Source organism: Rhea pennata, chromosome 7 (assembly GCF_028389875.1).
Source record: "Rhea pennata isolate bPtePen1 chromosome 7, bPtePen1.pri, whole genome shotgun sequence".
NCBI lineage: Eukaryota > Metazoa > Chordata > Aves > Rheiformes > Rheidae > Rhea > Rhea pennata.
This window is the reverse complement of record NC_084669.1, coordinates 22,236,783-22,496,100: the sequence shown is the minus strand read 5'-3', so window position 1 is coordinate 22,496,100 and position 259,318 is coordinate 22,236,783. Positions and strand designations below refer to the sequence as shown.

The following is a 259,318-nucleotide window of genomic DNA, read 5'->3' as shown; positions in this document are numbered from 1 at the left end:
TTCTTGGGCTGAGGCTCTAATCTTGGATGGAAACATCTCATCTCCTCCTCTCCCCCTACATTACTGAGTACCCAACAATTTGGTTGCATGTAGTTTTCTTCTCCAGTCTCTTCTGAGCTTTAATTTCAGTGCATTGCTCATCTTAGGCAGAGGCAATACACACCGTATGCTCATCCAGCACAGTTGGTGTCTATAGATACAAGGACTCTATCCACTGAGCCATAAGAGGCTTACAGCAACTAGATAAAATCAAACAAATTTGGAACGTGTTTTGGCAGCTAAGAAGATGCAGACAAGCAAAGATGTAAGCAGCTCGTGAGCCATGCCTGCACCTCAGTTATTTACCTGCATTTAATAGAGAAACCATTTTAGTGCTTTTCCTTCCCCCCCCCCCCGATAGAGTGATAGTTTTGTTGTGACTGCTGCTCAGTGAGATCCCTAACTAATCCAGGGGAAGCTACAAACAGAAAATGAGTAGAGAATGGCCTGAGGCTCCAGCCACATCTTGTGTAGATGTGGAAGCAGATAAACTCTTCTTACCACATCACAGCTCCAAGCTCTGGAGCAGAACTGCAGCCAGGACTAAAGAAATTGGTAATCTTTGAGCAAACCAGGGAGCTGTGTACAAAGCAAAGGGCGTGTAAGAGCTAAAGACAATCAAACCCTTGAGTTACAGTTTTTAGTTTATTTTTTAACTTCATTTCCTTTGCTTACCCATGGTACCATTTTCCTCCTCCTTTCAGCACTAAGACCTCTTTCCTGATTTCCCATTGACCAAGCAATGCTGGGATCTTTGTTCTGATCCAAGAAGGGCACACGAAGACAATTCCCACCTCACTTCCTTCACCACCCCAACTGGCTACAGTGACCGAAGAGCGAACTGTCAGTGGGAGCTGTAGCGTCAGAGTCAGTGGAGGAGGTACTGAGGTTCTTTCTTAAAAAAGGCAACAACCTCTTTATCAAAAGGCCTGCAATACGCAGCCTGCATCCCTGAGGACAAAATCACTGCATCTATAAGGGCAGGCTATATGAACTTCAAGTCACACCCTACAAGTTTAATGTGTACGTGTCATTTAGCTTACTCCTATCCCCATGAGAGCAGCAGGGGCTCCTCCATCTTCATTCAGTGCTGGCTGAGTCATAGTTTCCCTCTGTCACTCCTTCAACTCCCTGCGTTAGCTTTGCTGCACTGCAAGAGAGGGGATACAGCTTTATCTCTCGCTCAGGTACAGAGCAGGGGGAGCTTACATATTGGGAGAGAACCTTCATATTTTCTCTCCGAATCTGAGAGATCATGCAACAGAGATGTCTCTCTCTGGGCAGGAAGAGGGAGAATGGCTTGGAAACCAAGCAGGTAATGCTGCTTAATTCTCTGTCCTGAATGTTATCTTATAAAACTTTCAGCTGTGTCACTGCTGGACAGTCAGGGCCTCATGTTTGTCCCTCGTGGGCTAGTGTACACATGGAAGATTGCAAGGCCTTAAAAAAAAAAAAAGTAAAAAGACAACAGCCTTCAACCATCTCAGCCTCTTGAAATGAAGATTCAGAATTCATTTCTACTTTATGTGCTCTCTCTATATCTGGCACAAAGACAGCCCAACTGGGAGGCTCTTCTTCAGCTTGTAAGCCCTCAGGCAGAATAAAGGCTGGCCACAGCTGTTGCAGATTCACATTGTTAGAAAACAACGCAAAAACCTAGGCTCCAGGCAGGATGCTTATCTCCAATGCAGCAGGCTAACAATGCAGCAGGTATCTGTGAGATGTGTACATGTATAATTGGAGAGTGGCTATGCTATCCCAAAGCATGAAGTGAAAAATCTTTATATCACTGCTACAATGAACACACACAAGTAAGGCAGAAGGTCAAAGCATTGCTGCTCATTCCTTCCCCTAATTCAAGAAGTCAGTCATGTGATTTCAAGTTACAACCCCCCTAAAAGGTTTCAATACAGCTGTTTTGTGACATAGCAAGTCTCTTACCAGCTGTTATGAGAATTTTCATGGCAAATGCAGCACCAACAGCACCTTGCTAATGTCTGTCCTCTTCAGAGAGGGAAGAGGAAGGGGAAAGAAGCTTTTAAAGTTGCATTCAAAACATTCTTGAATAAAGACTACCTCTCATCCAATGGTTTGATGATTGCAGGAGGGAGATTCTACACCCTCTGAAAGTTCAACATGTCCATACCCAGAATGTTACATCGAACAGCACCTAATCCTGCTGTAAAGAGTGTTCCTCAAACAAAGTCTTTAAAAGGATTTTCCTTTCTTTTTAAAGCGTGTTTTCCTTCAAAGCCCTTGTAAGTTGTACTGAGGTTTTTGGTGACAATGCGTATCAAGATTTAGTTGCTAAAAAGACATATGTTCTTGGTCAAAGGGAAACTCCATGTTGGTACAGGGCTGCCAGAAGACACATCAGTGTTCTCCTTCCCAACCTCAATACTTTTCCTTAAAATCCCAAAGCACCAAAATTCTTTCAAACAAAAAATTTATAGAAGGCAGAGAAGTTTACACAAAATATCATGGGAAAGGTCACCAGAGCTTTATGGTGGAGGAAGGGGAAGAAAACATTTGGCTCCCACTTATAAATAATTTAAAAGAACACAAAAATATCTGTACAAACATATCCAAATAGAAAAATTTCATTTTCCTCAGATGTTGAGAGATTCAGCGACCTCTTGGGGGCACAGGTGGAGGATAAAAGCCTTCACCGCTTACAGGCCTATAAAAAGACACAGAATAAGAATGCATTAAAAAAAAAAAAACAACAAAATAAAAACAGGATAGGATTCTGAAACAACACATAGCACACAATAACATCTCATCCAAGAATGCTGTACACACAATAGTTATTCAAGAACAGCAGCACATATTGATGGTTACCAAAAATAGGTTATCAATGATTCAGCCACAAGCACAGATACCGAAGTCCTGTTTGTGGCCAAATTTTTAATTCAGCTTCTCCAGTTACAGTACTATTATTGTTCCTGGGAGGAGATGCTATAATACTTGGATTAAAATTGTGATAGTATAGTAGCTCTTACTGAATATTAGATGAGGAGCAATGAAAACACATCAAATGCTTAAATTTTTTTTTTCCACTAACTACATATAATTTCAGCTATACTCTTGTCAGAGCCAAACCCACATACAGCACTCACTGCCTCAATGCATCAGTAACTGCTATTTTAGCAGTTGGAGAATTTTATTAACATCTATACTTATATGAGTCTTCAGTGCCTGGACTTCATACATTTGCACTGGTCAGAATAAAGGATGTTTGTATGTTACTCAAGTTTACAGTGCTCTGATCGAATCAATGCACAAAATCCCAGACCTTTCATCAAAACTGGTGTAGCTTTTACTTTGAGGCAAATTGCATACATCAACAAATCTACTTTGATTTGAAATTTGCTAAAGTAAAAAAAGAAAAAAAAAAGAAAAAAAGAAAAAAAAAATCCAAAGTTAACACCTAAAGGGAATTCCCTCTGCATTGCATTTAGCATCTTGTAAGAGAATCTTTTCAGGTGAATCAAATACTAAATCTCTGCCACAGGCAGGATGCTATTTTAGCTGAGTCAGTCTGATTTATTATAGCAAGTGTTGTGTTTCAATAGTGCTGCCTCTTGCAGTGTGCAAAACACAGTAGCAGTATTGCAATAGGCAGGTTACCAACTAGGAAACCAACTCCAGTAAGTTAGATAGATGAGTAGGAAGGATCCTACAATTACTAGCGGTGTTTGTATATAGATAATAGTCTGGCAATAGCCTTATTGAAGGGACACATTCATTTCCCGCCTTGCTGTCTGCCCAGTGCAACCATGTTAATCCAATGAAAGCTTATGGGTGAGCTCCGTTATAACTTTACCTGCTTGCGCCTCGGGGAGGCACTCTGGGAGGCCTTTCAGGCAGTGGGAGAGGCAGCCTCTCCGCTTGGTGGGCAACAGGGCTTTGGCTTCTAGCTGCTTCTGGGACTTCGTTGTCCTAAAAAATAAAAAAGGGGTACTTCAGGATCCAAGTGCTTCTGAAATACTTCTTCACCCCTTATACACACCTCTCCCTTACTGTTGATCCTGGTACATAGTTTCTGAACTGAACTCATTGGCACCTGTAGGCATGTGTACAATGCAACGGAGAAAGCAGACAGATGTACAGTTAGCGATGTGGTATCTGTGTGCCAGATGTTTTGTGAAATGAGATTACAAACTAAGTTTGTCTACCCAGCTAAAGTTTGTGAGCCACCTAGGCATTTAAATTTGAAGTGTTTTGCACTAGTGGCACAGACTGCAGTTCAGAAGCATCTGAACGGCACTAGCAAGGACAGAGGAAGCAGAAGAGGAGATGCAGAAGGGGCTACATACAGCTGAATTTGGTTCTTGCTGGCTTCATGACATAAATGGCTATGTTTTGCCATTTCTGCAAATGCAATGCCAGCCCTGAGCTCTTTTTCTTTTGCCTGATAACAAAGCCATGTACTAAAGCGGACATATATAACAAAGATGATGGCTTACCTCGCTGTCTCCTTCCATCCCACTGCTGACACTCAATATGCTCCGAGTGCTGGAGCGGTTACTTGCGCTACCTGAGGTTAGTAAGAAAGAAAAACAAACTGGTTATTAAATCCTGGTGATGTAACTGCAAATCATTAACTCCGGACTCCTCCTAATCTCATGCTTATGCCTTTCATACACCATTTAATGCTTGTTTAGATGGATTTATTTCCATTGTTACTTTTTACATGTTCGTGATCCAAACAACTACATTTCACACAACACATACCACAAGGCTAAACCATTCAGTTTTCCTTCCTTTCAACAGATCTCTGCTCTATCTAGGCCTGGAGTTACGTTTGAATATCCACAATGATAATCTAAGTGAAAGAGTCCAGTGCCAATACCAGCTTGCAGTGAGATAAATATTTTCACAACTGTTACACACCCAAGTTTTATGTATATTCAAACTGTCGATCCCCAAGCTGTTAACAGCTATGTGAAGGTAGGTGGCTCAGAACATTGTCACACATTCATTACTGGAATAGCTGTGACTGTATGAGAGGTTATCATTCCCACTGGACGTTCACTACTTCCTCCCACAAAGATCCCTAGGAGAGATGGGATTCACCTCACCAAGCGGGGCACATTTGCCTTTGCAAACAGGTTGGCCAGCCTAGTAAAGAGGGCTTTAAACTAGATATGAGGGGAAGGGGGGGTTGTCATAGAGACAGGGTAGACAACAAAACACAAGTTGGGTTGGGGGACCTCCATCAGGTGCATGCAGCTGGGGATATGCATTTGGGACATGGCTATGGGGGACCCCCGTACACCCTTCCTGGGAAACCTGCAGGCATGACCACCTCTTTGAAATGCCTGTACACCAATGCATGCAGCATGGGGAACAAACAGGAGGAGCTGGGGATCTGTGTGCGATCGCAGGGCCATGATCTCATTGCAATCACAGAGACATGGTGGGATAGCTCACATGACTGGAATGCCATCATGGATGGCTACGTGCTTTTTTGGAAAGACAGGCTGAGAAGGCGAGGTGGTGGAGTTGCTCTTTATGTGAGAGAGCAACTGGAATGCATCGAGCTCTGCCTAGGCGGGAAGGAGGAGGAGGCGGTTGAGAGCTTATGGGTAAAGATCAAAGGGCAGGCTAGCATAGAATCATAGAATCAGTAAGGTTGGAAAGGACCTCTGGAGATAATCTAGTCCAACCTCCCCGCTCAGCAGGGTCACCTAGAGCATGGGGGACACTGTTGTGGGTGCCTACTACAGGCTACCTGACCAGGAAGAGAAGGTTAATGAGGCCTTCTATACACAGCTGGAAGTAGCCTCAAGATCACAGGCCCTGGTCCTCATGGGGGACTTCAACCACCCTGATATCTGCTGGAAGGACTACACAGCAAGGCACAAGCAGTCCAGGAGGCTCCTGCAATGCATTGATGATAACTTTTTGTCACAAATGGTGGAGCAGCCTACAGGGAAGGGTGTCCTGCTGGATCTTGTCCTTACCAACAGAGATGGACTGGTTAGAGATGTGAAGGTGGGGGGCAGCCTTGGCTGCAGTGACCATGAGATGGTGGAGCTCAGGATCCTGCAGGAAAGAAGTAAGGCAACAAGCAGGATTGCAACCCTGGACTTCAGGAGAGTGGACTTTGGGCTCTTCAGAGACCTAATTGGTGGAACCTCATGGGTTAAGGCCCTAGAAGGAAGGCAGGGTCCAGGAGAGCTGGCTAATATTCAAACATCACTTCCTCCAAGCTCAAGAGCAGTGCATCCCTATGAGTAAGAAGTGCAGGATAAAGGGCAGAAGACCTGCATGGGTGAGCAAGGAGCTCTTGGCCAAATTCAGACAGAAGAAAGTACACAGAATGTGGAAGAGGGGACAGACTGCTTGGGAGAATTATAGGAATGCAGTCAGAGTATGTAGAGATGTGGCGAGGAAGGCTAAGGCCCAGTTGAAATTGAGGCTGGCAAGGGATGTTAAGGACACCCAGAAGGGCTTCTTCAGATACATCAGCAGCAAGAGGAGGACTAGGAAAAATGTGGGCCTGCTGCTGAATGGGGCGGGGGCTCTGGTGACAAGGGATACAGAGAAGGCAGAATTACTGAATGCCTTATTTGCTTCAGTCTTCACTGCTAAGGGCAGTCCTCATGAATCCTGCAGCCTGGACATGAGGGAGAAAGTCTGGAGAAGAGAAGACTTTCCTTTGGTTGAGGAGGATAGGATTAGAGACCTTCTGGGCAGGCTAGACACCCACAAATCCATGGGCCCGGATGGGATGCACCCACGGGTACTGAGGGAGCTGGTGGGTGTTGTTGCCAGGCCACTCTCCATCATCTTTGAAAAGTCATGGAGAACTGGAGAGGTGCCTGAGGACTGGAAGAAAGCCAACGTCACTCCAGTCTTCAAAGAGGGCAAGAAGGAGGACCCAGGCAACTATAGAGCAGTCAGCTTCACCTCCATCCCTGGAAAGGTGATGGAACAGCTCATTCTGGATGTCATCTCCAGGCATATGGAGGAAAAGAAGGTGATCAGGAGTAGCCAGCATAGATTCACCAAGGGGAAATGCTGCTTAACCAATCTGAGTGCCTTCCAGGATGGAATGACTGGCTGGGTGTAGATGAGGGGAGAGCAGTGGACGTTGTGTACCTTGACTTCAGCAAGGCTTTTAACACTGTCTCCCGTAACATCCTCCTAGAGAAGCTCTGGAAGTGTGGGATAGACAAGTGGACAGTGAGGTGGATTGAGAACTGGCTGAAAGGCAGAGCTCAGAGGGTCGTCATCAGTGGCATGGAGTCTAGCTGGAGGCCTGTGGCTAGTGGTGTCCCCCCAAGGCTCAGTACTGGGTCCCATCCTGTTCAACTTTTTCATCAACGACCTGGATGAGGGGACAGGGTGCCTCCTCAGCAAGTTTGCTGATGATACCAAGCTGGGAGGAGTGGCTGATATACCAGAGGGCTGTGCTGCCATTCAGAGAGACCTGGACAGGCTGGAGGGTTCAGCGGAGAGGAACCTCATGAGGTTCAACACGGGCAAGTGCAGAGTCCTGCACCTAGGGAAAAATAACCCTAGACCAGTACAAGCTGGGGGTTGACCTTTCTGGAAAGCAGCTCTGCAGAGAAGGATCTGGGAGTGCTGGTGGATGACAAGTTGACCATGAGTCAGCAATGTGCCCTTGTGGCCAGGAAGGCCAATGGTCTCCTGGGGTGCTCTGGGAAGACTGTTGCCAGCAGGGCGAGGGAGGTGATCCTGCCCCTCTACTCAGCCCTGAGGGGGTCTCATCTCGAGTACTGTGTCCAGTTCTGGGCTCCCCAGGACAAGAGAGACATGGAGCTACTGGAGAGAGTGCAGCGTAGGGCTACAAGGATGATCAGAGGGCTGGAGTATCTGCCCTATGAGGAACGGCTGCGAGAGCTGGGGCTCTTCAGCCTCGGGAAGAGAAGACTGAGGGGGGATCTTATCAATGCATACAAGTACCTGAAGGGAGGGTGTCAAGGGGACGGGGACAAACTCTTTTCAGTTGTCCCATGTGACAGGACAGGAGGCAATGGGCAGAAATTGAAGCACAGGCAGTTCCGCCTGAAGGTGAGGGGGAATTTCTTCCCTGTGAGAGTGACAGAGCACTGGGACAGGTTGCCCAGAGAGGTTGTGGAGTCTCCTTCTCTGGAGATATTCAAGGCCCACCTGGATGCAAACCTGTCTAACATGCTGTAGGTGACCCTGCTGAGCAGGTAGGTTGGACTAGATGGTCTCCTGAGGTCCCTTCCAACCTTACTATGACTCTATGATCATAGGAATGTTTCCTAGGCCATTTCAGGGCTAAAAATGATAGATGTCTTCAAAAAATCTTCAGCAGTCATTTAAGCAAAGCCATTTCGCCTGTATAGACTCAGAATAGAGAATATTTTTGTGATCAGTTGTGTCAGCTGTGAAGGGGACAGCAACTCACAAACATCTTCAACAGCTATTACATCTAGTTTCAGTCATAAATATACTATGTTCAACATGGCTGTGCAATACTGGGGCATCATTCTAATATTTAGGAACCTATACATGAAGTGGAGGCTAGAGGGTTTCTCAGAAGGTGCAGTACCTCCCCAGCCTGGCTGTGGTAGCTTTCATTGTTAATTTGTACAAGCAGCTGTTCTAGAGTGCTAAATACTGTGTTAGTCTGTTGCCACAATTATGCCAAGGGCATGGGAGCCAAGATGCACACAGCAAACTCTGCAGACAGCTTAACATCTCCCTCATAACCACTTTTAAGTAAATTACCAGCTCAGTCAGCTGTCTCTGACTCCTACCTCAGACATGTGCCAGCTATATCCTGCCAAGAGCTACAAAGGTACTAACCTCACTGGGACTCAATTTTCTCTTCAGAGGACCAAAACAATCTTAATTTCTATGAGAGTTGCTCAGTCTGCAGTAACCATGAGAATTCAGGGACTAATTTGCACAAATTGAACTTAATAAAAGGCAAAGATAATAAAAATGGCTACAGCGTTCAAGTCACTCAGGAGTTCAGGTCCCACAGGCAGTCACTGAAGAAAACACTGTCCTTTATCTGAAAAGTTGAAGTGGTATGTAGAGACCTGTTCTCAGTCTGCAATACAGCTCGGCCCTTCAGATCAGAACAGCACACTGCCTCCTGGGAATCACAGTAAGGCATCATCCTCTTTTCTATGACAGTAGCTGCCATCTACTTTTAAGAACTGATGAGTAGGGATACGCTCTCCCTGGGAAGGTTCAAGGAAGTCTTTCACTTCACTTTCAGGTTTTCCTCCTGAAGAGATGGAGACCAGCACAAGATGCATGCCAAAACCTCTTGATGTACCTGAAGTTGCTTTTAAAGTTTTAAGATCAGCCAACCTGAGGCATGCAGGATTCAGGGTGGCAGTATCAGCACTGGAGATTCAGGAATGAAAGTCTTGTTCCCTGAGCTGACTCCAGAGTCAGGCTGAGAAAATCTTTTCCATTCATCTTTCCCACAGAGAGGGGTAACACTTAGGATTTGCTTACTTGTTGTGCTTGATGTGCTTTCTGTTTTCCAGTCTCCTCGCTTTATCTCCTTTTTTGGTGGAAAAACGTTCTTCCTCGGGGCATATTCATATATGCCACATTCTGGTTTCCCCAGAGTGTTATGAGAATGCCGAATGGGCACAGTTATTTCCAAATCTGCAGGGGAAAATCAAAATGAACACCTCAGAAGGGCTCATGCAAGTCTAGCCCCTGTGAGATAGCTTTGCATCCCAGCACAAAGCTAAACACAATCATGTAAAGGAGATCATAACTGTACATGTGTGAATCATGATTCATACATGTGAATCATGTGTGACATGGGCATCCTTTCCTCAGTCTGGGAAACTGAGGAGTAAATCGGTTTCCCCACAGTTTAGCCAACAGACATATTCTAGGAGCTTTTGAACATGGATGTGAATACTAACATATCATGTTGTAAGTACACTACACAGACATTTCTGCTTGAAGAATCTATTAGTTGTCAGCTGCTTCATTACTACAGAATGTCAGTCAGAGACTGTTACCTGCATTTTTGCCCATCTTTTGCTTCTCCATTTGCCTCCGTGTTATGCTGTCTCGTAGCCGTTTCAGATTTTCCTAAAAACATCAAAAGATGTTCTTTTCAGAGCTTCAGATAAATGAGGCTGCGCAGCTCTCTAACAAGGCCAACAACGTATTTCCACTAACTTTGCAACAAAGCTGCAATAAAGTCTGCTAGACCTGGCCGAAGTCCAAACCATGTCAACAGGTTTTAATCTATCTCCTTCAGAAATCCATGTGTGCCTTCAGAAGCCAGATTTTTTCAGGTGTTCATTGTTTATATTCAGGTCAAGTTCACAGACTCACCAGTATTTGCAGATAAGCAGAACATTTGGTTTAGAACTCCCTCTATTTTCTGTCTCCACTGTCAGTGACACTGGCAGAGAAACAGGACTCATGTTCAAGTCACTGCACAGTCCTTTCGTACTTGCAAATACATAAATCTGAGTTCAGGGGCAGAGAAAGCTGCTACACAACCCAGTGTGAAGGACAGTTCAGAAAGAATTTAGGATGTTCCCATTGAAGCAAAAGGGGAAACCTGGAAATGTAACTGGTAACAGTCTTGTCACCATTGTGCAGCATCACACTGCATCTTGCAGTAAGGAAGGGGAAAGGAAGAATTTCTCAGCAAAGAAATATGTACCTCTGTTGAAGGGGGAACCCCTGGATAGGTGGGGAAGTAGAAGAAGCAATTCTAATGTAAGGCAACATTTTGAACAGAGGTTTTGAATAGCCTCACAGGCTATGAATGGTGATGCTCACAGGAGAGAGGTTCAAGTGCAGGAGGAGGTGACATAAACCTTATGAGCTTTTAGAGAGCCTTTGAGCTATTAGAGAGCAGGAATCCACAGAGTATAGGAGTTTCTCTCTGCCACAGACACCTGCTAGAACAGTGTTGCCTTCTTTATTTATATAAGAAGGGACTCTCATGAGTACCTTCTGCAGAGAGAGAACCCTTCGAGGGGAAGATCAGGAGAAGAAAAATCTTGTTTTTGTCCTGACAGCTCCCAAAGCAGAGTCTGAAAAACCTCAGAGGTCAGGGCAGACTTTTAAACAAGAGCTCCAGGAGAAGCCATGTAAAGTGGGAACCTCACTCTAACTTGAGAATGGGGACTTTAAACTATGACTACTGATTCTGCTGATGAGTGCACTGCTGCTGCCAACTTTGTAATTCCCTCTCTTAGCTCAGCCACCCAAACCCTGCTTCAACAGTGAAAAAGAATGTACCCACACTGAACTGCTTATGATATATATTTTAAAAAGGCAGCTATATTTCTTAAACAGTAGAAGTAGCCTATACCTGTTGGAACCGGAATGATTCCGATCGCTTTTTCTGGTTCAGTTGCCACTCCTTAAAATGAAGTACAGCTTCATCAACATTGAGTATTCCCATCTTCACTTGTTCTTGTAATGTAATTAGCTGTCGTTGACCTGGCGTTTTCATTCCAGCAAATGGATCATATATGCTTGATTGAGACAGGTCCCTTACGGGCCTGACTGCTGGCTCTGAGGAGAGAAGAACACCAAAAATATTACCGAACTAGCAGCACCTGTCCTTCTCTCTGAATACAAACAAATTCAACCAATTTCAGTGTAGCAGAGATGCCAAAAAATTAATATTACGGATTGAATGTTTCCCTAAGTAGCAGTCCTCTGTATTTGTGACATCCAACTCTTTGTCAGGACTAAAAGTCCCAGCTGAGAGGTAGCATTATGTGCAAATGTGTCCTAGAGACAATCTCTTCTTAAAAGTGTATTTTAAGTGACCAGCACAAAATACACTCCTTAAAGTGCTCTGTTTCATCACTGAAAGTCTCTCCTCAGCAAGCCATTAAACAGCTCCACTTCAGCAATCACAAAACTAGGCTCTTCCTAGATAATCTATGCACTGTAACTTCAGAAATTGAACGGTGAAAACTCATCCTATTGATGCTGGGTCTTTATAACTCATTTGCAATGTAGTGAGGAGTTCCCAACACATGATATCAAAGCTAGGATGTGGATCCTGGCACCTGATAGTGCACAAGACAAGAGGTTAAAGAAATAAGGACACAGTCAATGGGAAGCAGTTCACTAACAGTTATATTCCAGAAAATAGCGATTGATGGGCAGTGACTATATCCAGAAAATCAAAAGTGGAACACTCCTCCATGAAGTAATATGGGTCATGACATAAAAAGGGACTTCACAGATGGTTACAGTCCTGTCTTAGGATAAACTCCAAGACAGGAGACGTATGTACAGGATGTGATAAAGGAGTATCACAATCTGTAGACATAAAAAGGCTCCAATGTCACACAAGGTCATAAAGGTTTAATAGGGCCATTCATATAAGACTATTATTCCCAGTCTTGCAAAAATATCCCATACCATATGCTTTTCACATAAATGAAAACACTTCAGCAGATTTGGTCTTGGATTACTGGTAACATTTTGGGGGCAAACTTCTGACTTACCTTTCTTAATCCTTCCTCTAGAGACATAGAGGTTCTCAGGTCTTTGAGCTTTCTGTGCAAAAACTGTAAAACAAACATTCTTTAGGCACTGAAACACATCTCAGGAAGATAGAAATGGCAAGGCTGAACATGTGAAATTCTGCACCTCACTACAACTTATGCTGCCTCTTGGAAGTCTATAGGAGAAAATAGGATAAGGAGTTGTATGGTAGAACTCCCTTTCCATTGATCTCAAAGAACACAGCCATCTGTAAGAGATCTGGCTGTGCTTTTTCAGAGTCCTGTCATGTTTCTCCATGAGTGTGGGAGGAGGGCCACTGAAATGATATTCCCACACTGGACTGGAATTCCTCTTAGCATGTTTGTGAAATATTATGACCAAGTTTTCCAAAACTGCCTAGGAACCAAGAGGTATAGTTTTCTTTGATTTCAATTAAACTCCACCTCAGAGGGAGGGATTGAGGTAGAGAACTATGTCCTATACAAGTGCTATTGAATCAATGACACCATTATATAGCAGCAATGTTTTAGTTTGCTAGATGGTTATGACCTTACAATATCAGGATCTTTCCTATTTAGTTAGATTTGTTCATACTGGCTACAGAAAATCTATCATCCTACTGCTTTCATTAAGAGGAAGCTCAGGTCAAGACCTCAGAATACAACATCCCCACACTTTCAGAGTAGGTAGAAGAGAAATAGATCTGAAAGTGCATCCCAAAGGTAATCCAGCTCTTACAGGCTGAGAAAGATTCCAGAGCCAAATAATCCATAGGTCTCAGAAACCTCATGTTGATTTTCTTGATTGTCATTTGACACCTGGAGCTAAAGTTAGGTCTGTTCTACAATTGACTCCAGTCTGCACTTTATGTCCTAGTATCCAACTCACTTTTGGAGATGTACAGCTCATTGTCTGGCTGTGGAGAGCTGGATTCAGGTCTCGGAACAGGAACTGGAGGTCTGCTAGCCATTTCCTGTGAAATGGTATTTTTTTCCACTGTATAGTAGAGATCTCCCTCAGCACACTGCTGGTACGCTCCTTCCTCTGAATCTGGCACATCAGCGTTACTGCCTACAAACAAGTAAAGTTTGTAAGAAACACAAACCAACTACATTCCTCCACTCTGCACCCAGATGCACTGTGTACCACATTGTTACCAAGCTGGCCATTTCACAGGCAAAAGCTTCCATTTTTGCAGTGAGTTAAAGTACCAGTGCCCTTGAAGATAGGACTTTAAAAAGTCATTAACATCTAGTAGCACATAAATGTTTGCTGCTAAGTCTGTACCATCTGTTTTGGTGAAGAAGCTATATTGGAAAAAGAAATCTCTTAATGTTTTTTTAAGAACACCAGGAATATCCTAAATTCAAGTTAATTAGCGTAACACAGCAGCTAACAAACCAAACAGAGCACTAGTTTCCAAAAACTACTTGAAGCAAGTAAGGAACTCTACAAGGAATTACTCCTTTGTCTGAAAAAAGCAACGGCCACCAGCTGACAGTGTATTTAATCTCAGACCAGCATGTCTCGGGGAGAGCCAGATGTGTGCCTTTGCACTTACAAGGCCCGGCTATGCTTATACCACCTTATCATCTCTGTTCTTCTGTCTTCTCCTAACATGCCTGCAAAATCACAAAGACTAGTTTTCTTCTGCCTGCATGCTGGCAAATGACTGACTCAAGATCACAGAAAGAAGTTAGAGCCCCTGAACTAACTGCTAACTAACTCATTACTAGTTTGTGCTGCTCCACTTTCCCCTCAGGCCCTGCCCATAAGGAGGGCCTGCCTCAGAATCAAGACACCAGAATTACATCCCACTGCAAAGATAGTGACAAAGACAGCCAGCCATTCCTGAGTAGGTATCAGTTGTGCACTTTCACTTGCTAGTTAGCAGGGACTGGAATGAAAATTCACTCTTCATCCTTGGTTAGAAAGTAACTGCATTTGTGAGATCACCTCACAAGCTTCACAGGCTACTTCTGTTGTGCCAGGTCCGAATTCCCAAATGGAAGGCTGTTCATATCAAACAATGTGGGCTGGCTCCTATCCTTACAGATCAAGGAGAAATCTCAAGTTGTATTTAACTGTGCTGTTCCCCTCATGTTTCCAAGTAGGTCTCACCTTCTAAAAATTTCCGGAGCATGGAGTCTTTCGCAGTTAGAGAAACTTCATCTCCGTCAATTGGAGTATCCGGTTTGGACTGAAGCATCTCTACATCTAGGGAAAAAAGAAATCAGGAAGATGAACCTCTTGATTATGCTCTTATACATGTGGAAGCCTAATAAAACCAGATGGTGTGATATTTCTGACTGGACTTTTGGTTTACAGTGAGAATCAAAACAGAAGCCATGCAACTGACTGCACGTATGCCTCAGAAAAGACTCATGAGTTGCTAAATTCAGTCTACCCCACACAAATCTTTGCCAGCTGTCTGATGATCACACTTGAGGGAGACAGACATGATTAGCATCGCTTAGTGAGAAGCTCAGACACGGCTCCAAGCAGACACTGAGTATCAGTTATTGCTTTGAGAGTGCTGGCCAAGTGAGTCTTTTGGCCTCTGCACAGGTTTCCTGAGAGGCCAAACTGGGTGGAAATTTTGTGGATTGTCATAACAAGACATCAAGAGCAATTTGCCCGTGATGCAGAAGTTGTCATTTTTTTTCTTTATAGGATAAAATTCAAAACAGTTGGATGTGTTAATTAGACTAGAAGGTGTTTAGAGTGATGAAGGATAATTTAGTATTGATTAAGGAACAACAATAAGCAATAAGGTACTTCATGAAATCACTGCTTGACCCAAAGGATTCTTATTAAAAATATAAAGCATTATAAAGCAATTGTTGAGGCATACTATAAGAGATCTGCTAATATGTAAATTGGATGGTTTGGGATACTTCAGAGAATATTTAATAAATAGCTCTCTATAAATTTCTGAGACTTATTTTTTTTTAATATCTGCTTATCTGCTGCCCTTTTCTTTCTCTCCCTGCAAAGCTGAAGAGCATGGAAGTAAAAAAAGGGATAGCAATATGTTAGCAAGATTTTGACTTATTAGAATGGGGTATTTTAAAGAGTAATTGTCAAAGAACCCACTGAAGGTCATGTGAATGCACCCAAGCTAGCTCTCAGACGTACACCTCCAACAGAGCCACAGCAATACTGCATACTGCATGGCTTAACCACTCCAGCAGCTTCATCACATTACAGCCCACGGCAAGTTACCTGCTCTTGCAGCCAATTTGCTCACCACCAACCTAATTGGAAGTTCACTTGGGTATCACAGCACTACAGGGAAGCAGAGATTTGCTTCGGGACTATCTTTCTGCAGAGTGATTTTTCCACTTTATGGCAAATAGTATTATTATTTTTAACATAGCTTTTAGAAATGAGCCCTGAGCAATTACAGGCCCTCCACAAAAACACTACTTTAGGGATTTGGGGGCAGAACAGAATGTGAAAGTTCCTTTCATTCCCATTTTTTGATGTGCTCCACAAGATTACTAAACCAGCAGAGCAACAGGATGCTAAAGGGTTTGTTATCTGTCACACAGTCAGTGTAGTTAAATTTTTCATTCAATTAATTTTCCTTAGTAGACATGATTGCCACCTTACTGCCCTCTGAGACATGGGTCTGTTCTGCATACAGATTAGACCTAATATCTCATCCATATACCAAATTTGAAGAAACAATCTGGATTTCTTCAGTGACACCTTCCGTTCAACTAGCTGCAAAAACAGGATATTGAGACAGAATTGACAAGGGGAAGGCACGCAAAGTCTGGATATCACAACCAGGTTCCCAGATTTTCTTGAAACTACTGGGGAAAACTGTTCCAAAGGGCTAGCAGGGAGAAGGGTAAGTACAGAGTTTCTAGGTGTCAATCTGCACAGGATTTAGTAACTTTGAAGAAATGTCTTAAGAGACTTGTAGTTTCCCTTTGCAAGGTTTAAGGTTTCAGAAAGGACCAGCTTGCAAAGAGATCTACAGAAGTTATGACCTACTGACCGTTCACTAGAGTTAAAATACGTATGTTTGGGGAGCTTTTAGAAAGTAACAACACTCTTCTTTAAACACTCATAAACACTGACCGCCAGGTATTCCTGCACATGATGAAAGCTACCTCTTTAGAGATCAGTTCTTCGTTATGTAAGACAAAGGCCTCAATGTATTGCTGTAAATCACATCCCAGAACTTTAAAAGAAGTTACATTTTTTGTGCACAATTCCTTCATTTTGCTCAAAGAAAACAAGGAGGCTGCTGTTTCTTCCATTAACTATGTTAAAAAGAAAAAAAAGCACAATGTTGAAAGATTTGTTGCTACAGAACAAATGTGGTAGGAAAGGGAAAGGGTATGCCAGGGAGTAGATTAAGGGCACCACAACTTGCTTATATGTGAACTACCATCTACTCTTTAGGTGTTAGAAGTTCTCTAACAGATTTAAGATTTTGTGATCTGCAAACCACCGGACAGCAGACTTGACTCAGCTGAAACTCTCTAGAATAAGGATATCTGCATGGAACTTGCACTCTCTAGGTCCGAGTGTCCACACAGTTGGTATATCAGAAACAGTGCTAAAAGTCAGGCTTTCTTCCACCCATCCTTTGCTATTGCCCATGTCTGATCTCGGATAGAGGAAACACAACTTGTCTGTTTCCAAAGTAAAATCGCATAATACCTCCCAAGATGACTTTAAGGCTGAAGTCTCATAAATGTATTGAAGTCAAGAAAGAACATTCTTTTTTCTCCAACTGAAGAGGAGAAAGAGAATTCAAAAGGGGCTTTATAATTTCAGTCAGAAGAACTGTGATTAGAAAATGATAGTGTAAACCTGAGAAATACTGACGAGGAAAGAAACGCATTTTTCTTCTCTGAAAGAGGAGAAAATGCTGAGATTGAAACATGACCTGTATCCAAAAACACAGGATTCTTATCAGTGCCTTCTACTACACTTTTGCTTTGGTGACAACAAAAAGTAGGAAAAGGACTGGATGAAAAAGTAAATCTGGGATTAGGAATTAGGATTAAGGAAAAGATCACAACAGCAACAGTGATGCTGTTTGCAGAATTTGGGCAGGTCTGAAGTGTAAGAGGTGATGCCATTCCCTGCTGTCTACAGGGCTCCTTTCTCTGTTGCTGCTCAGGTACTTCAGACTCTTCTCTGCATACATGTATGTACATACACATATGCACACACACCATGCTTCGTTCCTTGACCACCAGCTCAGCAGTTTAACCTTCACAGATCAAAAAGGTTTCTAGCACTTTTCAGGAGTCCTTGCCATCTAAGCCTCTCCTGCATGCAGCTCTAGCCCACCCATAATGCTCTGTTTTGCAAAAATCACTAGGAGGTGCTGGTTAGAGAAGAGCAAAAAAAGCAAAGCACTTCATCTGATGCTATAGTTCATACTACCAGACTGGTATGACAGAAATAACTCTCCCATCACGGTATTCAGCTGCTGTTTGTTACAGTGTGCGAGTGACTCAGTTAAATGAAATTTACCTTCAGCCTGCACCAACCTGGAGCAAATTCCATAAGTTCTTTGGAAAATTGTGTTTGACTTTAAAGATACTTGAAAAGTGTAATAAAAGGGAAGTGCTCTTCTGGAGTGGGGAACAATTACAGTTAATGATAAGAAATTAAATAAATAATTCAACTTCATCATTAGAAACAGCAAACACACTAACAGCAGGTGGTAGTAAATTTGCTCTGATTTGCCTAGAGGAAGTGCTTTATGACCTGTACTGCTGAGGGCATTAAGACCTGCCTGGGAAAGAGCTCTCCCTTCCAGTTGAGGGAGAGGCAGCATTTCTAGATTAACAAAATCTTCTCTTACACGGACAATTAGCAACTTACTACAGCTGTGTGCAACTGTCATACTGCATCAGTTTATATAATACTGGCCCTTGTACAGCTTCTCCACTTTCCCTATAAAAGTTTCCCCAAGACCAAATGTAGACAAAAAACATGCATAAAAGTGCATCAGAAAACAGACGAAGAATGAGGAATGCAAAAACAAGCATAGCGCTCATGTAACTAAACATTTGATACTTCTTTTAATTGATTGCAATGGTTCCAATCTCGCGTTACCTTGTTCCCAGACCAATTGCTGCCAGACAAACTGACTCTTTGGTGCCCAACCTTCCTTTGATCAGATCTCTGAAAACCTGTGGTGGAAGCACATTCTGACTGCAAAAAATGGGCACCCTGCCAGTATGGCTACACTTAAAATAACCAGGTGTTACCCTTAACACCACAGCCGTAACCACTCACATAAGGACTACTCTGACTTGGAAAGTACCTCAGCAGGAGTTGTTGATGATTTCCTAGGGAGTTTTTCATCCCCCAAGAGCTTTAAAAGTTGGTACAAAAGCTTGAACTCTTTATTTGTGCAGTCCTAACACAGCCAGCACTCCCATGAACCTAAATGAGGGCTTGTCCTTACACTGCTATCTTCAGTATTAAAAAAGTACCTTCACTTTGAGAGAACCAATTTTTGTGAAGCTTTGTGCCAATTTAACTTTACCTGTTACAATATAGATAGATTTTAAGCACTGTCCAGACAAGTCACGTGTGTTCTTCAGACAAACAGTAACAGATTAGGTAAGAAATAGAGATTTTCAGTAAAAGACTCTTGGATGGAAGGTGATAGATGTGTGTGCACAGGAGCAAGAGACAAAGGGAACTCTAGAATAAGGAGAGAACATACTCACATTCCTTGCTTTACAGATAAGCCATATAAAATGTCTATCTAATAAGGAAAACACACATTTTAAAACAGACTCATTCAGCTCTGCTTTTGAATAAAGGAATCAAAAATATCTCCATTAGGGTCAGTTTGGGTTTTTACCTTTCCAGTCTTACTAGGCCTGAAGAACCTGCAGTGCCTTTGCACAACGCAAGAACTGTCTGATGCTGATCCCAGAGACCTCTGCCACCCCGCTGAAGTGGCTGCACTTGCAGAAGGCATCCCTAAAGAGCAGAGGCCTACAGGACCTTCAGTACTGGGGAGGCTGGAGGACAGCAGGCTGACTCAGGCTGCAGATGCACAACCTTTCCCATCACCAGGCAACCATTCCCAGCCACTCATCTCCACACCCCATCAGCCAAGCAGCCTGTTTCACTTGCTCCATTCAAAATGCAGGCTGAACTTCTTCCTGAGTTCTCTCAGTCAGAATAAGTCAGAGTAGGAAAACATGTCTACTTAAACGCTTAACACAGTGTGTTTGACTGAAACGGGCAAAGGGACATGCACACAAGCATCTAAGGCAGTAGACTGAGGGAGGTGGTGATCTTCAACAGGGAAGAAAAAACAAGCATCTCAGAGCAATTAGCTCTTCCACTAACAGTTTGCAGGAGTGCTTTTTGTCTTTTTTTCTTTTTTTTTCTTTCTTTTTTGTTTCTTTTTTCTTTTTTTTTCTTTTTGGACAGTGAGCAATCCTGACCTAAATTTGAACCAATATGATGCTTTGATAATATTTTCAGAGCAGCTTTCCGGAGTTCAGTTCAGAAGTAGTAAGTTATGGGGAGCTTGATTTGCATCCATGAAAGAAAGGAATATGCCCAGCATGATTTCTGGGATATCCAGACATTTCAGGAGTGGAAAAAAACAAGTTGAGATTAGTGATTTTAAGCATGATTTTCCCTTTCCCCAGTCTTAGTCAACCAATCTCATTCAGAGGTTCACTCACTGACCCAAGGCAGAGCTTCCAAACATCTAGAAACCCCTACCCCCATTATAGGGGACAACAGTAGCTTTGTTCCTTAGAAGTCCAACTGGCCTTAATGCTTATTCTACCTTCAAATGAAGAATAATCCTGGTTTAGATAGCAACAAAAACTTCACAGAAAAGGGCTTATGATTTCAGGCACAGAACTGACAACAAAGGCTCCTGGACTTCACAAGCAGAAGTGTGTTTTATAGTGGTATTTAATCAAAATTGGGGAAAAAACAGCCCAGGACAGACATAGTCTATAAGTAAAAGCTTTTCAGTATGAAAACTTTTCTCCTGAGGCAGCATACTTAAAACTGCAGACACACTAGAAACCCTATGCAGGTATTAAATTATAATAAAGCTAGGTTCTGCGCTCATCCAGGAAACCATAAAATACACCTGTGGGATGAAGCCAGACCAAGTAGGCAGATAAATAAGAACAGCAAATTTGCAATTGCTTAACATAGGTACTTAACTTTACAGTCAGCCTCCCAGAATATTAATGTGATAGACAAAGAAGTTAAACACCTGCATGTTTACCAGAACTAGCTCTACATTATTAGCAATAAGCAAGGAGAATTAGAATAACGATTTTTCAGTTTTAATCTGTTTGGTACACACACTTCCAGATCTCTCTTTTTTTCTTAAGCTACTGAGGTAAAAGTTCAGCTCTTGTTTCTGTTTGAATTTCCATGCTGTTAGTAAAATCATGTCTTGCATAGAGTTCTTTTCCACTAATTTCTATTATTCAATGTTCATCCTCATATTTTAGACCAGTGTCAATTATGAATTAGCATTAATGCACTGGAAAATATTATTTTAAATGTACAACTGCTTTTGCATTTAAAAACAACAGAAATGCTGACCTCCCTGCTATTCAACTGAGACAGTATAACACATACAGGAGCTTTCACTCTATTGTAGCAGATGTAAAACACAACTGAGGCACTCTAGCCCCACTGATTGTAATCAGCCATGTTTCTGGAAGAAGGGCATTCATAAATTAGTACCTACAAATTTTAAAGTAAAATTACAATTGCACAGAAAGCACAGAAATCTAGATTGAGGCTTTCACTGAACTGTGTTTACAGACTTCCTTTTTAAATACATACAGTGTTCCAACAAAAGCAGTAGCTTGGAAGAAGGCAGCTAAACAGATTTGTGGAATTATGACAGAACATTCTGCATCACTAGTGTGATTACAGCATTACAGCTTCCAAATCTAACCCTATCCCAAACCTCAGTTGCCTTCATCCTCTGTCAGACTTTTTCACTTCTGCTCAGAATCTGGAAATAACAAATGCTCATCTGGTCACCATACGAAGTGCCCGAACTCCCTGGATCTCAGAAATGAGAGATAGGGCACATTCTAGAAGATTCAGTCTCTTCCAAATGCTACCTCACTTGCTCAGAGTTGAGAGAGTCCTCAAAATAATGAGAAAACAGCTCTTGACCTTGAACCCTGACAATTATAAAAAGCCTTAGAGCACTTCCAGGTATCTCTTGGGAACAGACTTCTGGTCCTCCTCCTTCATATCGTAGTGTACAGCCTATATCTGCAACAAGCAGCCACCCTCTTTTCAAAGTCTCAACCTAGGAACAAGTTTAATAATCCACTTGCATCCCCCTATCCTTCCCACACACCAAATACATCGTTATATCTTCTGGCATTCACAGTACTCCAAAAAACATCAGTTTCTATTCCTGTCTTCACAGGATGTAGCTTCACCTTTCATTAGGCAGACAAGCCTCTTCCCTCTATTAATAAATTCTTAAGGACATCTGAGTACCACAGAAGCACTTCAGTGAATACAGGTAATTAGTCTGGGCATATCAACCATCCAGCCAGTGGTATTTGGTCACTTTTCAGGGGAGTACCCATGAGGAACTTTGTTTGCCTTTGATTGCCAAGCTGCATGCCACCATCTTGCTTCACAGCTTTTCTTACCATGGCCAGTGGTATAGCTCTGCCAGCAGCTGCACCATCACAGGCAGGGTCCCTGTCACATAGCAGTGTTGTGGTTCAGGCCATCTCTGAGCAAAGCCAAACTGTACAGTAGTTTCTTCTAATCCTTCTAAACTCAATCAATAGCACCACTATTAGTAAAGGCATTAAGTTTCACAAAAGCTGGGGGATGCTTCCATGGCTTCTCCTCCACCTGCACATCAGTTTGGAGTGCACTGGTTTTGCTTAGGATGACCATGTCTGACAGCATAAGGTGTGTCCGTTTCACACCGGACATGGTCTGTTACTAGGAATGTGGGTTACTAAGCTTTGGCACAAGTTATGGTAAAGCTAAGGTAACTCAGTCTTCTATTAGAAAACATGAGAACTGAACCATAGCTTCATTGGAGCAAGAGCAGAAATGCTATAACTAGCCCTTACTCTAAAACTCAACAAAGGCTCTGCTATGTGCATGAGACAGTGCAGCTAAGGCCTCTAAGTCTAGCATATCACAAAGATTATACGTACAAAGGTCTTCTGAGGCACCAGGGACAAAGCCAGCCATGGATTCATAGAGCTCTTCATCAGAACCAGGATTCAGGGAACATTTCATCAACAAGTCAGTGGACAGATGAGCCATGGACTCATAAACAGACTCATCCTCCTCCCCTTGCATCAGCTCTTCCTTAATGTGACTCTTCAGCATATCTGCAGTTTCCTGGAGAGAAAAGAGTGCAAGAAAAAATGTTCAAGTTTGTATGTTCAAGTATGTCTCCAATAGGCATGGACACATGGAAAAGCCTAAATACTAATGCAATAGGGTGCCAGCCACACTAAAGCTGGCAGATCTATCACCCATCATTCAGACAATGTTAGAATGTCTGTTAGAAACAGTTATACAAAATTTTCCACTAAAAATAAAGGCAAATAAAATCTGCTCAAGAATCATGTGATCTGAGCAGAGAAACTGCTCATTACTGTGAAGTGTGTAGGCTGAAAACAAGTCAAGTGAAAAAGGAAGGTTAGACCCCCCCCAACACACCTAACAACCAAATACAGACAACTGCCTGATGCAGCTGGTCCACTTTGTAATCTGGAAGAAGCCAAAGGGCTGATTTCTAAGCTGGCTCAAAGATAACAGAATTGTGAATTGAGCCTCACACAGAGAAAGCAAGTAAGGATGGACCGTCACACGAACACAAGAAGAACTGCACTTCAAGTGGAACAGGCAGACTTCATAGATAGATTGTAAAAGAGCTAATAATCAATCTATACTGTACTATCACTAATCAAAGAGCATCTGGGGCTGCACCTACCCAACCACACCCCATTTTGCTGTACTACTCCCTAAAGCAAGTGGGACGAATGCACTGTATTTTTGCCTAGATCGGGGGTTAGAAAAGCCTCACACCAGGTACCACATACCTGCAGAAACATCATTAGATGGGTGGGTCATAAGCAAATCAAGCACGGCAGGCTTCCTTTTTTTTTGCTCTCTCCAGATACCCTAAGAACTTCCCTGGCTTCAGAGATGAATCCAACTCTCCAGCGTGGAAGCTTTCATAGTGGCTGGACATTGCTTTCTACACCTTTCTATACCTTACCACACCACACTGTGCCCTTTGCTACCCCAGTATTCCTGCTCCCACAGCACTTTAAATGCCAAGCTTGATGCCACTACCCACACCTGCTACCCACAGGGCAGCATGGAAGGACCACTGCTCCCTCTTACCACATATTCATCAATGAACTGGCGGAGGTCTTTAAAGCCATGCTTTTCTGCTATGGTGTTCGGATAGTGGCCGTATTTGTTGGCTACACTGTAGGCCTGCAGTGCTCCGGGGCATGTAAGCAGCAGGGCGGTGAGGTTCTTCAGCCCGTATCTTGCAGAAAAGTGAAGCAGTGTCGGCAACTCTTCATCCCTCTGATCTGTGAGAACAAAGGTCCTTTAAAAAGCTAAGCTTCTCTCTAGCAGGAACAGAGCCAGTAGGCGAGAAATAGACTTCCTAGCAAAGACACAGACCAAAGCAGGTACGAAAGCCCTGAAAAGTATATATATCATTTCAAAATGGACCTAGCTCTGCATGAATAAACTATCAGAGTTAACTAGTGCATCTCCAAGTTTGAGTCCTATGATCTTTAGTGGGAATTTTGCACTGTAATAGCTGAAGATACGTAGAATCACATGATTGGAAGGACCTCCCCTAAATCATCATTCCAGCAGGAACCAGCTCATGTAAGACAGGCATGTCATAGTGCCACACTCATCTAGCTAGTAAGTGCCCATTCTGCACATTAGTGCAGAGTCATAAAGTTGGGGAGAAATGCCACATATGACTGGGAGGAGGGCAAGGGAGAAGATACTGGATACATTTGGGGGCATCTTCTTTTCATTTTGGTTGTTTGAAGCTGTCCATGTGGCTCTATCTGTCACAATGCAAAACATGAAACTGAAGCATGTACTAAAAAGAGTTACCCAAAACCAAAGAGCAGTCCCTTTTCTGTAGGCATCATCAGAATTTTAGCTTCCTGGCTAAGACCCAACATTTCAAGATAGCTTGTGTATGTACTATGTACTGCAGTGTTAAGGAGCTCCAAGACATCTTCAAGGAACACAACTGTTGCAGATGATGTTTATAAAAAAAAAAAAAAAAACGCCAGCACCACCACCAACAAAAAACCTTTCAACTTACTTGTTGTCATATCTTCTTCTTCCAGCTGGTTGATTCCAAACAGGTGTAAGCCACTGGCAGGAATGTTCTTCTTCAGTGACTCAGTCAGCAGTTTGTCCAGTGCTTCTATGCTGTATGGCACGATTTTAAAGGCCTAGAGGTAAATAGAAAGTGATTTTATTTGGGGAAATTTGAAAATTCAGTTAAGTAGAGATCTATAAGGTGATTTGGAAAGGTTTATTTAACATGCATCAGAAAACACCAGACGTAAATTACAGATGGTGCCAATGTTCAGATCAAAAAAAGAACATGAACAGCTTCTTGGTCCAGAAAGAGTATCATAGATCTGAACAGATGAGATTTTATTCTCTAAAGCACAGTAAGCAAGACAGAATGCAAGGAGAAAGGTAGTCATGTAACTGGAAGGAGGGAGGACGATTACTTCCTACTTCCTCCATTAGTATCATCTCACTTCTGAAACGGTGCCAATGAAGGGTAATTCCTGCTTTAAGCAGGAACTAGTTCGTTGTGAATTACTCTTGTGTACACTTTGGGTTTGGCTTTTGGAACCAGTTCTTAATCAAAGACTGTGAAGCATGCCGATTTCCCAAGTAGAGGCACAGTCCAGTGCCTATACATGCTCTATAACTTGAACTAAAAAGGAAAGGGAGAAGAGACTCATCAGCCATGACTATGCTGGTGACTATCAATACTCTGTAGACTTCTGTTTTGTAGCTGATCAGGGACATGCAAACAGGCAGCAAAGGCAACAGAGCTAGAGAACTTGCTCATGAAATCTTTACCCCTCCAATAGTGTTCAGGTACCCTAAGTGTTCAAAATATGTCATGACTGTCAGGACTGTCTTTAAAAAATAGGTATTAGGAATAATTTCAGTTACTTTTATTTTACTCTATTTCATTCACATAGCGAGAATCTTTGCTACCTTTTCACATCTTTTCCAAAAACCCTTAGGTAGAGATTTCCAAATAACCTATTTCTTCATGTACTTCTGTTGATATCAAGTTCTGTCATTCTAATTTTTCAAGTTACACTTTTGCTAAAAGAGGATGTTGTTAGGCTACCCCCAAAATAACCTCGCATTTCTTATTTTCAGAAGAGCTATCTCATAGCCGGCATTTTTGTTTATGTCCACTTGTCTGCCATCTGAAACAACTGGTTTCCAAAGCAGCTGAATGCTAGAATCATTACCTGGCACATGAACTGCACTGGGTTAGCTGCATTAGCCAACAGACTGCTGATTTCCTCCATATCAGTATGATAGACGATGCTTGTTTCTCCCACCATCAGGTCCCCTGAATATATCTGCATAGGCACCGTCCCAGAGGTTAAATCTTCAAAAAGAAAGAGAAGAAATCACCATTAAGAATAAACAATGGCAATGAGTCTGCATCAAGTGACCTGAGGATAGGAGAGGTGTGGAGATGCCAGCTGTATACCAGAAGAGTTTATGTTGTAAATTCACAAAAAGATATGAAAAAGAGGAGGTTGGTCAGAACACCAGGTAGGAAAGTACTTTGGAAGCACAAGAGCGATGTTAATGCACATTACCGCTGACCTGCTGGGTCCTCTGTTAACCCTAGTCTGGCCCTCTAATGTTAACAGCACATCACCCCAAATTACAGAACCTTACAGCCTCCCTAGTTCTGGAGTTTCACTGGAGCAGTCTCCAAATCATGCCATAGAATATGAGAGCTGAGGAAGAAGGGGCAGGAACTGGAAAAGTCACTAGAAATTTTGCATCCCTCTCAGCCTTACTAGCTTCTGTGAATGAAATCAACTTAAAAGAACTCTAGTTCTGCAACTTTACCCAGGCACAGAAATTATCTCCTACATGAGCCTTGGGAGCTTCTTGATTGTATTCCCAGAGTGCACTTATGCATCTATTCTTCCTCTCTGAAACACAAGTATTTTGAATCCAACTGAAATTAATCTTTCTCTGTATATATGCCTGATTGTGACAAGTCGGGAAACCACTGAAGGAGTAACTCTGTCACGTATGTAAGGAATTACAAGTTTATTTCTCTTACTGTTAGAAACCACAGGATTAACATACTTAGCGACTTCATCAGTACAAAATTCCTAATAATAATACAAAGTGCAAGTTAGTTTCCAGGTCCATGTTTAAATTAGAGGCTTTAATTTAGAACAGATTAAGTTGAACTTTTTAATAAGGCTGAGATTACCATCCTTAAATCCTTTAATCCATTAATTGACCAAAGTCAATTAAATAAAACCATCCTGGGAATCTGCTATAAATCTGTAAGACTCTTCTGAACTCTTGCCCCTAGACAAGTGAACCTAAAGCTCAGACAACCTGAACTTCTGTAAATGTAAGTATCTAGAATAACTGAACAACTCTGATTTCAAAGGCAAGCTAGGATAACCAGTTTCAGCTCTGATCTCACACAGTTCCTAAAACATTAAATATGTGCTGTCATAATCAAGAAATTATTTATGGCACTTAACCTTCTCCTGACACTCTGCCAATACTAACATGGTGGTGGTAAAAACACACAGTGCTTTACAAGCTGTAATCTGCTCTCTGAACTCCCAGTAAGACGCCTTCACATTGCCACCCTACTACTACTGAGTAATAGTAAACTAGAGACTCCAAGCAGCAATTTCTCTCAGGTTCACACCACAGAAGCATCACAGATGGGAGTATATATTCAATATTTCCTGGCCTATGATTTTCCTGTGTTACAATCCCTACATTGTACCTCTCTGTCACTTTACATGATAGGTATGTTAGGAGAGAAAGGAAGGAAAGGAAGTTAAAAAAAAAAAAAAAAATTCTCAACCCAGCTTACTTGGAGCCTCCACAGAGATTGTGTACTCATTCTCCATCTTGGCCAGTACTCGCACAGATGATGCATTCTCTGGAGAGAATTCGACTTCAGTTTTCACTTTGCCATCTAGTTTACATCTCATGATAATATAAACTGTTGTCTGCACCTAAAAGCAAAGGCATTAGTTCACAATGTAAGAGCATTTACTTTGTTGAAGTCCTTTTTCTAAGGATTTTGTTGTCATTGCAACTACCACATAAATTATCATCAATTATTTCTGTGGTCCTGAACAGTTTTCAGAAGCTTTTTCCAGTGATGGAGTAACCAGGCAGCTGGTTTCTTGTTATAGACTTGCACTAGCATAAATGCAGACCTTAAGCTAATAAATTCTGTGACATCAGAAACTCTTTCTTGCCATTTAGTCTGAATTATATCAGCCTCTTTCCTCAAACAGCACAGCCCCATTCCAACCAGAAAAAAAGGAATGAACTTTGAATTTAAATGAACATCTTTCAGAGATGAAAGGGTTTGCAGCCGCTTCCTCAGATTATCCTTATTTTCTCTATTTGTCTTTAGCCAGGGCTTTGTTTAAAAGGCAAAATTTTCAGGCTTTAAGTAAAAGCAGAGGCTCCCAGAATCATATGATTCCTTCAGTTGATGCTTAAAGAAAAAACACCAAGAGAATTTTTAAATCCCATGAACTAGCAAAACTGATACAAATAAGGGAAAAATATCTAACATTGCCTCAGTGCACTGGAGCTTGAATCTGCCCCTACCACAATCATATGAGGAGGAAATAATGTAAAATAGCAGTCACACTTCAGTGAACCTTTGCTGAATTGCTAGCTTTGATGTTTCCTCTGACAAACAGTCCCTCCCACACTGGTGCTTTACACCTCAAAACTATACAATGAAAGTCCAAGCTACACAGATTTGAAAGTACACCACAGAGGAGGTGAAGCTAGTCATGCCATATGCTTTTCTCCTGGCATGTGGTATTACAGGTTTTCTGTCTGAGGAAATGTTACACTAAGAAATGGTGTTTTTCAGACAGGAAGCCACGATCCAAGCTCTTTGCAGGCACCTGCAGAACATGCAACAGAACTTGCTGGATTAGACTGCATCTGGTTTCTGGAGTTTATTGGTTCATTACATCACCTTGCTCCACTTTCTGCCCCCAAAGCTTACCAGATGGGGATTCAAGAGTGTGAATCTGCCTCACAATACACAATACAAGCAATGAGGTTAATGAGACTGTCAAGAAATAACACTGCAGCCTAGAAAACACTAGATATTGCATGTCACCTAGCTATTTTCTCACCCTAAGGAAGTGAGCTCATGAATCACACACTGAAGGCAGGGGACTGTGGGTGAAGGCAGCAGAAAAGGAATTAGGGACTACTCCCCAGGCCAGTATGCTGTGCGTAACGCTGTGCATTAAAGATGTCCATAAAGTGTTGCATCAGCCCACAACAAGAATGCTGTCAAGGAGTAGAGATACAGTACCCCACAACGTATGTGGTCAGGCTGCACGACTGGACAGTCCCCCACACTCTTGGATGACCCATGCTCTTCATTCATGGCAAGTCTGGAGGAGTAAACTGGGTTCTTCTCGTCTTCTGCCTCTGTATCAGTCACAGAGTCACAGCCCGAGTCTAAAATAAAGCATACAGAATCCTGTTACATCATTCTCATTTGCTGAAAATGCATGGACACATCATGCATGTCCTGAGAAACAGCCTAGAAGAGAATGGGGTAAGAGGTGGAGGGAGGGGAACTTGCAGCACTTCTCAAACTAATGCTCAGAAAAGGGGATCTAGGTGAAAAGGGGAAACTACAGAGTTTCCTTATTCATTCCCTATGGGGACTGCTGGGGGACGTTTGCAAAGACACAGAAGTGGTGGAGCAGCACCGAACGTGCTTAGGCAGCACAAAGCAAGTCTTTGTTGAGATGGGCAGTCCCTTCCTCACAGTAGACGGGAAAATTAGTACGTCAACATCTAATATAAGAATGATTGTTCAGCAACTGGAGTCATCTGGCTCCAGCTGTGCTTGGAGTGCATGGCAAGAGGATAAGCAGCAGCCTTCAGAGTCCTCCTCTCCTAAAGAAAATGAAGGAAAACTATTCTTCTTTAATTTCAGTGTTGTCCTTAGATTTCTGGGTCCTGCTTGAATTGCTTATTGTATCTCCTGAGTTCACAGTTGTGCCAGAAAGTACAACATTAAGCAGTACCCTGAAGGAAACCTGCTCCTAAAGCAAGAACTGTAAACACATATATCTATGTGAGAGTGAACTCATAACATACCAAAGCCTTTGGGTGGAAGAATCACAGTACTCTACTCAAACAGGCCCAAGAGGAAAGAAAAATACATGTAACCCTACATTCTGCGCACAGAACAATGGTATCACTCCTGTTTCCCAAGAACCTTTTTTTTTTTTTTTTTTTTTTTTGATAAAAGAGCAAATTGAATTGGTATCACAAAAAAAAGTAGCAAGAACTAAGATAGCTACATAGATTAAGTTCTCCTATCACAGCTAGAAATTACTTTTCTAGGGAAAATAAAGGACAGCCAATTTTGTATCCATTTAGCAGATAGAATATTAATCTAATTTCTACCTCTTCATACCATTTTTCCCATCTACTAAAAAATGAGGTGAAAGTCACTGACTTCCCTTGCTAGAAGACTGGCATGAATGCTTAAAATTGTATCTCCCACAGCCAAAATTTCTAAGTTCCCTGAAACTAACAGTGTTGTTCCAGTGTTTCAGGGAACTCAGAAATCAGTTAGGAATTTAAATCTAAATGAGTTCATTATTATTACTCATAAAGATTTAAGCTTAGGATATTCAAAATCCTCTTTCTTGTCACATGCACTTTTAAAAAATATTTTCTATACATTTAAATAGAATTTTATGGATTATATAATGGATTTTTTTTTCAGGAGACAGGTTTTATGCCTCAAAAGTTTAGCAAACTGTTCATCTAAAAACTTTGTTAAATAGTGGTACACACATTTAGCATGTGAATCACTCTACATAGCAAGTAATCTTACTTGCATGAATACAACTAAATTGTTGCCTAAATGTTTACTGTAGGAAGAGAGCAGAGACAAAAATTTGCTGCTCTGCAAAGTTCCAGCACGGCATCACCGCCAGCATCAACGTTTCTTAAATCTACAAAAGCACTTGTAATTTAGCAACCAGATTTCAAAGCTGCACCAATGCTAATATACAGATTTGACTAAGAAAAAAAAAATACTTTGACATGGGGTTACATGCTGAAGGTAGCGTTTTAACTTTCAGGCAGCAGTACTAAGTATTACTGAAAATGGACTGAAGTTTTAAAATTCCTTAGCTCAGTATTTTAATTGATACTGTCCACAGTCATCGGCTGCAAGAGCCAGATCCGAGTTTTGGGAATCTTCTCTTGGGGAAAGGTGCACTGCTCCCATCTCAGAGTGCCAGGTTGTCCAGCTGCACAGGAGGAAATAAAGTGCTGGTCCCACATCCTCCACAGTACCTGCCACTTCAAGCATTTGGTATAGTTATTGGAATAGACTCTCTTTAGTCTCTTTTAGTCATTTCCATTATGACTAAATTAGAAAGAATAAGTCCACTGCAGGTAAGAGAGCTAGCACTGACCAAATCACAGCAAACTATTAAAATCCTGAAACTTATGCATGAGCTCACACTTGCATATATCTTGATACTAAATGCATCATCCCCCACTTCATAACATGGAATTGTCAGTGTGGTAATTTGTACTTAACTTGCCTAATGTATGTTCCATTTCAGAGGAGAGTAAAACCTAAAGCTGTGGACCTCAGGTAAATCATCCTCAGTAACCAAGGATAAGAGGGGAGCAAGTAGTTACAAATTAGCAAATGAAGGAGATTTACAGGAATCTGTACTTGAGCTTTTGAGAAATTCTAGCATTGCTTGACCCTGTGCTGCACTTCTGCATTATTCTAACAAAGCTGATTGCCTGGAGGTCACGTAAGAACAGAACTGTTAGGTAATATGGGAAGAAACAAGCAATGTTATTCAGTTGTTGGATTAACAGCTGATGGAACAGGCACTCGGATTTTCACACATGAATCATTCATTTGTTTTTTCTCTCAGAAAATTCTGAAATTGCATATTACCAACTTCCCCTATAAGCAGCCAAGTGATGCTACAGAAGACATCTTGCAAGTTCCATTCACATTAGCAATTTGTGAACATGCAAGCATCAGATGAGGAAACCCCCTTATTACTTTTGATAACAGTTGCAACACTGAAGTGGCACGTGTTATTAGATCAGGACTCCCGCTCACAAAGACACTTGAGAAATGAAGCACATTTGCATATATACATCCAGCAATTATATTGCCGGACTGTCAGAATGACACCCAGGTTAGAGAGGTCATCACTGAGGAAATCAGACTCATCAGAAAGTTAAGAGAATACCTGAACTGAGCTTCTTCATCAGCAGCTGCTGTAGGTCAACAACTCTTGGTTATAAATGGCTCTGCACAGAAAGGCCTTTCTGTTCCCCTTTAAATGAAGGCTACCTCGGGCCACGCCTGACACTGAAACATTCGTGAGAACAGCAACTACGCGAGGAGATGCGGTCCAAGAAACCCAACCACATTTCAGTTTGAAGAACGCACTCGCCTCCAGGAAGTATTAGTAGTTGAGTTACAGAGAGCAACTCTACACAGGCCTCTTCTAGTCTCTCCTGCCTGGCTCCCCAGAGAGCTGCCCTGCCGACTGCAGAAACTCACCCTAGGGAAAATGCCAGGGAAAGCATAGGACTGGCTACAGGCTTCTGGAGACATTTAGTAGCCTTAGAAAATAATACGAAGCAGGCAGTTATTTTAATCTGCTGTTCTACAGAGCATACAGCTTGCTGTCATCCATTTCCTCCTGGCTAAGCTGGCTGACTATCTGCCTGGAGCTGGCAGCTGTGGTTTCTCAGTACTCACAGCTCAGCTCTTACACCACAGGACACGTGAGCTCTCGGAAGGAGTCAGCAGCTTGTCCAGAGCACTTCAGCTAGTTATTAATGCAAATGGCATGACTGAGCAATGACCTGTTCTCCATATGTAGGCTACCACCTTGGCATCTTTGAACGCTTCCATTTTTCCCATTGACCGACTCTCTAGCAGAAACAAGTAGCTTTCACAAAACCTCAGACTCTCACCTCAGTGCACCCAGAGCAAGAGAGAAGGCCCTCAAAGAGAGCTCCTGTTATTGCCTGAGGCTCACAGCTGGCCAGCCTCCTTTTCCAAGCATGAACAAGGACATCAAGGCTCCCTGAGTAACTCCAGCTGCATTTACTGGAAGTAGGCAAAGTACTGCTAAAGAACTCTGAGGAGATGGGAAAGTTACCTTTCATCATGCTAACCTCAACACCCCTGCTTTGCCAAAGAGATACACATTCAGCAATGAAACAGCTCGTAATAATCCCTCTGTCTAACAGGTACTATAGCAACACTGTTATTTCCCTTTTCAACAGAAAGGGGAGAAAAACATGTAGGAAAGCAGCAGATAAGAAGAAAAAAACAAAACGTAAAATCTTTTAAAACTGTCTTTAAAGAACAAATAAGGTATAGAACATCTCACTTTCCTTTCCAACACCCCTTCCCCTCCAATCCCGCATCCTAAGCAGGTTGGTTTTGGCACTACGCTTATAGATTTAAGTGACAGATAGTCAGTTCTACAAAGCAATGGCCACATTTCATTAGTCCTGTAAAAGTGATTTTGGAAGTTAAAATAAACTAGTTTTCATCTTTCATGAAAAAGCAACCTATAGGACCAATCCATAAATCTAGGCTAAGTTTTGCTTGAGTGTGTTTGTTCACACGTGTGTGTCTCTTAGGGAAGTTGTAGCCTCACGAAGAGCACAACTGGATTACTAAGAGATCTGCTGACAGAACTAGAGTTTCAACAAGTTGTGAGAAGCTGGAAGATACAGCTGTGTTTACCTTTCTAACTTACTACAACAATAAATATCCTTAAAACTCAAAAACCTACTTTACTCCACAGTTCCTCTATAAAGTACATCCCATCCTATCTTAAGGAGATTATTTTCCTTTATTATATTTTAGATCAACAAACATATAACTGAAAAAAGAAAAAAAGTCTATGCAGTAGAGTGCAAAAGGCTTTCATGACCATCATTAAAATTTAACCCACGTGAATGAATCTGTTCACTTTTCCTAGCTCAGCATTCTGAGACTCTACTTCCAAGTTATATTTTAGTTTCATCTTCAAAATGAACAAGTATTTGAAGTTGAGTCACCAAAAGTTGTTTACCCTATGCCAAGGGCAACTCCAAGTCACTCCTGTAAATATTAGCATTACAGATAAGAAAATGGTCAAAAAATGCCATGCTTGTGCAGGAGGAACAGGAAACCTAGCACGTAGTTCTGAGAACAGTGAGGTTAAGAAAAGAAAACCAGAAAAGCCACAATGATGGAGAGGACAAAGAAGGGAAAGCACGGACAAAAATTTGAAACGATACTAGATGCTAGAAGAGAGAGTGATAAAATAAAAACCTAAAGTAGCTGGGAAAGCAGCAGAGAATGGTAACTATGGGATCAAAGGCACTTTCTATGGTGGTATTCCAGTTTAGAAACAAATGTCACCAGAAGTTTCAGCTGCTTGGGCTGGGCTCAGGTTTTAATTATTTACAAAAATTCAGCACTAACTAGTAAATTGTGGGTTTATGTTATGGTTCTGACCTTGATCCTATTGTACTAGGTGCAACAAACACAAATTCCATTGCTTCTCCCTTCCAAACATTACAGTCAAACCTCAAGCCCAGATAGACAAAAGCATGAGGCTGCATGGCCCTTATTAATATATCAGATAAGTAGGACTAGAGGAGGCAAAGTCAGCAGTGAAACAACCATGATCAGACTGATTGTACCTTGCATGACACCTCCTATGCAGAAGCACAAGGCGGAGTCCCAAATGGGAAGTCCTTCTCACATTAGCAATGGATGGAAACACAAACTAGATTAACACACCACTAGAATTCTTTACATGGATCCAACACCACACAGGTAACAGCTGGAAAACTGCCTACCACACATTATCTGCCCCAGCAACGCTCCTCAGCCTGCTCTGCCCTGATTGCACATGACTGCAGGAAACAGCTCTTCTAGCTCAGTTCAGGTTTGTTGGCTTGTAGCCCCCCTCTCTCAGCAGCTCAGGAAGGAACACTCTTGGTCCGTAATGTTGCACACTGTCTGAGGAAACCATCCACAAAGATCCAAGTGCAAGTAAGTCTCATAGCTCAACAATTTCCCCAGGACGATAAGTGAACATAAGTGATCCTATTACAGAATAAAGAGGAAATTGCAATTCATGACCTTCTGCAAAACTCTTTCAAACACACAGCTCTTGCTCATTCACTAGCAGCACTGAGCTAAGAGCAGGACCTTTAATGGAAAGGACTGGATGCACCTGAGATGACAGTGATTCTTCCAATTGCAACATGCAAGATCTCAGGGAACAGATGTAGTCTGAATCCAGCATGGGTTTCCCTCCAATCCCAGCAAAAGGCAGATATTCCACAAAGTACAGGTTTCTCAAAATACTGTTCTGAGATCCATTGACAAGTTCTGCTGTTAGAAATCTCATCAGACAGCCTTGCGTAGTCCTAGAGAATATCTTCTTCCATTACCTAATAAAGCACATGAGTAGCAACACTCCCCCTACAGAGCTGCTTTTTGTCCAAATAAATAAATAAATAAGTAAAGATTCTGCTTCAGCTCAAACATACAGCTCACTCCAAAGACTTACAGTGGTTTAACAAAACAGCTGAGCTGCAAAAATGATCTGTGCACTTGATTGGGAGCAGATGTTCACAATATAAAGAGCTGTAGCAGTTTAAAACGCTACTGTCCCTATCACTGCCCTCCTCTCTCATCCTGCTTCCCCTTCTGTCTTTACTTGCACCAGAAGCTACAACCCACGCAGCAGAACCAGTGGAGAAGAATGTGTGTTTGGCTGCAGTGAGATGACCAATAACTTTGCTTGAGCTGCTGACAACAGAGAGGTTAAGCTAAGCTGATAGCCTTGAACTTCAAGATGAGGAGGAACATTTATACATTTCACTCATGACTACTGCAAAGTCAGTAACTGCCAGCTCTGGGGTAAAATGCACAGTCCTTATAACACAGAGAAGATATGTCCATCATAGCTTTCATAACCATGTCTACAGCCTCCTACAAGAATATTTAGCTTACAGTTCTTTCATAAAGGTACAAGCATATTTTTCACATCGTATCTGCTCAAGCTAAAAGCATGTTCAGCTATGATGGTTCAGCACTTGCAAGCTGACTCACTAAATTTTATGAGCTCTGTTAGCCTTAGCATCTTAGAGAGCTTCTGAAGAAGGTGCAGGTTCTGGTCACCCCCTGTAGTTGCCAGACACTGTGTGCCTTATCAAAATCTCAAAAAAGAGGAGCTAGAATGGTTCACTTCAACCGTTTATGCCAGGAGGAGACAATACTGAAAAAATGCAGGCCTGCTTGAGGATTTCTTAGGGTGCCGAAAATCAAATTACATCAGTCACTGATTGAAGTCTTCCTGAGCAACTACATGAGAGAAATAGGAAAGTTCAACCTGCTGATTAATTGCCTCCCATTTATGCAAGATGACCTTGCTTCAGTTTGTCAGCGCAATGCATATCCCTCGCATGACAGAAAAGACTGTCCACATAAAAGCCTACAAAGCTGAAATTCCACCTAGGACAGCCGGGCATGTGTTTTAGAAATGTCCTACTAGGAGGTCACTGTTTGATTGAGGGTACAGTTCTACAAGCAGCCTCAGTAGATATAAACTCACTTTACTACTGAAGGGGGTAGTCCTGCCCTCCCTCTCCTTCACAGTCTTCCTTGGAGTACCACTCCTGCAGTCCTGGGCCCAGTCGTCAGACCATGAGGTTGTTTAACCAGATCAAAGCCAGAGAATGAGGTCTCAGACTACTCTTTTTTTTGCAGCAGTCCAGGCTAAGATCAGCCTATGCCACTGATGAAACCTCTCCCTGAGAAACTCAAGGTACACTGATATCCTCAGGTCACTTTTGAAAAAAAAAGTGTCCAAAGTTTTTTGTAGTAATGATGAACAGCCATGTTCATCTAGGAAGTGCAGCCCTAGAAATAAAAAAGCTTTACAAGTGCACAACAATCTTTGTCTTTCAAACAACCTATCAGCCTCACACTTGTCTTTAGACCTGCTCTGTAAAGCATATATTATTTGACCAAGAACTTCTGAAACAATCGTGCAGAAATTACTTCAGCTCTTCCAAACTTGGAAGAAGCCATCAGTGATGGCCACCAGCCTCTTTGCTTAGCCTTTTAAACAAGTGTTTTAAAGTCTTTCAGTTTACTTTGGCGGATGTTTAAAAATAGGCCTAGTCATTACCCGTACACAGCTTGTGGGGAACTTATCAAAAATGTAAACTACAGGTAAATATTTTTAGTATTTGTGATGTGCATGAAGTCTTTTATAACCTGATACTTTCTAACCACAACATCTTCTGTACTTTCCAAGTTCTGAGCTATCATTTCATTACGTTAGTCTAAAAAGGTAGAACACAGCTATTCTAACTTTACTTGATTCTTATACAGTCATGCAAGACAAACAGTGAGCTATCACTTTTAATTAGCATAAACTGGAAGTTTATGAAGGACCCTGATGGCAAACAATGCATCCATTCTGCAGCTGGGAAGACTATTTCAACTGCTGGATCCTGCTTGCTACAGGTGGATAAGGATGTCTGTGCCTTTCTCTCAACACCTCTTGGGGGACTTAGTTAAATTTCTCTAATTGCTTTGACCAGCTCTCCGAAGTCTCCAGCATCAGTCATTTATAGCCACACTAGTGTTTATAAGGAAGGGCATGCTATCAGTGTGTTCTCTCAACCGTAACTCCTGTGTAAGAACGTCAAAGTTTCCTCTCCTTGAGGGGCACTGAGAACCAGCCAGGCCACAGAGCTCCCATACAGTGAAACAGGCTCATTGCACCCAGAAGCCTGACTAACACATCATCTGTTCCTGTTCAAAGAGCAAGGTCAATGAAGCGTAGTGTTGAAACAGAAGATACAACAGAGAAAAATAAGTTTTTGAGAATTCACTTAAATTTAGCCCTTTAGAAAAGAAAAAGGAGAGAGATAGGGAGGGAGGACTGCAATGCGACACACACAGAGACGGAAGTAGACAAAAATGGTCCCCAGCCAGTTTCACATCTCCCTGTCCTTTCAAGTTCGTACATCAATTCCGGTCCTTTCCTATCTCCACCTTGCTTCCTTCTGTGCATTTCCAATATCCAAACAGCCTTTGGAGATGCAAGCAGAGATCACAAACTAGCACAGACATCTATGTCTGATCTACGGTTCCTAGAACTTCCTCAGGGCCAAAATGGTTCCTGCAGAGAATGGCAACTGCATGCTGGAGACTGGCATCTCTGCAGGGACCTTGTGAGGATGGGGGAGCACAGTGTTGTGGCTTGATGAGATCTGCTGGTGAAGTAAATTCAACGCAAAGATCTAGCACAGACAAGTGAAGACTCCTGCAAGGCAACAGGACCAGTTTAGAGCCCCATGAGCTGAAATCTGCTGACAAAATGGAGCCTCAGAGGTATAGTGTTAGCTCTTTAGCAATATAATAGCTCCCAAAGCATCATTCTCTTTAGGACCAAAGACTAAGGAGTTTTTTTTCAGAGAGGTACTGATCTGACAGATGGCTTTGCATTCTCCCTCTCCGAGTGGAATACTAGGCATGCCAAATCAACTCATAGATGTCTTCTTGACTGCTTTGTTTCCAGGTTTCATCATTTCAAAGGGTGGCACAATCTCCTACAAAGTACTCAGCCTTGTCATGCCTCTTCCTAGTGAGATTCCTTTGTGCATCCAGTGTCACTGAATGTGAGGCTTGATGGCTGTGTCTTACACAGCATAAAAACCAGCACAGGGAAGAGCTGCTAACACAACTCAGGTCTTGTACTGCCTCCACACGCAACAGCAAGCTCCACAGGCGCTTAAAATTACAGTACAGCACTTCTTGTAGGATGTTCCCATAAAGGACAGAGCGGATCTGCGAGGAGAGAGGCTACAATTCCCATTTTATAGCACACGTACTGTCCTGTAAGCTCAACACCCTTCATACAGCCCTACTAGTAAACCTGAATGTGGTCCTGAGTAAAGTGCCACACAAATACATGCCAGACACAAGACACAATGCAACAGATACACATCAGCTGTTGTGAGAGAAATTGTTACCAACTCCACTTGTAGCAGAGAGCCCCAACACCTGGTAAATGGTTGTAATAGGCACCTGAGATAAGATCACCACTGTCCTATGCTGAACTATGCAGCTTTGTTACTAGTTAGTGGCTTTTGGTGAAAAGTTGCGCTTAAAAAGTATTCAATTTGAATTAACATATTTCTAAGAGAGGAAGAAGAGAAAGGGTGTTGAAAATCATCCACAAAAGCCACAGACTAGTCTTCTAGGTTATTATGGTATTTTCTTTGCTGTTCCACAGGACATCTTAAGTACAGGAGTGTCACATCAGATAACCCTGGAGTTTACTGCATTTGTTATGAGTTATGAGGCAGAAGATCATAAGTGTATCAAGGCATAACACAGAGAGCAAGCTTGTCAGAGCAATCAAAGGGACAAATGCGTACACTGCTCCACAGAGAGACTATTGGCGAACGAGCTGTTCCAGGGGTGGGGGAGGCAGGAGACCACTCTGCCTTCAGGCAGAAATCTCAAGGTACAAAACAAGTATGAATCTATGAATCCTCACTAGACAAGCCATTTTTTACTAACTACAAAAGTAACGGGAGGGCAGAGCACTTCCTGCCACACTTAAAATTTCAATGGGAATTTAGGGCTCTAGCAACAGGCACCTATATTTAAATCAAGAGGTTTCCAGAAGACCAATGGCAAAAATGCAAATAAAAAGTAAAATCTTGTCCAATCATTTGACGAGCCATGTTATATCACCACCAAGAATTCATAGCACATCTTGCAGATGTACAGGGAACAAAAAATACACTCCTGACCTTCCTGCTGACAGTGAGGTCATGTTTGAGGCACAAGAATATTCACGGGATCATTGGATAATTCAGGCTGGAAAGGGACCTCAGGAGCTTTCCAATCTCCTGCCCAGAGCAGCCTCAGCTCTGAGATCAGACCAAATTACTCAGGCTTTATTCAGTTTGGCTATTATTATTATAGTTATCACTATTATTATTTCATGCTCTGCAATTTACCGAAGACACACATTAGTTGCCCTGATGCAATTATATCTGCAGTTAGTTTCTTTGCAACAATAAGATTCACAAATCAAGGGCAGCTTGTGCTTTTTACTGGTTTCTTAAATCATTTGCAACCATAAGTAGCTTGCTCCGTGTATTTTAAGTAGCCTTCAGTGTAAGTCAGACCAACCCTTCTTCAAAGGTTACCATAAATCAGAATTGGAATTTTTTTGTAGTAGTGATGTCCAGAACTTAGCAATTAAAGAATGACAGAACTGTTGTGCTGAAATGAATTTCATGAGTTGAACTAGTTCATCCCCTGGATTGAAACACACATAAGAATATCCTATGCATCTGTCCAGCTTGATGTCAAACCCTGAGCAGCTTAGCCCAAGGTTTCTTTATCCTGACAGGTTGAAAAATGCTCTTAATTTCAATGCGAGTTTCTCTTGCTGCAAATTAAGCAGCTGCATGAGAACAGGAAGAACAACTAATGGCCATTTCTTTCAGAAAAACTCTTAATATAACTGTCCCCATTTAACCATCTCTTTTTTTGTATCCCAAATAAACCAAATTCTTCAAACAGTTCATTAAATTCCTTAAAGCTATACTTACTTTTTGATGAGTCATTAAGCTTATTGCCCAATCCTGGATTCAAGACTCCAGCTTGAATGCACAAAACTGAATATTTACCTCCTGTATCTTAAATGTGAGCCTCCTGTTAGCATATTCCAAAGTGACTCTTGCCTTTTTTCCAGTATTTGTGATCCATTATAACCCTCCAGCTCTTTCCTACAATCCTCCAATCTACTTACTTGTTCTACTCAATACTTTCTGCAGTTTAGCCAGACAGTGGCTTATTAAACCTTGCTCTACTGGGAACACCTTGTTTCTGGCACAAGACAGGAATATGAAGTATAAAACATTCCTGTGCGGGAGGCAGAGGCATTTCAGTGTGGAGCCAGGATGTTACTAACAGTGGAAGGAATGGAGAGAAAACCAAGGAAAAACTTGGTGCTGTTTTCTTCTGCCTGGCTAAGAGTTCCAGAGATGGAGAAATTTGTACGACCAGAGCAAGGCATTGCCATTTCCTGCTCAAAAAATACTTTTGTGTTTGCAAGGTGAACCCAACACTCCAAAATTAAGAGTGCAAAGGGCTGACAACTCTGGCAATGAGCTTGGGCTGGTGTTCTTAGAAAAATGGGCTCTGGGGACATGATTTTCCCTTCCCTTACAGTTCTTTCTCCCCACTCTATGAAGGCAATACCTTGCATTGCCTTCTAGTGACCTCCAGCTGTGCCTAAAAACAGTCGCAGTGATTACCAGAGAGCTCAAATGAGCAGCTTCCCTGGTAAGACAGCACATACAGATTGAGGCACTCCTTTTTTTCACACCTGGTACCTTATGTCACCTCATCAAGAATATCTATTGACCTAGAAAAAGGAGCCACCACTCTGTCATTTATTATTTTCTTAACTAACAGCCCACAAAAGACCAGCAGTAAATTGGGTGGAAGCAGACAGAAGATAAATCCTGAAGTTCAAATCTATTTATTTGATTGCAACTAGATAAGGACTCTTCAGCTAACCACCTGCTGATGTGAATGAGATGGATGTGTAAGAGTGAGTAAGTAAGTAGTGCTGAATATTCATGGATAAAGGCTATTCCACATGCACCAAAAAGATAAAAACCATTTGCTTCAATGAAAGTCCACAAAAGCAATATCCTTAGATAAACCACATACTCTAACATTTTCTTACCATTAATTTTAACAAGGTTGCTCTCAAAGGCAAGTCCCTTTCCTTGTATTCAAGAAAGCTGAAGAACAGAATCATCCTTTATGCACATAAAGCCAAGCAATGGGGGGAAAAAATCACTAATCAGATGGAACCTAGCAACATCCTAAGAGTTAGACCCCACACACTTTGGATTTGCAGTATCATATGTCTTCAAATTTCATTCAAAGCTTCACCAGTACAGCAGAATAAATCCAGGAAGTTAATTCAATATCTTGTCATGTGCAAGGAGGAGAATGACAACAGCTTATATTGTTTCTCTTATGTCATTTCCCCCAACAGATAAATCAGCCCATTTACAGCATCTTTCTTTCCTGTAATGTCAGACCAGAAGTATTCTGGCAGGCAAAAAGCCTCTGTGTTAGACTCTTCATACACTTAACAAAGGAGCCACAAGCCCAGGAGTGAAAAAGCTGCTGTTACATGACCACATTAAGAATGTCACAAGCCTTGTCCTTCGCAGCTTTCAGACTGGCACAGATGGGGTTCTACCCTGAGAGTCCATATTCTGCTCCTCCTTTTAGGTATATCATACATTCCTTGTGGTGATATCAAAGCTCACTGCCTTGGCCTGTGGGTGCACCGATCAGCCCCTCACTAAGTGGAATAAGAGGCTTCAGGAAAATTCTCAGCTTCCTGCATATCCTCTAGCTTACCAGTTCCTTCTAGCTGCCCACTGTCCTTCTATCCACTACACCCTTCCTTACAAGCACTTTCAATACTCCTTTTTTGCAAAAAGTCTGTTGGCACTGATCTTCCTCTCCTGTCCATCTCATTGCATCAGAAGTCTGCTCTCCAAGGCTGAAGTTGTCCTTCACTAGCATGGCTGCAGCTGCTGTTCCATGCAGGAATCAACTTAGCAGTCTCCAGCAGATGTTGGCTTCCCTAGGTTTATCCTTGCAAGAATTTGCTCAAGTACAGAAAGTTCAAAGCCACTGACTAATTAGTAAACCCTTTTGGAAATGTGGACTTTGAAAGCAGGAAAACTGAAACTACTCAAGATAACAAAAGCAGGCAGTGAAATAAACTGGATAAACCTAAACATAGGTAAAGCAAAACAGATGCCAACTGAGTTATGGGAAAACAGGAGCAAGAGAAAGGTCACTTGTTCCAACTGTGAGGAACAAATTCCCAGCTAGCACTGGCCCAAGCTGCCCAATGCACACAGCACCATGCAGTATGGTAACACAAGGCTAGACAAGGTGGCTCAGGAGATAGGCTTCCCCTGCACCCTAGAGACTACCCCTTCTAGACCTTAGCTGGCTTGTATAGAGCCATCCTAAGCATTTCCATGGTCTTAGCACAGTTAATCCAGAACCTGGATAATTTCCCCATGTAACAAGAACTGCCTGCAAATAAAAACCTTCATGACTTCTGTAGTTTGCCATGATTGAGAATCTGTAGAGTTTAAAACTGCCTCAATTATAAGAGAACGAGGGTCAGAGGCAGCACAACTTGCTGTCAGCAAGGCTACATGAGAGCTTCCTCATTTCTGACTTTGTGCTAAACTAATAGTAGTTAAAATAGCTTTCTATGTGTGATGTCTGGGGGTGGCATGTTCCCATGATGCACTAAACAAACCACAGCCTAACAGCTGCGCTAGAAGCAGTAGCATAGCCTGAACAAGGACAGTATGCAGGCTCTTGAGGGGTATTTGCCCCTGCTGTACCATGTCCTATGCTCCACTCATTCAGGATTCTGCTATTGGGAAGCTGAAGCTCTCATTTTTGCATTGGTTTTTATATTTTTTTTTCCACTGTGTGCTCATACTGCTGTTAGGAGTGCTGGCAAATGCATGTACATAGAAATACTTCCCCAAAAAGACCTAGATGCATTATTTCCAACATGGTCATACTGTGTAAGCACTGTACAAATTGAGGAGTGCCTTCCTTGGGAAGGTTCAGTCTGCTGTAGAGAGTGGACTTAGCTCAGAGCTCTTAAGAGCTCCAAACTTCAAAGCCTTCATCTCAAAACATAACAACAAAGTACTGAGAGCACATCGGTTGTTTTTCTCTGTGGGAGAGGTAAGCTGTCACAAATACTCTTACTTCAAGTCACTCATCACAGAGTTGGCTGCAATGAAACTACAAGGCAGATGATGATCTTTTTGTACCAGCCAAGAGGAAAGTTTTCACAGTTTCACCCCCAGAAAGGGAACTATGTACACCTGGGGTTGTCTTCCCTTCAGAGGAAGCAGCAGAGCATTTGCATTTGAGGTCATTCACAAAACTTGGTCTGCAGATCCCAGGATGGAATAGGTGACCGAGCCTCTTTCCCTGTGCTGAGGCACAATCAGCTACATTCATCCAAATACTTCTGCCTTGAAATAAGCCTATCTTGAGTAGATTCTTCCTTCACAAGAGTCAGAGTGACAGGGAACTGCTTGCCTAGAGAACTGCTCTGACGTGCATGATGAAACAGCCCGACATTGCCCAATTCTTGTGTGTGGCTTAGAGCCCATAACAGGTAGGGCTTCCGTAACTGTAAGAAGTCCATCAATAATAAATCTATGTGTAACAAACTGGAAAATGCTAAAGACAACTCCATGGCAAATGGGAGTTTTTATTTTTTTCATTTTTTCTTCTGTCAAATATTGCCTAGATCTCATAAAGCCAATTTGAGATTCGTGTATTCTTGTTCAAGTGAGAAAACAGAAATAAACTGAATTATTTTTTATTACATAAAAACAATACAACAAAAATACAAAGCACAAGCCTCTTAAAAAACGGGAATTATGTGTAGCTAAAGCACAAATACCTTTTTTTTCAGTGCATGTTAACTTTCAACAGATAGGACATCTCTGGTGAAGGACTCTAAGACTGACTGCAAGAAAGTCAGGCTCCTACTGCCTTACTCCAAAAAAGTTTTGCCATACATGCATGGCAGCCAGGCAACCACGCAGCCACGTGCACAGCACAACAGTTTGTTGGCTGCTCAGATATATAGCATAGAGCTGCTGGCAAGATTCATTTCTGCCTCTCACTGGGGCAAGCTCTGAGAGGAACTGGAAGTGTCCACCACCATGTTCCCCTGGATGCAGCCCGCACTGTGCCACAGGGCAGCCAGCTGTACACACAGAGAGCCAGCTCACTTGTGAGGAGCCCCATGTTAAAGCATTACTGCAGAGGATGAGAGCCAGGTCAGCTTAACACAATTCACTGACTGTGTAAGACACCAAAAAAATTGGAGGCTGCTTTTTGGTTCACAAAGCCCTGCACCCAGTGCACTGATAGATGTGCTCTCGGACACAGATCAGATGTCGAGTTCTTCCCTTTGACAGAAATTGCTTCTCTGTAGAGAGAGAGAAGTAGTTGACCCAGAATAGTTTGTAGTTGATTCGTGCCCATGTCCATTCCCTTCCCTTCACCTCAAATTCTTTTTGATTTTTCACATGTTCAAAACAAACAAGAGAGGTGAGTTTCTCACTAGTAGAGATCCATTTAGCTAACATCCTTCTCCAGCCACAGTCTATCTTCTACCTCCCAAGTCATTACTTGTATTCCTTGCACCTCCTAATCCCAACCACCAGCTTAAAGCTCTTCAGGCCAAACAGCAGTCCCACAACTGTTCTCCACTCATCATGTTTTAATGAAACAAACTCCACTGAACAGGAGGAGGACAGAGTTACTTGTGCTTCCCACTCCACCTGCAGCCCGAGACACGCTAGTCTTTTTTCTGACCCTACGCTGTACTTCATACACTTAGAATACACTAAATCAGAATGGAAAAGACTGGCATGAACTTGCTCTGGGAGGAAGAGATTTCAGAATCAATATGGCTTTGTGCTCCCAAACACCTTTCACTTACCAGAGCTTATTCCTGCTACAATTTAAAACAACTCTGGCAGTCCTTGGACATATTCAAGTAAAATTATTAACATTAGCAATCCAGAAACATGTTGCTTAAACCTCTCTAATTTTGAAAAGCATCCTTAAATCAATTAGATGTTCATGCTGTGATCTACGGCCAATTTGGAGGAAAATAGGAACTTAACTTTGACTTTTGCTAGCAAATGGCAGAAAAGCAAATTTAATTTCTGGTCTTTTTTTTTTTTTTTTTTTAAGATTTTTTTATTTTTAGAGTTCAGTCATCATTTGCTGTCTTCATGACAGGCCCAAAGAGAGGGAACCAACCTACTCTATGTCTAGCTTATCGATTGGGAAGCCAGGATGGTTTAAGGGAGTTTGAAAGGGGGATCCAAACTGTAGCATATGCAGGACCCTAAAAGGTACTGTAATCATCTCTTGTGATCTGATTACCTGAGAACATCATCTCTAGCACAAACCCCAAGTCATATTTTTCCAGGGGGACTGTCCTGCCAAGATCATAAATTTTAAAATTTACTTTTACTGTAATAAATTTGTCATTATAGTTATTCCCCTTCTTATCCTAGCAAAAAGTCCCCTTATACAGACATCAACAGACACACTAGAAGCCTGCACTGCTTCATTTATGCTTCATAAGAGTAAAACTTAATACGGATCAGCCCTAACCCAAGGGACACCTGCAACACTCCTATCCCACCAAGGTTGACAAGGAACACTCTAACCCAGACTGCGGACAGGCAGTTTTGTCATAAATAGGAGCTCTCCACATTTCTCTTGGGAACTCTCAGAAAGGAGTACCACAGATGCCTCTGGAGTGTAGGAAAGTTCAGACACAATGAAAAGTATGTAGACTGGGTTCCTCTAATCTCCATCCCTTAACCTCCTCTGCACTAAAAATTCCTCTGGGCTTCTTATGAGATGATAGAAGAATCTGATCACTTTTGGACTGGCTAGATCACTTTTAAGTCCATTAATGCAATTCTACAATTAAGCTCTGCCATTCCTTCATAGGTAACAAACTGATCTGTTTCCAGTATGGCTCTGACTTCAGGCTGAACCCTAGACAACATACATTAAAGGATGACTGTATCTTGGGTTCCAGTATGATGGAAAGATAACTCTTAAGGAAAAAAATAATTTTCACTTGACTGGGGTCAAAATGCTGCGGGGCACTACATCTACAGGCAGAACTTTAGAGTTATTTAGTTTTACTTTCCATTTGCATCCAAAACCAAGCACCTAAGATGTCACCCAAATTCAGAAGTTCTCTGTGAGTCACTGGTAATCTCTCCTCAATTAGTGACCAACTCACAAGGCTCAGGAAAACCGGCTTGCAAAACTTTCTAGTTTACAGAGATTTGTGGATTTTACTTTAGTTTTCTATTTCATTATTAAAACAAGGATGAACAAGACCACACATCTCTGTCCTCCAACCCCTGACTAGGAGAAGCAACCTTACCTTCTGTAATAGCCTTCTTGACAGCTGCAAGGTAAGCATCAGGCTCATCATCATATGTGACTTCTTGCCATTGAGACCAGTCCTTGAAAAAGGTCAAATAGTCATCACAGTCCGTAACGCCGCAGAACAGCTTGACTATTTTATGTGGGGGCCACAAAACTTCTTGAAGGCTCTGCAGGACAGGAGGAAGATAAAAATTCTGCACCAGTTCAGCTGAGAGCAAAATGATGATGCTTCGACTTCTGCCAAAGAGATCCAAATCCTGGTGGGAAATCACAGATTCGCTTTCCACCTGGAAGCTCCGAATACGATGTTTTCGAATGTACTGAGTAGAGAGGAAGAGATTCTGGAGGTATTCACACCATTCAGTGGCGTCACTTGCATACACAATCAGCACATCATATCCTCCAGGGGTTCCTGTGCAAGTGCGAGATGACCACAGGGAAGAGTATTAAACCAGAGTAAGAACTGATCCTTAGTTCTACAGCAAAAAAAGCCAGAGGGCTATCCTTCATGTAAGAAACTCCAAAGCACTTTAAGAGAACAGCAGATATGGACAAGCAGGTGTTTACAGTGACTGAGCAATTCTAAGGGTGGCTGAACTCCTACTTGCATTTCCTCTACTAGAATTTAAGTAGTTTTTTCATTCTCAAAATTCTTCATTGAAAAGGGGGATTTCCTATGCAGTTTTAAGTGAAACAAACCATATGTGGCAATTTTCAGATTTAAGGCATGTCAAAGAGAGAAAGGCATATCAAATGAAAAGAAAACAAAAAAAGAACCTCAATCCCCTATTTAAAATGTAGCTTGAAAAGGCCAATTCACCTTCAGATGAGAGAGAGATTCATTTTAGGCAACCTTAGGGGTTCTGCAATACAAGTTTAGACCATTTCATGCTTAAGTACAGTACACACTAAATATAGCACACCTAAAAGAAGAAAGGCCTTTATTTAAATAGGGTCTCACAATTCTTACAGAAAGTCACTACGACCTCCATGGGGCTAGACATTTGCTGCCATTGCAGCAGAAAGCAAACTGCCCAGAAGGTACGTGTGCAACAGCCCCAGTGTTTGCAGCACAGCAATCCTATCATTCAGGCTTTAGACATTTTCCTTTGTGAGTCTCTGTTGGATCCATCTCCCAGAACTTACATATAAAGGTTTCCTCAGTACAATTAGGCATAATAAAACCTCTATTTACAGAGAAGGAACTAACACAATAGTGATAGCCATAACAAAGCCTGAAGTGCGCTGGCCAGAGTCAACTTATTTCAGAACTCTGTAGAGACAGCTCCCAATTACTCCTTCCTACACATTGGCTCTCTGGAATGAAAGCTTTTTTAAAATTGTTTCCAGCTTGCTAAAAAAAGAAAAAAAAAAGATTAAAATTATTTATAATTATTAAAATTATTAAAATTATTAAAATTAAATCAAAATTGAACAAACTCCAAAGACTCAATTCTGACACCTGACCCACAATCTTTATTATAGTTGTAAAGACTGAAATGTGGTCTTTGCAAGTGCTACTGATCCCAGTTCCTAACCATGCAATTACAAACTTTTCTTGAAATTGCAGTTGGTACTTCTACCTGAAAAACAAAGTTTAGAGATATGATCTATGCCCACCCAACAGCACTACCGTTACCTACATAAATGGAAAGGCTCTAGCAGGGAAAGAACGATGTCCTAGATGCACAGGATACACAGGCTGCAATTCAGGATGTCCCATAATAGTTGTGTTTCTGTGTGAATATAGTTCACAAACCCTAGGCTGAAGCTTGTAGGGGAAAACATTCTCAGTGGAGGGGATCCAGAAACAGACAGGCAGACCCAAAGCATGGGAGCCTTTAGGGAAGCGAGCAGAACTGCTCTGAAGAACGATGGTTTTCACCCTAGTGAGAACACCACTATTACCAAAATATTACCTTTTGAGTTAAAACCACCTCACAAAGAAGACATAACTGCATAACCAGAAACAGGAAATCCAGGCAGATTTTAGCAGGACAGTTGTTTTATTCTAAAAAGTGAGAAAAGAGAACCAGGGACTTCAGAAAGCCCATTAGCAACTTCTGCCTCCAGTGCTAGATGGTGACCTTCATGCAGCGCAGTTGGAAGGGGCAGCACAAACAGGCGCAGACGATGGAACAAACCAGCTGGGCTCACCCTGGTCAGATGGGGAGACCCGCAGCTGTCCTGGAGGCAATGAAGGGAGGAATCCAAGGCACAGAGCCAGCGGCTGTGGTGCAGGAAGAAATTTTCAGCTCCCCCAATATAAGCATCAGGCAGAGGGGAGATGGTGCAGCTACTTTTTAGCCCTGCTCTCTCTCTCTGAGAGGTCCTGCATCCAGATTCTGGAGAAAGCTGTAGCAGCCTCCAGGTTATTGTAATGTTCTGTAAAATGGAATACTTGATCCTAACTTGCAGGTATAAGAGCAGCGCAGCTTTGGCAACTAAGCTGTTAGCAAACAGGCCCATTCACCAGTCTTTCAATGAAAGAAGCAGCTATGCTTGGGGTAGAGGAGGAGAGCAGCATGGGGGAGCCACAGATTTTAAACAGGCATCGTGCTATGGGGGCACTAAGAAGCCGGAAGCCTCTCTCTTCTGTAAGGGGGGCAAAAGATGCAAAACTGTCAGACCACGCTCCCTGTCAGCATTTATATCGCCCAAAACAACACAACCAAGAGCAGCATAACATCTGTACACAGCAGGAACAAACTTTAGGAAAGGTATCAATCTCCCTACATACTGCTGCTCTACCAGCACCACCAGTTCCCCTTAACAGAGCTCCCCATAGGCTCCCCTACCTGCAGATTCATAGTCTTTTACACCACCAGGGTAAGCTGAGGAACAACTTCTTTAAAAGGAGAACCAAATAACAAAATTACTGACTCCACTTTTAGAGCCATGGAAATTCTCTAGGGTCATATGCAAACACACTGGAAATGCATCTTGAAAAGTTAAGTAAGCTTAAGTTACCAGATGAGATTGTTTTGAAGAAAACAAAAATCCAAAAATATTTTCAACTGCAACACTGCTTTCTAAAAGAAAGATGGCGCAAGATACGCTTTCCTGAATCAAGCCATTATTTGCCTGGTCAGATACTTCACTTTGCAGCACCAGCTACACTCTAGTCCTCAGGCAAACAAATAGAGAATACACAATGTTTGGGGGAAGAGAGTTGCACTCAACTCTTCACATATCAGTTACAGTAAAAGCTTACAGAGCTACACTTCAAAGGGCAATGTAAACTCTGCCTGTTGCACACACATAAGAAAATCCCTAGGCAAACATCTAGCACGTTATTCCTACTAAGCTCTGACATCAGTAATATGCTTTGGCAATGCATTCCACAGGCTGATTTTGGAAAAAGAAAAACAAATAAAGGAAGCATTCACTTTGCAGCAAGAAAAACTTTTAACAGTATACATGACAGTAAGATGAGGAAAGAAGATGTGGGTAGCTAACCTTTTCAAAAATTACACTACTAACTGAAAACTAGTTTACCAATATTTTGTTCCTGCATTCCTAAACTCAGGAACTAAAAGCGATTGCTTCAGTTTACAAAATGTCAGCAATATTAAAAATCTTGCAGGTAATGTTTAATTGCTTATTTCATAGAAAAACATCTAGATGTGGATCTGTAAATGTTTGTAATTATGAAACATAACCTTTGGACTCCTTTGAAGGTGCAACAGTCCTTTTCAATGCTTAGCTGTAAACTCTATTATATGACAATAATATAAAATTGATGAGATTACAAACTAATGCTGTAGAAATGCTAAGACCTTTAACTGAGACTGGAATCCCACAGAGTAAGTAGCATGGAGACAGAGCAAAAGATAAAGCTTTCCAAAGTTTATAAATTGTAAAAGAAATAGGAGGAAGAAAAAAAAAAAAAAAGTGGCCCAACGCAATATCAAGAGGAGAATAAAAATGTCCTAAAGTGATAAACTATATCATGCATTTATAGTCCCTCTCTGAGAAAAAACAAAACAGGCCCATCTTCAGAGAGTGTTTGGGATTAGCAAAATGACTATCTTTGAGTTCAGAGTAAACACAGAATAGTAGTTTATGACCATATTGTGCAATTCCAACTACCTAGAGCCACTAAAATAGCTAAAAATACTGGAGGAAGTTAGTATAACAACTCTGTGTAAGATTACATCTTAACCACTTAACACTTCCGAAATTTGCATCAGATATCATCTGCTGTTATTACTTACTATACCATTTTCCTGGCCAAAAGGCTTGATCTTTTTCAATTTATAAATCATTAATAGCTTTGCACTGTACCTGTGGGTCCCATAAAACATTCAAGCCCTCTAACAATCAATTTGCTTTTCTGTGTCACCTTTTGTATCTCCTTCCTCAGTAGACTGTGATTTCTCAAGGTCCACAGACCAACTAGAGGTTAAAAAAAAAAGACATAAATTCTTTACTCCAACTTAGATGATAGCATTCACTGACAAGCAAAACAATTTTTATGTGCTAGATCAAATCCACTGCAAATTCTCACTAAACAACAAAATGTTGTGTAGCTGTTATGTGCATTATCATCAATTTGCTTTGGATTTATGCATACAAAAGACACAAGAACATGTTAATTTCCAAAATACCAACCCTTTATAGAGGGGTATCTAATTTCTAATCAAAGACAACTCATTATGAAACTCAGCCCACTGTATCTTAATCAAACTCTTAAATGAGTGAGAGCTTCCAAGAGATGTTAAAAGCTGCTAGTGAGCCATTAACAGAAGTCCTCAGCACCTTTCAAATATTTTAGTGTCTAAAGTTGGTGTATTTAAGTGATGTATGATGAAATGAATGCATACTTTGCCTACCTAGAATGCATAACAACGTAATAGAGATCACATGCAGTAATTATTAACAGGCCAGCAAGAGCTCTCAAACTGAGAGGAATACATAGCCCTCACTTTAAATAGTGCTACAAACAAGCAAGAGGAAATAACAGAATCAAATTAGACGAAAATTTGTGAACAAAACTTCTGTGATAGGAATGTGAGATGTGCATTAACAATATGTTTCTAAATATGTCTCTAAATATGAATCTAAAGTTTTTCTATTTATAAGAGGCTCATTGAAACTAATTTCTGTTTATAAGGAGAAAAGTAGTTTTGGTATCTGTCCACAAGTCTCCTGAGGGGCTCATTTAGATTATTTTTACATCACAAGGAGACATGCGTCAGTGAAACACTAACGTTACTTCACACCCTGAGGTGGCACGTTTTTCCTTTTTTAGATAAAACAAACACATATACTTCCCTGCAGAGAGGGGAACTTGCAAATTGGGCAGACTTACACAATATAGGTTAAACTTCATTCCCTCTGGCGTCTGCAGCTGTACTCTAACCGGTTTTACCTGCATATCCATTAGCTAAAACATTGTCACTGATGGCAACTTAGGATAGTTTGTTTGTGATCCTGTGCCACTGTGCCAGGGGCAGTAGGCCATATCCCAAAAAGGCAGCAAGCAAACCTTGAGGAATAGAGTAGTACTCAGGGAGAACTCAGTTTTCCTCAAAGCATCCCAGAAGAGCACTTAGGCGGTAAGGGCTCAGCAGGGACAGGTTACTCTGCAGAACATCCTCAGGGCTAGCTGATCTGCCAAGCTGAAGCGTGCCCAGGAAACTGGAGAACTCCTCTAGGACAACACCTGAGCACAAGCCAAGTGGCGCAAGAAGAGGTGGATACTGCAGGTACCAGCCAAAGCTGTAGCCAGGCTACAGACAAACACTGCTGCTCCGCAGAGCTTTGCTAGCCTCAGTGCTCCCCTAAACACGGACAGGATCCTCCTTCCTCTTTCACAGATCTCTTCTGCATGCTGCAACGTGGGGCAAACTCTCCCCGCAGAGAGCGGGCCGCGAGCACGCTTTGCCTCCCGGCTCATTAGCCGCAATATCAACTAAATCGCTGCCGCGCCAAGTGACGACCCGGAGACACAGCTGATGGGAAGATCCGTGGTGCCGGGGAGCGGGACGAGGGCAGAGCTGCGAGCTCCCCGGGCGAGCCGCCGGGGCCGAGCCCTGCGCGCCCGCGGCGAGGCGGCGCCGGGGCCCGCGGGGGCAGCGCCCCGGCCCGCAGCCCCGCGCAGCACGGCCAGGCGGAGCCGGAGGCGCCGCCGCCGCTTCCCCCGGTGCTCGGGCGGGAGCGCGCTACCCCGCCGGGCACCGACCCGCCCCCGCGCGGCCGCGGCACCTACCGGGGGCCGTCATGGTCCGGGGCGGCGGGAGCGGGCGGCAGCCCCGCGCCTCACATCGCCGGCGCGGGCAGCGGAGCGGGCTTGCGCGGCCACTTCCTCGGCCCGGCCGGGGACTCTGTCCCTCGGCCCGCCCGCCCGCGGCCCCGCCTCCCGGCCCGGGCCGCCCCCGCGCCCCGGCGGCCGCCCGCCGCCCGGCACCCGCCGCGGCCACCTGCGGAGCGGCGCCGGCCCCTCGCTTCGCCGTACGGGCGCCCGGGTTCCGCGCCCTCGAACTAGGGGCGAACTGCCTGCACGCTGCCTGGGCGAGTTTCCTGCTCGAATTAACGGGCTCAGACTCTCACTTTTACAGAGTAAAGCCCAAACAGCCGAGCCGCAACCCTCCCCCATCCTTTCCCGCTCTGCCTAACACTGTCCAGCGACCCGAAACGTTCACACTTGCCCATTTCGCTTTCCGGCACTTTTAAAACCGAAGCGCTGACGTGCTGTAGGGCTCAGCTTTCAAAGCAAGCAGTCAGAAGGATTCCCCGTATCTTTCTGGGAGGTCATCTTGAACTGCTACAGCTCATGTGGCTTCGGCTTAAAGCGAACTTCCAGCTCTGCAGGGCAGATCCCTGCTTGGAGGGGTGGGAAGGTAGGGAGATAGGAGATTGCTACAGAGGAGAAAGAACAAGTGAAAAAGAAGTGATGAGGGCGAGAAGAGTATGCAGGTCAAATCATAAAACTGAGCCAGGAAAGGGAGAAAAAGACAAAAACAGACCACTGAGAGGAGAACAAGCAAGGAGCACAACGTGGTACCCTATAGCTACTTGGTAACAGATATCTTGATATCAAGTATGCTGCATGGTGTCCAAGCTGTCAGGAGACAAGACCCTCTTATTTTGTATAGTTTCATATTGTGAGCATGAAACGAATATGGATTGGAAAAACGGGAACAGGAATATTTTGGCAGCCAAAGGGAAAGCACACTTTTCAGGGAGGATTCTCCCTTCCCCAACAGCCTCTTGAAAGGATGTGAAAAAAAATGAGATGGAAATTCAGGCAGAGGTGAGATTACCAGAGTTTATGGGCAGAATTAAGGCAAGAAGTCAGCATGCTGGATGACCAGCCAAGTCTCCTGGTCAGTATAAATAGGAAAGCGTCCTTCAGGCATGCAAACACACACAGCCAGTCTGCCACTTTCATTGCTGCTGTCGTCAGACACCTCTGCTACCAGTGAACGTGGCCATCAAGACAAGACATGGAAGACAAGGACGTTTCTGGGCTATTAAGGAATCCATGGCCATTCAAGATGCTGTTAGTGGTGTCCTGACCAAGTTTAACCCGGTACCTGTATTTAGCCAGATTCAGATGTGCAGTTGAAGTGTAAGCAGCTCCACACCAGTAGTGTTCCCTGCTTACACTATGTCTAAATTTCATTTAATATTCCTCTCAGAGGTCCTTGATTTTCTGAACACAGGATTTCCCCCCTTCCTTTCCCAGACTTCTGCGCCCCATTGCTGCAACTGCTGTATTTCACTATGGTAATAATTTCATTCTGAAAGTGCTTGCACTGATCTATTGGTACAAAGAAGTTGGATCATATTGGGATAAGGTACAGAAGAAGGATGCTAACACTGTCTTAGTGGATAAACGGGGCAAGCGGACCCTATGCTCTACATAAATAATCTTAGACAGACTGCTTGCTGATTCATATTGTTTGCATCTGGAAGACTAAACTAGCACCACACCTTTGTGTTAAGTGTCCTCCTAATTCACGCATTTGCTCCCATTCACTTCTCTCCTTATCACATTCCTTTTGGGACTAGTAGTAGTTCCCTCAGAACTGGCTACTCATCTGAGCTGGCAAACTTCACTTTTTGACTGACTACTTGGCTGTACTAAAAGATGCAGAGCAGGCAAGAAAAAGGGTGCATGACAGGTTAAGTAAAGCGTACCCAACCTTAGATTTGAGGTACTAGAAAGCTCTTCGATTCCTGTTTCCCACCAAATTTAATTTGCCCTTTCAATTCCTTCATTTCCTCTTTTGACATAGCTTGACTGAAATGACTGAAGCAGCCTTGCTCATTTTTTCCTTTCAATCAGTCCTTCACAAAAAGAAACTGGCTGGAAGCATGACTGTTCAGTGTTTGTCAGCCTTGACTAAGTATTACCAGTCCTGATCTCCTTTAGAGAAGGAAAGGCCTTACTTCGCTTTTTGACTCGCATATACAGAAACAAAAATGAATCCACAAGTGATGTGAACAAGAGACTGATTTTTAAAAAGCTAGTTAATAGCCACAAGAGGATTTAAAAAACTTATATCTTGAAGGTAAAACTAATGATTAACTGAACCCCACTCATGATCTGACACATTCCCCTCTTCACTTTAGGGGCAGCATATCCCAGCTACTGAACCTGCTGCTGGTCTCTCCTTAATTCTACCTGCCCATTTCCTGCCTACTGGAACTGCTCTCTGAAACTGCCGCTGACGCATCACGCAAGTGCAGTTTCTTCAAGTTCTTCTCCAGTGAAGTGTTTGCCTGAGTCTGTTTGCCCCCTTGCCTTTTCCCACCTCTCACTGTACAAGTCCCAGCTCCCCAGAGCTTTGCCAACCACTGCACTGCACATAAGGCACACCAGCCCTGCAACACTAGTCCAAGTGTTATCTTTAACTTATTCTGTCTATGCAGAAAAATCTCGAGCCCAGAGTTCAGACTGAGTAAAGCATGTTACTTCCTTCATTCAATGGCTCTTTCAAGTCTCAGATGAAAGCACCATTATGCTATGTTCTCCCCTGTTTGGGGATGTTGGTCTCCAGCAAGCATATCAAGCAATGCTTTGGCAAGTCATTTTGAGAGATGTGCACCAAAAGCCAACCTAGCACTTCATCTCAAAGGAATATTGGAATTTAGATTAATCAGCCTGTACATATACTGAATCTCACGGTTGTTCTCAGCCTCATGGTAAGGGTTTTCAAGCAATGTTAGGAAAAAAAAATCTAACAAAATAGCACTGTCAAAAAAGCCAATCATGTCAAAATCTACCCATTTTGTGAGGAACACATCAACTAATTACCTTTGCCCATGGAAAATATTCATATAATATAAAATGCTTAGACTTAGTGCTTCATTGTTTTTTTTTTGTTTGTTTTGTTTTTTTAAGAATTTCCTCCATTGAAATAATCCAATTCACAAGGGCCAAGATGATTATTTCTCTGGATTATTTTTCTCTCCATGTAGTTTAGTTTTTTCCAATTTGGAGTTAAAAAAAGAAAACAAAAATAGAAGCCACTGAAAGGAAATTCCATTTTCCAATTGGCTCCAATCACACATTCTATAACTGGCCAAGCAAAGGGTGCTAGAATGAGGAAATGTCACATGTTACGGTAAAATGGAAACACTGTGACACAGGGAAGATACAGCAAAAGTTGTAGAATAAAACAAAGGAAATTCACTTCAGGTACATTCTTAAATTTTCATTTGTCTCCTACTATCAAGGAGGGTTTTTTCCCCTTGTGAAAAAAATAATTGTTTCATATACAGAATGAAGCAATGACCCTGTTATCTCCAAATCTTAATTTACCCAAAGCTTACTACAAACTTACAAACTATGTGCCACTGCTTGTCTTTCAAAAATCATTTGTTCCCTTATGAGAAACTTTAGATAAGAGAAAGAAACCAGAACATTCTCAGAATAAATCCTCCTGAAGCTTTATGGTAGAATAAAGAACATCTGGCTGCTGGAGAGATGTGCAAATACAGAATCTTATTTGGATGTGAGACAACAGTTCAGTCAGGCAAAGTCTCTAGGTAAATTGAGTATTATGGAATAATACTTGTATGTAAAGAAACAAAAGTGAATTGGATGGATAGCCACATTTATGTTTTTATGATTGTTCCACATTATTTCCCTTATAAAGCTGTTTATTTTTTTCTAACTTTTTTTCTGGAAATTGAAAGATAAAAATTCAATCTCTCTGATATTTGTTGAGGACCTCAACCTGCTGAAAGTAGGTTCCACTCCTGGGAAGGAGTTTTAAAAATTACCTCTTTAAAGCCTTGCAGTATAATGCAGAAGGCTAGCAGGAGTCAGTTTCTTGCTCAGTGAGAACCTATGTGACTTCTCCACATGCACAGTTGTCACTCAGGATGCTATGTATTTAATCAGTACAAAGCCCATAGGAAATATCTTTAGTTTAAACTTGCTAAGCCACTAAAGAGAAATTAAAGTGCCCCTCCCAAGGAGCTTAAGTAAAATAACTGTCAATGCATGATTTCAACAATCTTCACAGCAATCTGAAAACCAGACAACAAATTGGATGCTCTGTACATTAGGTGTCAAGAAATGCAGGATTCATTTCAAGGCATGAAAGAGGAATTTGAATTTCTTGTGGGTTAGGAAAAAGCAACAGAAATGCCTTATTGCCCTACTATTGAAGAACTTAGTCATCTCTCTCCCTGCAACTGGGTCTAAGTCTGCCCAAGAGAACTGAAACTGCATACACAGCATGCATACTACTGCATGAAATTTCTTCTTCCTTACAAAAGGAAAACAGTCTAACAACATACAGAGAACTGAGCCTTGCTGAGCTACTTGATTATTAGAAAACTATGATCTGCATCATCCATCCTTCCTTCTGGGGAAAAAGGCCCGTTCCAGTCCTTCGGCACAGTGCAAGGACAAAACTCACAGGCAGTACAAATGGTTGAGAGCTGGTATCCATGGTGGGCAGCAAGGGACAGAGTATGAGCTTCAAGCCGGCAGTTCTTGTCCTTCCTTTATGGAATTATCACTGGAAGAGTGCTACCCCTCTACCTTCCTTACAGGGCGAGAGTTGAGATACTGCCCTGGACTTAAAGGACAAGTCTGACAATCCACCATAGAACGTGTTATCACCTGTAGCTCCTCCATGGGTGACAAATCTTTGTGCTTTCAAGGGATTTCTGTGATTTGTCTTGCCTACTCCCGTATTTCCATTGCTGCAGTGACTCAAGCTACATTTGACAGGAAGATACATGTCAAAGCTCTGCCTTGTTCCTGCTTCCACTAGACAGTCAAGCACCATGTGCTGTACAGGACTTGGTGAGTCCCACTGGTTTCAAGTGGAAAGGGGGAGCTGGGGTCAGACTCCCAGGTCAGGTGCCACGATTTAGGGGCAGAGTGGGGAGAGAAAGGGCTGGGGCACTGTTCAAGATTCCAGCCAAGCATAGCCCCTTCCTTTCACCTGCCCCCCCCCTCCAGTCAAGCAGTTCTCTGCCTGACACCTCCCCGAGTCAGCAACACTGGCTAGCTATGCTTTCAGAGCCAGAGTCCAGGGTCTCCTTTCAGCTATGAACCAAACCACCCTCCCTTCCTAACAGGAAGGCACCAAAGTTATGCAGTCACTGCTATTGACTCATCAGAAAAACAGTCATACAGCAAGGTTTGCTCGTACCCTTCCTCCTGGCCACACTCCCCAACCTGCCTGAAGTTTTTACTGCAAGAACGTGCTAACACAGAGCTTTGACCCTCATACACAATTATAGAACAGACATCACTTCTCTGCTCAGACTTAACCAGCTGGATCTAAACAGCAAGAAAGCAAAGCACAAGTTCTCACTGTTATTCAGCTTCCATCCTCAAGGACTTTGGGTTGGTCCCAAGCAGAGATAAGTTGAAGTTTAAAGCAGCCTGACAAGTCCTCCTCCTCTTACATCAAGAAAAACTTAACATAAATTTGTCTTATAAAGAGAGCCTCTCTCACCAAACCACATGTAGTCCTCAGTCACTGCAGCACAGTCACCTGACAACCTGCCCCATAAAAAGTCAGTATGCAGAGATCAGATCTGACATCTGTTTTAATTGCTGGAGCTATCACTCAAAACTGCAATGCACTGATGTGAAGAGCAATTTCACTTGTTTGCTGGAGATGGAGATAGGACCTGGTTCCACTCTGCTGATGACTCTCAGGGCACAGACACCTACCTGTCACTGCCCTATGCCTGTAAAATGGGAAAGCTCTTTTTCCTCCCTTGAGTACTGTGAGATTTGATCTACCTTTTCTAAATGCACTGAGATCCTATAAAAGCAAGAAAAAGAAATATGATCTATAAAAGTCATACCCCATCTTTCAGCACTGACCAAGTCCTTAACTTTTCAGCCTCACTTCCTATACTAATGGCTTCTTGCGAAACCGAATTCAAATCAGTAGACATTCCAGAGACTTTAGCAAATAGGAGGCCAATGCCCCTTCACACCCTACTACACTAAGCTGGCCTAAGTGAAAGATTTACATAGCTTATAATGAATTAAGAACAAACTGAAGAAAGACAGGTAGCCTTTCATGTTCCATTGTCCATAATTGACTGTATAAATCTTAATTCTTCCTTCCTTTGGTTGGCAGCAGCATTTGAATATAGTTATATTCAATGCATTATTCTCAAGGGTCTGTCCAAAGAAAGGAATCAGCTTGTTCTTTCCAGAGCTTCTGCAAGCCTAGGCAAACAGTGCAGCAACATTGCCAGGTACTTTTGAGATGAATTAAAGAAAGGATCTAGCAAGTGTTTCAATACCCATACCATCTCTTCACTTTTTCTTGGTCATGAGAAAGTATAAAGAGCAAAGATCTCTAATTTGAGTGTTCACTCATTAGATGAAAGAATGTTCTTCCTGCAATCTTAACAAGAGAGATATGCCAGCCAAGAGGAAAAAAGGCAAAGGAATAGAAATAGAGAAACAGATAGAAGGAATGAGAAATAGATGAGTGTAGTAAATGAATTTGCAATCAGAGGCATAAATCAGTCAAATTTGCTTTGATGTAGTAGATCCCAGGCTCTCCCACTACTGCCTTGGAAAATCTTGAGCAAAATAGGAGCCTTCTTTCCATGGTACTGCTCTGCCAGGTCATCTAGAGATTTGCAGGCACAACACAGGGGAACACACCTGGATAGTTACACCTCTAAACAGAAGCACTCATCTAGCATCTGTGAACAGACTATGAAAGACCTGCAACAAGAGGGAGATGCTTACTCATCAGGATGAGAAGCAAAGTGAGCTTGTGAAGCAAGGCACAGCCAGTAATGCATTTGCCCAACTCCTCACAGCAGCAAAGGCTGCATCTCTTCTCTTCTGCCTGAGACAACAAGGCACAGAACTTGTGCTGCGCTTTGCAGATGAAGCTTGTGGCTACCTCCTACTGTTCAAAATAAACAAAAGCTACAAAACTCAGAAATATTGGCTCCTGGCAGCAGTTCCCCTTCTGCAACATAAACCTGAGTTATTCTGGACATGATAGCTACAGACCAGACATGGGTGTCTGAGAACAGTGCTCTCCCTAACAAACAAACAAACAATAAATCAAAGATTGTACATGAGCTGCAGGGTCTGAGAGTGCGTATATTCAACAAGCTCTCAGTTGAGCATCCTTTCTCTACACTATAGGTAACAGCATTTTTACAGGATGACAGAAGCTCATGAAAAAGTCTTCTCCTGCATAAACTGCTTTTTTTCACCAGCACTGCAAAAGTGGTATTTTCCCCAGACATCACCAACAGATGTATTTTGCTGGGCACAGTACCTGCCCAAGCGTATGTTCAGCAAACAATACCTACTTGCACACAAGAAACACAAGACTGCATGTAACTCTAGCCTTTGAAGACAGCTAAGAGCAAAGGAATAGACAAACACGAAGAGCACAATAGCATCCACCTACTACTGCTTCTTTGACTCTGGCAGCTGTAACTTAGGACTTTCAGAGCAGGGCTCTCTTTCCCGCTCTCCTTTGTCATTAGGAGGTTTTGCAGTATGCTCTATTGAAAAGAGATAGCTTTCCTTCCAGAAGTCTCATTAAAAAGGTAAGGAGAATAGAGCACTACAGTTACTAACACATATCGTAAGAGAAAAAACTTCAGTGAAGAAGAGAGGACTAATTTAAAGCCATGCTTATATAGCAGTTGAATGAAATCTCTCCTTTTCAGGGCTCTGAGTGCACTAATTGGCCTTAATTGCACTGACAAGCCTCACTTGGGACTTCCACCCCCACTCTGCTCATAGGCCAAGCAGCTCCATTTAAGCCCAAGTCTGAGCTTTCTGTGCTTGCCTGACCTATTTTGTAGCTGTACCTGTTTCAAGTCCTGCCTCCAGCCATACTTCCTGGACTTCCCCTGAGCCTATATTATAGGTAGCCTTATCGCTAGCCGTTTCTTTAGCCTGATCTCATAGATGGTGCCTTTGAGCACATGTTGTAGCTTTTGCTCCAGATCTGCCTCTGGCTCCATTTCCTTTTGCTCCTGACGGGATTCCTTGGTTAAGTCTTGGACCTGGTTCATAGCTCACCTTGCTTGAGACTGATGGCAGATCCTGTTGCCAGCACCCTGCTTTGCCTGCTGCGTTTGGATTCTGTGGAACGCTGCCCTGCCTGTGTGGGCTCTTGCCTGTGCTGGGGTTCCCACAGTTCCTGGCTTATCCTAATTTGTGGAGTGATTCTGCTCTTTCTCTGTGATATTCCCCTTGATGTGGTCATATTTAAACTGGGTTAAGACTAGGAGCAGACTGGCATGTGGGAGAAGGGGAAGGAAGGGAATGGGTTTAAGTTGATTGAGATATTCCCTCTTCTAGTGTCATATGCGCACTCCCAAGTTTTTCTGTCAGGCCCATCCTGGGCTCCCGTGTTTTCTTCCTCCTGTTGCGGACCACAGATGGGATCTGGCTTTCAGAATGCTTCAGCCAGCACATAGCCCATTCCCTGCTAGCCTTCTCCTTAGGATATCATCTGGCAGGTTTCCCTGACCTTTTCTTTCCCCAGGGACTCACAGCTGGGCAGACAGTACAAGAGAAAAGGGGCACTGTTCTGGTTGAAGGTAAGCCCTTAGCTGTGAGTGCTCTGAGTCACTGATCCAAGTTAACTGTCATCTCTAAAGTCCTCCTTGTCTCGCTCCTCCTATCCAGCCCAAAATTACTGCCTGACTTGCTGCCTTTACTTACAGGCATCACCCCGAGCGGCCGGCAGCAGAAAGCCGGTGCCTCCTGCCTTCCCAGCCCCTCAGCCCAAGCCTGGCTTTGTGCCACAAACGCCACCCACAGCCGGCCGTGAGCGCGGTCCCTGCCCCCAGACCGAGCCCGCCCCACAGCTCCTCACGCCCAGCGGACCGACGCGGCCTGCCGCAGCCTGCGGGCCGGGCGGCCTCCGCCGGGGGGCGCCCGCGCCTTCCGCCACGCGCCAAGATGGCGCCGGCGCTTCACCGCGCTTCCGGGGGGGAGGGGGCGGGCGCGCGTGCGCGCTGGCGGCACGTGGCGGCGGCGGCGCAGCATGGCGGCGTGGCGCGCGGTGCCCAGCGACCTGTTCCCCTTCGTGCTCGCCTTCCTGCGCGAGAACCGCTTCGAGGGGGCGGCGCGCGCCTTCGCCAAGGAGGCGGGAGTGGTGAGGCGCGCGCGCCGCGGCCGCCGCGGCCGCCGGGCCCCGGGCGGGCGGCGCGGCCTGGCCTGGCCTGGGCTGGGCTGGGCTGGCGGCGGCGGCGCGGGGGATCCCGCGGCGGGGGGACCGCGCGGCGCGGCGCGGCGCGGCGCCCCGGGTGGCTGCTTGGCTCTTGCCGTTAGGGGGTTCGTTCTGCAAGCGGTGCTCTCTCCTGGGTGAGTTTGCTGCAGGAGGCAGCTGCTCATTCCCAGCCGGTCGCAGGCAGTGTAGGAGTTACTGCGGGCTGTCGTCCTGAAGCGTGGTAGCGGCTGACGAGGTCTCCGTTTGTGTTCTTGCAGAAAGACCAGGATCCCAATGCTGCCTCTCTCCTGGACATCTTCAGTTACTGGCTGAAGTAAGTGTGCTGCCCCCTGAAAGACTTGCGGGAGGCTGCTTTGCTCAGCTGTCCAAGGGGCACATCGCTCCCGAAGCTGAGCTTTCGTCAGCGCTGATCTGCAGTCCTGCTGCTGGCTTGTTTGGGGAAAAAGCTTTCAAGCCTGTGGGTTAAGTGCTGCTGTGAAAGGTCACGCAGTGATGCTGTTGTGGGGCAGAAGGGCTTGGATGCTGGTGATGGTGTAGGGGAGTCAAAATGTCAAAGAATACTGGCCAAGATTAGCGTATGGGGTTTAATATTTTAACGGTAACTTTGATAGCGTGATTTTTTCTTTTAAACCTGTCCATAGCCTTAGATTTGGTGCTGTCACACAAAGGATAAAACAGAATCCTGGGGAAGTGATTGTTCCCAAGGATAACATTTTACTTTCTCAAGGCTGGGAGCACATAGCTGGGTTAACAGAAACTTTGTTTGACACTTCTTCTTTCTCTTTGTAGGTCTCCTGCTGCCAAAAAAAGAAAGGTTGTTCCTAATGGACCTCGTGCAAAGAGGAAATCTTCCTCAAGCAGTGATGACAGCTCAAGTGAGGAGGATGAGAAACCCCCAGCCAAGAAACCAGGTAAAGGTTGTAAAAGTTCTTAGGGTAGACATACGTTGTATTTGAAAATTTGTTCATGACCTGGGTATAGAGCTCAGTTTCTGAGGCTCATCTGAAGTATTTAAGTTGCTCTCAAGGATTGAGTTTGTATTAAGTGATCTTGGTTCTGGTAGGTTTTCTGCCCATGATTCCCATCTATGTCTGTAGCATGTGTTCATCCTATTTGTAGGTGATTTCTTGATCCAGTTATAATGGAAGTAGATCAGGTTTTCAGAAGCCTTTAGTGATTTGATATAGCTCTGTTGGCTGAGACTGGTGGAGGCCTTAGGCTGTAATGACTTCTGAAGGTGCTGCTGAAGTAGCAAATTCATTACATTTTCTACATCAAGATTCTGCTGTCCAAGCGCTCATTGCTGTGGTTTCTAGGCAGAGCTACTTTTACCTGCTTTGGTATTTTCAAAGCCTGTGTTGATTTAAATATTGAGTGAAATTGTTTGAATGCCTATAAATTGGGCTGATACTTGGAGAAGGAGGTACTCTGGTTTTTCCTTCATGCTGTTTTCCTGGGACTCACAGTTCCTCTGGAATCCTTAAAGAAAGGTTTCTTGTCCTGCTGTTGTAGGAAAATTGATTCAGAATATATTCAAGGTTTATGTGCTTGCACATTTATTAAAATATACATAATTTGACAAAACTCATACTTGACTTGGCTTTGTTAGGCTTGTTTGTGTATTGATGGGCATTGTGACCTGTCTGAGGCAGGGCGGTTGTGGAAGAGATCCTCAGGCTGCAGAGAAATGCCGAGCGTTGTTGTTCACCAACAGGCTTGTGTGAGGTTCCTGCCTTTTCTCTCAAGCCTTTGTCCTAGTGCTGTCTAGAGATGAGTCCCTCTACTGCATGTAGGCAGGTGCTGAGCTATGTTTCACCTTTTAATCTGGAACTGCTCTTATGCCCTGCCTGAACCACTGCATATTCAACTTCGTGTGCATCTAACAGCAGATTTATGGGAAAGGAGTAATAGGCAGGAAGACGGAGACGCCCAGAAATAAAACTAGTCTTTACTTCAACCTAACCTAAGGCTGAATTTGAACTTGGACCTGATTTTGCTTTGATAAGGGAGGTCAGAGATATACATTGAAATGAAATGATTTATTAATAATGTGGAGCAAAAGAAGTAATCAGTAACCAGAAAGGAGTAGATTTGGCTAAAACAAGTTAAGCAATGAGTGCGGAAGCTCAAAACAGCACTGCACTGGTTCTCTTTGGAAGTCTACATTTGTTAGGCAGTATTTTTAAGCTGAAAACTGTGTAGATCTGGTTATTACTCTCTTAATTTGTGGGGACACTTTCTACTTGGGGTGGAAGTTTTGCTCATAAAGTCTGCTCTTAAATGTGTGTAACCAAGACTGAATGATGCTGGAATTCTTATTTTTAATCATTTTAGAGTCTTCTACTATGCTCTGCTTGAGAAAATAAGTCCTGAAGGCCAGTGTCTTGAACTTTAGCTGTGGTTTAATAAGCCTTATTTAACTTTTTCCCTGACACATAGGAGTCTGGGATATATGTACATGAAAGCTGTGAATTCACTTTTCATCAGTGTGTGCTGTCCCTTATTTGCAGCTAAAATAACAGCTGTGCCCAAGGCAAAAGCAGCTCCTCCTGCCAAGAAGGCAGAAAGCAGCAGTGAGGATTCCAGTGATGATTCAGACTCAGAGGAGGAGAAGCAGCCAGCAAAGGTCAGCTTTTCTTTCCAGCCTCTTTAATACCTATTTGACAGTGATGGATAAAAGTAAATTTGACCAGCAGAATTCTCTCTGATATCGGACTCACTTTTCCTGAATCATGAAATTCCTAGACTGGTGCAGGTATGAACTAATAAGACAGTTCTGTAATGCATGGTCTGCCATTTGCAGTGGTCCCAGTGAAAGGTTCATGTCATGTCCCACACCCACTTTCTATTGCACATCCGAAAGCTCCTTGCTTTTGTCCTAAGACTGCCATTACTTGCTTTTATTGGAGAGAAGGAGATTGATTTAAAATTGCTAAAATAAATTTGAGAAGTCTTGAGAAATGGCAGAGTATACTTGAGGAGATGAACCAGTTGTTCAATCAGTGTTTTGAGCCTTTAAACTAATTTTGTCCCCAGAGAACTCGGTACCAGCTCAGAGCTACCGCATTTTAAGGAGTAGAACTAGGGACTGAAGTACGAGGGAAGTCCCCCATCCTCCTACCTTCTGGGAGGTTTCTGGGTTCCCTTTTCAGAGCAAAATCATTGTCCTGGGATTTTCAGGCCTTAGCCTTTTGGCAGAGTGAACTTTCCAAGTAAAAATAGCAACATCTGTGAAAGATAGCTGTTCATACTCCCTGTATGTGTGTCATGCTAATTAGCCTCTTTTCTGTTCTTGGCTCCAAGGGCTGATCGATTTTTCCCTCTTTTTGTTTAGAAAGGAACAAAACCAGCAGTGAAGCCAACTGGAACCAGAATCCAGCCTCAGAAGAAAGGAGAGAGCTCCAGCTCTGACTCAAGCAGCTCAGATGAGGAATCACCAAAGAAACAACCACCAAAACTGGTGACACCTAAATCAGGTACTACTTTATTGTATATCATGAGTCAGAGTGCATAAATTAAAAAGCCAAGGAAAGAGTGATGGGGGCTGAACCTCTGGGTAAAAGCAAGTTTGAAAACTTCTGTCAGTCATTTATACTCCAGTCCTGCCTGCTCCTGACATGGATTATGTCAGGGGCATGGATTATGTGTAGAACTGATGGCAGGTGGAACATCTGGTCCCAAGAGCTGAATTTCTTGCAGGAATAGCTGCATTCAGCAACCCTAACTGCAGAAGCAGTTCTTTTGCCAGTGTCTCCTGCTCAACGAGCAGGACTGGGCTGCAGCAAGTTAAAAACAATAAAAACAGCCTTTGGTCCTGGAGCTTCTGATTGGCTGGAATAGAGAGTTTTCTGAAAACTTCCTCTAAACTTGTATTTGGGTAAAACAGCAGCTTCACAGTACTGCTTTTATCTCCCCTGTTAGCTTGCCATAGTTCTTTCCTCTCTCATACTTTATGCTGAGTGGAATTAACGATTACTTCCCATAGCATATTTTATGATCTCTCTCTTGTCTTGTCTTAAAAGGAAATAAATCTGCCCAGGTAGCTACCAAGCTGGTTAATGGAAAAGCAGAAAGCAGTAGCAGCAGTAGTGAAGATTCTGATGAGGAAAAGGCTGCCCCGAAGAAGGTACATAAGACAAAGAAGGACTTCATGAAGACTGTAGAAATTAGTCAGAATGGGTGTATCTCTGCTCTTCAGGGACTATGAAATGTATAGACCAGTGTATAGACTGTCCAGTAGCTGAGTACAGCCATTATGCCTCTCCTACTGACTTTTTGCTTTGTATGGTAGGATTGTGTCTTCTCTCCATCCACTGGCTTTCTTTCCCGATGCCTATATACCGCTTCCTCTGCTCCTTCTAACTGAAAAATCTTCTTTATCTTAACCATGTTATAGTCTCCCTTATGGCTTCACTTTTGTGCAACTGGTCTTAGCTATCTGTAACTTTGGATTTTCCACTATAGAATGTTAAAAATGTTTTCTGCAACACAGAATGTTCACAGATATGTTTAATCAAGTGACAATTGCAGCCATTTCACAGTCGCTTCAGTCAGTGTTTTGTGCAATTTTTTGGTAGTCAGAGGGACTCCCAAGAAGGGATTCATGAAGCCGAAGATAATAGAAGGACCATAAAAATCATGATGATTGTATGTTTCCTAAGATATGATAATTTTCAGTAATCTTTATTCTTTTGTTTCCAAAATCTGCTCTCTGACAAGTAGTCATAGAGTTAAAAAGGGATGCACAAATCTTGGGCAGACGGTTGGATATGGATTTTTTTTTTAAAGTGTACTTCCTTCCTTCTTGCAATAAGGTTGTTCCCAAGAAATCACCTGTACCCAAACCTGCAACTACTCAATCGTGTCCAGGCAAAACCAAACCTGCCAAGGAAAGTTCCAGTAGTGAGGACTCTTCTGACAGCTCAGAAGATGAAAAGCCAGCTGCAAAACAAAAGCCAAAGTCTGGCAAGTACTAAATACTATTGTTGCTGTGTGGGAAGATACTTCTGCTAACTCTATCCTGGGAGGTGTGTGTGCAGGCTACAGACAAGTCTTGCTCCACACAAGGCTCCACATTACTTTATGCCAAATGTAGTAGAAACACAGCAGCTTGATTCCATGCACACTGATGGGACTAAATTAGAAATTCAGCCTCTCTTGGCAAAGGATGAGGAGAGGGAGATTCTGACTTACCCTGCTTGCTTTGCTGCCAGGGTTTTCAATTCAGGTAGCTTTTAAGGACGTTCCTCTTGCAAGTTTCCTATTTGTGAGGATTTGGAAAGTAATTTATCTCTGGTTTGATTGTTCTGTAGTTACAGGACTTTAGGTGTCTATCTTTTTCTCTGAAGTATCCAGAGATGCTCAATTTCAGTTCAGCTGATGGGCTAGGTGGACCTGTGTTCAATATGGAACAGTACTCCTAGGATTCCAGTAGGGAGCTGATCTGAGTGAGGAATCAGGCACTTAAACTAGTCTGGAATTCTGGAACAGAGGATTCAAGAAGAAAATGAAAAGGAGCAACAATAGAAATACCTATTTCTTCTGAAACAGTTTGGCAACGTGAACACCCATTTTGGTTGAGTCAGCTGAGCCTGGAAGAGGGGAGTTAAATTCATGGTAGAGACAGGAGATAGCAGTGGAATGGGCTGAAGTAATCTTTCAAATTATAACTAACGTCTTTATAGTTACAGAAAGGGAACAAATTGAACCAAATAGCAGAAGTGCTTTATTCTAGTTGGAACAAAGATCTCAAATGTGCTAGTTCTACCATGCTGTCATCTGAATGCTGTATTACGACTGAACCTCTCTCTCTGTCTGTACAGGTCCATACAGTGCTGTACCACCTCCTCAAGCTGCACAGCCAAAGAAAGGCCTTGCCAAGGCTCCTGCAAAAAAGACTGAGAGCAGTGACTCCTCAGACAGCAGCGATGAGACAGAGGAGGTGCCCGCAAAGGGAGGAGCAGGTGTGTTGTGAGGAGGCCACAAAGGAAGCACTACATGATGCAGTCAGTACTTGGCTGTCTTATGGTTTCCTTTAAAAGAAGTATTATGTTGGCCTATGTTCATACTTGCTTCTCTGGAAGTTTCTGAGAAATATGAAATTGTCCCAGACAGAACACTGTTCTGGATCCAAATTGTGTGCAGTGCAGAATGGATAACTTTACGCACCTTGATTTGAGAAGTCTTTGGGATTTACTTTAGCAGGGATGAAATAGGCCCGTTACTGCAGTTGGCAAGGTCCTTGCTTGGCTTTTGATGGGTTGGCTGAATGACTGGTGCACTGAATAGGGAGCTTTTTTATGTCTGGAAGAATTTGGATCTTGGGACAAAGGGTTGGTGTGAATGTGGTCTGTTAATTTTAGCCTTGTTTTTGTAGGCAAAGCAGTGGTGGCTAAAACTGTTCCTGGTGCCAAAAACAAAGCTGTGACTGCCAAGAAGGCAGAATCCAGTTCGGACAGTGACTCAGGTACTTCAAGAAAAAAAGGACTTGATTTCTGTTAATGTTCTTGTTGAGAAAGTCACTCTATAGTGGCGTATTTGCTGAGATACTTAGAGTATGGGATTGAAAGCTTCAGTCTCCATAGCAAACAAATTGTGAGTGAGGAGAATAGCGGCTTGCTGTGCAGAATGGAGCCTGGCCACAGGATACAGATGAGACCATTGGCAAGCACAGAAAGGTCTGCATGCACAAGTGGTCTACCCTTGCTGGAAAGGGTATGGCATCATGCCTAAAAAGTTTCTCCAGAAAGGTTAGCGGTTATACTTTTTGAGGATCTGTGTCTAAACTTTTCAGTTTCTTCTGTTATGTGCTTTGGTTAAAGTTTCCAAAAGGAAAAATACTATCACCATACTAAGGTCAAAACAGACTCAGAGGATGTTTCCTTCCAATGCGTCCCTAGAAGTAGGGGGCAGTCTACCTTGTATCTTCTATTGATCAGGTTTATGGCATCTTGCAGCCCTGAATTTTCTGCACAAACTACTTATGTGATACATTTTTGTCCCCACATGTTTGAAGGGCTCATGATTTATACATCTCAGTATCTCTGATGCCACAGTAGGAGCTGTGGGTGACAGCAGCCTGTCTGTCTGCAAACAGCTAGCACTAGAAGGTAGGACCCTTCAACAAGTGTGTTCTCTGGTCTTCAGAAGCATACAAAGTTTTGATTACACTTCTTAAGAAGATGTTGAGAAATGTTGGAGTAAATCAGCATTCCAGATTATTGTGACGTGCAATACAAAGGGCATATTTGTACGTAGAAATCTCCAGTCTCATCCTCAGATTGCTGCTAAATGTATTTGACATAAGAAAGCAAGCTAAACTGAGATTCTCTTCTGTTGTCTCCTCATTTCCCCCCCTTCATCAGTTTTGTTTCCTAGTTTCTTGTCTTTTGTTTATCTTGATCTTTATCACATTTTTTTCTCTTGAATTTATTATTGGTGACACCTGTACTCTTTTTTTTCCTCAAATCTCTTATATCCTGCCTCTTCTATTATTCTCCAAATACTTGCCTGCTTTTTCGTGCATGCGGTAATGAAGAACTTATCGCTGCTTATTTCTTCTTCTTCCATCAAGGATGAAATATGGAAAGATGAATACTGTCCCCTGACCATACAGAGAGGTTCATCAAACTTTATTTGTTGCCAGTTCTCTAGTGATTCAGTCTTTGATGAAAAAACACTTTGATTTTCTTTTCCTATGTGTTTTGTACATGTTATGTTATCTCCCTTGACTGTATTGCATTAAGTAAAAGTTATTGGATAGCTTTGATAATTTGCACCAGAAGCTTATTAACTTAAGAAGCATCCTTTTCCTTAGATTCTAGCTCTGAGGAAGACAAGAAGGTAGGGAGTAAGCCCCCTGCTAAACAACCTGTGATAAAGAATCCTTCTAAGCCAGCAAAGGTAGCTGCCAAGCCTGCGCAAGCAAAGAAAGACTCCAGCACCTCCTCGGACAGCTCAGGTATTGGAATAGGAGAAAATGAGAATCACTGTGCTTTTCTAGCCAGGGTGTTGAGGGTGCAGTTGAACAGAGTATAATCATTACAGTGCTGTTCCAAGCAGCTAGTGGTGCATCAACGCTGATCTGAATGTTAGCTTCCCGTTGAAGGAATTGGGCTTAGCCTTGATGCTGTTTTGCTATTTCCTTCTAGATTCTGACAGCTCTGAAAATAAGGCCCCCGTGAAGCCTGCAACTAAAGCAGCACCCCCTGCAACCAAGAAGTCACAAGCTACCACAAAGAAAGCACAAAGTAGTTCTGATTCAGATAGTAGCTCCAGCAGCTCTGAGGATGAGAAGAAGAAAGCCCCTCCAACTAAATTAACTGGCAAAGTGGGTAAGCCAGTTTCCAAACCTTGCACCCAAGCTCCCAAAGCAAGCTCATCAGACTCTGATAGCTCAAGCAGTGAGGAAGAAAAGAAGCCAGCAGTGAAACCTGTCAGCAAACCTACAGGGACCACAAAAGCAGCTGTGGGGAAGAAGGTGGCTGCTGCTAACAGCAGTAGCAGCTCATCTGATAGCTCCAGTGAAGATGAGAAGCCCAAAAAGGCAGGGAAAGGGACACAGAACAGTTCTCAGACCACTGCTTCCATAGAGAAAGCAAAAGCTTCATCCGCATCAGCAGCAAATAATCTGAAGTCCAAACCAGCTGGTGGCAGCAGTAGCAGCAGTGAAAGCAGCTCTGAAGAAGAGATGGGGAAAGCAAATGGAGGTACTACCTATTGGTTGGGAAGTGGGTCTGTCAGGCAGCATGTAGCTGAGCTAAAACGCGGACAGGAGACTTGAACGTTACTCGGTGGAATCTATATATGCTGCTAGATTATACTCTCTGGTGTAGTACAGCTCCAAGATAGCTGTAAGTAGAATAAGTCTGCCTGTTTTCTTTGTAAGGTAATGCAGGAACTGGTTGTTGCTTCTGTATTTCAGCACTGGGTTTGCATTAATGGAACAGTAATGCCATTACCTTTCCTGACATGGCAGTTACTCTCACTGAAATTTTACTGCTGTATATCTAACAGGTATGATCCAGAAGAAACGGAAGAGGGAAGAAGTCCAGGAGCTAGAGACACCAGACAGTAAAAAGGCAAAGATCAAAGCCAAAACACCACACACATTTCCCAAGGTGAAACAGGTGAGTGAGGATAGACCATACTGACAGGTAGGAGGAATATCTTTGCCTCCTGAACTAGTACTTCGTGTTGTTTTTCATTGGGGTTGAGCCCACAGGAATTGTTTGTATTTTTGCCCACTCCTCAGCCAGTTGGAGAACTCTGTCCATAGAACCCTAGAAAATGCACCTATGTGCATAATGTTTTCTGAAAAAGATTGATTGGATAGACTTGCACAGGAGCATCCCTGTGCTGCCAGATGTGCAGAAGGGAAAGGGTTACAAATCTGGGAAATTATCAAGGATTGAGGTTTCTTGTACAGGGATCCATATTTGCAGGGCTGAGAGAGAACGTGGTTGTCACTAAAAGACCATGTGTGTATATTCACTTACTGTATCAAGTTTTCTTTCTCTTAATAGCCAGCCTCTCCATTCCGACGAGTAAGAGAAGAAGAGATTGAGGTCGATGCCCGTGTTGCTGATAACTCATTTGATGCAAAGGTAGGGCTAGGTAGCGCCAGAGTAATAACACATGCTTGGCCCCTGCAAATACAGGCCATCAGAGTGGCCTTGATGTGCTGGTGGGTGGTCCACTGGTGGGAACTTCTTCCACCAGGAGGTGCTGTTAGGAAATGCATGAGCACTGGTAGGAGATGCATGAACATGGAGTGCCATAAGCTCCAGCTTCTTGTGGGATTTGCAGTGCAAGGTCAAGTGCAAAGCATTGTATTTACTCTCCTTGATGCTGGCCTGAACCTCTTCTCTCCCCTTTTGTCCTTCACAGAAAGGAGCTGCTGGTGACTGGGGTGAGAAGGCTAACAATATCCTGAAATTCACCAAAGGCAAATCTTTTCGCCATGAGAAGACAAAGAAAAAACGGGGCAGCTACCGTGGGGGCACTATATCAACCCAAGTCAATTCCATCAAATTTGAAAGTGACTGAGAATGTCTCCTTGGGAATTCATAAACCGTCCACTCACCCGAGTCGTTTGGATGGGCATGTGAACGTTATGGACATCAATCCTGTCTGGAATATTATCTCCCTCAGCCCCATATGGGCAGGCAGCTCCAACATGGGGATGTGGGAGAATGGTTGGATATTTCTCCCATTTATTTCTGGCAAATTTTGGTATAGACCCCTGATAGGGAACCATTGTAGAGCTGATGTTACTGGACTGTACTATGGTGATCTCCAAGACTTAAATTATGTACAGCCTTATTTTAAAAGGCTGGAAGTGATTTTTCATTTCAGGTCCCTGCCTATCTAGTAAAAGAAAGAGAACTTATTTTCTGTAGCATAATCTCAAATTTCTTTTTCCACTAGTTTAACTATAGGTATCTGTGAAACTGCAAGTGCAGTAACTTGCTTATGACTGGTTACTGTAAGGGCAGCAACCCCCTTGAACACTTTGGCCGGAATCCCCTCACCTATTTCACATTTGTAGTTCACAATTAGAGTATGACAAGGTTCCTCTTTTCTGTTTCTTCTTTTTATGGTTTTGTCTGGCAGTAAATTCACATCCTGCTCCTCCTTCTGTTCCTGTTGAGGCTACCAAGTAGAGTAGTTAGAGAAACTAATTGTTTTCACATACCAGGGTAGTTAAGGAATCGATTGCTTGGGGTTGCAAGTTTGTGGCTATTGTCAGAAAGGCCAAGTTCTGTAGTGCTGTGGCACTTGTGATATGGTTTTTATAATGAATGTAGCCAGAGCAGGGAGCTGTACAGGAACTCGTGACTGTATGGAGGTTCTAACATTCAAAGAAGGGTTTTGGCCCAGTGGAGATGCTTAAAGAGGCAGAGGAAACTGTCTTTTTTCTACTCAGCTCTGCTTTTTGTTGTATCTTTGTTTCAGAGGTTTTGACTGCAGGGTTGTGCTGCTCTTTGTTCTCTCTGAGCGTTTAACATGCCAGCATACGCTTTTCTCTGGTAATGTGCAGTGCAGCTTAAGAAGTACTGAGATGAATGTAACACTGACGCCTTAAATTTCTTCCCTTGGCTGGATCACTTGCTCTCTTTGAGCTGTTTTCCACCTATAAAGTCCTTGGGAAGAAGTAAAATACAGCCTGGTGCTGTAAGGTTTGAAGCATTAGCTTCAAGCAGAAGTTCTCTATGAGGAGTGGGATCTCAAACAAATTCAGCAACCTGTGGCCTAAACTGAGCTTTCATAGGCAACGGAGATAATCTAATGACTTGCTGCTGTTGAAGGGAAGTCTTGCTCTCCCTCTAGTCACTTGACTTTGCCTCCTTGCCGTTTCTGCTGCAGCTCGCAAATCTGGGAGAAAATGGTTCTCCCACTACTTATTTTTCCTGTTAGACAAGTTATTAACTTAAAATAATTTTATGGAGCAGTCTGTTGAGCCCACAGACAATATGAGTTCAACAATGGTAGAGCACATTAAGGAAAAGAAGCAGCAGTGGGCTATTAGCTCTGCTCACCTCATCTCGTGAAACTGCCAGCCACAGAGAGAGGTCATGCCGAGTCTGATTTCCATGTTTGCATTCACTCCGAGCAGGGTGACACAAAAAAGAGCCCTGTTGCTACAGGAAGCCACATACGTGTGCAATGTCAGATAATGGAGGGTTGGATGAGACTGAGGAGCCGCCCCCATGCACATCGGCTGCAACTTGTTTCGATGAGCATTTTTCAGCACTTCCCCTCAGGCTTGCACAATCAGTCCGAGCGTTGGATTCTGTGCAGCAACGCACAGGGGCCCAGGAGACCGGGGTTATTACGAAGAGCTTAAGGTTAGAGGCCAAAGCAGGGTGGGAAGAAAGTATTTTCGGCCTCTAGTGGGGATTTGAACAATCATTGTGATTTGGTATTTGCCCTCTTTTGTCTCCCTTATTGGGAACTTTAATTTTGGAACTGTCAAGGTTAAACTTTTTTAAAACTTACATGTTTTAGGGGTATTTTATGTGTGAGCACACAAGTGTCTCAGAAAATAAAGATAGCTGCCTTTGTAATCTGTGTGAATTTGATGTGAATTTGACAGTTACAAGGTGTGAAATAAAAGGATGGGAGAAGGGAGGGTGTCAGTGTTGAGCAATGTGTTGCTCTATCTCAAGGTGAATCGGTATGACTGTGTTTGCCTACAGCTGATACATGCTTAGCTGCTCATACAGCTGAGTAGCATGCGTATGTGGATATAATGGGCCATCAAAAGCGAAAGGTGCCTGTGCAGCCTGAAGCCAAGTGACCTTCTGCAAAAGATTTTGAAAATAGGGATGTAGAAGAATGTTTACTTTTACTAAGACAAACTGAATTTTATTGAGTCTCTTCATGCCAGAATAAGTAGTTCTTCAATATTACTGCTAAGTTATCTTTATGGTATCTGGCAAGATAACTTACGTAGCACCAACCTCTGCAGTAAGAAACAATAGACATAACTAAAAATTCTGTATGTGCCTGGTTAAGAAGTGTCCTTTGATTCTTGCTCTGGGACCATATTTGCAGGATAAAGAAACCTGCTAATACTTCGGGCCTGACGGAGGTTTTGCATACCTTGGTGCTCATTTTTCCGGTGTTACTATGCCTCTAGGGAGAGGTTTGGGGGAACAGAACTGTCAGGGTAGTTGGGACATCACTCACTCCGTAGCTAAGGCTGTCTGCATCTGGAGCCGCAGTCCTCTGACACTGAAGTCTCAGCAGCACACGCAAAGAAGAGTGGCATTAGTCTCGGTGGAGCAAGTGCGATGAGGCGAGGGGAGAAGAGGGGGAGGAAATGCTTTATGAGACTGTTGTCACAGCTACATACTCCACGGTGCTTTCTGTGCCTAGAGAAAGCCAGCTCCCTTCACACGCATTTTGCAGCTGCTGGGCAGGCTTACCTATAGCTCGGCGCTCTGCTGCTACCTTGCTGAAAAGGAGACATCTCTTAGAGCATTTAGACCTAGTTTCCCTGTGCATCATTAGTGTAATTTCAACTTCAGCGGAGCCGTGATTAATTCTGGAACTGGACTAACAGGATGCCCCTCTCTGGGGAGTGCACCTGTGTGGGTGCCCTGGTACGACATCCTACCGCCCTCCTTCCCCTGTGCCCTTGTTTCCATTTTGCTGTCCTGAGAAATGCGCACGCAGCCTGAGAGCGGGACAGTCCCCTGTCTCCCCCTTGTCTTGGGCTCTGAGGTAACTCGAGAGCAGAAGCTCCCAGACACTTGAAAGGAACCAGAAGCGGGAGCCAGGCGCGGCTCCGGCTCGGCCTCCGCCCGGCCAGGCGCCGTCCCGCCCCGCGGGGCCGGGCGAGCAGCCGGGCGCGCGGCTCTCACCGCGGCGCCGCCGCCGGCAGCCCGGACGCGACGGTGAGAGGCGCGGCGTGGCGGGCGCGCCCTGGGGGCGGGGGTCGCGCCCCGCGTCGGCGCGGCCGCCCGTGGGAGCGGCCTGTGGGCCGGGGCTGCGCCGCCCGGCCCCGCCCGCGCCCGCTGCCGCCCGCCGTGAAAGGGGCGGCGGCGGCGGGCGCGGAGCCGCGGACGGGCGCTGCCGGCGGGAGCGGCTGCAGGTGGGTGCCGGGCCGGGCGGCGGGGGCCGGCAGCGCCCCGCACGGCTCCTTGCCGCCGGGGCCGCGGGATGCGCGCCGGGGCCGGCCAGCGCCGCGCGAGGTGGCGGCGAGCGGGGCTGGGGCTGGGGCCGGGGCCGGTTCGGGGCCCGCCCCGCTGCCGGGTCGGGGGAAAGGCGCTCTCGGCGGCCGGGGGCCGCGGCGGGTCTGTCTGTGCCGGGTGCAAGCGGTGGGCGCCGTCGGCGGTCGCACCCCGGGGTGCGGCGGGCGCCGCCAGCCGCGCTCCCGCCGGCCCGAGCTCCCCGAGCGCGCCGGCACCGCGGCACCGGGAGGGCTGGGAGCGCGCGGCCGGCAGCGCGGCCCCGCTCCGCCCGCAGGCCTGCGCCGGTGCCTGCGGGAGCGCTGGCGGGGCTACCCGAGGGCACACGCTAAGCCTCTGCTTAACTCCGCCGGAGCAGAGCCTTGGAAACAAGCGTTCAAAGCGCTTTTGGGTAACTTGCTTCATCTTTGTCTAAAGATTAGATCTGGGGAGTGTCCTTCCCTCTCCTTCTGCCCCTTCTTCCTGTGCATCCCTCCCCAAGCTTGTCCGTGGCAGCTCAGCAGCTTGCATTCCTGCTGCATGCCCTGATCCAAGGAGGCTTTTTTTTTCTTTTTCATTTGAGGGTGTCAAGCATTTTATTGAAGGTGAGTCTTATCTCCAGCTTCTCTACTTTTGTAATTCTGTTAAATGCGATCAGACTCGTCTGGCAGGACTTTATCAATCCCTAGTGCTTCCTACACAAGGTTTCACAATCTCCTTGAATGTTTAATAACTTATTTCTTTTAATGTGATGCTTTTCTGCTGAAATAACATGGCAATAAGTGAAAGAAACCTTTCTCTCCACCCCTCTTGACCACTTCTCTAAGGTTTGGTACCTTTTCATCTCTTCAGTTTTCCCTGCAGTCTCAGGAACCTGTTCAACTTGACTATCATATGGAATAACTCATCCGTAAATGCCAAAATGTGCACTGAACTGCCGTGTTTTCACACTTCAGTGTGGAAGTTTGCAAACAGCCGTGAGCCTTCCTGTCTCTAACAGACAGGCATTACAAATAGTGCTCTTAAATGTTCCCATGCTGCAGACTTGAAATAGGTGCAAGCGATGAGGAACAGCTTACAAAGAGCACATCCTCATATCAGCTGCTGCTGCATCTTGCAGCCATGTTGTAGGAAAAGGCAAAAGACCATCCAGAATAACCTGCCATTATAGACATTCTGGCATATCTACCATTTCCTTCTTTTCCAGAAGAAAACCAGGAAGCCTGTAGGTATGAAGGGGAGGAGAGGGAAATCTCACCCTGGACAGATTTAATGTATGATGAGAGGTCAGGTTGGGAAGCAGATCTGCAGTGTTTAACACCATCTACCAGGTGAAGTTCTTGAAGCGGTGTGTGTAACTTCAGATGCTTTGAAAAGCTGAGAAACAGATTTTAATTCCTTTCTCTGCTGTTATGGGCTTGTATTTTCTTTCATACCATGGTTCTCTGGCTATGATCTACAAATCATAGTAGGGCAGTCGGCTGGCCCACAGATTCACCTTGCTCGAAGAACTTCTTCTGTTAAACTTTGGTGACCCAGGCAGGATGCGGAAGATGACCCAAAACCCAAAGGTCTAGAGGAAGGACAGGACACCATGATCTTTTGGGACCCTGGGCATTGTTCTTTCTCTGTGGCTCTTCTCACCATGGAGAGGTCAAATGAAGGTTGCTAGAAGGGTACATTGTTTTGGGCAGACCACCTGTGCATGGTTAACTGTGCAAACAATATTTTTTTAAAAAACTCAGTGCCATAAGCTGCCTAGAGAAGGTTATATTTGATGCTGCTGGAGGGGAAGTTTTGTTTTTGCTCAAGGTTTCTAGTATTAAAATACTAGTATTAGTACTTTAGTGTTATTTACCCAGATGATGCTGGTGAAGCAGGAGTCTGAAAACCCCCAAACCAGAGCAGAAGCCTACCAAGCACTGGGTCATATTTGATGGTGGGTTAGATTTCCCCTGTTTCAGCATTATTAAGTTTAGTTTATATAGCATTGTATCTTCTTGACTTTTACTAGAGATTATCCTGAGCAGCTCCTGCTTGTAGTGAGACATCCTTCCTGCAGTGGCAGAATTGCGCTCAGCTTGCACTGAGCTTTGATTTCCTGAAATCAGCCACAGCTGGTTTGGTTGTCATCAGCTTAATGGTAGCAGATGGTGCCATTTTTTTTCCAGATCATACTCAGTATATGAGGCAAGCATTGGTTTCCTATTCAAGGAAGTTGTTTTTGTTTTTTTGTTGTTATTTTTTTAACATCCAGGTGAAAGTCTTTTCCATTTTGACTTCAAATGAACTACAATGCTTTGTTAATTCTTAAGGATTTTAAAGAGAAAACAATTCTTACTCTGGGCAAGAGCTGGGTAGAGGCAGGATGCAGGAGAGGAAGCAATTAAGCCATGTGGATGCGGGTTCCCAAGCCCTGGGCACAAGTTAGGCAATACAAAATACTGGAAGAGAGGGAGAAATGTAAAGGGTAGAGCCCTAATAGTGGAGGTCTCTGGTCACTCTGTGGGCTTCTCTGCCTAGATAGCTTGCTATGAGAGGTTTAAGTTCTTCACTCTAATAAAAGGCACCTGAATTGAAGAAATGTCTGTCTTTGGAGCTGTAACTGTTCATGTACTTCAGCTAAACTGATGCAATCTTCCATTAATGGCAGAACCATGCACTGTCAAATGCATTATTTAATATGGCAAAATCAAAGGGCAAATATCTACTCAGTAAGAGATATCTTGGGGGGGTTCAGCAGGCTGATTTCTCTCTTCTCCCTAATACTCCTCTTCTGCTGCCTCTCATTTCAGTTACAATACTTTGCCTTTTAGTGCAGACTCCCAGCAGCTGATGGTACGATGCTTGTATTGCACACAGGGAGGATGCTGCCCGCTTCCTGTGACAGCAGCTGTGAGTGGGCTTTCCCCTGCACAGCCCTCTTGCTGCAGGCTGTAGTCCTGGCTCTTCTGTTATCAGCAAACGCCTACCTCAACCTGCAGGCCTGGGGCCAGAGAGCTTAAACGCTCGGTAGCACGTGCTTTCTTATTAGCATTCTCGAAATCCCTGTCTTTTGGAGGTTAGCATTAGCTGTAGAGTTTGGGAATTCCTCTGTCTAAATTGGCAGATTACCATGGCTTTATCAAGCATTCCTCTTGAAAATAGGGACGAGTCTGTTCTGTCTCTTTACAAACTTTTCTTTTCAGTGGCAGTGTTATTTCTTGCAGTATTGATCTGATTTAACCCCCACTGGGCAAGAACTTCTTGACCACAAACGAGGAGGTAGTTCTGTCTGCTCAGCTCTTGGACCTAGTTTGTGATCGGTTATTGACTTGGATTTCATGCTCTTGCTGAGGTGCAAGCATGTGAATTCACCTCCCAGCAGGATCAAGGTCCTGTGCTTGGTGGTTTGGAAGCTTCTTGCTGAGGACTGTTCATCCGCAGCACAGACGTGGGTGGAGGGAGCTGAGCTCCCACTAGCTGGAGGGTCAGGCTGCAGTGTGCAGCACTGGCCGCAATGTGCGGCACGGCCTACTGCTGCTGGAGGATCCTGCTGCAAAGCTTGTGAGCGGCTGTAGCTGCATGTCCAGTGTTGGCAAGAGATGTGAAGTGAGGAGAGGAGCAGATGGAGCTTAAGCCTTTCTTCATCTAGAGCACTTGATGACTCTCTCCCTTGGAAGCTGCCTGTACTCTGGATCTGCTGTGCAAGGTCACAGCCAAATGCTTTGCCTTCCCTGATGCTGAGCAGGAGAATTCCCCCTCGGGCTTCTCTAGTGAGCTGAGGACTAGACTGGCTTTTTGAGCTGTAACTATACAGTGACCTCCTACTGCAGTGCCCAGGATCTGATCCTGCAGCCAGCATGGACCTGTCCCCACTGGCAGGGAAGCAAGGTGCTGGGCGGATCCTTACTTTCCTTGCAGAGCTTCTGTTCCCTTGACTCCAGTTTGTCACCTTTGTCTCTGCCCTCCTGGAGCTCTTGCTCTGCAGGTCCAGACACTACCTTGGCATCCAAACTAGTGCTTTTTATCCCTCCTGTAGCCACACCCAACCAGTTGGCCCTGGATGGACATGGTGGGGTCCAAGTGCTAGTAGCTGTTTTTGTCTGAAACTGCACAGGAGAGGATCACAGCTAGCAGCTTCTCATTTTTTTTTGACGTGTTCATGCTACATGGGACAGGAAGGCTATAGATGGGGGGGCATGTTGCTTTTCATTTCCCACTTCTGTACCCCCACTAGCTATCTCTGGCTAGTGTTCTCCCTTACAAACCTTATCCAACTGTTGAAGGGAATCTGAAGATTGTATTTAGCAGAGTCTTTCTTGCCTTTTCGTTGACCAAGCAGTAGTAGGGAGGCTGAAAGTACATCCTGGACCAAACTCAGCTCCACCACAGCCCCATCTGCATAGCATTTTGGGCTATCCAACATCCATATGTAGTTGCTCCCATTATAACTTCTTCCCCCCACCCTTCCTAACATGTCTGAACTAGGTCCTCAGGACACTGCTCTGTTTCTGACTATTCCCAAATAATTATCATGTAATTCTCTTCCCAAAATAATGCCAGGTGTGGCTGAGGCACGTTTGCTTTCAGTGATGTAGCAACAACCCTTGCACAACAGAAACCTTTGGCGTTACACCAGACTCGAATGGGATGATGGCCACAGGAGTGTGACTAAGAGGCATCAGCGTGCTGCATATGTTGGGCTCCTTTCCGCGGGCAGCTTGTTTTCCCCTCTTCCATTGCTTTTGTGGCCTGGCACCTGCTTTCCCTTCCCAGCTGTTTGCACTGAGCTTCCCCATTCTCCCACAGCCGGTCTATCACTTGAGCAGTGGGGCAGCTGTCCTCATAGACCACTGCTGCGCTCTCCAAGGAATTCTGCTGAAACAGGGCAGGAGAGAGCCTGTGTCTCAGCTCAGCGAGGTGGCTTGCTAGAGGCCAGCATCACAACAGCTAAAGCAGGAGACTGGTTCTTGGCATTTTCTCTGGCAGTACAGGATCTAGGTCTCACAGGGAGACTGCACAGGCGTCAAGGGCTTGGAGGTAATCAGCAATTCTGGCTAGGCAGAACCAGAAATAAAAGCCAGCTGTTCTACTTCTGTAGGGGTAAGTGTGGACTGAGCAGTGAGTGTTGAGGTTCACACTGGGACCCAGCAGACCTCCTCCAATAGCTGTCTCCCAGTATTCACGCTACAAGTCAGTCTGCTGGTTTCTGAGCCTTAGGGGCAGATCAGTGCAAACAGCATTCTCAATTTCCAAAAGATCCTTCCCTGACACACCTAGTATCTGACTTTCGGATTTTCCTTCACTGATCAACTCTAGATTCCTCTCCCAGCTTGTGAGCTCCTGGCTTGCTACTGCAGTCCCAGTTATTGGTTGCCCAAGTATGCGACCGAATGTTTCGTTGTATGTATTATATATTTAAAAAAAATACGTGTGTGTGTATATATATACATACACATATATACATATGTGTGTATATATATACACGTGTGTGTGTATATATACACACACACATATATGTATATGTATATAAAATAGTATGTTTCTCTCCTTACAGTTACGAAGATGAAGGTGCTGCTGTGCCCTGTTGCTCTCCTCTTCCTAATGGCTGCTTTCAGTCTGGAGCTGTGTCATGGTGCCAAGGTGCTGATCATGCCTACCATAGTCTTTGACAGCCACTTGAGAGTCTTCATGAGAGTGGCAGAGGCACTGACTGACCAGGGCCATGACCCTGTGCTACTTCTTCATGAGGGTCGGGATGTGGAAACCTACCTGCCAGGCTTCCGCATACAGAGGTACTGGGGCATCTTCAGCATGGAGAATGCAGATGCCTGGGTGCAGGAGAAGATAAAGCGTGTCTTCCAAGGGAAGATGACCTCTCTGGAGGTGTTCTCCTTTCTGGAGAAGTACCTGGAAAACTGTGACCTGGTTCTGGGAAATTCTTCCCTTCTTCAGAAACTCCAGCATGAGCACTTTGACCTGTTGTTGGTGGACCCCAATGAGATGTGTGGCTTTATCCTGGCCCACCTCCTCCGTGTCAAATATGCTGTGATCTCCACTGGTTTCTGGTTCCCAGCAGAGATTGGTGCCACTTCCCCCATTGCCTACGTCCCAGAGTTCAACTCCCTGATGACAGACAAGATGGCCTTCTTTGGCAGGACTTGGAATCTTATGGTCTACATGATCACTCGCGTGGCTACAAAGCTGGTCATCCTGCCTAAGTTTGAACGCCTTATGGAAAAACACAAGGTGGAGCCCAAGACATCCATGTTGGACCTTGTCCATGGAACCAGCCTCTTCTTCCTCTGTAATGATGTGGTGCTGGACTTTCCCCGGCCAACGCTTCCCCATATCATTTTCACAGGAGGGATCCTTGCAGAGCCTGCAAAGCCCCTTCCAGTGGTAAGTGCAGGAAAGCTTTGAGCTGTGATTAGGTAATTACCTGGGGAGCTATTCGGTGCAAATCTGCTGAAGAGTCTCACAAATGCTGTGGAGCCTCAGGAAAGCTGCTGTGTTTTGGAGCCTGGGTGCAGCAGGGAGGCATGGAGCCCTGAGGATGGTGAGGATGTGGGGAGGATATAGAGTTAAGCTACCCACTCTGAAGTGGGAGCTGGCTGTGCTCCCCGTGTCAAGTGGCTCATGGAATCCCTGTACTGGTGTTTCTGCCTCTGGGACTGAGTCAGTAGTGGTTTGAGGAGGAAATAGGAAGACTAATTAGTCTGTATTGCTTCATCACTGGTTTAAGTTAATCTAGAGTTTCCCCCTTACTCCTATTTTTTTTTCTTTTTTTTTGTAGGGCATTTCTGCCCTGGAGCTTGTAGTCTTAACTCATGGGGGAGTGTTGTGCTTATTGTCAGATCAAATTCAACGTGTACCAGATTGAAAGCTGTCCCATTCTCTCTCTTTTAAGTGCTAGCCATGAGGAAAACTCGCCAGGCATTCCAGAGGTTTTCTCTGACTGGTACCCTACTATCACCAGTAGTACATTCAGAAGGGCAAGCTCTTAAACTCCCCAGGTGAAGATACCACGAGACAGATACCATGGAAGGAAAAAGTGAGCTTGAGTGCTTGAGAACAAAAGTTCTCCAGGTGCATATGACTGCTGATCACCCTTCTCCATGTGGTATGGTTTGCGGGTTAATGCAGTGAACGCAGGGTACTCCAGAAGCTCTATCAGAGAGTGACTGCCTCACAGGTCTTGCAAAATACTGGCCTGTTCCACATACATGCCTGCCTTTTTAAAGAAGGGAGTTATTTGCTATGGCATTACTCACATGTTTCACAGCTTTCCAGAGCTGAGCCCAGAGTGCGTAAGGGATGCAGATAAGCCCAGAGCCCTGCAATAGGCCGTGGCTGTAGTGCTAGCAGGAAGGGATGTCTGTACCCAGGTTACAGGATGCCAAAGGGAAAGAGCCTTTGTAGACTGAGGTGTATCTTAAGGACTCTCCCATCTGAACAGGAGCTGAGTTACGTAATTAAGGTATTTATTTCCTCATATTTGAAACACAATGATTGAGTGTTTCTTTAATTAAGACATTGGGGATTAAAGATGCATATTTAAGAGTTGGTGACAGTTTTTGGTTGTCATTTGTGCTTCCCTTAGCAACTTTAATACTGTTTCTGAAAGCTGAATGTTAAGACTTGACTACAATGGATAACATAATTATCAGAGTCACCTTAGTTTTAATTATCAAAACAAAACTGTACTTTCTCTTCTTCAACAGTTTTAGCAGTTGTGTTGCTCAAAAGAAAGTGTTAAAGTCAAGAGAATGGAGAAACTAAAACCCTTAGCTGAAGTCCGATTGATTTTTGCAGGGTTGTTTTAGGGCTTTTTAAGCTCTTCTGCAAAGATAAATATTTCCAGGATGCAAACCTAACAATGGACAGATGTTCTCGGAGAACAACACTAAAATGCATTTAGAAATTCTTCCATACTGTGATCTTCAACCTTGTAGAGTACTGATTATAAGATATTTTGGGTTAACCATCCTATTTTTCTCTAACAGCCAGAAGAACTTTATTTTTATTCCCTCTTCATGTTATAGTACTGTGTCCTTCAACGTAGTGCTCAGATTCAAGAGACAGGTTTTAGGAAATTTCCCTGAAATGCTCCTGACTGTGAGATAATGCATGGGAAACTTGAAGCAGAGAAGAATCTGTAATGAGAGATGGGCTCAGCACAACTTGGCACGGACGGGCATACTTTGTGTTTGCTCCATAGCAGTCATGCTGGCTGATTCTTCTTTCCACGGTCAAAGAAACAGAGGACTCTCTCTTAGATATATACCTATTTATGTAGCATCACGAATAACCTCAAAACAAAGTATGACCAGCTGTGGCTTCTCATGAAGTTGTAGTTGCCTCTCTGCCTAACAAGTGAAGACTAAATCTGCTACCTGAAAGTAGCTATCAAAGAGAAGTAGGATTATCCTAGCAAGATGACAAAACTACTGCTGCCACTTCCAGCAGCTTGGAAAGTCAGAGTGTTTGGGGGGGGGGTTTCAAGCAAGATGCTGTTCCTGACTCTGGTTGACACTTCAGCTGTTTTATTGGCCCCCAGCTAGAGACCCTGACAGACCTCCTGTCTTGTAGCAGTCTTGGAAGATAGCCTTAGTTTCCTCATTTTATTCCAGTTTTCTCTGCTGTTCCAGCTGCTCTTATGTAGGCCCCAGCCTGTGTTTTCAGAGCCTTCCTAGCCAAAGAGTAATGCTGCTGCTGAAAGCCACCCAAAGTAGTAGGAAGTTTAGTTGTTAAACACCTCCCTGCAGAGCTCTTGAGCCCAGAAGATGTTTGAGCAATTTCTGCCAGGCTGGGTGCAGAAATCGCTGCAGTTCTAGAGTTTGTTGCCTGGTTGGAAGCACATAGCCTTTGCTCCTGGTGGATTTGGCTTCAACCTCTCTGTAGAGCATTTTCTACTGGCAGAGTCAACAGTAGGAAGATCCTTTCTCCAGGAAGGCTACAAGGCAGCTGTGTGTGTTTTGCCTGCAGGGTCTGCGTCTCTGGGTGGAAGCAGCAGATGCAGGTGTTGTTGTTGTCTCCTTTGGCATTGGGATCCGAGCTCTCCCGAGTGACTTGGTGGAGAAGATGGCTGGCGCGTTTGCTCGCCTACCACAGAGGGTCGTGTGGAGGTGAGGGGAAAGCAGGATTCCACTTAACTCAACCTGATGAAAATCATTATTGAGGGGTGATTCCAGCTCAAAATACATATTTGTCTTCTGTCCCTTGATTTGGATGAATTTATAATTGGTGTGTGTGTGTGTGTGTGTGGTTTTTTTTCTTTTTTCTTTTAACCTCTTCCCACAGATACTTTGGACAGAAGCCAAACAAACTGGGCGAGAATACGCTGATGATGGAGTGGTTGCCCCAGAACGACCTGCTAGGTAAGACGGAGAATGTGTGTGCACAGCTAGTGACATCCCTAGAATTTATTCTAAACCACAGCAAAGTTGTACAAGGAGAACAGCACCCTTGTGGATCTAAGTCTGTCACTTCTTGAGTCTTATCTGTAAATAACATGGCCCTCACCTAATGCTTGCTTGAAACTGTATCTTGGCACCATCTGCCTCCTCATCCAGGCTCTACTCAGCAAGTCTTTGGCTGCCAAAAGCAGGGCACGTTCCCAAAGGATAACATGAACATTCATCCTCTCAGTTCAGCACATCTGTTTATCCTTAAACACAAACCAGTACTGTGTACAGAAAGTCAGGAGCAGTCCTGTTCGTGTGGGATTCACTGATTTGCCTCTGTTTCTTTCCCCACAGGCCATCCCAACATAAAAGCTTTTGTCAGCCACTGCGGGATGAATGGCATATTTGAGGCAATTTATCATGGTGTACCCGTGGTGGGATTTCCTTTCTACGGGGACCAGTTTGACATCATGACCAGAGTGCAGGCGAAGGGCATGGGTATCCTCATGGACTGGAACAGAGTAAGAGAAGAGGATCTTTACCAGGCTATCGTCACTGTTATCTCTGATCCCAGGTGAGGCATTCAGAAGCACTGAGCTCCTTCTTGGCAAAGGCAGTAGGGACTGACATGTCTTGTGTTGTCCCTTACACAGTCAGTAGTGGCTTCTGGATCAAGTAGTGTTGCAAACATTGCTCAGCAGGCCAGACATGTTAGCACCCTGTAATCCTGAGATGCTTGCATGAAGAGATACTCTAGCACTTGCTGTGAGATAGTGTGATCTAGTTTTATTTGGCTCTGACTGTAACTTTCTAAGAAAGCTTTGAGATGCTGGTGCATAAACCAGCCTGTGATCAGGGAAAGTGAGATTGCATCCTCACCTTGTGGTCTTCCTGTTCTTCTCCAAACAACTTTTGGCAGAAACAGCTAGTGCGGACAGCAGACTGCAGATAATGCTCCAATTGTTTCTTCTCCAAACCAGATTCTTTACCCTTCCCTAGATTTGCTACAACACAGTGATACAGGATGCCCACTGTCTAACAGGAAACATGCAACTGTTAGTTTCTGAAATGCTGTCTGAGAGCTTGATTAGGAACTCTCAGCTACAGTCTTCAGTATGAATTGTCACCACTTGGTACCTTGAAGGATTAAACCAGTCATCAGATGTGACTGTTGCTTGATGCTGGTAAGATCTTCTGGTGCAAACTCCCCTCAGAAAGCAACAACCCACGTGAATCCACTGAGCATCAGTCTCCATCTTACTAAGAAACTTGGGAACTGAACTGCAAGTCTTTCCAACAAAACACAAAGTACAGTGCGGTCTGACTTGTGCTGCCATGGCTAATGATTGCCATGAGTGGCTTTCAGAGGCAACTGTGAAGCCAATTGTAGAAGAAATTTGTCACTCTCCCAAGGTATCATTTGGGACTTGAAGGCTTTGGAGGACATATCAGATCACTTCTCAGCTATGAAGCTGTCACAAGGATAACTTCTTGTCCTCTTTCTCCCCTACAGCTACAGAAAAGCAGCCAAGTTCATTTCAGCTCTGCACCTCGACACACCAATGCACGCTCTTAATCGGACAGTGTACTGGCTGGAGTACCTCCTTCGTCACGATGGGGCGCCGTATCTTCGGCCTGCTGTCTACGATCTGTCGTTATATGAGTACTTCTGCCTGGACATCTTGGCCCTTCTCTTATTATGTTTGGCTGGCATTGGCTTCATCCTCTACAAAGCTGTGGTGTGGTGCAGAAGGAAGGGGGCCAGCCCTGTGTATCAGAATGGCAACTGCATGAAAGGGCACTTCACAGAAGAGAAGAAATTGCAATAGTGGCTCAGCATGTTCTAGGGCATGTTCCTTCACTGTGAAATGAACTTCTGCAGCGCCAAGAAATGTACAACATGCAGGCACAGAGTGAAGCGAGTGATCAGCTGGTCTGGATGCTGTCCTCCTGGCTGAGAGGAGAGGGGTGAGGGAAGAGCATTGCAAAGGCCTGCATGCACTCTTCTGTGTACAGCACCTGCGGGTGGGGATGTGAATTCAAGCACGGGTGGAAATACTTGGCCAAGGATGCTGGGAATGGGGCATGGGTAGGTAGACTTCTGGGGAGGAATACAAGTTACTTCCTTTATATTGCACATTGGTTTAGATGCTGGTGTTATTCTTCTGGCTTTTTAGATCTTCATAGAGGCACTGGAGGTAGGAATAGCATCTTGTGTCTGGCAGGTACTGTTTCTCCTCTGCCTCATTACCAAGAGCCCCAAGAGTCGGGAATTCTTTACATGCTTGTGAGGACCTGAGGCAGAGCAATGGACAGGGAAGAGCAACAAAAATACCATATGAAAGAGAATGAAACTGGTCTCTTAAGTTATGTGGCTAAATATTCTTCTTCCTGCTTCCATCAACCCTCTGCAGTCTTGTTTGTGTTTGAGCTAAATTATTATTTTTTTTAATAAAGTTATATTCTTTCCCCTGTGTGGCAGTTCTCTGCTCTTGGTTTAATATGAGCCTCTGATCCTCGTAACAGGATGTTGCTCAAAGTAAGGTTAGAATTCTTTCCCCTTCTTGTCACTGCTGCTACTGTCTCCTCATACCTGTGGACCACTACAAACCTCTGCCAATGACTCTTCTTGGTCTTTCCACAGAGTTTTAGGCAGTGCCTTCCCTCCTCTGCCTGCGTGTGACACCCAGGCCCATGGAGTCTTCAAACATGTGATAAAATTTGGAATAATGCAAGCACCAGGACCACAAGAGGCGTGGCCAGTAGCTTGGAGTGATGTTCATATAGTGCATTTATAAAAGCAACAAGCTCTGCTCTTTCTAAAGGAAACCTCTGTCCCTTTTCAACATGAGCAGACATGCTATTGCTCCCCTTGGAGGCATAGTATGGCATGTTGCCTCCATTTTTCTACTCACCTCAGGCTTCAAGAAAAACCTGTGCTTTGCTGCTATTACACCACCCACCCCAGCACTGGCTGGCAGTCCCACCAGCAAGGCTGAGGCTGGGGTTCCTTGCTGCGCTGTTGCTGCGGCTCTCTTCACACTAGCACCCACTGGAGAATAACCTCATTGCTGGGGTTTCCAGGCTCTGCTCACTTGGGAGTTTGGTTTTGGTTTTGCATATGTTTATCATTGCAGATGAAAGGTACGTTGCCACGTGCAGCCTACTGAGCAGTATTCTAGGTGGACTCCTGGGATGTTCTGGTTTGGGGCAATACCCAGCTATGAGTTACTGGCTCCTGTGCAGCTTGACTACGCAGCCCTCCTTCCCTCACACCAGCCTGCAGAGGGGCTATAGCAAAGGTTTGGGCAAGAACCCTGTTTGCAGTCTAGGACGGATGAGAACAGCCTGCAGGTTTAAGCTTGGACCTGTAACTATCTGGTGGCATAAGTTGTTATTTTCTTGCTGCCTCCTGAGATACTCAAGCCTTGTCAGTGGTGAGCTAGGCACCCTACAGCCTTGCTCTGTAGTAGGCCTTCCTGACTTCATACCTTCTGTGTTGAGGGTGTCAAGCCTGTCTCTGGTAGGCAAAAATAGAAGATCACGGTGAGGTAAGCTGCTAACATATGGACAGTAGGAGAAAAACAAGGATTGTAGATAGCTGGTGGAAGCACTGTCTAAATGGTACCTTCCTGTCTGCAGGTTGAATTTTAAAAGATGATAGTTCTTGTGAGAAAAAAATACTGGCACAAGTTTTGCAACTTATCTGCTCGTTGGTGGTTGCTATGTGGTGGCTTTGAGGGAAATCATTACTGCCACTTACGTGAAAACTTGGCTGTTTAGATTAGGTTGGATATAGCAAACAGGGAAGACTGTGACTTAGTGGCAAAGTTGGATTGCTTTGAACATAAAGAGAGGGAAAAGAAGCAATGGGACAAATAGCCCATTTGCACACTGATGCCGTGGCTGGGTGCCTTGTCTCCGTCCCCACACCCAGGCAGTACAGCAAGACAGAGTGGAGGTGAGAGGCTGATTTGACTTGGCTGTGTGCTGCAGTTTTCTGGAGAAGCCTGGAAACATTAAATATGAGGGAGTCTCTTAGTTTTTTATCTTTATTTCTATCTTCTTTGTATTCTCTGTTCCTATTAAAAGTATACTTTCTCTCATTCTACTTCATTATTTATTCTTTCAGTATTGAACACAGAAGGAAAGTATAGCAAGGCCTAAATTTAGTTATTAAGTTAAATTATTAATAATGAGTAGCCTGTCACATATGGTTAAAAGCCTTGTTGAGGGAAGGGCTGCAGGGGAGATTTATTCCTCAGACAGCTCTGCCTTAGAGTTCATACCTGGTCTGTGGGCAAGATGCTGTTTGGTTACCTTGTGCACTGCCTTGTCGGGTACACTGAGACTGGCAGATAGGACTGTGGTGAAACTCAAAAAATTAAATTTGTGGTTTATAAGGCATCAAGATTTTTGTAAGGAGAAGTAGGACATGACTGGCCTTTGAGAGCTGAAGAAGCAGGGTTAGATAACCTCACCTAGAAGCTGCAAACCCCACCGAGCCCCACGCAGTGCAGGGATGCTCTCCATCTTTCTCTCCTCCATCTTTCCCTTGGCAAGGCGCAGGGGAGCCCGAGCACAGCGCTGAGATGCCAGCTGCCTCACTAATGGGTGCAAAATTCCCTCGGGTGCCTCTGTGGGCAGGAGGCGCTGGGGGAGTGAACGAGCTGGCTTTTCAGGTTGGCTTTGCCCTCTTGGCTTGATGAGAGCCTCCTCTGAGCGTGAGGCAAGACGGCCCGTGAACGAACGAAGACTGTGCTCCCGACGCCTCTGAGGCAGTGCGAGAGTGAGTGCGTTTTCCAGCAGAGCCCGGTGCCGCGAGCCCGGGTGGCTGCAGCGCCTCTGCTCCCAGCGCCTCCCCGCTGCCCAGATGCCAAGGTGGGAAGCCACGCACTCGCCCTGTTCCTCTTGCAACTCCTCTCGTAGCCTGCGGACATCAGTGACTGGACCATGCTGGCACATGCGGCAGGGCACAGCACTGCCTCCAACTGCTGCTCTTTTATGGGATTTTGCAAGTAACTAATAAGCTACTGCTGCTCCCTCCCCAGTGCCTCACGTACCTCCCCTTCAGCATCTGCACGGGAGAGCCTGTTCTTCGGCCCAGGGCAGGGCGATGTCAGCTCCACGGCTTGTTTTTCCAGCCCGCGAAGGTGGTGGCACCAAACCTTGTCAACAAAATTTGGCTAATGAAGAGGCGTCTCCCTCTGCAGGTGAGTGGGGCATCGCTCTGGCTGCGAGGGGAAAGCGTCTGAAGGAGGGGCTCCTTGAAAACTTGAGGCCTTTGACTCATCGCACCATTAAATGCCAGTGAGCAAAGAGCACTCAATTAAGGAGCTTCCTTTCACCTCTGTGCCAGGAATCACTTCTCCGTGGCTGGCGCAATTGCTGTGCGCAGCTCAGCCCCAGCCTTGGTCCCTGCAGCTCCCCGAGGCAGGCCTGCAGGTGAGGTGGGAGCCGAATCCCAGTTTGGCACGGCACTGCGGTGTGCCTCTGCCAGAGCTACCCTCTCATTTGCCGCAAGAAACCCTCCTGCAGTCATGCAAGGGGGTTTCTCAGCCCTGAGAGGGAGAGAACTCATCTCCTCAGTCCCAGGAAGAGGCTCACGGGAAAGTCACCAGGATTTTCTGCTCTTACCAGGCCTGCTTGGCTGGCCCTAGACAGGTCTAAGTGGTGGGTGGGCTTTCAGTGTCCCTCCCCTGGATTTGCAGCCATGTGCCAGTTCCCCTATCCTTGTTCCTAGCTTGTGGTTGGTGGCACTGGATGGACTATCACCTCTACCCCTGAGGCAGGCCAGCTGCTGCAGTCTTCCTCCTGGCAAGCTTCAGGGCCTGGCTGGGATCAGCTCAGTGCATGGCCACCTTCACCGTGAGGGCCATGCGGCCCTCAGCCCCCAGGGAACACTGTGTTACCCTCTGTTCCCATGGTTGCTGTGGCTGCAAAGTGGTTTTCATCTCCAGCTGCCTGAGCTGTACTCAAAGTTTCAGTCCTTTGGCCTCTACGTGCTATGCAGGGAGCTTAATCACACAGCATTTAATACAGTAGATTATTTTTGCATAACACCGAGCAAGCCCAAATCTTCCTCAGGGAGGTGAAACACAGCGGATGGATGCTACCTGCCCTGCATGCAGAGCTAGGCTGCTGGCTGAGGGTGCACCACCAGCAGGCAGCAATCCCCCTCCTAGGCAATGGGTGCAAGGTAGGCTAAGCTCATGGATGCTTCTGGGCCATGGGAAGCTCTTGGGAAGGGCATCTTTAACCCACCCTCTGCCTGAGACTGCAGCAATGCTGAGTGTCCTAATTCCAGCAGTTCGTAGGGTGCTGCTTAACCTGGGCACCCCCAGCTGGGGCAGCACCACAGTGCAGCAAAGCTTCTTGGGTCCCTGGGGTTTCTCCAGCGTGTGAACCCACATGGGTATGACTGACTGTGCCCCCGTTGCTCGCACAACTTGTGTGGCTCTGAGTTTCAGCAGGGCATTTAGTAGCAGCAAAAAAGATACCTGGTGTAAGAATCCTTTTTTCGTTCATGCCTTATGCTTGAGCAATAAACCACATCTAGCAGCTGCCTCTTCGGTTTCCTGCCAGGAGAGGTGCTGTGAGCAGGACAGCAGTGGTAAATCCCAAATCTAGCATTTCCTGGCAGAACCCCAGCAGAGAGTGGAGAGACCTGCTCTTCCCAACCACCGTGGGGCCTCGTTGCACCAGTGCAAGGCGTGCGCTGAGGAGGATGGTCCAGTAAATTGCTAGAAGTGGGACACACGAAAGTACAGAGCTGCTTCCCACAGCTGAGGGCAGCTGCAGGCCTGCTTTTGTCACAGAATATAACCCTGCGCTGTAGCAAATTCAAAACTTAAGTGATCCTGATGCTTGGATCTTTCTCCTCGGTGACTCGGGCAGAGATGATCATGTTTCTGTAGCCTCCTCTTTCACCTCACTTCATGCACTGGAAAGAGCTTCTGTTCAGTGGATTCCAGAGAATATTCTGTGCCGCATGTTTTCAGTGTGCACCACTACTACAGGACAGGTAACACTGATCTTCAGATGCTCACAGTGTTACCACTTACCTGAGTGTAGAGCTTGTGTAGAAAACAGGACTCAGCGCAGTGGGGGCAGGAACGTGTTGCCTGGGGTGAAGGTGACCCGGTGTCAGTGGTGGGCTTGGCAGAGACTCAGTCTTTGAGATCTGGCCGGACAAACTGCTCTCTTCGCCCTACCTCAATATTTTGCCGGAAGGAAGAGGTGCATATTGACAGTGCCAGGCAAGCCGGCTGCTACCAGATGCTATTTGGCCTACTGAGGAAGTTGTACCCTTCCACCAGCTGGGCAGATTCACCCCACAGTGTATTCGTATAAAATTTCTTTTTCTCCCACAGTTTCCCAAGGCAGGAAGAAATATTCTAAAATAAAGCACTGCTCTCCCCAGCTGCAATCTGCAGAGTGTTATTCCTTGCTCCTGGCAGAGAGAAGTCAGCTGCTGGACTTGGCACAAGCTCCCTGCAAGCAAATTGAGGGAGAATCTGACTCACACCACAAATGGTATTGGAGAGGAGTATTCCCACTTCCACAGCTAGGGAGCAGTGCCAGGCAGGGACTGCAGATGGAGGAGAGCTCCCAGCAGCAGCAGGCATGGTGTCGTGGGAGACCCCTCTGCTGCTGGTGGGGAGTGAAAGCCAGACATGGTGCTTGGCAGCTCCATGCAGGGAGGGACTGTACAGCAGCTCCTGGGGTGGCCTGTGCCTTCTGCTGGTACTGGAAGCAGAAGTGAGAGAAATTTCACTTGGAAAGAGGGCAAAACTTTTGGTCAGTGAGGTGGTGTATTTTTAGAAGGCTTTAGTGGATTAGCTGACATTTTCAGGCTTTTAAATCAGGTTAGATGCCTTTGAGAGAGGAGAGGAACATAAATTACAGATCATGATGGGCATCATCCTGGAGAGCAAATGGGCTGCTCCTCATCAGGGTGCAGCAAGGCACAACTATTCAGCAAGGGTCAGGGCACTGCGAGCCCAGCAGGAGAGCAAGGCTGGAAGTGTGAGTGCCTGTCCAGTGGGTCTCTGAGAAGGAGGGACTGTGCTCAGGGTGCTGGTATTCCTAACTCCTGGAGAGCAAAGGACACAAATCACGGATGGTAGTATTAGTGGAAGGAGTTGTTCTCCCACTTGTTCAGGAAATGAGTTAGATAAAACCGACAGAAAGATTTGTGGGGTCTTCCCTGTTGTGCTTTGGAAGGGATTCCCACAGGCTGCAAAAGACCAGAAGATGTTATGCATGCCATGGGGTGCTTCTTCGTTGCCCAGCCAGGCCCATGCCTTCGAGGAGAGCTGGGGCAGCCGATTGCTCCAAATATCTGACTGGTTTATTGAGGTATGGCAAGCCCCTCCTTCCTCTCTCAGCCTCCATTCACACTCCAGGATGATGTCTGAGTAAGAGCACTCAGCACGATTTAAAACTGTATATGCTCAAAGCACTGTGGCCTCTTCTTGCAGCTCTTTTGAACCTATGCTACGGTCTTCGTCTGGATTCTCCAAAACCACGGTTAGTGGCTATCTGTTGAAAAGCTGATAGTGGCTTTCACAGAAATATATTAGAAGTAGATATTTTATGCCATTCCAGCCAAGGTTCCAGTAAAAGCCTCTAGCATCCAAGTAACTATTTTTACATTCCTCTCTGCACTTTCTTATACTCACTGCAGATGACGCACTGTCCTTGGCACAAGCAACAGCCTTCTTCATTCACAGCCCTAACCCATTCCCACCCCAGATCCACTCTGTCAGGAGTTCTGGGGAGAAAAATAAATAAATAAATAAATTACTAAACACCATCCTGCAGTGCAGGAAGGAGTCAAATAATGGTTGTCTGGGCAAGTTTAAGTCTGTGAAGACCAATAGCTGATCTTGGAAGTCATGTTCTTTAAATGAGTTCTGTTTGATTTGGGGGTTTTCATAAAAGGCCATCTAGGGGAAAAAAAAAAGAGAGAAATCTACCACACGGGCTCTTGTTGACACTCATTCATCTGCAACCATGCTGTTACCAGAAGGTGAATTAATTTAGAACACAATAAGGCTGTCATCTTCTGTGTCAGTGCTGTGACACAAGGATGACACATGGCCTGGGCTGAGGAGCGATGGGGATGTGAGTTTCCAGAGGTGATATAATACAGTGAAGTGACAGCGAGATGTAGAGATTTCGTGTTCCCTTCTGGACGGGGGAAGGGACCATGCAGTTACAGCTAGAAAGCATTTTGCTCCTGTTCTTGCTAGCTTTATCCTTCCTCAGCTCCTCATCTGTTCCCAGTCATCCTCCCCTCAGTCTAGCCACCGCAAACCAGTTGCCAGCTTTGCTTGAGCTAACCAAAATTTCTGGAAGACTCCTATTTATGGCTGCTCAATCACAGACACAAATATTGCTATGTTTGTGGATTTAATTCTTCAGTTATGTAGGTATTTGGACTCAGAGTAGCAAGGAAGAGCAATTATTGCCTTTATTGCTCCTAAGCCATCAGAGGAAGTCTGTTCTCAAGCTTCTCCCTCCACTGCTGAGCCTGTTTACCCCCAGCTGGGCCACTCTACATGCTGTTATAGCGGACACTAGGTGTGACACAGCTGGGCTGAGTTCTTTCTGCAGCTTCTTACAGGTAGCCTCGGTGGCAGCAGCAGCAGTAAGGTCTATCACAATCTTCTTGAAGAGAACTATTTTGTTAATACCTAAGAGGAGGCCTTTGCTTCCACTGTTACAACCGTGCTGCTGTTGATTAACCTAATCCCTGTCTCCCCTGAATTCTTTTATACTGAATTATTCGGTACTCCCATAATGCGAGCTTTTTGAGACTGAACCATGAAGTAAAACTTAGCAATCTCAGTACGAATTTCTCCAGGGCAGAATTTTCCTCTGTTATTGGTAATGCTAGAAGACAGAGTTATCCAGTTTGATTGTGAAGAGATGCATGTGCTCCAAGAGGGTTCATCTAGCAATAATTTTAAGGAAACAAGATGACTTTTTTGCTTTTATCAAATCAGAGAGAATGAGGAAGCTTAGATGAGTTATGGAAAACAGAATGATAGTTTTCACAAGCACAAAAGCAGCCTTATATATGTGACATCTGTTCTTAGGAAAGCAGATCAAGTAATAGAGAAAACAGTTAATCTATTCTTGAAAGCAGCATAGATTAACCTGCATATCTTGCCCCAAAAAAGGAAAGAAATAGAAACAGTAAGACGTGTTCTGCAAGTACTAAATTCAGTGTTACAATCCAAATGACATAAGCTATTGAGTTCAATGCAGGCTTCAGCTGGAGATAAACCTCAGTATCCTGTGTTTTGCAAGGCTGCACATGAGGTGATCTGTTAATTCAAGCAGCGGTAAAGCCAGATTTTGGACTCTAGATGAGGAAACTTATCAATGGGTATGTACAGTACCCATCTATGAAGTACATGCATTGCTATTAAGACCAGTCTTTTTAACATCTGAACTAGATGGTAAGAAGAGTTGAATGGGCAATTTTCATTAAAACCAAACTGGTAAGAAGCTGAGTGCATCAGCAAGAATTGAAGAGGGACAGAGGGATCAGCACATGAGCTACTTTGTTTTCTTTTCCTTTGCAGCTGCCACCTGGATTGGCAGAGTGAGTGGAAGTACTGAAGACCTGTGCTGGGAGGAGGTGTGTGAACAACAAAACAGAGTAACTGCAGGTAGCAAGAAATCAAAGGAGTTAGGATTAGGGCTAAAGGCATCTCAGAGGAAGTCTGAGATCATTGTAGGCAGTGCAGCTGGGATGGGCATTTCTAAAAACTAAAGCCTGGATCTGGCAGGAAGGAGAGCAGATTCCCACTCTGCTATCAGCATGAGTACTCTGCTGCTGTCAGGGGTGGGAACAAGCTGCTGGTGCTGTCCCTGTCCACTGGCAAGAATTGCCTTAATAGTAAAATCATTCCCCTTTTTGTTCCCAAACTCGCTGAAGTGGTTCTTACAACACCGCTATTTCCAGACCTGCCTCGTGCTCAGGATGCAGTGCTGCTTTCTCATCCAGGCTTGATTCCTCTGAGTCAAGTGGCACATCCTTTCACTGCAGTTTGTTTGCTTAGGAACTGGGGAGCAGCTGGAAAGATGACTGCAGGCTTCTTGGGCAGAATTCCTATAGTTTTCACTGGCTAGTGCTGGGATTAAAACTCATCCATGGTTTGCCTGGACTGTCCAGCAGTGAATGAAGCACCTGTGTTTAAGAAAGGGTCAAGACTGGTCAGGGAACTTGTATTACAGTAAGCCATCAGAGGCATTACAGTAAGACTTGAACAAAATGGGTTGAAAAAACAAATGTTAAACAAAAGACCTGAAGACTGTCACCCTTACATGCTGCGCTCTGCCAACCAAGGAATCCTCTGAATGTATCGGTCAAGTGCTGGTTAAAAGAGAATTGGTTATTGCTAGCTAGACTTTAAAGACTCCTCATGAGGAGTTCTCTAAAAAGCTTCTAAAGAAGGTAAGTAGTTGTATGTGGTGAGGAAAACTTTACAGGGATTGAAACAGTCCAGAAAACCGAAGCAAGTAGCAGGAATGGTGAATTTTTCAGGAAAAGTGTGAGGATGGGATGCTTTGAGGCTGTGAACTGTTTGTTACTAATCTATAAAGGAAAGTAAATGGCAAGGTTACATACCAAAGCAAACAGGAGAATGGGTAGCAGAAGACAATGGAAACTTAATGCTAATGAACACAAATTAATGCAGATTCTGGTGGGGGGGGACTCAGGCTGTAATGATTTCTAATTAATGAGATCAGCTTGGGACAAGGTCTAGAGAAAAATGATCGGAAGTCTCTGAAGAGCTCTCTGCAACACCCAGCTGCGATGTGAAGGAGCTGACTGCCAGGGAAAGGAAGCATTATCAGGGCTCTGAAGGGGATGGGTAGCCTGGATGACAGCTATTTGGCTAGTCTGTACAGAAAGAAAAAATGGAGGTGAGGCGAGTGCTGTTCACTTGCTTATGCAAGAAGATCCGTTAATAGTTTCCAGTGCAGTCTGATGTGTAAACCACCATTAACAACGGCAGGTGGTATGTATCTGCTTTGAGGCACTGCACGCCTGCTAATCGCCTGCTCTCCTGTGCCTCTTGGCACACAGAGAGCGCATCAGGCTCTGCGTTGGTGGGGACTGCAGCATAGCTCAGGGCAGGCTGGCTCTTGTCAAGCAAGGGCTGCTCTCCCAGTGTGTCCCAGTGTGCGCTCTCTGTGGTCACATGGAGAGCATGTGGGTGCTCTCTTATTCCTGGACAGTCTGAACTGGTGCATCTCCCCTAGGATAAAATAGAGCTGAAGTATTACTCTACCTCCCCTGTTTCCATGTTCCTACTTGTGATGCAGCAGGTAGGTAATTGGTGACAGCAGAACTAGCGAGTCAGCTCGTAGAAGAAGGGGTGCTGTGGAAGGCTGGGTAGCCGTGCTGCCCCTCTCCCCCACACTGATGGGTTTGCCACTGCCCTGTTTAGTGTGACTGATTTCTTGTCTCCTCATCATCCACTTTGGCTAAGTCCTTTTACAGACCTCTCTATACAGTGTCTTTTGTGCTTGCAAGACAAGTAGTTGATCTGCAAGTTGATCTCCTGGGAGCAATAGGTGCCTGCTGCTTTTTACCTTTCCCAAAGCTTAGTTTCTTTTCTTTGATTTATGATTGAGATTCTGAGGGAAGGGATTACCTATTATATCTTCCTGGAAACCATTTATGGCACTTTGGATACTATCAGAAATAGGCATGTTCTTACTAGTCCTGAATGATATCGAAGTTCTTTTACAAACACCTACACATTCTTCAAAGCTGGCAGAAGTCAAACTTGCAGTCTACCAGTAAAGCCGTCAGTTTGTTGCTTGCTATCCTGATACTGAAAAATTGTCGAAAACTTAGGGTATGAAATGTGATGCTTGGGTAAAAATCATTCTTCTTATAATCTTGTCCACAGGGCAAAGGAAGCTATAAATGATGCTCAGTCATCATATCAGAAACTACTCTTTTCCCCACATGTACTGGATAAAACAGGCAAATATTCCCTTGAAAACTGAAAACCCTTGCTGCAAATAGCAATTTGAGCTTCAAATGAGCATTTAGTTGATTTAGGGCTACCTCAAATAAGACTGCTTCTGTAGGATTCCAAGAATAAATCTCATGGAAGACCTAATTTCCAGAAGTTTCCATGGCCTTATTTTATGGTTCTCATGAAATCATTCTTTCTCTTTGGGTCCCCTCTTGCCATGACAGATTTGGACCAAAGGAATTGAGCCTTCTGCTCCATAGGCTCTCTGCCTCCTACCAACTCATCTGGAGGCACAAGGATAAAATCTCTCTCGCGTTGCACTAGAGAAAATCCTTGTTGGGGACTAGGGCAAATGGACCACCACTTAGGTTTTAACTACAGGAAAAAAGGAGTTTGACCTGGGGTGAATGAACCAGGACAGGGAAACAGGGAGGGTAGAAGAATGTGACTCAGAGCCTTAAGAAACTGCAGAGCCCTGCTGTGCCAGGGAGGTCCCAGACCATTCCTTGGCTGGTGGAGAAGGGCTGTGCAACTGTGCTGGACCTCTCGTGGTGCCTGGTACAAGGACATGCAGGAGGGGTTAGAGCAGGCATGGTTGTCTTTGGGGCTTTCTGCTTGGTGAGTAGGTGGTGTGGTTGGGACAGAGCTGCTGCAGCAAAGCCCCGGGGCAGTGCTGTGGGCTGCATCTGATGTGAGCAGCATGAGGAGGGTATAAAGATGAAGAAAAGCCCAACATCCGACTCATTGGATGAGCAGCGTTCAGGCACCCAACCCCCTCCAAATCAGCTCATTTTTTTCCAGAAGACTTGAAGTGACCTGAAAGACAGATATTTTAAATGCATAAAGCTGTCTTCTGTGTCGAGACATGAGGGTCTGATTCAGGATTGGGGCTCAGATGTTCCTCAGTATAAGATACTTATGTTTGTGTAAAGTGTTGTTAGGACTCTGCTTCTTTACCTACAGTAGCTGAAGCCTGTGCAACTTGCTGTGACATGTGGAAATAGCTAATCTAAGCTTACGAAATGTGCTTATTTACAAATCACGTTGAAATGTGAGGTAGACACCTAAGCTGTTCCATGCCCAAGCAGGCTGTGTCCCACACTGCTGTCTAAGCACAGGCCTCACAGCTGTCTGCACACTCGACTGCCTGGAGCTGCAGGGGCAGATGGGTTTTTTGGTGTCTGGAGTGCCAGGGCTGCAGCTGGACTGCTCAGATAAGCTTTCAGCCTGTCAAAGAGACAGTTTTGTCTCACTAGGTACAACAGGTATCTTGGAGGATGCCAAGGGCCTCTCACCCCTGCTGCTTGCTCCTGTTCTTGTGCGTCGCTGCTGTCTTCCTTCCTTCTGAGGAAGCTACCTGGGGAGGGCTGCTTGCCTGCTCTGAGGGCACCAAACAGCCGCAGTCACAGGCAGTTTCTGCGTCTTACCTGAATGTGACACTCAGTCAAAGGGACCGGACAGGACTGTTCCAGGAGACACGTGATTCTTGCTCACGTGGCGCAAAACCATTTAAAAATGGAAAATTTTAGTGTCAATCCCAGGAGTAGCTTAAGAACTAGAAATTTCAAGGTCAACATCAGCACCCTCTCTACCCAGCAGATCCATCAAATGTCATCTTCTTCCCTTTCCCAAAGGATATTTAGAGAATTCTCTTCTTCCAACACAGTTTTATATAAAGAAGGTCTTATTTCACAACAGCTACATTGTAGGTCAAACAAGTAGATAGTTCATATTTGCAGACCACAAAATAGCTAACCACTGCAGGTAGTAGCTAGTTAATCTCTCCAAAGTAATAAAAAGTCTTAACTCCTTTTAAGAAGACGACAATCCACAGGGAATATGCAGACAAAGGAATCTTTTAGGGTGTCTGCTAGTCACTCTTCTTGTGTACAGCTTTCATAAGCTGGCTGGTCCCTGTTTCAAACTGTTCTGTAAAGTCTTGCTGAAAAAAGTTAAATTTTCTCTGCTCACTTGTAGGTCATGACCATGCCATTCTGCCCATAGAATTGCTATAACCTGCAGCAGAGCTTTCCTAGGGGATGTTTCCTTATACTAGGGAATGAGCTTCCCTCTACCAACAAGAATTCCCCTTTGGGAGTAGTTGACTGTGGTCAGAGTTAGACAGTAGGGGTATTAATAGTTCAGAACTACAGAAAGATTGAACAATGGGAAATAAATTAGAAAAGTGTCTGCAGATAAGTACGAAAATATATTTTAACAGAAATCTCTACTAGTGACTGAGGATCTTGGAAATTGTCTTCCTTACACAATACTGTAAAGAAAGTTGCCATTTAGGGTTAAATGGTAGTAATGCTAGAACGAACAAATTCATCTCACTCTCTTTCCAAGTTTTAAGAAACCGTAGGATGCAGGCTCTCAGGTACACCTGATGGAGTAGCTCTAAGTATAAGCTAAGTAGGACAAAATAATGTAATACCATGATTTGATAAGACTGTGCTCGGAGTGGCTGGTATAGCTAAGGAACCAGACCCAAATGTTTTTCCAGAAACAGCTCCTTGTTTGCAGTGGAACTGTGTATGTGCAGTGCTGTGAAAACTGCTCAGCCCTAAGAGTCAGAGGGGCTGGATGAGATGTTTCCCTGAGCCATGTGAATGTCCCAGACCACTTTGACTTTTCTTGGGGCTTTCTGCCTGGTTCTGCCTTCTTGTGATGTGTGCCCTGAGTACACTTATCTCCCCGCTTATGTCCTTGCTGGCTAAGGTCTCTGACTGCTGCCGCTGAGAAACTTCCACTGTGAAGTTAAATGGTGCTGAGAAGGACATGGGGCTAACCGTCCTGAAGAATCCTATAAAATAATGGGGGGTGTAAGACTAAACAACTCTTAAGGGTTTTTTTGTTTGTTTGTTTTCATTGTTGTTGGTTTTTGTAGTCAGTGTTACAGGTATCCTTGTATTTTGGTAGATTAAAAGATAAACAAATACACAGCATAGAATAAATTCTTCATGCCAATGAGCATGATTCATATACACACGGCAATGCTCTTTTTGCTAGAAATGATACTTTAGCTATAAAGGGTGTTAAACAGTTATGCTTACAGTGGAGCCTGCCACACAAGAGCCGGTTAGAGGAGCGTGGTTACAAAGCAACCACAGCTAAGTGGATGCATCTCTGAAACAAGAGCCCATCTGGGGCTTTCCTCAGTTATGGTCCCATGTGCTGCAAGCTTCCAAGCAGAAAAGTTTGTTCCCAGGGCCACGATACAGCTGCGGTTGCGGCATTGATGCTGCCTCAGCAGAGCAAGGTTTTATCAGTGAAATGAGACTCCTACTCAGCAGTTACCTCTAACATGCCTACTCCTGCATTTCTGCATGCTGTACCTGCTACGAGTGATTCTTTTATCACGTTAACTTGCCTGATACCTCAGCCCAAGTGTGATAATGCCAGCAAGGATTTTGCCATTTTCTTTGGAAGAAGAAGCAATGAGCAGAAATTGAAGCACAGGAAGTTCCGCCTGAAGGTGAGGGGGAATTTCTTCCCTGTGAGAGTGACGGAGCCCTGGGACAGCTTGCCCAGAGAGGTTGTGGAGTCTCCTTCTCTGGAGATATCCAAAGCCTGCCTGGATGCAGCCCTGTCTAACATGCTCTAGGTGACCCTGCTTGAGCAGAAGGGTTGGACTAGATGATCTCCAGAGGCCCCTTCCAACCTTACCGATTCTATGATTCTGTATGTAAAAGCCCCTTTTGTTGCTAGATCATTATTCCACGCTGCACTGGCTCCAGAAAAACTATACCCAGCTGTCACCTATGAAGATGTTAGGTTGATTATTGCAAACCCTTATAAACATATCCTGGTGTGGATGCGGACACCTTCCTAATGACTTTATCTTGCTTTAAGCTATTTTTCTTTCTTTCTTTCTCAGTTCCTGTGAACACAGTGCAGAGGCCACATCCTGCGAGCTGAAACTGCTGGGAAAGAGGATCTTCTCTGACCACTGTGAGCCTTTCCTCCTTCTGTCCTTAAGCTGGAGCCCTGTGTCCAACTCACTGAGCCGTGGTGGGGAAAACATGCCGTCCAAAACCGTCTGCTTCACCTGCGCACTGACCCTTCGCCATCAGGACAACCAGCCCGCGGGTCTGCAGCGTCTTTCGTCCGAGACCCCGAGAGAGGCTTTTGACTTGGGCGGCTGAGGCTGGGGCGTGGGAGAACTGAGCAAGGAGCTGGAGTGCGGCAGCGCGCAGGGGGCAGAGACGGGCAGAGCCCCCCGGCCCCGACGGGCGGGCGCCCCCGCGCCGCGGGCCATGGGGCGGGGGCGGCGGGGGCGGGGGCGGGGCGGGGGGCGGGGCCATGGCAGGGGCGGCGCGCGATTGGCTGCGGCGCCGAGGTTTACCCGCCGGCGCGGCGCGGCGCGGCTCGAGGTGCGGGCTCGGCTCGGCTCGGCTCGGCTCGGCTCGGCTCGGCTCGGCTCGGCTCGGCTCGGCTCGGCTCGGCTCGGCTCTCCGCCCCGCCCCGCCCCGCCCCGCCCCGCCGGCGGCGGCATGGAGCTGAGCTTCAGCCTGTCGGCGCTGCCGCTGCTGCGGCAGCACGACTTCGAGCGGCGCTTCGACGAGCGGGAGGCGATGCGATGGATGCGGGACAACTGGTGAGCGCCCTGGCTGGGGCGGCCCGGCGGGGCTGCGGCTCCCCGTCGAGGCCCGGCCGCTCCGGCGGTGCCGCGGCCGGGCGGGAACGGGGCGCGACCCTCGGGGGGCGGCCGCGAAGGCCGTCGCGGCAGAGCCCGGCGGCGGGGCGGCCCTGCCCGGTGCGAAGCCGTCGGCCGTGGGTACGGCTGTTAGCGGCAAGGGGGGCAGCAGGAGTGGGAACAGGACGTGAGACACCACCCTTGACATCCAGCTCTTCTGACGCAAGTCAAAAATTTGATTTATTTAAAAATAGGGGTGAGGAAGGTGCAAATTCATTCGCAGATGTGTAGCATCGCAGGATGGTAGGCATAGCTGTCCTTTGCCAGATGTGGTGCAGCCAGCATGCACAGCTGCCCAGCTGTGGCTCTTACAGCCAGTCTTGCAGGAGAAACCAGAAAGTGAGAAACAAAGCTAATGGAAAAGGGGTGGGGAGTGGAGCAAGAGCACAGGTTCTCCACTGGAAGCTGTCCAAGTCCAAGCTCTGGTTTGGAAGTGAAATGTATTTATTAGCTTAAACTCCTGTGTTTATTTTCAGTCTGGCTCCCCCAGAACCTACAGCAATTTGGTGTAGGCAAAAAGCTTGATTCTCATGCAACTGGGCTGAACAGCAGAGCTTGTTCTGGGAGACAGCCTCAGGCAATTGAGTTCATAAACTGTTACTCAACATACAATTGTTCCTGCTATTTCAAATGAGATATTAGAGAACAACCTCCTGTCCCTATATTGAGCTCTTGTTTAAACTGTATCTTCACATGTTTCCTTGGAGAGTTTCTTGCTTTACCCCTTCAAGTACATATATTTATACAGAAAACAACTGAATAATAAATATGCTAAGCTCTGAGGTTGTCTTGTTCTTAAACTTTCTATGCCTTCTGAAATGGATGGAGCAGATCTCATTTTGTTTTTCTTTTAACTCCCTATGAGGATTTTCAGTATTTTTGCACTCATAATTACATTTTTAATAAAGATAACTACCTCGTCAGTCTTTCCCTTTCACTATAGGAGAAACCCTAATAAGCCTTCCTCCAATTTATTACTTGTTTGCAGTACGTTTTTTCATAGCCTATCTACATTACACTTGATTTGCTGCTGGTTTTCTCTTTTTGGAGCTGGGGATTGACTCATTTACTTATCTTAAATAAAAATATTTAAGAGGAGAAGGGGACTTTACAGTTACTCAAAATATTCTGTGTTGCTATCACAGTGATTTTAAATTGTTGTCTTTCTTCCAGCAATGTGATTTTGAATTCTGGAGCATAGAACTCCTTTGGTTCTTAAGCCACCAGCAGGAAAAAAAATTCTCCTCTTTCTTTGCCTTCCTTTTGGCTGGAGGAAGGCTTTCGATCTGCTTTTTTTCCTTGTGATTAAGTTAGGCTGAAGGTGGCTCTGAGTGAAAAATTCTGAAGGGAGTAGACCCCTTCCCCAGTTAACGTAGCCTCCTACCCTGGACTTTAGGGAAATTCAAATGCAGGAAAGGCAATTGTAATGGGACACAGGGAGCATGGAAGTAGGTTTGCTAGTAGAGTAGTTTAGAATCTGCAGTCTTAAGAGCCTGTGAGGGGTGAAGGGGGGAGAAGTGGTTGAGTTATTCCTCAGACTTACCTTTCCTCCTCTGTGTGGGGGTTCATGGAGCCACTCATGCAATGAAGTGGCCTTGGCAAGAGTATGCTAGGTCTCTGATGGACCCTCACTGAGCGATCTGCCTGCCCTGCCAGAGTACCACTTCAGCTGCTGCATCCTCCTGGGCCCTGCCGTGTTTGCAGCCCGTGAGCAGGCTCTGCCCAAAAGCAGGATAAAAGGAAGGGTATAAAGATGAGGAGTGTGGTGCCCAGTCTGCAAGCTTGCTTATTTTGGAGCTAGCTCAGGTGGGAGATCAGAAGAATAAAGGAGCCAATGCTCACCTGACCTGGCAAATTCTCATGCCACTGCCTCTGAGCTAGTAGACCTTTTTAGCCAGCATACATCACCCCATGAGGTCAGCTAGATTACTGGAAGAGCCATCTTAGATACTGGCATAGCATTCCTAAGGCTCTAAAGCTTGAGGTATCCAGTGCAGCTGCACCAGTGACCCCATCCCTTCCTTTTTGCATGCTATTACGCTGACACTTGCTTCTGAGGAAAGCCATGTCAAACAAATGAGAAATTTTCTACACTGTTGTGCAGCGAAAGCAAGAAGCTGAGTCAACCCAGATAACTGTCAGCCATATCCTCCAGTGAGGGCAGCTGGAGACCTCACAGCAAACTGCTGTCTGAATTTCCAGTACTGTTGTATGGAGAATGAACAGCTCCTAGTTTGATGAAGCTGAGCTCCTGAACCATAGGCTCTTATTTCTTGGGATAAAGATTCTCCAGAGCAGGTGTCTTTCTCCAAGGAGCAAAGGACTGGAAGTACAGGACTTGCGAGAGACAGATACTGCCTATGCTGATCCTGGATTGCTCCACAGCTTGCTTAAATCATGGCTGTGTCCCAGCAATGCCTGAGGCCAAACCCGTTTGTGTTTTTCTCGTCCTACCATTCCAAATGATTCATTTGCAAGATGATTTGGTAATAGCTAGCTGTAAAGGAGATTTGAGTATGTAACACTTGCCAGGGTGTGTGTGGACCTTCTTTGCACTGAAGAGCATGACTCCAGTGTGGCTGGGAGCTAGAGTAGTGCTTGCTGCATCACTTTGGGTCACCTTCTCATTGAACTTTGTTTCTGTATGTGCCTGGCACTGTGTATGAACTCTTATTACTGTGTCACTGGGTACTGAACTGCCAAACTTACCGTAGCACCAGCTGGGAAGTCAAGATCTCAGCTGTGTACTTGTTCATCTAAGACTCTGTGCTGCTTGGCCTGGGAATGATACTTAGATTGTCAGAACTAGACTTAAGCTCTGATTCTGCTTCTCTCCTTTTTTTTCCTTCCTGCTCTTGAGTTTCATCTCTAATGCTCCAGCATTTCAATAGATCTTTCTGAGGTGGTATTTGGAAAAGGAGAACTTAGGCCAGAGTGGTAAATGCTCTTCTGGAAATCATGCTTGAAGTGTGGGGATGGTGTTTGTGTGGAGTGTCAGCTGGACTCCTGAAAGAGACCTGAGACAAAATGCAGTGTGCAGAGACATTACTCCAGCTGAGGAGAAGATGGCCAACAGCTTCGCCACTGCAAAACTTATTTTCCTCCTCCCTGCAACCAGCTTCTTTACTCAAAGCAAAGAGCATCTTCTGCCCATAAGTACCTATGGAAAGTTTCATGTAAACTAATAAAATACCAAGGTGCCTCCACTGAGAATCCTGCTTGCAGCTTATCAGATCCTGCCTTTTCCTGTCAGATCCTGTGGAAATCTTCATGCTGTAATAGCCTTCCTAGTTATCCCTAGTTATTCCTAGAAATCCCTGGTTTTTCCTCATCAATTCTGCTCACTGTCAGGGCAGGCTTCTTGTGACCAAGCCCAGCCTTAAAAAGGGAAAGGGAGGTATTGTATTTCTTGGTGAGGAAGAGCTTGGCTGGGGCTACAGAATTCCTACTGGGACTAGGAGGAAAATCTGACTCTTTCCCTTCCCTACCACTACCCTGTGCTGGCTTGACTGAGAGCTCCTCTCCTCTGCTTGCAGGCAGAAGACTTTCTTATTTGCTGTGGCTTATATGGTACTGATCTTCAGTGGCCAACGTGTCATGAAGGAACGGACAGGCTACAAGCTGCGCACAGTACTGGCCCTGTGGTCCCTCAGTCTGGCCTTGTTCAGGTAAGAGTCTTTGCAGAAGCTGGAGACAGCTTTCCCTGAGGAACAGGTTGACAGGAAGTTTTGGGTATCCACCATATCCTTAGGAAAATCAATGTCCTATCCCCTTGGAGGACCTATCCCATAATCATTTCAGTGAGAGCAGAGGTAGTTGGTCCCCACCAGAAACAGTCCAGCCAGAAGAGTTACAGAAGGGCGAATGGGGGGTGTGCTCCCAAATCATTACCTGGTAGTTTTGAATACGAAGTCTGCAAGAACAGAGGTCCTTATTCAAAGAATGCCTGACAAATATAGGTTTGACTTCATGTCTGTTACTTTTAAAAACTGAGATGTGTTTTCTCTTTTTCCTAATCTGTGGCCTAGGAGCTTGGAAAATGCTGGTATGTTCACAGAAGCCCTTTGATGTGGCAAGCAAGCAGCAGCGACAGGCGCAGGTAACACTCTCCCTTGTGGCAGACAGGAGAGTGCTAGGCCTGCTCTGGAGAGGACACAAGGAAAGTAGCTGACCTTGCAGAGGCAGAGCATAGTATCAGGGACCTGTCTATTGGAGGACAGCTCATTTTACCCACCTGATCCTCTATGAATCCTTCACTTGGGTAAAACCTTGTTTTGCAGAAGGGCAAAACAGTTTGCAGTTTTCTTATGAAGACATCAAAAGCTAGAGAAGATATTTCTCCCTTCTGCAGGTGTTTCTAGTGTCTTGTAGCCACTGCTGCTTTCACTTGTTTTTACATGAGGCTCTGTTTCTAAACAAAATTTGTCTACTTCAGATTCCATTTCTTTTCTTGTGTTTTTTTCCACTAGATGAAACTGTCCATTAGTGAAGTCCTTCGTGTTAAGATACTTGGACACTTCAATTAAAGCTTCTCCTTACCTGCTTTCTGATCATTTCTAACCATGTTGTTTCTTCAATAGCCTTCAAATGATAATGTGACTTTTTTTCGTGTCTCCCCATTTTTTCTTCAGCATCCCTTTAAATACTCAAACAAGATCTATGTGCAGGGTTTGTCATGAATCCTAATTCCCTGCAAGAGTTTAGTATGGTTCCCTACTGCCTACTCCCTTGTGTCTGTATCTGAGAATCTCAGTGACCTCTTTGGCAACAATATTTCCATTGCTGCATTTTTAATCCTCTCTGAAGTTTGTTCTTGAAACCTAAACTTCAATTGCCCTGTTTTGCCAGTGTAGTCTGTACTCTCCTAGATCTGCATTTCCTCAGTTTTATAGAGCTTAACACATTCAACTTGGCTGGGCCTTGCCTATTGAACAATCCAGATGACTTATCATAATAACTTTGCCAACATGTATACCATCTGTAAAGCTTTTGATCTAATTTTATATTTTGTATTAGATTTATATCTAATTTTATATATGTTTCATGAATAGATTGATTAGCCTTAGCTTATGCAGGGATTGGTTGTAGCCAGCTGAAACCTCTCCTTTCCATTAAGTCTCAGTATTTGTTGGTGAACCAGTTTTAATCCTCTTTAATCTGGACATTGATAGTAATTAATGCTGTGGATGTGGTTAATTAGAACACAACACTCCACTGAAGGCTTTGTAAATGTACATTATGCCTACATAGCTACTCCTGTCTACCAAGCCTCTGCAGGGTTTGATAGAAGCACTTCTGTGCTGTAGTAACAGGCCATTCAAGTTCTTTCTAGAGTAATCAGCTGTGGTCATCTTGGACTCCTGGCACTGTTTTCCGTACATCTTGAGCATTGCAAAATAAGAGTCTAGGTTTTGTATAGGATTGTTCAATGCATGCTCTGCAGGATTTGAACCTAGGATAAGGATAGGTCCCAACCCCTATCCCTGAAAACTGATCTTCAGCTGGCTGGAGATGTGGGTGTTCCCCCTCTCCCACGATGCAGGGACAGAGCTGGCCTTTGTAGGTGCAGAGCTAATCTGTAAAGGATGAGCGGAGAAGTGTGCAGCATCTGAACTACCGTGATTCTAAAGGAGAGGATGGAAGGGGCTTGCAGGTCCTCTCTGGCGTGTAGCGTAAACTCTCTGAATGTGTCCGGGTTGCTGACCATCACCAGTCCTTGGGTTGCCTTTCCCAGTATGCTTTGCTACAGGAAATTTTTTTGTGAGTAGTTGCAATGGCAGGAGAATGATGGTACAAAGACAGAGGATTTTGCTACATATTTTTATAGACTTGTTCTAACAACAGCCTTTTATTGTCTGCCAAGTTCCAGATTCAGGGTTTTATAGCTGTGCAAGGTGTGAAGATCATTCTAAAACATTTTGGTTTCGAACTGTCTAGTTTTATAGTATTGGCTTCCTGCAGCGACCATGAGAATGATTCAGCACTTGATCTGTAATTAAGCTAGTAGACATCGATTTTTCCAATATTCCTCCCATCTTCACACCTCTTCGGTCTGGTGGAAGAGAGCAAAACTAGATCACTCTCTTGTCATATGCTGTAATTCTGAAGAGGAGCATCTCTACCTACATGCCTGAGTTGGCTTTGGTCAAGTCTAAGGGGCACTGATTACCCTCTGTGTGAGCATAGATGTGACAGTGATCTGTTAAATCACAAGTTGTGTGGAGAGAAGGATGAGGGAATGACTGCTCACAGTCTGTTCTGAGATGGGCTCATACAAATGACATGCGCAGGCTGATAACAAGGAAAAGGGGGTGTTTTTTCTCATAATCTGTTGAGTTCTGAGCTGCCTGCTACAGGAGGCTGTAGATGCTAAAACCGTACCTGGATTCAAAAAAATAAATAGGCAAGTGAGTACTTCTTGATTGACTTTTTTTTTTCTGTCAAACACAGTCATCAGCTGTGGGTTGGAAGACCATGAACCACAAGTGGTGGAGACTGGGAGAGGAAAAAGGGACAGAAACAACATGCTGGTCCTGTTCCCGTTCTCTCTGGGCATGCACTGTTGTTGGTCCTTGTTAGGAAACAGGGTCATAGAATCGGTAAGGTTGGAAAGGACCTCTGGAGACCATCTAGTCCAACCCTCAAACAAGTGGCCCATACAGGGATTGAACCCACGACCTTGGCATTAGCACCAAGCTCTAACCAGCTGAGCTAAACTAGGTCTGGGACAGTGGCTCCCCTTTTCTAACAAGACATGGCTGTTCTTACTCTTGAGGGCCTTTTTTCATACAGTTGAGGCAGAAGTTGTAATAAGAGGGAGCATCCTTCACTGCTCAGTCCTCCGGCTGCTGCAGGCTTCCTGGAGCTGCTTAGCATCACACAAGCAGAAGGGCTGTGCTGGCTCATGCAGTCCTCCCCTCTTGTACCTTGCTGCTGTTCTGGGAAGAGCATTTTACAGGAAGCCTTAGCATGGCTTAAGCCAGCTCAGGCTGTCTGCAATATATGCAAGAGAGCAATTGCTTGTCGTTGCACTTACTGGGACATTTCCTCCGGGGGGTAGCAATACCTCAAGAACACAAGTGTCCTGGGCAGTGGCACTCCTCACCTTCAGCAGCCACATCCAAGCAGGTGCTCAGATGGAGCTGTGCCAGTGGTACTGATCAGGCTGAGATCCTGCTGAAAGGCAGTGGCTCCAGCGTGGCCTGTGGTGCTTCTGACTCATGGAAGCCAGAAGTATAAGACAAAAATATTCATTACTTAATGCCTGCTGGCTGGGATGGGAGAGAAGATGAGAGATGACTGTATCTTTATGTTAGCACCCTACTAGAGGGAATGGATGGCTGTTTAATATCTTGTTTCTCTGTGCAGTGGATGTGCCTGTACAGTAAGTGAGACCCTGAAGTCCTCAATGGGGCAGCAGTGTAGAGAAAAAGCTGGAATTTTTTCAGATATCAAAGAATAAAAATCAGTGGCAATAGAAAAGATGAGACTTTGCTGGCTTTCCAGTCCCAAAATGTTTGCAGCGTAAGACCTTTGCAAACTCATCTTGGTCTGTGAGCAGCACACGCTCACAGACCTGCCTGTGGAGGTCAGCATGGGTAGGAGATGGAGATGCTGAGTTCCCCCAGCTTCAAGGAGGTGTTTCCTGGGTTCCCAGTATTACTGCAGACTCCTTGGTCTGCAGCGCAGGTAGCAAAGAACAGCCTCTGGGCTAGGGCCAGCCAGAAGCAATAGGAGATGTGAAGGGCTGCAGGGGATGTGAGGGGCTTACACCACCAATGGGATTTGCTTGTCTCCCTGCCCCTTACAAATAAAAGGGGCAGCAGCTGTTCTCTGCTCCACGTTATGGAAATACGCTTGTTTGAAATCCAGGCCAAAAGATCTAGGAAAAGGCTCTTGCCTAGCAAACTGAGGGGCTGAAACATGTGCTTCCCAAGAGGAAGAGTTCACAACCAGTTTAAGATAGAGGAGCAGTGGAAGGCAGTATTTTGTTTAGATGTTCCTGAGACTGCCCTGGGCATCAAGATAATATTTGTGAGTGAAGAGCTGTTAGAGAATACTGTGGGGCCCTGGGTGTGCTGGGCTGCTAGCACCTTTCAACTCTCTTCTGGTTTTCTTGCAGTGCCATTGGGACCCACCGGTCCTGGAAGTATGTGGCCTTCGTTCTCTCTACAGAGGGATTTAAGCAATTGGTGTGTGATCAAACCTTCTACATTCACCCCACCACTAAACTTTGGGCCTATTTATTTGTGCTGAGCAAAGTCCTGGAACTGGGTGAGTCTCAAGTTTCTCCTTATCCAATGTGTTCATAATTCCTTTTCTCTTCCAAGTGGTCGTCTTACTGGTCTCTGTTCAAATGTTACTTCAAGACATTGAAGTCTGTCTTCAGTCTGTCTGGGGCTGTCTAGCTTAGCATGTGCTGCTCGTTTTCTTTCTGTTGACCTGTTGCTCAAACGTTCTCTTTCTGTGGGGCTGCAGCCTGATGTTACTGCTCTGCTTTGATATCCTCAGGCCAGCACCTAGAATAGGCAATTCTGCAGTGAGCAGATTATGGTAAGGCGGCCACAGGCAGGCAGGGGAGGCTGGTGGGGCGCAGGACAGCCCATTAAGGCTTTCTTACATTGAACTTGCAAAAATCTTCATTCCTGAAGTAGAAACTTGCTGGAAACTTTGTGGCAATGTCTTTGTTGGGAAGCATCAAGTTCATTAGAAGCAAAAGCACTTGCAGCAGCGCACAAAGTTTGAATTTGTCAGTGGAAAGTTTCTTCCCTGCAAACCACTCCAATGTAGTCTGACGTCCAGCGTGCTCAGAGCAGGACTACCCTGGAGTCAAGGCTAGTGCCTTGAAGCAGAGCAGGAATTTGTGAGTGCAGTAACCAGATTGTTGGCTCTTACAGGTTGGCATTTGAAGTCACTGCTGATGAAGTTGTTCTGCTCCATTACATACAGACTGGGCAGCCTGGGAGAGACACATTTAAACTAGAAAATACGAGGATTGATATGAACCCATCTTCCACTCCCAGCTGAGTCCCTGAGCAACCTGTAAATGCAAAACAGGAAAAATATGCATGAGCAGAATTTCTTCTTTCCACACAATTTCCATGTGAAAAAGTACAGTAGAGCTGGTCTGAAGTGCTGTGTGGGTAGAGCTATATAAGCAGTACTGGGGCAAGGGGCACTCGTACCACAGATGTGCCATTAGGTGAACGTCTACATGAGTTTTATCAATACAGGCAAATCTAGTGTGACCCTAGCTTCTGATGAGATCAAGCCAAATAATGACTTTAACATTCCAGCTCAGTCTTTCTACCTTGCTTGAAAACTTATATGACTGCTCTGCTTTTATACGACTAACAATGCATTTCTTTCCCAAGGTGACACTGTGTTCATTGTTCTCCGGAAACAGAGGCTCATGTTCCTCCACTGGTACCACCATGTTGCTACACTGATCTACAGCTGGTTTGCCTATAAGCAGTCAGCACCAGGCGGTGGCTTGTTCATTACCATGAACTTCACTGTCCATACTTTCATGTATTCCTACTATGCCATGCGAGCAGCAGGCTTTTGGGTACCCCGCTACATCGCCATGGTGATCACCTTTTTACAGATTCTGCAGATGCTGGTAGCTGTGATAGTGAACATCTTACTCCTCTTCTGGATGGAGAATGAGATCTACCACACCACCTGGTCAAGTGTTTTATTTTCATCTGTGATGTACCTCAGTTACTTGGTGCTCTTCTGCAACTTCTTCTCCAAGACTTACTTGACAAGTGCAAAGAAATCGAAGAGAGAATAAAACTGATGAGGCAGGAGGTGGCTGGGCTGATGGGAGGGGGCTGGAAAGAGGAAATTTTTCATTCCTGTCTGGAGTTTGGTGCCTGATGGGACTTATGTGTTGAGATTTAGGAGGAAGTCACTGTCTGGATGAATGCCTTCAGATGAAGCTGTGCATTGGACTTTGGTGTGTCTGCCTTGAAACATGTGAATCATCAGAGTGAGGTGCGAGTTGTCTCAGGCTGACAATGTGAAGACAGGGAGAAAGTAGAGGGCTGGAGATCTCAAAACTGTGATTCTGCTTTTTCTATGCTGTTTCCCTTTTCCATGCACCAGTCAGGTTTGCAGTGGAGGCTGTAGTCCTGAGTGACTGCTTGGATTCTGCATGGCACAAGTTTCTTCTTGGGAAAAGGTGGGGGAACTCCTCTCAAAAAAGCACTAACTGCTCAGTGATCTCCCATACTGGAGGAGTAGAGAAGAGCAGAGCTCAAACCTTGCTGCTGTGTGTGCCGAGGAGCCCCCCACAGGGCTTGGGGTGAGATAAGGTGTCAGTGGGAAGAGCACTGCGTTGGAAAATCCCTGCTATTTTTTAAAGATGTGTAGAGAGGGGAAACAGGAGCTGCCCTGTTTTTTCACGTCCTTGTCTCCTGCATGCTGTTGTGGCTCCTGCAGGCCTCCCTCCCACTGCACACAGGCTCCAACCCAGGCCGTCCCTTCACACTCAAAGCCTGGTCCTGGCTTGCTGGTAACGGAGGCTGAAGATCTCTGTTCACAGTAAATTCATCGCATGTCTACCAGCAAGCCAGAGGAGAAGTGGGACCTGAAGGGCTACAGTGGGACGTAAGAGCACTCTTCCCAGCGTTCTGTGCGCTCCGGGGGGCTGCTTGGACAAGGTGTGGGGCTGGAGAATGGGGCTGCTGCTTGCAGTGGCCCAGAGGTGAGGACAGGCTTAGCAGTGTGGAGGCAGCCACGACCTGTACCTGGACTTTACTGGAAAAAGGAAACCTCAGGAAGGGATTAGAAAACTTGCCCTCACAGCCATTGGTGGTAATACATTACTGTTGACTCCATATAGCTGGAAAAATTTATAGTTGCCAAAAATCCTCTGCAGTTTTAACATTCCTTGGTATCAGGGCAGAAATGTGGGCTTTGGCAGGGAGATCAAGACTCCACGTGGCCCCAGTACAGTTGAACTCTGGCTGTGACTCTTCAGATGTGCCTGAGTCAAGCTGCTGCTAAGGCTAACGTGGCCTATATTGCCATCAGTGTGTGGGCTGGACTGATTAAGCCCATCTCCTTGTGGGGGGGATCTAGTCGCTTGGATGCTAGTCAGACTTCAGCTCTGCTGGAGCTGATAAGAGAACATGCCTCCACTCCAGCCTTTTCCCATGCCTGACTCCAACCACAGGTGGTAAAGGAGACAGTGAACAGAAAAATTAGATCCATCTCTTACAGATATCTACCCAAGCCCAGTTTCAAATATCTCCATCAGGAGCCTGGATGTTCACGGCTAAGCTGTGTCTTTAACGGAGACCCTTTTTGTGACTTTGCTGTGCTCCTACCTGCCCCAAGATGAGTGTTGGCCTGGGGGGCCAGGGTGACTGGAAAGGGTAGCTGGGAAGGACAGGCTCCAGGTAGGAGGAGAGGAGAGCTCTCTTGTGGCACCGCCTGGCTGCAGTTACTAAGGAGGGGAAAAGTGGACTCAGGTGTGAAGCAGGCTCTGTGGGGGAGGAGATTAGAGGGGGCCTCAGGATCTCCAGGCCTTTTCTGCTTCCCTCAGGAGAAGAGCTGTGGCAGAAGAGAGGGTTGAGACAATACCACCAAGGTGTGTGTTTGGTGGGAAGGCTGGGTGGAGGCTTCTGCACAGAACAGAGATTAAACTGGAGCTAGCTCAGCAGTAATGAAACCCAATGGTAAGGTAAGATCTGGATCTTGTTGCTGTTGCACTATGTATGTCTTACTAGAAGTTTATGCTTGATCTTTGAATATGCATTGCAGAGTAGGGTTGTGTTTTCCTCGGTAGCTGTTGCAGCGTGGAGTAACGTGCTTGATTACTCCATGTAATCCCTTATTTTCGATTAGCTGAGAGCAAAACATGATTTTGCTACAGTGATGTTGAACTGACATTTGCAACTGTGCTCCACATAGGCTCACTGATTCTTTCATCAGTAGCTTTACCCTGTGGAATAGGCTTTGGCAAAGACTATGTGGTTTCAGTGCTTTGCATGCGAGGGACCTCTTGCTGTGTCCTAAAAGGGGATTCCTTCTCAGCAAAGGATCTGCTCTTTCTGTGCACCCTAACAACGCTGTGGAAACCTGGTTTACACCAGCTCTGCCTGTCTCACTTGCCCAAGCAGGATAGTTTGTTTTTTCCCCCTTTCTTTAAAAGGGAAATATTAGAGTTGTGCTTTCCCCTGGAGCATATGCCCCATGAAAGGAAAGGAGGCCCCACTAAGTAGGAAACTCCTGTAACCTTGCTGCTTGCGTAGCTCCCTTGGGGCCTTGTGGAAACCAGCTGCATTGGGTGAAGCAGCAGGCCCCGCTGGTGTGTGTATGCTACAGGAGAGCCGACTGTTTTCACAGCTTTCCCAGAAGAGACAGTACATGTGCAAGCTGGCAAGGCAGGTTGCTGCAGCCCATCTCTCCGCTACAGGTGGTTCTCCAGGGCCAGGGTGCGCAGAGGGGCTGACCTGGCCCTGGCTGCGGGGCTGAAAGGCAGCAGCCGTGTCCGGCCCGCGGGAGCAAGCTCGAGCCAGGAGAGGCTCAACCTGTCTGCTCAGAGGTGCGGGGAGGAGGCTTGTTTTCCCTGCGCTGTGGCCCTGGGCCTCTGCCCTCCTGAGAAGCCAGGACTTGTAAATTTACAACACCAAGATGCTTCCTTCAAATGTTGGGCCCGCGTCCTGACTCGGACTGCCTTGCCGGTGCTCCGGAGGGATGCTCCTTCTCCTGCAGGGTGCTGGTGTGTGATTTCTGATCCTTTAGACACAGGCTCGTGCTCTCAATAACCAGACAGGCAGAAGCCTTAAAAGGATTGTGCCAACTTTCGTTTTATTTTCTTTTTTGAAATGGGATTTGGGGAAGGGGAAGGAGAGGAGATGTGCAAGGGGGAGCTGATCGTCGCAAGAGGGAGCTCTTCGGATGTACGCAGGCAAAGGAATTCCTATCTGACTGGAAATGACTGAAGCACTAGAGCATGAGAGGCAAATCACTGTCTTGGTGGACATGCTTGTTCTATGGGGCTTGGTTTTAAGGTCTACTTCATAGGTTATTCCATGTACAAAACAAAACAGCATATTTTAATATATATGTCTATATATGTATTTGTATATATATATAATATATACACACACATATTCTATATCTTTACAACTCCCACTCCCTAAAGGCTTCAAGTCTTAATGGCCATGCGTATATATGCATTATAAAGAGATATGCCAATCGACTGAGGCAGCACTTTCCTTACCGGCTGCGGGATTGGCTGTGTGATAAATAAACCAGCAAGTTGTCTTCAACTAAAATCCAACAACCTCACACGTGTGGGGAGAGGGGTCAACCAAGCATTGAGTAGCGGCACCATGTTGCCTTGTCCCTGGCTGTTTTCTGTAACTGCAGTGTCTGGCTGGTTTTGGTTTCCTGGGCCCCCTTGTCTCTGGGGAAAGGAGTGGGGAGCCCTCACACCTGGAGGGGCTGGAGGGTCAAATTGCAACATGTTCAGCTTTGCTGCCCGCAGGTCAGGCACCTCGTGCGTCAGGGGCTCCTATTTCCCCTCGGGGATTCCAGTAGACTGTTTTGGTTTCTTTACCAAGAGGAAGAAGGTTTGGTGGGCAAGGGGGAAAAGGGTATAGGAGGGGAAAGACAGTCAAAATTCACCATACGATAGTTAGACAAATCTTCATAGAGGTCCATCTGCCTGCTTGTCTCTTTCACTCTCTCTTTCACTCTCTTTCTCTCACTTTCAGTCTTTCTCTTTCACTCTTTCTTTGCAGGACGTACACTGTTGTAGGGCTAAAGGTCTCCTTTTGTCAGGCTAAGGTCAAGTCCCCGATGGGTAGAGGGCAGCCCTTCATACAGGCCTGTCCACAGCGTACTGGCAAGGGCTCAGGTTGGAAGCGGCTGTCTGCACCGCCGGGTAGGTGAAGTTGGCGTGCTGCTTTGCCTTCAGCCTCAGGCTGGCCAGGCTGGAGTTGCATGTGTCCCTGTACATGTAGGGGCTGGCCGTCGAGGCGTAAGGACAGGCACTGGATGAAACGGCAGAGTTGAGGCTTGGGCTGTTCAGGTTGTTGATGTTTCCCAGGTTGTTGAGGCTGGAGCCTGGTACTCCGGTCACTGCTGAGGGGACCATGGAAGAAGGCATGGTCATGGAGGCGATGGAGCTGGGTGGGGAGAACATGGGCTGAGAGGAGAGAGGACTGACATTCATGGAGTTGAAGAAGGGGAAGCTCTTGGCTGACAGGGGGCTGGTGGCAAGCCCCTTGGTGGCCCAGTTATTGTAGGAATAGCTAGAATACATGTCATCGTAAGGCTGCATCAGTCCGTTGAACTGGGCTCCAAAGCTATTCTTGCACAGTTCGGCCTGCTGGTTTCTTTCCCGTTTCCTCCACTTAGCTCTGCGATTTTTAAACCAAACCTGCAAGTGAAAGAGAAGGGAGGAGGGAGGGAATCATTCTGGGTTATTGCTTGGCGCAGGCTTTGCTTTGGTCTCCTGGCCCAGCAAGGCAGAGAGCAGTGAAGAGCCTGGAGCTATTCCTAAGGAGCTGGTCAATAGGGAGAGTGAGCACCAGAAAAGCTGGCAGGGTCATGTCTGTGCTGTAGAATCATCTACTGGGGAGAATCATCACCTAGATCTAAACTCAAGCACTGCTGCTTACAATACACAGAATAATCCTACAGTATTTGAGGCCATCTAATGAGTAATGCTCGTGACTTACTGTAGGCACTCAGCCCTACCCTGCTGCATGGATACTGATGTCAGACAGTGGTGCTGGCCCTATGGAAGTGGCACATTCAGCAGCCTCCTTCCAGAGCCCTTTCAAGTCTCTGCTGTAGCTCTGACTTACTGTAGCTATGGTGGGTTCATTTGGCACAAACTGATGCAGGACACCAAGGAGTGACTCAGGTCTGACCAAGGATCTGGACTATGTTTGCTTCCCTCATCTCTTCTGTGGGAGGGTGCCTTTCTGAAAAAGGGCTGAGGTGATCACTGGGGACATGTTTTAAATGATACAGCCAAAGCCCCAAGAGCTCTTATGTCTGAAGTCTGTTTCCCAGTTACTACTGAAGGGTAGGAAACCAGTATGTGTCCTGGCACAGACCAGAGCTAATGGAAACAGTCACTAAGACCTCCAAGCCTCTGAGGCCTGCATTCTGACCTATCTCACTCAACAAACAAATGCTGTTTACATGGGGAAAAGGGAAGACATACTTGCTTGTATTTCCAATACTGTGCTGTATTTCCAAGTGATCACAGCCCAGGAGGAGAGGCTGGGGTTGTGCACCTTGCAGGCAAGGCATTTGGGGAACATGACTTGAGAGCTGCAGAAAATCAACTCTCTTGTTTTGACTTCATCTCGGCTTGGCAGGGGAAGGACATTAGAAGTCTGTCTTCTAGCAGGAAAATCTGTTAGTGCTAAAGGAACTTGAATAATACAACTTCCTGGAGTGTGGAAGCTGCTGGAAGGCTATTCATGGTACCGCTAGCTCGTATTTCTAGTAGCGGAGAGAAGCTCTCGTTCCAGCTGGAGCCCTGCCATGTGAGACCTGTGACTGCACCGTGGTTCAGGGTACCCGAAAGAGTGCCCACACTAATAAGGCTAAGGCTGGGGGATGCGGGCACAGCAGGGCAGGTTTGCATCACGGCCAGCTGCCACCCCACAAGCTCAGGCTGTCTTAAAGAATGGGGAAAGTGAGAGGGCTGCAGTCCTACCCGGACTCGTGCCTCTGTCAGGTTGGTCCAGACTGCGATCTCCTCCCTGGTGCTCATGTCTGGGTAGCGGTTTCTCTGGAAAGTGGCTTCCAGCTCCTGGAGCTGCTGGCTGGTGAAGTGAGTTCTCTGCCTCCGCTGCTTCTTCTTAAGCGAGCCGTCTTCGGCATTGGAGTCGTCCGTCTGGTTTTGCTGGGACTTCTCTGTGTCTGCGCGAGGAACACAAAGGTGGGAGGAATCCCCTGGGTTAGCTCTGGGGCTTGGATGAGTTCAGGGAGACCTGTCCTCGGGGCAACCGGCGCGTGCTCTGTAACGCCGCCTCCTGCTGCGACGCTGGCGGTGCTGCTGCACCAGGCAGAGGCTCCCGTCCCCCTCCCTCGCTAGCTCTGCAAGTGGGCAGCCACCTCGCATCAAAGTATGCTTGCCCCAGCAGCTTGCCCTGGTTTAACTGGAGTGACAGATGTGAAAGTCCAAGTGGACAAACTCTGATTTTCATTTACTGCAGTTAAGCTGCTCCCTAACGCTCCTGCGTTCAGTTGATGTCAACCCAGTTTAAATCATAGAGATGGGAGGTTTTTTGTTTTGTGTTATATATTCTTGTGTTTTCCTGCACCATTTGTTTGATATCAGTTCTAAATTGGACTCTGTTAGCTAGGTGGAGATTTTTGTCTAGAAAAGCCTCCAGATCCAGGATGGAAGGGGAAGAGGGAAAAGGACACTGAAAGTAGTCAGTGTGGGTCAGAGATGTGAGCTGGGAGTTCACATCACTCAGCCCATCCTTGAAAAACATCCCAAGGCTTTGCATGATCATGGCAGAACGTACCTAGGCTGGTTATTTCCAAATGTGCTTGTATCTTTCTGTCTAAGGCTCCTCTTGGAACAGTTAAAAGGAAATTGTCATTTATGATACAACAAAATGTTCAAATGGTGGGTTTTTGGCGGGGGGGTTATTCTGGATTTTTTTAATTGATTGATCAAAAGGTTTGAATTTGCAGAGACGTGAAGGGGGAAGGCAAACTGCCAAAAATAGCAAGTTGGAGCTCTTAAAATGCAAGCTGGAGAAGCATGGATTTTTAGCCTCAGCCCCACTCCCTCATACCTTGTTACTTAGGTGCACTTTTTTTTATTTTTTTAAAAGTAGGGCAAGGAGGACATTTTGGTTTCTATTAGACCTTACCATGGTGCATTTCAGCATCTCTCTATCTTTCTACCCCTGCCCTCGTCCTCATTCGGAGATTCCTCTCCTAGAGGAGATGTCTTTTGTTTCGTTACTTCTTCAGTGAATACCTTAATTTTCTCCAGTGTTTGCACTGCTGCCTAACTAAAAACTTTAAACATCACCTCATCAGCACGCCCTGCTGGTCATTAAGCCCAAGGCTCTGCACTTCTGCCTGCGCGGAGCTCTGCGCTGCCGCGGCGCTGCCACTGCGGAGGTCAGCCAAGCCGGGCGCTTCTGCATGCTGCAGCCCCTCCCGGGAGGCCGTCACCCTCTGAACTGGGGCAGAGTGTGACTACAACTTTTTTTTTCTCCTTCGTCAAGAGAGAACATGACAACCTAGTCACTCTGGCAATGACTGGAGAGCTGAGAGTAAAGGAGCACAGGGACGATAACAAGAGCCTGTGTTTAAAAGATCTGCTGCTGGGGTCAAGAAAAAAGTTAGCACAGAAGAAAACTATTCCAGTGAAAAGGAAAGATTTCTGATGTTCAGCTTCTCCTGATTTAGCAGCATGGTAAGATAGATTCAATTGAAAATGAATTTTTCAATGCGGGGGGGGGGGAGGTGTTCTCCATTCAGCTAAGCTAAGTAGAGATTATTGCAAACAATTGCCAAATCAGTGTGTTTGGGAGGAGGAACTTTTAGGAAGACTAGCACTGCTCTGCCAAGATTCAGATGCAAGTGGGTTGTTTTTTTTGGGGGGGGAGGGTAGGGGTGTTGGTTGGTTGTTTTTGGTAAAGTGGAAGCTAGTTTAAAAGACTTCAAAGTCTAGAAAAATCTTAACACAGAAGCTACCTTAAAGAGACCCCTAGAAAGCAGAGAAGCAAAAAACAGGAACCTGGAATGTGGTTGGGTGAAAAAAGGATGTGCTTCAAGACAAACGGATGTGCTTTGGAAACGGTAAGTCCTATAAAAGCCAGCTGGATGAGAAGGGGCATAACAGTCTGAAAAGCACCTGAGCCCGGCAGGGAAGCGGTGCTGCCGCAGAGCAGTGCTGCACCCAACAGCAGACAGTTTTCCTGTGCAACCAGCCCTTGGAGATGCTCCTGTCCCAAGAGGCTGGTGCTGTTACCAGCCACTACATGACTCTCAGGCAGTGTGTTAATTCGGAAACCTCTCCATGCCACTCCTGGAAAAACCCCCCTTTCCTCTATGCCAGCCTTCCTCTGAGGGGAGTGTGCCAGTCGCAGAGAACACCTGCAGGAGAGACCCCCGCTCTCTGTGGAGGTAAACCTGGGCATGGGTCCGAAGAGACTTGTTTCTGGGTGTACGCACCGCACAGGCAGAAGCAATGCAGATTCCCATGTGCTCCCCACCAGCCACCTCCATTTGTGTGGCATGTTTAATGCTAGCTACGAGCAGACAGCAGGAAAACTAATGCAAAGAGAGCTAGCTGGCTATTCAGAACAACTCTGAGACCACTGGAGAGGCCTCTACTACATGTTGGCTCACAGCAGCAGGACTCAAGCTAGTAGTGCTGAGCAGGAAGGCACTATCTCCCATTCCTAATGCCAGGACTGAGTTAATCTTCCCATTGATGTTGTAATAGCATGAAAATTTGGGTGTACTTAAAAGAAGCCATGAGACCCAAGATGTGACCAAACTGAGGCTGGCTGCAGTCTTGCAGTGCTCTTGTTGCTACTGTGAGCATCCTCATATGGGAGCCCAATTTCAACAGAACTCCTGGAAACATGGTCTTAATGTGAATTGTTTTTTTCCTAGTGGTTATTGCTATGGCGATAGATCTGACTTCCACAGCTCAGTGCTCTAAGCCAGTGTCAGAAAAGGGAGATTCTCATGTTACCCCTCTCTAAAACAGATTAAAGGGGAGTGATGCCACCACATCTGAGTTAGTTATTAGGAATGATTCAGTACAGATGGATGAATAAACTGAATATTGTCCCTTCATTTGCTAAGTCTGAGTTAATTAAGTCCCTGATGTATACATTGGAGACAAATGTGGATTTCCAGAGGGGCTGCTGCCAGAACTGAAGCGCTATGCCCAGGCTGGGAGGTTCTGCTCAGAACTGCGCTTTCCTGTGCAGGAATAAGTTATACCAAATGGTGGACGAGAATGGAGTAAAGGTACTAACTACATCTGGAAGTACCAGATGTACTGGTTCTACTAGTGGAAGAACTAACCAAGTATCTAGTTTCAGTATTCATCTTCTCCATATCTTCTGGGGTAGGGTTTTTCTCTAAATTTTATGAAGCCCAAGCAGATCTGGGAATCCTGACTTTGACTCCGCAAAAATCTCTGCAAATACACACCACTTTGTCATCTCTGTTTCAGCACCTACTACCTTGACTCTTCTTGAGCGTTGCTTACAGGGAACATTGTCTTTCATTCTACTTATTTTTTAGGCATTTACTAAGTGGGAATGAAGTTGCAGAGCTTTGACATTAAGTAGGATACAAAATTGGGGGGAACAAGGGATGCTGTGGGAATGAAGGATGTTGTACACTGCCCTGAATCCATGCCAAGTAGCAGAATAGGAGGTGAGGCAGGGTGGTTCCTTACCTCCTCCCCTGCTGCCCTCTTCTCTAGCTCTCGTCCCGGTCTGTGCTGCCTGATGAAGCTAGCTGAAGAGGGTGTTACAAACCACTCAACGCAATAAGAGGTCACCGAGGATCTCTGTGAGCTGAGCCCAGACAAGCAAGGTTTATGCTCCATTCCTAAGGGTCTCTCCTCCTGCAGATAAAGGAAGGGGAGCCAAGGAAAAGTGGGGCTGCTTTTCCTGAGAAAGGCAAGAAGTTCCAGAAACACAGTCCTGCCCTGTCCAGGCAGGACAGTGGTGCACTCTGTGCTCTTGCTGATATTGGTGTCAAGTGCCCTGCTTGTACGGACACTGCCTGCCTCTCTAGATGTTAATACACAAGCTGACAGCCTTTGCATGCAGGTAATGCTGGCGAACAGCCACCTCCTAGGCCAACTTTATTTCTAGACTATTTAAGACAGTGGGGAGTGACATACTCAGGCAGCAAGCATTTATTGTCAACCTAAAATAGGTTGTGGAATATATCTTGTGCACGTTCGCCCCCTCAATGAAACTACTGTAGTCATAGCTGGAATTAGCTGCTCAGGCTGTGTGGAAAAAAAGTCAGCACCTAAGTTGGCAAGTCTGTGCAATGACATGGTGGGCTTGATAGGGAAGGCCACTTGAATTGAGATGAATGTTGTGCATCTAAAAGAGCTGACTAGGAGCCACCAAGCTTGGGAATTTGCCCAACTAAGGTACAGTGGGGAATTTAGCTGGTGAATTCTCTGACCATAGCTACCCCCAGGGTAACTCCCTTTAGGGTACTTATTTAGGGAGTTTTAATCTGCATCATTATGCTTGTTAGCTTTTGCATGCAGCTGAGCCTGGAGGCTTTACACAGGGAGCAGCAGGCTATCCGCATCGTTTGCCTCTGCTTGCACTGGTACTTGCAGGCAATTTGCGAGGGAGAGCTCACATTGCCCTGTTGCCTCCAGAGTGAGGGTACAGAGCAGGCACAGGACAGACGCAAATGCTAGCAATATCATTTGGTAGCTAGTTTCTGAGAAGATGTGAATGATGATGTTTCTTCTTCAGAGCCTGCTAAGGAGGTTTGGGGGTTTATTTAGTCTTGCCGGAATGGCGAAAGGCATCTCCTTGGCACAGAAGCAACCTGCTGCAAAGCCTTGTGCTGAGGCATCAGTGACCAGACACTTTCTGTTAAAGCCAGGACAAAATAGTATTTCTCCAATCTTCTTGCTGACTGAATCTGGACAGTTCAGCCAGAGGCAAACGCAACTTGAGTAGTTAAATAGAGTTTAAAAAGGGGTGTGTTGGAGGGGTGGAGGGCCAAGTTTATAAGTAGACATAGCCTTCCCTGCCTTGACTGGGATTTTCTGTGTTGCAAGGAGAGCTCTCCTGCTCCAGGAGCCCTGATTTAGGTGAATAAAAGAAATGTTGGTTGGGCAGTGACCTGAGCTTACCTGGCTCCTAGCTTTGCCACTCCTGTGGGGTGTAGCTGTGCCCTCCATGAGCTGTGGTGGGAAGCCGGCCTCAGCAGCTGGTGCAGGGTCATGGGGGCTTTGCCAGGGCCCCGCAAAGGTGGATTCCCGCAGCTGCTTGCTCTGCTCCTGTCCCTCACCAGAGGGTGAGGTACAGCCCCTGCCTCCAGACGTGTTTTGTTGCTGGAACAAGCTGTGCCCACTGTGGTCTTCAGCAGTGCCACGCTGGCTCATGTGCCAGCTGAAGCTTGGCGTGCCACTGGGAGAATCATGGCCAGCTCCCACAAGCCACGAGCCACTTGGGTCCACCCGCAAGGACAGGCTGGGGCCTCTCATGTATCAGGAGGCTGTGTTGCTTAAGGAGGTATGGAAGGACAGCCCCCACTTTGTAGGGGAAAAAGCTTAAATTTGGATTGAAAAATCCAAACTTGGAGCAAGGAACTCTTTCTTACGATATTTTCTGTAGAGCACCAAAGGACTCAGGTTCACTGTGAGCCAAAGGCCTTCTGTATGTTGGTACCCAGAGCCTTTGGTATCTCTGAACAGGTGTCCTAACACTGCAAACCTTGCAAACTACCCCCACTGCGACCGCATCCAAACCTAACACTGGTCAGTATGCACAGCTTGCACAGAGCCTGCCCCAGCCTCCCCAGCGGGGGAAGGAGAGGGTCTCCGTGACCTGGCACTCACCACTGTGGTCCTGTCCTTTGCAGCTGTGCTCGTGCTGGGGGGTCCCGGAGTCGGAGAGAGACAAGGCTGGGCTGCGAGCCTCCGAGTCTGCCAGCAGGTTGAAATCCATGAGGCAGGAATGGGTGGCGGAGGAGGTGGAATCTGAAAAAGCAACCAGAGGGTGATTAGGGAGGTGAATCTGGGTTGGTGACCTCTTTCCACCCCTTCTGGGAGGGACTTGCCAACCCTTGAGGAAAAGTCTAGGGAAAGCAAAGGCTCCCTGTGTGATCCTTGGACCCCTCTGAGTTTCCTGGCTGGAAAATGGACATGCCAGGCTTTCTGCTTAGCCTCCCTATAAATCAAATATCATCTAGTGGCACTTCTATTTGCAGCCTTCAGAGAAAGAGCCTCCAATTTATAGGTGACATTCAGACTGAAATAGCAACACTGTGAGCATGCTGTGTAATAGAGATCTGAGGAAGTAGTTCTGGGCCAGCCAAGTGCTGTTAGCACCTTCCCCAGACATCCCGCTCTCCCCATCTTCCCTGCTGTACCTTCCGTCTCCTTTCTCCTTCACTCCTCAACAAGTTGGTCAAGCACGACTAATGCTTAACACGTGCGGGCAGGCCAGAGACCGCCAACGCAGACGCGCATGCACCCGCCTGATAGAAAACCGCTCCTGTGCGTGGCAGCAATAGGAAGACACGCCTGCGTGCACAGACGGCGCCGCGAGCAGCGACCTGGATCCATGCAAGTGAACACCATTCCCTTCAGGCACAAGGACCATCAGAGCCTGAATTAACACAGGAATCACGTTACGCACCCTTGGGTCTCCGGGGACAAGTAAGCTTGGCCGAAGCAGCAGCTCCTCACTGAAAGCATTGGAGTTGGGAGAGCTGGTGATGCTGCTCTCTGGATCTGCAGGCACCCTTGGGAGTCCTCTCCCACCTGTCTCCATCTCTCTCTATCTCAGGATAAATTATTCTTGCCATGGTTTTACTTGGATGCACCTTTACCCTGTGACTATATTCTTGGGAAGAGCTCAGCTGAGAGCTGCTCTGTTCAGAGCCATGTTAGAAGTTCAGAGAGAGGCAGGTATGAGGCAGGAGGTGTTACAAGCCCCACATGTCCACTTGGAGAGATGAACTAGCCCTGTATTTCCCCTGAAGACTCAGTGTCAGCTTGTGAGCTGACTGCATGCAGTCCGATATATTGTCATGAATGCACACGTGGGTTTAATGGTTTCTGAAAGTTGGCTGGTTTGGGAAGGATCAGCTGGGCATAGCAGTTTCTCCATTTCTTCTTACCCAAGCTAATGTCTCGCCTTTCCCAGCTAGGGAACCTGTTGCTCTAAAATGTAGTAGCAACAGATGCAATGTGTTGGGGGGATCTGAGGCTTCCAGGCCTAGGGCTGCTTAGACCAGGCATTTGGGATTTGCAAATTAGAGGTCACTTCTAAAGATTGAGTTCTCTTTTTTTAAAAGCTTGCATGGCCTCCTCAAATGCATGTGTGTCAGGGACTGAGCCTTCTGAAGGAATTATTTTGCCTGGACTATGCTAGTGTTAAACATGTAAATAAGAGATTAATAACATAGCTGATGCACCTCCTTTGGAGATGGATGATGGTGACTAAGAATGTATTTTCAGAGCTGTCTAAAATCTGTCAGCTCAAGGAGGGCTGCTGCCGAGGACCTTGGCAAACCTGACCCATACTTGCAAAGTGCTTTCAAGGCCATGGCGAGAGGGCAGGAACCCATTTCTAATGGTTATCCTTCCCTGGTTTCTGCAGCAGATCTTGGTCATGACCTCCTCTCCTCCTCACCCCCCAGCAGGTTTTTCTCGCTTTCTAGTGCTTCTTCAGTTCTCCCCTTCACCTGACCTCCATCCCCTGCCCTTCCCCAGCACCAAATCTGTCACAGACTGGTCTCAGTCAGCCCTCTCTGAAAAGCAGTGTCTAAAGAGCGGAGCTGGTGCTGGTTTCCCAGACCTTTGCCTTGGTTCAGGCTTTTCATCTCCAGTTGGAGAGAAGTGGCAGGGACTCCGTATTTGCTGTGAGGCTGGTTTCCATTTCCACCTCGTTGCAAGCCTGACCTTTGATGTCTGCAGACTGCGAAAGCTCCTGGCAGCAGCAGGGCACAGCCCTGTTGCTTTTTGCCATGTGTATGTACACGAAGTGATGTGACAGGGGCTGTGTTTTCTTTAATACCTTTGCATGGAGTAGGGGGAGTCCATCTGCTGCTGATATTGCCATGGCTTTTAGCATTACTCTTGGAATTATGCAGAAACGCGCAGCGAATTAATTCCATGGATTAAGTCTTGATTAAGATGTGTGTCACTTTGCTGTCTCAGAATTTATTAAGAGCCCTTCTTGAGGCGACGGCAGATGGAATTTCTGCCCAATGTTTGTAGATGATAATTTCCCCTCTTCTACAGCCATTTGCATATGATTGCATCTGTCAAGCACAATTTCCTCTCTTCTAGGGCTTGACTCTCTACTGGACCAGATTTAAGGAGGAATTCAGACTCCTGCCTTGCCATAACTGAAGGACAGTGTTTTCCTGTGCAGGGTCTTACCTTCTCTGAACATCTTGCACCACTTTCACCTCTTCTTATCTGGAGATAAGAAAACCAGAAGGGAAGTGTTTTACAACTGGTTTTATATCAGAAAATGACTACTTACGATACATGAGGGAATCTGGTCCTAATAGTTAAAACTCATGCTTCATCCTGAACCACGTGAGTGCAGTGGTTACCAGGTTGATCCATGTCAGCAGGCACAACATAGTGTTTAGCCTGCCTCAGAGATGCAGTGGGGACTGAGATTAAAACTGGTTTTAAAGTGTGGCCCATATTCAAGTTAAAACTAGGACTTATGACTCAGAAGAAATTTGCTTTTTGAACTAAATTTAAAACTAGAAGGATTTCAGAGAGGATAGTGTATACGTATATGTGTAATTATATACCTATTACACATGCCCTATGTAGTGGCATTAAGCAAGGCCTTTTCAGGTCACTCTGAGCAGATCACAGGGGAGCAAAATAAAAGGCAGAGGGGGATCCGCCCTGCACCATTAAGAGGGTCTGCAGGAAAAGTCTGCAATGAGCTTTGTCGCAGTGTATTTGCCCAAAGACACCCCCATGCCACGGACACAAAAGGCTGCCAGTATTATTCTAGATTATGCAGCCCTTTTGGATTTAATTACAGGAGCTCTCTTCCACGTTGGATAGATATCACTGTAGGCAGAGATGTTAAGAAAGTCAACACTAAATCTTCACAGCATTTCTACCAAGTTGTTTGTCTGTTCTTGGGGAGTTATTGAAATTGGCACCTCTGAAATGTCTCTAGATAACATCAAATTTACCATCTCCTTTTGCGTCTTCATGCTGACCTTCTTTTAATGTAAAAGAAAGGTTTCTTTAGGGACAGCTTCTGTACTAACAACATGGAGCCAGGCTTGCTCAGAGTTTTTGTTTTTGTGTTTTGTTTTTTTAATTAACCCTGGTTCCTAACCTGCATGTGTAACTCCTGTCTACATACATAACTGCTTCCAAGATGAAGATTCTCAAATCTGTAACAAATAAGCCTCTTCAAGCCACTCTCTACACGCATCCTCTGCCAGGCTCCTTTCTGGCATTGCTGGCGACTGTCTCTGTGGGGACGTACCAGCAGAACGGGGAGCAGCAGTGCAGAAGTTGTCCATTTTTTTCCATACAGGTGCTGTGATGGGCAGCTGGGAAGAGAGGTGCTCTGGCTCTAGGTTTTTTCTCCTTTCACATTCAAACTGTTTGTATTCTTGCATCAGTGCCAGACTGAGCAAGCCAGGGTGACCAGGGGCAGGAGGAAAAGGGCACTTCTGCATGAGTCCTAGTCTCCAGGACAAGGGAGGAGAATGACCTTGCTTATTTAAAAAAACAAACAAACAAACAAAACCCCCAAGAAACAGCAAGTACAAGTCCCCATGGCTTCTCTCCTGATTCTCAGTAACACTCCGCTCCATCATCCAGGAGCAAAAAATTCTTTGCTTGTTTTTTATGGAGAGGTGGGAGGAAAGCATAAAAGCCAAAGGCAAGACAAGTATGGGTTAATTATAGCGGTGGCTTTTGTAATGTAGATATTGTCCACTGAGAGCTGCCTTGAGATTGACAAGTGCATGTTGCTGAACTCCCAGTTCAGCTGCTGAGCACACCTACAGATCCTCTTCGACAGGTTTATCTGCAGGCAAGAGGCTGCCTACTTAGTTGCTTGATGTTATCTGGCTTCCCATGGGCATATAGGGTGTTTCAGCAGGGTCCTGAGATCTGGGATCCCTTGGCAGTGGTGGCACCAGTGGTGACACAGGGATGCGAAGAAAGCCTGGCCTGTGGGCTTCTTACAGGAGACCAGTGCAGGATATAGAGCTGGGAGCCTCTGGCCAGCATAGTGGTCCCTGCAGGCTTCGTTTGGGGAAAGCTGGTCTCTGCCAATGGTCTAGGCTTATCGTTCAAGCTGAAGGGTGCTCTACAATCAGTTTGAGAAGGTTTTCTTTTTTCACTCTGCTCTGAGGTGAACGTATGATGTTACATTAGATTTCTTAGGGTCAGAGCTGTCTTTTCCTACTCCATCAATCCAAAAAATCAAACTGCTGGGAGTAACTAGTTTCCTGATGGCATTTAACCAGCTGTTTTTCCTCTCTCTTAGAGGCCGCCACACTCTCTCATGCTCACCTCTCTCCTGTGGGCTGGTTGCTTTTAGCAGAGATACACATTTGGGAGTTTAATTGTACGTTTTCAGGAAGATGATCTGTCTGTCTACACTTTGGTCTCCAAGAGGGGCTGAGCTAAGGTAGAGTAACCCCCACCTTTCCCTCTGCCCCATGTTGAAGAAGGACCCAACTGAGATGGTGCTAGTCTCCTCCCACGTGAGCATTTAGTGCTTCCAATCCCCATATGTGTTTGTCTGCGGGGACGGTGCGTTCAGGTGCCTGCAGGCTGGGGTTTTGAGCGCCGCGGGGTGCATGGCACGTGAATCACGTAACACACAGCCAGGCTTTCCTCGCACACCGAGACGGGTGCTGCCTGCTAGGGGTGCTTTTCCCGCAGCCAGAAAGCAAAAAGGGTGGGACACAAGACCAGAGTTAATCTTCATTTCCTCAAGACTACAGAAATAAGTCTAGGGGGAGACCAGGGTCATCTACTGCAAAACCTTTCAGTGTAACTTTAACTCTCTAATCTTAATGGAATTGCAACAGGAACCAAAAGAGACCATTAATCACGGGAAGATAAACAGCAGCAGCAAAGCGGTTACCCGGAGCACAGATCCATTATGGGACATGCGAGCGATCTGCCTGCTGCCGGCCGTGCACAGCCCTAGGCTGGCTGAGCGGCGCTTCCAGGCGCTCGCTCACGAACGGATCATCAGCCTCCAGCACGGGCTGAGTCACAGTTTATTATAAACTTCACTTCTCGATTTAGTTCTCGCAGCTCGGCGCTAACCCCTGAGCTCTGGCACCGAGTGCTTTTGCAGCACGGGGTGCTGCTTTGAAGCCTGGAACTTTTTTTCCTGCTGTTACTAGGAACGCTCCGTGTTTTATCGCTGTTGGAGCAAGTTGTTTCAGACTGTCCCATCGCTGGTCCGGCCGGGCACCTCCCCACGCGCGGAGCGGGTCCGCGTTGGCCGCGGCAGCCCGGGCCCTGGCTGCCTGGCTTCCCGGCACGGGTTTCCTGCCGCTGTTTGCTTTCGGCCGTGTTCCACGGAGAACTTCCCTGATAACGTGGGAGGGGAGTGGGAGATAAGGCGCCGAGGATGACTTGGCTTACACGTAGATAAAACCCCTCGGCTGCTCTGGGAGCCCGTTCTTCATCTCCGAAATGATGTTAACGAGCCCGTGTGAGCCAGCTGATGCAACGAAGCAAAATTCCTTTAAGTGCCTCCAGATCCAGAGGTGGCTGGCAAGGTGGGAGCAGCCTCCTGCTTCCCATGCTTCCGCACGAGCCCGGGGTAGGGGAGGCAGTGCTGGCCAAAACGTCTGCTCCAGGCAGCAGAGGGTTAATAAATCATGAGTATTAAAGAGGATTATCGCAGTGGAAACGTCCCAGCGCATTGGCAGCTCCGTCCCCACGTCTGCAGCAGAAGAGCTGGCAGTGGCGCGTGTCCCGCTTGCGTAGTAATGTCCTGCATCGTGCCCCGGGTCAGGACGGAGCCGTGATGTAGCTGTGACCCCACGCAGCGCATCGGCCTCCCCGGCGTCTCCCCCGAGGCGGCCGCGGCCATGGCTCCGCTGACCGAGATGGCAGGGCTGGGGGAGGCCGGGCGTCTGCAGCAGCAGGGAACGGCGCTCTTGCCCAGCTTATTCCAAAGCAAGTTATTTGCGTGATGCTGTGCGTCTTTGGCCCCTGACGCTGCTGCTAGCCTACCTGGACGCTCTCTGAAGCAGCACCCAAAATTTGGAAATAAAGAGCTAATCCTAATGCGGAGGGAAAGTCTTGCCAGACTTTCCGCAAAGGCATGGTTTGCTAAACTAAGTGTTCAGGCTTCTTACGTTGTTGTAGAACTTGCACCACAGGTCACACTGTGTGCAGCTGCGTTTCGTGTATTCCTTGAATGCTCGGCCTCAGCTGGGCTCGCGGCCCCGACGGCATCAGCCGGCGCTGGGGTTTTCTTTCTGATAGACTGTGCAGCTATATGAATAAAGCTGTGCTTTGTTATGCCTTATTTTGTTTGTTAGGCATCTGGAACCAAACAAACCGCTAAAGGCTGGGTTTTGGCTAGGAAAAAAAAAATGCAATTGTGTGAAGTTGCCAGCGTGGTTAAGTAGCATCATGCAGAAGTGCCGCGAGCATGAACCTCGTTTGCAGTTACGAGTGCGGAGGGTTAATGGAGGATTGGTCCTTTGGAGCAATTAATGACTTTGCTTTCGATAAGGGAAGAAAAGAGGCTGATTTAAGCTCCAGAAATTGCGCCTGGGCGAATCCCCCGCTGAAACGAAGGATGTGCGGGAGAGGGCTCTGCCGACCGCGCGGGCGCTGCCTGGCGCCCTGGCAAAGGCGCCTCCGCGGGCGCCGCCGCGGCTGTGAAGTCGGCCCCGTCGAGGGTGGCTGAGAGCGGGAGATCGCGCGCAGGGGGTGCCCCGCTCCGGCCGGGGGGGTTGTGTGCAGATGGCGGGCAGCGGATGACTCTCCGGGAGATGTCAGGGTAAACAAGCCCGAGAAAGCCCCTAATCGGCGGGGCTGAAGGTCAGGGGCGCTGCGCAGCGCAGCCGCCCGGAGGAGTCCTTCCTTGGGGGGCCGGGGGTGTGCCGGGTCGTTGTTTTAGACCAGCCCCGTGCGGCCGAGCGGGTCGCGGGGCTGCGGAGGCGAAGGGAGAAACCGGGGGCCCGACGAGCCGCGGCGGCTCTGCTGGCCGAGGACACGGGAGCCCAGAAGCGGCCGGCTCGCGCTGAGCGACGCGCTGTCTCCAAGCGCAAACCCGCCGCGCCGGAGGGACCTGCTGTCTCTTGTGCCTGGCTGTGAGATTTCCCGATGGGTTCCCCCCCTCCCCGCCCCCCCAAGCAATTTATATTTAAATTTTTTTGAAGCTCGCTGGCAGGAAAACCCTTGCAGGACGCAGACTGCCGTGAATAAAACAAGCAGATGATCTCAGCCCGCGGTATCCGGGGGGAGAGGGGAGCGACACGCGCCTGGGCTTGCGGGGCTGGGGGGGGGCGTGGGGGGCGTCCCCGGGGACGGATGCTGGAGCTCGCTGCCCCCGCTCCGCCGCCGCGGACCTTGCGCCGTGCCCTGAAGGTCAGGCTGTTTACCCAGACGCTGTTTGGAGGGGGCCGCGGGAGGCACTCAGCCCTGGCGGCCGCCCTGCCGCCGCCGTCCCCGGGCGGCCCGCGCGGAGGGCTGCCGGGCTCGGGCCCCTCGCGGCGCCGCTCGCCCGGGGGGAAGGGTTAAACCGTGCCCGCGGCGGGGCGACGAGCAGGAGCGGCGGGCGGGCGCCCCGCGGCCCTCTCTGCGCCCTGCCCGGCCGCGCGGCCTCTGTGAACCTGGGGGCAAAGCGGCGGGACGGAGGTTTCGCCTTTCAGGACGCTGAAAAAATGCACCGTGCTGCTCGAGGACTCTGCGCGCGCCCTGCTGGGTTTTTTTCTTTTCCCCCCCTTCTCCCTCGTTTTCGTCTCCGCCGCGTGCCGCATCCCGTGCTGCGCCCTGGGAGCAGGCGTTCGGGGCGAGGAGGAGAAGCGCAGCCCCGTAATCCCTCATCCGGCCCGTCCCTCGAGCCGCCTGCGACGCTGCCGCTCCGGCCGCCGAGCGCCTCCGCCCCGTCCACCCCCAAACCCGGGCGACAGCCGGCAGCCGGGTGTGACGGGCAGCTTCAGCGCGCCGAGCACGGGCGCGCACCGCCAAGCGCCCGTCGTCGAAACCGCGGACAAAAGTTAAGCCGCAAAACCCTTTAAAACCAAACACAAAACACGTTTCATCCTTCGCTTTGCCTGCAGAGTTTCTCCCTGGTTAGGTACGGCTTCTGCACCCAGACCGGCTGTTACGGCCCTATGCATTCAGCTTATATTTAGGATTTACAGCTTTAGCCATCCCGGTATACCCAGTCCTCTAGGAAGTCTTGTATTTTCTGAGGAAAGTTTCCATGAATTTATTTATTTTTATTTTTTTAATAAACTTGTCATAAATGCACACAAAAAATGTTTTGTAGAACTGGAAGTTTGAATATTGTGGCATCAAAAATAAAACTGATGGAACAAAAAGGGAATTTCATGTGGTTTTTATTGTCAAGTCTAAGCTCAGAAATAAACAGGAAATTATAAGAATGGCTAAAACAAAAGAAATTTAAAGTGTGTTCAAATCTAAGTGGGGATCTGGTTTATTTGGGAGGGATTCTCTGTTTATTTGTTTTTCTGAGAGATGAGTAAATAAAAATGTCCACAAACAGGCAGGTCATCCTGATTTTTAGTTAAACCCTTATGTTTCTCTCTGGACATTTATTATAAACATTTCTTAAAAATTAGACTCACATAAATAGCACCAGCAGAAGGGGCAGAAAAGGAGATAAGGGTGAGGGCACTTCTGCTTGAACGGAGACTGGAACGAAGGGGAGAAGGAAACGACAAAGTAACTGTGAACTCTCCGGCGATTTGTTTCGTTTCACCATCACACTTACATTTCTGCAGGCAGCTCTGCAGGAGCGGAGCCCTCCAGCCTGTGCTGCACCAGTGATGCTCTGCAAGTCGCAGCTAAGTCCGTTTATTTAATAACGGTGGTCTGCAAGACCAGGGCTATGCAAAGCAGGGCAGGGCATATGCTATATCAAGGAGATATAAATGTTTCTTAGGCTCTCAGGTTTGGCAGCTGTTGGACTTTTTTGATAAGAAAATAAAGGTTTATAAACAGGTGTCTCATTCACAGTAGCTCTGACACTGATTTTGAAGGGCTAATTTGATACATGCAGGACCCAGTTACCGAGGTCAGCTTCAGCGGAGATCAGGAGGGGCTTCAGAGGCATCATGGCATTTCTGAGCCCTTGGAACAGTTCAGAAATCAGATGCACAAAATTAATAGCAGCTTCAGCTATGGTTTCTCTCTCTCTCTTTTTTTCCCGCACTCGTTAAAAGGATATAAATGTTTAATTTCTGGTGGAGCAGTGGTTTGGGAGAGAGCTGACAGAGCATTGGATTGAGGGTCAAGGGATAGAGACTGTATTTCTGGCTCCACTGCTGGTCTGTTGGAGCAGGCTGGGTAGATCAGGAGGAAATTCTGCCAGAATTCAGTTCCTCCCCCCCCCACCTCCACAAGACAGAAATATTTTCCTTCATGCTAAAGTATTCAGAGATCTACCTGTGCAAAAGCTAGGTAGCTCATGAGGAGAGACAGAATAAGGCTCAATTCTTCCATAATGAGCATTTTGAGCTTGAACTTCCACCTTTCGAATCAGCAGATTTCCTATTCCATGTGTGGGGGGTTGCCCTCTTCACGCAAAGCTGCTGGGTGATGCACTGAAACTGGGGGGGGGGAGGACTCCCCCCAGTCACACGCTGCTCTGTACCTCTTTTTTAAACCCTAATACTAATGGAAACAGTCCCCAGCTTCTGTCCAGCCAGACCTCCTATTTCCTTCCAGAAATCAGCTTCCAACATTTCATCGCTGCGCACGCTGAAAGCCAGCAGACCCGTCCCTAAGATCCGGCAGGAGCGCGGGGCCCTGGGCAGGCCACGGCGTCCATCAACCCCCCCGCCCCCGGCCAAAGGCGGCCGCGGGTTCCCAGCGGCTCCTTTCCCGCGGCCGAGACCAGCGCGCGCTGGGTCCGTCCCTGCGCCTTCGCGCTGCCGAGCCTCCGGGAACAGCCCCTGGACTCCCTTAAACGCCCCAGGGAAGCCGGGAGCTAACATCCAGCCTCACTCAGTTCCCAGGCGCCTTAGTATCCAATCTGCCAGCGGCGTCAATGCTCCGAGGGGGCCGAGGGAGGGCAGGGGAGCTGGCGAGGGGAGCGAGCAGCGCACAAAGGGGAGCAAGGGATGCTCGGCACGGCACGGCACGGCACGGCACGGCGGCCTCAGAAATCCTCGTTCTCCAGCCATCTGAAACCCCGGCCCATTTCAGCCATGCGCTGACAGCAGTGTGTTTTTCATACAGCCTCAGCACTAACTTTGATGCCAGCTGGTGGACACAGCCCGCGAGCTAGGGACAGCCCAGCGCTGCGCAGAAACCCGCTGTCCCCAGGCCAAATGCGCCGATCCAGGTTTGGCACGGGCCGGTGCCCCCGAGCCCCAGCAACCCGCAGCAAGAGGGGCAGCTTTGCCCCCCCCCCCCCCCCCGCCGCAACCAGACCCTAAGCAAGTAGCAACCTCCCTTTTTAAAGCAGCCAGATAATCACTGAGCCTGCTCAGATACGCCACAGCCTCCCGTTTCCGAGTCCCCCTCGGCCCTGCGGTCTCATCCTGCTGCCTTCCCGAACTGGGGCGTGCGGGGTGATAAGTACCGGTCCCAGCCCAGGTGCCTGCCCTGTCCCCAGGAGCCAGGGCACATGTGCCAGGTCACGAGACAGAACTCATGTCCCCAGCTCATCTCATCTTCCTTTCGGAGCAGTCTCCTAGATCAGGTTTCTGGGTTTTTTTTCTTTTTGGCAGTCTCCAAAGCCAGCCTCACCTCTCAATCTCACACTTTGGGGTAGTACCTGACAGACAGAAAAGATGCCACTCTTTTTTGACGATTCTCCGCAAGGTGCATTAATCAATACTCTTGCAATCTATGACAATTTTCAGCACTATTAATTGCCTGAATTAAGCACTTACAGAAATGTAACAGATATTAAGTGAGACTTGCAACAATTTCTCTGCTGAAGCACAAGATAGTGTTTTTTTAAATCGGTGCTTTGGAAAGGCGATTAACTCAGTTACAGGGACAAGGCGGTCTTTCAAGGGGGGAGCCTGGGCTGCAGGTCTGAGGCTGCTAGTGCAGACCCAGTAACACTGGGAACAGCAGGAAAAATGCTGCCCTTTCCCAGACACTGCTCCAGGATGCGTTGGGGAAAGATATCTCCCCACAAGGAGTACCAGGCATGGTGTGACCATTTGCTAACGAAAATCAAGCCTTGCTCTGTTTCTGCACACATCTGTGGAGACCAAAGGCAGCTACCATGCTCTGCTGGTCCCCCAGGAGCCAGCAAGCAGCTCTTTGTCCCTCACAGCACGGCACCATTGGAGCCTGCACAGACACCCATCCCTCTGCCTGGTGGAGAGGCCAACAGGCTGCGAGCTGGGTGGGGGATCTGTGAGACCTGAATGCCATTGCCACAGAGATGGTCCTTTCCATTCCTTCGGGAGGTGGGCCAGGTGGCGTCCCTGAAAGGTCCCTTCCCAAGCCGTCCCTTCTAGCATCTCCCTAAATCACAGCGGGGATGAAGCCATCTCACCTCTCGCATTCTCCAGGACCTGGGCCAGGCGCGGACCCACGCGCCTGCCTGGGGGAGCCCGCTTCCCACCGAGCCACCGCACTTTGCCTTCAGTACCAGTCTCAGCTTAGGAAGTGCGGGGATCTCAGGCACTTCTCCTGGGGAGCAGCCCCTCAGGGAGCCCAGGAAAAGGGGAAGGGGGCAGGGACAGGTTTTGGCTCCCACACAGCCAGCTTGAAGCGTCTCCGGGCTGCGGCAGTCGAGGGGCGAGGCCCAGCCGGGCTCCGGCGTCCTGCAGCAGCGCGTCCCCCTGCCCCCGCCGTGCTACAAGGTCCCGAAACCCATCCGGGCGGCGGGAAAGGCCCAGCGCCTCCACTCGGGGGGGCTGCAGGGGGCTGCCCAGGCCCGTCGGGGGCAGCACCGACCCCGCCGGCGCGTCTGCGGGCCTGGCGCGGCCGGGGGGCCGCCCGCCCGCCCAGCTGTCCGGCGCGGGGGCGCCGGCCCCGCGGCCGACAGGTGCGCCCGGCCCGGCGGCCCCGGCCCGCCGCCCCCCCGGGCCGCTCCGGCAGCTGCGGGCGGCCGCGGCTCGGCCCCGCCGGGCGCCCTCCTGCCCGGCGCCGCGGCCAGCCGGCGGGCGAGGCCGGCCCCTTCCCCCGCGTCGAGGAGGATGAGGGCGGCAGGGAGAAGCGCGGGGCACCCGGCACGTCGGGCTCCTCCTGCCCCCGGCCCCGCACTCGTTGTGCGGAAATACGCGGGGAAGCGGCCCGGCCCCGCCGGGGTGCGCGCCCGCCACCGCCCCGGGCTCCGTCGGGCTTCCCACGGCCCCGCGGGGCCGGGCGGCGTCGGAGCCCGCGGAGGCCCGAGAGCGGCTCTGCCCGGGAGCCGCCCGCGCCGCGGCCCGCACCCCGGCCGCGGGTTTCGTTCCCGGTCGGGACCCCCGGCGACGGCGAGCCCCGGCCCCGCAGCAGCCAACTGCGTCCTGGGGCAGGTTCGCCCCGTCCGCGGGGGCCGGCTCGCCCTCTCCTCGGAGCTGCAGGGAGGTCGGCTCTGCTGTAAACAGGAGCCAGCCCGTTACATAAATATCATTTATCCAACTGTCCAAAAGCCGTCGGGCCGCCTTCCTTTTCCCAGGCGCTGTCTCCCCGCCTCTGCTCCCGCGCCCTTCTCCCCCGGACTCTGCAGACAGCTGATCCGGCAGCCCGCAGCGCCGTTATTTACAGCGAGCCCCGGCTAATTTAAACAGCCCCGGCCCCGCTCGCCCGAGTGGAAAAATGACTAAGTTTAGCAACTGCGAGCGGCTCCGGGAGCGCCTGCCGGGAGGGGCCCGCGGCCGCCCCGAGGGGGCGGAAGGGGCAGCGGCACCGCGGCGGCAGCGGCAGGGGCCGCCGGGGCCTGCGAGGGCGGCGCGGGGGAGGGCAGGACGGTACGGCAGCGCCGGGGGCAGCCCCGCCGCGCAGATCCCCGCTGCCCCTTCTCGACGGCAGCGCAGGGCCCGAGCCGCGCTCTCCCCCTGCCTCCCCGGGGCGGCAGAGAGCGGGCCCCGGCGGCAGCGCGGCAGCCCCGTTCGCGGGCCGCCCGACGGGGATGCTCTTGCCCGGCGCCGGCTTTGGAGGGGCTGCGGCGGCCGGCGCCCGCACGCACAGCGCTGGCACCGACGGGCTGGGGGAAAGCAGGGGAGCCCACCCGGCGGGTCGGGCACGGAGGGGCACTTACAGCGCGTCCAGATGCGGCCTCAGCTGGGCGGCCTTAATCCTGCGAGCGGGGCGAAGCTGGCCCCCGCCCCGGCGCCCGCGCTGCGCGGCCGCTGTCGGAAAGTAAATCCCGGCGGCCGCCCGGGCTCTCTGCCTGGCTGCCGGGCCGCGGCTCAGGGGCGGGCGGAGGCGGAGGGCGCCGGCCGACTGCCTCCCATTCACCCTGGCCATTCACTTTATGGCGGCGGCCGGCGCCCCCCGCCAGCTGCACCGGGCGCCCCGCTCCCGCCCGCCCCATTCCAGCTGCGCGCCCCGCCGCCGCCCGCCCCGTCCAGCGCGGCCCCGCCCGGGCCCCGCCCCGCGCCCGCCGACCAATCGCGCCGCGCCTCATTTGCATCCCCCGCCCCCAGGTCGTCCGCTCGGGGCGCTAGGCCCCGCCCCCGCCCCGTGGCCCCGCCCCCCGGGCCACCGGCTCGGCCGCGCGGCGCTGCACGGGGCCGGGCTGCACCGGGCCGGGCCGGGCTGGGCCGTGTCGCACCACGCCGCGCCGGGCCGCACGGGGCCGGGCCGCACCGTGCCGGGCCGCACCGTACCGGGCCGTGTTGCAGCATGCCGGGCCGTGCCGGGCAGGGCTATGTCGGGCCGCGCTGCACGGGGTTGGGCCGCACGGTGCCGTGCCATGCCGTGCCGTGGCAGGCCAGGGCAGCGCGGCTGTCGGGCCTGCGGGGCAGCCGGCACATCCCAGGGCTTGGCCTCCGCGGCCGGGGGGAGAGCCGCTGCTCTGCCCTCCATGCGGCACGCGGGAGTGGGCACGCACAGCCCCGCGGCCGTTCACACGCGGTTGTTACTGGTGTTGCTACCTCGTCTGCACACGTCGGGGGCCGCGGTGATCCTGTACGCCGAGGCCTGCGTCGCGTGTTCGCTTCAGCCGGGGGCACCAGTGGCTCCCGTCTGCCTTAGTACTTGGGTGGCATTTCTTTGGGGGGATTTGTAGTTCAAGTAAGCAGCAAGGCAGAGTTTTGTGGGGAAAATCAAGTCTGTAGTGGGCTGCAGGAAGCATGCTCCTGCATGATGGAGCAGCAGCTAAAGCAGTTGCTAATTACACACTATTTACTGCAAGTACTATACTGCCTCTTTGCTTTACAAGGCAGCAGTTCGCTGGCAATATATGTTGCTTTCCCAAGACAAGGGTGTTGGTTACCCGCTGTGCAGGAAACACTGCTTGTGCTTTAGGATGCAGTCTGCCCCCGACCAAAGTCCACGGCAAAACATCCACTTGGTGCAGTGGTGCAGGGTCCAGCCTCTCCCTGAAATGTCCCCAAATGCTTGTGTCGCTTTAGAGCAAGGTTGCATGTATCTGATGTGTTTGCACACATTTCACTTGGGGAAGACACGTCTCTCCCAGTGCTCGCTGGAGGAGGGCTGCAGGAGTAGGGCTTAGCGTCTCTGTCCTGACCCAGGATGCCTGAACCCTGGGGAGCGCTTTATCGCTGCCAGGCGCTTACGGAGCTAGATGTGCGATGCTGCAGTCAGACTTCCTTGAGGTCATTTCCATGTCAACCTGCTCTCCGATTTATGATGCCAAAGGTCGCCCTCAAGCTTTTCCACTGACATGTTTTAGAGATTAGGAAATAATGTTGTGAGAATAGGAGTGAATTTTAACCCCAGGTGATTTATGAACCGTGTTTAGAGAGCCTGCTAAACGCATAACGCATTGGCATATGGATATGTATGAGAAGACAAATGCATGTGAGAAAGCACAGGATGTAAAGAGGGGTTAAGTAGACATAAGCATTATGGATTACAGTTCAAAAACATGCACAAACATGTTAATTCAATGGAAGTGTGGAGAGTTTAAAAAGAGTCACAATGTTGACATGTGCTTGAGAAATTGCCGTGTTTTTCTAATAGTAGTAATCCGAGGTTTATGTTTGCTTCATTGCTCTGTGCCTGCCAAAAATGACTGTGACCTGGACCACATCTTTTTCCATCTCAGATTTTAATCCATCTCAGCATAGGCTTGTCTCCATCATGAGAAGACATGGCAAAGTTGCATTAGCACTTTCTGTGGGGCAGTCTGGCTCTATCACCACATGCCATGGGGAAGTCAAAATCCCTGTTCAAGGTCTGAAACAAAGAAGGGACCACATTTTGAATTGCCTCCCCTTTGTCTTCAAGCCTTTGACACTCATTTTTACTTTAAAGCACATGCAACGTATTTGCTGCAGCAGGGGCTCTCCCCACGGCCGCGGAGGCGTAGTCCTGGGATATGCCATTTGCTGCAGCAAATATGGTTAGTGCATTTAAAGTTACAATGAAACAAAGGTATTTTTAGCTATTTCCCTTAAGAACTGGAAATATGACCCAGCACTACGTCACAAGCTTGTACTCTGTGGAGAGTAGTAAAAAGACTGCTAGATTAGACAAGACAATCCAGTGACCTGAACTAGGAGTCTTTAACTAGGAAATCTCCTTGCAACTGCTGAACTCACCCCCTAATAGTCTCTCTGAGATGCAGTGCTCTAGCATTCACTGTTGAAATGTAGTAGCAGCTCTTGCTGTTGTTGCCAAGACTTCTTAGCTGTAACTCATCTTGTCTTGCTGGCTGGAGAACTCACTGCTGGCAAAGAGACCAAGAATTTCACCTGGGTTCACAAGACAGATGTTGCTAATTTATACAAATGAAAAACTAAAAAACTAAAAGAAAGAAAAAAAAAAAAAAAAAAAAAAGCAGACTAAATCCAGAGTGAATCTGACTCATATCTTGGCAGAGGGATGGAATATACAAAGGGACGGAATTACTCAGCATCTCAGCAATACTTTTTTTTTCACCATCTGGGAAGAGTTTGTTCTCAGAGGAAGCCCCATCTCTGTACAGACAGACTCTGTCCCTGAGCTGCACGGAGAGTGCTTCCAGTGGTGGAGTTGCTGATTGTTGATCAGCCTTGAAGATCAGGACTAAGGCTTGAATTTGGCTTGGCTTAGCAGGGTTGGGGGCATAGGGAGCAGAGCAGAGGGTAGAGCTAATGCATTTGTGGTAGCCTGGGCTTCTACTGCAGCATGCTTTTGGAGCTGGCATTTGCCAAGTGCTGTGGGCTTCATGCCCAGGTGTATCACATAGCTGTAGTCTAGCCAAGAGATGACGAAGATATGACTAACTGCAGCCAGATCACTCCTGCCAAAAGGCATGGAGTCTCTTGGTGAGTAGTGACAATGGAAACCATTACGTGGGGATGTTCATCGGGAGAGTTTCATGTCACAAGGACATGCAGGAGTGATCCTGAGACAGGAGTTACCTAGAACAGCTGGGAGGCTGCTTCAGCCCAAGGAGGTTTCTCTGTAGCTTCAGTAGTCCACTTTGCTAGTTTCTGGGAAACGCTTTAATATTCTAGAGTGTCTCAACTGAACTTCGTTGCTTCACTTCTAGGTTCTGGTCCGAGTGCAGATCGTGCCAGATGCAGAACATCAGTTTTCATTTGGAGAGCCTTCAGCTGGATTTGGGCTAGCCTCTACCTGAAATTGCTCCAGGAAAGAGCAGCTGCTCCAAACCAGTGTTCAGCCTGGATTTTCTCAATAGCATTTTTTGGATGCTCAGCTCTGAGGGGAGTGGCTGCACGTGGTTCCTAGCCACAACAACTGGTAGCACCTACTAAGTCAAATCCCTGTTTCTGTCTTTTCTCTGGAGACCTATTAAGTCTCAGGGAAACAGCAAAAGCCTCCAAGAGAAGGAATGGAAGTTCAGTCTTCCTCAGACTATTTTGCCTGGTGGAATATTTCTGTAGTGCTTGTGTCCACGGGTTTGACGTTTGGGCTCTGTGGATGACTCTGAACAGGCTGAGGCTGAGCACGAGCAACGGATGGTGCAAAGCTGGTCTCATCCTTCAGTGCAGACTGCAGAAGCTGAGGTGGCTGGCACCACATTTATGTGGGGGGGCAGGGCATTATATGGGCAGTCTGGGCCCAAATGAAGGCTGCCAAGGCCAGTTTGTGGCATGACCCACAGAAACACTGTCCTGTGCAATGTGCTGGCTGTTACATATCTCATAACATGAGGGGAGCTGACGCTGTATCTGGACAAGGCCTGTGCAGATGATTGCCGGGGAGTTTACAGCCCCTCCATATACACTCATGCGCTGAGGAGGAATATTCGAGACAGAAGCTTTGCGCAAAAGCTGCATTTTTGTAGCAAGGGTAAAGCCCAGCTTTTATGATGAGCCAATGCGAACCCGAGGAATTTGCACAGATTGTGCTACCCTGGTGTTTGGGTTCACCGTACCATGCTGCGTGTAAGGACTGGTGCATTATCTTGAGTAAAGGGGAGGGCCTGCCCTGCCTCTGTCGGCCCTGCGTCTGCATCCTTCGGCGCAGAGCGGTCCCGCGAGCCGGCACGGGGTCTGCGTACAGCCGCGCGCCGCTGCGTCCAAGTGCTGCCGGTCAGGCGGTGCAGGCAACGCCGATCTTCCCCGGCGCTGCCGAGCTGGGGTGTTGGTGCACACCACCGTCCCAGCAGCAGGCCGTTGTGCTGGGCTGCCTGGCGGCCGGGTGACGCGGGGCTGCGGCGCGGGCGAGCGCAGCCTCCTCTGCCCAGACAGCGCGGGGCCGCGCCGCATTGTTTTTCTCTCCAGACAGCACGGTGCTGGATCGTGAGTAAGAATGCAAGGCACACTGCCACGCTGCTCTTTATTAACGCCGGGGACGCGTCCCCGTGAAGCAGACGGCTCCCGGCGGCTCGTCCCAGGCTCCGTGACAGGCGTCCGAAAGCACCGCCGCGCCAGGGCGCCGAGCCCCGCCTGCGAGGGCCGGGAAGGCCCCGAGCGCTCCGGCGCCCGCCCCCGGCCGCGGCCCCCCCGGCGGGGTGCGAACGGGCTCCGCTCGCCCCCCGGCGCTTCCGAAGGGCCGGCAGGCGCGGCGGGGCCGAGCGGCGGGGCCGGGCCGCTGCCCCTCCTGGCTCCGCGCGCCCAGCCCGCCGCTGCGCCGCCCGGCCCGGCCCGGCCCGCCAAGTCCCGCGCACAGCGCGGCCGCGCCCGGGACGCTCTAGCCGCCGAATCCAGCCGGGCAGCTGGCCGGGCCCACAGTGCTTTGCGGCAGCACAACACCCTCCACACCGCTGCTGCTCAACCACCCTTGCTTCGCCCCTCGGATCGGCCACGCCCCGCGGCCTCAGAGCTTCTTCGCTATTGGCCAGTGGGCCCGCTACTTCTACCCTCTCCCCTGCTATTGGCTTTGTTTCCTTGTCAGTGCAGGGCCCGCCTCCCCGGTGCTGCTTTGTGAGTCTATTGGGCGCGTTAGCGAGCTTCCCGCCGCAGCAGGCGCTGGTTGGCCCCCGCGGGCTGCCTATCGGCGCAGTAACCAGGCAGCGGGTTGGGGTGCGCCTGTCTCCACGTCAGTGGGAGCCGCGCGGAGCCGGTTTCGCTTGCCCGTGCCGGGAGGACCCCGCGCTCGGCGGCCCCGCCGCGACCGCCGCCTCCCGCCGCCGGAGGGAGGGAGGGAGGGAGGCAGAGAGAGCGGGAGCGGCGCTCCCTCCCTTCGCGGCGCCGCCCCGCCCGCCCGATGTGTGAAGCGGCCGCCGCCGCGGGGAGCAGGCGCCGCCATTTTGGATGCGGGGGTCAGTGCCGGGCGGCGAGCGCCCGTCGCGATAGTGTCGCGACGCGGGGGCCGGGGCTGGGGGCGGGAGGCGGCGGGGGCGGCCCGGGGCCTCGGCGGGCGCGGAGCGTGGCCCCGGCACGGGCGAGGCGCCCCGCGCCGGGCCGCGCTTGCGGAGGGGCCCGCCGGAGCGGCCGGCGGCGGCGCGCAGCCCGGGCGGCCCGCGGCGAGGGGCTGCGGCCCGGCGCGGGGGCGGGCGCGGGCGCCTGGGGTGTTTGCGGGAGCTCGCCTGCAGTCGCCGGGAGCAAAGGCCGTTTTCGCGGCCTGCGGCTGACTCCTTGGCTGCTGCAGAAGGAAGGGTCAAACTCGCGTGTTCATCATGATTTCCACTGGTACCGTTTTTTCTTAGTTTTAACTTAGTTTTAAGCAATTAGAAGAAAGAATCCTCCCCGCTGTATTTACCTCAGGTTTAACTTTTTCTCCTCAGTCATTTTTGACAGCTGAACGTGAGTCACCATCACTTCTTGTCTCCTGTACCCTATTTCACTGTTGCAATTAAATTTGGAGATCTGCAGAGAAGCCTATCCTGCTGTCATCTGTGATGCACCACTGCTGTCATGTCAGTGTTGTTTACGTTTAGTGGGCACTCTAAACTACCCAGAGTTCAGCATCACTGGACTGCATGGTTCCTTGACCTAATTCTAAACTATTGCTTGTTTCTTTGTTATTTTGTCCAAGCCTTAAGAGTTAGACCTCGAAGAAATATTTTGAGTTCCCTGATCTTTACTGCCTGTTATTTTTTACAGAGTAGTATTTATGTAAAAAAGCCCAGCGAGTTAGATTTCATGATACGTACTCATGTACTTTCTATATGAAGCTTGAAAGGAAGAAAAGGATTTTCAGTGTCATCTGGGCTCGTTGGTAAGCTAGCTAGCGTAACTTGTAGATTGAAGGGATGTGTGTGTAGGTGAGTGGATGGGTGTGTGTGTGTGTGTTCTGTTTTGGTGGCAGTACATAGTCTCTGACCTGGATGTGGTGACCCAAGTCCTGATACAATGTAGATTATTTGTGCATTATTATAAACAGTGCAAATCTAGGTTATCTGACACCTATTTTTAAATACTACTTTTCTTGCATGTGTACTGATTATGTCCTTTTTCACTGTAGCTATTTACTGTAGTAGTTTTTCTGGATTTGAGTCAGTTGTTATAGCTGAAGGGCAAAATTTTTGTTAGGAAAAGTAACTTGATGGAAGTCCGTCAGGTATTGTCACTTTTGATGCTAACTCTTGCTTGTTTTCCAAAAGAGTTGCAGACATTCTCCCACATGGAAGGGAGAGTTTCCTAAAAATATACTTCGGACTTCTTGCAGCAATACCCAGAAAAAGTGTGGGTTCCTATGCCCTGGGATGTTTCAGGACAATGCATTTCAGGTTTGAGCAGTGGAGTGTTTAATGCACGTGTGAGGTATTTACAGGTGTAAATCATGTCAGTGTTTTCATGTGAAAATTGCACATTTGATAATATTCCAAGATTCTCAGAATAGTGATCATTACTGTCCACAGAGCACTGCTGAAGGCTTTGAGAAGCACATAGATTTTTAGATCTCGCTCGTCTATGAAATGCTCCAGTCTCTGTTTTTCTACTTAAGCATTCTTCAGCCTGTTAGCAGTGATGCTGTGAATGCTTGTAGCTTCCCTGTTTCTCACAACATGCTGGGCAGCTGTACTGGCTTGGATGGAGCCATCATTTTCACTCTGTGGCCTGTTGAAGTTCCAAGCAGAAGCAAAATCTGGGGACTGTTTTGCAGATTTAAGCAAATGTATAAACCCATCATCAGAAGGAATTGGCTGTTTATGTAGGATTGACTGAGTGAGACAGGGAGCTCTAATGCATTTGAAACTTAATAGCTGCCCTTTACATGTTTTCATCTTGATCTTCTGCCTAACGCAAGGCAATAGAATTTCATCTGTTTGTTCCTGTACTAAGTCCATACCTTGTGTTTGATTAAAGATTGCTTTCAAGAAAGGTGTCCTGTCTTGATTTGAAGACATCAAGGGATGTAGAATCCACTCCTTTACTAGGGAATTCACTTCAACATTTAGTGTCCTTCAGCATTAGTAGCCCGATAACCTCTCCAACTGTTACATGATATCCCACTCTTGAGGCCATACCCTTTTAACATCAAACCTGATTTAATGGTAGCAGTTCTTTTCTAGATAGAACTAACGCTTAGTGGTTTTGCTTGACTAGTACCATGTTCTCCTGTGCCCAGCTGGTCATTCAGCACTGGCCTGGTAAATCTTGTAACTTTCTCTCTGTGACTACAAAGCATTTAATTTCAGTCTTGCTGATCTTTTATGTTGAAAGAAGTGTTGCTAAGCTCTGAAGTGTGAGCAGTTGTTTCTTGTAATTAAGATATAGTTGAAGGAATACACACTGAAAATTGGTAGTTTTAAAAGGGGTAGGCTTCAGGAAGTGCAAAGTCCAGATAAGCCACAAACATTGCTTGAAATAAAATTTTAAACTGTTGTACAGTGATGGTTGCTGCTTTTGATGGTTTTGGCTTACAAGATGCATCTCCCTGAAAAAAAAAATCCTACTTTCTTTTCCTTAAATTATTTTCTGTTCCCTTCTCCAGCATACAGTTGCAGGGATCTTTTGCAAGAATGAAGATAGCTGGCTGTGGTTTCCTTTGAAATGTGCTTGTGCTATTGCTTGGTTGACTGCAAGCTTAAACATAAAGCAGGAGTTGCCCCTGCTTTTACCCAGTGTGGGTAAAAAATTCTCGTTATTTGACAGGGCTTTCATAGCATATTAAAACGCTGCAAAATTTAAGGATTTTTGTAGTGTCATCATTTCATTGCTAACTTCTTGAGAAGATTTGAAGAGAGTGCGTTTGTTTCTATCTCACTGCAGGTTCCCTTAGATGTGACTTTAATTGATAACAATTTTATTTTATACACAAACAACTTAGTGGTCCAGTGCAACTAAAACGCCTTTCTATGCTGGAAGACCCAAATTTACTGTCAGAGCTCTGCAGCATTGCACTTACAGGCTGCATCAGCACCCACAACATGGATTTTTTTGCACCCTTGCTTGAAGGGATCAGCAAGTTTAGTTTCTCAGCGTGGGAAAAAGAAAAGGTTTACACTGAAGTTTTCCACCTTCCCTCTTTACAATTTGCTGCATGGGAGATAGAGCCAGGTGCAGTAAAGCTTAAGCATTGCAAGCCTCCTACATTCAGGAAGGGCTGAGTTTAATTAACTTTTCCTTCTTGATTCCTTTAGGTTAAATGTAGAAGAGAAGTAATAGGAGCACTACAGGCATATTCTGTGCTATACAGAATAGCATTAAGCAGTGGCATCGCTTTAAATACTGACAGAATTGTTGAGTATCTGTATATCGAAGGCACATAACATGTATGTTTAATATTTCTTTCCATTCTTTCTAGGTAAGGTTAGGGGGAGCCTTTGTTTACATAGGTCAATTTACTAAACACCTGGAATGGCTGTACAAGGTTTGCGTGCTTAGTATTGTCTTCTGGCAGTGAAGACAGAAAAGTTTTGTCTTTGGTTCTGCTAAATGTAAGTGTAGATGCTTTTCCCCAAAAGTACTTTTGTGCAGTAGAGTTTTGACCCCTGGAAATTCCTAGGGAAGGACATGGAAAGTATTGGTATTACTGATAGAAGAGGTGAGTAAGTTGGGAATTTTAAAAGGCAGATAAAAGCTCCCATTAATGGCTTTTGCTAAAACAAGGAGGACATCGTGAATTAGAAAAAGTTGTGATCAAGGATACTTTTCTGCAATACTTTCTATGTAACCTATAAGTGATATGTGGAATAAGCTACCAGTGAGGAGAAGAGCATCTTTCAAGCATTAGACACGTGAGTAAGAAGAACATCCGCAGTTCTGTTGTATACAGGTGTGGAAGCAGGATATTTAACCTTTGTTTTTTGGGACATAAGCAAACTACTTTGGCAGAGTTTTTTGTTTTTGTAAATCATTTAGTGATGAACTAGATAAACTACTAATCTGGTCTGTTATAGCAGTTCCTATATTACTAAATATTTATGTCTCTACCCCTAGTTTATTGTATAACACTTTGGAATTCCGTTATTTCTAATTAATGGAGTGAAGTAAGAGATAGTGGTACCACTAGGGTAATTCATTCTGTTACAAACCCATATAACATTCACTTTCTCTTGATAAGGCATCTTTTTATAATATTTTGCTTTCTTTCCATTGTTTACAGAATCCTAAAGCAAATTATTTTCTTTCACTTGGAGGATATTTGTATATTTGAAGTATTGTTGAAAATTCAGACATTTTAATTAACATGAAGCCTGACAGATCCAGGAGATATGTTTTGAAATTTGTGTGTGCTGGTGATCTTGAAGCTTGTAGTGATATACCAAAATTGCTTCGTCCCAGCTTTGGTTTTGCTATGTGGGCAACAATCTTCCTCTTATTGTTTCTTTTTTTGAATGGAGTCCTCTAAGTGAGCTGCTCTGATTCAAAGTGTTATCGTTAATGTTTGCTCTGTGTTAAGTCTTTTGCTTCCCTGTGAATGTCCTGTTGTGATTCAAACTGGATTCCTCATTTTCCTTTCATATATTCTGGAAATCTCCCATTACGTGACTAGCATTTCACTAAATCCTCCTCATCTGCAGAAATATCCTCTGACTCTCTGGTCTCCTTGTAAGTCCCTTTTATGTAAGTGGTCAGGTATATAAATTCCTTTCCATTCCTATTTCCTTATGGCTGAGTCTATTTGGGTTACAGATACTACAGAGAGAACAATCTTAGAGTCGTCCACTCTCAGACCATTCAGAGTATTCCTTTTCTTGCTTTATGCGATTCTTTCTCCTTTTCTGACTTTCTGTCTGGGTACATCATGAGACCTCAGGTTAGCTTTCTCACTTTTTTCCCCCCTCTTTGTTCTATCCAGTTTTGTCTCCAGTTTGCTGATCTCTTGGGGAGTATTAACCTTGGCTTTTGTTATTGTCCTCTCTCTTCTCTTAAGAAGCCTTTTTCACAAAGCAAGTGTGAAATCAACATCTGTTATGAATGACTTTGTCGCAGTTTAAAGTCCCGAAGAGTTTCTGCTTTGGCCATGTTATTCAAGCCACTGGTGCTTATTTAACAGGGCACGAGATTGGTTTTCTATTCTGTGTGGAGCTGCAGGACTTTACATAAATGCTAGAGATGTGTGTTGGTATTGCATCGTCATGAATGTGTGTCCTGATTTCCTAAGACTACATCTTCCTCTGAACTTGCATATACTGGAAAAAAAAACGAGGCATGTGACTTGATGAAGTTGTCTCTTCCTTCACTGGTACCCTGTTACAATTAATTATCTACTGTCCTGTTTTTGCAAATCTACTCTGTGAAAAGCATGGTCTCTTCCTTGTGACAAATTAATTGTATTTGTCTTCGTGCATGAAATGAAGATCTGAAAGTGTTTCTTGTATCTCTGCAGGCCACCTGCAGGGCTAACATGATGTTTCAACTGAGAATGGGAATACTTCTGAGGGGTGGAGATTAATTTGGCTTATCTTTATTTTCAGGATTGCCAGGATGGTGGATAAGAACATTTACATTGTTCAAGGTGAAATCAACGCGGTGGTGGGAGCCATAAAACGCAATGCCCGATGGAGCACTCACACACATCTGGTAAGTTCTCTTGAACTGTTGCTATCTGTTCATGCTATGGTAGAAACTATCTGCTTTAGAAAAGTCCCTCCAATTTTTAACACTCTTGATAGCCCTTTTGTAAGTAAAGTTAGACTGATTTTCTGTGTTGTGTCATGCTAAGCAGTTTTGGCTTCTTAACGATGCATATGTGTGTTGCTGACTGTCAGAGGTACAAAGCTGAAAATCTCCCACCTTTACATCTTGTAAACGATCAAAAAACACATTGTATTCCAAATGGGAATATCATGAAGTCAGTTCAAGGCCATTCAGTAATTTTCTTTTGACTTTTACCTTCTGATACATCAGAGATTTTGAAGATATGGTTGCTCCTGATTTAGGACAACATTTTATATATCGTTTTGTGTCCTGATACAGATTACAGTCTTGATAAAGTGATGCATGAAATAAAAATTGGAGAAGTCGTTATATACAGGGCATTTTTCATACGGTATGGTGTCTTCTTTTGGCTCTATTGTGTGGCTGCTAGCTATATTCCTGACTGAAACATGTTAATAGTTTCCAGCCTGTTTTGTTAAAAGCCACTAATACAATTCTTCTAGGTCTAACGATGGTTTGGTCGGTTTATGGGTTCCACAGTGTAAATGTCTGTGTGGTGTGCTGTATGTGCAGTGCGCTTGAAAATGTCACGTGAATGGCAGATGGCTGTCAGCCACACAAATAGTTTCAGTCCATCAAAGGGCAGGGCCTTTTTCCCATCTAACAAACACTTCTCCATTAGTTGTCATTGCCACCCAGTAGGATTTGTGGCTGCAGATGTACACAGCTTGGAAGAAGTACTATTCTGCCATATTTTAATATCATAAAGATAGACTAAGGTTAAAGGATACAGCTGTTCATATAAATTTCACACCGTGATTCTTTCTTCCAGATATTTTAATGACATCAAATGTCATTTTATTTCTGCTCCCATTACAATTTGCTGTGTAGATTAACATTGCAGAAAATCCTGATGAGCCATTTCAATATCGTTTGAAGTAGATTTGTCTTGAAATTTATAGAAGATTGGAAGGATGATCAGAAACACTTCTAAGGACAGTAAAATGAAACCAATGGGCTCAGTCTTCAGTCTGCTCTTTGGCGTTTGAACTGTACAAAAATTAAGTAGTACTAGAAGGAAGATAAAAATGCTTCTCTTAATTTTGGTGGAGTAGGTGGACTGAAAGTGATGAACTCAACCTATGTTACTTCCTTGAGATGAAGGTGAAGTCTTTTCGGATCCATTATTACAATATATTTTCAGGAATGTGCTTACTTTGATAATGACTTTCTTTGTATATGTAACCTATAGGATGAAGAAAGGGATCCCCTGCTGCATAGCTTTAGCATCTTAAAAGAAGTGCTGAATAAGATAACAGGTAAGCTTATATAGAGTTTTGCAGGTATGTGTACCTGGTAGGTTATGTACAGATAAGTTTTGTCGTTGAACCTGTACAGCAGTGTATTTTTTTAATGTGTTGTTTTTTTATCTGGAAATCATATACTGAATATTGACAAAATGGGCAAACACATGCCAACATGAAACTAGTACACAAATCCCACTGCTACCATCGTCTGGAAACTATATATTCCCTGTACAATTCTATGCTATTTAAGAAGCTTTAGTAACTAATACAAGCACATAACTGTATTGTTAAGCTTTAATCAACCCAAGAAGCCCTGATGTATGTCTGCTTATCCTGAGCTGTTACTGCTTTTTGAAACTTGCTCTGATCAAGTTATTTTGTCATTGACTCCAGAGAGTATTTTGTTGAGATGAATGAACCTGCTTCGTCTTTGACAAACTGTTTTTTTTTTCTTTTTTCTTTCTTTCTTTCTTTTTTTTTTTTTTGGTGCATTGTGTAGTATGGGTGCAGTACTTGAGAATAACATCGCGTATTTACAGGGTAACGAATAGAAAGATGAGCTTCTCCCTGACATGTTGCTCCAACACACTGAAGTTTGTAATAGTATATGAGATACGGTATAGTAATAATATTATAATATTCTGAATAATAGAAAGAATTTGCCTGGAAAGGAGTCTCCTATTATCTAATTTCTCTTCACATACTCTGATTTGTTGATTTTAATCATCTGTTGTCAGTAATAATGAAGAACATGCTTTCCATTTGGATCTCTTGAATCTTGCAGTGACGGGCTTACTTGGTGCCTAGTTGCACTGAAAGGATCTGGGGCCCTTTATTGATTACAGAAGTAAAACATGTGATTGTGATGTGGACTCTGACCAGTTTTTGGTTCTCTCCCCCCCTCCCCTTTTCCTCCTTTCCCCTGAGATTTTTCTCTGCTGGTAGTTTCAGGAGTGTTTGTTTAATTTTAACTCAAATACATATTTAGGAGCCTGGAAGGCTAATCCTTTGCTGCATATGGCATTCTGTTGGTTCATCACAGGATTTGTCATCTTACTGATTTTAATATTTGAAAGTAAGCTTTGTTTTTGGTCCCTTTATTACAGTTAATGTTCAGAATTGCAAATTTGAGATGGACTTTTTGCATTTCTGTGTGTGGAACATGCCTCTCCCTATGTCAGTGCTAAGCCTGATATTCCCTAAAAAAATACCTTCAGTAAAACTACAGTAGTGCTGCTTCTTGGTGTTGATGAGAGTTTCTGAGAACGTGTGCCAGCTCTAACCTGTTATTCCTTCCTCTTCTGTGATTGTCTGTAAGTGTAGTTCCTTATTTCTTCTTTGTTTGGTAAACTTTCCTTAGAAAAGGAAATCTCCTGTCAAGTCATGTCTTAGGGAATTTTTACATAGTCTGCATTTCTGGACAATATCTTGTTCAGAATGTTAGGCTTGTCCCCAAAATATGTGACAGACTGAATTTACAGTTTTTTGTAAGCTCACTCATCTTCTGTAGGATATGAACACAGTCACTAAAAGCTTTCTAGGAGGGAATGCTTCCTGAATCTAATCTCTCTTTTCAATGAGGTAAAATTTTCTGTGAAGTGGGAGTCCTGAAGTTGTTCTTTGCCATTCTTGCTAATACGTTTTTTCATTAACAAGAAGTGGGAATTTCACGATACTCAAATGTGATATGACTAAGTGGTAGGTACTGCAGATTACCTATACGCCTAGATGATCTGCTGTTGACTTACCTGGAAAAATTGCAAGCCAACTATCTGCTCATGTTAGAGAAAGCTGTGCTTTCATCTACTGAGAGATTTTATGTACTGAGAGATTCAGAGACTCCATGTGAGTAGTAAAGGCATCTTGTATATGTGGTTTATGCCAAATTAGTAATTGCTTATATGTGATGATAGTGTATTGGTTTGACTACATGGGGTTCTTCTAAACAGGTTATTTCAGCTTCAGTGATTGCTATTTACAGACTAATGTCTTGAGATAGGATATGGTTGCTATGCTCTCTCTTAAGTTTTAGACATGGAATGGTTCCCAAGCAGTACTTCGAATGATATAGTCTCCTGTCTGATTTTCCAGGCAATGAAAAGTCCAAGCTTAGTTTTTTTTTTGTCTAGACCTTCCTTTCATGTCTCTTTCATTAGCTCATGGAAACACATTGCTTTTATATTTAAATTTATTCAAGCTGTAATCTTTGACATTTGAGTTAGCTTTTAGTACAGTTTTGCATTTATAGTAATATATATTATGTATTTTCTCAATCCCCCAAGAACCCGTTTTAATCTGTTCCGGATGCAAATTTCAGGCTGCCTTGTCCCATCTCCCCTTTTGCTCTCGCTCTCCCTTCCCCTCCCCCATGGAGCATGTTTGATCAGGTGTGGCAGGAATATCCACTGTCAAGCTGCGCCCTTTATATTAGTCAATATTATCCTTCCTTCCCTCCCACTCCCTTCGTTCTCCTCTGGGCTTTACCAGTTGATTTATAATTTTGGAATTCTCATCGGAGTCTGTAATACAGTTTGTTCATTATTTAACCAAAACCTGTTTAATGAGCAAAGAGAGGCAATGTAAATGTTAGGCATGTTGCAGTGGAGTACCTTTTGTTCTCCTCTGAGCTAGTGGGTATTAACTCTGTCATGACTGTGATGCTGAAATACCCTGGTCAAGGGGATGAAGGCACCGTATGCCTCCAGCAGGTAAAGATTCTCATTTCAAAATGTTGCTCCTCAGGAGTAAGAAAATTACATAACACAATTTATTTGATTACCAAAAATATTAAATTCTTGTCTGCAACTAACTTCTGGTATCCCATCCCATTGTAACGTCTAAATGGGCTCTTGAAGGCAGCATCTAGAGAAGATGCTGTGGCTCAGTACAAACAATGCTATGATTGCGATAAGAGTAACTTTTTGCTTCTACAGTTGAGCTTTCTTAGTTGTGGGTCCTAGGCCTGAATTATGTGGAATGTTCCTATTGCTCTTTAAAATTCTAATAGTGAAACTTAAGTTCTGTGGCAGTTTTCTGTGGATTTACAAAAGCTATTTAATAATTTGAAAATGAACAGTATGTGTGCTCTGAGCCACGCTCTCTCACTTGCTATATTTTGTGTCATTTTTACACTTCATGTATGCTGCATATATGCTGATTATTACTGATGTTAGTTGCCTGAAAAACAAAAAGGAAAATAGAGGTTCTGGCATCTTAGCTGTTGTATGGATTTGTCTAAAACAAGTTTAATAGCTGAATGTTTGTACTGAGATAGACATGTAAACCTAAGTCTGATGTGGTATCTCATATTTCCAGTGCTCAGAAAAAGCAAGATTGAGCATCTTGAATTATTACCATGTGCAAGCAATGACTATTAAGCTTTGCCCATGCATGCAAAATTGAAATAAAATTACATCTTCAAAGGTTCTTTAAAAGCTGATGGAAACCTTAGTATTGATATCTGTTTGGATCTGGGTTCGGTATCACCATAGCTTAAATTTGACTTCTTTTTAAGATAATTCAAATATCTAGAAAAATGTGCCAGATGTTGAAATCATGGTTATGCTTAATTTTGTCAGTTATGTTATGGTGTTATGTCAATAAAAGGGAGCCTCTTTTTGACATGCAGTAATAACTTAGCATCTTTCTTTTCCTGAACATTTCCAAGTTAAGATGTCCTTGAGCTCAGCAAGAAATTAGCTTGGGCAGAACGTTTTTATAAGCAAAAATGGCTGGAAATATGAATTAATTATAAGCTTATTTTTCCGTGAATCTAATGAAGATTGGAGTTCCCTGAATCTGAATCTTACTGTGACTTCTTGAGTCTTCAGACTCTGCAAGTATGTATGATGCATAAGTTAAATGCAGAGCAGAATACTTCTGTGATAGTTCCCCTTGCTGCAGAAAGTGAAATGAATGCTACCCTCTTTTAATGGTAATGACTGAGCCACGGGAGTAGCCAGAGGCTGGATACTATGAGGCACAGGGAATTTGCTAGCCAGCCAGCACGCCTGCTTGCGCTTTGCTCTGGTTTGGGGATGAGTGAGTAACAAGGATTTTCCTGACTGAGTTGCTGCTTAATGGTGTGTAGGATGGCTTTAGGACAGAAAATGACTGAATACAACTGCCTTGTACAAGTCAGCTCTGCAATGTGAGAAGCAGGTGTTTGTGGAAAGTGTGTGCATCAAGAGTCTATTTAAATAAGGTTTAAACTAGGTAAACACACCTGTGAAGAGGTGCTTGTGTATATTTTAGGGCCATGAGTGCCAGACTGGAAGGTCTGAGTCCTTTTATCCTCTAGTGGTTCAGAGTTAGTGCATTTAAACAGAAGCTGCAAAGTAAGCTGTTAGAAGCACTCGGATTTCATGTACATTCATGACATTTTAAATGAATGCTTATATAGTAGGTTCAGAAGAACCTTTTCATGGCTTATTTCAGACAAGAAGCTGCTGCAAATCTCCATCTTTAGAGGGTTGGCTAGGGCATTAAGAGCTGGCTAAAGGTCAAATGACTGTAACTATAAGAGAACCTTTGCCCAGTGTACTGATTTAATATACTTGTTACTGTAGCCATCAGTTTTCTGCTATGTAGATTTGATTGCACACCCATTTTCTCATGTTTGAGCTCTGAAAACTCAAGTTTAACGGGGAAATCTGACATTCGTATAAAGTGGTATTAATACCCGAACTCTTTCTATAAGGTCTGGTTTTATGAAGTGGTAGCTCACAGGTGTAAGTATAAATGTATGGCCTGTCCTCAATGCTGTTCTCAGTGCTTTTGAATAGATCTGAGAAATTCATTGTGGTCTATTTAAATGGAGAAATTAGAATAATCTTCTGCAAAAGTAGTGTCCGAATTAGATATTATGGATATGTGATGTGTTTAGTGCTGTAATGCTTGTTACTGTGATTTCAGTTTGCAGATGAAACGATGCCTTATTTATTATTTATACTTTGAGCTTCTGCAGAAAGTGACTCGACTTATCAGTCAATAACAAATATTGACTAAACAGTAAGCTGGGACACTTTTCCTTTTGTTTGTATTGAGGGCTTGCAGTGTTAGCTGATCTAGAGAAGCCATTAAAAAAATTGCCAGTTAAGCTTTTCTTTTTCTTGCTTGCTTTCTCTTGGGTGCCAGTTTCATAGAAAAGATCTAGAAGCTTAGCTGCTCTCCTAGATCATGTCTGTTCATGTGATAGCTTCAATTATTTATTTGAATAGTAGATATCCATACATGTTAATCTGGTATTCTATAAGTCCAAGCAAGTTGGGCTGATACTTTGCTTTTGTTGCATTCTCTTTAAAATTTCCACAAGTGCGAAGGGTGTAAGAATAGTCGGGAAGTGGCTAAAGTAACTTGATTTGCATAAATTTTAAATCAACCTCACTCTAATTAGTGGATTGTGATACAGTTTTTGTCTATATCAAATCGCCTGAAACACTATACTGAAGTTTTATTTTTTTTTTCTTTTAATATTTCCTGTGACCTTCTTATTACAGAAAAGATGAATATTGTCAAATGTTTTGCTTGCAGGCTGAATGCAGACTACTTGATTCTTTCATACCGTATTCAGATTATGTAGTAAAAATTGTCATTTTCAAAACAAGTTCCTAGTGTTCATGAATGCAGGCATCCTTCCAAGTGCTGCAAAATGTAAACCAATGCAGTATTTTTGCTTTGAAACTGCAGGTAATTTCTAATACTGTCTTTGAGAGAGGTTAATCTTCATTCTAATCTCCGCGAAGCATGAAATGAATCAAATGGCCATCTTACGGCTGAGATCTTTGAATTTCCCCCAGATAATAGGTTTCTATTGGTATCTTTGGCATAGGATTTCTCTGTGGTACTGGAGTAATCATAAACCAGACTTTTTCCAAGTGGTTGCTCATTTTGTTCCTTACTTTCTAAGTGAGAAACCTGAGGTGATGCTAGTGACTCGTGGACTTTTGTTGGCAGAAGCACTGTGCAATAGCAGTTCCAAATGAGATCCAGAAGAGCTGGTCATTTTAGTGTGTTTATTTGTTTTTAAATATAGAGTGTCCTAAAAACACAAAGTACATTGAGGGACCTGGAATGCAAGTTTCTCAGGCTGAGAACTCACACCAAAATTGAAGGGATGTGCTTGATGAAGGACAGCAGTTAGTGTTTGTGAAGCTTGCAGGTGCACTGAGGGAAGCACCATAATCTTGTTACAGGCTTTTCTTATTCTGTGTTGTGCAGCATTTGGGCAGAGTGTGTGAATAGCCTGGTGTGGGGTCATTCTGAACAGTAATTGAGTGTGTTGAATTGCTCACTGAGCCCTCCAACATGGGGTGCTGCCTGAAGTCAGAGTCCTGGGAGTGGAAAGCTTGGAACTGAGAGATTGTATAATTGAGACTGAACAGGCAGAAAGGGCAAAACTGAAATTGTGTAGCAACCTTAATTTGAGAGCTCCCTAGCTTTTGTGTGTGTTCTTTTTTTGTTGTGTTTCTGAGTGGAGTGTGTACAGTATGAATAAATAAGAAATACTGAAGAAATTCAGAAGAAATAGAGTGTGACTCTGGGAATATCTATAATAATAATAATAATAATAAAATAAAACAGTAGAGGATGGCCTTCGCATAAGAGTTTCTTCACTTCTCTTCAAATCAGGATATCTGAACTGTCCCTTTTGCTGTCCAGCACAACCGTCATTGCAATATCACCTTAGCATCCTTTTCGTACAGTTCTTTGGGAATCATTTCAGACTAGAGCTTGAAGCTTAACACTGACTCCTGTCTGCGTGGCTAATGACTGGCAGGTACAGGCAGGAGGTGGTGCTGTTGGAAGGACTTGTTTCCTGACCCCCGATCCTTAGGGACCCTCGGATTTAGACGGACAAGCGCTCCTGGCTGTTGCTTGGCACCGTTCCCACAGTGTGCCTGTTCTGTAACACCAGCCTTCTGTTACCACTGCAGGGCTGGGCTCTGAAGAACTGCCACATGTGCACGGTGCGCAACTGACTCTCTCTTGTTCCACGCTTGTTGAGCAATTACTTTCCCACTTGTTGGGCACTCCATTATTTCCTTCAGTTACTGCTTCTGAGTGAAGTGGAGCCATAAAGGAAATGGCCTAATGTACATATATTAGAAGGCAATAAATTGCAGTTTGATTTGGTAGAAAGGCAATGCCAGATGCTCTGTTAAAGTTAAGGTTCCTCCTAAGTCATCCGTGGAGGGTTTGTTCCAGGTGGTTTTGGCCATGCTGTTTTTGTCGTGGTTGTTTGAGACTGAAGTTAAAAGGGACTGTGGCTGATTAACAAATTGTAAGGATATTCCCATGGTAGTAAAAACCTGGAAATGGAGTGTACATGAAATTGCTGAATTCCAGTACGAGTTGATTAAATATATAGTTCTCCTATGCTGTTACCTTTCCTTCTCTTTACTGTCCCCTCTTTTTGCTAAGCTGCTGCTATCTAACGTGTTAAAAAAGCAATGACTGAAAGATGATTTGCTTGGAAGAAGCAATAGAAAAAGAAAAGAAACAAACTTGTGTTAGAAGTGCAGATGCATGTTTATATACTTACCTAACATGTAATAGGACTGCCAAGAAGTCTTGGTCATGTGTATGCCACACACATACTGAACCATTCCTCACCTTGAAGAGTTTGTTGCTTAAAAGAGTAGAAGCAGAGAGAAATCATTAAGTATATAAAATTGTTTAAACACTTGAGTGTTTTTTTTTTTTTTAATTACTGCCTCCATTTGTCCTTCAAACAAGCCATCATTGGCTGAGCTGTTATACAGATAGCAAAAGATGAGTTTTAAGGAGAGGTTTGAAAGAAGATTCAATCAGGCAGAATGTCCTATTTTCTTAGATAGTGCAGAGATATGTGATAAAGTGCTTCTTCCCTGTGATCAGTGTGCAAGACAAAAGCCATCAAGAACAGAAGTAGAAGTGGAGGGATTCAAAGGTACGTATAAGGATAGCTGAATAATTGGTAAAAGATTATTATTAAGGTAAGAATCTGGGGCATTAATAATGAGGGATGTGCAATTGGTAGCTTGCCTGTTTGAAGTGAACTTGCATGAGTTTTTTATTTCTAAGGAGCTTTACATAGCTTGTTTGCTATCTTAAGTGTCAGATAGTTTCCTGCTGAAGTTTCTTGGACTCGGACAAAACATTTTCTTCCCATATTTTACGGATCTCCTCGTGGTAAGCTCGTAAGAAGAGTGTTGGATGGATAGTGAAGATTTCACTTTGTAATTTGCCTTTAGAAAATGATACAATAAAGCCACTTTGACCTGGAAACAGCAATAAAAATTTCCAGCTGCATCCAGTCCTATCTTTTAGATGACAAGACTTGAACTTACCTGACAGTACCTATGAATGCTACAAAGAACAGAAGGTTTGGTATATAATGCGTATTAGGAAGTACCTTGAAGGTAGGGTCTTAGGATTTGTGATATGATGGATTTTGATGTGAAAGAAATGGAAATGTCATGTCACAAATGATTTTGAAGAACATTCATTCCCTTATTTGTCTTCCCAGCAGGTATCTTCTGGGGAAAAACTGTGAGGGTACTTTAAAACCTGTTAATAGCGTGAGGAAGGCTAAAGCATGACTGAGTTACTATAGGTATGTAAATTGTCCAGCAGTAATGAACAAATACATGTCATCACAGAATTTTAAGAAACAAACCTTATTTTGAGAAGCAACATTTATCAACTAGTCATAGCATTTATTGTGGATAACTGATACTTCCACATAACTGTTGTATGATGCGCTGTATCCACGTGATTTGGAAAAGCCATTGTAAATGTTAAAGCAACCTACTCCTTCTTTAAACTCCTCTTCTACTTAAATTAACCAAGAAATGTCAGAATATAAGGGCATGGATAGATGGTTGCAGCAACATAGAGACTCCTCATCACTTGAACTACATTAAATGAATGTGCCTGTACTCTTTGCATGGTGTTATTATGAGATTAAAATTGATGGTATTTTGTATTCAAGCACATCATGGAAGAAAGCAAAGGTGTATAGTTATGTGACAAGTGAGGAACAAGGCTAGATACTAAGACAAGAAAGGACAATTGGAGAGGGGCTGAAATGCAAAAGTAAAGCTTAAGGCTTAGCTTAAAAGTTAGCTTAAGGCTTGTACATACATGCAGTGGAGCTAAAATTTAGGGTGATACTGGCTTTAGCTATCATGTTAAAATCAAAATCTTTTATCTGATAAACTGCCTCCATGATGGTTTATGCTAATGTGTTTTACACTGTAATCACAATTGCACAACTGTGAAACTCGAGGAGTGCACTTGATTAATGCTCATTAACTGAACTATCTTAAATTGTTCAGTGGTGGTGATACTTTGACTGCGATCATCTATTCATACTCTATTATAATCACTTCAGAGATTCTAATTTCTAGTCCTGTCCTTGCACTACTAATTTACTATGTCAGCATTGCTAGGCTCTTTTAACCTTGTGGGGCTGAAGGGGGGTGTTACTAAAATGCCTCGTGTCGCCTGTAATTTTTTGGAAATTGTCCTTTGTTTTGATATAATAGGAAGTCTGCCAAGTGGCTATTGAATTAGATTCCGTTTACCTCTTGATTAACTACTTAATTTAGATGGCAGGCTGTAAATATGAGGTATTGCTGCACTAAATCAAGTTCTTGATACAAGGGCCAGAGTGGAGTCACAGGGCATGGTTGTGATCTTGATTACAGTGTACTGGAGGAGAGCAGTCTAACATGTGATATAGCCTAGGAAGGGGCCTTATTCTACAAATAAAAAGAATGGCAATGGTTGCTTATGCAAGCATCTTCAGTAACTGCACTTAGAACTTGGATGTTCTTCAAGTTAGATTAAACAGTTCATAGTGGCCTGTTACAGTTCTGTAATAATGAAGATGGCTGTCGTAGGAGGAGACATCATTAGTTGATTGTCATTTCAGTCTGAGGTTTTCACCTTTATCATTCAGAAATACTCTGTTTTTCTCTGAACGCTCAGCTCTGAAAACATTTGGTATTTCTGTGCCTGACATGCAAATATGTTGAGTCAGCGTTAAGATCTAACAAGCACTATAACATTTTTCTTCCGTGCTTCTCCTCTCTTGAAAATATGCTGCCTCAGTTGTGCAAAATGAAAGTGTATGTATGAAATCAGCCCTTCAAATTTGAAATGGGCAGACTAATACAGGGGTTGGGGAAAGTGCAATCCCAGGTATGCTTATTTTAATGACATTATTGATGATAGTTGTGAAGGTGCAGAAAGTGTTTGCTCAAATATTTATTAATCTATTAAAATATTTTATGATCAACAGGAAGAGATTTTTTCAATTAAAATGGGAATGCTGTGATACTGTAGAAAAACTACCTTTTCATTTGGGAATAGATATAGCAATAGTTTAATGAAGATAAAGTAACATCAAATTGTGGATCATACACTTCTCCAGAGTTCAGCATGTTCGTTTTGACCTAATCTGTAGTGCTAGTACATGAATAATAAAAAAAATCTCATGCTACTAACCTATTGTGTCAGCATTGCTAGGAATAAATTGTAAATGAAAATCTTTGAGAAAGCAAATGCCTTCTTTGTTTGGTGCAGGAATGTGAACACTTGCCTGATCTTTTTACATCATAAAGGCTTTTTGCTTCATTAAGAAAACAGGGGAAGAAATATCCATGTTTGATAAATAAAAAAGTATCATATGGCTGGGAAAAGGATATTTCCTATTACTTTCTCAAAGTGCAGTGGAAACAGAGGAGGAAGAAATGAAAAGATTCAAGCATTGAATTTTAGATAAAAAGTGTTTTCTGCAAGGTAATTTGTAAAGTCCTGAGCATCACAAATCTTTGTGAAACTCTAATAGTTGAGTGGTAGTTCAATAATTGAAAAAAAACAATGTTTTCTGTTCAGAAAAAGAAGTTGCTCAAGAGACACAGTGAAATAATGGAGGGGAACCATCATAGGCATTCTGGAATGCTTATTGTAATGATTTTTCAGTAACTGGCTATTAAAGCTTTGTGTTAGAGGTAGCGTCGACGATTTTGCAAGCTTTTCCCCTTCTTCCTCTGTTACTAACAATCTTATTAGAAATCTCAAACTGAATTTCATTCTTATTCAACTGCCCTAACATGTATGGTTTGTTTTTTTGGATGGCAGTTTTTAATGCTATTGAGTTTCGCACCCCATACTGGTACTCGTTCACATGCACCAGACTTGTGCTGCAGCGGAAGGTCACACACTAGTGTTCGCTCTGCAGGAACAGCAGGTGATGGTACCAGCTGTTCACATCCATGTATTAGATGGCTGAATTTGAGCAGCTGTATGAGGCTGCTAGTAAACTCTAAAATGTAATGCAGTTTGTATTTTGTCCACGTTTCATTTGAGCCTAGTGAGCTTTGGCCAGTATTTTTTAACTTCTTTCCATACCACCCGTAAGATGTTCATTGCTTTCTTGCCATGCTCACCTCCAGTCATCTCCAGTCTCCTCAGCTGATGTGCCAGTTGGATGCTTGAAAAGCATTTCAGTGCTAAACGTTTCAAAGGGAAAGGATACCAGAAAACATGATCGAGCACAGGCTTTAAGGAAGTAGGAGTAATCTCTGTAGCAAAATCTTTTAAATTTTTATGTTTTAGCACTATAGTGAAAATTATTTAGACTGTTCTAAATGATGTACTGGTCTTTAGGCTCATATCCAAAACTAATATTGTTTAACGTTTTTTTATCTTTGTTTTAGAAGAGTGCATAAAAAGTGCTTTTGTTCTTACGAATCTTGACTTCATCCAGCTAGCTGAAGAAGTCTTGTTATATGAATCTGCTGTTAAGAGAAGGTTGCAATCATTTTTAATTCCATCTTGGATAATTAAATTGGCTTGACCATGAGTTTTAATATATCCACAGTTGAAATCAACTTCTGCTTTTTATTTGAAAAGCTTATTTGTGACCTGTTAGGACCCTCTGTTAAGCCAGTTAAATAAACCCCAGAAAGGTTGACAGTGCCTGTGCCCTTTCCAGAAAAGGGGATGAGGGAGCCAGAGGAAGTATACCTAGAATTTTAAACCCTTTCACTTTCTCTATTCACCTTTTCTTTTCGCATGCCAAAGTTGGCCCCCGTCCTTCTCCAGAAGGCTCAGAGAGCCTTCACTCCATTGCCTGCACCAAAGTGTTCTTGCTAGTAAGATCCTGAGGGGTGACTTTCTTAATTTTTTCCACTGCTGTAGTCTAAAACATGCACTTTGGAACTGAAGGCATGTTGAGGTAGAAGCTGTTGAGAGCATATTTAAAAACAGAAGAATGGAGGGGAAGAGAGTTTATTTGGCCCTCTAATCAAAGAATTTGAGGAAACTTAATTATCTTGACTGTTACTGAATTGCAATCAGAAGACACAAGTGCTAAGTATTTTATAAAATTATGAAAACAAGGGGAGCTTAGCTGTGCAATTATGATTGAAAAAGCTAGAATGAGAATAGAAGTATATGTGATAGAATATAAGAACATAACTATTAAAATAGTAAAATAATGCAAGTCAGAAGAAACAAAGATAGCTTTTTAGTTAGATCTTAAAATTTATTGCTTCAAAACTTGGCATGTTTTAGCTCATCAGCATTCTTAACGTGAACTGTCTGAAGTCTAAAACTGATCTTCCCTGCTTGATCTGTGCTGCTTTTCTCCAGCAAAGATATGGCAGCTTTCACTGACTGAGGAGCTGGATCTCCCGTGGCAGATTACAGCTGTGAGCTCCTGGTTTAGCATCTACACTTTTTTCAGGCAGCCTTACAATGCTTTCTAGACAGCCTGTATTAATTGGTTGAAGCAGCCAGTTATTTTTAACTGCATGCTTCAGATTTTTTTTTTTTTCCCTGTTCAGGTGCTTCTGTGAGGCACAGGGAAAGCAGTTGAAGCAAATAGCTGTATCAAATGCAGTACCTCTTGTCCCCACAACTGCTTCCAAAATAAACCGAGAATAATGCTTTACACATTTTGTCTCATTTAACTCTAAAGGCAAGCAATAGAGGAAGCATGGATTAACATGTCGTGATTTCTAGGAGCTGTGCTCTGCTCAGATTCCTCTGTGCTGGGGCTGACTGACAGGGACATGTGGCTCAAGTGCATCTGGAAACATAGCACTGGCAAATTTTGGTTGGGTAAATATAGCAGGAATGGGTTGTCAGAGCAAGAGACAGATTGTTCTGGGAAAGGAAGTGTTGTCTGTCTAACATCTGAATAACAATTTCCTCCGTTTCTGCAACTTTCTCTTTCTTTCAGTATAGCTAAGAGAACAGCAGGATCTGGCATATTTGCCACGTTCTGTGTTTTGCTGTTTGTCCATATGGTTGGGAATGTGACTAGAAATGGTAAGTGTGATGGTGGTAGTTTTAGAGAATTGGTATCAATGTGGTACACACTTTGTTTTAGTTTAAGCTAAGCTAGGCAGAGGAACTCATTGCATGGAGACCAAATGGGGAAAATAACTCCCAAAATCTCAAAGCATTCAGAATCCAGACTTTTACTGAGAAGCAAAATTATTTCTAGCCCATGTAGATACAGGAAAAAAAAAAACTTGAAAATGTGGCAAAAGCATGTTCTAAGATCTTTCTTTGGTTCACTGCTTCTGTCTAGAAGATGAGTAGGAAAGCAGTGAATTACAAGGTTTTACACCAGGAAAAACTGATTGGGAAAGGGGTAAAGGTTCTTGAACCATTGCAATATGGATTCTAATCCCAACCTAAATACTGCTTTTTGTGGAGAAATATGAGAAAAGTGACGGTGTTAAGGAGAACAGCTTACAAAAGTATATGCAAGGATAGGAGAGTGCTAGTTATTTTATACTGTAAGGCATAATCATGGGCGATAACAACTGAAATCTCAACAGATAAAAGCAACAAAAAACTAAATAGTTAATTAGAGACTTTTTTAATTTTGTCAAGGGAAACTGGAGATAAAGTGAAAATACCTATTCAAACATCAATAATAGCCAATTATGCTTTTTTCCTCTCCATAAAGCAGTGAATAACTTGATCTAATACAATTTGAAAGACATTCTCGATTGAGTGGGCTGTATTTTTTATCTACTTTTTCCAGAATTTATGAACAATGGAACTTCTGACTGTTTTGTGCCCTGTAGCCATCAGTGGTTAGTTACTTGCACTGTAGCTTGCCCAAGAGGTTGCGTGCAGCTTTGCACTGCAGTACACCATCAGCCTGCTGCCCTGCTGTGGGGCTGTGTCTGGGGTGAGGTTAGCAGCCAACAGGTGCCCTGCATACCACACCACTGTGGAGGCAGGGAATTTGTGTCCAAGGGCATCGGGGTAAATAGCTGTACATACAAAAAAAGTGTTACATGAATGCTAGCATCATCACTGAGCAGATGAGTCTGTTCTAAAATCTGTTCCAAACTTCCATATAATAAACTTCACCTTTTTTCCTCAGAAGATTGAAGAGCTAAACTGATGTTGGGGTTTGCTTTGCTATATAAGTAAAGATGGTTAATTTGCTGGAGGATACAACTGAGTTAGGCTACAGGCTGCCTAAAAACTTTCTACAGTTACAAGCAGTAGGGTAAAGTATGAGATTTTGTGTCTTAAACTTACTGAGTAAAATCTGCATGTCTGCATGAAAAAAGAAATTGTCCTATCAATGAAGTGGGCTTCACAAATAATTTGTAAACCAGTAGGATTATTTCATTACTTCTCGTGATTGCAGCAGGTACAATTACTGTGCAGCCAGTCATGACTCTTGCTGGCATAAAATCTCTTCACTGCTCATTCAGAGAGCAGACTCAAGACTTGTGATGCCATTTACTAGCTGTTTTACTGAATACATCTAACTTGCATAGGTTTTCTGCAATGTAAACATCAGCAGAAGGAGTAATGCACCTGAAGGGTACTTAAAAAAAAAAAAATGTCTGTACTCATTATTGCATTAATGATCTATAAGGATTCTGCTTAGGCCAGGTGCTCCAGCTTCCAGCTATTGAGATTTAGTCTGCCCCTTCTGCCCCTTGGAAGCCTCTGTTTCTCTTCAGACTTTCCACTGTTCTTAAAAGCACTTTTAATACAGTTCTCTATTCCATTTTTTTGCCTGGCTCACTATGGAATAAAATTTCAATGGCTGAACTTCATTTGCTTGCAGGGGAAGTTTCGTGTCAAAGGACACTCTATTCACCTGGTACTGGTAAACCTGGTAAGGCCTGTCACGTTAAGGAACTGTTTATTTTTCTGTGCATCAACTGTCAGCATGGACTGCAGTGATCTTTTGTAATCAAATAGCTAGCACAACAGAAATCAAATCAAGCATATCACATATTCAAAAAAATATTATCTAGGCTTGTGTGCCCTCCAGCATTTAAAAAAAGGGATGTTGTTCATTTTCCACATAACTGATATCTTGCCTCTCAAAAACAGCAGAATTCTACTGTGGACTGAAGACAAGAAGCTGAGATTGTCTATATTGTATTAAAAGCATCGCCCTATAATAGTAAAAAGAATTGCACTTAGATTTGAAAGAAATCTAGATGGATCAAAGCAACAGCAGATTTGTATTTGTAAAGGGTCTTGAAAACTTAAAGTATTTGGTACAATGAAATGTGAAGTAGTACTGGGAGGCATACAAGAAGGGTGTTAGTTTGTATAAACACAAAAGGGGGGGTATCAGTGTGAGTAGAGTTTAAACTTCTCACAAACATTTAGCATTCCTGAATGTGAAGAGTTAAGAAAGGAAGCTCAAGGAGTCTGTAAAAGTATTCCATTTTCTTTGACTTTGTTAACAAGCTAGATGACTGTTTAAAGCAGAAAGTTTACAAATATTCAGTTGACTCTCTTTTAATCTTACTATAACTCTTGCATGGGGTGCAGTGCAACCTTGCCAATGAAACAAATGTGGATTAGAAACTGAAGTAGGAGGAAGAATAGTGGGCTGTGTGTGGTACATGCAATTGGAAAGGGGAGAGATATGTTCAATAATAAGTTAAAAATAGAAAAATACTCAAAGACTTACAGTTCTGGAACAGGTATGGAAACTTTTGGATCTGCTGCTGCGTAAAAAGTGGCTGGAATAGTTAAAACTTCTAGAGGAGCTATTTTGCAGGGGTTTCTTCTTTGACCATTGATCTACAAGAAGAGTGACTTTGCTCTGTATTTATCCATGTGATTTATTCAGGTGAGCTGTAGAATTACAGGTAACTTTGATCTAGCTGTATTATAAGGTGTTACCATATAAATAAGAAGCATTGTAAGGATAACTTTCTGCATTTGACAACAAAGTCAGCAGCAACGGTTTAGATAATACTGAAATCTTATGGCATTTGAGCCTTGGTAACTGGCAGTAAATGTTGAATTGTTAGCTTGTTCTGATAATCTCAATTGTTTAATTGTGTGAAGATGGCAGTCATTTAATTCTAAATATATCCCTTTATTTAGACCACTTTAGTGTTGTGGCTACTGATTCTGGGACAAGAATGCAGATTAGATGATGAATGGAGCAAGTAGGGACATTGAGGCAAATGGAATGTGAGTGGAACATACATACTTTTGTTCTTACCTCTTTTTCTCCTCTTGAACAACACCTCAGTGGTAAGCTGCATGGGAATAGAGATGGTCACTGCCTTTGTGAGATACCTTATAGTATCTGATACTGTAAGAGTTAAAATTCCACTTCATAAAAATCACCTGGCCTATTAGCTTAACACATTTTTTCAGTCTGAGCCCACAAACTTAAACTGCAATAGCTTTATTGGCTAAAGGAAAGCGTAAAAAAATTGTGCTGCAACCTTATTTCTGGTTTTGAGGGAAAAATCGTTTCTGTTCAGAGGTAGAGGTGTGTGAAAGCAAGACAAAATTTGTGACCAGGACATAAGATGCATACACATACATGTTTCATGCATACATGAAACGTCTTCTGTACTACAAAAGCTGTCTCAGTTTCTTATAGTGGGTGAATAGCATTTAGGGCCAACTATAGGTGCTGCAGAAACTGCTTTGCAAAAAGAGAAGGCTATTCCAAAAAGTTTTTATTTTCAGCTTTGTTTTCCATAGCTCTCGTTCTCTTTTCCTCTTGTGCTGCTACTTTGTTTAATGCGTTTTTGTCGTTATCTCCTCACCTATAAGCCCATTAAGCCCATGACCTTTCTTTGGCAATTTTACAATTAACATAACTTTTCAATAGGAAGACTTCTGTGTTTCTATCTGGCACAGTTCTCACTTTCTGTTCTATATGTCGCTTTGCATAGTCAGCAACGAGTTTTTTCTGGGCTTAATATAAAGAAGCTCAGAAAACCAGGTGCTTCTGGATTTGAATTTATGAGACTTCCAGACATGGAATGTTATATGTGCATTTTTTTTTCCTCTGTCCTCTTTTATAATGCTCTGTACTCTGTAATAGGTTGAGTTGTAACATTCATTAAACCGTTCCTCACGTTTCCTGTTTTCAAAGCTTATTGGGACTGCTTTGATTTAGTTATCTGGAATAAAAAAGGCAGTTTGTGAAGGCTGCAATGGAGCTCTGGAGCAATAATATATTGGAGAATAGATTCAGGTCCCAGTTGTATTGTTCCTAGGGATTTATTTGCCTGTGTACACACAGGAGCAGAGTGGTGCATATGGAAGGCTTGCAGGAATGCAAATTGGACACATTTTGTTGGGACCTGTAGGGGATTTTCACTGCTTCATAATTTTTCCAAAGGTTTGTTATACATCAGGCAGCCACTGCCTCTTCTTTAAACCTTTAAATCCCCCCTCTTTTTCCTGTTCTAAAGGTCAGAGTTCTTGACAACTGTGTGCAGGAACAAGATTTGTTAAATCCCTTCATTTTTATTCATACAGATGTTGGTGTTTAGTGAGCAAGAGTCACCCCAGGATTCAGAGGCACATAAAGCTCAGTACAAGCCTTCTGAACCTAAATTCAATCCAGAGATGCATCTCTTTGGGGGTGAACTTGCCACCTGAATTTTAACCCCTGGCTGTGTTGCTAGAGGATGACAGTAGTTTGTACCAATACCGCATAATTAATGTGCGGTAGAACTTGCACCTGTTTGTGTGGTTGAGGGGGCTGGCTTAACAGGGTAGCTGATACTCTTATAGCTGGCGAGGTATATTCGAATCTTGTCCTGGTGCTTCCCGGCTAGGCCTCAGGGCTGAAGCGCTGTTATATCGGGACATATGTTCATTTATCTAGCACTAGTTCTTCATGGTGAAAGAACAAAATACTTTCTTTTGAGCCTTTCCTGTTCTAATCCAATCAATGAGGTAATGTAGTTCCAAATGGCAAATCCTCTTGAAGCTATTTTAGTTGGTTTTACGCAATTATATGCAACTCCATTTTGAAAAAGGTATGTGGTACACGGCTGATCTTTGGGAAGTGCATAAAGACTTGACTGAGCTGGGTATCTGCTTTCTTTAGAGATTACAAGCAGTGATCTGGTCCTCTGACAGCTGAGAGTTGTAGTTATAGGCAATGTTCAATACTGGGTTAGCTGCGAAGTCTCCATCCTTACCTTTTTCAATGCAGGTGAAGGGGGAAGGTTTAAGAGGAGAAGAAAGTTCCTTTTCTTGCCCAGAATAACTTCTGTTGACTAAGGCAGCTGACAGATGAGATCTGGGAAGTCTTGCTGTGGTATTTCTTACAATATTGTAACTCATACTGGTGAGCAAAACCGTGCTGGCAGGATGAAGTTTCTGTTGCATAACTGTCCATTAAAAAAAACCTTGTATTACCATAGGGATAATGGTCAGAGATCGTGTCTTTTTATAATCTACTGGGCTTTATACTGAGGTGGTTAAGGAGTGACCATCTGTTTCCTTGATTTAAGTTTGCTCCACCACTCTCCAAAATTATAACCCCCTACAGCAGACAGCTGCAAGGGCTGGGGCGGGAGGAAGCTGACTACTTACTTCATCACGGCAAGGTTCTCCAGAGCTAACGTGTTTCCATCTCATGCTCACCTGTAGTGTTTACATCTGTCAGTACATCTGTGCTTGTTATGAATAAGAATTGTCTTCCCTAACCATTGTTGCTGTGTTTATATAAAAACTTATGAAATGGATTTTTACATGTGCAAAAATCATTGTACTTGCACAGAGTTTTTGTGCGGATTTTTGTGTGTACAAAGAACAGTTTTGTTAGCTTGTACCACACTAGATTTTGCCAGTACAATATGCATACTAGTGTAATACAGACATATGGTATATTCAGATATACTAAATCTACAACTTTTTTTCCATCAAGGTTGGTGATACAGTGTAGGTAACTTTGAAGACACTTTTTTTCTGCTGGTCATTTGTATTTAATGCAGCATAATCGGGATGAGGGAGTGCATGTTCAAAGACATTTTCATGGCACATCAAGTTTACTGGATGGATCACTGTTAGAAATCAGAAATGGATAGACTGTGATCTAGTGTTGGATAAAATAAAGAAAAATATTAAATATGTTAGTACATCATTGTCAGCTTACTTTATTGCTAACATCTTTTATTTTTTAGCTGCTGTAAAGACAGTTCTTTGAAGATGGTCTGCAGCTAGACAAGTGTTTCTGCATTGCCTTACATGTAAATTGGCTGAGGAGATAGAGGCCTTAACTGATTGCTTCCAGCAAATTTCCTAGATTCACAGTGAGAGTGGCCAACTTGTTTTAGAGCCCAGAAGGCTGACCTGTGGGGCTGTGCCTGCTTCTCCTATTCAGAAGACTGATTTTGATTTTGACTAGCCTTAAAATGCTAGAACAAATTTAACTCTTGAGCTTGGTATGCTGAAACAGAAATGTGATGGTCCAAAGGGGAAGTTAATTTTGGTATTTTTTCTGCTAGACAAGTGAGGTCCTCTTAAAGGCTAGGTAGTGAAGAACTGTTTTAGCAACCGCTTGTATTAACGTGTTACTCATCGCCTCTCCTGTGCGCAAACAGGTTTTGACTAAGGGAAAAAATGTAGTAGGCAAAGATGAATTGAGCTTCTTTCAGGTAATAACAGAATGAAGCTAGTAACTGTACTGCTGTGTTTATATTCCTCGGTCTCAGGTTGGGATAAGCCTCTCTCGGGCTCTACATTGTCCAGGACGAGAAGGGGTGGGTAGGGGGGCCAAAGGAAAGGACATAGTCTGCTTTCTCAAAATAACAAGACAGCTAACACCACCTTGGAAAAAGACCTGTACTGTGGAGGAAGCGTGTTCAAACAGCATTGCTAGAATAGCTGAATGGGCTGTAATGGAAGCTGTTGAAGATTAACCTTGGTGCTTTATAGACGAGCCAGGCCTTCAGAAGGGTTTGACCTGAGTAGCAATTTTAAACATAAGGTCGTAGCTAATCAGTCAGAAGGAGAGGGAAGGGAAGTAAAGTGCACAAAGCTTGTCCTTCTTGGTGATTGCATTAAGAGACTTCGGTATCTCACAGGCTTTTCTTTTTTTTTTCTTTCCAATGATCAATTTAAATGCGTTCCACCCCACTTTCTGGAGTCTCAGAAAACTGGTGAGGAGGGGCATTTGGCAGGCATTAAGGTAACAGCTAACTAAAAAAGCATGAATAAAATTAAAACAAACCATGAGGTAATTGTCTTCTGTGTAGATAACCTGGCCTGCAAAGTCATGATTGTGCTGATAATTTAGGCCAGATGTAACTTGAAATAAGGTGTGAGAGATTTCTATATGGATAATTAACTGTTGGGGAGCAAGGAGGAATAATCACTTAATTTATTAGTGGGATGCACTTTATTTCAATGCATGTTTAATTTATCTTTTTAGAGTAACTTTTGTCTGTTGTCTTTGTTGGTAAGTACTTGGTATGACACCCCACTGCTTGCCCCTTGAAAGGGGGTTGGAGAAGACTTTCTTGGAGCTTGAGTAGGAATGGTGGCTGATGACAGCTGCCTGACCAGACTCATCTCCAGCTTCATCCTAGTTGCCTCTCTTATGTGCTTGAAGATAGTTTATATCTATTGAAAGTTTTTGAAGGACATCTTTTCATTTTCTCTTCCTTTTTGAAATTTCAATCAAATTGATAAATCCCTTCTATTGTTAGTAATGCATGTCTTCAAAGAAGAATGTATCTGGTAGTTGCTCTGTAAATTGCAGCTTAAAGGATGATGTTTCAGGATTCATGGACTGGTAAATGACCAGATGTAGAAAGGATAGTAGTGAATTTTCCTTTAAACCACCCATGTAACACTGAAGGTCACAAAAGGCTTTTTTTTTTTTTTTTTTTTTTTTTTTTTTTTTTTTTTTTTTTTTTTTTTTTTTTTTTTTTTTTTTGCCATTCAGACATTTTTTAATGTACCAATTTTTTATTTCTATACATAAATCAGATGGTTGGAATAATAGTGTAATTCCTGCTGCTGCTCAGGTTTGTCAGGTTGTCTGCACAAACAGACAAATGTACAAGTGCTGATGCTTGTATGGCCTTTGAAATGATTTGCAGCTAAGAGCAGTGAGCTTGCCTTTTCTTTTGCGATGATGTGTCTTGTTATCTTTGTCACCCAGACTGGAAGATGCGAGTGACTGCAAGTCTCCATGTGACTTGGGACAGATTGTAGTGATTCACAAAAGTCATTACAATGAGCAGCCTTGGAGTGGCTGGGTAGGAGTTGTAAATCTGGCCAGTTAATGGCACTTTAAACAGAGAATGACAAGCTTGGCTTATGCCTGGTGTGAAAGAGGGTGCAACTGTTGTCCTGCTTCAACAGCTTTCAACAATATGCTGGGTGGATGGAGGGTCCTGGACAAATGTAATTAATCAGATTAGGGTCTCTGAAGTGCTGACAGAAACGTTGTGTAGGATCCTTGCAAAACCAACTTCTGAACCGTAGCTGCTGTATTGCTGGATTAACTTTGACCAGTAGGTTTGCAAGAGACTAATGACAGTTGCTTGACGTTTTGTCTGCTATGTGGGTTTTTTGGTGGTAATATAAATTAGAATAGTAGCGATCCTGATGGTAATTGATGAAACAGTGGTGAAACAGAATCTCTGTTCATCTGTAGTGCATCTTAACTGTAGCATGTGCGCTGTTGGCTACAGGTTAAGCCCTGTATTAGAAAAGGACTTGTGCCCATTTACAGCATTGTATTAATGAAGCAGTGCAATCCCCAGTTCTGGATGGCAGCTGTATTTCATCCGTTATTAGTTACAGCAAACAAAAATTGCAGCATTCAAGAAGACTTTTAATTTCTAAGGAAAATAAACCTGGCTTCATCTTTCTTTGTCTGTACCAAAATTATTGGTACATGTTGAGGATTTTCACAAATTTTAGTTTAGTTCTATAGTTTTAGAATAGTTCGTGGCACCTGTTTGAGAAGTCTGAATTTGGAATAGCAAGCATAGAGTCTATCAGGCAGATTCCTGGGTAACAGATTTTTTAACTTGATGTGATAAAGAATTAGATTTGATGGTAAGGAGAAGTACTGAGTAGGCTACTGTGATACCTGGGAAATTATCTTTTTCCACAGAACAGGAACAGCTTCCTCTTCTCTAAAATTGGGCATTTAAATTTTGACCCCTGTGCAAATGAGCCACCAGGCAGGGGTGAGAAGGATGGGTAGGAGTTTCTTTTCTGTATAAGAAAATCTGTTTTAAAGACTGAAATATGAGGCCAATTTGTATCAGAGAAGTGTTTATCTTACTAATTTACCATTGCAAGTGAAAAATTGTCTGATCTGTCAGTGCTGTATTCCCACTCACTAGCAAGTAATTGTAAAATTTCATCTGTATCTGTGCAAATACTAGCTCTGGTTAAGCCCTGCTTAAAATAAGTTGCAGTCCGTGCTTAAAAATGAGTTGCAATCCTCTGAATGTGTAGGATATCAGGTGTAAAATGGATTGCTGAGAATTTGCCAGTAACTTCTTTACTCTGAAATTAATTTAAAACAGACCGTTGAACATGCACGGTCTTTGTCATGAGCTGAGTGGATTTTAATGGAGGATGACCTCTCAGACTTTGGAATGGGCAATATATCTAACCTAGGCCCAAGTGACACAAGCCGGTTCTAATTAAGAAGTTATCTTTTACAAGCTAGTGACGTGATTCTGCAGCTCTCAGTGGGGGCTGTTAGAACCCTGGAGGTAAAGCAGTTGCGCTGTTCCTTTGCAGATAACTTTCATGTAGAAATGTCAAGTTAGTGGATATGTTTTTGGATATATCCAACTAACAAGGTGTTTAGATGAATTGGCCAGCTATTCTGACTGGTTCTTGTTTGTTTACATTTCCATTACAGTATACTACTTCATGCATGTGTTAGAAAAGAATGCAATAGTGCTGCTCCCTCTGCTCTGTTCTTGGTTTCCATCAGATCAACTTGGTGAACCAGCTTATCTTGTAATGATGTGATTGCTGTATATGAGGCAAAGAAGCAATAGAAATGTGCGTGCAGGAAAAGTGGACTGCCCCTGTCAGTCAGTGGTAGCCTGTGGTTGTATTGGATTAGCTGTAATATGAAGCCACACCCTAAGCATTCGGATAAAGGAAATCAGACAATGTGTTTAAAAAAAAAAAAAAATCCAGAAAAAGTATTCAAACAGTCACAGCTTCAGGCTTCTGCGTTATGCAGTAATTCCATACCTTATACCCAATTACGTTAATGTTTTTGCATTTAGGTTAAAAGAAAATGCTTAAAGAACAAAACAAATCATCATGTAACATTTTCCTTTGATGCTGATAGAGGGCAGAGATATAATTTTAAAAGATACTCTTCTTTTGTCTTTCTATTTATGGTACTCGCCATTGGATTCAAATAGGTCTCACCATGTCTCAGCAAATTTTTAGTATCTAGGAGTAAAAAGGAATTTGAAGGAGCACAATCAACGCCTTCTGTTTTATTTAAAACCCGTGATAAAATCTTATTAATAAAAAAACTGAAAAAAGCTTCTCACAGATCAGAATAAATGTTTGTGCTGGAGTCTGCCGTTATTTAGCTGAAGATGTACCTATTTTTTTAAAGCTCAGTTTTCTTGTAGATAAGTTGTAAATCTGTTTTTGCTGCTATTTAGAAGATCTTTCCCATTATTTAGCCAATGGAAGCTGGAAAAAGCACTTTAGTGGTCTGTATCTTAAACTCTGTATTTAAAAAATAGGTTAAAGACACTGACTTTTGTAATGCATTTTGAGATACAGGGTTGAAAAAATACAGTAATATAGTGTAACTGGCTGAAACTCATACTTAGTTCTGAGAATTTTGTGAACAGTAGAAACTTCATTTTGTTACACTATAGCAAACTGTTCTGCTTTTAGCGCTGCTTTTAATTAACCTTTTCTAACCCAGGAAGCTATTGTAGTGCATGGGAGTTGATTAAACTAACCTTCAGGAGCTGCCAATAATGCAGCCATGTGATGTGGTGAATGGAATGTGGCGAATAGCTGCTGGGTTCCTCTGGGGGGCACTGGCTATGGGCCCCCCCCCCCCCCCCCCCGTGCCTCCAAAAGTTAGACAGCCCTATTAAAACAATCATGCGTTAAATAACACATCACCAGGCCCCTTTGTGTTTCTTTATTCTCATCAGGTGTCGGAAACCATTAGGATCAACGTTTTCCTTTTCAGTTAGATAATACGCGTTATGAAGTGGAGGGGAGAGGGGAGAGGCAGGGGCCAGCAGTCCTGTTAGTGACTGAGGGCACCTTCCTAATTTCATTTTTTTTTGCTAGGCAGAACTTACTGATTTGCCTGTGTGCAGCCTGCGGGCAATAGAATTAGGTTTTCATTCTAGTCTTGTGATGCTGATGAGTTCCTTTCAAGTACTGAATGTGTACTGGTAGGCAAACTCAGTAAAGGAAGGGCAAAATGTGAGATGAAGGACAGAATGTAAAAATGAGAATGTAGCTTTGCCCCCAAATTAGCATGCTACAGATGTTGTTTTTCCCATTTTTCTTTGAGGTTTTTAAGGATTATTGGTAAATTAGATGTGTAAATGCAAGTCATGCAGAGGCTACTACAATAATGTGTTTATTTATGCATGGAAATACCTATTTTTTTGTTATCTTTGCACTATTGTAGTATTGTGTGCAAGTATTCCTCCCTACCCCCCCTTCTGTAAGCAATTGCTTTGCTCCCAGGTAAAAATTTATCTATACTTTAAATGTTAATTTGTTTTAAGGAATGAGGTGAATTTAAAGCACAACAGCTTTTCTGAATAGTACCATGTATAGATTACTTTTCTCCTCTTTATCGTAGTCCATTTTGAAAGATAATATTGAATAATAATGTGTAAACAAAAACCTAATGAAAATTTTGTTCTTATTCATTAGGTTGCATCTCTTCCTCTCTCTTAGAGAAGAGATGATGAAGTGGATATTGATGGATCGTCAAGTTGTACATTAACACTTTCTTCTGTTGTTCATCTTCTTCTTGTGAAGAGATCTGAATGCCTCCTTTTCTTGAGTATGCATGGATGTTACTAGCTTTGGAAGTCAGATGTTCTTCTATTTCTTTCCCATACATCTAAGCAGTTCTGCTTCTCTTTTCTTGAGTATTATTGTTCCAAAACTTAGGACTAGTTATTGTTCATACCATGCTGCAGCTGCAGGCTTTGCTAGGCTGGTAGGAGCAGGATAATTGGGGAACAACTTGACAGTCCGTTTTTTCTGTTATTGAGAGATATACTTGGATTAAAATAATGGAGGTAGAGTAGGTGGGGGAGTTGCTCCAGAGCTATCCTTGAGCTATGGATGTGAGAGGCAATGGTAGGTTCTGTTGGGTTTGGGGGCTCTTCTCTCTCTCTTCTTTGTTCTCTTTTTTTTTTCCTAGCTTTTTTGTTTTAAAGTAATCACTTCAACTGTTTGTCAGTTGTTTTGCTTATGATCCCTGATTCTCTGGGAAGAGAACTCCTCTGCTTTTGCTATTGACCAAGTCTTTTCCAGTGCTCTTTGGAATATTATGGATGCTCTTGAAGAGAAGGAGTACACAGTAAAGGAGTTCATTTTCGTGGAAGAAAATTTTCATATGCTAGCTCAAATTAGGCTGTGTCATTCAGTCTCCACTATAGTCCAGTGTGTTTGTTTTCAAACTGTTTGTAGTACATTGAGTAACCATGCAAAGCCATGGTTACTGGTTTGCAATGGCTGCAGAATCATATTTAGCAGTGATTTTAATGAAAAGAGCTCACAGAAATGTAATAACTAACTAAAAGTCTATGGATCGAAAACGTATTAAAACAGTGGCTCGTACTTTTATTTTCATAGTTTTATTTGTATCTTAGAATGGGAGAAAAGAAATATTACTTCCACCTTACAGATGGGGAATCCAGTCACAGAATTAACTTTCTAAGAGTTTCATAGGAACTCTGTAGGACACATCCTGAGGAGTTCTGTCTGTGTTTCATGGGGGTCTAATCTTGTGTCAAACTGCAAAGCTAGCTTGGGTCTTGAGGATATAGTATGATGTCTAACCACAAAGCTAGCGTTTTGTGTGTGGCATTTTTAAAGTGAATTGAAATATGAAAGGATTTCTTTAATATCAGCTTTTGTTTTTCACTTTAATATTTTGACTTTGTCAAGTAGCTAAGAATGAGCGATGAAATCAGAATTCAGAAATATATGCTCTTCTATTCCCCTCTCTCCTTTCACTGAGATAATGATTTCCTCCTTGTAGAGAAAGGACCTGGATGATAGTCCAGGGAAATGGAATTTAATAACTCCATTTGAAATATTGGTGAGAGAGCCTTAAATAATCTTACTTGCAGTGGCCTCAAGTCTTCATGGCAATGTTGATTTGCAGTCAGTAAGTCATTTTTGTCCTAAAATACTTCTGTTGTAAAGAACAGTTCTTATTGTGTGGAGCTGCACTGAATCTTTCTGAGCTTTTTGGACTGTTGAGCATGATTTGTTGGTACAGCTCTGTGAATGCATGGTGCTAGAGAAGCAAGTGTCTAAGGACTATATCTGCTCCTCAGCAGATATAAAGGGAAGTAACTCTTATTTCATAGACTTTCTGTCTTTCTTTATAGTGGAGATGCAAACAGTGAAATTTTCTTTAATAGCAGCAGATTTGCAGCATTGTCTTTTTTTAGCGATTGGCTTGGTGCATCGAACCTGTTGATCAAAAAAGAAAATTAGAAGTAATTTTCATGGCTGGAAGGTGAAGGCTGGACTCTGCAACAGCTGTGACTCGTGGAGTCATTTCCTACTGCCAGCCTCATGCTCTGTATTAGAAGATGACAGCAGTGGGCAAACTTGACTCATGAGCTAAAAAAAATCTAAGGTCATCCTGGCATAGGCTTTTTGCACTTGTGGTAGGAATAAAAGTTTTGGAAGTGGAGCTTTGACATTATTACTGATAAACTTAGTACTGGAATGACTGGTCTTGTTTTCCTGAGGCCATGTTTCTTGTTTTGAAGTGATTGGTGTGAGCTCAAAATAGCTGTGTATAATACTTTCTAGTATGTATTTGCTCAGTGCTGCCTTGGGGCTGAGGCCTCGCTGTGGGAAAATGCCTTGACAAAGATGTTGGTGTCTTCTTCCTGCTAGAGGACTTACATGGAGCCCTACTGCAAAGACAAAAACAGTGCACGGCACAAGCTGCAGAAGGCATTTAAAATTCTAAATATGAATTCTAAAATAATTCTACCATGCAGAAATTGTGTATTTATATCACAAGATGTGGACTCTGTTCTTCAGCACCAGTCCTCGTGTTCTGTGTCTTATATGGGAGAAGCTAGTGTAACGATAATTTCTTTTGTGAAGGTAGCACAATTCCCTCATAACTTTAGAGCTCTGTACCTTGTTGTAGCTATTTGCTAATATGGTACTTGAGGTTGATAATAGGCTAGTATTGGAATACAGAGTTTTTGTGCGTCTTCCTCCCCACTGCATTGGTTTGTGTGCAGCTAAGGTCAAGGAAGAGGTAGCTCAGAAATTGTTGTAGATTCTAGGTGTAAGTTTTGAGACTACCTTCAGAATATCGAAAGGTCGAGAGTAAATGAAAATTCTGTAGAGGCTATTCAGTACCCTCTATAAGGTGAACAATACTATTTTGTTTTTGCTGTCATTTCACAGTTGATACGTTGCTTTTGGTGTAAGAGTTGAAAAGGGACTGGAGAGAGACTAGTTCTCAAGAGTGGCTCCTTTTTTTAATCTCTACATTTAGACTTTGTATTGGGGGTTCATGTGCAAAAAGTCGTTCTTTCTCCATGTTTTTTACTTCCCCTGTGAAACTACAGAAGACTTTTGATCCTTGGACAAGTTATTAAGCATTTTCAATCTTAATCACTTAAGTAAAGACGTAAAGGAGGAAGGGAGTTGCTTCAGGCTTTTGCAGCTAGTTCTGTTCTTGCTGGCCTGTCCTGACCAAGTGTTTGCAAAGATGATAGCAGCTTCGTCATTAAAGAGCAAAGCTGCCTTCTGCTCATGTGGGCTTGCATTTGTTAGGCTTCAGAGACTGATGCATAGCTTGGACTCTAATCAAGTGTGGTTGTCAAGAGAAGGCTCTATCTGATTTCTGTGCCTGATCAGTCACTGACTGATATGACAGTCCATGTGTCCGAAGTGTTGAGCAGCAGGTAAGTGCTGACACTTTGATTGGACAGGCCACAGTTTGGGGATTGACAGCAATGTCTGCAATGACGTTGGAAGAGCAGCCAAGAATTTACTTTAGTGGACAAATGGGATTAGTTACTATGTTTAGCTGACATTAAGCTATAAATTATCTGAAAGGTGGAAAGAGATTCCACTTGGATTTCATGTAGAATTTCCATTTGCTAATCTGGTTGTGCTGGGTCTGAATGTTTACATGGCTCTTCCTGTACCGTGTTGTATGTGTTTTTGATGAATGTTTCTAGTATTTAATTTGTTGCACCATCTAAAGAACCCAATTAGGATTAAAACTTGGTGGTTCTAGGTGCTGTATAAAGCCACAAATTCCAGCCCTGAAGAACTTGTATTATATAGCCTTTATTCTGAAAAAAATCTCATGTATATGCTTTTTATGATTATTCTATATTACTGGTCCGCTTCATGTAATTCTTTTGGGTTAGTTACGTTCACAGATTTAGTTACATTCACAGATTTATTACAGTAATCCTCTCTATCGTAGGTTCTTTCCAGAAGTGGAAAAGTTTGCCAAGTTAGATTGTCTGAGAAGATTGGTGGATGGTGGGACTGTGTTGGCCTCTCTGTTGTTAGGTATCTGCTTGTAAGGAATTTTCAGCACTAAGTTGCTCATGTGCTAATGCAATTACTAACCACAGCAATCCTCAGCTCGAATTTTAGTTTTTATATTCCCAGTGTTCAGACTCCTTCCTCAGCAAAAGTAAGTAGTTATCTAGTCTTGCAAGAAGAAATATATAAAGCAAGTATAACAGAGTTAACTAGCATCTTCTAAGTATCACAAGAGTTGGCCTTCTGGTAGATGTTTATCATGGTCTCTAGATGATGAGAACCTTCTTTTTAGGTGGTAAATGGACACTTTTATACAATTCACAACTGTAAATATTTTTTCCTTGTCTGATAGGTTCCATTCTGTTTATTGAAGTGACCTAAGTCAATAGTTTGTTGATAATTGCTTTTTTAAAAAAAAAAATTTTTGCTTATTTGTCTATAACCAGCTCTGCCAGAAATTAGAGGGATGATATTTCAGTCTCTGAAAAATGGGCATAAATGTGAAATAACTGATAACTTTAATGAAAATGTTCTTTGGCTATTTCATTTCTGCATGTTACTGTTTGTCAAGAAGCTGCTTAATGGTTAGATGCATTGAAATGCCATACAAATGTTGCTCTAAATGCTGTCGTGGAAGGCTACTCTGTCAATTGCCTGGGAACTGTGCTGCTAGTTTGAAGTGAACTTCAGGAGAAAGATTTTTAATGTGCCACTCTAGAAGCTGTGCTGGCTGGTATTTTTGTTGTGAAACGTTTTGCAGCTGAAAAAGAAAACTAAGATGATCACTGTTTTACAGCTGCTAACTACTGTGCACACAGATTGTTTCTGAGGACGCTGAAGGCTGGGCAGCCAATTTTCTCTTACAGTGTCTTTTTTGTTGCAACTTTGTTGCACTCTCTCTTAGGATTTGTCGTAGGTGTGATTTTGTATGAGCTTTCTGGAAAATGCCCCTTGGTTTAACTGAAGATCCTTGAGCAAGTCTCATGGAGCAACTGAGTAGGAAGAAAAGGAAAAGATGCTCTTCGTGCTTACAGAGCACAGGGTGGCACTTCCATACTATGTACTTTTTAATGTAAATGTATTCATAGCACCGATGAAAGCACATTAAAGGGAAATTTATTGCAGAAAGAGTCAATTAATAAATTTAAAAATCAGCTTGTTTTAGGATGCAACAATTATTGCTGTAATTCTGTGGTTAGTGTCCCAAAGTTGATGGAGATTTTGATTTATCGTCCAAGTAATGTACTGTTCAAACTATACCAGCTTTTTGAGAAAGGCAGATTGGAATTTTTCATTCAATCCGTTTCAGTCTTTGCTTTCCTAAACTCTTAGTTATTTAGGCAAGCTTGGAGTTAAAAATGACCGGCATGTGTATTCCCTTTAAATTTTTTCTTGTGCAGAACCTGGTAACTCCATCTACAGAAAGGTAAAATCTCAGATCTTAGAGCTTGGCTTTATGAACTTCCACAGGTCTAAAACAGTGTTTGATCACAAGCTTTAGGTGAAAATTGCCATAAATAGAAGAATGGAAGGCTAGACTAATGGTTCACACCCTAGGGTTAGTTATATACTGTTGCTAGCTGCACCAAGAAATTTCAGTACTTGCATCTTGGTGACTTAGTGACTTTCTGATTTCATGAAGTGGTCTTATTTTTCCATATGAAATGCTTAGAATTACTTTTATTTTTTTCTTAGGGGGCAAATTACACGCAGAGCCATAATAAAGGCTGCTAATGAAACATTGCAATAAGTCAGCTGTTTGACTCCTGTATTTGTCTCTCTCTCCCGGGCTCTTTAAAGTTAGTGATGTCTCCCGTTGCTTTTGAGAGAAGCTTGTATTGCTAAATATGTTTTTCAAGAATAGGAACGGGAACCTTTTCTAAGAGGTAGTGTTTAAACAGAGAAGGCAACTGGACTTCATTTTATGTTTTCCTTTTTTCAAGTTCTAGCATTCAAGCAGATCTGCCTCCTGTGCTGCAAAAGAATAATCATTTATGCAAATGCAGTAATTTCATGCATGGCTACTTAAAAGTTTAGACGATTGCAGGTATAATAAGCAAGAATTTTCATTGAGTCAGCTTTTTTTCTGCAAATATTTTTTACTTAGACTGAAAGCGTTTTGGGTATCAGCTCTGTATCAGCCCCAGGCAGTAAATGAGACCTGAAGAATGAGTGGTAAATTAATGTTCCACTTGTTTGGGACCACTTGGTTTAAAAAAAAGAGAAGGCTTCTTTTGCATTTCCCATTTCACCCACAGTCCAATGCTGGCAGTAGATAGCCTGCAAAAAATTGTCATTTGCTGGGGGATTGTTTTTCTGTTTATTGGAGGTGACATGATCAGTGGGGCAGCGGCAAAGAGGCTGTGTTGCCATTGCTAAATATACATCCCTGACAGTCTGATAATAGGTTCCAGGAAGTTCAGTGGAAAATTAAAACAAAGCAACATTTATAGCTGATTGAACTTGAAAAGCAGTTTTCATGTTGAATGGCAAATATGTAGACTTCAGCATTCCAGGAGACTGATGCAGCTCCACTGGATGGGCCTGACCTTGTGTGCAGAATGGACTGTGGACACAGCAGCAGGCAGAATGGTTTCATCTATAGAGCACTTCATGGGGAGGAAAAATTTGCTATCGTGCACAGAAATAGTTCTCACATACGCCTATATTTATACAGTGTCCACAGGTCTGAATAGCATCTTTCGTATGAGGGTTTTACAGCCTGTTAGCAGTACAAGAATGTCTGGTACAGGGACTGTCTTTGTCCCTGCCAAAGTGCTATAAATATCCCGCCATCCGCCCCTCTTCAGAAGCTGTAAGCAGAGTTTGCTTGTATTGTGTTTGTAAAATAAAGTGAAAGTTATAGATTGTTTTCATCAGTGTTAAGGGGGTTTGAGTGAAGGCTCTATTTTAAATGTCTGCTTTCCTCATTAAAAAACAAACAAAAAAAAAATCCCTCAAACTCTACAAGCCCAGAGAACAGACAACTTAGAAGGCCTTTAGTATGTAAAAACTGTTTTACTATTTTCAGTCCTAAAAGAACCAGCACTTCTAGAAATGAAACAGTAGGTAAAGGAAAAACTGGTATTCTTCCTCACAGTCATTTAAATTACCAGAGTTACAGCTTTCACTGCTGGAAAGGCAAACTACATGCTGGATGGTTATCTTCAATTGAAACTCATCTTCTAACAGTGGATTTAATGAAGGCTGTCATATTTAAAAGAATCCTGAAATAGAATTTCTAAGTGAGCTGGTACATTTTTTTCAGTATGTATTTCAAATTGCACTAGATTGGATTTGAAGAGATGACTCACGTTCTGGGTCCCCTGTTCTTGGCGAACTCCTTTTTGGTTGCACAACATAGAGCGTGCTACTTTGTTTCGTTCGGCTCCTCCTGGAGCCTGAGGCACCCTCAGTATTAGGAGCGTGCATAGATGGAAAACGCGTGAAGAGCTTTAGCTTCCTGCAGCATGAGAGAGTTGGGTGATGTTACCTCGCTGTTGAACTAACTATGACAGTGTATAAGAATAGCTTAATATGAACTTCTTAAAACCTTCAAACTTGAGGACAGATTCCACCCCCCCCTTCTTCTCTTACTTTTTTTTTTTAATAATTTAGAATCATGAGATTGAAATTTTAATTTTGTGGAGGTTTGGGTATCAAACTCAGTATTTGTCAGGTACTACATGAGCTGTTCAGCAGTTGAAAGCTGTTAAACCTTTGTGTGGCTCTATTGACTATCTGGTTGGTTACTCTGAATAATATATTCAAGAGTGCCTATGTCTTAATGTGCCTTTGGAATGTAAAATGTTATGTTTGTTCTAAAATAGCACGGCTGACAAAACAAACATCTAAAATAGTTTTAGCTGCAGAGCCCTTAACAAAGCTTTTAAAGTTGCATTTGGACTTGAATTCTTTGATTGTTGATGGCTAATGGAGTGCAAAGCTTAGATGCCTTGCATCTTGTTGGCATCTTGCTTTTCCTCCTTTATGCTTTCCTTAAGGAAAGAAAAAAAAATCAGATGTAAGATCTGAGCTATGCCCCTCCTTGCTGCCAGATATTTCTCATCTGAAAGAACAGCAGATTGTTTACAAATACAGAAAATGTCAGCTCCATCTCTGCTTCATTCTGCCTTTGGAACGGCTGGATAATGCACTTTGTGGATCCTTTCCCATCTGCTCAGCTGCATGCGATGCGGTTCCACTCTAAGTCTGTTTGGCGTTTAGTTTATAAACTCAGATAAATTGGCACCAGTTTCTCATATCACTTACATGCTAGTGTAATAAAAGTTCAGGACTTTAGTCTGTGTTAATTAATGTAGTGGTCCTTTCTTGTTCCATTGCTAACGAGCCACTTGCTTGCAAGTGGATGTGCCGTATTTGCCTCTGCTACATTCACGCTGCGGTTTTGAGGCGGCTGTTGTGCCTGGAGGACCTGCTGAGCTTTAGTGGCTTGTGGTGGCTCTACACTCCAGCTTAACCTGATCTCTGACTTTTTTTGAGGGTCTGAGCCTTTTAGTGAAAGAGAGGAACCTTGCCAACTCAAGTCTTCCCTTTCCACCTCCTTTTTTTCCCCTCAGCTCTTCTGTAAGATGCAGTTGTTTGAATTTCTTGTGGCGCTTCTGTGATACGCATCCCTTTCTAAGTTAACTGTGAAGCTGTAAAAGGTTACTGCTTCCTCAGCATTCAACTGCATCAAAATCTTCAGTAGACCAAGATGTATTTCTGGAATTCTTGTTTTAATGATTGTAGCTGATACTCTTACACATCAGTGAAAGCAGAGACCAGGATCCTTGCTTTGTCAGGGATCTTTCCTGGCTGTATGGTGAAATGCAGCACTCTTGTTGGGAAATCAGTTTGTTTAGTTATGTCAGTCCATTCTTAGGTTTTAATTTACCACAATTGCCATGGAAAGGACTTTCTGTCATTTTTTAGTAACTCTTTCTGCTTGTAATGGTCATTCTTGGCAAAAGTAAAGCAGGTCAGATCTTAGTCTGAGATTCTTTTTAACCTTAGTGCACAGAGTTATCTGTTCACACATCCCTGCCGCTGTGTTCCTGCTTTCTGAGCACAGACAGCTCATTCTAACTGTTAGTTCCACAAACAGACTTATTTAAAATGAGTAATTTATTATGAGTAATGAGGTGTGTGCTTTTATGTTAAAGAAAACAAACCAGCCGCTGTGCAAGCCTTTCAAATTCCAGAGTGTGCTCGGAGGTGTGGGTTACAGGAGAAGCAGATAGTGAGTGAAAACAAGTCTATGCTGGGCTCAGCTGCTCGAAGTATTTGTGGTGTTGTGTGTTTATTTATGAGCCTGTCTTTGCTGGGGATTCACTGCCCTGTATCCTGGTAGGGAAGACTCGCGGGCAGAATGAGGAAGCCCTCATTAATCTTCACGCTCTTGTTTAGAATTTCTTGTGCTGCCTGCTGTGGCTCCTGTTGGAGCAGGGGCTGGCCTCTCGCAGTGAATTGAAATGGCTAAGATTAATATTAATCCCTTTAATACTGCAGCTCATGATATAGTCATTAGGTGACTTGGAACTAATCCTGCCCACCTAACTAGTGTGATTTATTAAATACACATGGAGGATTTAGTGTGAATACAGCTTGGTGGAATAGGCATCAAATAAATACCGCTGTGTATCTGTGTTAATGCTGGCAGATTGGGACACAATTGCAGGACAGGCCAGGAAGAAACAGGCGTGGAAGGGATCCTTATCACAGGGTTCAATGGACTTTACCTTTGTGGATTAGTGGTAATGACTTTTCTAGCTGGACACAGCATGTGTCAAGAGGTAACCTCATTTGAATGAGTCTTTAAAAATACCTGATGTCATGAATTAAGAGACTGGATGAAGCATGGATACATTTATACATTGCACTTAGCAGCAGAAATTGCTCAGGTTCCTCGCTGTGCTGTGAGGAAATGGCAGATCCTTCCAGTTGTCTGTTCTGATCCTCCCAATGCAATGTGCCAATTAACATCCCTTCTGCAAACGTTCAAGCTACAGAGTGGGCAGACAGTTAATTAACCCTAAGCTGATAAGCATTAACCTGCTATTTAAAAATATCCATGGCTCCAATTCCAACACTTTAGAAAAATATCTGGGTTTTTCTTGTGAGCATAGTGTATGCCTCTGTGGAGCTGTTTTTGATGGTTTATTTACTGGTTTAGATTAAGAAGGGTTGTTTAAAGAAACCAAACAAGGAAGGCCAAACTATCGTCTAGGCAAAGAGTGTCTGCCTATCTGGCTCTGAAGAGAAGACTTTCTGACCTCAGCAGTGGTGACATGTCCATTTTGAGGCAATTGGGAAGGACCCCAAACCTAGAAGAGTATTAGAGTTTAGAAAATGATCTAAGTTCTGTCTAATCAGTGCCAATTAAAGCTGACAGGCTGCAAGATGTTGTGCTGTGGGCAATGCAAGTTTTTTCCCTTACCCTACAGGAAGCTGTAGGGTGAGCTGAAGAGGCCCTGCAAAAGCTGGCAAGAAAAGATTAAGATATTTTTGCAAAGACTTCAAATCTTTGTGCCTATCACTTTTTGCACTTTAAATCTTTTTAGCTGAAAAGATTTAATGCAAAGCTTCTCTTGAGATGGAAAGCCACTCAAAAGAAGTGGTAGCTCGCTGGTCATGTATTGCAGGAAGAAGGAAAATACAGACCCAACAAGGCTGGGCCAGTTGCAATTAATAGGGTGGGAAGTAAGCTGACTGTGGCCAAATTAATCCTTCCCAGAAGGTGGTACTAACATGCAGATTGTTAAGCTAGGGCTGCAGGCTGGAAAGGTAGAGCCTGGTGTGAGGCATGGAGCTTGCTAAGGTGTACCTGGCAGGAATTCAGAAGCAGTTTCTCAGTAGATTTTATTTTTCACTTAAATAAAAGTGAGGTCTTATATTTGAAGACTACTTGGACTGAATAGGGATTATCTTTGTGGAAGATGGACTTGGAGGTATTCTACTGACTTCTTTAGTGTCAATAAGAACTGAAAGTTGCATTTCAAGTTGAAATGCTTGCCTAAGTAGAGATTTTGAAAATGTCTGTTTAGTGTCACACTAATGTTTAAAAGACTAGTCTTTCTGTACAATGGAAAAAAAAATATGTATTATTGATTATTTGCCATCGAGCCAGTTACTCAAAGTATCAGTCTGCTTATTGGTCATATTAACCATAAGTTCTCCCAACAAGACTTTTTACTCCCCATTGCTCCCTTGGGTTCTCCAGCTTTAAGATATTTTTTCTAACCAGCTACTCTGCTTCCCCAACTCCTCTATCTTATCTTTTTTAATTCCTGTGCCTGACCTTTCTTTTCAACTTCAAAGATTTCTGATTTTGTGATGAATTTTTTCTGAGATCTAAGCCAATTCTGCTACACTAAGATTCATCTTGGGAGGGTGCTAGCCTTTTAAAGGGGGATGAATGAGACTTCATGGTATTTTCTTACCTCTTGTCACTTGCAATCAAGGGTATGAAGTTGTCTGGTACTTCAGGTGTGGTATGTTTAGTTTTGAACCATGTAATAGAAAGCCAGAAATGCTTAATTATGATGGCAGCAAATCATTTTTCAGTGAGGTGAGTTAAAATGTCTAGCCTGTTTTGAAGAGGGGATGAGACTCTGCTTGTCGGTTCAGTTGTCTTTATCAGTCAATGTGGGAATACAGCTGTGACTTCTCATAAGAGATGCAAGGTCATGCACTAGTTCTTCAGAGACCATATAAAATTTCTGATAGAATAAATCTGGTTGTAGTAAGGAAATTCAAAATATGCTAAATATGCAGCTTGCTGAAGTATCTGTTTTGGTCTTTATTGTCCTGTATTGTCATGGTTCTGAGATAAGATTGTCGAATACAAAATTACAGAATTGTCAAATTAATTGCTGTTGAGTTAATGACTTACCCGTTTTTGGTTTTTTGTTTTATCTGGCTTTTGGATTTTACCAATTAATAGTAGTAGATCCCCAGCATTCCTAATTTTTTCTCTCTGACTTTGAGGTACTTTCTTTTCACCCTTACTCCTCCCTAGTGCTGCTACAGCTTTTCTGTGACTAACAGGTCAGTGCAGAAGATTTGCCTGGAAGATGGTGAAAATTCCATTTGGTATAGGAAGATCTTGGTATCTCAGAGGTCTGCTGTATTCTGGATTGCCGAGCTGATTGTTACTCTGAAATACACTACAAAACAAAAAAAAGTAAGGATTTATTCTGGAAAACTAAGAATTTAACATGGAGCAGAGCAAGATAATGCGATCGTGGAATCTAAAAGAGCTTAACAATGAGGAGGCAGGGAGGATTTTTTTTTTCCTTAGTATGTCTAGTAGTTGTTCATATGTTAGTCATAAATTATTTCTGGAGTAGTTGCTCAACTCAGAAAAAATTACCTTAATTTGGCTACAGTTGTGATTTCTATTAGTCTGTGAAAAGTGCTTTGTTTTCTCCTATTTGCCTGCTGTCCAGATACTGCGCATTTGTATATACTGATCCTTGTTCAGCGGTCGCAGGCGCTCTGTAGATCAGAGCTAGGCAGACAGCTCTGTTTGTGAAACGCAGCCCTGGCTGTGCAGCAGATAGCCTGTCTTAGTGACTGAAGAGAAGGTCAGTACAGGTGTAACTCTCAACTGAATTCTGTCAGACTGTTGTCATATGCTAGTTTGTATACCGCCAAGTAGAGTGAGGGTTTGATTTCCTAAAGTAATAACTTCTTGAAGTAAGTCTATGCCCTATAAATTCAGTTGCCAAATGATGCATAGCATTTTGAATAAATGGATTTAGAATTAAGCAATGTCTAGAAACATAATGATAAAAATATATTTTCTAGTTTTGTTTTAATAGAATATGAAGAATTTTGTTTCCTTTTTCAGGAAGGTAGCTGCTTACATTTTCAAGTAGAATGGGAAAATATAAGGATCTGCTTCCCAGAAAATAGTACTTATCGAAGGAGAAAAATTTAAAAGTGATCCAAAAGCTAATTTCATAGTTAAGATAAATTCCATCTTCCCCTTTGCAAGAGTTACCTTTATTTCCTCAATTTAGTATTTTCCAAACAAAATTATCTATTCCTTAAAAAAAGAAAAAAAGAAAAAAAGTACATGCACACACAATTTCCCAAATCAAACACATTTTTGGAACTTCCACAGATGGAACAGTTGTTACTAACTCTTATCGTCTCGAGTTATAGGTCAGTGTCTAGCCTCTTCTCAGGCCTTTCTTGTTAGGCATCCACACCTCTTTGATCATCATTCGTGTACATAGTGCAGGAATAATGACTATGGAGTTTGACATGCTATTAAGTAATTTTTGTCCCCTTGTGTGTCATAATCTGAGGTACCTAACAAGAACAGCGGAATGAACTCTCCAGCTCTGTTTCTGTTTTTGCTGGCCTCAGACCTTTAAGAGTCATGAGTAAAAACTTTAGGTCATGAGATCTTTGATAATTAATTTTAAAGTTATTTAAAATAGTTTCTGCTCTGAGCTTTTCAGGCTTAGTGTTTTCAAGTGGCGCCCTGTAAATCTAAAGGCTAGAAACACTTAGCAGAAGACTAAGTCTCTGGGAGACACAGGTTTCTTTCTCGAGCTGAGGCCTTAGAAAAGGTTTGTAATAGAGTAGGTGTCAAGGTGGAGCTATAGGAAGCTGGTATCTTTGTTTCACACCTGCCTGGAAGTCACCCTGGTTTGTGAACTGGGCTTTCCACAGTTCTGAGTGAGCCAGAGAGGAACATTTGTGTTTCCTGGAGAATCCATTTTCAGGGGGAGATGCTCTGTGGATTTCCACTTCTCTAAAAGCCTGAGTTTTCTGTGCTTCTCTACACCACCAATGTCGAACAACAGATACTGAATTATTGGAAATTACCCACCCACACTCATGAATTTGGACTTCCTCCAATGTGTCCTGGTTATAATCACGTTTGTGATTGGCACCTAATGGACTTATAAGGCATTTGTTTTTCTTAGTGTTTAAAAACAAACATTTTTTAAGAGTTTTTTTTTAATTAGTTTCTTAGCCAATAAAGAGTGATGTTATACTGTATGTGGCCCTTCTTCCCTGAGATAGAAAGAAATGTAAGATACTGGAGTCTGCAGCTAGTCAGTTCTGTAGCCTTTGAAATTCAAAGGCTAGATAGACATATGTATCACTTGTGTGAGCACTGTGGTAGGTAGTTGGGACAGAAGTACAAGTCACTGCCAGTGTATGTGCAAGAATATAAATGAACAGCTGATTGTAATTGAGGTAAGGAAAATAAGCTCACAAAGTCCTTTTACTTTGGTGTGATGTGACTGAGGGATGAATCATGTCTGTTTTATCAGGAGTCATGGCTAACTTTGTTGGCAGAGGGCACTGGGGAAAGAGGAATGCTTAAAAAAAAGTTGGTGTGCCCATTAACCAAAGGAATTTTGAGCTAGAAAGTTGGTACTCAAGGTCAGCTAGAAAACCTGCTATGTAGGCAGGTGACAGTAAGTGATTAGTACCTTGCTTTGAGATTGTTTTGTAACCGTTAAAGGTAGTTTATATGATGACATTGATAGTGAAAACTTGAACATTGATTTACTCTATTCTGCCCTCTGTGCATTTACTAGTTCTTGTCAAAGAGGCATAGCTAGAAAATGGTCTATACATATCTAGAAAGAACTTTGGGGTGTTTGGGGAATATGGTCAATGAATCAGGTAAAGAATAGTCTGGTTAATAAGCCCCCTCACTCCCCCTTTAATTTGAGTCCATGATAATCTCCTTTTTAAGAGTGTGGAGTAGAAGTTCCTTTGTCCATTCCTGACAGCGTTGGGCACATTGGAGATGGAAACTATCCTATGTTTGTTTCTACTGTAGAGAGCTTGTCTGCCACCAGCTTGTCTGCCACCGTTCTGCTTCTCCCTGTGTGCTTTGGTGAAACCTACTTTGAGGAGGAGAACATGTTATTTTGTATTTAATCTACTATTATTTACTGAGAAAGGTATAATAAATGCTAGCCTCTTTATGTCTGTCTTTTGGCATTGATAGTCTCTCTTGATCTCTCTCTGAAAATATTTGGTGGGGGCATTTGTTTGCCTTTATTTTTCCTTTTTTTTTTTTTTTTTTTTCCTTTTTAACCCCTTTCCTGCCATTTTGTAATAGAACATTTTGGGGTTTGAATGCAAATCCTTTTTACAGGTAGAAATGTTGCTGTTTTTATCCATGCTCTCTGAAAAGCTGCTAGATTACAGTCTGTTAGACTTTCTCCAGATATGAAAGTATTTCCTAAAGTACCAGTCTGGCTCTCCAATAGAATAGTTCTCAGTTTTCTGTAGTCTTCACAGCAATGGGGGTAGGAAGTGTGACATTTTTCTCCATCTTTATGAACTAGCAGAAGAGATTGTTGCCTGTCACTTCTGAAGCACTACCTCTCTTTTTGTTCTGAGAAACTGCTTTATAATTGTAATGTGCTTAACCAGTTAAATCTTACACGAGAATCGGCCACATCGTGAAAATTACATTGTTTTTCAGTGGTGACTCCAGAGGACCACAGTCTGCTTTGCTTTTTTCTTTGGTGCCCACAGTGTTCAACCACTTTCTTATCTGCACAGCCCCAAAACTGTATCTCAGACATTTAGTCTGGAGAAGGCTAAGGAGGATCTAATTGCAGTCTCCTGCTACCTGAAGGAGGGTTGTAGAGAAGGGTTGAAGACAGAACCACGTTTTTTTCCTGCAGAAGCACAGCAAAAGTACAAGAAGCGATAGTCATGGATTTTTAACAAGAAAATTTCCAGTTGGGCATAGGGGAAAATTCTCCCCAGACAGAATTACTGGGACAGGGGAACAGAGAGGTGCTGGAATCTCCATCTTCAGAGACTTCCAAAGTTTGACTGGACACGGCCTGAGCCAATCTGATACAACAGCAGAGCTGGCCCTGCTTTCTTTGAGCAAGAGGTTGGACTAAGTGACCTCCAGAGATCTCTTCCAGTGTGAAACTATCTGTGATTCTGTGCTTACCTGATCTAGACCATCCTTAATCTTTCACTATATATATGCGTGTGTGTGTGTGTATGTGTGTATATATATATATATATATATATATATATATATATATATATATATATATAAAATCTTAGACACTTCCTTTTTCCCTCTGTGCAATTTCTCTTTTAATGTATTTGGATGGAACAGGTGTGTCTTAAATTTCAGGATAGGTGGCTTTTGTGTTGACATATCTAATTTTAAACAGTGGAATCAACTCTTCCAGACCATAAGCTTGAGTTTTTAGTATGTTGCAAAAAATGTGAGAGCAGGAAAGGGAAGGTCTTTTTCCTTCCATTTATTCTTTATTTTATTTTATTTTTCCTTATTCTTTGCTTTGGCATCTCATCTCAGCTTGAAAAGTGAAGTGAATCTGAAGAGTTCTGCTGTTCCCTGGAGCGTGTCATTATCCATTTGAAGGAACCTAGCAGGTGAAGCTAGTATATAAGGAGCATTTCTTTTTCTCTGACTCTCTCAAATGCACACAGTTGTGGATGTTTGTACTCAACAGAACCAGTGTGAAATTTAGTCACAGCCACAGCATGTGTTCCAATTTTCCGGGGCAGCTTTCTCCCAGCTGTGGATTAACCCTTTCTGTGTTTCCAAAATTCTGGGAAATTTCAATGAGCAATTTCTGTGGCCAGAGAAGCCTTTAGAGCTGGAAGAAGACTTAGATCTCAATGAGCATTTTGGGGAAGGGAATTTAATCTTTTAAATATGATTGGAAGTTAGTGAAATGTATGTAGGAGGTTTTTAGCTTCTTTAATATGATTGAGAAGTGTGTATTTTTGCAAGCGTAGTATGTGATCCTGATACCCCTCCATTTTGGTGGCAAATCTAAACTCAAATTGAACAACAGTCTGTAAGTGCAGACTACCTACTGTGGATGCTGCTATGCTGTTGTGAAGGTGCTTATCCTGGTAAAACTGCATTTGAGTTAGGAGTTTTGCCACTGTAACTCTTAGGCTTAAATTAGATTCTTGAGGGAAATGCTATAAATGCTCTGTGTTGACCGGATCTAGAGAATATGCTTTTCTTTCTTTTTTTCTCTTCTCTCTGTGGTGTGTGCGCGCGTGTGTATAGTATTGCCTATTGTGCAAGGATTTTTTTCCCTTGTTTGTGGAAGGAATTTGCTTGTAGGTATACTCTTGCTTTTCTTTCAAGTTTGAGATTACTTGTTAAGAACTCTGTTATGAGGAATAAATGTATTCAACTTATTTATTTCTCTGCATGAAGAAAGCATTTTTTTTCCCCCAAGTTGTGCATTCTTTATGTAGTAAGGAAGCTTCCCATGAACATGCTAGTATAAAATGAACAAGCTGGCTGTATTTCCTGAGTTTCGTCTTTTAAGACGGAATGTATTTTATATTTCCAGATTTAAAAACCTGTCGTTACTGGGGAAGACACCCTTAGTCTATAATGTCTCAGTAGCAGTGTAATTCTAAAGCAAACAACAGTGTGGAGTCAGATTTTACCCCCTTCTTTGAAAAGATGTTATTGCTAATGTGAAAAATAATGCATATTCAGCAGTGTCCCTAGTAATCGGCATTAGACAGAGGGTGAATAGTGTGTTTGCTTGTGGGGAGGACATGGTACTTTAACATACTGTCTTCAGCTGCGTTTTCTTTTGGGCCATATTAAGTTAAGATATGGCTTCCTTTGTCTGCTGCTGCTCTTTTCACTCATTTCTCTATCTGGATTCTTTTTGTGCTCTGATTCAGTCCTTCATAGAGCAAGAAAACGACATTTTCAGGCTGCCTGCTGCCAGATCACAGCAGTTTCTACTGGACACTTGAAAACAGAAGCAGGTGCTGGAAACCCTATTCTCCCTTTGGTCTGATTCATTGAGTGCCAGCCTTCAGCTGAGGAATGGGGAGGGGAGGAGGGCTGTTTTTGTCACTAAAATCTTAGCCTCATTAATATTTGCAGTGCTTCAAACAGTAGAATAAAAGGTTCATAAATTAATTCTGAACTTCATGGAGCTCAGGGCGGTGCAGTGCAACTGGTGGAATTCTTCTGCGTCTGGAAGTGCGACAAGTGCGACCTGGGACCAAGGTGCAGTTTGTTTGAGGATCTTGGTATCTGCAGCTATAGTAAATCTCTAGAAGAGAAGATTGGACCAATATTCTCCATTTCTATTCTGGTTTTCAGGAAGTTCCCAAATTTGGTAATCTACCCATGTGTTTTTCAGTTCAGTCACAGCCTGAGTCTGCATTTTCTGTTTAGAAGGCTGGTTTAGAAAATTATGAATGTTTTCTAGGGATAGTTCTGGAAAGAGCTTCTTGTTTGTATTTAATTGCTGATGATGATAACCAGTAGAGGGCCTGAGAAATGAAACTCTTCATTCAATTAAATGTTAGAATAGGTGCATTCATAATGCAAAACATCAAGAAACTTTTCTGACCTGTACTCACTCTGAAACCAAAATTGGAATAATTTAGGTAGAAGAGACCTTTAGGTCATCTGCTCCAGTCCTCTGCTCAGAGCAGGGCTAGCTTGGAAGAGAGATTAAATCTTTAGGTTTAGAGCCAGTTGAAATCTGAGTACATCCAAAGATGAAGATCTCACAGCCTCTCTGGGCAAACTGTTTTGGTTTTTTGAACACACTTGTTTCAAAAATTTGTTTCCTAATACCTGATTGCAATTTCCCTAGTTGCAACTTGTTTCTGTTGTGTCTTACACTTTTCTATATTCTTCCATTGCTTGTTTGCTATTACAAGAGATCCTCCTAAAATTTTAAGGAGAATGTTAAGAAACATTCTGCCATGGTCGGACTAGATTAAAGACTTTTTCAAGGCCTGATGTTGATTTAAAATATGGCCTTGTAAACTATGAGGTTTCTTGACCTATAATGTGTAATAACAGTAACAGTTGTTTTGTAACAGCAAGGACTGTATCTTGTACATATTTAATTTGAGTGTTTAGTTCAAGATCTTGATCTAGAAATGGCAGCAGTCTTGGAATGCAACTTCCCCATCAGAGAGGTGGAAGCAGAACTGGGAGAGGAAAACATCACAGCTGATCAGGGGTTGTTTGAGGATTTTTTTTTTTTTTTTTTTTTTTTTTAATTCTGAATTGTTAAGAGGGCATGAAAGATCACAGTATTTTCAAAGGCCTTTTGTTTGACAGTGCTTACTTATTAGCCTTAGCTTTTTGGACACCTACTTGAGATGTTATAGATCAAAGCCTTTTGTAGAAGTTTGAAATACTTGGTCTACCTGTATTTCAAATATTTTGGACCACAATTTATGTGTAGATGTTTTCAAAAGAAATACTAGCTCATGCATAATTTCCATTTGTTAATGAAGAGCAGTGAAAGAGTTAAGTGAAACAGCACTTGGATTTTTGTCCTCCTTTAACCACTTAACAGGAATAACTTTTGCATCCTTAACAGCAATAACTTTTGCTTCCACTCATCGCTAATCTTCTCGTCTGTTGCTCTTTTTTCCAAAAAACATTTTTTTAAATTCAGTGTGATAAAACATCCATTATTTGTAAGTTGATTGAGCATAAAGTATTTCATTATAAAATGATCATCCATCACTGGAGGCTGGGGGCTGCAAAAAACATTAACTGTGCACTTTTGGCTGGAATGCAGCTTTGCCAGAATAATGTAGCTTCTGTGTAAAGTATGCAGCATAAAAAAAAATCGACTGTTCAAGAAAACAGGTGCTCGCCTTGCTCTCCCAGAGCTTTGGGATTTCATCCCAAGTTTTTGGAAGAGTCTGCAAAATCCTTCTGTTACCTAGAGTCACTTTCTGTTTTTAAGTAATGGCCTCCAAGCTATACGAAATACTGCTCTGTGGCAAGTGGTTGCATTCTGACAAGGCCATGAGGATTTGCTAACTGTTTAACTATTGCTGTTCAATAAATGTACATTTTCTCCTCATTCATTAGCTTCCCAGTAAGTTAGCTTTTTTTCAATATTTCTCAACACTGACATCACAAGAGTAAATGGTCAAATATTGCCAAGTTGTTTCTAGATGTGATTCTAATATGTCCTGTTTAATTTCCTTGACACAGGACAAACTGAACTCTGAGATACTGGTGCTCTATGTGATAAATCATTAAGATAATTTTGATCTTAACCTGGCATGTTTGCCTAATTTAAATGTGAACTTAAAAAATAACTTCCTTCACTGAGAGTCTTACTTTAGGTTGGGGGGGGGGAGGAAGTGGGGTGATAGGACAGGAAGCTTTTATTGGATTAATGTTACTGTAAATTGTTTTTTTTTTAATTATTCTCAGGTAAAGTAATGACACAGTACTTGCAAAGGCCAAATGTCTCCACTTTCCATATGAGGAATTGAAGCAGAGAAAAAGTGACATGTCCAAGAGCATGAAGGGGAGACAAGTGGCGGGGACTGAGAATAGAGCTAGTTTCCCTGTCTGTGATCAAGGACCTTGGTACCATCTGATGCTCGGTTTTGTTTGTGTATGTGCTTAAATCCTGTCGGAGCAAATTCTATCAGGTCTAGGCTTAAAAATCTAAAGGAAATTCTTCTGACTTTGCCTTTACCAAGTATTGGGAACAAATGCAGCTGAAGTTTAATGATTCCGTCCCAAAGGTTGTGATAGCAGAAATGTTAGGGGTGAGAGGTTAAAGCAGAGTTGTGTCCGCTGATCTGTTAAATGTGTGTTTTATATTTCACTTGGAGAGCCTGGCTGCTTTGTGCCCTAAGGGAAGGAGACAAGTATTGAAGAAGCCTACATAAGTGTGTGAACTGAGGGTTGGCTTGAACGAACAGGTCCTATTTATCTGTGTGAAATAAAGTTTTGTGCTGTGCTGTCACTTTTAGATTGTTCTTGCTAGATAACTTGCAGTCAGTGACTATCTTAATGAAGCTAGGACAGAGTCATTCAGAATGCCTCAGGTTTCTTCTGTCATGGCATATACTGAGCCACAAACTTTAGGTGGTAATAGATGTATTTGATGTTTTCCTAGCAACTGGCCAATATTCTCTTTCCAGGATATACTGCCAGTATCCTGTATGCCAGTGTTGCTCGTACTCATTAACCAAACCCTGCTGCTCAGGGATACTGGTTATTTGTCAGCTGTTGAATGAATGCATTAAACATATTAAATACAATATTGATATACAATAGGGGGCAAGACTATGCAATCACTTACATTACGCTGTATGGTACCTGAATTGTTACTAGGTGTTTGGAATGCTCCCAGGAGAGAGACAGACTATCAGTATACATATGGGCTCTTTTTTGCTCTGAAAAGATTTTGGTCGAATTTGGAAGTGTTAAGGGTTTGAGTAGAAAAATCTTGTCCTAGGTTGCAGCTGATCGTTGGCAAAGGTGTTGCAGGGGGAGTTTCGACTCAGTTTAATGCTTCAGAGTACCATGTTGCTTCATGGAAACAGTTGCATTCATGGGTTACCTGTATTTGTGCACTTTCTGAAATAGTAGCATAAACAGGATTTCTACTATTGTTAGATCTCTTGATGGAAATCAAGATTCTGGATAAGTTTGTGGAGCTGGATGGAGCACAGTATGTGAAATTCTGGTCACATCAATCTCTTCAGACAATGTAAGAAAAACAAAATATATAGTATTTAACCTTGCAGGCTATTTAAAACAAAACAGAAAAACAGACTTGCCAGGTGTTTTTTCTTGAACAAAACAATCCTATCTTTGACTTAAGAAATGTGTATTGTAGACCTCACCAGGAGAGGTCACCTTTTGGCTGGAGCATAGTTACTTCAGGCTGAATCCCAGGCAGCACTAAAGTCTGCCTGCTTGGAAGAGGAATCATTCTGAACTACCTGAGATATGATTTCTTTTTTCTACTGAAGGCACATAATTTCTATTTAATGAGGTATATGAAGCCTCTGAGTCTAGAGGAGCAGATAGAATAGGAATCTAAAAATACTTTTTCACCTTTCATCTGTTTGGCAAGTGTGCCTTTTCCTTTGGGATGGTGCTATGATCTTAGTAATCTATGGGTATTGTTAATGCCTACTGAATGATTGTGTTTGTGTTCAGATATGCCAAAGTATAACGCATAGGCCCCACCTGGTACAGAATGTATTTGCTTACCGATGGAGTTCTCTGTCTAGGCTGCAGTAAGGGCATCTTACAGTTTATGAATACATGGAATCCTTTCATTTCTTAACATAGATTTTAGGTCACTTTGCAGGCATGTTATTGTTCTATTGCTGTCTTCTGAGGCCTGACTCCAGCAGATAGAGGAAAAAATGTATTTAATGGGGTTGGGGACTGATGTAATTCTTGTTTAAATGATATAGGCATGCTTCTCTTCTGATATATCCTAGTTAGGGTGCCCACTGAAGTTGAATTGTGTTCAGAGATTTTCTCCATTTCAAAACCAGTGAATATGGGTCAAATTTTGGTCTGCTGCTTCCTTTCATATGCCAGTTTTGTATGTCAGCACCTTCCGCCAGTAGATCATTGTGGCACATAGCAGTATAGGGAAATTCATTTCTTTCCATAGTTGAGTTTCAAGAACATAATATTTTCATGACTCTAGAAATCTAGTTGCCTTTTAATGGAGGCCATCTGTTTAGATTTCTGAGAACTTTTGTGTGCATCTCTGCTGCTTTTCTCAATTATTACTGTTTTGGGGTTTTTTTGTTTTGTTTTTTTGTTTCTTTCTTTTTGCTAAACATTTTCATTTTCGCAATGTCTTAAGGCACCAGTTGGATTGATTGCCACCAGGCCAGTCTTTCTTCCCTTTGATTTTGTTCTCTGATAAACCATTTCCACCCCTTAGTAGGAGTTTAGTTGGGGAGTTAGTTTGAAGCTGATATTCCAAAGATGTTTTGCACGCACACCCTCTCTTGAGGCTCCCATTTTGCATCTGTGGTAACGTAGTGTACTGAAACTGGAGCTCTGGGTAATTATGCTTTGCCATTAGGACTAGGAACTTTTGCTTTCTGGTAATAATGTGGTGAAGCACAAAGTTTCTTAGTTTCAGGTTGGATAGAGGAATTTGTGCAAGTCATAACTTCAGGGTGCATGGAGCCTTTGAGAAGAATGGTGGCTGAAATATATTTGTCATTAAAAGGTTCTCTTCCCTTGTGGGTCATGAGATTTTTCTTCATTCTACTCTTTGGATTTTTCCATCTTACTGATGTTTTTAAATTCTTTAGTAACAAAAGAAATGTCTTGTTTGGGGGGAGATTTTTTTTTCTTTTCCTTTCGGTTTTTCCCTTTGGCATTCATGGGCTTCCCTCGAGGAAGGAGTAAACAGAATGGGTAACATCCATACAGCTAATTGATGATTAAACTGTAATTCTTTCTTTTCCTAACCTCTTAGAAATAGTAAAACTTTCCTTTTGACAATGTGGTGAATTTCCAATAAGAGAGCTATTCATAGTGTGGTAGACTTACAAAGCTGTGGAGAATTACAGTGCTTTAAAATACCAGAGAAGAAGTTTTAATTTCTCTTGGGCTTTTAAATTGCCTACTTAGTTTGGGCCTGGTACCATGCAAGACGTGTATAAAATACCGTAGTGGAACAAGTAGAGTGACTGAATAGAGTTCTGTAGAGTGTCACAAACTAATTGCTCTTTCTTCGACATGTGCCAATTTCTTTTAGGGAAGAAGAGTGCTTAAACTTGACATACATCAAACTTGTGCTGTCAGTAAGATGGACGGATCAGTCCGTCTTCTGGACTTGGCAGTGTGCAATGCAATTCCCCATAGGTTTCATTTAGCCTAGTCGGCCTTGTTAGAGTGGCCGTACTTTCCTCCTTGTATTAGGAGGGAACCTTGGGAAACCTGGCCCTAATTCGCAACAGCAGCAAGATCAATAACTCTCAGTGTTTGGTCAAGGGCAGATGAATTTGTCATGGGGTGGCTGCTTTTTGCTTTGATTTAGCTTTATTTAGTAATCTCATTTGAAGTTGATTGTCGCTGCCTCAGAGGACTGCCCATGAGTACTGAAACTCAGAGCTGGTGGAGGTTCGTCACAGGGACTAGCTGTTGTCCTCTGTGTGTTTATTTTCTGTAAGAAATCTTCTGAAACAATTTCTGCTGCCTCTGAACAGAGACAAAAAGGAAATGCATCTGCATTTTACTGGTGCACTTTAATTAGATTATATGGACGTTTTTGTTACAGATCTTAAAACAGTGCTGCTTTTTCTTTCTTTCTTTCTTTTTTTAATCATTTTTTACACCCCAATCCAGTAATCAGTGATGGGAGCTGCTGACCTAGTGATAAATACTGACTGTTTTCAGGAGAAGCAGTAGGAAATTTTTTTTAGAGAAGATGTATATAAGCAGCTAGCAGAAGGCTACTCTGGACTAGGTTCAGTAACTTTGAGCCTTGGAGCAGTCGTAAAGATGGCTGTTTTCTATACCAGAAGACAGGGTTTCTTAAATGCATCAACTTTGTCGATGTGAATCATTGATTTCTATTTAGCAATGGAATAACTAATGATTTGGTCATTTTCATACTTCAGAAAGATTAGTAGCCACAAAGTCCTAAGCAAACTAGCTTTAAATTCAGTGCTTTCTGATGTATTTCAACACTGAAATATTTGAGTTAAGTACAAGTTCATAAACATGGTTGCTTCCATTTTGATGATGTGTAAGGACGTAAGTCATTTTATAATTCACTTAAATTGTCTACAACGAATGAGAAGTACTGATTCACTATGTCTTTGCTAGTCCTGCTGAAGGAATGAAGCTTGTGGAGGAAGCTTTCCTTTGCATCCACGCTTGTATTGTCTTTTTTCTTTTTTCTTTTTCTTTTTTTTAAAAGAAAAAAACACATACTCCTTTTCAAACATTGTCAGGCCATCAAAATGTATGTGCCTGTTGGTGAAGCTGGAAGATTGTGCTAATTATTTCCAGCTGTGGAGACTTCTGCAAGTTTTAAGTGCCACTACAAGAGGCACAAACAATTTAGAGCTTGCCTGTGTCTTTGAAAAAGCCACAGAACTAGTCTTGTGTCTCTGAACCTGTCAGGGGCTCAGCTCAGCTGGATTCCACCCCTCTCCTTTGCCTGAAAGCAATCAGTCTCTCTACAGTTGAGATCAAAATTTGTTTAAGTAATTATGAATTTGCATCTGTGGATTTACAAACCTTGAGTCCTGATGTAATCTTTTCCTGAAATGTCCTAGTGAAATTAGGTGTTACTTTAGTGCTCATCCTCTTCATAAACATAAGAGGAAGAGTTTCTAGAAAACAAGTATGGATAAGCATTTAAATTATACTACAAGGTAGATAGGTATTGCCATTCACGCTGGCTCTGAACACCCTTGTGGGAGACCAAGATAGAAATGGTAGGCTTTTACTGTGCAGTGTACAGTAATAGATTTGTTGCCTTTCCTCTGAATAGCCATGATTCTTGCAGAGGTATCAGGTCACAGGGCAAAGAGGTAACATCGTAGGATCCATAGCAGGTCTTCTCCCAGTGACCATCAACCTCACTATGTCAAGTCACCACTCCAGTCATTTCTAGAGCTATGTTATTGGAGCAGAGGCTTTTGAGTATAATCTCTGACTAATTACATATCAACTATAACTCAGGAAAAAGTTTTGGAAAATACAGTTCCAATCATTGTCTTCTCAGTGCTAAGAAATGAGAGCAGAATTAAACAAATTATTATTTCAAAAGCTAAAGTTGGAAGAAATTCTTAGTGCAACATTTTTTTTTTTTTTTTGCAGTCAGCAATGTCTATGACTAATACACCATCATAGCTTATGTTTAAAAAAAAAAAAAAAAAAAGGAAAGTAGTTGGGCTGAGAATGCATCCCGGATCTTTTTCTTCTCCTGTACTTTAAGTCCATCTGGATAGAAACCATGAAAACTTGTGATTTGTGTAGCTCCAGACTTCCTGTTGATAGCATTTCTTTTCCTTGTGAATGCAGTGAATATCTTCTACTTTTCGTAATATCACTGAAGCATATCTCCCTCTGGAATAGAATACTATGGCTGGGTAAAAAGCACTTGGAATAAAATTGGAGACACAGCTGGAGTTTTTCAGTGTAATTTTGGCTGAAGATACTAGAGCAAGTACCTGCTTATGAAAAATGTCCAGGGATTTTTAATGTGAGGGCAGAACAGCTGAAGCTGAAGCATGGCATCAGATGAAAACCCGGTAACTAATGGCTAACACCGGTGGGATTGTCAGTGGTACTGTTTTGCTGGTAGATGTAAATAATTCCTGTAGGAGACAAGGTTTCAATTGAGCTAATACTGCCCTGACCAGAGGATATCAAGAGCATCAAATGCTCAGTGTGCATTCTGTCATCCTTCCCCAAAATAAAATCTCAATTCTGAGAGGCTCTTGAGATCTTGACACTATGGAACAATCATTTGTTAAAGTCATGTTTAATGAAAAGGAGATAAACACATGAAGCTGCAGTGTGACAAATGAAAGCATTTGTACCATTGTAATGAAATTAGGCAAACAGAACAGGCTTGACAGCTCTGGGTTTCCCCTGTCAAACTGCATTTGTAATTCTAGCCTTGCATGCATGTGTGGCTGTGAATGGCACTGTTTTCCTCTTGGTGTGGTGGGCCTGGGCCCCTGAATGTCTGCTTTAATTCACAGGGAATTAGCTTATTTTACAGGCATACAGAAAAGGATTGCAATTAGTTCTCAGTTCTTCTTCACTGGTGTGAATATCCTTAATTGTGGATTTCTGTTTACTTCTATTATATGTAAACTTTCTTGTCTGTTAACATTTATTATAGCAAAGTATTGATTCCAGAGACATACAAAACTTGCTTCCACAGATCCCCTTGGTGAGTTTGTATGCTATGCTGTGCCATCCCAGCAGTCTTTCAAAATAATTGGCAAGATTTATACCTCCTAGACACTAGGATGTAAGCTCCCAGCTCCTCAGCTTCTCTTGTGCTGTCTGCCTAGGTAGATGTAGAATCCAGTCCTTGCCATCTATTAAGAGTTTATTCTGGGGGAAGAAGATGATGTTCTGGGGAATTTGTAGGAAACATCAGGTTACTGTGGGTTTTTTGATGTCCTCTTACTGTGTTTTGAGTGTAGTAACCTTGCCTGTGTTGTTTTCAGGTAATTAGAATTATAGGATTCTATGATCAAATTAGCTGCTGATTCAGACTATGTAAGTAGCAGTCTGTTCTGTTTTCAGATGAGAAATTCTCTAGAAAATTGCTACCTCCTAATTTAAACATCATGTTGCAGTGGCTAGTCTAGACACTGCAAGAAAAACAAGATCAAAATTAAAGAAGAGAGTCTTTGTTAGCAGGAGGGTGGTGCTGGTGGTGGTGATGCGCTCTTTTCACTTGAGAACTAGTAGACTATACCAGGTCTATGTGGAGGGGAACATAAGTCTAGGAACAGATGAATGTGGATCATCCAGCTTAACTTCTTTTATAGTTGTTACCTAGAGTTAATTGGCCACTAGTGAATTTGAGCTTAATGTCTGACTAAACTTTCTAGCCAGTCAGGGGCATGTCTTTCATTGCAGGTGCAGAATGGCACGTGTTTTAGTCAATCTGGAGAACTTGTTTTCGGATTGATGAAACATGTGCTGCCTCGATTCATCAGCTGGGGAACTGAGGGACCTAGAACCAGTATACATGTACTGTTCTATGGCTGTTATAAGCATAAGAAGCAAAATCAAGCTATGCACAGTTTTAGAGAGCTATACGTTACTGTAGTTCCATTTGCTACTTTTGTTATTCTCTAAATTAACCGATAGCTAATCATGGGGCTAACTCAAAAGAATTTCTCCTTCCTCTATGATTCTGTAGTTTAGCCTGCGTGAAGTTAAGCCACTGCTTGTTCCGGCAGTTATACTTCAGAAATGTTTTTTTAAAAAATGGGAGAGTATATTGAATACTAAGTATGGCTCCTGAATACCTTTACATAATTTAAAAAGGTAAGTACCTTTCTTGTAACTCTTCTTCTGTCCTTACCTTGCTGGAGAGAGACTGCAGGAAGTTCCCACCCTTGTATGAAAAGAGCAAATGTGCTGTTTGGCAAGGCTCACGTAACATTGTGTAGGCCAGAAAGGCATGTTTGCAGAAAGTATTCTTGATGGTGAGCCAGGATGTGCTTGAGGGTGCCTCAATTTTCGGTGTCATAAACTGAACTCCTGTAGCAGGAGTCCTGTAGACCTGGATTTCTGGTCTGTTACCAATGTTGTTGCTGTTATTGTTTTTCCCCTAACTTTTAACAAGAAAAGGGAATGGCTGTTCATAAGTTTAGTGCGTAAGTGGGGAAGATAATAGCACATGCTTGAAACATTGCTCCTGTCTGAGCTGGTTTGCATTAGAGAGGTGCGTGGGATAAAATTTAAACAGCCTTTCTGAAGGTTGAGCGTCAAAGGCCAACAGCTGCTGCATAAGAGGAGTCCAGGTCATGTGGTTTGGGTTGCAGTTGCCTGTCCTGGGGACAAATGATGTTGAAATAACTTGTCATAAACAATTTTTTCTTGTTCATTTAATCTGATTCGGAACGCATAGCCGATCCTGATAAGAGTCATTCAGGAGTGAAGAGTTTAACTGCTGGGGAAAGCAGCTTATGTGAGCGTTTTAGATCAGGAATGTGCCAACAGTGTATTAACAATAAGAAACCTCTTGCGAGGGGAACCTGCTCCTGTACTGATGCAGCTTGCTTGCTGAGGTGCCAGAATGGCTGGATGGGATTGCCGAAATGTGAATTAGATGCTTAAACATGAATTATTGTTTAAATATCTTTATAGATGTGTTTGTCTAAATGTGAATTGTCCATAGCGTATGAAGGGAAATTACTGTGGTCTCTGAAGATTTCCATGTTCATACTAAAATTGCCAGCCTGAAAAGCTAGCTTTCTGATATGATACTGATTTAAAGTAGTTTTTCCCTACTTTTCAGTCCCCATGTGCTGTTTTGGACTAGCTGCGCAGTACTGGTGCTGATCTCTGCTTTCCTGAAATTTCATTGAAGGGACAGAACCCATGGGCCATTCTTTTTGGAATGGAAAGTGCTCGCCGGCTGGTCTCTAAATCATCCCAGGCTCTTCATGTAGACCAAGTTCTATTTTAATGTAGTTTTCCCAGGCTCTGAGCAGTTTGAAAAGGTAGGCTGCTTGTACAAATCCTTAGTGACGTTTTGATCTCCTTTTTGACACTTGTTCAGTTTTTCCTGTTATAATGCATTAGGCTGAGGTCAAGCTTGTGGTCTTTCTGTAGTGTAGTTGAAAGTAGTTACCTAAGCAGAGAAACTTCCCCCATTTTCAAGTTTAGACATTGAGAAATGTCTCCTGCTGGGAAATACAGTTGGAGAAATATCTCTATCAGCATTTCTCAAGTCTCTCGCTGGCTATGGTTTCCTCACTTGCAATGCCTGAACGCCTGAACTGAGCAGAGCAAGAATCAAAGGGATGAGAAATCAGAACTTTTTTTTGAGCCCCAGTTTGGCTTAACAGATATTCATTATTTACCTTATATATTTATAATAGTTCCTTTGGGAAAGGAACTGTTAAAGTTATAATTGATTTTAGTGTCCTTTTTGAGGTTCTTAGATTTTTAGGACAAGCATATTACTGCTTTTTTTCAGTTAGGGGACCAAGAAAGATTAAGAGTTTGTGTAATCTAATGGCTTGTTTTTTCATGCCTTTTAGTGTATCTTCTGTGAAGTTTTAGCTTGTTGGGCAGAACAGCTTTTGAATGTTGTGATCCTACTTTCAAAAGAAAGCTAGTTTCAACCAAAGTCATGTGAAATGAGCATTATTCAGTGCCTATTGTTCTGTGCTGTAGACTAACCTTGGTAGCAAAAGTTAAACAGGAGAGTGCCTTGCAGTTGCAGTAACTAGTTTGAAGGTGCTGGTAGGTTGTTTCTGGATGTTCCACATTCAACCTCATGGAGTATAATGCTGTGAAAACCTTTCAGTGAGAGCTTCTAAAATAACTTTGCAGAGTTCAACAGGATTGAGGTAAAAGAGTGTGGTTGATCATCTTTGCCTTACTGAATTGTTTACAAAATTTTTATTTAGTTTCAAAACTTCCAGGTAGCCTAGTACCTCTTTCAGATGCGGATAAGACCTTCCAGGCAATGGGAAGTATCTGCTTCAAGACAAAGTATAGCAAGAATAACTACAGAATGATTTTTTTTTTTCCTTCTTGGAAGTGTTACTGTTGAAGCAAGCACTGTTACTGAGATAGAGCTCTGTTTTCAAGAGAACTTTTGAAGTGGAGAGATGAGCTGGTGACTCCCCTAAGTCCTTAATGTCTGCAAAGGCTGCTGGTAAGAGGAAATTATTCTAGTGTTCAGGTAGAAATTTCTCAGATGCAATCTGCAGTGTTTTTGATATTTCACTAAAATTTAGATCTCTCTCAGAAGGTAGTCTTCATTCAGTAAGTTTTGCACTGAAAATGCTCTCTTCTCCTTGTTTAGTGTATTCTTAATTTTTCTTGATAACCCACCATCAATTTGAAACAGTTTTATAGCATGCAGAGTTTCAAAGAGTTTAATGTAAAATGCTGTTATGCTAAAACCCAGAGTCTCTGGATATCTGGCAGGCTGGTCAGAGTTGCTCTATGATCAATAGTCTGTGCCTAAGTTAAATGCTAATGAAAACATTTATTAACGTCTTAATGTAAAATACTGTAATTAATGTAAAGCCTAATAAAAACATTTTGAAGACAAAACCATTTTGTGATTTTTGTGTAAGCTGGGAATTTGAGTTAGACTGTATAGGAATCTAATCTTCAGTTAATTCACTTAGTCTTATGACTACCTTATCTTCAGTAGATTTGTAATTGGGGGGAGGGGGAAATGACCCTACAACCTCTTCCCTTTCTTTTGAAGAGAAGTTCTAGCTGCTATCCAGAAATGAATTAATGGAAAGAGGATTATGGCGTGCTGTGTATCCTATGCTAGCAAATATGGCTTCATCATCTCATTCCACCTGTGCAGTTATGTGCGTATTTGGTAGGGTTACTGTGGGACAAGCTATTGTGTATTCAGTATGATATCTGGCATATCTTCCTTTTGCCTTGATGCAGTTGTATTATGCTTTACAGCTTAACAGAAGTATTATGGAGATGTTTGTGGCTTAGGGAAAGAAACATCAATGTCTTACACAAGTCCCCTTGACTGGTAGGGTGCACATGATTATTATTCCTGGTTTGGCTTTTATGTTAGCTTGTAAGTTTTCTTGAGTAACACTGTTTTGTCTCCACACTAATGAAATGGAGCAGCAGGATAAACCCTGGTGATGTGAAGCATGTTCTCTTAGGGTTTACCGTACATCGTGTTTGTAAAACAAAAATCAACAGAAACAGTTGAATGACCGAGTCCTGGTTTGAAAGGAAGCAGATTAGGTCTGTTGAGCTTACTCTATGTGGAGTACTCAGTGCTGGAACTATTAATCCATATGTCAGCTGAAGTCCAGTTTTGTTACTGTTCAAGATGCAGCTTTTTCAGCAAAATTATGATGAGTTGATTAGGTGGTGACTGATTTATAGGCAGGGTCAGCTTTGGGGCGAGTTTGAGTGTTGATCAGTAATAGTCTTATTATATTCAATGTTGTCCAAATGCTTGTAACCACAGATAAGTGTTCTATAAAGCACACTTAAATAAACATTGATGAAAGCGTGTCTTATGATCCGCTGCATTTCCATGAGCTATTGAGAGGTGACAATATTGTAATGTAACACCAGAATATTTTCTGACAAGTCGGGGGAGTTGTCCTTAAGCCAAAAAATTGAATCATCACGTTTCTTTTAACCTCTCACAAGTTAACTGTGTTGGCCTGATTTGAACTAGTAGCTGTAAGGTAAAAGGCTGTGGGTGATTTAGTAATTCGCACAGATAACTTCTTTTTTTAATTATAGTTTTGCTTTAGGTGACAACAAAATTATTGAACTTTGATATTGGTCTCTGAACTTGAGCATTTAAAAAAAATGCATTATTCTTCCTCCTTTGCGTCTTCCCTGTAAGTTTTCACAAGTATGTTAGCTTGCTTTCTGATAGGCTTTTTCTCCTTTCATACATGTAACCTTTCAATAGGAACTATGATTGAATGGCATTTTGCTTACCTGTCTTAGAGTCAGGAGTTTGGGGGTAGTTCTATTGTTTTGAGAAAACAATTTTGAATTTTGTGGCAAATAGAAAAACAGCAGCTTGTGTAAGGATTCAGGAATCACAGACCTTTTCTTTCCCACCCCAAAAAGGTTCATATTACAGATAAATGAGGTATTGGATCATCGAGAACATAAATGTCAGTGTTTCTGTGACAATATTAGCCATTAGGCATGTTAACTTTTATTAGGAATAAAATGTAGGTTTTACAAAGTTCATCTGTATTTAAATATGAAGGAGAGATTTGTATTACTGAGACTCTGATCTCAGTATTATCCAAGTTAATTTTAAAATACTCTTCTGTGCCTGCCTACTTGTTGTCTGGTTATTGCCTTCACCTGCTTTTCAATGCTTTTTCTCCTAGAGCATCCTCAGGATTTCTCCTGCCTTGATTCCTTGAATTGTCATTCTTTGTCACTTTCCCAAGTTCTAGCTGTTCTTTTTTGTGTTTCATTCCTGAAACTTCTAGGCATGGATGGTCTTGAAAAGTTTAGAAAGATTGTTGCTTTTCCTTTTTTTTTTTTTTTTTTTTTTAATCTAGCTTGAGAGCTCTGCCTTCTTTTTTAGCAGCTTTAGAGTGAATACTTGCTGTCCAAAGCAGCAAACAGACAAAAGTACCTTTTTCTTCTTCTCTAGTTTGTTTGTTTATACACATGCACTGATGCACACAGACACATACAGACACATACAGGCATGCGTGCATGCAACCCAGACTTTCCCACCAATTTTGTGAAACAAATCTTTTGCAAGACCTCTTTCACCAGCTTGCTCTAAGTTCTTAAACGGAAAATGAAATGAAGCCTAATGAATGGAAGTCTAATGTAATGAGTCTAATAACACTTTTTCTTTCCTTTTTTTTTTTTTTTTTCATAGAGCTTTCTGAAATTGAACCCAATGTCTTTCTTCGGCCTTTCCTGGAAGTAATACGCTCTGAAGACACTACAGGCCCCATCACTGGATTGGCCCTCACGTCTGTGAATAAGTTTCTCTCATATGCACTAATAGGTATGTTGTGCAACTTCCTGGGATTTACCAAAATGCCAGCCAAATGCTTCTCCTTGAGCAGTGTCTTTGGTCAGGATGCAGGCTTGCAGCCTAAATGAGGAGTTTGGGGAAATAAGAAAAGTGTCAGTATTACTGGGTAAATAGGCATCTACAGTTTCTTAGTATCATTCCTGATGCTCTTTCACAGCCCTACCACAACAGTGGTGGGAAATGGAGCCAAAGCTGCCAGTCTTCCCTGACTGCTGCATGTGCTTACGGCCTGTTTTTGAATTGTGGTGTTCATCAAATGTTTTCAAATGCAGTCTGAGGAAAAGGGCCAGTGGGGAGAAAATACCAGCGGGAATTATAATGTTGCAAGATACATACACGGTAGATTTTTTATTTATTTTTGTGGACTAATGTTTCTTTCTAGAGTGAGGGCATTTTTTGCATGGTGAAGGACGCTGTCCTCTAGTGTGCTATTGCTTTTGACATCTCACAGTTGCCGTAACAGTTTTGCAGTTGCCTGTTTATCTATGCAGATAGCTAATACTTTAAGGGAAAAGTGGAAACAGTCCAATTTAAATACAGGAATCTTCACATCCACCATATATGGGAGCTCAGGTCTCAGCAGAAATACTAGCTTCGAGTGATCCCCTGTGCTGTCCCTGTGTGGGGTCAGTGTGTGGCCTTGGGCAGAGCTGGGTCGGATCTGCATTGCTGCAGGGTGTTCAGAAGCCACTACCTGTAGTGAAGAGGTGGAGAGGTTGGAAATACATCTGAATAGAGAATAGATAAAAGTTGGAGGAGTCTTTCCAGCACTGACTTGGATGTGTAATGGTATATTGAGGAGAATGAGGAAACCCTTGAGTCTCATCCTGCAGCTGGAATCTGCTGCTAAATGGCAGCTCCTTTTTAAATAAAGCTAACCAGGAGTATGTTGTGCCTTAGACTTCCTGTAATTTTCACTGCAGCTTCACAAGAAATAAAGCCTCAGAATAACAAGAGCAAATATGACCAAATGTGAATTTTCTCCTTACTTGGAAGAAATTTTCAACACTTTGGAAGCTTTTCTGGAAGAAAGCTTTTGTGCAAATGTTTTGTAATGTGCCTGCACTGAGCTAATGCATTGCATAACTTAGTTGCTTATATGCAGAGTAGCTCTAGAATGCGTGCAGACGTATTGAACTTTTGAAAGCTCAGTAGTAGCAGCCTCAGGCAAATGGCCGTAGTCCTCTCTTTTTGCTCAGGTAAAAATTAAAGATGCAAAAAGGGGATGTGTTAGGGAAACATGAACACATGATAGCATTTTGTTATCTTTGGGATACATATTAGTACTGAAATGTAGTCAAGTATCAGTGCATCAGCTGAACTATTTTAGTTTCTCTGTGCATATTCTTTGCCTCAGTATGAGGTAAAATACATTCATTTAATTTTTCTGTTGATTTTTAAATGTGTGTATTTTTCTCTGGCTGAGAAAGTCTAATAATCCACATGTGGTAGTTACTATGGCTCAGCTGACATGTAGTGACTCATTGGCTTGCTTTTTGTCTGCCTTCACATGGTGGCATCCTGTTATTAGTGGTACTTGATTTTGCTGTGTAAAGTCTGTTAGTCCTTTCTGATAATACCTGTGTGAATGACAAACTTTATATATATGCTTGTTTATGCTTAGTCTTACTTGGAAAAAATTTCTTCCCTCTTTTCTCTCTCCTGTCCCAGCTCAGTTCTCTTAGTCCTTTTCCTTCCTTACACTGCCAGGTGAACACAGTTGAATTTTTGGCACTGTTCTTTTAAAGATTTTGTTTTTTGGAGTAAGAATGATGGAAGTTGGAGGAAAAAAGGTTTTGAAGGTGTTTGCAGATGCAGACCACAGTGATGTGGGCAAGCCTCAAAATTAAAAAGAACAAAAGCAGAGACTTGCAGGAAAGAGTTTTAAAGAGTTTTGATGAGAACTTTGTGTGTCAAAGCATCAGTTAGTGGGCAGTGTTGGGTATAAATAAGTGGCAAAAAAATCTAAAATGATGAAGTATTAATGTTATTTTGCAGGAAAATAAAAAAATCTGAGTAAATAAGTCTTTAACATATCTCCCTGAAGGAGTAAGCAATAATGCAAAACATGTCCGTTACAAATTGGAATGAGAACATGGACTCCTCTTTTGGGCTTTTATGGTCTGAATGGGATCAGAATTTGAGACTGATTTCGTATCTCCAGGCAAATATCTGCATATGCAACTGGCTACGAATACTTAATCTGAGTATTTCTGTTTCTCTGTTTCTGTTTCTCAGAGAAACAGAAAAAAAAGTGGTTAAGAATGTTTAGACTTTTTTTAGCTACCTGTTCTTTAAAATATTAATTAGATCACCTCCGGAAGAGTGCATCCCTGTAGCTGTGCATGGACGTGTGTCCTTGTGCTCCAGCAGAAAAGACCCTCTGCCTGGATTTTCTTGAGGAGCAGAACCTGTAATCAAAGACCTCAGTTCCTGCTTTAGGTGACATTCACATGAGGCCTTGTCTTTGCTGCTGCTCTAGATACCGGTGAGGCTGGGATTAACGGTGCTGACTGAACATCTGGCTAGGGTTGTGTTGTTAAATTAAAGCTTTCTGGTCTTACATTTCTCTCTGTAATGTGAGACTAAAGATAGTTTAAAGACTATCTGCCTAAAGACAGGAAAAGCTTAAAACTGTCTTTATCATGCAAGCCCTTTTCAAATTGTGCAGAGCAAGAAAGGAATGACTCCAGCATAATCACAGTGGGGAAAATACGATGTGGCTGATGTTTGTGGTGCCTTTTGGTGCATAACTGACAGGTGAAACCAGAGCTCTTCTCAAAAGTGTCATTAGCTGTGTCTATTTTGTGAGAAGACTGCTTCTGCAGTCTAAAACAAGTGGGCAGTGAAAGGGCCAAATGCTTCTGAGAAGCGTCTATTTAAAATGCCCTTTTTTTCCTGTTTTCAAAGCATTTCATGGCTAATCTTTGTGCTCTCACTTTTTTTTTTTTCCTTACTCTCTCTCATGTCATCAGACAGTTGTATGTCCTACTTTTTTGGTTGGTATTGCTGAGGAGTATGTTTTTAAACTGGTTAGAAAAGAAAAATTCTTGAGTAACCTTAATACTTTTGATCTCTAATAGTCTGAATTGCAAAGATCTGTTCTAAGTTGGCTGTGTTTTGCGGCTGACTAATGGTATAGCATGCAGTCAGCAACTCAGTTGGATAAAATGGCTTAATGTCCATCATACATACAGTTTGATAGCAACAGTTAGCATTACAGAGATGGTCCTCTGTTCTGAAATAAGCACTGTTGTTTCGAGAGTGGTATTTGAAAAATGCAATAGTAATTTTTAAAGCACAAGAAAACTTTGTGTTAATTCTAAATTAATTGTTTTTTTTTAATCCATTGGATTAGTTATTTCTGTATTTATCAGTTATGCGTTACAGCTAGATGTCAGTCTTTCTGATGAGCTCAGACCTGAGCTATAGGAAGACTAATGGTTGAATTTCAAAAATTTGTTATATTTTCTTCAGAAAAAAATATTTGCTTTTACTGCGATTGCTTTATTGTCACAGTGTATCCATAGCAGTTTTCTGGATCTCTGTTTCTGAAGTTAACTTTCTCTGATCACCTGGAAACTGTGAATCTGTAGGTGGGTAGCTGTTGCTCAGCTTCCAACAAGAGACTTGTCATTAGGAGAGTTAAAAGCATGTTCTCTCCCCTCTACCTTCTTGATCTCCTTGGTGATTTATTTCAGTTCCTTTAAAGGTCTTACTGAGCAGGCCTCTGGCTTTTCTGGATTTCTCTGAAGGTTAAGAGCCTCGCTTTTCTGCTTTCCGCTTTTTGCTTTGCCTGCCTGTTGCGGGAGTGTACCCCCTATGAAATGTGTAAGTCTAGATGGAGGTCTCCAAATCTTTGCATCACAGGTGCCAGTCTTCAAGTCTGAATTTTACTTCACAAAAACTTCCTTTTATTAGCAATTCTGAGCAGGTATTGACACATCTTTCCGTACTGATTTTCTCACCAGGGAACAAAGAAGCATGTTGATCTTCTCTCTATCTTGTTTCTGCAAAGTAGAAATATCTGTGCTTTTAATTGAACTCAAGAGGCTTTATAAATTGAGACAAATTTGTGGAGCTGTTCTAGGGACCCAGGACTGAAGTAGCCAGGCGTGATTTGTGTTGGGGGAGAGGTGTGTTTATTAGTGTTGAAAGTAGGGGATAGAACATTGAAGCAGCAGTCACAGATCTGTTAAAGAAGCACTTACACATCCTGCTTGCATTTTCTTTTCACATGGACTACTTATCCATTACCACTGCTAAATATGTCCCCAATCCCAGAGCAAATCAGACCTACTGTAAGAGGTGGCAATGAAATGAACCTGCTTGCTCTACATTTTGAAGCTTTTTCTGCAGCAAGTGTTTTTTTTTTCCTCTTGATGCTCTTTTAGCTTCTTTCTACTGTAGTATTAAGGTTGATCTTAAGGTAGCTGCTGGCATTGTAACTACACTGGTCTGCTGATTTAATTGAGCAGCTTGGGATAATCTCACATCGCTACTGACGGTTTAAGTTAATATGCTCAATTGTGAATCAGGGTGCACTGGAGCACCAATGTATGTCTTAATTTTATTACCTCTAGTGTAGAAGAGTGGTAGCTTCTAACTGGAGAGTAAGTGCTTGTCGATGGTACAGAGAGAAGTGGCTTTCAGCGAGGCCTCTCAGCTGATGCGTCTCAGTGTCACAGTTTGATGTGCTGTTGAGTAGTGCCAATGAAGCAGGTAAAAATGACAGGTCAGTCTTTGAATGGACTCCCTGAAGGCTCAGTGAGGCTTCACTAGCAACTCAGGAGAAGAATTCACTCTGAACTTTTTAAGGTTTGTGTGAGAGAGAGAAAGACATGTCAAAAGTAGGCAAGGTCTGCTCTCAGTAGGGCAGACCTCTCACACATGTGAGAGAAGGGAAAAGGGAGAGGTGGTATTCTTGCGCAAACTAATGGGATTCTCATGTGCGCTGATGTCATTTCAGTTTTGTTCAGCTACAAAGTTTCTTAACCTGCAGCTCTTCAGAATCTACCCAGTATGGTGGATGCTGCTTTCTTTGGAACATGGACCACAATAAGGATGGTTTTCTTTAATGCCTAGGGTTTGTCTCTTAGGTGTGAACACAGCTAGAGTCAAAGAGGGAGCCTGCAAAGACTTCTCTACGAAGTGTACAAAGCCTTGCTTGGTTCTTCCATCAGCTTTATTCTTGCTGGAGTTCAAGTGGCCCCATAACCAACTAATGAGGAATTATTTGGTGTTTAGGTTGTCTTCTTTCTTTCCTAATGACTGTTTAGGTAGGAAGGTAACAAGATTCTTGCTCGGTGCAGTGTTGTTTAAGTGAGAATGAAATCAAAGCCGGAGGCAGCTTTTCTGAAGCCACTGTAATGTAGCACAAGATACAGTTACTAGCAACAATCTTGTCCCAAACATTCTCTCAAATGCACCATTGTTTGTAGCTACAGAAGACTGAAATGGAGAGAGGAGCCTTGATGAATGATTGAAGTGGGAGGCCTGCAACTCTGATATCTAAACCAGGATAGTGTCCATCTACTGTTTTCTCTGGGGAAAACTACTGGTCCATTCCTTAACCAGATCCTATTCCTTGGGAGGGATGTAGAATGAGAGGCAATTTCCTTCTCAAGCTAGTGGAAACTGGCAGTTTGTCCTTGTGGGAGTAAGTTTATGGTTCTGTATGCTTAAAAATGTTGTTTTTTTTTTTTTTTCTCCACTACAGGGGAAAAAAAAGAATGTATTTAACAGCTGACTGCTATACTATAAGGGAGAAGACATTAACATCTAAAAAAGTGTAGCGCCAGTAACAAACTGAATTGTAATTCTTTTCTCTTACTGTGGTTTATTAAGTCGCATTGTTCTGAAGATGTAAACAGATTTTTGATAGTCTTGCTGAAAGCTCCCAATACTAAAAAATCTTTCTGTTAGTGGGAGGTGAGTTTCTCTTGTACAGTCTGCTTAGTCTGAGTCACACAAATTAGGGTAGCAGATGGAAGCAAAGTATATCTGTGTGGATGTCTCCCCGCAGAGGTGACAAGCTGTAGGTAGCCTTTCCCTGACATGTGTTTTTATTCTGTTGCTCAGATCCTAGCCATGAGGGCACAGCTGAGGGAATGGAGAATATGGCAGATGCTGTCACTCATGCCCGATTTGTGGGCACAGATCATGCAAGCGATGAGGTTGTCCTGATGAAAATCCTACAGGTAAGTGGAGAGAAATGGTAATTACCGTAATGGCTGCTGCCCATTGTGGACCATATCCTGTTACATGGAGCTGAGGAGGAGGGAGCAGTGTTTTGACTCTGCAGGAGCTTAGTGACAGACTTTATTTTTAAACAGATGGCTCATATACCTGTGGTAAAAGCCCTTCCAAATGAAAATAATTAAAAGCTTAAATGAAATGATTTTAAATCAAGGGCTTGAAACGTGGTGGCCTTGATAATCCCACCTTGTGCGTGGTCTCTGCTGGAGTGGGGGAAGGTAAGAATATGGAGCTCACAAACTTATTTTGAGAAAAATTCTTTGTAGAGACAAACCTATGATACAATTCTGGCCTGTTTACTTTTGGGCAGAGAACTAGTTACTGAATTTAAGTGTTGGGTGGCATGCATCATATCACGTCTCTTTTAGAAGTGGGTTGGGAGATCATTCTTGACTTTTAATCTTTCTGTTCTTGAGCACAGCATTAAGATTGAAATGACTTCTGGGAAACTCTTTCTGCTCAAGGCAGTAATTCCAGGGATGTCTTCTTGAGAGAGCCAGCCTTCTCTTGGATATGCGTATGAATGGCATTGGTACTATGTGATATACGTACACTGTTCTTTACAGGTTTTGAGAACATTGCTGCTTACTCCAGTGGGAGCCCACCTCACCAATGAATCTGTGTGTGAGATAATGCAGTCCTGTTTCCGCATATGCTTTGAAATGAGACTTAGCGGTAGGTTTGCTCGTGTTTCTTCAATGGTTACTTCTAAGAAATGGTCTAGTCTCTTCAGCATTAGTTGACTGGTTCCATTATAGAAAATGCAGCCATGGAAACCTACTGAGCTTTGTATTACTGTGTCTCTCTACAACTTAATGTAAAACTTGTTAGGTGTTAAAGAGTTCATTGTACAACTTTTGACTGACTCCTTTTTTTCCTCAGCTTTGTGGCGCCACCTTGTGATTATATGCCCTTTTGCAGTAATGCAGTCTTGGAGCTGGTTTTAATAAATTTGCTGTAATCTCTGTAAACAAGGCTTGGAGGGGAGTCTGCTTGAAGAAGCCTCTTGATAATATCACACTGAGTAATGACACCTGTGTTATTTGTTTTTGTCTTCACAGAGTTATTGAGAAAATCTGCAGAGCACACTCTAGTCGACATGGTGCAGCTGCTCTTCACAAGGTAAACCTGCTTGTGTTTGCCTCAGCATTGCTGAGATGGCCCTCTAAGGACAGAAGGATTCCACACTTCCACTTAAGGGCCTCAGAAAAATCATCTGAAATGGCCATTATTTAGAGGTGGAAGGGGATGAAGGATTTGGCCCTTTTCTCTTGGGCTGACCCTTTCAGACTGTGGGGAGAATGAGGTAGGCAAAGTTGTATAGTTTAAGGTGTCCTTCGAGGAGAGATGGACAGCCAGGTAATGAAGAGCTTTAGGATAAGAAACCAGTTCTTCAAGGACAGATAATGTGAACTTCACTTCAAAAACCAGTGCTTTAAAAAAGTATAGTTTTCTTTAGAAGAGAGAATAGAAATAGTGTTGAATAGTTACATGTTGAATTCAAGCTGAGAGCTTTGACCTCACATATTGAAGAGAATTCTAAGCTCTTGAGATCATATGTCTTGTGGATAAATGTTCTGCCCTTTCCACCACCTTTCAGGTAATTATTAAGGTTGCCCCTCCTTTTTAAACTCGAACAAGTTATTTAACTTCAAAACTGTTTCTCCAGACCTGTGAAGTAATCGTAGATTTTCTGAGTTTTGTAAGAAAGGTATGTGCAGCTACAGAAATACTTTCAGTAGGAAGGGATTGTAATAAATGTCATCACTTTCTTCTGTTATCACACTCAGCTCCAGTGAGTTCTCAAGATTCGTTTCCTTTGTGCATCTTGTTATGTAGAACCCTGGATGAATGTAGGGCAGAGTTAGAAGCAAGTATTACTAAAGGCGAGAGACAGCATCACTTTCTTTTTCTGCAAATACATAAGTAAATTTGGCATAGCACTTGTTGTTGTGCATCATCTCTTCTGGTATGGCTTGGAGACAAACTTCTTTTCAGGAAAGATGGCAAAATAGTAGCTAAAGTTAGCAGTGCCTTGGACATTTGGGTATCAAAGCAAGGCAGAGGCAGCAGCTGTGGGGATGGTTTGGCTCCCTGTTTATTTTTTGAGTATTGTCATCTTGCTTTTCAGAAAGAGGAACAGCCAAAGCTGTGCTGCAAGCTTGCATCCCTTCAGCAAGTGAAGATAGCAATGTAGTAAGGAAACAGAGGGGAGAGCAGGGTGTATGGAGTTGTAGAGGTGTAAATGTTTGTTCTGGAGATCATTCGGTAGCACAGGTGAGAGCTGTCTACCTCCTTTATTTGTAAGAGAGGGACTGCTTAACTCAAAGCGTTCAGCTTAAACTTAGGTCCAGTTTGCACAGTAATTCTGTTCGTATGGTTCAGGATGGAGGATAACCACTAGCATTTCTAGATAAGTTAGTGAAAAGAGCTGCCATGACTAGCAATGCTGAAACTGTAAGAGTCCTGGTATGGATGACACTGGCTCAGCAACTGTTTATAGCAGCATTAATGAAACCTGTTTTGAACTAATATAATTAGTCTAGTGCTGAAAACATACAGTGAAGGAAGAGAAACTGTACTTGCATGACCATTAGCACTAACGATCAATATAGTGGAACTTTCATTAGAAGTAATGGTGAATGGTTTGCAAAGAGCCTCCCATCTAGATTATGTTTTTCTATGCACTTTCTGGCAAGATAGGAACCGAGGAGAGTTCCCCTTTACAAAGAAAACCCTAACTTTAATTTTCTGTTATCTGCATTCTGACTTTTTTTTTGTTTGTTTGTTTGTTTTTAAAAAAATCTTTTCTATTAACCCAAAGAAGCTTGTGAATTTTGGCTTGTACTTTGTCTTTCAGATTGCCTCAGTTTAAAGAAGAGCCTAAAAGCTACATGGGAACTAATATGAAGAAGGTAAGGCTCCATATTGTATTGGCTGTTCTGCTCTTGTCTCGGACTTGCGCTTATCTCTATACTGTTTGCTTTCATACTTTTGTTTCTTCATTTCTGCAAGTCTTTAGTTCACTGAAGGAGCATGTTTAACAGCATAAATGGACATAACTTCATTAATTCTGTGGAATTATGCTCACATAGTCCAGCAGTGAATCTTGTCAGTGATGCTGTTGCCTAGGTGAGTCAGACTGGATTCTGGGAACAGCCATCAGCTGCTGTGGGCAACAAAGCCCCAACAAGTCTTGGGACCTGATGGTAGTGTCTTCCAAACTTCTGCTGTCTTCTACTGTCTCTCCAGCTTCTTTCTTATCTTTCTCTATTCACTGCAAGTCTAAAACTGCTTTCAAGACATTCCGGTTTTTCTTAAGTAGAAAGGATTTTTTTTTTTTTTGAGGCTGGTAAGATAGCTATGAAAGCATTATGAAATTGGGCTATTGTAGGAAAAGCTTTGACTTTTAGAAGGGATAGCAATTCTATAGTGAAAACCTTAGTTCCGAGGGGCAGTCCCATCTCTGTTGTTAGCAGCCAAACCAGAGTAGCCTACTTTTTCTTTCTCCTTTTCCACACAGCCTTCAAGGGTGAAAGGTCCAGGTTTTGTTCACCAGCACCATCTCACTCTTTCCACTGAATTGTTAGCAGCTGGATGCAGTAGGGTAAATACCATGAATGTGACCTCAAATGATTATTAGCTTAAGTGGAGGCAAGCCCACCTGAGGAACTCCATCAGGAGTATAAAGAATGTTGGTAAAAATACAGGATTCTAGTATTGAGAGTAGCAGAGTGGGGAAGAGTGCTAGAGAAGAGAGAGCTACCTCTGAGCTTATGTTGAACTTGCTGTTTATACCATGCAACTTCTACTCTTTCTAAGTGGCATGAGAAAAGTGACAAAGTTGGATAAATTTACATTTCAGAGCCAGTACAGCAGTGTTTTGGAAGATTGAATATGCTTATTTTTAGGAATCTGAAACTAGTTTGGGGCTTTAAATCTTCTGTAGTAACCTAGTGATGTCGTGATTGCTTGTTTCCCTTGCTGTAGAGGAAGGTGGCAAGATTGTGTTGCTTGTAGGTTGGCCTAAGGAAGACTAAAAAGAACAGGGTGACTTATTGCAGATGCCAGAATTTGACCTTGTCTGTAAGAAGACATAATGTGAAAGTGAATTTAAATTCAGGAAGCCTTCCCTTATCAAGTGATGGCTGCTCCCAGCTCAGTAAAGTGATGTTGTGTCTCATGTCTGATCTATGCAGTTATCTTATACTATCTGTTTGCTGTGCATGCCAGGAGTCTCCCCTGGAGCCTTACGCTCTGCCAGATTATTCTTCTCTTTGGGTTTAATTTGCTTTGTTTAAACCATACATTTGCCTATCTTTCACAGATCTCTTCCTGTCTCTTCAACACACTGGAACTAAGTAGTGGGGAACAGCCCAAAGCCCTGAACCAGTTAGAGAGGGTACTGCTCTTTAAGAACCTGAAGGTCTCTCTCTCTCTAGCTTCTTCCCTCACACCCTTCTTTTGTAAACACCATGTGGGAGACAGTTACGTTGTGTGTAGCAAATCTCCCTCCACTCATTTGACACAGCATGGCTTTTGGGGAGAATGCATGCCGTGGTTGCTTTGCAGTGTTGTGGCTCCAGCTGGGGCAGGTTTGGGAGGGAGACAGCCTTGTTTTACTGTACCATTCAGTGTCTTGGTAAGTGGCATCTAAGACACCATCACAGAGTCCTCTGCAGGAAGGAGTGGGAGGGTGTGGGCAAAGATCAAGTTGTTTGTGACAGTGAAATACTGAAGAAATGTATTAAATGTAGATTACTTCCCTGAAGACCAAGTGTTGTATGCCCTAGCTATTGATGTTAGTTATAGAAGTAGTAGCATTCCTGAAGAGTCTCTTGACCCAGCATTAATGTAATAGACAGTATTACTCAAGGCAATTCTCTGAGCTTTGTTGCTTGGTACAGGCGCCCAGAGTTCAGTACTCAAATTTTTTGAAACAGATTGCTGTACATTTTCCATGTTTTTAGCCACATTTCTACAGAACTAAAATATAGTTCCCATCACAGCATTTGCTAATACGAGAGGAATGGGGCCAAAATGAATAAAGAAACATGTTAGGACCTACCAGTTTGCCTACAAAATAGATTTAAAGAAGTGTGATAAGCCTGTAGCCTGTTACTTTTGGAATGATCACAAAAGCCATGAGAAACTAGTTTAGATAGAACCCTTTGATTCTATCCAAACCTCCCTTGGTTTTCCATGTTGGTGCATAAACTCAATCCAGGTTTAGTTCTTGTCTGCCTTTTATGCCGTTTGGTCCTGATAGTCTGAAATGAACGTTTAGAGATGCCTTTCTTATTTCTTTGGCCTGTGGTCAGGATAGTTTGGAAAGACCAAACTCAGTCAGAGTTGCACAGTAAAGGAGGCTAAGAAATGTTTCCCTTAACAGTAGGAAGTATTGCAGCTAAACACTGGGTTTTGAGGTGGGAATCAGGAACCCAAATCTGTATTTCCACAGATTGGAGGAGTAAATTATGTTCATAGTTGCCTAAGATATGTGAATATGTTTCACAAACATAATTCATTAGTTGCTGCAGAACAGGCAGGTAGGTGAGTGAGAAGGTGGGACCGCCTCAGTGTCTCCAGGACATGAATCATGGACTGCATTCTCTCTGCATGCTATTGTCTTGAACGCCACTGGGTGTGCTGACCAGTTCCATGCTGCATCTAGAACAAGCTCATGTTTTAGTACCATTGCTTTAGTTACTAATCATTGGCCCCTGCCCTTTTTTCTTGAGGCTTACAGTATCTTATGGAAAAACAAACGAGTACAGGTAAGGTGGCTTGTGGAAAAATGGGGTCTTCTGGACCCTTTAGAAAGAACCTTGTAGTATTAGATTTTTCTTCGCTTTCCTAGCCTTGAGCTGGTATTTTATTATTACAGCCACATCTTTCAAAAGAAGCATTAGAGGTCTTCTCATTTCTTACTTCTACTGTTTTGTGCGCACATTTCTTTATGCAAGGTAATTGGATAAATGTAATGGATTCTGTACTGACTTCTAAGATGGAGAAGGAGTAGCTCTGAGCTTCCTTTCTTCTTTGATTTGTAAGGAGTATTGACAAAAGTATTGACAGTGCAAGCTATATTGACAGTACAAGCTAAATTCTATCTGAAGAATGCTGATAACTAGGAAAATAATGCAACTCTAATGTCACTGAGTATTAGAGAGGGAAGGAGAGTGTTAGATGTTTAAAATTCAGGATTTTTAAAATGATAAATTAAATGCCACTGCATGCAGCATTTAGCTAGGAAGGAAATTCTAGGTTTAAAATCTCGGCCTGTTAACATGCAACCAATCTTTCTAGCAAAGTCAGAAAATATCCTGGTACTGTAGGTAAAACAAACATTAGCAATAGCTCCTTTTATCAATGAGGAATTGTGGAAATGTTTTGTCACCTTTATGCTACCATTAAAAAGTAAGGAATTCATGGACTTGTTACATTTTAATTCAGTACAAAATGCAGAATGAAAAAAGATGCTACTTTTGCTATCCTTTCGTATCTTAAACGTAGAGTTTGTTTGTTTAAACAACGTATGGCCACTTGGCAGAGATTAAACAAATGTCTTTTTAAGTTAGCAAGCCACAATGATAATTGCATATCTCTTATTTTGGGGAGATTTCCTAATAAAATGATTCCTGATTGTGTAGAACATAGAATACTGGATGGTAAAAGACCAACTGGATAATCTCACTTGTCTGTTAAATTGTCCAAAAGAAGTAAATAACCTTAGATGCTTGTCTGAATCTTTATACTTTGATTAAATGTTCAGGATAAATTATGAAAAAATATGTCTGAGGTGATGTTTTACTGTCCTTGTGATACTGCTTTGAGGAGTCTCTGAAAGATGGCATAGCTTGGCCGAAATAATGGCAGACATGCAGGTAGTTCTTCAGAACAGTAGGAAGAAAAATCTGGTAGTCAGTGCAAAGCACAACACAATCACTGAAAATGGGTATTGTCTGAGGGAGTTTTACTTCTTTGTTTGATCCCTTGTATCTTTTTCATGAGGGCTGATGTTGTCTGAAATAGAGTTTGGTATTGTGTGAAAGTGGAGGTCGGAAATACTAACCAAACTGTCTGCTTGGAGCTTCTGATAGGATGTTTCAAAAGTTAGTTGTTTCTCAGGAGCATTGCTGACAGTAAAAGCAGTGGCACCAACATGGTTAGTTTCTAACAAGATCTTAGATCTGTTTTGTTGATTCTTTTTTTTGTTTTTCATTTTTATTGGTGAATGACTCTTTACCTGGCAAATCATGGTAACAGAAACAGAATATAGTATCCAGAAGCAAAGTCGGTAATTCTGGAATTCTGTGGAATAAACTTTTTTGGATTTTAACACACAAGGTTTTCAGGTTTCCTTCGTGTTTCCAGCAACTTCATGAAGTGGACAGTAAAAGCCTTTTTTTTTTTTTTTTTTTTTTTTTTTTTTTTTTTTTTTTGGTACTGTAATAAAAAGGAGAAAAAATTTAAATATGGCATGTGGTCCAGTTAGCGGGTAAAATAAAACAATGTGGTCCAATTCACTGCATAAGCCTTCAAGGCATAAATCTATTTGTAATATTTGAGACTCAAAGAGATTTTTTAAATGAAAGTGAAACTAACAGAGATGAAATATTAGGGATTAACAAGAATGAAAGGTAACAAGTATTTTATAGCTGCATGAACTGGGGCATAGGAAAGACAAGATAGCTAACAAAATTCTTATGTGAAAGGATTACAACCTGTAGGCTTCTGAAAACATTTGAAACCTTTTAAAATTTTACATTATAGCTGTGTGTTTGTCATGCAATGTTTGTTAGAAGAAGAAAACATTCCTCCTTCAAAATTTTGAAGAAATGGCAAGAGACAAAGCAGTTCTAAATCTGTTCTTAATTAACTAGCTGAAAGAAACTGTAGCATAGCTAAAACTTAGAGATTAATAGTTAAATAAATACAATTTGTGGTGCAAAGAAAAGTTACATAAATGGTTTACTGCACTGGGACATTACATTTTCACAGGCTTTGTTTAAATGAGAAAAATTATGCCATGTACAGTGAGTTAGAATTCTAGATGGAAGAGAGAAAGAGTTGGAAAAACAGTAGTGGAACCTGTAAGGTTGACTGACATTTAAGAGTAGTAGCTGGCAGGAGGGAAGTTAAAGAATTGTACTGAAGGTAGAAAATGAAGAGATTGAAGAAAATAGCTCTCTTCTAGAGAATTTGAATCTGATACTACTGATACAAGAAGTAAGAATACCTGAAGAAAGAAGTAAGACAGGAATATTAAAATGAGCTTAAAATATAAGTTGACTGCAATAAATAACTTCACAAATAAAAATACCAAGTAGAAATTTGTACTGAGACTTGCTTAATAGTTTCCAGTACGCACAGGGTACCTGTTCACAGTGTTTAACCTTCATCCCAAACTGAAGAGATCTGACAGGATCAGAAAAAGCAGCTGTCAGATGAGAGTGAAAAGCAGGCAATCCTGCACTTACATGGAAATATTTTAGAAAGAAGCTGTTTCTAGGCCTGCTATTGCCATTGTCAGTATGACTAAATACCATGTTGCTGTTAGGAAGTTCTGAAATGATGTGCATGCCTGCAAATAACTGTACTGTAGCAAAGGGCCATGCAGTGTGTCTTAGTCCTGCCATGGTTCTTGTCTGCCCAGTTGAAGATTCACGTAAGAACTAGGAAGAGTATCCTGGTCAACAAAGAAGTCAACAGTTAAGTTAGATGTAGAACTGAAGAGGAAAAATGACAGAAGGCAGGTGAAGGCAGAACACATTTTTAAGCCGCTAGGACAATGTTTGCAATGTATCATGCACCAGGAGTAAGGGAGATGTTATGGAAACACTGTTTAATAGTGAAAGAGATTCCTAGAGGAGAGTGAAGAGGGCATTGCTTCAGAGATGAAGAGTAAATTGAGGTTAGAGATAGTTGACAAAGCTGCAGGTTGTCCAAAGTTGGACTGAATGCTCAGGCTTCATTTGCAGCCTTCATATATAAATGGTAAAAGATTTAATTAAATGTCAAGCCTTATTAGGACATGTACATGTTCTTTAAATGTTGCCCTGTAGAACTCTGGGAATATTGGCCAAACCCACAAGATTCAAGATATGTATGATGGCCTAATGTCTTTTCATCCTAAGCTAAAACTAGGAGGCATGGATAGGGAAGAGGGAGTGCTGTGTTACTTGAACTGTAAGTATATGTTGTAGTAGAGTAGCTGCAGCAGATTGTCCCTTGATTCAGGCATGGAGTTGCTGGCTAATAAGTGGACAAGGAGGAGTCATGGACTGATCTGCATGATTCTGAGGTGCTGATTAATTTGTATGATATATTTGATTGCTGTCGCCTGACTTTCATGGTTTTGAGACAGCCTTTTTTTGATTGGCTTGTGTGATCTATTTTGCTATGTGGTTTTGCCATACTGATATTCCTAATGACTTACGGTTTTCAGTTGAAAATGAGAGCTGGAGGAATGAGCGATTCATCAAAATGGAAAAAGCAGAAGAGATCACCAAGGCCTCCTCGTCATGTAACTAAAGTTTCTCCTGGAACAGAACAACCAATAACCAATGGTAGTAACATCACAGGTAGGTTAAAATGTGTTTCCAGAGACCAGACGCCATCTATTCTAGGGTTTTCTATTGTTTTTTTTTTCCCCCAATTTGGTTTTTCTTTTAATCTTTAGCTTAATATTATTTCAATTAAACTGTTCTGCTTTAGGGTTTTTTTTTTTTTTTTTTTTTTTTTAGTTCTCAGTGACTGTTGCAATAAACAGGTCATAGATTGGAGAAGAGTTTGGAGAAGATGAAATACTTGCTGGTGGACCAAAGCATAGTCCTGTGGCTAACTTGACAGCATTTCTCTGTCTTCAGTGTGCCTTAGAGGGATGACTTGCAGAGAATGGAATGGGGACACGGAGATGTGGCTGAGTGAGGTTATATGTGCAGCGGAGGCCATATGGTGGGGAGGAGGTGGAGGGTGCAGCAGGTACATGGCAGAGATTGAGAATAAACAGTGGCAAGAGGAGGGCTAAGGGGACGAGGTGGGGAGCAGGTAGTGGCTAAAGGATTGCATTATGGTTGCCTGTAACAGAAAATTGCTGACTTAAGTTATTTATTTTTCCTATTTTCCTGAAGTAGAATGCTAAAGGGGGTGGTGGGAGTGGTGATACTGAGAGAAGAGCAAAGTGATATTCTGGGGAAGATAGACAGGAGGAACTGAGGGATGTGCAGAGATATAGGTATTGAGGATAGACAGGTGCACACATCTCTCGTACAGACATTAAGGATGGAAGTGTGCTCCATGAAATTTTAATAAAAGCTATGGGCCTACACACAGTAAGGGACAGGGAAAGATGGAGTGTACTTAAAACTATTGTGAGAAGAGTAGAAGCCATTGTATGTTAGGAAGACATCAAGAGTTTTGTAGAATGAAAGTACAGGGAGCAGCATAAAGCACCTGAAAAAGATTTGTGTCCAAGAAACTACGGGGAGTGCACAGGAACGCTTCTGTATGTGCTTCAACTCAGCCCATGGAATTGATAGGAAATATGACTAGTGCTATGAGCTCAAGAACATTGAGTTGGGGAACTTGTATATCCTGTGGTTGTATAGGAATAAACTAAATAGTTATAACCATTTTTAATATTTTCTCTGGTTAGATGAGTCCCTTTGACTGCAAAGTATTTTGTCTTGTGTGCTCTGAACTCTGACAAGTCAGACATAAACCCTAACAGTGAAAGGAAGCAGACAGGAAGATTGCAACAATAACTGTGTGAAATACATAGCTGTGACACTTACTCCATCACAGGAAAGTATTCAGTGTAGTGTGGACGATTCCAGATATGTTTCTACACAACAGCACAGTTCATGAAAACTAAGAAAATAATAAATGAAAACAAATTACGTACAGCTCAAAACAGACATCCAGATTGGGGAGCTTACCCCCACATAAATTATTGTTATACTTAATTCTTAGAATAGGTATTAAATTCCATTAAACAGTGTTATAACTCCTGTAGCACTTTGGAGAGAAAGCTGAACTGTATTAGAAAGTGTGGCATTAACTCTGACCTTGTAATACTAGGTGATAAAATAACTTTTGTTTTTGTGCTAGAATTGTGGCTTAGCAAGTGAGGATAAAGAATACAAAATTGATTTGTTCCATTCATTTCTTAAAAATCAAGTGAATTCCTGCTACTTCTTTAAGAAATTTTCAAAAATCAAGTCAACAACAAAACATACCACTGTCTAAAACCATACAGATTTCTCATGTAAATTCATAATATACCTCTGGTTTGTGCGTTTCTTTTATTGCTGTTCCCTGTGTTGTATCTCCTCTTTTTTAATATTTGTTTTAAAATCTTTTAAGTTTTCCTCAGAACTGAGTCCTGCAAATGCATGGGTTGTTCTTAAAGAGAAATTTTGATTCTTGGAGTATCATTTCACATTTAGAAATAATAAGAGTATTCACTGATCCTTTTTTTTTTTTTTTTTTTTTAATTCATTTGGATTCCATTGTAATTCTGCTTCTTTAAGGAGAATTAAAGAAATAGGTATTGACTAGGAATGACTTATTCTTGATGCAGATCTTTAAAATGGTTGTCCCATTGTATCAAAGTGTAAAGTATGCCTTTCAGGCTATTTTTCAGTTGCATTTTGATTGTAGAAACCCTACATGCTCCCTCTTACCTTGCAATGCAAACATCTCTTAGTTCAGAAATACTGAAAAGTTACCAAAGTGAAGAGCCAAATTTTTCAAGCCTTTGTGAAAAGCGTTTTTTGACTTAATGTTACTTGGATTCAAGAATGATAACGGCCTTCAGTCCAATGGATCAGAACTGTGGTTAGTTTTGTTTTTACGTACTCACGTTGTGTATTTGCTGAGTCCTGTCGGTCACTTGGTGATAATGGGACTTACTGTGCTGATTTAGTGTAGTAATAAGTATATTATTGTAACAAATACATTTTAGTTCTTGATTGAATAGCTAAGGATGCCAGGATACTTAACATACATACTGCTAAACATTAAAAAGAAAGGAAGTAATGAGGAAGGATGGCGTGCCTTGCTTACTGATGCACACTGCTGATTTATTTCACCCTGACTTCTATCCGTTGATGGTGCATCCTTCATCATGAGAAGCATAGTTTGGAAAATGTAAATGTTAAAACCAAAAACTCCTAAGGTTTTTGGAAATGTGTGAGTGTAAATCCAACAGAGCAAGCTGAATATGAAAGCTTCATTTTGATAATTGTTCTGTCAGCACACTGTTCTGCTTCTTGAAGAACCAAACATTAAAGAACTTCTGTGAGGTTGGGTTTTGTGTGTTTTGAGAGACTGTCATTAAAGTCTTGTTTCAGTTTCATCAATTCTGCTCCCTTTCCTTTTATGAATGTCCTGCCTCTTTAGTTAACTGAATTATATTCTTTTTCAAGTCTGTTAGAATCTAACTAGTTTGTTTTAGTCTGGAAAACTGTTAGCGTCTTACCTATTCATCTGTTTAGTTCATTTAATATCTGGTAAAAGAGAACTTGATTTATCTGTGTGTTCTTCTTTAATGTGTAACTGAGATCATTTGTGGTGTGATGTAGTGATTAAAGCAATCCTTTTTTACCGTATTCAGCGTTGAGGGACAGAATTACACCAGTCTTTTTTGCCCCCCTTTTTTTTTTTTTCTCATCAGCAAGTGGAGTTGCTTTCATAGATGCTCCTTCTCCCAGCTCATCTGGAAGCTCAGAAAATGTCTCATCTGCAGTCAGCCCTGCTACAGACAGTGGCTTGGAGTTGTCCTCACAGACTGCCTCCAAGGAAGACCTGACAGACTTGGACCAGGTGACTTCTTTGGGACTTAATGCAGGAATGCTTTCTAGTGAGGCCAAAGTCGCTGAACACCAAAATCAGCCTGAACTCCAGGTATGTGGATAACTTGAGGAGAAAAGTTCCAACTCCCAGTCTAACTAATTGTGGATTTAGCATATTATTCATTCTCTTCCCTCTTCCTCCTTGTGGCTGTTAACACTTATTTTGCTTTTTCTTTTTTTCTTTTCAAATGACTATTATCAATGAAGAATGAAAGTCTGAGGGAGGAGAAGATCCAGTCAGCCTCTGTTGAGTCTATCCCTGAGGTACTAGAGGAGTGTACGTCCATAGCAGAACATTCTGACTCTGCCTCTGTTCATGACATGGATTATGTAAATCCCCATGGAGTACGTTTTACTCAGTCTTCCCAAAAAGAAGGTAAGAGGTGGGCAGTATTGCTTAAGTTCTTTCTGCTGGATTGACTGAATAGCAAAGGTCAGAGGGTTGTAATCAGTGGCACAAAGTCTAGTTGGAGGCCAGTAGCTAGCTGTGTCCCTCAGAAGTTAGTACCGGGTGCAATCCTGTTCAACTTGGTCATCAATGACCTGGATGAAGAGAGAGAGTGCACCCTCAGCAAGTTTGCTGCTGATACAAAACTGGGAGGAGTGGGTAATACAGCAGAGGGCTGTGCTGCCATTCAGAGAGACTTCAACATACTGGAGAAATTGGCAGAGAGGAACCTCATGAAGTTCAATAAAGGCAAGTGCATGGTCTTGCATCTAGGGAGGAATACACCAGTACAGGCTGGGGACTGACCTGCTGGAGAGCACCTCTGTGGAGAAGGACCTAGGAATCCTGGTGGACAACAAGTTGACCAAGAGCCAGGAATGTGCCCTTGTGGCAGGGAAAGCCATGGTATCCTGGGCTGTGTTAGGCAGAGCATGGCCAGCAGGTCAAAGGAGGTGATCTTTCCTCTCTACTCAGCCCTGGTGAGGTTACACCTCAAGTACTGTGTCCAGCTCCTGGCTTCCCAGTACAAGAGAGACAAGGAGCTAATGGAGCAAGTCCAGCAGAGGACTACTAAGATGATTAAGGGACTGGAGCATCTCTCATGTGAGGAAAGACTGAGAGAGCTGGGCCTATTCAGCCTGGAGAAAAGACTGAGGGGGGCTCTTATCAATGTGTATAAATATCAGGAGAGAGAATGTCAAAAGGTGGATGCCTGACTACTCAGTCAGGTCTAATGACAGAACAAGAGGCAATGGGCACAAAATGAAATGCAAGAAGTTCCCTCTGAACCTAAGGAAAAACTTTACTGTGAGGGTGACAGAACAAGTTGCCCAGAGGGATACCAGAGTCTCCATCCTTGGATGTATTCAAAAGCCACCTGGACATCGGACACTTGAGCAACGTGCTCTAGGTGACCCTGCTTGAGAAGGGGGATTGGACTAGATGATCTCCTAAGGTCCCTTGCAACCTTAACTGTTCTGTGATTCTGTGCTTTCCACTAATCTGTGCCACCCTCCGCTAACAGGGTGTTAAACTCCTGTTCCTGAACTGGTCTATAATGATTTGATTTGTACCACTTGTTAGACAGCACGAAAAAGCATAAACAAAGTTGTTAGAGTGCTAATGTCTCTTATTTTCCCTCAGGAGCAGCACTGGTCCCCTATGGACTACCATGTATTAGAGAATTATTCCGCTTTCTTATCTCACTCACTAACCCTAATGACCGCCACAACTCTGATGTGATGATCCATATGGGGCTGCAGCTGCTAACTGTTGCTCTGGAGTCGGCTCCCATTGCAAACTGCCAGTCCCTCTTGGGACTTGTGAAGGAAGAGTTGTGCCGGCACCTGTTTCAAGTGAGTCTGGCTTATGCTAGCATGGGACATGGCACTGACTATTTAAATAATGATTTGGATTAAACAGTCTATTGGAATTTAGTATGCTGAGGTTTGGTAGGTCTCAGTCCTCAAATGAGCTCTCTGCTACATTGCAGTGAGAGTTCTGAATTGCATCAGTGGAACAGTGGTCTTGAGAGTACGTATGAGTAACCTGTGTTGCAGGCTTGAGATAATTGTGGTTACCAGCTTAGTTACTAGCTATTAATTGCAGAAGGACCATCTTGAAGGCAGCTCTCCTCTTGAGTTATTTCACCAGTAAAGGGATCTGTGGGCTTACCAAAAGAACAAAGCTGTAATATGAAATCAGTGCTACTTGTAAGCAGTAGGGAAGTAAGTACATTCATCCTCTTTCACAGAAGGACCAAGAGGTTAAATAAGGGATTATTTTCTGAAATACCATTGCTATGTGAAGCCATGGGGGGATTTGGGGGAGGGACCATGTCACTACTGATAACATGTTGTTCTTTGGGGGGGATTTTTTTTCTTGTTCAGCTACTGAGTGTTGAACGGCTCAATCTGTATGCAACCTCCCTCAGGGTATGCTTTCTTCTCTTTGAGAGCATGAGAGAGCATCTGAAATTCCAGCTGGAGGTAAGTTTTTGAGTATCACCGAGGGCCTGGTAATAGTTCTTCAGACAAATGCATGCTGCCAAGGCAATAAGATGCAGCCTAAGTACCAGTTTACCTATGTATAAATGCCTCAGTGGTTTATGGGCGGGCTGTGTAAGCCTTTTCTTGTTGAGATAATAAAATGTCTTTGAAACTGATATACTATACAGCCTTTCTCCTACCATTCTTTAGAATGGTAAATCCAGGAATCCAGGTTCACCGAATAGTAGAACCGTGTGAAACCTATTTTACAACCTCCTGCAGAATGAACTACCATTAAATATGGAGTCATATTATGTGGAAAGATGAAGCTCAGATCTCTTTCTGTAGCCCTCAAAGCTATTCACTGTCCTGCTTTCATTTTCCTAAACTGAGCTGTGCTGTGTTTTTACCAGATGTATGTCAAGAAGTTGATGGAAATAATCACTGTGGAAAACCCAAAGATGCCCTATGAAATGAAGGAGATGGCTTTGGAAGCCATAGTTCACCTGTGGCGGATTCCCAGTTTTGCTACTGAGCTCTACATTAACTATGACTGTGACTACTACTGCGCCAACCTCTTCGAGGAGCTCACCAAGCTGCTCTCCAAGGTGCTGAATGGGCCAGCCTTGTGCTACCCCATCGGCCTGGGCTGCCAGGGTAGGAGGGATATAGAAAGGGAGGCTGCTGAGTCAGAACAGAGTTAAGCACAGAAGCAGAACTTGGGAGTGGTTGGAAGATTTGGGATGAATAGGTTGCAGAGATGAAAAATGCATTTAACATTTGGAGATAGAAGAGAAGAGATTTAAACTATTAAGTGTATGCTCGAAAGCCTTGTTTGGAAAGTTTTGGATGTTCTGTTGTGTGCTCTTGGGTTTCCTGGGCAATGAGGGAAACTCCCTTCGTCCATCATGGAGAGGCATGAAAGTTGTCTAATATTTATTTATTTTATTTCCCAGAATGCCTTTCCTGTTTCTGGACAGCTCTATACTGTCCATCTGCTGTCTCTGGAAGCATTGTTGACAGTGATAGATAGCACAGAGGCACGTTGCCAGGGCAAAGTGCTGAGCAGCACCCATCAGCAAGAGAAGGAAGTTGCCAAACCTAACACAGAAGCTGTGAACAGCACCAAAGAAACAAGCAATAGTAAGACCCCTTACTTTGATATTTTGATATTAACTCAGTCTTGTGCTAATCCTGCAAATCTCATTTTGGTAGCTCACATAATAAGCTTCTTAAATATATGGTTTTGGTCTTCCATTTGCATGTTTTATGACTACACACTTATATTTATAGCATGGCTGTCAGAGCAGGGCCCCAGAAAGGCCTGGTCCCTGTGTGAATATCAGAGAGATGCTGTCCACTGTTCCAAAATGATATCATGCCTCTTTTCCTTTTCAGACTCCACATGTTAGAGGACCTAGAGATTTCTTAGGGGTGGAATACTCCTAACAACCTTAAGCACAAGAACATTCACTTTTTTGTTAACTTGAAAAAAAGGAATATGCAATTTTAATCTTGTTTTGATTGTTGTTCTGAGTCTTACTTTGTCCAAGTCAACACATTCTCTTTCTTAGAGGAAGAAACTACCTTGTTATGTGCTTGTGGATAAGACTGGACTCTTTTGACCAGCAACTTCTGCAACCAAGATTTATTTGCATCTATTTGAGCATTAATGGGCAGAGTCATTCATGCCCTTACTTCATTTGTATTATTTGTGAAGTGAGATGAATGACTGCCATGTTTCCTGCTTTGCTGTGCATCACAGTGATGATAAAAATCAAACTAACTCATCTTTCACCCATTGCACAGAAAGAGTGCGGTATCTAGTTTTTGGGCTAAACCTCTACTTAGCACTCATTCCCTACCTGTTCATTTGAATGTACAATATGGTGGAAGTAAAATCTACAGATAATAAAATGTACCTCTCATGTGAAGCTTCATTTAAATGTCATTTCAAGACTGAGAGGCCCAACAGAAGGATGATATGCTGTGGAGTTCAGGTAGACAAAATACTGAGGAATCACCACCATTACTGCAGGGAATATAACTCAGTCCTTTGAATAAGCACATACTCAATTCGGAGTGGTCACTTTTCTCTTTTTCTTTTAGAAGCTTTTTTCCCTGGCTTATGAGTCTGTCTATGTATTTTTTGTTTTAACTTCTACAGATAACGAGAGAGTGCTCAGTGAGGGAAAATGTTCTGGTGCAGTTGCTGAGCCAGCTGGGACATGTCCTCCCACCAGTGGATGTCTTATGGCTGACCAGATGAAGCACGGATGCATGGCACTGGAAGGAGGAAGTGAGGCAGGTAATAGTCTATGCAGAATGCTGACTGCTACTGAATCTGCTGAGAATGGTCCTGATATTTGCTCTCTGGTTTTAGTGTATCATAAACCCCTATAGCTATTACATGCTTATAATTAGATTAGAAGGAGGTATGTTGTGAGTACTCATTAGCTATATGTGTGATATATGCCTGCTATAGTTAAATTTCTACTGGAAGGGGATTGGGTTTGGTGGGCCACTTTGGGGCAGAGTGTGTAAAATTCATCCTTAGGCTAATGTTTTTAAGGTAATCAAGGGCTGTCCGAAGGATCAGTAATGTAAATAGTCACAATAGCCAGAAAATTAAATCTTGTGGCTGTATGAAATTGTCAGGCCAAGAAGGTACTGTACAATTATTGTGCATAAAATTTGGGGGGAGGAATGTAGTGGTTGGATAGTAGGGGAATCGTGACTACCATTTGCAGGGCAATGCATTGGAGCAAGACTCTGACTGAAAGTTATGAGTTGGGTACTACAGTGGGCTGAGTGCCACTGTGGAAATAGGTTTGGCTGTAATGACCCTTTATCCTTCTAGTTGAGAAAAGTGTCTCCAGGAAGCCTACTCGCTTTTCATGTGTCCTTCCAAGCCCTCAGGAGCTTATGCAGATTAAGAACAAAAAGAAGGTATGATTTGGAATGTACTACAAATATATCTCTGAATGTTCTCCTTATTTCCTCTGCCATGTGGATTTTGCATGACTAGAAATTTTTGAGTTCCAGTCTGTTGATATGAATTACAGTCGCTCATTGAAAATTCTACTACACTGCAGAGATATGAGTGATTGTTACCTGTTCTGGTTATTTGGCTGTGCTAAGTTAAAAGAGGTGTTGAGGAAATTTCATGGCATAATTTGTGAGCTAGATCCACCTGACTTCTGTCTGGGAAAGTTGCTGGATCTCATTTGCACTATATGGTGATAATCAGGCACCTCCATCAAAAATGAGAGGTTGCCTACTCTTATCAAACCTGTTAGTGGGGAGCATATCAAGAGACCAGTAGTAGAAGTGACGGTTTAGCCAACTATATTTTGTTTATTCTCATCATTGTTTTATCATGAAGATGACTGAAAAGATTATGGCTTGGTTATGGCAAAGCCATTCTTTGTCTGCATGTCGTTTCTTTGAATCTCGGTAATCCAAGTTACAATGTAAATTCTGTGCAACTTTCCTATTACCTGAGCTGCTTCTAGTCCAAGTATGCTGTTGGTAAAGGTACTCTATGCTGGTGGGTTTGGATTTATCTGCTGTCTTGTGTCAAACCTTAAGTATGGCATGCTTGTTCACCTCAGGAAGCAGCGGATGAATTTGTGTAAAGTCTTTATGAGTAACATGGGACAATTTTTTTTTGTTCACAGATGCTCATGTATAGATTTGGTTTTCTTCATTCAACATATGTAAGCTAGTTAGAAGGTTATTAAGTGAGATGTTACTAAGTTTCAATATGACAATGACAAATTTATTCTGGAGAGAAATGTGAGTGGCATTGGCAAGTAGGAGGTAAAGGAGCCTGACAATACATTGAAAAACAGATGTATGTCTTTGTTTGAATGATTCATTGGTGGTAAAGAGACAGTTTTTTGATGGTATCTGACTGAAAGACTTCCAGCTTCTCTCTCCAAAGTAGGTGACAGTGTTCTACATTATTGTAAGGGACGGGTGGTCATGTTTTCCTTCAGTGTTTTTGTTTATGTAAGTTTAAGAACTGCAAGAAATCTCTGGCTACTAGCATGCTAGTCTGTGCTCTGTGATCCACTGTGGCTGCTTGTGGATCTGAATGTAGTCTAAAGGATTGGTTTCTCTCAGTCTGCTACAGTACTGAAGAACTTAGTTTCTTCCCAGCAATGTAATGCTGTGGCGGGTAATGGGCAGCGTTGACTGCCTTAGCTGCAAGGAGGGGGGAAGGTGCTTGGCAGCACAGTCTTCAAATGAACCACTGAGTTTTGGCATTAACTAATTTCTAAGAAATTAGTATTGACGCAGTTACTACTTTGTATGCAAGCCTTTGTCTTGCATTAGATCTAGGTTTTGCTAATGGATTTTACATGATAGTCCATTGCTGAGAAGGTAGCTTGTGTAGTACTTCCACTGCTTTAACTGAAGATCTCTAGTAACAGACTCCAGTTTTCCTGTGCTGGAAAACAAGGCTAGGAGAATTCAAGAGCGTTGCCAGTGGCTGATCCCTGCAATAGGTGCGATTTTTCATAAAATTACAGGTGGCAGAAAAAGTAAATGGCCTCACACTACAGCAGAGGAGCAGAAGGAAATCCAAAAGTCTTTGTTAGACTGCCTGGGAAAGATTCTTCCCTGACCGTAAATTTAGTAATGATTTCATCCCAAGTATGTGAACAAGGCGCACAAAACAGCAACTTAAGAATTGTTGATGCTAACATGGCACCAGCATGTTCTATTTCCTTTAACTCTCAAATACCAAAAATTGTCACAGCTGGAAGGGTTAAGGAAAAAAAAAAAAAGCTAAATAAAAACAAAAACCAAATTATGCATCAAAGGAAAAGATTTCTTTGTGATTCCAAAGGCAATGAACAAAAGCCCTGAAGCATGGTACTGACATGATTAATGCAGTGTGAACTGCCAGCAGTCTGGTCTCATTCTCAGATGCTCTTGAGAAGTATAACAGATCTGCAGACTACCCTAGGGTTTGTGTTACAGACTTTATTGCTGAATAGATATACAGTCTTTTCAGTCCTGTCGTACTGGGGCAGCACATGTTTATTGTTACGCGCTCATTGCGTCTCTGCACTCCATGCTGTTAGGTATTTCACTGCAGCTTAAGGATGTTCACACAGGCCTGCTTGCAGGGGAGCAAAGAGGGAGGGATGGTGGCTTCTGAGATATGAGACTCCAGGGGAGCTAGTAATCATGGTGGTCACGAATTTAGTTCAGTAGGTCATCACTAGCAGTTTGATGGTAATAGGAGCTAACAGGGAACTGACATTTATTCTGGTGCCTTAGTAAAGTTCATACAGTTGTTTGTGCTTTTGTTTTTTCTGAACACCAGCAGAACCTTCAGTTAACCCTTTCTCGGTCAGTTGTTTTCTTACACTGTGGCTGTGGTACAGTCCTGTTTCTTAAAATAAGAATCAGCAAAACGGAGTAGCTGACTTCTCTTCAAAACCAAAAATGCACCTGTTCTTCCCAGACCACTGATAACTGTCATGCTGAAGCACCAGCTGTTCTGGGGAGCATGTCTTACCTGCAGAACGTTTTCTAGTTCTTAGCTTAGACTTTCACAGTGTTTCTTCCTTGCACCTGCTGAATAAGTGCTGAGGAGTCTTACTGTTTATCTCCTGGCAGTGAGGTAAAGTATGAGAGTAAAAGGCGGCTGAGGAACGCATGGAGCAGTGCTGCTGTTGTAACTGCTAGTCTCCTTGCCACATGTTTGGGGTTCATCAGAGACCTTCCTGTACTCTATTTATGTAATAGAGCAGATGGGGCATTTTGAGTAGCAGAGCTAATCACTGAGTGAAACTTCAGAGCTTTTCAAAGTTGGTGGCTCATGCTTGCTCTGTTCTGTATGATTTAATATGGATTCCCTGTGATGACTACAGGTTTTCTAACCTTAGTTAGCCTTCTTACTGGATCACACAGTACAATAAGTTTGATCATGTTAAAGTTAATTTATTTTCTATTGTGCTTTTGATTCAAATGCCAAAAGCAATCTTATATGCCCCTTTTCGAAATTCTAATTATCAGAATGTCTCCTTCAGCTCCTGATAACTGGCACAGAGCAGTTCAACCAAAAGCCAAAGAAAGGGATACAGTTTCTGCAGGAGAAGAAACTTCTTGCCACCCCTATTGACAACAACGAGGTGGCCAGATGGCTACGAGAAAATCCTCGCCTGGACAAGAAGATGATCGGGGAATTTGTGAGTGACCGTAAAAACATAGACTTGCTGGAGAGCTTTGTGGGGTGAGTATCTTTCTGTTTCCCTTTAATCAGAAAGGGATGCAAGTGCAAAAGTTTAGTGATGCATTAAAAGGAAATAGAACAGCAGCTGCTGGAGCCATGGAATCTATATTGCTTGTTTCTCTGTGTACCAGCATACCTTAATACTGTGATCTCTTGCATATGGTTAGCACCTTAGATATCCAAACTTCTTTCTGTAGTTATAGTCTCTGTGAAGGCTGCAGAGATGATTACAGACATCATCAATTGTATGACTGTTGGCTTTGTTTTATCGCTTCTACCTGTTACCCATGATATATTTCTTTTTCCTCACCCACGTGTCTTTACTGTCTGCTGTCTGTGAAATCTGGCATTCTGATAGTGAACCAGGCAAGACTGCAGTCAGTATGTTTATCGTACCTTTCCCATCCTGTTTGATTCTCATTGCTTTTTCGTTCTTCTTGCAGGACTTTCAGCTTCCAAGGTTTAAGACTGGATGAAGCTTTACGACTTTATCTAGAGGCCTTTAGGTTACCAGGAGAGGCCCCTGTAATCCAGAGGCTTTTGGAAGCCTTTACAGAGCATTGGCGGGTGTGTACTTGGTGGGAAGACTGGCTCAAACATTGGGTTGTGCATCTGCTTGCTGTGATGGACCTGTCAGATCAAACTGCCAGTATAAGCTTGCAGGGTCCTGCAGGCAGCAGCTGTTTTGTAGGAGGCAGCGCATGCTTTTTGAAAACTGGAGCGGAAGCCTGTTTTTTTTGTTTTTTTTTTTTTGGTTGGTCGAAGAGATGATTCAGTAGTGCAGGAGGAAAGTGATTCTCTTGGGTCACTGATGTCTTTGTTCCTGTAGGACTGAATTGTGTCCCCATTTGCTTTTCAGAAATCAAATGGATCCCCATTTGCTAACAGCGATGCCTGCTTTGCCCTGGCTTATGCAGTTATTATGCTGAACACTGACCAGCACAACCATAATGTCCGCAAGCAGAATGTTCCAATGACTCTGGAGGTGGGTATTACGAGCATGGGCACTTTTCTTCTCTAGTTTTGGTAGTGATAGTATTTGCTTTTTATATTAGTGACTATTTCTCTTGCTTTTTCCTGTCATTCATCACTCTTGAATACAATAAGTTGGTGTGCAGTAATGGAGTTGAATACAGTTGGAGAGGAGGAATGAGGGAAAGGGGCAGTCTGAAGAAATGCAAACTAGCAGATAACTTGCCAAGTTAGCCAAGAGGCTTGAATGTGTGAACAAACCAGATCATAAATCGTAGTAGGAGTGAGAAGATGGATCAATAAAAGAAGAGTTGTTGAAGCACTTTGAACCGGTTTGAGTTCAAGCCCTGCCAGTATTCATGCACTGGTACGGAGATGTTATTCTAATGTCCAGCCTCAGCTAAGCATGTGTAGCGTTACCTCCGTTCTTTCCCTATGAGCAAAAAGAAGGACTACTGCATACTGCTGTGCCACTAACAATAGCATTTATGGTCCTTGAGCTCTAAAGCTGTACAGTGAGGAACACAGGAAAATCTGCTTCTGGACCCTGTGAAAGCAAGTGGAATACTGACTGGAGCCAAGCACTTAAAGTGGCAGATGTTAAAAAAGTTACCTTGGTGTTGATTTTAATATTTTCAGGAGTTTCGGAAGAACCTGAAGGGTGTGAATGGAGGCAAAGACTTTGAACAGGACATATTGGAAGACATGTACCATGCCATCAAGTAAGATTCAACCTGTCATTGTTTCCTTTGTGTGCAGAGAGCAAGCCAGAGCTGTTTGGTGTGTAAGAGCTCTGGAAAATACTAAGAGGGCAGTCATGTGCCACTTTCCCTCAGATTAGCTTCCAGCCCTATAAGGGGGTGTGGTAACAAGCAGGCCATGGAAGGTAGAATGTTTTAGGACCTGGCGAAGTGACTCCAGAGCAAGTATTGCTTACACTTTCGGACCATCTTGTGAAAGGGTCTAAATGTTAAGTTTGGCTCAGAATGAGAAATCTAATCTTCCTGCATTACTCTCTTGTAGAAATGATGAGATAGTGATGCCAGAAGAACAGACAGGCCTGGTGAAGGAAAACTATATCTGGAATGTCCTGCTGCATCGTGGTGCCACTGATGAGGGAATATTTCTCCATGTGCCTCCTGGAAGCTATGACCATGATCTCTTCACCATGACATGGGGACCAACCATTGCAGCCCTATCCTATGTTTTTGACAAGAGCTTAGAAGAAACAATCATCCAGAAGGCTATCTCTGGTTTCAGGTAACTCTCACACTGATGAGGCTCAGAAAGATTTCAGTCTGGCTAGTGTATCATGTCTGTCTGCTACAAAGATCGCAGTGAATATTAACCATTACTTTTTCCTACAGTTGAAGGGCATTTTCTTGTGACCTACAGTCCTCTGATTTTGTTCAAGTATTTCTAGTGATTCATTTCATCTAGGCCTCTCTTGGTGGCACTGACTGTTTAGCCACTCCTAACTGGCGCAGTGATGCTGGCAGAATCCCTGTATATCAGCAAAATCTCTCATGAATGGAGCCATAGCTGTGACTGAATGGGATGGGGATGTTTTTTTGTACTATCGGTATTCAGAAATCTTGCTATCTATTAAAAACCCCATTAGAATGATCTTTGGTCACACTTGAATTCAAACCAGAACATGCCTTTAAGCATAGCTTTAAAGGTCTGTTAATATACTACAGTAGCCAGGATCTCTTGGAAACTAGAACTTCAACACTACTGCCAATCTTAGAAACTCTCCTTTATGTCAAGACATGAAATTAGGGGTATCTCAGCTGCGGGAGGCCTGTCTGTTTGGACTTTCCTTCTGGAAGTGATCCCTGAATCAGCACAGGAAATTATTAAGGTCCTGGGATCTCAGTGGACCTGATGATGGGGATTTTGATTTCCTGAGGGAGACTGCTGTACATTAACATTCATTATAAGTGAGTGGAGAGGAAGGTCTGAGATCTTAAGGTGAAGAGGTTATCTGACTTGCTGTTCTGCAGAGAAAAGTGCCTGTGCTATGTTGTAACATTGTTTCTTGTGCGCCCCCCAGGAAATGTGCAACGATTTCTGCTCGCTATGGCCTGAGTGATGTGTTTGACAACCTCATAATTTCTCTCTGCAAGTTTACAGCCCTCAGCAGCGAGGTAAGATTGCAAGGAGGGGAAAGAAGCTTAGCTCCTAGCATGTTGGAGCTTGCTCTGTCTGTTACGCAGTGGTTTGTTGTTGTTGTTGTTTTTTTGTTGGTTTTTTAGTTACTGCAGTATCTGTAGATATCTATTCCCCTGCCCAGAGTTTTAGGAGGGAGGTAAAGTAGGGCTTCCATAATACAGACTTAAATACATCAGTTTCCTTGTACTTGTTGCATAGGTGCCAGTTTGTGCAGAACAGAATACCATGATGTATAAATGTGTATTTTATCTACTTGGTCTCAGGAAACTTAAATCTCACAGTGATCAAGGTAGTAGTCATCCACAATCTCAAGCAAGTTTATGCATTTCAGTTATTAGATATTTAATTATAGGGCTTGTACAATGTCAAGAGGAACTGTTTTGTGACAGAATTTTCCAAAGTGTGAAGGCTGTGCATCTACCTAACATAAAACTAGCTCTGGATAGTCACTTGTTGTCCAGAGTCTGGAGTCTGGTAATAAGATCAGCAGAGTTGGCCCAACTTTTGCCAAACACTGAAGACTGTTTGTGTGAATTGTACTGTGAGAATAAATTCATCATAGGGTCATTGATGTAAGCTTTTTTTTCCCCGAAGTCGTTTATGTAGTGTAGTATCAGCCTGTTTTATCCAAAGTGTTTGATAGATAGTAGCAGGTCAAGCTGCATGCTAGGAAGAAAAAAGTAACCCCTTTAAAAGGGCGGAAGTTGCAAAGAAATGCACAGCATTGTTTTGAGAAACTACACAAGACCCATAATGAACAGAATAGCATGCAGACATACAAAAAGGGAAACAATCATTCAAGACTTAAAGCGTGGGAGTAAAAAGATCAAGAGAAGTGATTTTTGAAATTCCTTAAAAGGATAGAAGGAAGAGAGAAATGATTCTGTGGATTAATTCAGTTAACAGTTAAATTTCCTTATAAAAGAATTTTGTTTTCAGAGTAGCCTAATTCTATCTGGACTGGATGTTTTATGTCACTTGCATCCTGGCACTGGTAGCAGTGAAAGAGTACCTGTCTGGCTATTAAAAGACAAAGAAATCCCAAATGATGGGATTACTTTAGATTCCCTCTTCCTCTGCAGCTTACAACAGTAAAGATAAAATACTTGATCTTCTCCAGGCATAGCAGACCTTGAGACTTCCAAAAGATAATACAAGCAGAAGAATGTCTGCCATGAAACAAATGCTTCTTCTCTATAAATCTGTGTCAAACAACTAGACTAAGCTCTCAGAGGCACCACCTATTGCCAGCTGCATCCCATCTAGTTGTGAGACTGGACTCTGGAGCCAGCCTTAGGTCTGTGTAAATTAAGCAAGTATGTCTCTGGTGATGATGTAGAATCAGGGACTTCTGGATATGAATAGTTCTTATCTTTGGCTGGATTCCAAGTACACCCATTACATTCTGCTGCTGTGAATTCCTGTAAAGCTTGGAGACAGCAGAGGAATCACAGAGTCACGGGACGGTTGAGACTGGAAGGGGACCACTGGAGATAATCTAATGCAACCTCCCTTACTCAAGTAGGGTCACCTAAAGCACATTGCCCAGGACCTTATCCAGACAGCTTTTGGGTATCTCCAAGAATATGACAGCTGAACAAGTATTTGAGACTCGGTATGGTGGAAGGGAAGAAGGGGGGCTGTCCTCAGGGGCTGAGGAGACAAAACAAAGAGCAACTGCTAGAAAGCAAGAAAGAACATTAGTTGCTAGTCCCTTCTCAAGTTAGATCATCCTAGTGTTCAGGCGTTCTCTCTGAGTACTACACTTGTTATGCGTGGCCACCTCAACTGAAAGGGGAGGAATGGGAAGGAATATGGAGGGGGTTAAGAAGAGCAAGTGTCTTGATTCTTGATTCGCAGTTAAGATACAGATTGATTCTATGTCTAAGTAGTAGCAAAACCCCTATGTGTTCTGATGATGGTTGTTGCAGCTTGTTGCCATACTACAAAACTAGGGATATGGCTATTTGCACGACAAGAGTCCAGTGATATATGGGTTCATGTGATTTTGCCACAGCAACAGTGAGGAAAAAAACAAATCGGTTGTCACACTTTTGCCAAGCTTCCAGCCTGGCACTTCTTATGCATTTCACCCTTAGATCAAAGACCCATTTTGATCCTAGCACTGCCAGCAGTTTGGCTGAAGCAAGGACTAGTTTACAAGACAGCTGTTGAGTGAAGGAATTGCCAGATGGGACACATCTATTTTCTAGTCTTCAGATCGGAGATTTGAAGAGACACATATCCAGTCCTTCCTATCTTATGTTCTCTCATCTTCTTTTTAATGAAGGAATGGTTTTTGTCCATGTAAGCAAGAGAATAGCAAAGTCCATCTCTTACCAAAAGAAGCATTGTAATAAGCTTAAGCAACTCTGTAGAAATATGGAGCTTATTATTATGTCTGATTCTAGTTCACATAGTTGCTGGGATTTTTTTGGTTTTGGGTAGGTTTTTTGGCAGCATGTATTTGGTTCGTTTAAATATTTTTAGGATTTTTTTGTATTTTGAATAGTTGTGGGTATATTGAACAGGTTATGGAGGAATTGTGGTCCAGCAATTGTTGCCAGAGACTGTATGTCAAGATTCATGACTTCTGCTTCAAACCTGACTGTTAATTAGTGGTGAGAATAGCTTTGTAAGTCGCTAATAGTTTTTGCTATAGTTTCCACACTACCATTAGAGAAGGAATAATTGCTGCCTCCTAGAGGAGCTGTGATACTGAATAAAGCCTTTTTGTAGAAGGCTTGGATCCTGAAATGAGTTCCCATAGTACAATAAATCAGTGTTAGCGAGTTTTCAGCAAGCACTTTCAGCATGCTCTGTATCATTGTCATTCTTAGCGAGCTACGTCTGGGTCTCTCACTGATTCAACTTGTATCACATAAGCCACCTTGTCTTCATTTTTCTGCAGAATATGAACTAAGGAGTCCACAGCGTTTTACACAGAGTTGTTTTCCTTCCCATAACCAATTCTGAACAGTCTGCCCTAATTTGTGCTGAAAAAGAAACATCTCTTGCTGACTGACTGCCACCTCTTTTTTTTTCCTGCAGTCTATTGAGAACCTGCCCACTGTTTTTGGAAGTAATCCCAAGGCCCATATTGCAGCGAAAACTGTGTTTCACTTGGCCCAAAGCCACGGTGACATTCTGCGGGAGGGCTGGAAAAACATCATAGAAGCCATGTTACAGCTTTTCCGAGCAGAGCTGCTGCCCAAGGCCATGGTGGAGGTAACAACAGCCAGCTCATGGCTAATTGAAGATGGGAGTGGGAAGCTGGCCTTGCAGAGAGCCAGTCCAAAGGGGAGGAGTGTTCTCAGGCAAAGGCCTGGCTTTGGTAGAGTGTGTACAAGGCAAGAAAGCCTGCAAAGGGCTCAACGCCTGAGTTACCTGTAGGCCCCAGCTTCTCTCACAGGGTTATTTTTTTTCTTGCTTTTATTGAGTTTGAGAAATGCCAGCATTCGTTTTATATTAGCAGATTTTGACTGTTGTGCACAAAGGCATGTGACATAGGTATGAAGTGTTAGAATACAGCGCAGGCATTGCCGAACGTGAGGCACGCTTGATTAAAGGGGGCGTGCCTGTGTGAGAGAGTTGGTTGGAAATGCATGGGAATCGGGGTATAGCATTTTAGCATTAAGTGAAATGTAACAAAATGCAACAAAAACAGGTTATAAAGAAGTAGGCAGTTGAACATATACATGTTCTGGTCTGTCTTCAAGGTCGAAGACTTTGTGGATCCCAATGGCAAAATCTCTCTGCAGCGTGAGGAGACACCATCTAACCGGTGAGTGGTGCAGATGGCCCAGGAAGGTGTTTTCTGATTTCTTTTTTTTTGTTTTATTTTGTTTTAATAATAACACTGGAGAATAAAATATATGACTTTTTGTGGTCTTGCTGATCCTAGTGTCTTCTAATTGCAGTGGAGAATCTACAGTGCTGAGTTTTGTTAGTTGGCTCACCCTCAGTGGCACAGAGCAATCTGGTATGAGAGGGCCATCTACAGAGACACAGGAGGCAAAGCGAACAGCTATGGAGTGCATAAAGGTAATGCGTAGGCCATAGAAGAATCTGCTTTTGTACATAGTAACAGTCCTGTTTAGATAATATGCTCCAGTCCGTAGGCATACGGGCCCTTTCTAAGGGGCAAGGAGCTATCCGTTAATCTGCCTAGCAGTGTAGGGGTAATTGGTCCTAACTGAGTGAACTAGCTGGCAGGAGTTTTCCTCCAGGTTAGAGTGCTGAAGCCACTCTCCGTGTTCCTGAAAACGAGCTGTGATTCTGGAGGGATTTGTTCGTATGCCTTCCCCACCCCCAAACACACAGTCCTCTTTTCTATCTTTTGCAGCAATGTGATCCTGAGAAGTTGATCACAGAAAGCAAGTTCCTCCAACTCGAGTCCCTCCAGGAGCTCATGAAGGTGAGAGATACTGAGCAAGGGATAGGACTAGTGATGGGAAAGCTATGCTGTGTGTGATCATGGATATGTGCTGTGTGCTCACTAGCTCCTCTGCCTCATAGGAGGTCTTGGACTTGCTCAGTATTTGAAGCTAGTCGTTAGTTCAGCTGTTACATGTAGCTTCTGTGAAGGAAGCCACAATTGCTTTAGTAGCAGAGAAAAACACTAATTTGTGGAACACATCCTAACTTAGGGAGGTCAGGGTAAGTGTCTGAAAATATTTGTAGTCCTGTGTAGGAGCTTAAGTTGTAAGTTGTGCTTTTCACCTTTTCTGGTGTTCTGTATGCCTAATGAGGCATTGGAAAAGGCCAGTTTAGATGCAGGAGCAGTGCAGAAATATTTGACCCCGTTCTTCGAAGTAGTGTGGTACCTGTCTTGTCTGCTGTATAATAAAGTTGGACTCACTGGGCTAGAGAAACTCATCTCCCTGGGGTAGGATGGTTACTTACCTGATGCTCTTGGTAGCTCCTCAGGCTGATGTGGAGTTTGAGATTCTGCAGGCTGTGGTATGAATATCTGCCAGCGCCTGACTGGAAGCTTCTTGGCATGTTGCAGGGAAACCACTTCCAAAAGCCAATAGTGCGGAGCAGCCCTGTCGGTGATGCTGCGTGGGTTGGCAGTGTGCTGCCTAATTGCATAGCACTTCAAAGCTGAAGCACCTTTCCCTCCAGACTTTTGTAGTTTCAGTTCACTGGCTTCATCACAGTTCATCTGGGCCCATGACACTGTTAAGACTTTTGCTAAAACAAAGGAAAGGTTTATTTATTAAGGCTTACTCTAGAGGTTCAGAAGAGCAGGTACTGAGTTTCAGAATAAAGATTATAGGTGAGTAATTTTTCCTCGAAGAAGACTAATTTAAACAGTTAAGCCAGAACTTGCTACTTAGCTCAAACAAAGACCGTACATTGCTGGTCCACCCGGAGAAGTGTTGACTCAGTTTGCATATGCCATGCCTGCCACGTCAATTTTGGATGAATATTTTGCATAACAAGGGACTCTTGTTATGCATCCCTTCATCTGTGAGCTGATAGCTTGAGAAGGACACTTCCAATATTTGTAGTTCTTCCTGGATTTGTCTGCCTTTTCTTCACATTTTGTTAGCAAGAAGCTGCTGGGCTTCCAGATTCTTCCCCGTAAGAGAGACTTCATCATAGTTTAATATCTTAAGTTCATAACGCAGTTTGTCTAATAAAAAAAGTATAATTTTCCATATATTTAGCTTAGCACCTAGCTTCCAGTGCATTTTTGATACACATGACCTTCTCAGGCACTGGAGTGCAGCTTTATTTAAATTCTGAGCATGCTGTTGGATCTCACTGATGCTTTTGGGAGATTGTGGGTCACAAATGATTCCTGGCTTTTCTAGGCTCTAATCTCTGTGGCTCCTGATGAGGAGACATATGATGAAGAGGATGCTGCTTTCTGCTTGGAGATGCTTCTGAGGATTGTGCTGGAGAACAGGTAAGACCTTGAAATACATGCAGATTCCCTGTTACGTCTTTCCTTTACTGTAGCTGTTGCCTAGGTCCAGGGACTGAGTTTCTTATGTGCTTGCTTTGCCAGCTTAAGCAGCGTGTGGTTGTAATTTCAGGGCTTAGCAATTCCACTTCAGCATGTGTAAACAGAGAGACTATTCACCCATGAATTATTGCTTTATACCCTGAGATTTGGAGAACACAAACTGAACTCCAGAGGGAGAATGGGTTCTCCCACCTGGTTGCTCCATGAATAATGAAGTAAATAAAAAGAAGCTCGTGGGCCTTGTTATTTCTGTGACTGCTAGTATATGTCTCTGCTCAAGCTTTTCATTGAAGTGATGAAATAGTAGGTTGTCTGTAGTTCTGGTAGAGGCAGCTGGATCCGACTTGTCTCATCTCCTTTCATTCTGCCCTTTCCCTTCTCCTTGTTGTGGCTAGGGACCGTGTGACCTCTGTATGGCAGACTGTTCGAGACCACCTCTATCATCTCTGCGTTAATGCGGTGGAGTTCTGCTTCCTGGTGGAGAGGGCAGTGGTAGGGCTGCTGAGACTGGCAATTCGGCTTCTTCGTCGGGAAGAAATCAGTGCACAGGTAGGGGATTTATGAAGGGCAGTCACTGGGTTTGTGACTACGCTTGGTAACCTAGGAAACCAAATGCTGTTGTACAGACCACATTTAACCTCTGTACTGCAGATGACAACAGCAGTTGTAAATACTATTTAACAAATGAAGGGGACTTTGTTGAATGGAGTGTAAGTAATAGGATCTTTTATTCTTGATGTCTCCCTCCCTGGCCAGGTTCTCCTCTCATTACGTATCTTGCTCATGATGAAGCCAAATGTGCTTTCCAGAGTTAGCCATGAGGTTGCCTACGGCCTCCATGAACTCTTGAAGACCAATGCTGCCAACATTCACGCTGGGGATGACTGGTACACACTCTTCACCCTCCTGGAGTGTATTGGGTCTGGAGTGAAGCCGCCTGCAGCCCTGCAGGTTACAGCAAGGGCAGATAATGACACAGGTAAGACAGGCCAGCTTTTGCTAGGAAATCTGATGCCCTGCCTGCCAGATAAGCAGCTGCTTCTTCAAGCTTTTCAATTAGCAAAGGGCACTGCAAGAAAACAAAGCTGATATTAAACTACATTAGCAGGATTAAAGACCAGCACCTGCTGTTCATTCGTACTCCACAGTCTGTCCCTGTCTCTACTCTGCCATCTCTTCCTACTCCCTGAGCAGCAATCCAGGTGCTAGTCCCTGGGGGAGCAGTGGGAGGAAAACTGATATCAGTTGTAGCAGCTGAAGAAAGTCTTTGCTCTGCCGAAAGACTATTTTCTGGTAGTTGTGGTCTGGTGCCATGGGTAATACAGCCTTAATCTCTCGTCTGGGTGTGTAATGTAAACCCAGCTGTTGTTTCCGTCATGCTTGTTTCTCTTGTGAGACTGACTCCTTTCGATCTCCTTTTTAAGGATCTTGCACAGAGAGTTGTCTTTTAAACTTTTCAAATCCGTTTGTGTTTAGAGTGCCCGAGCCATTGTCCCACGACCAACCCACTGTTTCCCACTTCTCTTGACTGTATTAAAGACTGTCCTTTCAGCAAAGTCTGTTTGTGTTCCCCTTCAGCTGGCAGTGTGTTTGAGGTTGACAGCCTCAGACTTCTAAAGGAAACACTGAAAACTTTTCTAGAGGATTTCATTTTTCTCTCTACTTTTCTAGACCCAGCTCGCTAGGTCCTGGGGCTTTGTGCTGGCTAGCTTGGGGAAACCTAACCTTGCGAAACTAGGAAGGTCAAACCCATATGGCCTTTGCCTTTTTGGGGCTAATGCTGGGCTGTTTTCTCTCTGCTCTTTACTGTTTTTATCTTTGCTGCTTGAGCAAACTACTTGACTGTGGCACCTTGCAGAATCAAAACATTATTTCTCGCTATCTCTTTCAGAAAATGTTTAATGTGCTGTGCTTACAGCAAGTCTTTTTTCCTCATGAATTTCTAGATATTGTTGAATCATGGAGAAAATAAATTTGTTGCTTCTAAATCAAATTGTGTCAGTGGCTTAAATTTGGCCCTTGAAGAGATTTCTCTGCTTGCCATATGTGAAATTTAAGGTTACCCTGAAGTTCAGGGAAAGGAGATCTGACAGATGTGAAACATGCTAATGTTGATTGCTATCCATGAGAAGAACTTTATCAGTATTAGTGTGAAGTCCTCTAAGTGACCTCAGAGGCCCCATCTAGTTCATATCATTCTACGTTGCACTTCTGGAGTTGCCCTGGTTCAGCCTAGGAACTACTGGAGGTCCTAAAGTGCATAGTACATCTGATTCTTCTGCCAGAGTGAAAACGTTGGACTTTCTGCTATTTAAAAGCTACAGTCAGGGACAAGTAACATGGCAGAGGACTGTATGTCCCCTCCCCCTAAACGGGAAAGCCAAATATACCTAATGGGAAGAAACATTCTTGCCATTTTCTATGCGTGCTGCTGTGATAGTTATCCTTCCTCTCCCAATAGGAGAGGCCTGGCCCAGTTGCTTCCAGTACCAACTGGTAGTTCTCAGCTGACTCTGATCAGAGTGATCTGTATTGGTTCTCCATTATTCCTGCAGCTCTTCACTGGAGTTCTTGATTTGGCTTTGGTCTTAAACCCTTGCCTTGTGTCTTGAAGGTGCTCAGTCAGACAGTGAGGTCTCCTCTTCCTACCACCCAAGTGATACAAGCCTGGACCGTGGCTACACCTCTGATTCTGAGGTTTACACAGACCATGGGAAGCAAGGCAAGATGCATCGCTCAGTGACAGATGTGGATATGATGAACAGTGGCTGGCTAGTGGTGAGTAACGGATGGGCCTTTGGTGCCTGAAATAGACTATTCCTAGTGTGAATGTAGGAAGAGGATGCAGTAGAGAAAGAAGAAAAAAGACAACAAAAAAGAGAACTAAGATGAATTGACAATGTAAATGGAGAATGGGGAAGAGATGCAAATGGAGAGCAGTAGGTTTAGGAGGCAAGTGTGGAAGAAAAAGAAATGAATCCTGATAAAGCAGTATCACATGTTGGTTTCAGAATAAAGGCTCTCCAGCATGCGCATGATGTGATACTTGTTACATTTTCCTCTCCTGCTGCCCTCTTGCTGTGCCTTGCAGGTGGGGAAGGATGACATTGACACCTCCAGACCCAGTGCTGGGCTCAACAGGCTGGGGCCATCTCCTCTCGTCAATCAGTACAGCCTGACTGTGGGACTGGACTTGGGCCCTCATGATACAAAGTCTCTCATGAAGTGCGTGGAGTCCCTGTCCTTCATCGTGCGAGATGCTGCCCATGTGACACCTGAGAACTTCGAGCTCTGTGTCAAAACCATCCGCATCTTTGTGGAGGCGAGCTTGAATGGGGGTGAGGTGGTCCTTAGTTTCACAGTTAAGATTAGACTTGGGGTAGGCCAGGCAGTAAGCAGGGATGTGTGAAGTACACTGCCAGAGAATAAATTCTCCATTTCTGGAAGATGGTCCCCTGTGAGAATAATTTTCTGGCTCCTGCTAGCAGGAGGGACCTTATTCTTATCCCTGTCTCTGGGATGGAGGGGAGGCCTGTGGTTGACACATGTCTACATGGAGGAAGCAGTATCAGCAGGGATCATGATTTCCTGTTTTTGCGGAAGGCTGGTCCTGAGGGGTTCTGGTTACATCTTCAAGTGGGTAGCTTTCACTTTACAGGACAAGGCTTCTATTGAGCATATCAGAAGGTGATTGCTATGTGGACTGAAAGACAAAACATTTTGTGGTGGGGCATGTACGTGATAGTTGCCGCCTTTGAATTCCTAGGCTACAAGTCCCAGGAGAAGAGGGGGAAGAGCCACAGGTATGACAGTAAATCCAACCGGTTAAAAAAAAAGCCCAAGGAGAGCTCCATGCGGCGATCACGGGCCTCGAGCCAGCACCAGGCCCATGCACACAGTGATGAGGAAGAGGATGAGAGCGTCCCTGCCAGCTACCACACTGTGTCTTTACAGGTTAGTCAGGACGTAAGTATAGCAAGGATTTCCTCCTTTCCTTTCCCATACTCAGGGCCTGGCTAGGGAGCATTCATTGAAATTCTCCATGGTAGAGAGGGGAGGTTGCATCCTGGGTTAGTGGCTGCTGGGTGGCAAAGGGTGGGTCTGGTGTCAGTGGCTGCTTTGGGAGCATATGAGTTTATGGAGAGGGGAGAGCCCTGTGGGCTGGGACATACGGATTTCAAGTACAGAGGATCAGGATGATGGCGTCACTTCTCTCCAGTTGGGTCGTCTTGAGGTTGTGGGCCCAGGCTTGCTGAGTATCAGGCTGTTGGGCTCAATTCAGTAGTGAAGTTACTAGAACGTTGCTGTTTATTTGCACAGAGCTATGCTGAGATAGCTTTGCCTGTGCTTCACGCTTTAATTTGGGGGGGGGGGGGGGGAATGCAGGGGAAGTTGTCCCTGGACAGCATAGCCGAATCACTGGTTTTCTCCCTCGGCCTGGGAGAGTCAATGGTCTGTGCAGGGAATGGTTCCAGTTTTTCTCACTCAGCAGCCCCTGATGCTGTTTCTTTGAGATGGGATTGACAAAGCTACTACCTGAAGCAGATGTCACTGAAGGTGCCTGGCACTCCTCCACTTAGGGAGCACACAGGCAGCAGGACCTAACAGCATCCTCATAGCTATGCATGCACGTGAGAAAAGCATGGTTGAAGTACTGGGAACCTTCTAGCCTTTGTTTGGGGGAGAGCAGAGACCAGGTTTGCTTCAAGGGCTCGGGTTCTGTGTGTTGCTTAATGTGATGCTTGACTTGCAGCTCCTGGACCTCATGCACACCTTGCACACTCGAGCAGCCACCATCTACAGCTCCTGGGCAGAGGAGCAACGCCATCTAGAGCCTGCAGGGAGGAAAATCGAAGCAGATTCCCGAACTTTGTGGTCCAACTGCTGGTGTCCTTTGTTACAGGGTAAAGCCACCCCTTGTGATGAGAGTCAGGATAAGGCAGCACTGAGGACAGTTGAGGAGCCAAAGACTAACTGCAGAAAGCAGAAGGAGGTTGTTTTTAGGGTCTGCTGTCATTGAAAAGGGACTTGGGTCTGATCCAGAAAGGTGTCTTTAGCATGAGTTAGCTACCAGATTACTCCTGGACCTGACAGCAGGTTCCCAATCTGTGGCCTTGAACAAGTATAATTTTTTTTTTCCTTTTCTTTTTTTCTTTTTTTCCCTCCATGCAGAGTATTTGGTCTTTATTAGCCTCTTCATCCTAGGCTGGGAGCATTGTGGTGGTTGTAATATCAGGTGACACTTTCCTGGGGCAGTGGGGATGTGCACCTCCCTTGTGGGCTCTGCCCTGAATCCCTCTCTTGCAGGTATTGCCTGGCTGTGCTGTGATGCCCGACGCCAAGTGCGGATGCAGGCTCTCACTTACTTGCAGCGAGCCCTCCTGGTTCATGACCTGCAAGCACTGGATGCCCTGGAGTGGGAGTCCTGCTTCAACAAGGTAACTTCCTGGTTGAGCTGGACATGTGGACAGCAGTGTCCTGAAGAGCAATGTTGTAACACGGGAGTGGCAGAATGGTGTCCTAATGCAGCACTGCCTTCTTGGGCAGCTTCCTGTTTTACCACAAGAGACAAAGCTTTGCCAGCTCTGTTCCCATGAAAAGCTTCTCTCTGGTTAGGCCTCTGACAGAACCTCTTGGAGGATTGAAATGAATCCACTTATTTTGACTTGACACTGCTTCTCGCATCTCTGTCTAGAAACAAGTTCCAAAAGTCAACTCCTTCCTGTAATGTTGCCTTTGTAAATATCATTACCATGAAACATCCGTGTCAATGGTCCAACAGGTGCTGTTCCCTCTGCTAACCAAGCTCCTTGAGAACATCAGCCCAGCTGATGTTGGAGGGATGGAAGAGACCAGGATGAGAGCTTCAACTCTGCTTTCCAAGGTAAGCATGGACCTGTTGCCTGAAAGCTCGGGGGAGACCATGTGCATCAAGACGACCATACTGTGTTTGCTGTATTAGCTTCTTGGCAGCTCTGATCCATGTAGGTGTCAGTTTGCTAGCCTAACTGACCTCAGTGCTGGGCTTCTCCACTGCCTTCTGCTGCCAGGACATGCCTTCTTTCCAGAACTGTCTCCCTGATCCTGGCTTGCAGAAATGCTGTCAGTACGGAGTTTGTGACTTTTGAAGGATGGAGATGCACTGGAACAGGTTGCCCAGAGAGGTTGTGGAGTCTCCTTCTCTGGAGATATCCAAAGCCTGCCTGGATGCAACCCTGTCTAACATGCTCTAGGTGACCCTGCTTGAGCAGGAGGGTTGGACTAGATGGTATCCAGAGGTCCCTTCCAACCTTACCAATTCTATGATTCTGGGAGATGATTATTTCACCCAGCATTAGTTGGGGATGGTTGGTTCTAGTGGTGATATGAGGCAAGTCAGAAGCTTGTAGTACAGCCCTAAACCTTAAAGGATTGGAAGAAGTGGTGATACAGACCTGAGTGGTCTCATGCAAAGGAGATGAGATCCACTCCTGCATGTATAACTCAGAGGAGTGGCAGCATCTGCCATCTCCAGCTGGGCCTGTGCATACTTCTAGGTTGTCACAAGGAAGGTGAATTCTAGATTTGCAAGACTGGCTGTTGAGCTATAGGTAGCAGCCCTGATGCTACTGTTTGACAGTACTTGTGCTCTTTTGTAGGTGTTCTTGCAGCATCTCTCCCCACTGCTCTCACTGACCACCTTTGCTGCCCTGTGGCTGACAATCCTGGACTTCATGGACAAATATATGCATGCTGGCTCCAGTGACTTACTGGTAAGTGCCTGTCAGTTTCCAGCTGAAAGTGATGCTGCAGTGCCTTTAACAACTGTTCTTGGGATGTGGTTTTGTTTTGTTTTTGTTTTGGATTTTTTTGGGGGGAGGTATCCCTTCCCTTCCAAAACCCCCTTGTTCCATGGTCTGTTGCTTTGGCTTCTGTTCCCAAGATCACTTACCTGTTTTGAGCACTTATTCATTGCTATATGTCCCCTCTCTGTGTCCTGAGGAGTGTCTCTGATTACAGCTGGAGGCCATTCCAGAATCTCTGAAGAATATGCTACTTGTAATGGATACAGCTGGGATATTCCACAGTGCTGACTCACGGACAGGATACTCAGATCTTTGGGAAATCACCTGGGAGCGAATTGACTGCTTCTTACCTAGGCTGCGGGATGAGCTCTTCAAACAGACAGTTATCCAGGGTACGGAGGGGTAAAGAACCCCAAGAGAACCAGGTTTTGGGCCCGGTGCTTGTACTTCCTCTACCACCCAGCTGAAGTAGTACCTGAATATTGGTGAGATGATAGGTGCAGGAGGCCCTCAGAGTTTGGTGTGAAAAGGGCAAACTAAGAGTGGGGAAAAAGGGTGAACAAACTGCTGCATGGGCTGACTAGTTGTTTCATTTGTCTAGATACTGTCCCCAGTGTAGCAGTGGAGCAACATCCTCAGAAATCAATAGTATCTGCCTTGCCCCCTTCTCCTGCAGGGGATGTGAGACCAACTGCCCACATGGCACCTTTGGAGAAGTCATGTGAAGTGGGTGCCAGTGGTGAGTTCCATTTTCTTCTTTATGGTATCGTGATCCTAGCAGAGTGGTGTGGATCTGCTTTTCCTTGGTTTAGCATGATCTACAGGGACCAGGTCTGTTTTCTTGTGGAACTGTTGTGCTTGCAAATGAACAGGTTCTGTCTTTCTCGCTGATGTTAGCTGGGTGGGCAGAGGCTAGAGCAGAATGCCTGATCGGCACCTGCTTCTTGAGGCCTCGTATGAAGGTATGTGGAAGGGGAGAAACAGAGTAAGGCTCTTGAGCTGGTCTTCAGCCCTGCTTAGCTCAGAGCTGAAAGGTGACTTTATCATGGCCTGTGTAAGGATCTGCTTTGTTCTCTGTATTTTTCCAGAGTCTGAGAGAGCCGCTGCACCCAGTTCACCCAGCGTCAGCACCCCTGCCTCTCCTTCTTTCTCAGCATCAGCTCCAACGAAGACAAGCCCAGTTACAGACATACCTCCTACGACAGCACAGCCGCCACTCATCCTGCAGCCTCTTGCCTCTCCTCTGCAAGTTGGGGTGCCACCTATGTCTCTGCCGATCATTCTGAACCCAGCACTAATAGAGGCCACCTCTCCTGTTCCACTCTTAGCTACTCCACGGCCCACTGACCCCATGACAACCTCTGAAGTCAATTAGTTTGAGGTGTCTGAGAACTCTCTGCTAAGGAAGCTCTGTGGTGAAGGATGCTGGCCAAATGTTCTGTAGTAGTGGGCGTGTTTTAGAAGATGATGTTGACATGAGCAAAAGGGCAGTTGCTTCAATCCCCTTGAAGCATATCAGGTTCTGCTCCCTTCTTCAGGCAATTGCCCAGAAATCCCTGGCTGCTGTCTTCTCAGAGGCTTGCCCAGTTCCACTTACCAGTCTCTTCCTTGCCTTCACAATCTCAGGGGCCAGGCAGTACCACACTCAGCAGCCTGGGACCAAGCCACCACCACTTCATCTGGTGAGGAGAGGAAACTCTTTGATGTAACATCAGAGATGGGCTACAGTACAGACTGCCTCTCTGATTAATCAGTCCAGTTCCTAGACTATTCCTAAGCTTTTCTGCCCATGCTTCTGATCGCACGGCTTTGTTTGAGCTCTGGGCATGCCTGGGTTCAGCAGGGTGAGAATTTTGCCTATAAATATGGATCAGTTACAGTCCAGCTCCCAACTTGCTATGTAGGACTTCTTGTCTGCTGTAGTTGTATGCTTTCCTTCTGGGACATGCATCAGCAATCCAGTAGCGAGATGCGGGGCAGGGAAGCCTCGCAGGGGCAGTGCTGCCCTCCTGCCTTCTCCTGTGAACATACTACAGCTTTCTGGATGGAAGGGTCAGATTCAGACATCTCTGCCTAGTTAAGCAGGTGAAAAGGTGCAGAGACCTGAGAGCAGAGCACTGTGGCTATCTCTCAAACAGCACGTGGGAGCTACTCTCCCTGTGTTGCACAACAGTACTGTGTTGTTCACACCATGCTACATTGGGGTGTCCCACGCCAGGGCTGTTTTCAGTTCTCAGGAGATCTTATATTCCTCTTTACCTTGGGAAGGTGCTGGGATCTGGGGCACTGGCTAATGGATGCCTGGCAAGCTCTGCTGTGCTGAGGAATGGCCTTTCTCTTGGGAGCTCATGCAGGACTAGCACCCTTCTGCATCTTCTAGGTTTTGGGAGCCCACGTCTTTCTCTACCTAGAATGCTCCCACAGCCTGGAGCTGAAGCCCTGATTGTCTTTCCTTTGCTTCTCCCTTGCTACAGGGATGTCCTCTTCTTCCACCCCCTCGTGCCCAGAGCAGAGCTGGCAGCCTGGCAAGCACTGCATTTCAGTTCCTTGTCCTCTCTGAATTAGTTGGCTAAATCCTCAATAATACCAATCTCAGAAATCCCACTGGTGACTGGGAGGGGCATTGGGCATGACTTCAAGCTGGTATGTACTGTTCTGAGAAGAACCTAAGGTTGGGGTGGGAGTAGAGCCAGTGTACATAGAGTAAATGGCTACAAATCCAATGGACTTTTTACAGTGTAATAAATACATCCTGTAAATGAACGTTCCAGTGTTGCGCACCTCTTCTGTTCTGCAACTCAGAGCTTTAGGAAGAGTGGCGAGTTTAACTGCCAAGGTGCTCTGCCCTTCTGCCAGCCCCGGCTCGATGTACCAGCATACTCCAGCAATGTGCTCTGAACGTGAGGGCAGCACAGAGGACTTGCCCTAACAAATAGTCAACTCATCTACAGGACTACAGTGGAGGCTGGCCATTAAGAAGCTAAACAGAAACGGTTCCTGTTGTAGGCAAAGTGGAGCTGTGGCATAATTAGATTGCCCTATTTTTGGCAAGAATCTAGTGTCGGCTCTAAAGTTCCTGGTGTTACACTGGTGCGTACTCATGCTTAGCCGAGACTGAGGGCAGCAACCAGCAGGGAGGAGTCAATGATGCCCTGTGGCATCAGAGCGCACAGTGCTTGGGCAGCCGGAGTGCACGTGCCACCTGCAGAACTCGGGGCAACCCGGCTGACTTCAGAAAAAGGAGCATTTTCTGTCTGATGAGGAAGAAATCCTCATTGCCACTGGCCGGAATCAAACATGGGAAGGGCATAACACCTTGTGGACTCCTCCAGGACTAATCCTAGCTGTGGCTACAGACAACCACACGCACTTCCCTCCTGATTTTTTCTGCTTCGTCTTCTGACGAGTTCCACACAGAGAGCAAAAGCTGCAGGCGCCTCTTGAGATCGAGAGGCCATTGATACCCATCAACAGGGCTGGTTACGTATAGCTGCCGTTCCCTAGCGATACCTCTGGCAGTCGACACGTGTTGAAGCCTCCTGATTTTGAGGACGGTCAGCGTTGGTAGTTCTTAGTGTGTACTAGGAGCAAAATCAGTCCGAGAGGGGAAGCTACAGATACCAGTCAAGATTGCGAGGTATCGATACCTGTCGATAGGGATTGATAATAGGTATGGAAACCAATAGGCATCAATGCCTGTCGAGAGGTATGGATGCCAACAGCAGTAAATGCTTACTGAGGGGAAAATCGCTCCTAGAGCAGAAGCTACAAGTGCCTCTTGAAATCAAGGGGTATCAATGCCTATCGCTAGGGCTGGTGTGTTTAGGTACCGCCCGGGCTGAGGCCCTGGGGCAGTGCCAGGACTGGGGCACCTGGCGTGGTGCTGAGCATCTGTGAGCTGCACCCCGGGCTGAAGTGCCTGGGGCATTCTCCAGGTCCTGCAAGCCACCCCCAGGGCTGAGGTGCCAGGAGAGGCACTGGGGGTCCTGCGAGCCTCTCCCTGCCCCTGGGGCACCAAGGGCAGCATTGAGGGTCCCATGGCCACCCCGAGGGCTGGGGCACCCGGGGTGGCCTCAGGGGTGTATGAGACACCAACGCCATCCCTAGCTCTGCGATTCCAGAAGGCTCCTACTGGCTTGATAAGGGGAACGAGTGTTTAAAAACTTGGAGTTTGTCTGAATTGTGTAAACAAAAAGTCTAACTGTTGCGTAATGGCAGCGTGATGCTCGGGGTAGGAAAGTCCCATTAACAAGTCCTAGTTCTTTTACCGTATCCTGCTATTACTTATGTACACTTCATCATTTCTTGAATGCTTTTGCTGCTGTTGCTCTTTCTTCCTCACCTTCCACTGCTTCCAAAATCAGTCTCCTTCCAATGTCCTTAGACATTTTCATCCATGTATATGAATCCTTCCAGTGCCTGCCCATTGCCCTTTTCCATCCAGCCCATATCTCTGGTTTGTATTTCTAAGGCTTGACTTCTATTTACACTCCTGTTTTTCTAAGTTGTCTCCAAACTGCTTGCTGAAACCTTGTCCACTTTAGCTGATTAACTCCAAAACCATTGCTCAACTGAAAACTGCTTTCATGGCAGCACTGCTGCCCTCTGATCCCGGGGACAGTCCTTTGACTGTTTGGAGTCCTGTCAGCTAATGGCTCAGTTTTTCCAGCTGCCTGGTTGTTTGGGGGATGCTACATTTTTTAAATTGTGTTTACAAACACGCTCCCTTCTTGGAGCGCTACATCTTAAATCAGGCAAATATGGTGCAAAGCAAAAGCTAGTAGAGGAAACTGCAGGAAAGGAGGCTGGAATGGAAAGAATGTCGAATGGATATACAGGCAGAATTGCACTTTAAATGGTTTTCACTAAACAACTGCAATCAGGAGTGGATTGAAAAAAATGACAAATTCATTTCTACATTGGTGTTTGGATTTTGGAATAAAGAGGTTTCATGTGCTGCTACAGAAAAAAATAGGAACATACTCTTTTTGGTGCAAGCTCCTCAAAGGAGATGATGGGATCAACTGAAAGGTGGTGAGTGCTGTAATGTAATTTTATTGTGTCAAATCTCTCAAACTCTATTTGTAGCAAACTGCCTAAAAGGCAATCATAGGGTCAACGACGGCTGGTGTTCACACGTTCACAGCACTGCCCTTTAATGTTGTCTCAGCATATACTTTTTCTAGACGTGGATTTCTCTTTCACTTGTATAGGTCTGACTCACCGTTGTTCCAAACGAGGACACTGGCCAGATGTCACAGTAGTTTGGGTTCACTTTCCTCTTGCTCTAAATTACATCCAGAACTTCTGCAACCGAAACCGAATAGAAATAATTATCAGGGATATGAATGTGTCAGTATGACAGTTTATTGTGGAACTGGTGTTTTCCTTATGGGCAGGAAGCTTTCAATTAGAAGAAAGATCTATTAAAAAATAAGTCCAGACTGTAAACAGGCTTGACACTGGAATCTGGGAGTAAATGCAGAAGCTGAAGCAAAGCTCATTTTAGTGAGATTTGATTTAAAACAAAACCAAAACGACCTGTCTGCTGAGTGTGCACAGAAGACCTAAACTAGAGGAAGTTCCTAGAAATGCCAGCAGTTGAAACTCCTTTGGAAAAGGAGCTTAAAATCTCCTGAAGATGTGCCCCCCTCCTCTTTCCCACCGCCCCCGCGTGCAAAGCAGCTTCTTGGCTTTGCACTGCTTGTCCCAAAGCAGCAAAGGCTGCTGCCGTGGCAGTGCCGGCGCGGGCTGCTGGCGCGCGCCTGGCCGGGGGGCTGCGGGAGAGGGAGGGTCGGGCCCCCGACCACAGCCGGGAGGAACGCAGAAGGCACCTCCAGCAGTGCAACAGCGCAAACTCCCATAGCAAATGGTCTGGGAAAGGGCTGGAGCCTGGATGCGCTGCAGAGCGAGGGAAAACCCGGGGCCTTGAAAAGCAGCCGAGGCTGCGGTTCGCTTGCAGGCAGAGGCGATTCCCCAGAGACTACAAGTCCCAGCGTGCAGCCTACTGCAGGAGCCGCCGCCGGCGGGAGGCCGAGGCGGTGGGCAGCAGCGGGGCGGCAGCGCTGTGCCCGGGGCCGCGCTCCTCGGCGCAGGCCGAGGCGGGTGACTGCCCGGGCCGGCTCGTATCGGCCAAAGGGACATAAAAAGCTGCGGGCTTCGCGAGCGCCGGCCGCCGAAGCTGTGCCTCTGCGGGGCCCGGGGCTACGCGCCGCCCTGCCGGGGCGCGTGCCCGCGGGCAGCAGCCTGGTGCCGAGCTGCAGGCAGGGAATTGTGCCTTCTGCTCCCTTGGCACGGACTTGCTGCTCTGCCAGGGGAAGTCA

At 43.9% G+C, this 259,318-nt stretch overlaps 6 protein-coding genes across 8 annotated transcripts; 4 read left to right on the top strand and 2 right to left on the bottom strand.

Annotated features, from left to right (window-relative positions):
• Positions 1–2,500: 2,500 nt before the first annotated feature.
• PIK3AP1 (phosphoinositide-3-kinase adaptor protein 1) lies at positions 2,501–53,313 on the bottom strand. Its single transcript, XM_062580212.1, has 17 exons — positions 53,220–53,313; positions 47,001–47,417; positions 29,165–29,313; positions 27,680–27,824; positions 26,058–26,200; positions 24,869–25,001; positions 23,908–24,104; positions 22,704–22,893; positions 14,635–14,730; positions 13,402–13,584; positions 12,513–12,575; positions 11,357–11,562; positions 10,041–10,113; positions 9,517–9,672; positions 4,509–4,579; positions 3,866–3,981; positions 2,501–2,719 (listed from the first exon to the last, which is right to left on the bottom strand). Exons 1-17 carry the CDS (start codon positions 53,230–53,232, stop codon positions 2,665–2,667), a joined length of 2,406 nt encoding a protein of 801 aa, XP_062436196.1. The 5' UTR covers positions 53,233–53,313; the 3' UTR covers positions 2,501–2,664.
• A 9,152-nt stretch (positions 53,314–62,465) lies between these two features.
• NOLC1 (nucleolar and coiled-body phosphoprotein 1) lies at positions 62,466–74,738 on the top strand. Its single transcript, XM_062580647.1, has 14 exons — positions 62,466–62,595; positions 62,928–62,983; positions 63,460–63,581; positions 65,181–65,296; positions 66,005–66,146; positions 66,693–66,796; positions 67,485–67,635; positions 68,493–68,633; positions 69,047–69,136; positions 70,487–70,630; positions 70,821–71,378; positions 71,686–71,798; positions 72,195–72,275; positions 72,559–74,738. Exons 1-14 carry the CDS (start codon positions 62,485–62,487, stop codon positions 72,715–72,717), a joined length of 2,088 nt encoding a protein of 695 aa, XP_062436631.1. The 5' UTR covers positions 62,466–62,484; the 3' UTR covers positions 72,718–74,738.
• Positions 74,739–76,210: 1,472 nt separating this feature from the next.
• Positions 76,211–87,564, top strand: LOC134142772 (2-hydroxyacylsphingosine 1-beta-galactosyltransferase-like). The gene is made up of 6 exons (XM_062580262.1): positions 76,211–76,270; positions 81,886–82,730; positions 85,317–85,456; positions 85,632–85,708; positions 86,090–86,309; positions 87,249–87,564. Exons 2-6 carry the CDS (start codon positions 81,894–81,896, stop codon positions 87,562–87,564), a joined length of 1,590 nt encoding a protein of 529 aa, XP_062436246.1. The 5' UTR covers positions 76,211–76,270; positions 81,886–81,893.
• Positions 87,565–103,244: 15,680 nt separating this feature from the next.
• Positions 103,245–113,243, top strand: ELOVL3 (ELOVL fatty acid elongase 3). The gene is made up of 4 exons (XM_062580454.1): positions 103,245–103,348; positions 106,984–107,115; positions 111,570–111,721; positions 112,822–113,243. Exons 1-4 carry the CDS (start codon positions 103,245–103,247, stop codon positions 113,241–113,243), a joined length of 810 nt encoding a protein of 269 aa, XP_062436438.1.
• Positions 113,244–116,261: 3,018 nt separating this feature from the next.
• PITX3 (paired like homeodomain 3) lies at positions 116,262–138,792 on the bottom strand. The gene is made up of 4 exons (XM_062580169.1): positions 138,580–138,792; positions 125,028–125,168; positions 119,145–119,350; positions 116,262–117,848 (listed from the first exon to the last, which is right to left on the bottom strand). The coding sequence occupies exons 2-4, from the start codon at positions 125,134–125,136 to the stop codon at positions 117,285–117,287; spliced, it is 879 nt and encodes a 292-aa protein (XP_062436153.1). The 5' UTR covers positions 125,137–125,168; positions 138,580–138,792; the 3' UTR covers positions 116,262–117,284.
• A 5,157-nt stretch (positions 138,793–143,949) lies between these two features.
• On the top strand, positions 143,950–255,758 carry GBF1 (golgi brefeldin A resistant guanine nucleotide exchange factor 1). 3 transcript variants are annotated; one of them, XM_062580151.1, is made up of 40 exons: positions 143,950–144,162; positions 149,710–149,815; positions 151,146–151,212; positions 209,118–209,249; positions 215,361–215,479; positions 216,104–216,212; positions 216,599–216,659; positions 218,398–218,452; positions 224,989–225,124; positions 228,220–228,449; positions 228,605–228,773; positions 229,989–230,200; positions 230,735–230,833; positions 231,247–231,441; positions 231,790–231,976; positions 233,001–233,141; positions 233,694–233,782; positions 236,884–237,086; positions 237,530–237,653; positions 237,946–238,071; positions 238,698–238,780; positions 239,082–239,318; positions 240,115–240,208; positions 243,285–243,461; positions 243,953–244,017; positions 244,154–244,277; positions 244,579–244,650; positions 246,056–246,150; positions 246,606–246,759; positions 246,967–247,189; positions 248,825–248,988; positions 249,302–249,548; positions 249,977–250,164; positions 250,964–251,114; positions 251,518–251,648; positions 251,993–252,094; positions 252,849–252,962; positions 253,210–253,387; positions 253,597–253,734; positions 254,084–255,758. In XM_062580151.1, the coding sequence occupies exons 1-40, from the start codon at positions 144,155–144,157 to the stop codon at positions 254,368–254,370; spliced, it is 5,592 nt and encodes a 1,863-aa protein (XP_062436135.1). In that variant the 5' UTR covers positions 143,950–144,154; the 3' UTR covers positions 254,371–255,758. The 3 variants fall into 3 exon arrangements, with proteins under 3 accessions (XP_062436135.1, XP_062436136.1, XP_062436134.1); XM_062580152.1 differs by having other exon boundaries at positions 249,977–250,176; positions 253,672–253,734; XM_062580150.1 differs by having other exon boundaries at positions 249,977–250,176.
• The last annotated feature ends 3,560 nt before the right edge of the window (positions 255,759–259,318 follow it).

Coding starts and splice junctions, on each gene's coding strand:
- ELOVL3 (XM_062580454.1), top strand. CDS start 103,245: ATGGAGCTGAGCTTCAGCCTGTCGGCGCTGCCGCTGCTGCGGCAGCAC. Junction 103,349..106,983: donor CGATGGATGCGGGACAACTG/GTGAGCGCCCTG, acceptor CTCTGCTTGCAG/GCAGAAGACTTTCTTATTTG. Junction 107,116..111,569: donor CTCAGTCTGGCCTTGTTCAG/GTAAGAGTCTTT, acceptor GTTTTCTTGCAG/TGCCATTGGGACCCACCGGT.
- PITX3 (XM_062580169.1), bottom strand. CDS start 125,136: ATGGATTTCAACCTGCTGGCAGACTCGGAGGCTCGCAGCCCAGCCTTG. Junction 119,351..125,027: donor CAAAGGACAGGACCACAGTG/GTGAGTGCCAGG, acceptor TTCCTCGCGCAG/ACACAGAGAAGTCCCAGCAA. Junction 117,849..119,144: donor TGACAGAGGCACGAGTCCGG/GTAGGACTGCAG, acceptor TTTCACTTGCAG/GTTTGGTTTAAAAATCGCAG.
- LOC134142772 (XM_062580262.1), top strand. CDS start 81,894: ATGAAGGTGCTGCTGTGCCCTGTTGCTCTCCTCTTCCTAATGGCTGCT. Junction 82,731..85,316: donor CTGCAAAGCCCCTTCCAGTG/GTAAGTGCAGGA, acceptor TTTTGCCTGCAG/GGTCTGCGTCTCTGGGTGGA. Junction 85,457..85,631: donor CCACAGAGGGTCGTGTGGAG/GTGAGGGGAAAG, acceptor CTCTTCCCACAG/ATACTTTGGACAGAAGCCAA.
- PIK3AP1 (XM_062580212.1), bottom strand. Junction 11,563..12,512: donor TAGAGGAAGGATTAAGAAAG/GTAAGTCAGAAG, acceptor TTCTCTCCTCAG/AGCCAGCAGTCAGGCCCGTA. Junction 2,720..3,865: donor CCTCCCCGAGGCGCAAGCAG/GTAAAGTTATAA, acceptor GTCTTTTTATAG/GCCTGTAAGCGGTGAAGGCT.
- NOLC1 (XM_062580647.1), top strand. CDS start 62,485: ATGGCGGCGTGGCGCGCGGTGCCCAGCGACCTGTTCCCCTTCGTGCTC. Junction 68,634..69,046: donor GCCCGCAAAGGGAGGAGCAG/GTGTGTTGTGAG, acceptor TTGTTTTTGTAG/GCAAAGCAGTGGTGGCTAAA. Junction 71,379..71,685: donor GATGGGGAAAGCAAATGGAG/GTACTACCTATT, acceptor TATATCTAACAG/GTATGATCCAGAAGAAACGG.
- GBF1 (XM_062580150.1), top strand. Junction 149,816..151,145: donor GGAGCACTCACACACATCTG/GTAAGTTCTCTT, acceptor TGTAACCTATAG/GATGAAGAAAGGGATCCCCT. Junction 228,450..228,604: donor AAAATCAGCCTGAACTCCAG/GTATGTGGATAA, acceptor TTATCAATGAAG/AATGAAAGTCTGAGGGAGGA.